The sequence below is a fragment of the Phasianus colchicus genome, chromosome 1, assembly GCF_987193195.1.
Source record: "Phasianus colchicus chromosome 1, bPhaCol1.hap1.1, whole genome shotgun sequence".
NCBI lineage: Eukaryota > Metazoa > Chordata > Aves > Galliformes > Phasianidae > Phasianus > Phasianus colchicus.
In genome coordinates this window covers 48,682,878-48,953,095 of record NC_143436.1, presented here as the reverse complement: position 1 = coordinate 48,953,095, position 270,218 = coordinate 48,682,878, and the positions used below count along the sequence as shown (strand labels likewise).

General features: G+C 45.7%; 51 protein-coding genes and 6 long non-coding RNA genes across 69 annotated transcripts in view; 26 read left to right on the top strand and 31 right to left on the bottom strand.

Moving 5' to 3' along the window:
- The window catches only part of GSG1 (germ cell associated 1), a 13,445-nt gene extending 7,008 nt beyond the window's left edge, over positions 1 to 6,437 (top strand). For all 4 annotated transcript variants that reach the window (XM_090141056.1, XM_090141048.1, XM_090141042.1 and 1 more), the window contains 4 exons: positions 2,031 to 2,078; positions 4,141 to 4,293; positions 4,624 to 4,735; positions 5,421 to 6,437. In XM_090141056.1, coding sequence (XP_089997182.1) covers positions 2,031 to 2,078; positions 4,141 to 4,293; positions 4,624 to 4,735; positions 5,421 to 5,736 — 629 coding nt within the window. In that variant the 3' untranslated portion in view covers positions 5,737 to 6,437. The remainder of the gene's footprint in view (positions 1 to 2,030; positions 2,079 to 4,140; positions 4,294 to 4,623; positions 4,736 to 5,420) is intronic.
- A 314-nt stretch (positions 6,438 to 6,751) lies between these two features.
- Positions 6,752 to 28,118, bottom strand: FAM234B (family with sequence similarity 234 member B). 2 transcript variants are annotated; one of them, XM_031600344.2, is made up of 13 exons: positions 28,012 to 28,118; positions 21,311 to 21,703; positions 20,300 to 20,398; positions 18,296 to 18,484; positions 17,049 to 17,179; positions 16,238 to 16,385; positions 15,738 to 15,879; positions 15,169 to 15,312; positions 11,475 to 11,556; positions 11,086 to 11,241; positions 10,364 to 10,481; positions 9,031 to 9,257; positions 6,752 to 8,605 (listed from the first exon to the last, which is right to left on the bottom strand). In XM_031600344.2, exons 1-13 carry the CDS (start codon positions 28,046 to 28,048, stop codon positions 8,600 to 8,602), a joined length of 1,872 nt encoding a protein of 623 aa, XP_031456204.1. In that variant the 5' UTR covers positions 28,049 to 28,118; the 3' UTR covers positions 6,752 to 8,599. The 2 variants fall into 2 exon arrangements, with proteins under 2 accessions (XP_031456204.1, XP_089997159.1); XM_090141033.1 differs by lacking the exons at positions 21,311 to 21,703; positions 28,012 to 28,118 and adding an exon at positions 21,178 to 21,304.
- A 5,177-nt stretch (positions 28,119 to 33,295) lies between these two features.
- LOC149919585 (uncharacterized) lies at positions 33,296 to 41,592 on the top strand. Of its 5 annotated transcripts, none has more exons than XM_090141005.1 (6): positions 33,296 to 33,451; positions 33,779 to 33,928; positions 36,102 to 36,268; positions 38,339 to 38,476; positions 38,879 to 39,008; positions 39,517 to 41,590. In XM_090141005.1, exons 4-6 carry the CDS (start codon positions 38,374 to 38,376, stop codon positions 39,737 to 39,739), a joined length of 456 nt encoding a protein of 151 aa, XP_089997131.1. In that variant the 5' UTR covers positions 33,296 to 33,451; positions 33,779 to 33,928; positions 36,102 to 36,268; positions 38,339 to 38,373; the 3' UTR covers positions 39,740 to 41,590. The 5 variants fall into 5 exon arrangements, with proteins under 5 accessions (XP_089997131.1, XP_089997108.1, XP_089997128.1 ...); XM_090141002.1 differs by lacking the exon at positions 33,296 to 33,451 and adding an exon at positions 33,608 to 33,669; XM_090140989.1 differs by lacking the exons at positions 33,296 to 33,451; positions 33,779 to 33,928 and adding an exon at positions 33,629 to 33,741.
- LOC149919584 (uncharacterized) lies at positions 40,090 to 42,953 on the bottom strand. Its single transcript, XR_016466880.1, has 3 exons — positions 42,878 to 42,953; positions 42,208 to 42,366; positions 40,090 to 40,168 (listed from the first exon to the last, which is right to left on the bottom strand). It is a non-coding gene; the product is annotated as an uncharacterized LOC149919584 (long non-coding RNA).
- A 235-nt stretch (positions 42,954 to 43,188) lies between these two features.
- On the top strand, positions 43,189 to 49,805 carry HEBP1 (heme binding protein 1). The gene is made up of 4 exons (XM_031600348.2): positions 43,189 to 43,345; positions 43,907 to 44,045; positions 45,891 to 46,071; positions 47,331 to 49,805. The coding sequence occupies exons 1-4, from the start codon at positions 43,268 to 43,270 to the stop codon at positions 47,500 to 47,502; spliced, it is 570 nt and encodes a 189-aa protein (XP_031456208.2). The 5' UTR covers positions 43,189 to 43,267; the 3' UTR covers positions 47,503 to 49,805.
- Positions 49,806 to 62,070: 12,265 nt separating this feature from the next.
- On the bottom strand, positions 62,071 to 68,981 carry LOC116233236 (retinoic acid-induced protein 3-like). 2 transcript variants are annotated; one of them, XM_031600002.2, is made up of 4 exons: positions 68,173 to 68,981; positions 64,790 to 65,760; positions 63,761 to 63,813; positions 62,071 to 63,078 (listed from the first exon to the last, which is right to left on the bottom strand). In XM_031600002.2, the coding sequence occupies exons 2-4, from the start codon at positions 65,712 to 65,714 to the stop codon at positions 62,986 to 62,988; spliced, it is 1,071 nt and encodes a 356-aa protein (XP_031455862.2). In that variant the 5' UTR covers positions 65,715 to 65,760; positions 68,173 to 68,981; the 3' UTR covers positions 62,071 to 62,985. The 2 variants fall into 2 exon arrangements, with proteins under 2 accessions (XP_031455862.2, XP_089997106.1); XM_090140980.1 differs by lacking the exon at positions 62,071 to 63,078 and adding an exon at positions 63,085 to 63,413.
- Positions 68,982 to 81,184: 12,203 nt separating this feature from the next.
- Positions 81,185 to 92,377, bottom strand: DDX47 (DEAD-box helicase 47). The gene is made up of 12 exons (XM_031600349.2): positions 92,213 to 92,377; positions 91,823 to 91,916; positions 89,734 to 89,922; positions 88,986 to 89,057; positions 88,394 to 88,512; positions 87,803 to 87,874; positions 87,556 to 87,672; positions 87,251 to 87,397; positions 86,827 to 86,964; positions 85,450 to 85,520; positions 84,814 to 84,943; positions 81,185 to 84,718 (listed from the first exon to the last, which is right to left on the bottom strand). Exons 1-12 carry the CDS (start codon positions 92,300 to 92,302, stop codon positions 84,596 to 84,598), a joined length of 1,362 nt encoding a protein of 453 aa, XP_031456209.2. The 5' UTR covers positions 92,303 to 92,377; the 3' UTR covers positions 81,185 to 84,595.
- Positions 92,378 to 97,797: 5,420 nt separating this feature from the next.
- Positions 97,798 to 102,924, bottom strand: APOLD1 (apolipoprotein L domain containing 1). Its single transcript, XM_031600350.2, has 2 exons — positions 102,720 to 102,924; positions 97,798 to 100,443 (listed from the first exon to the last, which is right to left on the bottom strand). The coding sequence occupies exon 2, from the start codon at positions 100,432 to 100,434 to the stop codon at positions 99,694 to 99,696; it is 741 nt and encodes a 246-aa protein (XP_031456210.1). The 5' UTR covers positions 100,435 to 100,443; positions 102,720 to 102,924; the 3' UTR covers positions 97,798 to 99,693.
- A 3,616-nt stretch (positions 102,925 to 106,540) lies between these two features.
- On the bottom strand, positions 106,541 to 106,879 carry LOC116233238 (uncharacterized). The gene is made up of 2 exons (XR_004167938.2): positions 106,795 to 106,879; positions 106,541 to 106,704 (listed from the first exon to the last, which is right to left on the bottom strand). It is a non-coding gene; the product is annotated as an uncharacterized LOC116233238 (long non-coding RNA).
- Positions 106,880 to 106,888: 9 nt separating this feature from the next.
- Positions 106,889 to 115,688, top strand: LOC149919583 (uncharacterized). Of its 2 annotated transcripts, none has more exons than XR_016463650.1 (4): positions 106,889 to 107,086; positions 108,426 to 108,706; positions 112,452 to 112,691; positions 114,444 to 115,688. It is a non-coding gene; the product is annotated as an uncharacterized LOC149919583 (long non-coding RNA). The 2 variants fall into 2 exon arrangements; XR_016463651.1 differs by lacking the exon at positions 114,444 to 115,688 and adding an exon at positions 113,805 to 114,341.
- Positions 115,689 to 117,651: 1,963 nt separating this feature from the next.
- LOC116233239 (histone H1.10) lies at positions 117,652 to 118,410 on the top strand. Its single transcript, XM_031600003.2, has one exon. The coding sequence runs from the start codon at positions 117,678 to 117,680 to the stop codon at positions 118,344 to 118,346; it is 669 nt and encodes a 222-aa protein (XP_031455863.1). The 5' UTR covers positions 117,652 to 117,677; the 3' UTR covers positions 118,347 to 118,410.
- Positions 118,411 to 118,789: 379 nt separating this feature from the next.
- LOC149919582 (histone H2A-IV) lies at positions 118,790 to 119,336 on the bottom strand. The gene has a single exon (XM_090140930.1). The coding sequence runs from the start codon at positions 119,271 to 119,273 to the stop codon at positions 118,884 to 118,886; it is 390 nt and encodes a 129-aa protein (XP_089997056.1). The 5' UTR covers positions 119,274 to 119,336; the 3' UTR covers positions 118,790 to 118,883.
- A 113-nt stretch (positions 119,337 to 119,449) lies between these two features.
- On the top strand, positions 119,450 to 120,291 carry LOC149919581 (histone H2B 1/2/3/4/6). The gene has a single exon (XM_090140954.1). The coding sequence runs from the start codon at positions 119,603 to 119,605 to the stop codon at positions 119,981 to 119,983; it is 381 nt and encodes a 126-aa protein (XP_089997080.1). The 5' UTR covers positions 119,450 to 119,602; the 3' UTR covers positions 119,984 to 120,291.
- An 866-nt stretch (positions 120,292 to 121,157) lies between these two features.
- On the top strand, positions 121,158 to 121,876 carry LOC149919580 (histone H3). The gene has a single exon (XM_090140919.1). It carries the CDS (start codon positions 121,354 to 121,356, stop codon positions 121,762 to 121,764), a length of 411 nt encoding a protein of 136 aa, XP_089997045.1. The 5' UTR covers positions 121,158 to 121,353; the 3' UTR covers positions 121,765 to 121,876.
- An 803-nt stretch (positions 121,877 to 122,679) lies between these two features.
- Positions 122,680 to 123,422, bottom strand: LOC149919579 (histone H3). The gene has a single exon (XM_090140913.1). It carries the CDS (start codon positions 123,221 to 123,223, stop codon positions 122,813 to 122,815), a length of 411 nt encoding a protein of 136 aa, XP_089997039.1. The 5' UTR covers positions 123,224 to 123,422; the 3' UTR covers positions 122,680 to 122,812.
- A 378-nt stretch (positions 123,423 to 123,800) lies between these two features.
- On the top strand, positions 123,801 to 130,882 carry LOC149919576 (uncharacterized). Its single transcript, XR_016466854.1, has 3 exons — positions 123,801 to 124,016; positions 128,635 to 128,792; positions 130,803 to 130,882. It is a non-coding gene; the product is annotated as an uncharacterized LOC149919576 (long non-coding RNA).
- On the bottom strand, positions 124,463 to 125,074 carry LOC116241655 (histone H2B 5). The gene has a single exon (XM_031612207.2). The coding sequence runs from the start codon at positions 124,933 to 124,935 to the stop codon at positions 124,555 to 124,557; it is 381 nt and encodes a 126-aa protein (XP_031468067.1). The 5' UTR covers positions 124,936 to 125,074; the 3' UTR covers positions 124,463 to 124,554.
- LOC149919578 (histone H2A-IV) lies at positions 125,138 to 125,868 on the top strand. Its single transcript, XM_090140940.1, has one exon. It carries the CDS (start codon positions 125,295 to 125,297, stop codon positions 125,682 to 125,684), a length of 390 nt encoding a protein of 129 aa, XP_089997066.1. The 5' UTR covers positions 125,138 to 125,294; the 3' UTR covers positions 125,685 to 125,868.
- LOC149919577 (histone H1.11L) lies at positions 126,269 to 127,008 on the bottom strand. The gene has a single exon (XM_090140903.1). The coding sequence runs from the start codon at positions 127,006 to 127,008 to the stop codon at positions 126,331 to 126,333; it is 678 nt and encodes a 225-aa protein (XP_089997029.1). The 3' UTR covers positions 126,269 to 126,330.
- Positions 130,883 to 134,651: 3,769 nt separating the features above from the next.
- Positions 134,652 to 135,238, bottom strand: LOC149919575 (histone H2B 1/2/3/4/6). Its single transcript, XM_090140882.1, has one exon. The coding sequence runs from the start codon at positions 135,124 to 135,126 to the stop codon at positions 134,746 to 134,748; it is 381 nt and encodes a 126-aa protein (XP_089997008.1). The 5' UTR covers positions 135,127 to 135,238; the 3' UTR covers positions 134,652 to 134,745.
- A 103-nt stretch (positions 135,239 to 135,341) lies between these two features.
- On the top strand, positions 135,342 to 136,435 carry LOC149919574 (histone H2A-IV). The gene has a single exon (XM_090140861.1). It carries the CDS (start codon positions 135,486 to 135,488, stop codon positions 135,873 to 135,875), a length of 390 nt encoding a protein of 129 aa, XP_089996987.1. The 5' UTR covers positions 135,342 to 135,485; the 3' UTR covers positions 135,876 to 136,435.
- Positions 136,436 to 140,946: 4,511 nt separating this feature from the next.
- LOC149919573 (histone H2B 1/2/3/4/6) lies at positions 140,947 to 141,327 on the bottom strand. Its single transcript, XM_090140871.1, has one exon. It carries the CDS (start codon positions 141,325 to 141,327, stop codon positions 140,947 to 140,949), a length of 381 nt encoding a protein of 126 aa, XP_089996997.1.
- Positions 141,328 to 141,426: 99 nt separating this feature from the next.
- On the top strand, positions 141,427 to 142,179 carry LOC149919572 (histone H2A-IV-like). Its single transcript, XM_090140839.1, has one exon. It carries the CDS (start codon positions 141,427 to 141,429, stop codon positions 142,060 to 142,062), a length of 636 nt encoding a protein of 211 aa, XP_089996965.1. The 3' UTR covers positions 142,063 to 142,179.
- A 15-nt stretch (positions 142,180 to 142,194) lies between these two features.
- Positions 142,195 to 143,756, bottom strand: LOC116233240 (histone H1.01). The gene has a single exon (XM_031600004.2). The coding sequence runs from the start codon at positions 143,709 to 143,711 to the stop codon at positions 143,052 to 143,054; it is 660 nt and encodes a 219-aa protein (XP_031455864.1). The 5' UTR covers positions 143,712 to 143,756; the 3' UTR covers positions 142,195 to 143,051.
- A 9,558-nt stretch (positions 143,757 to 153,314) lies between these two features.
- LOC149919571 (histone H4) lies at positions 153,315 to 153,765 on the top strand. Its single transcript, XM_090140891.1, has one exon. It carries the CDS (start codon positions 153,355 to 153,357, stop codon positions 153,664 to 153,666), a length of 312 nt encoding a protein of 103 aa, XP_089997017.1. The 5' UTR covers positions 153,315 to 153,354; the 3' UTR covers positions 153,667 to 153,765.
- Positions 153,766 to 154,594: 829 nt separating this feature from the next.
- LOC149919570 (histone H2A-IV) lies at positions 154,595 to 155,142 on the bottom strand. The gene has a single exon (XM_090140855.1). It carries the CDS (start codon positions 155,078 to 155,080, stop codon positions 154,691 to 154,693), a length of 390 nt encoding a protein of 129 aa, XP_089996981.1. The 5' UTR covers positions 155,081 to 155,142; the 3' UTR covers positions 154,595 to 154,690.
- A 474-nt stretch (positions 155,143 to 155,616) lies between these two features.
- Positions 155,617 to 156,356, bottom strand: LOC149919569 (histone H3). The gene has a single exon (XM_090140848.1). The coding sequence runs from the start codon at positions 156,305 to 156,307 to the stop codon at positions 155,897 to 155,899; it is 411 nt and encodes a 136-aa protein (XP_089996974.1). The 5' UTR covers positions 156,308 to 156,356; the 3' UTR covers positions 155,617 to 155,896.
- A 1,007-nt stretch (positions 156,357 to 157,363) lies between these two features.
- On the top strand, positions 157,364 to 157,909 carry LOC116243448 (histone H2A-IV). Its single transcript, XM_031614671.2, has one exon. The coding sequence runs from the start codon at positions 157,424 to 157,426 to the stop codon at positions 157,811 to 157,813; it is 390 nt and encodes a 129-aa protein (XP_031470531.2). The 5' UTR covers positions 157,364 to 157,423; the 3' UTR covers positions 157,814 to 157,909.
- An 885-nt stretch (positions 157,910 to 158,794) lies between these two features.
- On the bottom strand, positions 158,795 to 159,251 carry LOC149919568 (histone H4). Its single transcript, XM_090140821.1, has one exon. The coding sequence runs from the start codon at positions 159,203 to 159,205 to the stop codon at positions 158,894 to 158,896; it is 312 nt and encodes a 103-aa protein (XP_089996947.1). The 5' UTR covers positions 159,206 to 159,251; the 3' UTR covers positions 158,795 to 158,893.
- A 5,720-nt stretch (positions 159,252 to 164,971) lies between these two features.
- LOC116233439 (histone H1.03) lies at positions 164,972 to 167,570 on the top strand. The gene has a single exon (XM_031600351.2). The coding sequence runs from the start codon at positions 164,984 to 164,986 to the stop codon at positions 165,656 to 165,658; it is 675 nt and encodes a 224-aa protein (XP_031456211.2). The 5' UTR covers positions 164,972 to 164,983; the 3' UTR covers positions 165,659 to 167,570.
- A 6,078-nt stretch (positions 167,571 to 173,648) lies between these two features.
- On the top strand, positions 173,649 to 173,996 carry LOC149919567 (histone H4). Its single transcript, XM_090134431.1, has one exon. The coding sequence runs from the start codon at positions 173,681 to 173,683 to the stop codon at positions 173,990 to 173,992; it is 312 nt and encodes a 103-aa protein (XP_089990557.1). The 5' UTR covers positions 173,649 to 173,680; the 3' UTR covers positions 173,993 to 173,996.
- A 1,636-nt stretch (positions 173,997 to 175,632) lies between these two features.
- LOC149919566 (histone H3) lies at positions 175,633 to 176,145 on the top strand. Its single transcript, XM_090134430.1, has one exon. It carries the CDS (start codon positions 175,654 to 175,656, stop codon positions 176,062 to 176,064), a length of 411 nt encoding a protein of 136 aa, XP_089990556.1. The 5' UTR covers positions 175,633 to 175,653; the 3' UTR covers positions 176,065 to 176,145.
- A 3,423-nt stretch (positions 176,146 to 179,568) lies between these two features.
- LOC149919565 (histone H3) lies at positions 179,569 to 180,139 on the bottom strand. Its single transcript, XM_090140793.1, has one exon. The coding sequence runs from the start codon at positions 180,075 to 180,077 to the stop codon at positions 179,667 to 179,669; it is 411 nt and encodes a 136-aa protein (XP_089996919.1). The 5' UTR covers positions 180,078 to 180,139; the 3' UTR covers positions 179,569 to 179,666.
- Positions 180,140 to 181,302: 1,163 nt separating this feature from the next.
- On the bottom strand, positions 181,303 to 181,701 carry LOC116233449 (histone H4). The gene has a single exon (XM_090140805.1). The coding sequence runs from the start codon at positions 181,667 to 181,669 to the stop codon at positions 181,358 to 181,360; it is 312 nt and encodes a 103-aa protein (XP_089996931.1). The 5' UTR covers positions 181,670 to 181,701; the 3' UTR covers positions 181,303 to 181,357.
- An 11,180-nt stretch (positions 181,702 to 192,881) lies between these two features.
- On the top strand, positions 192,882 to 193,837 carry LOC116233440 (histone H1.10). The gene has a single exon (XM_090140747.1). It carries the CDS (start codon positions 192,897 to 192,899, stop codon positions 193,557 to 193,559), a length of 663 nt encoding a protein of 220 aa, XP_089996873.1. The 5' UTR covers positions 192,882 to 192,896; the 3' UTR covers positions 193,560 to 193,837.
- A 937-nt stretch (positions 193,838 to 194,774) lies between these two features.
- LOC116233446 (histone H2B 1/2/3/4/6) lies at positions 194,775 to 195,373 on the bottom strand. The gene has a single exon (XM_031600360.2). It carries the CDS (start codon positions 195,291 to 195,293, stop codon positions 194,913 to 194,915), a length of 381 nt encoding a protein of 126 aa, XP_031456220.1. The 5' UTR covers positions 195,294 to 195,373; the 3' UTR covers positions 194,775 to 194,912.
- Positions 195,374 to 195,510: 137 nt separating this feature from the next.
- On the top strand, positions 195,511 to 196,087 carry LOC116233443 (histone H2A.J). The gene has a single exon (XM_031600356.2). The coding sequence runs from the start codon at positions 195,627 to 195,629 to the stop codon at positions 196,014 to 196,016; it is 390 nt and encodes a 129-aa protein (XP_031456216.1). The 5' UTR covers positions 195,511 to 195,626; the 3' UTR covers positions 196,017 to 196,087.
- Positions 196,088 to 200,340: 4,253 nt separating this feature from the next.
- LOC149919564 (histone H4) lies at positions 200,341 to 200,740 on the top strand. The gene has a single exon (XM_090140776.1). It carries the CDS (start codon positions 200,372 to 200,374, stop codon positions 200,681 to 200,683), a length of 312 nt encoding a protein of 103 aa, XP_089996902.1. The 5' UTR covers positions 200,341 to 200,371; the 3' UTR covers positions 200,684 to 200,740.
- Positions 200,741 to 201,170: 430 nt separating this feature from the next.
- LOC116233448 (histone H2B 7) lies at positions 201,171 to 201,707 on the top strand. The gene has a single exon (XM_031600362.2). It carries the CDS (start codon positions 201,235 to 201,237, stop codon positions 201,613 to 201,615), a length of 381 nt encoding a protein of 126 aa, XP_031456222.1. The 5' UTR covers positions 201,171 to 201,234; the 3' UTR covers positions 201,616 to 201,707.
- Positions 201,708 to 201,794: 87 nt separating this feature from the next.
- Positions 201,795 to 202,183, bottom strand: LOC116233526 (histone H4). The gene has a single exon (XM_031600499.2). The coding sequence runs from the start codon at positions 202,161 to 202,163 to the stop codon at positions 201,852 to 201,854; it is 312 nt and encodes a 103-aa protein (XP_031456359.2). The 5' UTR covers positions 202,164 to 202,183; the 3' UTR covers positions 201,795 to 201,851.
- A 5,994-nt stretch (positions 202,184 to 208,177) lies between these two features.
- On the bottom strand, positions 208,178 to 209,619 carry LOC149919563 (histone H3). Its single transcript, XM_090140716.1, has one exon. It carries the CDS (start codon positions 208,649 to 208,651, stop codon positions 208,241 to 208,243), a length of 411 nt encoding a protein of 136 aa, XP_089996842.1. The 5' UTR covers positions 208,652 to 209,619; the 3' UTR covers positions 208,178 to 208,240.
- A 112-nt stretch (positions 209,620 to 209,731) lies between these two features.
- LOC116233442 (histone H2B 8) lies at positions 209,732 to 210,268 on the bottom strand. Its single transcript, XM_031600355.1, has one exon. The coding sequence runs from the start codon at positions 210,192 to 210,194 to the stop codon at positions 209,814 to 209,816; it is 381 nt and encodes a 126-aa protein (XP_031456215.1). The 5' UTR covers positions 210,195 to 210,268; the 3' UTR covers positions 209,732 to 209,813.
- A 223-nt stretch (positions 210,269 to 210,491) lies between these two features.
- LOC116233444 (histone H2A-IV) lies at positions 210,492 to 211,164 on the top strand. The gene has a single exon (XM_031600357.2). The coding sequence runs from the start codon at positions 210,539 to 210,541 to the stop codon at positions 210,926 to 210,928; it is 390 nt and encodes a 129-aa protein (XP_031456217.1). The 5' UTR covers positions 210,492 to 210,538; the 3' UTR covers positions 210,929 to 211,164.
- Positions 211,165 to 211,426: 262 nt separating this feature from the next.
- Positions 211,427 to 214,482, top strand: LOC149919562 (uncharacterized). 2 transcript variants are annotated; one of them, XR_016466805.1, is made up of 4 exons: positions 211,427 to 211,486; positions 212,637 to 212,706; positions 213,759 to 214,117; positions 214,225 to 214,482. It is a non-coding gene; the product is annotated as an uncharacterized LOC149919562 (long non-coding RNA). The 2 variants fall into 2 exon arrangements; XR_016466802.1 differs by having other exon boundaries at positions 213,759 to 214,482.
- Positions 214,483 to 218,247: 3,765 nt separating this feature from the next.
- On the top strand, positions 218,248 to 218,661 carry LOC149919561 (histone H4). The gene has a single exon (XM_090140730.1). It carries the CDS (start codon positions 218,293 to 218,295, stop codon positions 218,602 to 218,604), a length of 312 nt encoding a protein of 103 aa, XP_089996856.1. The 5' UTR covers positions 218,248 to 218,292; the 3' UTR covers positions 218,605 to 218,661.
- A 699-nt stretch (positions 218,662 to 219,360) lies between these two features.
- On the bottom strand, positions 219,361 to 219,929 carry LOC149919560 (histone H3). The gene has a single exon (XM_090140722.1). The coding sequence runs from the start codon at positions 219,874 to 219,876 to the stop codon at positions 219,466 to 219,468; it is 411 nt and encodes a 136-aa protein (XP_089996848.1). The 5' UTR covers positions 219,877 to 219,929; the 3' UTR covers positions 219,361 to 219,465.
- Positions 219,930 to 220,663: 734 nt separating this feature from the next.
- LOC116244318 (histone H3) lies at positions 220,664 to 221,159 on the top strand. Its single transcript, XM_031615921.2, has one exon. It carries the CDS (start codon positions 220,707 to 220,709, stop codon positions 221,115 to 221,117), a length of 411 nt encoding a protein of 136 aa, XP_031471781.2. The 5' UTR covers positions 220,664 to 220,706; the 3' UTR covers positions 221,118 to 221,159.
- Positions 221,160 to 221,850: 691 nt separating this feature from the next.
- LOC149919559 (histone H4) lies at positions 221,851 to 222,267 on the bottom strand. The gene has a single exon (XM_090140736.1). It carries the CDS (start codon positions 222,218 to 222,220, stop codon positions 221,909 to 221,911), a length of 312 nt encoding a protein of 103 aa, XP_089996862.1. The 5' UTR covers positions 222,221 to 222,267; the 3' UTR covers positions 221,851 to 221,908.
- A 3,478-nt stretch (positions 222,268 to 225,745) lies between these two features.
- Positions 225,746 to 226,223, top strand: LOC116233447 (histone H2B 1/2/3/4/6). Its single transcript, XM_031600361.2, has one exon. The coding sequence runs from the start codon at positions 225,779 to 225,781 to the stop codon at positions 226,157 to 226,159; it is 381 nt and encodes a 126-aa protein (XP_031456221.1). The 5' UTR covers positions 225,746 to 225,778; the 3' UTR covers positions 226,160 to 226,223.
- Positions 226,224 to 227,192: 969 nt separating this feature from the next.
- Positions 227,193 to 227,959, bottom strand: LOC116233441 (histone H1). The gene has a single exon (XM_090140683.1). The coding sequence runs from the start codon at positions 227,912 to 227,914 to the stop codon at positions 227,258 to 227,260; it is 657 nt and encodes a 218-aa protein (XP_089996809.1). The 5' UTR covers positions 227,915 to 227,959; the 3' UTR covers positions 227,193 to 227,257.
- A 1,788-nt stretch (positions 227,960 to 229,747) lies between these two features.
- LOC116233445 (histone H2A-IV) lies at positions 229,748 to 230,232 on the bottom strand. Its single transcript, XM_031600358.2, has one exon. The coding sequence runs from the start codon at positions 230,185 to 230,187 to the stop codon at positions 229,798 to 229,800; it is 390 nt and encodes a 129-aa protein (XP_031456218.1). The 5' UTR covers positions 230,188 to 230,232; the 3' UTR covers positions 229,748 to 229,797.
- A 1,389-nt stretch (positions 230,233 to 231,621) lies between these two features.
- On the bottom strand, positions 231,622 to 241,441 carry WBP11 (WW domain binding protein 11). Its single transcript, XM_031600363.2, has 12 exons — positions 241,290 to 241,441; positions 240,236 to 240,345; positions 239,378 to 239,409; positions 238,778 to 238,871; positions 238,370 to 238,566; positions 237,565 to 237,698; positions 236,847 to 237,046; positions 235,891 to 236,085; positions 235,180 to 235,281; positions 234,234 to 234,545; positions 233,445 to 233,627; positions 231,622 to 232,725 (listed from the first exon to the last, which is right to left on the bottom strand). The coding sequence occupies exons 2-12, from the start codon at positions 240,297 to 240,299 to the stop codon at positions 232,292 to 232,294; spliced, it is 1,947 nt and encodes a 648-aa protein (XP_031456223.1). The 5' UTR covers positions 240,300 to 240,345; positions 241,290 to 241,441; the 3' UTR covers positions 231,622 to 232,291.
- A 760-nt stretch (positions 241,442 to 242,201) lies between these two features.
- LOC116233452 (uncharacterized) lies at positions 242,202 to 248,671 on the top strand. Its single transcript, XR_016466776.1, has 3 exons — positions 242,202 to 242,381; positions 247,383 to 247,473; positions 247,657 to 248,671. It is a non-coding gene; the product is annotated as an uncharacterized LOC116233452 (long non-coding RNA).
- SMCO3 (single-pass membrane protein with coiled-coil domains 3) lies at positions 243,354 to 247,376 on the bottom strand. Of its 2 annotated transcripts, none has more exons than XM_090140675.1 (2): positions 246,804 to 247,376; positions 243,354 to 246,501 (listed from the first exon to the last, which is right to left on the bottom strand). In XM_090140675.1, the coding sequence occupies exon 2, from the start codon at positions 244,847 to 244,849 to the stop codon at positions 244,172 to 244,174; it is 678 nt and encodes a 225-aa protein (XP_089996801.1). In that variant the 5' UTR covers positions 244,850 to 246,501; positions 246,804 to 247,376; the 3' UTR covers positions 243,354 to 244,171. The 2 variants fall into 2 exon arrangements, with proteins under 2 accessions (XP_089996801.1, XP_089996803.1); XM_090140677.1 differs by having other exon boundaries at positions 243,354 to 244,866.
- A 60-nt stretch (positions 248,672 to 248,731) lies between the features above and the next one.
- ART4 (ADP-ribosyltransferase 4 (inactive) (Dombrock blood group)) lies at positions 248,732 to 252,347 on the bottom strand. The gene is made up of 3 exons (XM_031600364.2): positions 251,568 to 252,347; positions 249,873 to 250,599; positions 248,732 to 249,238 (listed from the first exon to the last, which is right to left on the bottom strand). Exons 1-3 carry the CDS (start codon positions 251,679 to 251,681, stop codon positions 249,147 to 249,149), a joined length of 933 nt encoding a protein of 310 aa, XP_031456224.2. The 5' UTR covers positions 251,682 to 252,347; the 3' UTR covers positions 248,732 to 249,146.
- A 1,542-nt stretch (positions 252,348 to 253,889) lies between these two features.
- LOC116233241 (osteocalcin-like) lies at positions 253,890 to 259,770 on the bottom strand. Its single transcript, XM_031600006.2, has 4 exons — positions 259,625 to 259,770; positions 257,586 to 257,621; positions 256,451 to 256,520; positions 253,890 to 254,709 (listed from the first exon to the last, which is right to left on the bottom strand). Exons 1-4 carry the CDS (start codon positions 259,689 to 259,691, stop codon positions 254,580 to 254,582), a joined length of 303 nt encoding a protein of 100 aa, XP_031455866.1. The 5' UTR covers positions 259,692 to 259,770; the 3' UTR covers positions 253,890 to 254,579.
- Positions 259,771 to 263,442: 3,672 nt separating this feature from the next.
- On the bottom strand, positions 263,443 to 268,769 carry MGP (matrix Gla protein). Its single transcript, XM_031600368.2, has 5 exons — positions 268,637 to 268,769; positions 266,148 to 266,278; positions 265,939 to 265,974; positions 264,751 to 264,826; positions 263,443 to 263,820 (listed from the first exon to the last, which is right to left on the bottom strand). The coding sequence occupies exons 2-5, from the start codon at positions 266,206 to 266,208 to the stop codon at positions 263,682 to 263,684; spliced, it is 312 nt and encodes a 103-aa protein (XP_031456228.1). The 5' UTR covers positions 266,209 to 266,278; positions 268,637 to 268,769; the 3' UTR covers positions 263,443 to 263,681.
- Positions 268,770 to 270,218: the final 1,449 nt, after the last annotated feature.

Genomic DNA, 270,218 nt, shown 5'->3' with positions numbered 1-270,218 from the left:
AAAGCTTGAGATTATGACCAGAGAGAAATCAAAGGTAGGAGGCAAATTGACCTGAGGATTAGAGACACAGTGTTTTAACTTTTAGTTATTTCTGTGATATTGTGACAGGTCTGACTTGTAATTTTTTACTGTAAACTGGCACTGCAATCTCTGGAGAGCCAGAGGCTGGTCATCCAGCTTGTAATAGATCCCATGCCTTTTTTCGCCCTGAATTTGCTCTTGCCCAGTCCTGCTGCAGTCCTTCTGCAGGAACTGGTGCCACATCAGTACAGGTGGATGCTCCACAGTGCACAAATGCACTTTACAGCCTGGCACATACATCAGGGATCAGAACTGATCCAGAAGGTGGCCATCAGAGAGATGCATAACTAAAGATGCAATGATGAAAGTTACTTTCATCAGGCCCTTTCCACTGAGCCACTGCCCTGCTCTTCAGGTCTACCCAACACAAGTAGAATCATAGAGCTGTTTGAGTTGGAAGGAACCCTTAAAGGTCATCTTGTCTATCTCCCCTTCTCTAACTGACTGACTGTTCTAGTACAGCATTGCTCATTTTCTTATCTGTTGCTGTAAGACTCTGAAAATTAATTTAATGAATAAATACATGCATAGATACATTCATACATAAGGGTGAACAAAAGATAGAAGAGAGGTGGAAGCAGGAACGTACTTGAAAACCTCCTGTCCTAATGAGGGGATTGCTTCATTATGAGCTTTTCCAGATATGCTGTGGAAAGAGATGTGTTTATTTGGGGCTGATTTGGGCTGGAGTGTGTTTCCATGGTGCCTGTGGGAGTGGGAATACGTAATTTGACAGCTTTCTCTGAAAGAACTGTCTGGCCACCAGGCAGTCCTGGAATAACCCCAATGCCTGAAGGAATGCTGAGAGCATATTACATCTGGATTGCACCAGAGCATGGGGTAGTCATAGTCAGCCTCAGTCCCCTGCTTCCTATAAAGTGAGTACTATCTACCCACAGCTGAGGGTCTCTGAAGCAAGCGCAGAGAGAACAACAACTTAAAAAAAAAAACCAACAAGACTTTGATCAGCAACAGGAGCTTGAATTGAATTGAGCTGGAGAAAGGATTTCATTATTCAGGCTAATCTCAGGATCAGCTTTAGATGAGCCATTACTGAATAACCTCATTAAAGTTCTAGGTGAAGTAGCAAGCGGCAAGTTAATGAAGACTGCAGATGGCACTAAACTGGGTAGCATCCTGAGAGCCACGGATGATAGAAGTAATACAGGGATTGGGAGAGATTAGAACTGGGGATAGAAATTAAGAAAATGAGATTCTTACATGAAAAACTGCAGGCTTGTATTCCTGGGAGAAAATACCATGCCAAGTAGAGGACAGGACCCTCACATACAGTGGTGCAGTACACAGCTAAGAAAGACTAAAAGATAATACTGGTGGACCCTTCGTTAATAGTTTGTATCAGGCCTCTATAAAGAGCCAAAGCAAAAACAAACAACATTTGTTCAAATAGTATGCCTAAACTGGGAGGACAGAAGGCTTACTTTCTGTGTGATTCTTTGTCTCAGAAGGGGATCTCGTATCTCTAACGTGAAATATATGGGAAGAGAATTTTTTTGCTTTCTTCTTGGGAAATCAATACTGCAAACTGATTTGTTTGAGGTGAGTGGGAAATGTGTGTCCTCAGAAGAGGTGGGTCTGTAGTCTGTTGTAAGCTACATTTCAATTGCCCTGACCAGCAGACCTCAGAGGCTGGTAATAAGGTGGTGAAGAAGTAGCAGCAGATTTATATATGCAAAGTGTGACAACATTTACAAATTGCTGATTTTTTTCTAGAAGGGCCACCCCTAGTTCTCCCCAGAGATTGCCTTCTCCTACAATGCCCCAGTGAGGGTATGGATGGATGGTCAGAAAGAGATCGAAAGTGAGAAGATCTGGCAAGTAGATTCAAATGACTGTGGCTGTTCAATGAAGAGAGAGGGAGGGAGAGGTGTTCTTTTACCTTCTCCTATACTGTTTTACAAGCTAATATCCTTGTTTTTGTGTTTCAGAGGAGAAATGCCGTAGCTTTATTGAGCTTTCTCCACCAGCAGAGAGAGGTAAGAGCAAATCCCCCTATCTCACCGTAGCTACCCAGTGCACCTCCTTGGGACAAGGGACCTGCAACATTTCTCCTGCGTGAGAACAGTGAGGTGGGTCCCCAAATACTCAGGCCTCGTGGATGCTAACAATAGAAAGATTTCCTCCCAGATGTTTGCCCAAACCACTATCATCTGTGAGGTCAGCAACAGAAACCCCAGGCCTCCTCCCACATGAAGTGGGGTTCGTCTCTTTTAGTAAGTCGTCAAGTTCAGTCTTGTCATCTCATGTAGTCAACAGGGAGGGGACGGACATCACCCAAGGGCATTCCTTCCCTTGTGCTGGATGTTCGCTCAGTGCTGCGGTCTTGAGTTCTGATGGATGCCTCTGGGAGCCCAGTCACTTCCTTGCACTAAGCAATCAGGACATCCATAAGGCACAGTTTGAGTGAAATCCTGCCTCGTCAAATATCAAATTTGGGCTGGAGAGCTGACTGTTCCTGTCACTGTCACATGGTTCAAATTATCCTGGGGATAATGTCAGTACACCTGGATGGGCTGGAACACACACTAGGCAACTACAGCAGACAGAAGGGAAATGAGTGTTTTAGTGGAGATCACCTTCTTTCTCTGTCTTGCTTCCTCTGTCATGTGGCTAAGAATGATGACCTGTTTTTATAAAGCCCTGTGCATTCATAGATGCAGGGTCCGGTACCAGTGTTGCACTGTGCACAGTAACCTCTCATGTTTGTTCTTTTTGAAAAGAGCATTTACACAAATCAAATGATGCTGATGTTACAAGATCATTCTGAAATCACATGGATCTCCATTTTGTCATAAGTGAATAACTTCCCTGCAAAAGGAATTGCTCTTGCATTTACCACAATATGCTCTTTTCACAGGAAGCAATAATTCCTTTTTTTTTTTTTTTTTTTTGCTTCCTCACCTTCTTGTGCTTCTGGCTCTATTGGTTCCAGTGTCTTCCCCAAGCCTGAGAAAATAGACTCATGCAACCAGAATACATCTTTGTAAATATGTTTCTCTCTCCTTACACTCCTCCTACAGCTTCTTGGTTAATTTCAATCCAAATCTCAAAGAAAGCCTTTGTTCTGTAAGACACTGAGGTCTTCAAGATTAATTGGAGTATCAGTATGAGCATGACACTCACAGTATCACAGCTACATCACCTGCTTTCACCCCTTCCTGCACTGTGAGATGATCTAGGCCTCCATAGCAGCCACCAGCATGGGCAGTGAGACCAGCCTGCTTTCACAGGAAAAGCAGTGCGGAGGCTTCTGAGCACTGCTGGTGCCTGTGGCCTCCAGGACACTCTTGGCAGTCTGACCTCTGAAGAAACAGTCTGTGATCTTGCTGCAGCAAGCAAACCAGCTCCTCTGTGCAGGGAATGCAACTCATTAATTCCTGCTTAAAGAGCTGGGTGACTCAGTAGAAATAATGATGTTTGAGGAGAGGAGCTGAGTTAAGTGCCACAGTAATGAGGGTTTCCTTCGCATTGCTTTTCCCCAGTGGAATGACTCCTCTAGGGCCATTAGCAATTGCTAACAGTAGTGCTCCCAGTGCTGCTTCATTTGTCAGATTAATATTTCTTCTTTAGTGAATCGTGTGCTCTTCCAGAGCCCAGCATTACCAAATGTCTTTTCTCATTCTCTTCTATCCCTGCCACACAATGAGCTGGGCTGAGAGCTGTGGTATGACTCAAGTCCCACTGATAAGCCCTGCATGAATGTGCCCACTCTCCATGCAAGCAGCAGAGTGAGTGGTGAATGTAACTGCTCTGGTAAGATATCCCCCATGGCTTTACCTTGCTGTTTATGAATATCACTGGCTTATACAAGGCAGCTGTTTTAGGTCCTCTCAGCTTTTTCAGTGTTGGATCAGCCAAGCCATTTTCCACGACACTTTGTCCCCCTCAGCATCCTTGCTGATGGACTGGGGGATAGTTGTTTTCCCCACCTCCCTTCTCTCCAACAGAATTCCTTTCAGGATTAGGTTGGGAAGGAGGAGTATTCTCCCTTGAAGAAGCCATTTGGTATTGATGTGAGGGGTTTCTGATTCCTGGCAGGAATCCTGTGGCTGTCACTGGGGTCAGAGATGCTGTACATCAGCCTCTTGCTCATCAGCTTCATCCTCCTGATGGTGGAAATGCTGCACACTGGCAATCCTGTCTGTGGACTGAAGCTCAATGCCTTTGCTGCTGTCTCCTCAGTGCTGTCAGGTAAGTGTGTTACTGTGGAACCTGGCAGCAAGACAGGCACATGTGGGCAGAAATAAAAATACACTGACAGCCTTTCTCATTCACTCGCCTCTGTTGATGAGAATCAGAGTGAAAGAAGCAGTAAAAAGCCCCTAAAAATTGTCTAAAAAGAAACAGAATTAATGGGAATTGCAAGGAGATGATGATGTAGGAGCAACCCTGGGGAGGTGGTATAGCAGCTGCTGGCCCTGCACAGCAACAGGAAAGCCGCCTCTCCCACACAAGGCTGAAGCATGCAGCTCTGGCTCCTGCCATATCTTCCTTGTTTTGTTTTTTTGTCTTCTTTACCAGGTCTCCTTGGGATGGTGGCACACATGATGTACAGCCAAGTCTTCCAAGCCACAGTTAATCTGGGACCAGAGGACTGGAGGCCACACACGTGGGACTACGGCTGGGCTTTCTAGTACGTGAGCTTTGCAACCACCCTCACTTCCCTGGGCTGTGGGTCTTCAGACATGCTACACCTTGTCCAAACCCTCCTCCTTTCTTGACCCTTTGTGTTTCCAAAGACATGGTTCTCCTACTGTTCAATCTCCTCATCCCCTGCTTTAACAAATAGTTGCTGAGTTACTTAAGTGAGTAGGTACCAAGAACTGGTAAAACAATGGAGACACACCTAAACAGGTGCCTTCTGACTTGTTGACTAATCAATCAGACTTGCCTCTATGCTTGTTTGCCCTATTTAGTCTCAGTTCTTCCCTGTGTGCAGAGGCCACTGCCACACCTGTGATGTTGCTCTCAAAAACACCTTGCTTTTCTGCAGTTTAAATAAATTTGCATGTTGGTTTGACATCTTCACTGAGCAAAGTCCAAAAGGTCTGTACCTGTAGCATCAAGACTAGACATGTGGCTCAGGATTTCTTTCTCCAAAGGCTGAAGAAGCTAACCCCAGCTGATACACAATAGCTGCCTTGAAAAACATTTTGGTGAAGTTATTTGAGTTTACTAGTCTGACATCTTTTGTCTTTCTATAGTTCATGTTCATGATCAGCAGCTTCTACCTGACAAACCAGCGCACCATGGTGCATGCAGTTCAATTCTTTGTCTGGCTTTTCATGGCATGTGTTGTTCTTGTTTCTCTCCTGCAGCATGGCCTGGACTTCTTTCACCTGTTGCATGGCTTCTGCTGTCACCACTCTCAACACCTACACGAAGACAGTGCTGGAGTTCAAACGCAACCACATCAAGGGCTATGATCTGAGCTTCAAGGATCAGCCTCAGCACCACCAGTACTTCATACAGCAGCAAATAAGCAGCTATTATGGGTCTCGAGACAAACCCCTCCATTCAGTGTCCGAGGGAGTTGATTTCTACTCTGAGCTGCAGAAGAAAGTGCTGCAGCGGGAACCAGAGCTGGACCTGGATGAGGTCTTGGGACAGACAATTGGAGAAGATCAGTGTTAGGGATGAACGCACAGGGGCTGAACAGTGGGGTTTGGGAAGCAAAAAGCTCTGAACCAAACACTAACACCACTGTTAGCAAGTTCCTGGGGAGCTCTTCCTTCCTCTAATGTTCAGGGGGTGAGAAGAAGAAAAGTCAGGCACTGGAACAGGGCAACAGCAGTGCCAAGAGGAGGCAAGGTAGGTCCTCTCTGATCACAGCTGAAGGGTTTCTTCAGCTGGGAAGGATGAAACTGGGGGTAAATGTCATTGGTGCCATCTGTATCCAAGCGTCAGACAAAACTGAGGCAGGTGCCCTAATCCCAACAGCACTGCATTAAGGAAAAGATAGACTCAGCCCAACCCAGCTGGCAAATTGCACTGCTGGGCCTCTTTGGGTGGAGCCACATTGCCATTCCAGCAACCTCTTTGGTTCAGTGCTAAGATGTAGGGCATAGGTGCTCATACTGAGTTGCTGTAGTCCTCCCTGAAGATCCCATTCACTCTTCATTTGCAGGCCCAGTCTCCTGTCCCACCCCCAGATTAAAAGTGCTGCTGGAGTAGAAATGGGAGGTTGCTTTCAAACATCTCCTTCTTTCTCATCTGAAAAGGCTCCTATATGCACTCTCCTTGCTTTGCCCCCTCCAGCTCCCACTCTGAGATACTTTCCTGTCTGACTTTCTATTGTGCTTCTCCACATCCTTTAAGAATCCTAGGATGAACTTCTGCTTTTTTGTTTCTCTTCACTTGTCCCTTTTCCCCTTAGTGTAAAAATACAACCAACAGTCCCCAAATCAAGCAAACTCATCATCCCTCAAAGGCGAAATGGTGGTTCACATGACACACACTGATGCTGTACACAGTATTTATTTGTTCCACTGCAGTTCACAGTTCAAATACATTTTCTCAACAATATACAGACAGACTCTTTATTCACAGTGGGGGCGTGTGTGTGCGGGTGGGGTGAATTCACATTATGGAGGAGCTAATGTCACTGCACTCAAATATTAGTTCTCTCAGGAAGAACCTCAGGAGAATAACTAATTCAGGTAATGAATGCCTCACCTTTCCCAGCAAGGTGGTGGCTACAGGAGGAAAGGTGCACTCCTGTTTAATCTTCATATATTACTGGTCCTCACACTTTCAATTCCTATTTTACAGCTGTATTAACTAACATAATATTATAAATATTAACCCGTCTGGAGGAAAATCCCAGGCCTAGAGCTGTTGCTACAGTTGTGCTAATATATACAAAGCTATTTACACAAAAATACCATTAAACATATACAAACTGTTCTCAGGGCTGATATTAGGAGAGAAGGGTCCAAAGGCCAGCTTTGGGGATTGCGGCTAATCCTGAAGAGCTACACTGAAAGCTGTCCTGGAAGCTTTATATGGAGATGCAGGGAGGAAGAAGAAAGGGTGATGTAGCAAGATGAGGTGTCAAGAGCAAACCCACGTGTCCATCCTTGATGTAAGCATCAAAATGCTGCCATCACCTTGCTACTTGGAGGGAAATGCAGCAAAACAGGAAGAGTACATGATAGCAGGAGGACAGAAGAGACATCTGCAATTCTCACCTCATCCTGGCTTTGCATAATGTCAAAGGTCAGATCTGGGAAAACAGGTAACATGTTGCTGCCCTGCATTGTGAGGAGTTGCCAAGGCAGCAAAGTCGTTGGTTTATATAGTTACTTTATTGCAGACAACTTCATGTAGAGGCTCTGCAACTACAACACAGGAGTCTGACAGCATGCTCCCAGGCACGATTCGATGAACTAAATGTACTGAGAGCAAATAAATGTGCCTTGGGGCAGTCTATTCCTCCTGAAACTGCTGGGCTGGCAGGGCAATGGTCAAGTTAAGCCCAGAACAGAGTCACATGCACAGAAGAGCTTTCCATCTCTACCTCTTGTCTGAGCCTCTACACCCTGAAGCAGTTGTGTGAGAATAAGCTTCTCTGTAACTGTATCTATAGTCTAGTGATCTTACAGCGCCAGTAGGGACCTGCTGAGAGCCTCTCCCAAAGGGGCTGCAATGCTTTTCAAAGGGGAACTCAGCCCAATGAACTGCAACATGATGCTACAATGACACTTCAGGTTTATACAGAGCTTAAGGATGGATGAATAAGAGGTAGAAATGAGATGTGAACCTTTTGCTTCTACGTCGGTCAACCACAAGAACCTATCTTGAACTTGGATCTGGGAAAAGAAACACATAAGTGCAAATGCTGAAAAATGTTCTTGCAGCCATCTTTCTATTAGGTAATTCAGCCAGAGAGCCAGTTTGTTTGTAAGTTTGGCAACAAGATGGAGAAAAGGGCTGAGAGAATAAGAAAGGCTGTAGACAAGACTTGTCCTGCAGAAGCCAGACAAAGGCTACTTTCCAAAAATATGAAGATTAAAGCAGATGGCGTTCTTTACCCACATAATTTGCCCATAGTTATCATAGACCACCACAGGCTTTGAGCTTGTTTATCTACTTGGGAATACTGTTTGGACATAAAAAGGAGTGTCCTAAATCTGTTCATAAATTAAACATATAAAAAATATACATATATTCTATAAATTTATATATATATATAACTCGTGTGTGTGTGTGTGTGTGTGCACGCGCAAGCTCTAAATTCACATTTCCATGTTACCTGAAAGGAAGCATGCAAGAACAGCATATGGATGGGGAGACACTGCACAAGGTTCATCTGATATAGGACAGATCTGCCAAGGACAAACCAGCTTCCAGCAATATTCCCCAGATAGCTGAAGAAAGGGGAAGTGCTTTTAGTTCCCACTCCCTCTACAAAGCAGTTTTCCTGAAGGTCCCCTGAGCAGCTTCCTCTATTCCCCATGCAGGTCATAGGTCCTTCAAAATCTCAGGAACCACTAGGCTAGAGCTGGAAAAGAAAAGGGAAACAAAAAATAAAGCCAGAATCCATTATCATTCAGTCCAGTACAGAAAAGTGTTAATTTACTGATCAGCAACACTAGGCACCACTACGCAGAGGGTGCATGGGGGACCCCTGTTTGGCCATGTCAGAACAAGTGACCTCTGCCCTACCTCTCCGTTCTGTCTGTAAGTCTCTCAGTCCTTTATGATTGTCACCCCTGGTTCTTTCTAAGATCTCCTTCTTGTGAAACCGCTGAAGTATAGCTGGGCCTCACACCACACTCTGTCCAGCCTACACCCAAAGGGGAAGCCTGTCATCTTGCAGTCAATTTGAATCCCACCTCTTAGAGAGCACCTAACACTGTACAGTACAGAAGCAATCATATATCCTGAACAATCTGCATCTGATCACAGATTCCTGCACAATCTCACCTTGTGAGGAAAGTCAACAAATTTCAGCCGAGCAAGAAATCGCCTCACTTCTCCACGGCTGATTTTGGGAGTGGTGGTATCCTTTAGCCACACCATTCGACCCTGTGTCATCATGGCCCATTTCAAGCCCAACTTGCTGACTGAGAGAAATCCTGGCTGTTTTTCAGAGGTTGCAGTTGTTGTCACAGTGATGTGAAATGCATCCTTCTGGAGATCATTAATTCCAACTGATTCATCAGAAAAGAGAAAGAAAATATTGGTGAGGAATAATAACTATGTTTCACCCAAAAGAAATCTTACAGTCTTCACTCATTCCAAACAGTCACTAGACTGAGGATATATTCAATTTGATTTTTCAATAGCATGAGCCTTAGTTCATCAGGGAAAACAATTTTAAATAAAAATCTTTCCATAGAAATACACTGAAAAGTAGATCAACGATGTCAATTTTTGGTTCCAAGGTGCCTTTTTTTGTGTTTGACATATGAGACGTACATATTTAATTAATGCAGTTCACTTGAATAGAACATTCCTTTCCACTCCTGCTAGCATAAATTGTTACCTCTATGGAAGGGTAAATTGTTAAAGTAGGAGCAAATCAGTTTACTCCAGTTACCATGGAATGATCTATACAGACCTCAGAAATCCCAGCTTCTAATAAATCCCTCTAAGAACAATAATCTATTTGTTCTTGACTGAGCTGTTTTTTGATACAAATCTGATTAGACATATCACTAGACAGCAGCTTCTCCCTGCTTCCTGGCCTACTGGATTCAGTGCTATGTGCACTGACCTTTCATCCTGCATCCTGCCATGCTCAACAAGTTGGATGTTGGTTGAACTGCTTTAGAAAAAGAAAGGAAATCCAACAGGGACTGTGAGATCTTGTAAATGTTAAATCTAGATCCACTTTCCCTTGGAACATACAGTAACATTTCGATTCTCCCTTTCAAAAAGAAAAAGGAAGGAGCACTACATCTGCTATCTCAAAGGGCGGGAGAGGAGACAGCAAAGGCAGAAATGTATCTGAGGTGATGTGCTCCACGGAAAGCAAAGGAATGTGTCTGGTATTAAACATGCATGAATTCAAACTCAGACTTTTCCATGTTTAAATGTTCAAGAATCTTGGTGGGCCTTTCATTTGTAAAGTAGGGGTTGGATAGGACCTTCCTTCAGGTGGAAGAGCAATCTGATTTCCCACTGCTGGTCTGTGTGAGTGGTGGATCTCAAATACTACCTGTAACACGAGTATACCACTTTGTTTCTTACAGCTGTATCTTCATTCCTCCACATTTCTTTTAGGCTAGGTAGTCTCTCCACCATTTGAACTCACCTGCTGAGGCAATGACTTTGTCTGTTGCATTGGTGAGGTCCAAAAGGACTGTAGGGAAAACAGGATGGAGAAGATAAAGGTGGTGCAGCCCCGGGCGCTCAGATCTGGGACCAGGATGCTGATGGAATGAAAAGTAAACAAAAATGTTACAGATTACTACCAAAAGGCAGTCTAGCTTTGCCAAAATAAATAAAAAAAAGTTTACTGACATTGTGCTACCTTTGCTAGGTACTGAGAATCAAAAACTTAATGGTTCCACACAGCTGAAAGAGTGCAAAACTTTTTTTCTTAAACAAAATTTGCTCTCCAGCCTCTGTTTGGTAAAGTTGAGATTTTGCTCTACGAAAGCTGGCTTGATTGGCCAAGCTACAGTCTGGAAATTTGGGACTCCATGCTGACTTGTCTGTTGGTATGCTGAAAATAATCTTCAAGGTCTGGGAACAAAGTTGCAGGCAGAAAATCTCAGTGTTGCTGAAAAAACAAATTATTTTCATAACACAGAACATTTTGGCTTCATGGAAGGGAGCTCTCAGTCTATGAAGTTTTTTGGTGGAAAAATCAAGTGTACAGGCTTGAAGAAGTCCATCCAAGTCGAAGCAAAAGGGAAGATGTCCCTAGCAGTCTCAAAGAGCAGGTTTAGAGTTTAATTACATTAGGAATAAAAGACAGAGATTACATGTACCTCACAGAAAACTCAAAGTGAAGAAAGGGTGGCTGCTCACCAAACTCTGTAGCACAGGCTGTGCTTCATCAGCCCAGAAGAGAAAAACAGATTTCTTGTCCAAAGTCATGACTGATAGTGCATCAAGCTGCTGTTTCTGCCATGGGAGTTCCTGCTTCCAAACAGGGAGGCCAGATTTGCCATCTACCACCACCACCTCAAGACAGAGAAAGAGATGTAGCATTAATGGGTGTTCAGTGCAGGTGTAAAGAGAGTCCCCTTATTCTGCTGGCACAGCCTGCGCTATTTTCTGTCAGGCCTGTGGCCACATAGAGACCAGTATCAGCTGCAGAAATAGGAATTGCTGAAAGTAGAGAATCACTGCCCCTTTCAACCCAGGCTCCTTCACTTTTAAGTTGCCACTGCCCTCTCTGCTGCCTCTTGTTTTACCTTTTTCTTCCCATTTCCGGTCTGTGCTTGCAGCATGAAGTCCAGGGTTTGATCAGCACTGAAGTACCCCAGCACTGGCTGGCTGCAAATTTGAACAAAAAAACACTCAGCTCTATGACACAAAAAGAGGAATTGCTTTCATCCTCCATTCTGCCTCCTACCAAGACAGTAATTGCCAAAATATTTCATCCCCTGAGAGTTATTCTTATTGGCAGAAACCATTTTTTGGTGGATAAGAAAAGTGAAAAATGATCAAACAGCCCATAGAACTTACTGGCCATTCTTCAGAGTTGACTGGGGGGAAGGGGAGAGCAATCCCTGCTGGGCTGTGTAGGCATCTGTTTATCACCCAATGGCACGGCTGTATTACTCTTTCCCTAGCATGAGAATCTGTACAGTTTTGCTACAGTCATAAAAAATTACCCAAACCTTTCAAAATTCATCAAGAGATTTGACCTCCTGCTCACAGCAGTTTTAAAAAAAGTTCCTTTTTATCCTCTCCCGAGCAACTTAACACTATTACTTGAATATCTGTTATTATAACTGCTTTCTAACCATCTTACTTGCTTTTGGCTTTCTGAGTCTAATCTCTGTCTTCCCTAAATTCAGCACAGCTGGACCTAAGAAGCATACATGATTCCTTTGAATTCACAGTTTCACAGGGCAAGGCTAGATGACCAGAACATGCCATTCCTCCTTTTGTTTATGATACACTGTCGTATTTTATCCAGTTAACCAAGTACCAGAGTTTGGCAAGATGTGCACAGCCATGAGACTTGCTATGGAAATACAAAGGCAAGATAAACTCATCACTTCTTGTAACAGTCAGTTCTAATGACTAATCTCATCCTCAGAAACATGGCTGCATTTTCATTTTCTGGAACATGAGCAGCTTCTGCTCCAAAGCACTTTTCTTGCTACAGCAAGATTAAAATCCCTGTTAGCTCCTGTTACTTACTTGCACACATGAATTCATCTCTCAGGCTCCATCATCTAAGAACACTAACTTAAATCTTCCATGCCGAAGCATTCTTCCAGCCCTTTTCTCCAGATTTTCCAGCCTCTGCTTTAAAATGTGCAGACCAGAATGGCTTTTTAAGAGTAATGCCACAGCACAGCAGTGGCTTCACTATCTATACTTGTATCAAGGAGGGCTACGAAGATGATAAAAAGCCTACAGGGCAAGATATATGAAGAGCAGCTGAGCTCCCCTGGTTGGCTCAGCGCAGAGCAGAGGAGCTGAGGGGAGGCCTGATGGCAGCTGCAGCTCCTCACAGGGAGCGAAGGGCAGCGCTGAGCTCTGCTCTGTGTGACAGCGACAGGGCCCGAGGGAACACATGGAGCTGTGTCAGGGGAGGGCAGCTGGGGGTGAGGGACAGGGTCTGCTCCAGAGGGCAGTGGGCATGGAACAGAATGCCCAGGGCAGTGATCATGGCCCCGTGTTACTGGAGTTCAAGAAGCATCTGGATAATAATTTCAGACATACGGTCTGATTTCTGGGTGGTGCTCTGTGGAGCCAGGAGTTGGATTTGATGATCCTTGGGTATCCTTTTCAACTCAGAATGTTCTACAGTTCTATTATTCTATTATTAACATAATACACTTTATAAATACCTTTGGCAATCACAGCTAATAGTTTAGAGGCAGTCTCATGACACATTCCTATAACTTAAAAAATCTCCCGTACCAAAAAGAAGCAGTAGGCCATTCTGTTCTATGGGCATTCTCTTAAACTCTCTCCTGATGTAGCACTTCTCATACATCTGGTGGGCTACAGTCAGTGGCACATTCCACACAGTGAATGCAGACAGGCATATGTACTTTAGATGCTACCAATCAACTGAAAAATCCCCTGGGCACTTTCTTGTATGAACCAGAAGGCTAGTAATTATTCCTGCCTAACACTAATCCCCACAGCAACCAGCAATTAATCCTCTCTTATCTGAAACATCCATTTACAATGCAATTTTCAAATGCTTACACAATTTCATGGTCTCTGAACTTCACTCTTGTTTTATAACTACTGGTTGTCCTTCATGGTCTTTCAGGGATCTTGTCAAAATCTATCCAGAAATGCAGCACACTTGCAGAAGCCAGGCTGTTATCTGAGAATGCACCCAAAGGCACGGACTTAGTCTGCTTGGCTAGAGCAAGACAGAGCTTGGAGGAGGGTTACTGAGTGAAAGGGAAGCTCTCAGCTGGCTCAGTATACTCTGTCTGATGGTGACCTGAGTTTAAGCTTGTTTGTCTGGTGACACCTCAGAACTTGGACTGGAGGACTTCCAAAGATGCCTTCCAATCCCAACTATTCTGTGATTCAGTTAATGGAACAACAAAAGCATCTTTCAGTGCTTCTAGATTTGAATCCCTACGAATTTTCCAATTAGTTGGTTCACTTAAATGTTTTTGCATATTATTGATTTTATAGCATCTGTGAACTGACTCTGTTTAGTCACCCTTTAAACCTGACCCATACCCAGAAGTCTGAAGACTCTGGAACAAAAACTTTTAGCTCACTACCTTTTCCCACACTGAGATCAACTTGCCATAACCCATCCCTAAAGCCACTGCTTATGTCACCCACCAGCCTTCAAGACTGGGCATAGCGTAAGAGTATCAAATCTAAGATGATCTTTTTTTCTTAATGAAGATTCTGCTTTCCTCCTATAGAAGCAGTTGGCAGGTAACACTGAAGTGGGAGCTGCTTTCTTTCCTCTAGATAACAGAGCTAGCAATCTGTTTCCCACATAATTTCCTTCAACTGTGCCCAGCTGCCCTTTGCAAACATTTAGCACTCAGAAAGCTGAAACTGCCAGTTATTATCAACCCATTAGGTCTAGCAAATTGCTTAACTTTTATGTGTGAAGTCAGAAGATGAGAAATATTATTTTAAGGTTTACATTTAGTATAGATGGCAGACTGCCATCAGAGTGCTGATTTTCAGCTTTCAAGAAAGATTAAGATCCACGTGGCATATTCAGACACCTCTAACACTTAGCACCACTAATGCACCTGCTCCTCTCCACTGAGCTGGCAACTGGCAGCTGTGGACAGCAGACGGGTTGAATCACACACCAGAAGTCCCCTAAGCTCCAGTGCCACAGTAGTCAAGACATTTGTGTTGGATATCTGTATCAAGCCCTTTGCTTGTTAGAGCAAAGAAGGGGACAGACTTTTAGCAGGGCCTGTTGCAATGGGACAAGGGAAAATGGTTTCAAACTGAAAGAGGGGAGTTTAGACTGGATATAAGGAAAAAAAGGGTTTTTTTTTACAATAAGGATAGTGAAGCACTGGCACAGGTTGCCCAGAGAGGTGGTGGATGCTCCATCCATGGAGACAACCAAGGTCAGGCTAGAGGGGCTCTGAGTATCCTGATCTATCTGTAGGTGTCCCTGTTCATTGCAGGGAAGTTGGATTAATGACTTTTAAAGGTCTCTTCCCACTCAAACAATTCCATGATTCTACAATTTGTCATCACTCACACATTTTAAAGGTTTAAAGGTTTTGAGCCTTCTGCTCTTTGTTCCACTTGCCCTCCTTGTTTGTGCATCAGTGTACACATATACCTCCAGCTAATAGGTTTCCTTGCAGACATAGAGATTGATTGCTTTCTAAGGAACACATGCACTTAAAGGTGAAAAGTAGGAAATAGTATAGAAATAAAAAAGAAAGGAAAATGTTCCCAGTAGATAACCTGCTGATGTTCTGAATTTCCAAGGTCCAGCGTGGCTCCAGGTCCTGTCCCTGCAGTAGAATCAAGCCCTCTTTGGTGGTGATGAGCAGGTTGCTGCAGTTTGTGTCAGGTGCCTTTATCGTCTGCAGGAAGTCAACACCCCCACTGGGACAAATGGAAAGCAGAGAAAAGATTCCTGGGCTTGTATTTAAGCATCTCAGCATTACCTGCCTGTCCACCCAACAACCTACCTAAGATTTGAACTATTCTTGGACAGGTTCATCTTTTCTTCAGTGACTGAGGTTAATTTCACATTGTTATTTCTTAGTTAACTGGCCTAAGATCAGATCTATGCTCTTCTGAACATCTTGAATTACTATAAAAAGTATGGGCTGCAGGATTTCATATTTGTTCCCTTTTATTCCTATCAAGATTCATCCTGACCAGAATTTGGCAGTACTGGTTACAATACTCCACAGTATTGTTAACAACCAGAAATGGAAAGGACAGAACTGTGTCTAGGAGTGCAAGAAGGTATACATCTTTCCTTCCCCTGCCAGCAGAACCAAGATTATAAGTTTGTCTCCTACCTGTAAATGTCAATGAGCTCTGACAGGTTTACAGATCTGCGCTTTTCCCACTCTGGCTCCTCCTGATGCAGCATCATAGGAAAGCTGTCCCGGTTTCTGGCTTGGGTAAAGATATCCCTCAGGGCAACTGCTTGAACATTACCTGCCAGAAAGAGTAAAGATGAAGAGTCCTGACTGCAAAGGTTAACTTCATAGTAACACAGAGGGTCCTTTGGACTTCTGTTATGGCAGAACATAAAGGAAAGCCCAGAGTTGCATCTTCCTTGGCATGATGCACGACTGGCAGACTTGGCTTTGAGAAACTTAAAGGTACTTCAGGCTAGCAGACATTGATATTCTTCCACTGCATAGCAGTAAGACTCCTTTCCATGCCCTCTGCTCCCAGATTTTACAGTGCAAGACATAGAAGAGACATCCCATGAATACTCTAAGCCAATTTAGGTAAAAATAATGTTCTTTTTCAGAAAGGTGAAGTACTTGTGAGTCAAGGTGCATCTTACCAAAACCAAACAGGATGTAGATGGCTCCCCGGCTGGTGATATGGACTTGAGGGCCAATTACTTTCCCTTCTCCGATGACATTGTACTTCACAGGCCCACCCAAAGCAACTCCAGTCTTTCCTGACACCAAGACGAAAAACACATCAGGCTGCAAAGACAGAGATGTAGAGATTTCTGGCAGTGCTTTCGCATATTTGTGCTCTCAGAATCTTGCCTGGTACCCACAGCCTGAAGCTCTGTTGCTCTTTCTCCCCACAGCAAGGGCTAACTAGTGGTCTCTCTGCTCAGCTTGGCTTCCTGGGATTCTTACATTCATGCTTTTCTCTTGTCTGCAAAAGCATCAAAGATGGAAGGGACTTCAAAACCTGAACTCCTCTAAGAATAGTAATGCTAGAATTCTGGGGAGGGATGAGCATTGAGGAAATCTACACTTGATCACATAACTATTACCTAAGGTCAGCTGAGTGCTCTTTTCTCCAGTGATCTATCTCAACGTAGTTTTCTATACAGCTGCTAAACAGTCACTTCAAATCAGGCACTCACCGAGCAGAAACAATTCTCAAGTCTCAGCCAGGGATAAATAATAACCCTTTTGTTCATTCCCAGCTGATAAGAAATGCAGGTAGTGCCATTATTGCCTGATCTCACTATTATGACCCACTGAAAGAAAGAAGGTGCTTTTCAAGCAAATCTAAGGGAACAAAAACTAGGGGCTCCTGCATCCCCTGTTATAACCTTTCTACATCGAGGTCCTCAATCTTCCTCTAGATAGTCAAGGTCCTTTCTAATCTTGAGCACAGACATGCTGTACCTGTGTTTCTTTGAGGGCCAGAACAACAATATCCCTAATCCCATCTCCATCTACATCTGGAAGAGTTGCAGCTGGTGCAGCCAAGATCCCATCTGAAAGGTGAATGGAGTTCAGTGTCCAGATGGTCTTGCCTATGGAAAGAACAGGATGAAAAAGACCTTGGGGAACCAGAGGATGTTCCCAGACAGTTCTACAAAACCTTTTTGAAGAAGGGAGCAAAAGAGTTTGTTTTCCTTATTCCCTGAGAAAACAAAAAACAAGCATACAGGGTCAAGCTTCAATGGGAAGCAAAGCACATTTCTTTAGACTGGCTTTGAGCTGTGTCTTTGTTCTGCTGTGCTTCCTTTTCTGTATTTTTCTAAACAGACCTGAGCCCAAAAATCTTCCTGAAATAGCCGGGCATATTTGAGGTTCACTCTTGGAAGGAGAACCTAAATAAGAATGCTGCTCTGCAGGACAGCAGTTGCTTTCCACAGCCAGCAGTACAGACTGTAGGTGGATGCCAGGAAAGAGAACAGATGGCCAGTTCTAATATTCAAAGTGCAAATCTGTGTCTCCATTAAATTCCCAGCAGCAAATAGCCACTCCAGTATAGCATGCTCACTCCTCCTCAGGGTGAAAGCATGTTAGCAGACGTGATGTCAAAATGTTCAGCAGTCCAGTGTGGACCCAGCTGGAAACTCAGTAAAACCTGTTTTGCAGATTAGCTGATAAACATTCAAAAAAAAACCCAACAAAATGAAATGTGATGCTTTTACTTCTCCATAATTCTTTTGCCAGCAGTGATTAAAAATGCAGCATTCATTCATATCTAATCGATTCCTCTATGGGCCTAATTTTTTTGAAAGCTTATCTAGCTGTAGCATACATCTTTACATAACTTCTCTGAGACTGGTGTTCAGCTTCTCAGTGCCATTAGTTTTAGGTGCAGAGCTGTACTAACAACTACATGTTGATGAAAACAGATCTTGTATATCTTTTGTGCCAGAGGTGTTTTGTGTGGGACAAGACAAACATTTTGAATAGTTCTGAAATGGTAGGATAGAGATACTGCCAGAGAGCATCAAAGGTTTGAATGCTCTTTTACCTTTTATAACTTGAAAAACGTCAGTGTTCTGACCCTTCTCTGTGTGTCAGAAATAAGAGCCACAACAAAGAGACAGCACTGAATCATTCATACTTATTAGCCCTTCAAAGAAAATGAAAATACAGCAGCATCTTTCTAACAAGCTAGTACTTGACTCTACCTGTGGAGGCACTAAGAAGGCTGAGGAATTTAGCTGTTCCTGTCACAAGGCAGACAGGCTCTGCTGGTGACCCCAGTGACAGCCCTTTGCACTGCACACTCCGAGTCTCTTCTGGAAGCTGGATGGACCATAAGGTGCTGCCATTCATACCAGAAAGGGCCACCACAGTCACAGAGGGCGTAGAGACACCTGGAAGAGACAGGAGGAAGACAGTAAAATTCCTTGCCATCAAAGGCTGTGTCCACACTGTCTTTGGTACTTGTGCTTGAATTCCAGCTCTAGCTCCTTGAGCTGAGTGGTTCAAGCCAGCTCTATCCACACTGCCTTAAAGCAAAAGTCAAATCCCACTCTATGGCTTAGTCTTTCTGCCAGCAGAACCTACTGGTGAGCTTCAGATAAGTTAGGCTATGAGCCAACAGCACAATCAAAGTTGGTGGCTGGACATGAGCTAACTTCAATAAATGTGGTCAGGTGGGCACAGAGGAACCAAGCTCCTTCTGGGGACAACCTGCTTACCTGTGTTGAACCATTCTGCTGGTTAAACCAGACTGATCTTTCTCATGCCCTCTTCCTCAGGCCAATGGACACCACTGAGGAGATGCCTTAGGTAATTCCCAAGCCAACTGCTGCCTCACGTGGAAGACCTGGGCAGTCTGGGCAGCAGCAGGTGATTGGCAATCTGAGAGTTTTTTCTGTTGTATTGTAAATGAGTTTTTGTCACTGTTGTTGTGAGAAATAGATTGAATGCAACAAATTGGTGTAACTCAGGGTCTTTTTCTAATTCACCAGTTAGCACAAAATAATAGTGAGAAAAGGTGCCCCATGCTGTTTCAATAGACTGTTGGCTCTGATTTCAAATACCAGCAACTTTTAGCTCAGCCTGCCCTTATATAGAATTGTAATCTCTACCTTTCATACCATAAGTTAGGATATGAACTTCCACACATTTCAAGATAACAACAGTTCCTGTTGGCTTCTGTTTTAATGGCAACACTTTGCACATGACTTGACTACATGGAGGTTCTGAGCCCACTCTCCAAATCAAACTTAATCACCTGTCAAACTGAAAATCATATGGCTTGTGCTAAAGAGTTGTCTCAACATAAATTCTTTTTATTGGGTTGGCAGGGATCAAGAACTCCTAATTCTTCAGTGCAGTTCACAGCTGTAGTGTGTACAATCTGGATAAACAGCTAACAGTATCACAGCTTAGTCCATCAGGTTCCTACCCCAAGAGTATCTCTATCAGACACCGTGTGAAGACTTTGAGCACAAGTTTTAGGAGGGCTGATGTCCAGCTACCTGGGTATAGGATTGAGATGTGCTTACACCTATTGTCCTGTCTGTTTTATGTCTCCTAGCTTCAGCCCAGGATGCAGCTAGGTATAGCTAGTTCCATTTGGAGTATGCTAAAAACTGCACATCTTTGATGAAAGAGAAATAAGTACAATTGCAAAACACAGAACACAAAGACAATCTCTACAAACTGAATACAGCTTTCACATCAACAGTATCTCTCTCATGTGCTTCTTATAAAACTTAGTCTGCACAATTTTCTCTCTGTTGGTAGGTTTATTTCTATAGGACTTCTACCTCCTTGCTTTTACAATGGTAGAATAACTGAATCTTTTAGTGAAGGGCTTTGAGAAGTAGCTTTTGAGAAGTGAAAAAAATAACCAACACCTTATATCTACCTGCTATTTGTAGTGAAGTGCTTTCTGATCACTTTATCTCTGCCAGCAGATCAGGGACAGAGATGAACAAATACAGGACAGAGAGATGGACTCACCCCAAGGTGTGGTACAGGGAAAGAAGTGACTGCAAACTAGTATCAAAGCACAATAAATAGCATAATAAAGCACAGACACAGAACAACAGCCACTTCAGTGAAAAAAAAACAAGCAAAGCAGTGGATTTACAGTGGCAGCAACTTTTCCCAACCATCATATGAATATCCAAAGGTCTGTTTTGACAAGTACAGGAAAGAGAGTGGAAGACACTTACCCATGACACTGGCGTTCATCAGGGCTGTGAAGACGATGAGGATGTCAGGGAGCCCATCACCATTCACATCACAAAGCTCCAGTGGGGATAACACACCACCTACAACAGTCACAGAGAACCACGCTGTTAACAGAGCAGCCACGCAGCCAGCTCTCTGCACTGCAAGTAGAAGGCTGGCACAAAACAAAACTTGTGGGGTCTGCTAAGGAATGATCAATGTCAGGCAGCTCCCATCATGGCTAGATCTTTTATTGCAAGGAAAGGCAGAAATGTAGCATCTGGGTCAGAGAAAAGAAAGGGAAAAATAGAGGAGCTAAAAGGAAAAAAAAGATGTCTGCTTCCCACTTCACTTTTGGAGGTGATGTGGGAGTCACATATCTTATGAAAGGCTTAGATTTGGAAGCTGGGCCAGAAAGCAAGGAGGGAGAGACATATCTAGACCTGGCAGAAATTATTTCACAATACTGCAGAGGTCAGAATGGGAGATACTTTAGAAATGTTACCAGTGGCCTGTACAGGATGACAAAAGATTCCAAATGTTGATTTACAGATTCAAGCAGGGCAAGACAACAGAAATGAGGTTAGTTGAGCCAGTCAGGAGACATAAAGACCTCTATCCCTCTCTTCCCAAACTCCCACACACTTCAGTGTGGAGGTGCTGGTGAAACCCAGGGTCTAGAGAGGGAGGCACTGTGTTTTAAAGTTTAAAGGGCATTTACATCTGAAACAGAGCATGCCTTCTGGACAAAAAGGCAGGACGGGAGAAGAATCAAAATGCTTTTTGGTGTTGACAGAAACAAGATTTTGTGATCTACTGCTGTCAGATTTCACAGGCCTCAGCTTGAAGAGTGAGCAGGACAGAGCCTCCTGTCTTTTACCTCGGAGCATCTGCAGTGGTGAGGAAGGGTCTCTGTTCTGAGCTGGCTCTCCCAGATAGGTCTCTCCCGCCGATGCCCAGCCTGGGAGCTGCCACCTCCCCCACGCCAGATGCTGTTCCTGGGGCTTTCTCACCTGCTCCCTGACCTAGGTTGTGGTTCCAGGTGTTATGCAAGTCCCTAGGGGGACAGGGAATTAGAAACGCGCACACCAACACAAGAATCATCGAGATCACCACGGTGAGCAAGAAGACTGCTGTGCGCAGGTATGGCATGAGGGACGGAGCAGCCTTCTGTTCCAAGCCCCCAGCTGCCTCTGCAGGATAACCCTCGGGTGCGCATTCTGACATGTGCTGCTTCGTCATCCCAACTTCCACATCGGAGTCGGGATCCTGCACCTCCTCGGGGGGGCTCTTCCCATTCTTGACACCCCCATTTTTCTGTATGTTGAGTACGAGGTCATCTTCACTTTCATCACTATCGGCCTGAGTGAGTGGATCGTACTCTCCAAGATCTGGGCTCTTCTTTCCTGTGGAAAGAGATGGAAAGAGACAACGAAGGATTCACTCCTTGCTTTTTCAGGATCTAAGTGGAGAAAAGGCTGCAGTGAGCCACGAGTTCCAAGTGACAACTGTGAAAAAAGACTCTGTCCAGTTTATTTTATTATTATTATTATTGTATGCATATATTATATTGTATATATTATATGTATACGTATGTATATTTTCCTGATTTGTAGTGAGCCACACTGACACAAGGCATGCTTAGCCCTCTTGAGTGCCTAAGGTGCAGCACTCTCCTGACTTGAGGCTGGACTCCTTTAGCACTTGCCAAACTCTAATCCCAACACAGCCTCTCTTCTCTTGTAGGCTGGGTCCTTCAAGGGGGCCTACTGAAACTCACTTTTCCCCTGCTCCCCCTGCCTGGACCTCTTGGGTGCTGTATTTGCTGCCTGCTTCATGAGGGATGGAAGGAAGGGTCACAGCAGGGATAGAGCAGCAGGCAAGTTATCAATGGATGTCAACTCCTTGATGAGGGCAAAGTGAGTGATTTCAATCTTCTGGACCAGTATATATTCTGGTGTCTGAAGAGATGAGAGATACTCTCACAACTTTCTCTGTGTGGTTCAGCACTGTAAGAAGGAGCACTCCAGCTCCACCAGTATGAAACCAGTGCTCCCCTCTGTTCCTGTTCCCACCCACCACAGCTGACAGCTTGTAGCTGGCCTTGCTGAGAGATAACACAGCACTGATGTCTGATACAGGTGGTGGTATGAGAAAGTACCTTAGCTCTAGGTGTCTTCCCAGCTCCCACCCCTGTGACATGGATGCATGACAGATGATTCTCCCCCTAGCCCAAGTCAGCCACATGGAGCATGATGAGGGATGGTGCACAGCCTGGTCTTATATCATGGCATAAGGCCATGGCCATCTGTTTGCAGGGGTAGGAGAGATCAGGCAGTCTCATTGCCCTGAGCTACGAGGGGAGGAGCACGTCTCAGAAAGCTGCCTTGAGCCACCAGCCTGGGCATGGAGCCATGGCCACTGCTCTGATGTTTATAAGGTTTCACTCTATTTCTCTCTCTCCTATTCCAAATTGGGATTTTGTTGTCCCAGATATCTGTCTCATTTCCCTTTGCCTAAAGCTGACCTGAGAGAGGAGCTAACTTGTGTCTGAAGACGCTTGAAGTTATACATGCAAGGCATAAATAACTAGCAAAGATACACAAGTAATAACCATTCTTAGACACTAAGATGCTGGGAAAGTTTTACTGAACAGAAATTAGAGGGCTCTCTTGGTTATTCTTACTGCCTAAGAAAATATGTCTTACTTGGAGTGAGATTATACCTCAAGGACTGTGTTTGTTTTAGGACTCTCAGTGCATGAAAGACATGGAGGCCTTGGAACGTGTCCAGAGAAGGGCAACAAAGCTGTGAAGGATCTGGAGCACAAATCTTAAGGGGAGTGGATGACAGAACTGGGATTGTTCAGTCTGGAGAAGAGGGGGCACAGGGGAGTTTACCATTCTCTACACAACCTGAAAGGAGGTTGTGAAGTGAGGCTCAGCCTCTTCTCCCAAGTAACAGCAGTAGGACAAGAGGTGATGGCCTTAAGTTGCACCAGAGGATGTACAGGTTAGATATTAGGAAAAAAATGCTTCTCCAAAAGAGTGCTGCTGCCCTGGCACAGGCTGCCCAGGGAGTGGTGCAGTCACCATCCCTGGAGGTGTTCAGGAACCATGTGGATGTGGCACTGAAGGACATGGTCAGTAGGCATGGTGGGGATGGGCTGACGGATGGACTAGATGATCTCTGGAGTCTTTTCCAACCTTAATGATTCTGTTTTTTTCTGTAAAAGGCAAACTCACAGTTCCACATGTACTGTAACACTACTTAGTGCAACGCACCAGTATCTATTTTGTAGCATGTGGATCTCATTTCTTTCTAGTTTGTTGCCCCACAAAAGAACCTTTACTTCTCCTTCCTGTACTACTTACAAATGATGGTCAGTGTCTACTTTAGCATCAAAGAAAAACTGTCAGTGTCAGCAAAGGTCAAATGGAGCAGCCAAAGCAACTGGGCCACAGTGAACAGAAAGAAATAAAGGTACCCAACCAGATCCCAAAGAGTCTAAATTGGACTCTTTCTTTCTGAACTATATGCTTCCACACAGGACTCATATCGAAACAATCTGGTGCACATACTCCAGAAAGTTGCTCCTTGTGGAGGTAGAGCACCCAGATAAAGATACTGCATTCCTATGGCACAGTATATTCCTGTGAGACATTGTATCACATGGTCCTGCCCTAAAACAACATGCATTCAAAGGGTGTGCATTTCAGAAGTCTTGACCTTGGTTCTTGGACCTCTGCTCCATCCAGGAAGCAGCACAGACCCCTGATCTCAGCAGCACACAGCTGTCTGCTCAGAGATTGCAGTGAGAGCGCAGTGTAAATTTCCCAGATATAGCTAAAAGAGAATTAAGCAAAACCAAGACATTTCCAGAGGTCTCGCTGGCAGGGTATTTACAGCATCTCACTACTGATCCAGGTGTGCCAGTTCAAGACTGCCCAGAGTGGTATGAAAAGTAACTGCTGCTGACCCAAGAGTAAATGATATTTCAAAAAACTGGCCTGAGAAATCAAAGGTGGATAGTTCTGACATTAACCGTACTGCTCCCAGTTTTGGAAACAGGTGTGCACCGAGTACAATAGCCCAACAGCATGCTTACACTTTAGACAGACTGTGATTTGTTTTGTTATTTTAATTCCAAACAATCAACCCACACGACTGAACTCTGCTGTTCATCTCTAGGGCAACTAGAAGTATTGACTTTCAGGAATGAGCTTGATTTGGTACAGTTTTGCTCTGGATCTCCAGAGAACAGAAAGAACCTTGAAACTACAGCTTACCCACTCCTTGAGCTGGCTGTAATTGAGATGCTGCGAATGTCAACAATCATGTCAACCACCACTGACATTCTGTAGTAGGAACATCTTCTCCGCTAAGAACCAGGTAAGAATTCCAATCCATTTGTTAGAGACTAGAAAGCAGCTGTGACACAAGTAAAGGTTAACTGGTACTCACACAAGGCACAGTAAGGTAAGGCATAAAATTCCCAGCTGATTTTTATGAACTATCTTAAGAGAAGACACTGCCCTTAAAGCCAGATCCTGGCACGCTCACTCAGCCCATAGGAAAGTCAATTGCATACTGAACTTTAGAGGAATCAAATGCTTACTTCCCACTGCCAAAAAATACCCTAACAAATGATCTGCAGGTGCTTTGGAAACACATCTGGAGACCTGGTGTAGGCAGGCTCAACTCAGCCCCCTGAGGCTGCTCTGAGGTGCAGTGGGGGAGTCACACATGAGTCACCTGGCTGGAGGGAGAGCAGAAGGAATGTGACTCTTCACTGAGTTTTAGGTCACACTTGCTGTGAGCTGTGAACAGCAGTAAAGGCTGTGTGAAAACAACATCAGACCATTCAGAGAACTAAGATTTACTGAGAAATGCTTCTGAAGTCAAATTCTTTCCTTTGTGGTCAAGTCCAAGGCTCAGGCAGAGGGAAGGCAGTTTGTCCAACAAGAGATAGCTAAAGCTGCCTCTGTGCTAAATGATCAGCCATCAGAAAATCCAACATTCCCACGCAGTCTTCAGATCTCCAGCGTGGAAGTTAAAATGCTAAGACCTGAGTGGGGCTCTTAATCAAAATCTCAACCAATCTCCAAAAATAACAATCACTGCATAACCTTCACGATCCCATGCTAAAGAAAATAGACCCTGGGCCATTCTGTGGCCTTCGGCATGTAACAGACTTACATAACTCACATCCTGTTATCTGCCTTTTGCATAAGGTCTCTAAGTGCATACAAACCTTGCACTCTACTGGCACAGCATCACAGCATTCACAGAAATGGTCAGTTCTGTTCTGTGTTTTTTTCTGCAGCTGTTGCAAATAAACAGCTTCTCCTCTGACCTGACACAACTTGTTCTATTCCCCTTTTTCCACAACACTAAGGATAAAACAGAAATTCCTAGTCAGTGGCCTGTGGAGGAACTGTTGCTTGTAGTCAGTGGATAAATTACCAGTCGTGACACTGGGTTATTATTATTATTATTTTTGCAATCATTGAGAATAAGTAAATAAATAAATAAAATAAAAAGGAAGATTTGCAAAGATCAGTGAGAGAGAAAATGTCCCAGTGTTAACTTTCAAGGGAAGTAGGCCTCCGAAATGCACTCTGACTTTGAATATACTCTGTGTGTTTGCTGGATAGTACTTTTTGCACTGGAAGTTCTTAGGACTCCTGCAGCAGTAGACTGGGATCTCCCAGAGAAGAAAAGGTCAATTGTGCTACAACTTGGAAAGGAGGCACCTGTGAGGTGAAATGTGTTGGAATCAAGTCCTGCTTATAATGAAATATTCATTACTAGTGCCTTGAAAGATATTAAATTGCCATCTTTCTTTCTTTTTGACTTTCTTGAAATGAGTCTATTTGCACTCACTTTGGAGTGAAAAGAGCAAATCTTGGACTTTACATAACTGCAATTTCAGTGCATTATTTCAGTGATGACATACTGATTCCAGACTCCTTTGTACTCGCTCCAGGCTTCTGTTTATTCTTCTGTGTTTCAGTGGTTGGCAGGCACCCATCGTTGGGTACTGCAGTCATATCTCTAAGTCTGTGAGGAAACAAGTTGCCACATATTGATGTAATTAATTTAATGAGATGCTGCAGGAAAAACAGCCATAGCAATAGGCTTTCTGCTTTCTCACTGCTGTTGAAAGCTGCATTTTTCAGGAGTTCACCATGCAAACAAGGTATGATACATGCAATTTCACCTAAAGACTTACACAAGAACTGCTTTCTCAACTGCAGCCGCAAGGTCTGTTCTCTTTCTCAAATCAGTGCCTCCCAATGGTGCATCTCAAACAGCTCACGCTACTGATGAAGATCTCAAGAGAGATTTTGTTCATGTTGTTTTATGGTTCCCCTGTGGTCACACACCAACACGCACACACATCCACTCGTTTGCATCTTCCTACAGAAACTTCATGCACAATGTGGTCCTTCCCACTGAGATCATGGAAGCATAGAATCATTGAAGTTGGAAAACACCCCCAAGATCACCAAGATCAACCATCAGCCCATCCCCACCATGACCACTATGTCCCTCGGTGCCACATCCACACAGTTCTTGAACAACTCCAGGGATGATAGTTTCACCACTTCTGTGGGCATTCTACGCTGCTGTTGCACCACTCCTTCAGAGAATAAATTTTTTCCTAATATCCAACCCGAACCTCCCCAGGTGGAACTTAAGGCCATCACCTCTTATCCTATCGCTGTTACCCAGGAGAGTGAGCGAGCCCCATCTCACTACAACCTCCTTTCAGGTTGTGTATGGAGTGATGAGTTTCCCCTGTGCCCTCTCTTTTCCAGCCTGAACAACCCCAGTTCCCTCAGCTGCTCCCCATCAGACTTGTGCTCCAGACCCATCACAGCTTTGTTGCTCTTCTCTGGACACACTCCATGTCTTCCCTGTAGCGAGGGGCCCAGAACTGAACACAGCACTCAAGGTGTGACCTCACGATCAGCTCCCTGCTCCTGCTGGCTGCACTATCCCTGATCTCATCCAGGATGCTGATGGTCTTCTTGACCAGCTGGGCACACAGCTGGTTCACATTCAGCCAGCTGTCAGCTAACACCCCGAGATGTTAGAGACGAGCAGTGCCTCAGTGCCCGGCTGTCCCAGAGGCAGGAGGTGCTCAGAGGCACCGGCTGAATGCCGCCAGGTGTGCTGGCACTGTCCCGGCCCCATGCCACTCCATCCAACGGCAACTAGCAAACTCAAGTTCTGGTTTCGCAACGTTTTTTTTTTTTTTTTTTTCAGAGCCTTTTAATACCCCAGCTAAAAGAATGGTTGGACTGCTGCTCGCTGCCTTATCTTGGAAAGATCTGGTTCCTGACACAGCAGTGCCTTATTGTTGGATATCCTTTCATCTCGCATAAGATCTCTGGCTGGAAACCACGAAGACGTGCTAAGCGGCCTTGAGACACGTACCCAGATGACTACACTGACACGTACGTTCCAGACTGCTTTTTGGGGGTGAAAAACAGCCATAAAGTCCAGCACCCACCCCAACCCTCCCCTTCCCATGCGCTGCACGTCCCCGCGGCCGCATCCCCATAGCAATGCATCCACTGCTCGGCAACGGAACCCCCGCGAGCCGCGACGCCGTCAGAGCCAGGCCCCGTCGCGGAGCGGCCGCCTCAACCCGCCGCGGCCCGGCGCTGCGCTCCCTCCCCGCCGCGGGAGCAAAACCCCTTACCCGGCAGCTTCAGCGCCCGGGACAGCACCGTAGCCATGCTGGAGAGGAGCGGTGCGCATGCGCGCCAGCCCTCCCTCTCCGCGCTTCGCCCGCGGCATGCTGGGAAATGGAGTTCGGCAGGCGCCACCGGGCGGCCCGCGCTCCTCGCACAACCGAGCACCGGCCTCGTCTGCAGCGCTCAGCCCGCCCGCTGCCACCGAAGCCGGAGCTTTTCACGGGCTCAGCCGCCACTCCTTCCCCACGTGTTCTTTGACAAGGGCAGGAGTGATGGGAGGCCCGGTTCAGCCTCTGAGCTGTGATCAAGCACTGCCCAGATTTGCACATCTTGCACAGCATGCCCAGCACGGACAGATACAGCAGTGCGCTTGTTGGCCTGTGATTCACACAGACAGAGACACTCCTTTACTTATTTTTGGTATAAATATGTGCCTTCATTTATGGGAAGTTCTTGGTTGCAAGAAATCTTGCTTTGGTTTTATTCTGCAGTTTATAATTACAGTACAAAAGCCTACAAGGGTGTTTTCCAATGCCCTCTTTCATCTTCACCACAATCTCCCTTTCCCACAATGGGGAAGTTGAGCAAGGAAAGTTTTGTGGTTTCCCCAAAGCCATAGAGCCCCAGCTTCCCGATTGCAGCCCGTGCACATCCGACACCAAAGGAGAATCTGACTAGCTAGGACCGCATCTGCTGCTGCTGTTCTCTTCCCATTCCCTCAAATGACACGCTTGCCCTTTCCCTCTGTAACTCTTCATACGTTCATAGCAAGCAGGGAGTGGAAGAGAGACACCAAGTGGTCTAACTGTTGAAGGGAATTGGTTGATTTTTTTTTCAGATAGGAACTGGAAAGAGAGAAACAGCTCCCAATCCAAAATCTTTTATTACCACCGGGAGTGTTTCCATTGATGTCATCAAACCTCAGATCAGGATTTTCCTCAGAAGCTGCACATGGAGGAGCCATCAGAGTTGTTCTTTTTCCTTCCTTTCTAGGTCTTTCTGAGTACAAAGTCCTGCTCCGTATTATAATTTCTCCTCCTCCACTTTTTGATTTAGGAGCAGCGGTGATCCCGTAACTATGTCAATATTTACAAGAGAGATCCTGGATGCTTTTCAAGTCTCACTTAGCAAATCTTGTGATACAGAGGGACCAGAGCTATCCTGCGGAGTTCTTTCTAAGAAAAAGCTTCTGGCATTAATTAGACCTGGGAGCAAGGACGCAGTGGAAAACAGCCAGAACTGTGAACGGGAAAATCAGATGTCCTCATTTGTGGTCTTCTAACACCAGGCACACACACATATACTACAAGAGACTGTTGTTTATAGTGCTCACGTGTTTATGGGACAGCATAACCCACTTTTAAATGCATGCATCCCCACAAAAATGGCTCTTCTCCAATTCCTGAGATCTCTGTGAGGCTAAAGGATAGCAAGGGCAAGTGATCTATGGTGAAAACTGATGCTTTTGAGGTAATGTGTGGCTGAGCAAAGTGTTTAGAGAGTTTAATAATATGCAAAGCATGAAAAATGAAGTTTTGCTTATTTACATTGCAAATGGAAGCTGATTTGCATTTAAATTGGACCTGTCAAGTGTATTAATATCAATCAAATAGCTGTGAAAATAAAACTGAAGTTACAAATAAATCATTCATTTATGTGAATGTTGCTTTTGCATGAATTGTTATTTACTTTTTTTTTTTTTAAATCAATTTGAAGATGTGAGATGCTGAAAAAATGAAATACTGGGATTTAAGCTTGTAAGTCTGAGAGCCCTGGGTTGCAATGTGATTGTTTAGAAAAGTGTTACAAGCCAAAAAGCATGGAAACACATAGTCTCAAGCTGCTCATCTGTGTTACTCTTGTGCAAGTCTTAACTTCAGCTTCAGTCACTGAACCAGCCTACAGTGAGCATCCCACAAGTGAGGAATACTGACCTTTTTGTACAGTGATTTCCTTTGTACAGCTGCAGCTCACTTAGTCAAAGGTGGGACAAATAAATGGTGAAAGAGGTTTGAGTTGGGTTGCAGCACTGCCTTGTTTCTTGCCAACCTTTTGCCAGAAATTTCAGCCTTCTCCAGCCTGCCTGCACATAAACATAGAATCATAGAATCATTAAGGTTGAAAAAAACCTCCAAGATCACCAAGACCAACCGATCCCCACCATGCCTGTGTCCCTCAGTGCCACATCCACACACCTCCAGAGACGGTGACTCCACCACCTTCCTGGGCAGCCTGTTCCAATGAAGCACCACCACTCTTTCTGAGAAGAAATTGTTCCTAACATCCAACCTGAACCTCCCTTCATTCAACTCGATGCCACTACCTCTTATCCTAAAATGCTAGAAATGCTGAATTCTACATATAGGATGGGACAGCCCTGGATCTATTTACAGACATTTAGGTTCTCCTCTCAAACATAGTGTTTGGGGATGAGTGGCTGTATAGAGCTCCCTGATTCTGAAAGGGCCTCACTAACACTGCTGTTGAAAATGCTCCAACTAAAGCAGGTCACTCTGGGAGAGCTGCATGATTAAATGATTGTGCATGCAGTTTTGCTGTAAGACGTGAGGGGTATACACCTCCCAGTGAGCCGTTGAGGCTCTGCTGTCATGTCTGCACCTGGCTGCAGGAAGACAGTGTTTGAAGCCACAGCGTCACAAACTGCCAGGCCAGGTTGTTCTGGTTCACAATATGGAAACTGGCACAGTTGCACGATCAGACTAGGTTCACAGTGGTTCTGTGTTTGCACAGTTCTGGTTCATTAGCTGGCCTTGGCGATAATTACTGTTTCTCTCTGTCAAGCTGCCTTAAGTGCAGGCTGCCAGATGCTGGCCTGATACATCCCTGCTGATCCTGCTTTCTGCTTCCAAGATGAGCTGCCTTTAGCATGGGTCCTCAAAGGTAACCATTTTTTTCCCTCTTTGCAGCTGGTGGCTGACCTTTTGATCGTGCACACTGAAAAGTGGTAAAGTCACTGGAAGCTTGCAGCAAAGTCAACATTCCTGCTGCTCTGCTGGGCCTCTCTCTTTCCCACAGAATGAGTATGGAGGCTTCTGGGGCTCACAGCAGAAGAACCGTAAGTGGTTGGTGAACTTCAGAGTAGGGAAAGTGATGTTCAAGGAGTCTATGCTGATCTCATCTCTGGTCTGGTGACCCCACAGAACAAGCATGCAGGTTCCCATGTGAGGAAAAATGGGGTTGTTGGCAGCCCCATGTGCCAACCTGTATCTTTGCACTTCTGTGTGTGCTAACTTAATACTCTTGCCTGCTGTTCTTGTCCTGCCCTTCTCCTTTGTATTGCTGACTATGGCTATATGGGCAGACCCAGGAACACTGTCCTTGTTACTCCAGTGCCTGGCTGAATCTCTCCAAGACAGAGAACTCACGTGTGAGCAGATACTGCAACAAATAGGAAATGTCTGTTCAGACAACAAAATAAAATGCAATCAAGCAGTAAGAGCTAACAGGAAGAAACAATAAGAGTAATTCAAAACAGCAAAAGTGATACCATTCCTAGCAGGTACAAAGCACTCTATGCTTTCTGCTACCTATAGCAAGTGCATTTTAGGGAAGTTTTAGCAGTGTGCAGTTTTTCACGAGCTCAGGCAGTCAAACCAGGGAAGGGAAGGGAAGGGAAGGGAAGGGAAGGGAAGGGAAGGGAAGGGAAGGGAAGGGAAGGGAAGGGAAGGGAAGGGAAGGGAAGGGAAGGGAAGGGAAGGGAAGGGAAGGGAAGGGAAGGGAAGGGAAGGGAAGGGAAGGGAAACAGCAAGTTTCTCGTTGTTTGATTGTACTAATGAAATTCCTGATCTCTGCCTAGCTCAGTACAGTGGTGGTAAACGGGTGCTGGTGTCCCTGTCTGAGCTGGCAAGTGCTCCTCATTCACACTACTGGAAATGTGAACAGTAGCAAGCAGGAGGCAGAGAAGGAAAGCATTGCAGCCCCCTCATGTTCTTTACCTCCAGTAATCCCAAGAACTGCACAGAGACATTCTGCTGCCAGCACAAGTCTGCGATGCTGAGCACAACCCTTCACCAGCACAGTCTGGACTTGGGGTGCCTCAGTGTGCCCTGCTGTATTCATCTGGATATCCCAGCAGGTTCATTCAGGGCTCATCTGTGTCCTAGTGTCCCCTCATGATCAGACTGCATTTGCCCAGTGTTAAACAGGGAACAGCTGGAGACAGATGATTGGGTTATTTGCTTGTTGCCTGGACATTTTGTTTGCTTGCATGAAGCCTGACAAAACAACCTTTCAGTTCTTCCGGAGGCTGGTTTGTGTTAAGCCTGTTTATTTTATTGCTGCTTTTGAAAACTGGTGTTTTATAACTCTGCAACTGAGTGTCGTACTGCATCAGTAGCATGGCTATGAAATAGGGCCGTCTTCTCGGAAATTTCCTTGAGATGGAGCCAGTGGGACTGGGGCAGGCAAGAGCAGCCTGAATTGTTAGTGCCCAGTGTCAGAGAAACGGGTAGCCCTGGTGGTGGATCTCTTCCATGAGTTGGGCTGGCAAAGCACTGGCTGATGTTTATAGATATGCTCAGGAAGAGCCCACTCTTTGGGGTGCCCACCACCTCCTCACCTTGCGTGAACCAGCACTGCCCTGCTGCAACCTCAATGCTGAGTCCATTCCAGCTGGGGATCTGGCTCTTACTGTAACTTGCATGCAGCCTCTTACTCTGTTATTTCTGGACTTGGGACTTTATTCTGAGTGGCTGGACAATCCTTTGCCCTCTGGAAAAGGACTTTTTTTTTTTTCTTTTCACTACTTAGCACAGACATTTTGGCCACGGACAGCAGAGTTTTAAATCAGATTAGCCTGGTCAGGAAGCAGAGAGGGTGTTGTTGCCAGCTGATACTGGATAAGTAATATAAGGAAGAATGCAGATTTGGCTACTGCACTTGCAAGCAGTGCCGTAGGTCTAGTCATGAGCCTAGATGTGCAGGAACTGTGTTGCTCAGGGCCACAGCGGCTGCACATCCTCAAATCACTGAAAAATGTCAGTGTGACACAGATGAGATCAGATCCGAGGCCTCATCTCCCGATTCACAAAAATCATCCTTTTAATACCTTGCATTTCTTTGGGAATCACTTTGTCTAGTGCTGATCAGACCTGAGCATGTTAGCCTTGGCAGGCACAGACCTGGAAGAGGAGGAGCAGGGAAAAAAATAATAACCCTGCTGTCGATTCATCCCTCCTTGTTTATTCCACCAGAAATAGATTTGGCAGAGCACATTGGGAGTGAACTAATCAGCAGGGAATTAATTGGCATGCTTGCTAAGAGGCAGGAACAACATGGTGAACTAATTCGTGGCTGGATGGCTGGAGGGTTCAAGCAGCCAGAGAAGAAAAGCGCATAGTGGAAAGTGTGACTAGGAGAAGGCGGATAGCTGTGCTGGAGGGGCTGAGCACTGCCTATAAGAACCAGCAGCAAAGAGAGATAAGGGTATCCTCATGGGCAGGGCTGCTTTCAAGGGGGGTCCATGCTCCCTCCCTTCCCACGAGGCTACCATGCGTGGGAGGATGGCCAGCCTGCAGGAGTGGGAGGGAAGGGCAGGAGAGGTGCAGCTGGAGCAGGCTCCACAAAAAGGCTGTGGGAATGCAAAGAGCAGGGAAATGACGAGGGACACGTCATTCAGTGCAAGCTGAAATGCAGAGGGGGTGGTAAGGAGAAGAGGAGCAGGCAGGCAGAGATTTGGAAGTCTCATCCCAGAAGGACTGTCCTCAAGACTGCAGGTAATGCCTGTATGCCCTTCTCTGCCTTCTTTTCCAGGAGTGCTTGCTTTCTTCCTGAGGAGGAGATGACTCCATGTGCCTAGGAAAGAGCTTGTTGGATTGAAGGCTCAGGAGATTAGAGAATGTGTGCAGAGTGGTATAGACTTGGAGGCTGGAGGATTGCTATCTACATTTCCAGAGAACAGAGGTGAGAGAAAAAGTGAGCAGATCCTTTGAGGCAGACAGACAGACAGACAGGCGTGGAGAGTGCCAGAACTGTATTTGCCTATCCAGGGAGAGAGAGGAAATTTCTTAGGAGGGAGCTGTAAGTGGAAGATGGAGATGAGACACATCCTGACAAGGCAGGTACACTTGGAGAAGAGGCAGAAAACTTGTATTATCTCCTCAAAATGTACTTGACTGATGTCATGATTTGCAGTGGATGTGTGTTTGCACCTGGATTTGGGTGCTCTGATCTCATGGAACATCCAGGTAGAAAATGAGCAGTGTAACTCTTAATTATATGCAAAAGCATTACTGTTATTCTGGTGTTAAGTCAAATTTGTTGTCAAACTTGAAAATGTAAAGGTATTGTTATGGCTGAGTAACCCAAAGAGGCATCTGAATGTGTACCAACATACAGCATTTAACTCACATGCATCTAAACCGAGGGATTCTTCATAAGGGCTTTTGTAACAGGTGATATTCCAGATGTATCAGAGCAGCTGGGTTAACATTGTTGGCTCCAATTTTTAAATTGCTTTTGGCATTTTTCTTGATGTTTCCACCATTACATAACACTGCAGCCATATGCTAATGTTGATATTACCCCCTTCTTTTGCTTGGAGAGCTAACAAATGCCATCCGCTTCATAGGGAGGGCTTGCGCCTTCTTTATTCTGAACTTACAGACTTGGCAGCTCTCTCCTCTACAAAGCTCAGTCTTTTCAGAATCCTAGCTTGGGAGCTCTAGCAGAACTGGCATTAACTGAGATACTGCGTGCAGCTACCAAATGTTTTTTTTTTATGTGTAACTGTTTATTTTATAGCGCCTAAAACTTCCTTGATTTTATACATAAAACAGAAAATTTCAGTGCTGCGTGTAAGTAACATAACCTTAAAATATCCTTAAAGTATTTTATATGGAAATAAAGACAGAAAAGTTCTAGTAGCCTCCAAAACATCCTTATTATATCTTGAGATTCTTTACAAAATTGAGAGTCTTACACTTACTTTGTTGTTTAAATGTCCATTACTTTACTGGGGATAGAAGTTATATTTTATGCATTTATGACTTACCTGAGAACAAACTCCCTGATTCATTTAGAAATATATTTTATTTCTCTGCTAATACCCCCAAATCCAGTATCACTCTTCAGCTTTAGTTTGAAAGCAGCTTGAAAGGGACTTGGGAAAATTATGAGAGTAGAACAGGTCTCAAATGCAAACCACAAAGCTAATTCACTGGCAGCCCAATATTACAGCAAAAAATCCTTCATTTGATGTATCACACAGTGACTGCTAACTCTAACCAACAAAGCCCTCACCTCAAAGCAAGCATGTGCTTATCTAACACAATGGATGCTCACATATGGCATCAGGAGAGCGTATGGTCAGAGCATCTAGAAGTGCAGGCAAAGGTTTCAATCCTCCTTGCTGCACAAGGGCAGGCAAGCTCTGAACCACTCAGCAACATCTCACTTGTCTGAGGCAGGGATAGCATGTACTCCAAAAGGAAGCTGCGTTTGGCACTGGGAGAGCATAACCTGGATGATTCCCCAACATCCTAGCAGCCAGCACAGCCCATGGGTAGTAAGGAACTCAAGCCATTGCCTGCTTTCCTCTCTCTGTGTCGAAATCTGGGGTGGCTACCAATGAAATCTCAGTGCTCTGTCATTGTTCCCTGCTGTGTGCTTACTGGAAATGGAGTATAGCAGATAGAGACTGAAGGGGTGAGTGACAGTGGGGCACAGGGATGGTTGCTCAGATTCTGGCAGTGCTCCTTTGCTCTGGGGCAGGGATTCAGGCTTGGATAGCACAACAGCTATCCTGGCTGTGCTGCGCTCAGGGTATTTGGCTTGTGGAGCTTTTCTATCATGTTGGTGTGAGGAACTGAGAGATGAAAAGAAGAAAAAAATATTGTGTGATAATGAGATGAGTGTGTCTGTCTTCACTGCTTTCACATGAAGACAGTGAATCACCACGCTTACCCCGCTCCAAGGACAGGACATGATGTAATTTTCTGTCAGAGAACATGCCATATTATTGTAATTAGTAGTAGCAGTAACAAGGCTACTACCTCATTGTTATTCTCTAGACTTAGAAAAGAGCTTTCATCCAAAAATGTGTGAGTGTTTGTGAATCTGCTTTCTACCCTGACAGTATTATCCAGTGCAACGCTGTGACAGTTTTGAAGACATACTTGGGCTTGGCATCTGGTTCCTATTACAGATGACCCTGCAGACTTTTTCTGCTAGAAACCTTCCTAGCAAATATCCTATTGCCCTCTACAGTTCCACCTAAGAGAGAGAAGACAGCTTGATTTCTGTGTAAGTATCTCAGATATGGAAACCTATTTCAAAATGATTACAACCTGATGTTTATCCTGATACCAAATTACAGCAAGCACTCAAAAATGTGGTAACAAAGCTACAAATAAACTGGTCCCTGAGGGACTCTGCAAACAGAACATGTTGGTCTTGTGATCCATTTGGATGCTTGATGCTTTGAAAAGTTCGAGGTCAAGTCAGCTGGACTTTCAGTACTAGATGCAGGTGGAACTCATCACAGTCCTGCTTTTATTAAATACAGAATGATCAAAGTATTCCAGCCCTAGGGTATTGAAACAGGTGGTATGTGGAAAGGGTAAGGAATGGCCAGTCTTTTCAGGATGTCTTAAAATGAGCTGGAAGGCCACACTGTCCCCTTGTTGTTGGCAGCATTTTAAAATCGTTTCCAATTAGAGACATTGTTGTCTAGTAAGTCCTTTCCCATCAGGGAAGATTAAAAAGGAATGTGCAGCATAGTCATCAAAAGAAAAAGAAAAAAAAAAAGTCTAAAGGCTTGAGTATTTATCTGGAAGACTGGAGAGGCAGAGGGGTTGAGGTGTCAGTGCAGATAGTTTCAAGAACGTCCATAGAGACTGTTTCTTTATGTGCCTCAGAGACATCATCAAACTTTCTTAGAGTTCTGCATTCTGGCAGCTCACTCTGGGTGAGCTGGGGGAGGAAGAGGTGTGTGTATGTGTGAGATAGGAAGAAGGCAATTTATTTTTTTTCCTTTAAATGAACACTGCAATTAAAAGAAGAATACTGAATGCAAAGTACATCCTGACAGGTGGAAAGTAATATTTTTAGAATAGCAAGACATTTTCCATCAGTATGGCTATATTCATACTACTGTATTTGAATATATGGAAAAATAAATGCAGTTTCAATTAAGATACACAAGTGATTAAATGTAAGAACAGTGCAAAGTAAAAGGATTTATTTATGTTCTGCTTTATTTGGTACAGCTCCCAGTAGGTTTTGAGGTGGCTGAATTCTTCCCAGATGGTTAGAAATGAGGGTTATATGATAGTAAAAAAGCAATTTGATGTCCCCATATTTTGCAGCAAGGTCTTAGACTTTTGATGCATGTATACAAACGAGGGAATAATTTGAGTTTTCTGAATGTGCCTGCTTCTTGCACAAGCTTTCCATCACTGTGACTACAGATGACTGAAATCATCACTAAAACTCATGAACTTGGCAATTCATATTTTCTGTTTGCTCTGTGCAATATGTGCATAATTGATATTTCCAGCCAGTTTCTACCAGAACAGCTGTCTGTGACATAAAAAAAAAAAAAAGATATCGAATTCAACACTGAAGGCCTACATACTCAAGACAGAATAACAAACTAGCATGACAAGAAGCTGCGGAAAGACTAACCTATTCCCTTGCATTCAGAAATGGTACACATCCAGGAGGGCCTATAGGCTAGAGTTGAATTCCATGTGCTTTGAAATGATGGTGAACTTGAAAGATAAGGAACAGACCCCCCCAGGTACTGGGGCAAAGTAGAGACAGCATGTGGCTTTGGTTTTTTAGGTGTTTGTTTGCTTGTATTTTGTCTGAGACCCCATCACAAGGCAACGTCTCAGTTATGCTACTGGGTTGTGAATAAGGTCAATGAGAACAATTTCCTATTCTTGCCCATATTGAATCCTTGATGAATTGCTTTGCTAGTTTGTGCCTTGCTTTCTCTGACTGTAAAACAGGGGTGTAATAATTTCTGTGTCTCTTAGTGCCTCCCCTCGACATTCACATAACATTTATAGCAAATAAGTGCTAGGTGCTATCCTAGCATAGCTACATACAAAGTGAAGCTACTTTCCCGGCTGCTGCCCACTGAGGAAGCATCTCCATACCACTCTATAGCTTGAAAAAAAGTAAGGTGCTTTGTGCCCTTTAAAAAAAGTCCCTCTGTTTCTGTAGAAGCCATGCTGAGCAGCTTGAAAAATATTTCAAAGAAATACATTACCAGAGAGAAATTTGGTGTTCAGGTCACAGATGGGAGACAGAGACAGAGAGGAAAGAGAGAAATAAAGCAGCTAGCAAGATTTTCTGTCTCCACAGAGCAGGGGAAAGTCAAGGTCCTACGAACCACCATCATGGTGACTCTTCCTCTCTTCCTCTTCTTCATCCTCTTGCCCTGCAGTAAATCCCAGGAGGACTTTCTGGACTACAATCTGAAATGGGACTACAGAGAAGGCGGTAAGAGGTGGTGGTGGGTCAACATGGGAGGGATTTGCTAACTCAGGGCTGAAGATTTGCCTATATTGTCCTTGAAGTGGGACACATACTGCTCATTCATGAGTGCTCTTTCTTGATTCCTGGGTAGCTGCTGAGACTTTTGGAGAAAAATGATTTTAGAAATAGTCAGCTGGGGCATCCAGTGACAGCAGAAAACTCTGGCAACAGAAGGCAGAGAAATATGCGGTGAGGGAGAGTTATCTACTTTTTAATTTAGATCCTTCATATGTTTAATATTTGGCATTTCACTGCAACTCACTGGTGAGGTGAAGGGGAGGGGAATTAAACTTAGATTATTGGCTCATATTTTCTTGTTCTGTCAAACTTCTTTTCCTCCCTTCCATGGCCATGCTGCTAACTTAGCTGACAAAGTCAACATAGGAGGCATTAACAGCATTACTCAAACACTTGAGAAATGGGGAAACAGCATCTTCTGGCAAATGAAACACATCCTGCTGAACAACCCAGAGTCTTTGCTGCCGGAGATCTCCAGGTAATTCCCTTCATCTGGAGGCAAGATTTAGACTTCCCCTAGCAGTCCTACCTTCACCAGGATTAATCTTCCTTAACTTTCAAGTTGTTCAAGTGTAGAGAGATGAATCCCACTGTTGGTATTTGTTTTGCTGGCAGCTCTGGGCACCCTACCTGATCACACTTTATTGGGAAATGTTCCCAATTGCCCTGGCTGTAAGAATTACTCTGAATAAAATTTACTCTGTCCTCAGCACCTCAATCCTGTGAGAACAGGCTGGAAAAATGAATTGTGTTACAGATCTACTAATGGACTTGGCCATTGTGCAGGGAGAAGAAGTTGGTCTGTTAATGGACCAGCACTATGGTTTTGGAAGTACTGAAGTTTTGGAAGCATCCTTTAACTAATTGCTTGCAGCCCTTTCAGCATGAAGGGCCATCCCTTCTTCAAGAAACACAAGGGCTAGCAATTTATGTTGCACGTTCAAGAATAGTCCTCAGAGTTACTCTCTGTCTTACTTTCTCTGCAGTCTCCGTCCTGTTTCTGCGGCTGTGGAGAATCTTGTGAGGGAAGTCCAGGCAATACGGAAAAGGCTAGAAGAACTGAATGAAAGGCTCAATGTCATCAACAAAGCTGTCCTTCCCATCCGAGTTAACGCTCTGCAGAGCCAGAGGCGTGGAAATACTCAGCTGCGGAGACTCCCAATGCATAGGAGAAGGTTGCCTGCGCGCAGGAGACTTCAGAGGAATTAACTCTCTACCAGCAAAAAAAGAAAAACCTTTATTTTTTTGCACCTGCTTAAGCCTTTCTCAATGGGACACTGCTAGACAGAATAAACTAAAGCACATACGAAATGACTTTACCAAGGAGACCAGCACTTCTGCATGTTGTTGTTTTATTTCAAGGTCAGTAGGTCAAATCTGACCCTGGTCTTCAGTGATGTTTGTTTTGTGTCCTATGCAAAATAAGTTGAGAAACTTGGTCTACTTGAGTGCGAATACCTTTAGGTTATGCTGTCATTCCTTCTGCTTACCAGGGTAAGCTCTTTTTTAAAAAGTTCAGCTGAATTTCTCTGTCCTATTTTCACAGCACTCTGTCAGAAACAGCTGGGGAATTCAATCTTCAGAAGTGCTGAATGCCGGATGAATGCAGGAAGATAGATTAGGGCTTTGCACTTCCAGCTGGGTAAGGAGGGGGAGAGAAAGTTATGTTTTAAAATATAGCCTTAACCTATTCTCCACCAATGCAAAGAATGCCCCATTCACATGTTCAGAGAGTGGGTAGAGTTGGATAACCTTGGACTCTGCGTATTGTTTCAAGAGTGATGATATGTCAGATTCTTGAGACCAAAGCTGAACACCTATCTTCTTCAATGAGCTTTCTTTTGGCTACCTGCAGGAGGTCACCAAAAGCATTATGCAATAGATATGCCCATAACTTCCAACACTGTGAATGGCATCACAGTGACTTCTGCCAAGATCCTCTGAAAACAGGTGATGTTTCTCCAAAACAATTTTGGTACCTAGTAGATGTCAACAAAGATTTTCCAAAATAGCTTAGGAAACAGCTTAGTCCCAGAAATCATCAGTAATTCAATTGGTGTCTGGCTGGTAAATCAGCTGATGTCTTATTCACAGAGTATCTTTTCCACATGCAAATATCAACCTCCATATCCTTCAGCACAATTAAGATCTGTAGAAAAAGAAGAACTACATACTCCCAAAGCTCAGGTGTACAGAGCATGCTTTGCTTTCAGCTCGTCTTTGCTTTCCTGGTAATAAAACCGGTAACAAAAAACATGGTGCAGAAATCAAGTTATGCACTGAACAGAGGACAGGGTGGGTTTACTCTTCAGACCTCTAAAGGCAAATTTAATACAGAGATTTCTATCCAGCACTGTAGCTAATGGCATGCCTGCAATCTGTTGAAACATAGGTATAAAGGCCAGAGAGAAAAATAAACTATTTTTAAAGCACTTTATGAGAATAAAAATAAGGAATGGATTATCTCTAAATGGTTGTGGGGTAATCTGGTCAGACAGTTGTTTTGCAGACACATTCTAGTTATAAACAGTGAGTATGCACACTAGGTTTTTAAGTTTTCCCAATGCCTGAGTATACGGAAAGTAGTTCAGTGACACTACAATACCTTCAAGAGGGAAAGTGGAGCATTTAGTTTTGTATGTCATCCTTCAAGATGGACTAGAATTAACACAGGAAGATTGTGGCTGGGATCTAGGATTTGAGCAGGGAGTAGGGGAGAGGTACGAATGCATGAAACAGTCTGGTAAGTATTTCCCATGTATAAATTCTCCAGTTGTTGTAAACTTAATTGGACTGCCACAGCTTCCCAAATGTGATGGATAGCGGCTTAGCAGCTTCATCTTCCAGTTCCCTCAGGAGCCATGGATGTATCCCATCAGTTGTTCATTGCAGCTTCCTCAGATGATCTTAAATCTGATCTCGCATAGTGGTGGTTCTTCATTCTTCCAGTCCATGCCTTTGCATTCTGAGACTTGGACAGCATGGCTAGAGCATTTGTTGGTGAAGACTGAGGAAAAAAGTTACTGAGTAACTCAGCCTTCTCCATGTCCGAAGTAACAAAGTCTCCTGTTTCCTTCCAGAGGGGGTCACATTTTCCCTAATCTTCCTTTTGTCACCAGCATACTTACAGAAGATTTTCTTTTTGTCTTAGATGTCCCTGCCCAGATCTAATTCTATGAGGGTTTTAGCTTTCCTAATCTGATCCCTCATTGCTTGGATAATTTCTCTGCATTCCTCCCAGGCTACCTGTTGTTGCTTCCACTCCCTGCAGGTCTCTTTTTTTGTGTTTGAGTTTGGCCAGGAGCATTTTGTTCATCTATGTAGGCCTCCTGGTGTTTTTGCCTGACTTCCTCTTTGTTGAGGCACATTGCTTCTGAGCTTGGAAGAGGTGATTCTTGAATATCAACCAGTTTCCTTGGGCCCCTCTTCACTTCAGGGCTTTGTCCCACAGTCCTCTAGCACGCAGATAGATCCCCAAAGAGGCTAAAGTCTGTTCTCCTAAAGTCCTGTACACTGAGCTTGCTATACATCACCCTAGCAATGATCCTCCTATGGATCCTGAACTCTGCCATTTCATGATAACTGCAGTCAAAGCTTTCATCATAATTTCTGCAGGCAAAGCTTTCAAGTTAATTTCTAAAGAAATGCAGACTACTTTGATTTCAGAATATATTTACCCAAATAACAGGGAATAAGAGGAGAGAAAGACCCCATCAACCTCTTCCTCACTGTTCTGCATTCGGAGCCACGAGGCAGCACTGCAGCATCAGCTGTACATTTCCCTCCAGGGGCTGCTTTGTGTACTTTCCTCAAGGCTGAATACTACCCACCTTGGCCTATGTGGAGGAAGAACACAACATAAATGTCAGCTTTCATTATCTATTTGTATTTCAGACATGAGCATCTCATCAGGCAATCAGAAATTTTATGAAGTTATATAAAATCCATCCAGGACTATTTGAAACAGCAAGACAGGACTTCATGGATGGCTGGAGCTGCGAGGCCAGGCCTGATCACTGCATGCTTTCACTTTCTACCAAGATGTTCACCTACAGATTTTGCCACAGGCAAAGGACTGGGCAAGGTACACATCTGGTCTGACCCAGCCCACCTATTCCTACACAGATAGGTGCACGCTGGTATTTTTGTCAAAACTCCCCATCTAAAGAGAGAAATTCACTTTTTTTCCCCCCAAAAACAAACTACCAGAAGTGAGTTACAGCGTGCATCATGGATTACAGATTTCAAACTTCTTGCATAATGGTGAATGAACCCAATTATACAAATGGTAAATAAATGACCAGATCTGTGGCCTTGTCGCTATGGATAGCAGCTCCTGTCACTCACTGTGTGACAGCCCACGTCAAGCTGGATCAGATGGTCACATCCAGCGCTCAAACTGCTTTGCCTGCTCACAAGTCTCTAGAGGGAAATGCTTTAATGTCACATTTACCGTTTATTTTCCGCTCTTTAAGGATACATGCTAAGCATTACACACTTCTGTCAGTGCGTCCCTTTTCTTACATTTCCCTTCCCCAGCTTCCTCCCCTCCCCCAGACGAACACCCGTACCCGCACGGCGATCCGCTCCGCTCGGCCTCCCCCACCTCCCCACCTCTGGGTCACCGCCGTGGCCCGCGGGCGCCCCCTGGCGGTCGTGCTGCGCGCTGCGGGCGGCGGAGCGCCCGCGGACCCTCCCCCTTCGCCCGGGGTGTGACGGGCCGGGCCAGACGGCAACATGTTGGGCATGATCAAGAACTCCCTGCTGAGCACGGTGGAGACGTGGCCCTACCGGGTGCTGAGCAAGGGGGAGAAGGTAGGCGGCGGGGCGGGCAGGCGGTGGGGCGCAGCTCGGGGCTGCCGGGGCCGCCCGTTGCGCAGCTGGGTGGTGTTCGGCGGCGGCTGAGCGGCCCGGGACGGGGTGCGGGGCAGTGCCTGCCTGCGGGCTCGGAAGGGTGGGAACAGCTGCTTCTTTTTCCCCTTCTCGTCCTTCGCCGTCACAGAAGCACAGAATCACTAAGGTTGGAAAAGACCACTAGGATCGCGGAGTCCAACCACCGGCCCACCCCCACCGTGCCCACTGACCATGTCCTCAGTGCCACATCCACACGGTTCTGGAGCACCTCCAGGGACGGTGACTGCACCACCTCCCTGGGCAGCCAGTGCCGCTGCAGCACCGCTCTTTCTGAGCTTTTTCCTAATATCCAACCTGAAATTCCCCTGGTGCGACTTGAGGCCATCACCTCTCATCCTATCACTGTTACCTGGAAGAAGAGGCTGACCCCCCACCTCACCACAACCTCCTTTCAGGTCGTTATAGGGAGCAATAATGTCTCACCTGCACCTCCTCCAGACTAAAAAATCCCAATTCCCTCAGGAGCAGCTCAGCTACGAGGAGAGGGAGTGTGAAGGTGGGCAGTTTGCTGTGGTGGAGGTGATGGGGAAGCCCTTTGATGAAGCCTCAAAGGAAGCAGCACTGAAGCTCCTCAAGTATGTTGGAGGAAGCAATGACAAAGGTGAGATGCTCGCTGGGCAGCTGTAGTGGCTGTTTAATGGGAGCCCCATTGATAGAGCTGGTGTCACTGCAGCCCATGTGGCCCCCTCACTAGAGGTCTAAGCTGAGCATGGTCCCTCATTGAGAGCAGTCAACTTACCTACAGGATAAGGTGTCCAGCCAGGTCATGCTATGACTCCACTCCTCTCTTTCCTCTCTCAGGATAACATCACAAAGATTGCTTTTTTAAGTATGTTTGCATTACTTTGCTGCTGGGGTAATCATAGAATCACAAGGTTGGAAAGGACTTACAAGATCATCTAGTCCAACCTTCCCATTACCATTACTACCACAAGCTACTAAGCCATTTCTTGTAGCTCCTCATCCAGATGCCTCTTGAACACTGCCAGGGATGGTGATTCCACCACTTCCCTGGGCAGCCATTCCAGTGCCTGACCACTCTCTGAGAGAAAAAGTTCTTCCTTATGTCCAATCTAAACCTCCTCCGGCACAGCTTGTGGCCATTTCCTCCAGTCCTGTTCGTTGCCTGGGAGAAGAGGCCAAACCCCTCATCACCACAACCTCCCTTCAGGAAGATGTAGAGTGCAATGAGGTCTGCAAGGACAGGCACACACGTGCTCGTCACAGCCTGCTGGCTGTATGGTGGTAGCTAATGAAATCCAGGGTAACTGGAGTGCTTCGGTTCTGTGATCACACCTAGAAAGCCTGCCCTTGTAGGCAACTAGATAACTTTTATGACCTTGAGTTTTTATTGTATACTCTGGTGATTTTTATTCATGAAAGAGTAATGAACAGTGAGCTTGCTTTTTAATAGTGCTTTGCAGTGTTTTATAATGGCACTTCCAGGTGATTGCCTCTAATTCTCAGCTTACTAAAGTATGTGCATCGGTAATCATCTGGAACAGGATGATAAGACCACAGAGAAGATCTGAAGCATATACTCTGACTTTCATACCTTTCTCAAGCATGTGGTAGAAGGACTTATACAGTCTGTATGGGAATAGGAGCTGAGTGGGAAAGGAACGGTGTTTACAGTTTCAGAAAGGTGATGATCACCTGTTGCTGTAGAGGAAAAGGTACCTTCCACAACATGGTTAGGAGAAAGGTATGGTATCAGAGCATACAAATAAATGAGAAGGATGTCTTGGTCTTGGCCATTTCAATGCCTAATCCTAAAGGTTGTAGGTTCACAACTGCTGAAAGAAAAAGAGGGAAGAAAAACGTTCTTGAGTGCCATGTACATCTTAGAAACAGACAAGAGGTGTGCTGTTGCTACAGACTAGAGGAGAACATGGACAGTGCTCCTGAAAGCTAGACTGTCTCTGAGTTTTGGGGCATTGGAACTTGTTGGATCTCTGGAAGCATTTGGAAGGGTTTAGGAGAAAGTTTCTGTTGCCCAGTGTTGACTGTAGCCTTACCATTAAGTACAGATGATAATGTTGTAAATACTCATATATTTAAATATTTCAGTTACAAATATGCCACTGCACCAGAACTGTAGGCCTTGTTGTATTAGAGGGGATTTGTCAGAAAAGAGCATCTTGGTGACGTGAGCTGTATAGTGAGAGCCACAAAACCAGGACCATTAATGAAGAGCCATCCAGAGGTCACTGGGGATCCTTAGCTCCCAGGATCCCTGTATAGAAAGCAAAAGAGAGATTTGGTGTAAGGAAGAGCTTAAAAGCTCTTCTGCCTACCCCAAAGGACCCCAGTCTCTCAGCTGGATTGTGCAAAGAGATCACGATGAGGAGCCTTCTAAACCAAAATTAGCTTTTCTGAGCCCTGTTAATGCTTTGAGTTCCCAAGAATCTAGGCTTCTGTAGTAATTTCTCTGCCTCTCTTTCAGGCGCTGGAATGGGCATGACTGCTCCAGTTTCCATCACTGCTTTTCCTGCTGAGGATGGCTCCTTACAGCAGAAAGTGAAGGTCTATCTGCGAATCCCGAACCAATTTCAAGCCAGTCCTCCCTGTCCAAGTGATGAAAGTATTAAGATTGAAGAGAGACAAGGGATGACCATTTATTCCACGTAAGGAACAGATCCTGGGATTTCCAGGATTTCCGAAATGCTGAGGTTTTTAGGGTGCTATGAGGGCTAGTATTGACTTTACTGGTGATTTCTGGGACAAGGGATGCATGTGTTAGGATGTAGAGGGATCCTTCTAGACTGTGAAGGCACATGGTTTATGTCATTTCTTGTCATGATTAATGCTGCACAGATTTGGAATATGGATTTTTTTTTATCATTGAGAAAATAAGTTAGGGTTAGCCCTGAAAGGCTTTTTTGTTTCACTAGAGGAGGTGAAGAACTGGGGAGGGTGAGTATGAAGGGACTGAGTCATTTATAATCTCTGAAAACCTTCGTTTTTCCCATTTTCTGGGATCACGATGATTCTTAGTCATCAAGCATGTCCCTTAATGTGATTCCCACCGGATTATAGGAATCAGCTGAGGCCTAAATTCCAGAGTCTCCATCATGGGTACAGGCAGCCATTGCATTGCTTCAGATCACTTTAAGAACGTCTTTAGCTATTGGCCAGCTTAAGCTGAACTTGAGTTAGCATCACAGTAGCAAGAAGCTCTTTACCATGGGATGTACCCCTGACTCTTTTCTTCAACTTTTTTGGCTGACTGAACTGTCAGACTGCTGGCTCCTCCTGTGCCTGTGACTGCAGCTGGCCTTTGCTGCAGGTGTGGGCTGCTAATGCTGTAACTGGCTATTTTATCTCAAACCTTAACCCTAAGGCAGGGCCACAAGGTGTAGGCTGATGTGGGAACAGTTTCTGTTGGTGGGAGATTAGCATAAAACAGTTGGGTTCCAGGCCATCACTTTTAAATAACATGCTAATATCTCTATGCCCTGACTCCCTTTTTCCTTCGTCCCTCAATCTTGCTTCCAGGAGGTGGTTATTCACACCCCAGTGAACGTTTTTGTTGACAGCATTGGTGAAAGATTGTGGACTGAGCTGGCTTAGAGATAACTTTGTGCTCTGAGAAACTGTTCCTCTGATATGGCACTCATTCAAAGGACAGGCCTGTTCTAGTGACTGATAGATATGGGTCTGTATGGGATTTGTCAACTCTACCCTGGCTGTGTAACCTTTGAGACTATTGATCTGTGGCAGATAAAGTGTGCTGGTTCCCAAAGAATTCTGCCTGCACCAGTGCATCCTGACAGGACCTGGATCGAAATGAGTTCCTAAATACATTATATCTATACATTGTTCTCTTTATTTCCATGCTCTTCCAGGACTGCTTAGCTCTTCTCCACTTTTCATTTCATCACAGGCAGTTTGGTGGCTATGCCAAAGAGGTGGACTATGTGAACTACGCTGCCAAACTGAAGACTGCTCTGGGAAGCGAAGCTGCGTACCGCAAGGATTTCTACTTCTGCAATGGTTACGACCCCCCTATGAAGCCTTACGGGAGACGCAATGAGGTCTGGTTTGTAAAAGAATGAGCATCTGGATCCCAGTGATGCTGCCTTGCACCGACAGGCTCCCCATACTCTGTCTATCTTCTCTTCAAAATGAACTAACAGTTTGGCAGAGGCAGAAAGCCATTATCCTCTTTCACACCCATGCCTTGGTCTTTTATGGACTAACAATTTTAGAAGAAAGAATACTGCACACTCACCTGATGATCCTGCTCCTTCATTGCAGACCAAGTTCTCAATCACAGACTCTCATGATCTCACAGTGTCTTGCTTTTATCTTCCTCATGCTCCCAAAGTTCAATGCTGAGGCAGCTGAAGTAATCAGTTACCAGGACTGGTTCCTGACAGGAGTCATGTCCAAGTGCTGGCAGTCTATTAGTCTTACCTGAGGCAGGCAGGGAAATATGATGAGAGTGCATACAGGTTTTTTTAATCATCTTGAGCTTGCTGCAGCAGTAAGATGCTGCAAGCGTCTGTGCAATTGAAAAAGCAATATAAAGGGACGTGAGGGACATCAGCATTGCTACCAAAACAATGCAGTGAAAATAAGCATTCTTTACGTTTTCTTATAGTGTACAGGGAAGCAACATTTTTGTCATCTGACTGGAAAAAGTTATTTGGAGGAAGATTTCTGTTTGCCACTGTCCCTTCTGTTTGAAATAGGACATTCTAGATTGTGTTGTTGTGTTCTGATCTCAGCTAGCAGCTGGACAGTGTGATGAGTAAGACCCCAACACCATTTCATCACCTTCCTATTACTTGTGTGTAATACTGCTCTGAAACTAGCCTACAAAAGGACCAAAGTTGAAATGCACATGGTATTCTAATTGAATTAGAAAAATGCAGACTGTGAAAAAGCAGGTACCTATTACTTGTCATCTGAGGGTGCATTTGATGAATGATGAGCATCTAGTGGGATGTCTGTAAGTGCAGATCTCTCTTCTTAAATGAAGTAAGTTTCAAAAGGGTTACTCTGAGCAGCTGTCTGTAAAGGAGGAAAGCCTGGTAGTTCTTGAAAACATGGGTTTACATCAGATACTGAGCAGCCTTTCTGAAACTTCAGATGGAATATTAAGGATGGGTCTTGTACTAGGACGCTGTCAATCTTTCCTTGGAAAGCATCAAATCAGCATTTTAGCTGTCAGCTCTGCCGGGGAGGCAGCAGGATGCCTGTAATGGTGGCATGCACTGTGCCACTATGGATACTTGTACAATTCCTTGCTCTGCACCCCTCTGATGCTAAAGTGCCTCAGGGTTCAGGTGCTCTCCAAAAGACATTTTCCTGCTGAAGCTGAACAAAAAATTGTTCAGATGGTGTCCTGGGTTCTGGCCAGTTGAGCTGTGTGACCTGTGCCTTCTTTTTGAGAACAAATCTTATCAGTAATAGGAGAAAACCTGAAGTTCTGATGTTTGCTTTTTTTATTTTCTCTTTTGCTGAGTCATGTAAGAACTTCACTGTGGACCTCATAGGAGAGTTTCAATTCCCTGTATGCAACAGCAGCTGGTCAGGACTTGTAAAAGTAGATGAGTACTTAGTTTTCAAAAAACAAAAGCAAGGGAAAAGCTGTTTGCCATGGTTAATTATTACGGCACAGGAGAAAAGAAATCAAAAGGAAATCAAGGGAAACAAAGGGAGTTCAGGAAGCATGGTAGGTTGTGGAGGACTTTTTTAAGACGCAAAGGCCTTTCTGACTTGTTCTTACCACAAACTGTTTTTATCTGCATGAGTGTGGAATAGAGGGATGTAGTTCTGCCCTGTTTATGCGTTCCTGAATTGATTTTGAAAGTCACGTATAGATTATCTATGGATATAGTCATTTCTGGATACTGAGGATACAAATATATTGCAATGATCATAATCCGGAAATTTCTCAAATTCATCTCAGCAGTGTGGTACAGAGGAAGCTGTTTTGGTTTTGGTTTTTTTTTTTTTTCATAACATGCACACACTTTCTGAACAAAAAGCAAGGACATCTGACTCAATAGCTACCAGTTCTGGAAGCTCTGCCTCTGCAGCTCTGCTGCTGGCCTTTAGCATTGAGCACACAGGGTAGAGTTTCATAAACAGTGTTATTGGTATCAAAAGCTTATGCAAACTAAACTGCCTTTTCTGTACAAGGTAAGATGCCTGTGTTCTGTGTGCGTTCTCTAGGATTTTAACTAAATAAATACAATAATGTGAATTACAGTTTTTGCTGATCGTTGACTTTATGAGCTTAGTGGGAGCTGTTGATTTGAAAGACTTCAAATTGCCAGTTTCGGGTATTAATCACCTTACATCTATAAGAAGTCATAGTGCTTTCTCCAATAAATTGCTATTTTTGGTATCCTGGTGTGGCCTTGCATTATCTGACTGTGTGAGATGGAGCTGATTTTTTGTGGCTTTCAGCCACTGGAAAACTCTTACTGATTTTTTTGTGCTAATTTGGAAACCTGGGGGTCTCACATGAGGAATGCTCTGTGTTCACTTGTGTGTTCCTAGGGCTGGGATTCAGACAGATATTCATGATTGTGATTTTCAACACGCCCTTCTGTCCAGAATCTTAGAATCACAGAATCATAGAATGGCCTGGGTTGACAAAGACCACAATGATCATTTAGCTTCAATCCCCCTGCCATGGGCAGGGTTGCCAACCACCAGACCAGGCTGCTCAGAGCCAAGTCCAGCTGCATCTAGAATCATTTTATGTGCTGTTACACAAAGGTCCATGTATCTTCCAGTGATGGGCAGTAGAGAAAACCTGAGACAGAATACAGGATCAATGCAACTCTGTGCTGATACTTCTAAATACTCCCCCAGTCTCAAGTACGATGTAACTCAGTGATTTTTGCTACTGTGGATGTTTTAGATCTAGATAAACTTTATCCCATGCATGCGTCCATTTAATTTTGTGTAAGCTTACTATACTCATCCTTTGGCAGGGAGTTCCTTGCGTGCAGAAGGGCAAATACTCTTTGGCCAAGGGTTTCCAGCAGGCTGACACTCTGCTCAGTGGGCAGCAGGGTCACCAGCTCTTGCATATGGCTCTGTCACTAGATGAGTGTTTGTTTGGGCAGCCAGATGTTCCACTGCCATCAGAGGCACTCTGACAAACTCATTTTGCTGGGGCCAGCAGCTTAACCAAGTCAGAGGTGCTCTCTGGATTTTTGACCCAAGACCGACATGGATGCAAAAAGACAGAGCAGGGGAAACTGAAAGGCAGCACTGATGCTTGCATGCCTTGGGGAGCTGCCTGGTGGGATCTGAGTGCAGGGGGTGAGCACAGCAAGGGTCATACATCTGCCTGTGCCCCTCTCCTGCAACTCTTGGCTCTCTGCAGCAGCTGGCACTGCCTCCAGGGCAGCTGAGGTTAGGCTGGAGGTTATCTCTGCCTACCAGGTAAGGAGGGGCAGTGCTGCTAATGAGCTGATAGCTGCAATGCTTTTCATCTTCATTGGTGCCTGCACTCATACAGTGATAAATGGGGCTAGCAGTGTGGTGAGCCAGTGCAGTGTGCAGCAGTGTTGTGATGGCAGTGAGGACAGCCACGGGGATGGCCATGTTTCAACAGAACCAAGTTTAAAAGCATCAGCTTCATGCATTTGGGGCAGAAGAGCTCTAAGACAGAGCAGTCTCCATCTGTCCTGAACCTCCAAATCATACGTACTTACATATACACATACATGTATGTGCATGTGTGTTTATGTGTGCTTGTATGTATCTAAGTCATGTGCAGACCCAATGCTTTGATCTATTCGTCAGCTTCTGCTGTCACAGAAGAACTTGTTAGTATAAACACAGCCACAGGGCGACCATTTGCAGACCAAGGTTTTAAGTCTGCTATGATCATAGCTTTGTTAGCTTTGGAAATAAATACTTCTGCAGATATATACCTAGATATATCTAACACTGCATTAAGAAGATGACAGCCCTGATAAAAGAGCTAATTGGTTAAGTTTGTCCCTATAAATCTGGGCAGGTTTACAGTGCTCTAGTCACTTTGAAGGGATGGTTGATTTATGGTGAATGTAGAAGTAACATCATTATTTCACCATTTTCATCAATCACCATGGCAAATGGTGCAGGAGCAGCTATTGTGCTTCTGGTAGCAAATTTTCAGCTTTGCAAGGCTGCCCAAAGGCGATGGGACAAGGGAAAGAGATGGTGGCTCCTCGCTCACTTTGTCCCTCTTTGCTGTAATTACAATGATACCTCTTTTACAGTAAATCTCTGACAGTGACTCTCTTCTGTCACAGCACTTCAGCTAAAAAAGAAATGCATCTCTGTTAACGGGACCTTAAGTGGCTTTGGATGTATAACGCCTCCATAAAACTGCTTGGCAACTTGATTTATTGGCGCAGGATCAGTGACAAAAGTGACTTCTCTGACAGCAGTGGATGAAACACTTCCAGTCTGCTCAGTGCCAATGCCAGCAGCAGGCTGATTTTGTCATCTCATTCATAATCTTTCTGCTTTGCTCTCAGCTGAATCTGTAGCGCAGGACAGATTTTGGGCACGGCAGATGTCGTTCCCCTAGTCTCCTGTGTGAGCTGCTGAAAAAGATGGGTCAGGGCAAATGCCACTTGGTTTCTGAAATGGTGTCTAATTCTACATCCCGACTCCATGCCCAGGTGAGAGTTGGGTGCATGCAGCTCTCCTGGCACTTGTTCCTGCCCACATCCCAGTTCCCATGGGGAGAAACGTGGGTGAATGAGGTAGAAGGAGCCACACACTTCTTAATGAGTACAGCTCTGGGTCTGGCTGATTGGTGGCACTAGATTGTGGGGCAGCCTCAGATGTATCTTTTATGCAACCCAGATGAGAAGATTGGCATCAGGAACCTGAATTTTAGGTGGCGATTTCTCAAAGCTAAAAATGGAAATGAAACATCGCGAAAGACACAGCTGGGATTTAGGTCTTCAGGATCTTTGAGCACTTAGATCCTCCCGTGTGTGGATCAACTCAGAGCCACGCACTGAGCACGGGATTCAAGTCAGTGCCTGTTTATATCCCCTGCTGTGGCCCTTCTACCTTCCAGGACCTGCAGGCTAAGAACCAAGGAAGAAGCCCTTGGTGGGCAGCTGCACTAACCTGCATGTGCCTGGACCTGGAAGCTCGGTGGGTTTGTGCCTGGTCTGTGCCTGAGCACTGGGATCTGTGTGAGGTGTACAGTGGGTGGAGAGCTGTCTGCAACATGTATTTCTGTCATCCCAAGGGAAATTGGAGAAACATTGCCATGGCAACTGTTCTCCTTCGAGTATTTTTCCAGAGCTTTCCAAGCTAGTCCAGATTTTTTTTTTTTTTTTTTTCTTCCAATATCCCAAATGTTGAATTCAAGGTCTTTCCTAACTGGAGACTGAAGAAGCAATTGAAGCATCTTTTTCCATGAGACAAAGAGTTCAGCCACCTTCCCACACTGCTGATGAAGAACAAGAGTAACAGAATTAAATGTTGCGTCTAGTAAGAGAGGAGAGGATTTGAAATCTGACGTGCATCATATTCAGACAAATGAGACAAATGAAACTCTTACCCAAAGCAAAGTACAGAAATAAAAAGCAACGTACAGCTTGACAATTTTGGACATGTTCCTTTTTTTTTCCTGCTGAAAGATCTTGCTAGCTGTTTAATCACTGAGTTTCTCAGTGTTCTTTATGAGTCAGCTCTGCAAGGGAGCATCTTTCCAAATCGTCATGTGCTGTTTCATTGAAATGTCTCCCATGAGCTGTAGTATTATTTAGCCAACGGTGCTCAGGAAGGGATGGGAGCTGGGACTAGTTACTGAAATGGGCAAATACATGGGAAAACACCAGAATGGCCGTGCTCCTGCTGTGTTGCCATTTGCATTGCACAGGACTTCGGTGTACACCTTTGTGGACTTTCCTCTGAGGATACCCTCAGTGCTGCTTCCCAGGAGGGCTGATCCTGAGCTCTGAGATTGCTCTGAGCACTGCTCCTTGCTGTGGGGAGGGGAAAACATAAACCCTGATTTTATGAGATACTGCATCTTGGGAACCCGGCCCAAAACACCCTCCAATAGGGAACCTGCCCCACTCCTTTCAAAATGATGAAGGCCATCCTGTGGATTTAGTGTTTGACATGAATGGGGAAAGAGGGCTTGGAGCCCATATAACTGGAAAAAGCAGTTATGGTTTCAGGCACGTGGAGTGCCACAGGGGCAGTTTTGTTCCTTTCAGATGTATCTATTGGTTTGACCATCCATGCTCCTCTACCTTCAAACCTCACCTTCAGAGCAAGAGATGCCTTGTCCCACCCTCACTCCTCAGATGCCCACTCCAGGTGTTACCACAAGAGGGTTTCCTTGAGGTCTCAGCCCTTGGCCCGGGTGATGCAACAAGCAGGAGGGATGGGGGCTCTCCAGACAGTTCCGATGTGAAGGCAAACACAATTGTTTTCCAAAATCTCACAGTCAACAAGCTGATTTATCATAAATAGCCATTGCTCAGCCTGCTGTTATGACAAACTCTTCTGGAACAAATCCAGCCCCAGAATTATGACATGCTAAAAATGATGTCTATTCCCATGGCTATAGACAGAGAACTGCTACTCAGCAACAAATGTAACACCGAGTGCCATAAAAATAGCCTCTCTGGGATTATTCAGTGTTTGGGAGTTGTCATTTCATAAGGGTAAAAATGGATCCATTTTGTCACAAAATATGCATAATATGTATTCGGTCTTATAAATAGCATTTATAAAATTACATGCATAATTTTATCTTAAATTGGTGCTGAGCAAATAGACAAAACAGTCAACAAGAACTTAGCCCACAAGTTTTGTTCTAGGGAGATATCTTGGTTGCTTGTAGCATCTTAGATAACCGCATCTTAGATAACTTAGATAACACCATTGTCTGAGAAATGCAGATGTCAGAGCAGGCCTTCCTTCTCCCTATTCCTCCTTTCTTTTTGTTAAGACAGTTCTAGGGGAAAAATAATAAGAGTTTGCAAGTGACATGAATGTGATGAAAATCTAGTGGCTGAAACATAGCTCTGGGCCAGAGTTAAGGGCAATGTTTGGTCATGACTTGAACTCCCTCTCACTGGATCAAGTGGTGATGGTGCTCTTCGGCTTTCCCTCTTCTGACTCTGCTTCCTGACCCCAGTTATCCATCACATTTGCCTGTGCAGCAATGATGTGGAGACAAAGCTTCTGTACCAGTGGGTGGAAAGGTGAGGAGAGGAGCAAGCCTGTGTGCTTGGAAGCTCCTGGGCATCTCTTCTTTTCCTTGCATTTGTTGGTTTTGCTGAAAGGGAGCAGATACAAACAGAAAGGATTTCCTGCTGCCCTAATACCTTCTCTTGTCTCTAAAGGTGCCAGATCACATTACATAGCAGACAAACACTGGGGAATGGTAGGAGTTGGGGGTGGGGGAGGAGGCATCCAGGAAAAAAATATTGCAACACCGGGGCCATAGTACAGCAGATATCAGTGCAAGAGCTTATAGGACAGAGCCATCGTTTTATTTGAAAACTGGCTTCATTTATTCACACTCTCATAACAGCACGCAAAAGCGGTAGGATGCCAGTATCCACATGGCAGATTATTATGGGTCAGGTGGCCGCAGCTGCCACCAATTGGACAAACTGCTGTGGGAGGTGGATCTGGCTTTGCTGGAGAGAAGAGAAAGCCTTTCTGAGTCTGAAAGAAGGTGGGGACACATATCTGCACGATGCACGTGGTCTCCCTCCTCTGTCTATGTGCCCTCCAGAAGAGAGCCCATTGTGTAACTGTGGGTGGAGAATGGGTCGCAGGTGCTGGGAGCTGATGGGGCAGTTTAACAGCAAGATACAGTGACAGAAAGGAGAGTTAAATGTGTTTCCAGGAACGGTGCAACAGCACAAGGCAGCAGCTTTACTGAACTCGGAGATCATTTAAATTGCAATCAGTGCTTTTCTTTAAAATCAGCACTAAAAAGCACTTCTAATGAAATGTGATGTTCTTCTTTGAAAAATAAATCTTAGAATGGTACATTAAAAAAAAATTCTTTTTTTTTTCTTTTTGTTTTTTTTTTTTTCCACATGAGTCCATAAAATCCAATAAATATTTTCTGGGGAAAATGGCATCCCTCTTATCATCTTAGTGAAATTATCAAATGGTTTCCAGGACAACTTTCCAACAGCATCAGAGTTCGCATTTCTGCTTCTCAAAGGGTCGCAAAGGTCTTGGCCATAGAAACCATACAGACAAAAATGTCAGAACAGCGCTGTGATGTTTTCCCACCTCTTGCTAAATCAAGAAATATTGCCTGATAACGTGATAAAAAGGCGTGAGGCTAGCAGGGGATTGATACCCTCCTGGAGACACAGTGTACTTGCTCTCCTCCAAGTTCTCTCATGCTATTTCCATGGCAACTCCATATAATGATGACTCCCACTGATTTTCTTCTTTTATCTGTTATTTTGGTCTCAGATAGTGATGGAGCTGAGAAGTGTGTTTCTTTCACACTATTTGATGCCCATCGACAGCTAAAGGTAAATAATGTCCTCATTCTTCAGACCTTTAGGAAGTGCAGTTAGTTCACAGTGCTTTTGGGAATTCACCTGCAGAGCTGGAAGGAGCTGAGATAGGAAAAGCAGTGCTGCAGATGCTGAAAGGAAACTGGAGATGATGAATGTTCGCTGTCAGCCCAGGTGACAGGAGTACCTCCCAGCCATGCCTTCCCCACACCTTGGTAGAGGCAAACTAGGAGGCCACAGTGCAATGGGGAATTGATGGTTTGGGTGCAGGGAGCATCCCAGCTCACAGACAGGTCACCCTGCAGGGCTGGAGGTGCTCCCACTCTCTGCTCACTGCTTATGTTCACGGACCTGATCTGGCTCATGAGATGGGAACAGGAGCTTCTCTCACACAGAGACACCCTCGACCCAGTGCCTCCAGCTCGTGACTTCCTCTCTCTTATGAAATCTCTGCAGCGTGCTACTGCTGGGAGATTTTACACAGCAGAAATATCAGGCATGCAGCTTGTTCTGGGAAATTCGTGCTTGTTTCATCTAGCTACTACAGCAGGACACAGGCTGCCCCTGCTCAGTTCCCCACTGGGTCCCCCTTCCTGCCACCTTACAAAGAAATCAGGACAGTTTCAGATCTGAGACCTTTTGCTGCTTGACTTCACATGTCAGCTCCCAGCGACAGGAGTTAATCCCAAGGGAAAACTGAAAAGGAGTCAGAAAATCTGTGCTATGTGCAGCTCACAATTAAGACCACTTGCTGATTAGTGCCTCCAATGTGGGGAAAAGAATGAGGGCTCCATATCATGAGTCCTGCTTGGAAGCAACCCAAGTGTGAATCTAGCCTGCAAGTGGCACGCAGCATTGCACCTGGGCATGAGGTGACAGGCATCCAGGCATGGGGATGATCTGCCCTCAGCCTCGTGCCCTGAGAGGATCAAACAGCCTTTCCCTGTCACACCAGCATGGCAAGACAAACACGTGAAATGACCCTTGTAGGAGCCACAGACACACCAAGCACACAAGAGGAGCACTGATAAATGCCAGACCTGAGGTCACCAACATAAACCTGAGCCCAGTGCCTTGTCTACTTGTGTGACTACCATCCCAACAATCACAACCAATTCCACAACCCCCAGAGCAGAAGAGGTGGTGAAGCCATGGGGTTAAATAGCAGCACACCCCTCAAGGTCAGGCTGGAGGGGCTCTGAGCACCCTGACTGAGCTGTAGGTGTCCCTGTTCATTGCAGGGGAGTAGGACCAGATGATGTTTAAAGGTTCTTTTCAACTCAACTGATTCTGTGACACACTTCCAAACTCCCTTATAAAACATAATCAGTTTTTATGTTTCTTGTTTCCTAAGAGGTTGCTAAGACACATATACCCATAAAAGTGATTTTTTCCAGCTCTAGACACACAGATAACTCTAATGTGAGAACTAAAGCCAAAGGAACTTTCATAAGTGATTTTAAAAGCAAGAACTTAACTTTTTGTCCCAGATTCTCACTTCAAATTCATCATCATGCTTTTATTAATTTTGGTGTGAGCACTGTATGCACAGTTGGAGGTAGAGCATGCCCCAAAAGCTGATTACTTGCAGAGTGCTCCATGAAAGAGTAATCAGAGGAAACACTATCAAGAGATGCATCTCTTTGGGATCTTGTAAAAGAGCATAAAGATTCCTCCAACATTTTCACATTCATTCAGCATAGAGAAAGCAACTTCCACTTTTAGAAACTACTGTCAGACAATGAAGACAAATGCTATTCAAAAGAGAGGCAATATGCATAATGAAACCTGCAGAGCAGCCCTTCCCTTCCTCCCACCTCTCCTGTCTCCAAGATTTAGAAAAAATGATTTGGAACCAGAACCAGGGCAGTCACACTGATAAATTTGGCACTGGGACTCCTGCTGGATTAAAAACTTGACGGCCACAAGACTTGAAGCACCGGTCTGGTGTGAACTCCCAGTAATGCCTTGGTTACAGAATACTTGGTGCTCCATCCTCACCCAACACAGTTGCACCACAGCCAAGCTGTGTGGTGCAACTGTATAGGGCTGAGCAATTGGAATGTCCACCATCTCTGGCTGTGGTTCTTTGCTGGTAGATTCCATCTCTTCTGGCTGACATCTTGTCTTTCAGATCCATTTTCTGGGCACAGCACTGCGTGGCCCAGATTGAAAGCACACAGTTTAACAGCCACGGAGGCATCTATATACATCAAAGTAATGTGTCTCCTGTGCACATGTTACAAACAAGTTCTGGGGCCAAAGCAGGTCTGGATTTGGAGCTGGCCTTTCCCTGCACTGTACTGCATGGCAGAGGATGCACATGGAGTGATGAAGCCATCTTATTGAAGAAGCCTTTCAGATCGTGTTTAGAGCTGCACTTCAGCACAGATTTGCAATCTCTCTCTGAACAGTGATGACAATAAAGCTACCTTTGCTGCAAGTTGAGACTTTACTGTGGAACAGACGTAATCACATGTAGGTGAGCACACCTCGGCCTGCCAGACTCACAGCCCAACAGAGCCATAGAAGACCACAAAGATCATCTGGTCCAACCATCAGCCCACCACCACCATGCCCACTAACCACGTCCCTCAGTGCCACATCTACCATACCATGCTGCCAGAAACTCCCAGATAGATCTGTCATTCAGGAAAAATCGTGCCCCTCCCGCCCCCCCCCCCTCCCCCCCCTCCCAAAAAAAAAAAGAAAAAACCTGTGCCCAAAATAAAACAAGTTCAGAGGAGCTTTTTGTATCTTTATGTAAAGCAAGCCGAATGTCACAGCGGAAAATCTTCCTTTTTAGGCCGGAAGGTTTGAGGTTTGGTGTGTGATTTTAATTTATTTATTTTAACTTATCGGAAGATGCCGAGTCAAAAACATTAAATAATTCTGAAGCAAAAAATGCAAATTTTACTAAAGTTCAAAGAAAGGCCACGACATCATTTTTTATTTATTTTTTAACACTTTTATTAATGAGTTACATTGCCAACCTCACGAGAACTACCTCGTCCCTTATCTTATTTAATTAATCACAAGCAGCACTCCGGCGTGTTGGCGTTCCTCCAGTCTCACGGAGGCGGAGACGCCCCCACTCCCGGGGCAGCGCCCCCAGACCCGGCTCCCCAGCCCTCGCCTCCGCTCCGGGGACGGCTCCGCGGTGCAATGGCGCCACCGTGCGGCCGTATGTCGTCACTGCGCCCCTTGGCTGGCCGCCGCGCCCTCGGCGCTGGAGACTTAACAGCAACCTCTGCACCTTGCCTTATTTCTTTTTTCCTTCCTCCTTTTTCCTTTCTCTATTTCCATTTTTCCTTTTTCTTTTCTTGTTTTTTTTTTTTAATTTTCTCTCTTTTTGTCTTTTTCCTTTTTTTTTTCTTTTTCCGTTTTCCTTTTTTTCCTTTATTTTTTCCCTCTCCTCTCCTCTCCTCTCCTCTCCTCTCCTCTCCTCTCCTCTCCTCTCCTCTCCTCTCCTCTCCTCTCCTCTCCTCTCCTCTCCTCTCCTCTCCTCTCCTCTCCTCTCCTCTCCTCTCCTCTCCTCTCCTCTCCTCTCCTCTCCTCTCCTCTCCTCTCCTCTCCTCTCCTCTCCTCTCCTCTCCTCTCCTTCTGTATCAACTCCTGAATAATTTATTAGACATCAACATGCCTGTTTTGTAAGCCACAACCTTTGCTTTTCCCTCGTATCTGCCTGCTAGTGGTTTGATTTGAGAAGCTCCTCACCAGGTGGAGCCCTGGCTGACTCTGAAGAGGCACTTGGTACCTCCAGACAAGGTCAGTCAGGATTGGCAGCTCCTGCCTGGTGCCTGGCACTTCAGAAGTCCTTTCACAGAAAAGAGCACTCCTTGTAGGTATCGCAGTACTCCACTTGTCACCATAGTGAAGGCAAAGCAAACACCAGATTCCCCAGAAAGGTGGAGCAGGTCACCTGGCATGTTGACTTTTGGGGAGGGAGAGGATCCCACATAGGTCTGTGCTGCATGCACAAGGCTGAGTGTGCTGCAGGCAGAGAGAGGGAACAGCAGCAATCTCAGGCCCACGTGGGGCATCAGGGTGGAGTTGGGTAAGGACCCCTCCTCTCCAAGAGACAATTCCCATGGTTGGTGGCCCATGAAGGGCGTAGACCCATCAAACACAGCAGGCCTTCAGCATCTCACCAACCCCAGCCTGGGTAGAGTGATGCTGACAATATGGTTCCCAAGTGCTGGGCTTGCTGATGACAAGGAACATGTCTTCTCTGACTTCTGCCATAAGAAAGATGTCACATGCCAGCAGGGACCCTTGGACTTCCTGGTGTCCCCACCAGGAGGGGCAGCTGCAGCTCTCAGCTCACAGTCGGCCTTGGTTGCTGCTGTTCACCTGCCTTAGAGATGAAACCTCAGGACTGAAAAGCTCCTACTATTTATAGCCACGCAAGTTCCTCCAGAGCAATGTAATTAACTGGTGCTGAGGAAAATGAACCTGAAGAAGGCATTGCCCAGTGATGTGTGCTCATGACAATTTAGGCCAAGAACATGCCAGGCTGCATGAGTAAGGGTGACATCAACAAGATGAGGGAGGTAATTCTCCTTTAGTTAGCTCTTGGGAGGCCATATATGCAGTACTGTACTTGGTTTTGTCTTCTCACTGCAGCAGAGATTGAGATGCATAAGTCTGACAGAGGCCCCCTGAGATATCTGGTGAAGGTGGAGCACACTGCCAGAATGAGAGACCCAGGGAGCTGCTCAGCCTCAGAGAAGAAAGGCAAAAGGGGATCCAGTTGCTGTTGGCTATTAAGTAAATGAGGTCTGTAGCAAAGATGGGGTCAGACTTTTCTTAGAAGTGCACAGTGAAAGGACAAGGGGTGACAGGCACAAGCTGCAGTTAGGAAAATTCTGATTAGACGCAAAGAAAATGCCCAAATGAGAATGATCAGATCTCCATCTTTGGAGACATTCAAAGCTTAACTTGGTCAAGGCCCTCACAACCTGGTCTGGTTCTCAAGTGAGACCTGCTCAGGGCTGGATCACTCCTGAGGTCCCACCTGACCAAAATTCTGTGTACCTGTGATTCTGATAAAATGCAGAGAAGGGCTGGAAACAAGAAGGGGCTGCAGAAACACCCCCTCTATGCACAATCTGAGTCACCCTGTACACTGCTGTGTCTTGAATATCAAAACAGGGAGGGGAGTGGACAGCAGCATAAGTGATATATGAGGGAGGGAGGAAAGGGAGTGCTGTATGTCATCCACTGCTGGGAGAAGGAGCCTTTTGGTACAGGTTGTGCCAGGGTTGTGAACAGTGAGGTCCTTCCCCAGCATCACCTGCCCCGCGCTCTGCCCCAAGTTCTTATGGCACCCCTTGTGCCTGTATTTGCCCAGGTGCATGGAGCCCTGGAGAGGTCTTGGTGATGCTGCTGTTCCTTACCCTTCTCCTGTGACACTCTGACCTACAGATGCTAAAAAAAAGCCCAGCACAGTGCCTCCTCCACACACTTGTTTCTTTCAGGACTGGCCCATCCTGCCCCACCAGTTTGATAATACATATTACGGGGCACCGTGTGTGACTAAGCGTCCGTCTGGGTTGGATAGCAACAATAAGAAAAGAGGAAACTGCTGCTTTCCCAAAAAGCTTTCCCTGGAGCTCTGTGGGGCGGCACCATCCCTTCCCAGCCTGTGTCCAGTGCCACTGAGATCTTTTGGCGGTTAAATCAGCCCTCACCTGAAGCCACCTCAGTACTGAACAAGTGCAGGTCAGTACTTGGGCCATCATATAGTGGTTTAAAAAATGACTCTGAAATGCACCGTAAATCCACAGAGTGGGGAAGAACAATTCTGCAAAGCAGCATTCATAGTAACAACCAATTAATCACAAAAATCATTGTCCCCTGCACTGAGTGCCCAGAGTATCTCTCATTCCTCCTTATTATGCTGCTTCAAGGCCAAGGTGCATTTCAGCTTCCAAATAAAATGTTATCTGTGTGCAACACATCACAAAAATGTGTTTTCACAGGCTGACTGAAATATCTACAAGCTTCTTTCCTACTCCCGATAATGCAAATACCCAAAGGTGCTGCTGCCAGCACACCAGCTACGAGAGGAACCATACCCCCAAGGAACCACACCGGTCTCTCAAAGTCAGGTTGTTTTTATTAATTAAATATCCCATATACAAAGAACTAAATAAATATATAGCTGTGTCAGACGCCAGCATACCACACACACCCACTTGGAGAGCTCTGTGTGTCTATGTACGAAATACCACAGAAAGCTATTTGCTGAATGCAAAGCATGATGCGGAGTGATTCAGCTCTGCAGGGCGCAGTCCTTGCAGCACATGGGCGGGCACATGTGTGCACACGCTCGTGTGCACTCATCCCTGGGACAAAGCAAATCCTCCACAACCTGGCTGCTTGAGAAATGTTGGTGATAATGCCGCAGAAACACTCGGGAGGAGGCAGAGCTCGGGATGGGGGTATTGCAGGCAGCTGCAGAAGATTGCAGGCTCCCACAGGTTGGGGTGGTCGGGAGGGTCTGTGGGGTACGGCAGCCCCTGGGGGTGCTTTGCTGGAGCGTGTGGTGGGGGGTCGTAGCTGGGGAGGTGGGTACTCGACAGCAAATCAGAAAATGTGTCAGGGCAAACAGGTGGGGTGTTTCAATGCTGGCACCCACAGTGCACTTGCAGGTGGGCAGCAGCTGGGACACGGAGCGCTGGTGCTGCTGTTCCTTTCTCTTCTCGTGACAGATGCGGGGCCCAGGCAGACACGTGGGCCAGTCTGGGACAGAGCAGGCCGTGGGCCCAGCTGGTGAACTTCCTGCTGCTCTAGCCCTGCAGCATTCCTGCTGGAAATAGGCCAGGGCATGCTCTCCCCAGAATGAGCTCCATCCCACGTAGAAACGATTGGCAGAGCCGTGTCCGAGAGGTGTCTTCCAGGAATGAGAGGGGTGCTGGTGGGAAAGCTGAGGGAAAACAGGGCCTCTCGTTGTCAGCATTGCCAGTGTGGGTCTGAGTCTGTCTCTTCTGCGGGATCAGCACTGTCACTGAGTGGCCCTTAGTCTCTTTGCTCCCTGCACAGCTGCTACATGGGGCCTTTCCCACCAGTGTAGTCATGGTATGGGCTCGGGTGGGCCTTGGCCCGAGGGATGGAGAAATCATTCTTTGCATCAAGGGTCTGAAAAGGAAGTGAGGCAGTTTTTACTTTTTAAAGATGGAAAAAGTAATAGAACAGAGCTAAAAATAAAAAACACAGGGAAGGGAGAAATGGAACGGGAGGTTTCTCAAGAGTGTGACTGATGACACTGTGGAAGAGGATCCTGGTACGGCAAACCAGTTATTGAGATGTGTCACCAGAGGACATGGGAGGACATGGCGTGAGCTCCTGGATCTGGCCAGGCTGTGTGCTGGAGGAGGACTGGTGAGTGCACACAGGGTGACGCAGACTGCCGCTCTGGATCTGCATGACAACTTGCAGTGTGACAGCTGATGGGAATACATTCAGGCCAGGGGCTGGGGAGAGAAGTACAGACTACTGAGAAAGGGGCACAGTCTACCGCAGGAACCCTGCTCAAAGAGAGAACTTCTTACACAATGTCAAATCAATATGTATTGAAAGCTACCACTTGAGATTTTGCCTCAGGGCTCCTCTCACATCCCATGTTCAGAGACAAGCAGCAGCTCTCTCCTCCCAGCCACAGACGCCTCCATGAGTACAGTGTCATGGCATCACCTGACCCAATGGGAAGCATCCACCTGCCTCTGCAGAGACTGCTCTGGACCTATCTGGTTTTCCCCCTTCTCCTTCCCTTCTAGTCAGCCCCTGAACAGTAGCCTACATCAGAGGGGTGTGAGCTTACCTTCATCTGGAGATGAGCAGAGTATGGGGAGTAGCTGGTGCCTTCCCTGTCTCCTAAGTCACAAGACAAAATGGGGGAAAAATTGATGAGTTATTGTTACATGATAGCTTGGAAATAGCACATCAAGGGAGACAGCCTGTGGCTCTACTAGCAGCTGCTTTTAGACTGACCAAGCTCTATGTAACATGCAGACAGGGAATGCATTAAAATCCACTGGTGAGTTTCTTGTTGAATATTTCCATGTGAAAGCAGAACTGACTGGTATTGTAAATAATAGGACGGAGGTGGCCTTGGAGTTTAGACCACCTCGTGTTGCCTCGTGATTACTAACGTCATCTCCAGCCAAATCCCTCCCACTGACATGCACCAGACCCCTTCTGCAGTATTCCCTGGGAGATCGCATCGTTTCTCCACTACTCTCTAACAGACCTGGATGTCTGACTGCAGGGGGCAAATGTGATCTCAAGAGCAGATTCACTGGGAGGTCAGTCACACCTTCTACACATAACTTTGGGATGCCTCAACTGACAAAAACTTTTGCTTTTTCCAAAAACAGATGAGATCTGTACAGTAAAAAAGACCTCCTTGCTTCCTTTGTGGGTGACAGATTTTTTTTTTTTTTTTTTTTAATAGAACAAGGTCAGAACTGGAAGAAAAAATCTAGGTATAACCTGGAGAAGTCACAAGTGCCGAAGCATTGCAAAGTGACAACAAAAAACTCCTGAATTTTTATCTGAGCTTTCCAGACCTAACAGAGTCATAGGGAATTACATCTCAGCCCTGACACCTAGGAAGTCCCTTATTCAGTCAGTCCTCCTACACATATGTGGCTTCTGCTCCTATCTGTACTCTTTTCCTTTGTCTGTCTGAAAATTCATTTTCACTTGCATTTCTTCATCAGTCTGAAACTTTTGCTTTTCCTCATCAACTTCAAGCTCTTTTGTTTTTAGCTCTTCTACATTTTTTAACGTGTGAGTAGTGCATCTGTGCTTAGGGCTGAGGGCAGTGCAGTCGATCAATTCATCATACCTTGCGCAGTTTCATCTTGGGTATAGGCATGGTTGTCCACTCCAGTCGCCTGCTTTATGAACGTGGGTTGGCAGAAGTCATTTTCTGGAGGGTAGTCCCCCAGCTTGAGAGGGGCAGTGAGGAAACAAATTTCAGGGATGATATACATTATCAAGAAGATCCATCCATTGGACACCAGAGCAATGGCCACAACAGGATCATCCCAATTAGTTTTCCCTAAAGACTGGTTGCCTCTTGTGAGCATAGTGATCCACACAACCCAAACGGCAATGGAGAACAGGACAGTGACAAAGATGTGTGCTCCGTGTCTCTTCCAGCTCTTATATGGCCCACAGAATGTGAACATGGAAACCAGGAAGGTCAAAGCCATCAAGAAGAGCACATAGATCAGAAGCATGACAAAGTCCTTGTTGGCCTCCTCTGAACCCATATTCAAAAATGTACTTCTACCTTTTACCAGCATGGTGACTAGGTATTCAATGTTGATCACAACTTGCACCAGAGCAAAAGAAACAATTATTAGCAGCAACACTGGCCAGGAGAAGGGCTTTTTTCCTCTCACTAGTCTGACGAGATTGGAGGCATGGGTGAGGAGGCAGGAGAAGCAGAGTGCAAAGAGGACTCCAAACAGGAAGAAGCGAGTGGGGCGAATCCTGTCATTGCTTTTAATAATGAAGGCAAAAGTGATGCCAAAAATGCCGAGTGTGCCTAAGAGGAAGAAGAAATAGATGGAGACCATGTGCCTCTTGCTGTTATCTTGGATTTTACAGATGAGGAAGAAGAGGGAGCAGATGAGGAAAACGGTGACAAGGACTCCAGCTGCAGCCAGCGACTCCAGGACAATCCCCCAGGCCTGATCCATGTCACAAAGTAGGAAGTAGTCAGCATGGATGCTGCCGCAGCCTCGAGGAGGCGGTGTCGTCATCTTGATGTCTTCTTGAATAACTTCACAAGGAAATGTTTCCTCAAAGCTGCGGAAATATAAAAGGCATAGGCTGTTGGATCAACCACCTGGGTGCTGCAGCAGTGGGGAAGGAGAGGCAGGATGGATATCCATGCCCACCTCACTGGGCAAGGGCACCACAGTGCTAAAGACATGTGGCTGTGGCAGCTTAGCCATCTCCTTGCTTGGCATTGGCTCTCTATCAGGAGCAAGCCAAACCCTTCAGCGGGTGATGATTCACCTTGGAAGTCCACTGCACCATGCCTGGGGTTGTGCAATGTCGTGGCAGCATAGGCAGCAGGGGAAAGTGAGGGCAAATACATTGCCTTTCATGGGGCAAAGAGGCTGAACTGATTTGTCACTTTTGTCCCAGGTGATACAAGAGCAAGTTAGTCATAGTCACATTTACGCCTTTTTGTCAGGTTTAAACAACATCAGTACCTGGTACCAGTGAGCTCCAGAGATGAGCACTACAGAACAGGAAATTATTCATCGTTTTCCTTTTGTTACTTTATCTGAAACACCTGTGGCTTTGGTTTACAGTATAAGTGAAAGGCCCTGCAGATAGCTCACCTGGATACCTCCAGCACAGTTCCTCTCGCTCCAAATTAAACAGCAAATACAGGAAACCAACCATCAGCCACAAACTCACAGTCCTTCTTCAGGGTAGCACAGCAAGAACAACTATCCCAGACATCTCAGTCCCCCCTCTGCAGACTATTGCCTTGTGTGGCTAGAGAACCAACATGTCAGAGCCAATGCTGGCACCGCATGAAGAGTACCCAACAAGTTACTGCTTGAGGAGCCCATGAGCAAAGGATGCACAAGGACTTCCAACACACCTCACACGCACCTGCTGTCTAATCATGAAGAGTTAAGTGCTGGCTGAATAAGCCTGAGGTAAGGCTGTCTCGACAGGGGATCATAGGGCTGTTTGGCTGAGCCCTGCCCATTTCCGCAGGGGATTAAGTTGCTGAATGATTTCTAAGCCTAAAGCACACCCAAACACCACTGCATGAGGATGCTGGACACTGCATGGCCCATTATGCAGGCATTGAATGAATTTAGATCTCAGGGCAGGTAGTGCTTTCGAGGTGCGAAATTGTGCAGTCAGACTTAGACTCTAAAATCTCTCAAAATGGAGGTTTAAATACAATGTCAGCATTAAACAGGAGGGAATCTCTCCTTACTGGTGACCTGCACTAGAAAACCAAGGCTTTCTTTTCTGACATACAAAGAAAAAACAAGTTGATCTTGCAAAATTTAGTGTTTAGTTCTCACTGTGCCATTTACTTTGATTTCCCCCCATCCAGAACAACATACTGCAATTACCAGGCTAGTTCAAAAGACAGATTCCAGGGAGGGGAGGTTGAATCTTCAGTAAATGGCTCCTGACCCAACCAAGGGATAAACAAAGGGTTTACATCAATGAATCACTCTCAGCCTCACATAAGCCTTAAAGTTACCCGATTAGAAATAGTGCAATGTATTTTCAGCTTTTAACATCACCATGTGAAAGGAGATGTGCAGCTCTTCAAAAAGCTGCCTGCAGTGAAATGCAAAATATGCAGGCATGCTGGAATCTCGTGGAAAGAAAGGAGCTGGTGAACAATGCATGTGGCAGTTTTTGAAGATCATTGTTCACAAATGATTTTTGAACACTCGCACAAATAGCTGAGAGCTATTTGGACATTTGTGAAAAATCAAAAATGAACATTTTGGAAAAACTAGAGGGCCGCAATTTTACCCACAGAAAGTTACTGTTGATCAGATTAGCTTATCTCTTCACTGCTCCAACACATACAGGTCAGTGGCAGCTGGAGGGACCCCATGGCAGCACAGAGCACAGCCCCGCCGCAGGTCCTGACTGGGGCCATTACGATTGTAGCAGATAAGAAGGAAAGAACCTCATTGTCTTGAACTATTGGACCACTTGCACTGATCTCTACACCCTTTTCTTTTTTTCCAGCATGGATGTCCTCCGGGGCATGAAGAGGCTCTGACCTGTCCTGCTTTTCTCAGAAGCAGAGTTTGCCCATCTAGCACCTGCGTGAATTCCTGGAATTTCCTCGGGTTTCTGCAGTCTGTGCAAGGAAGCATGTGCTGTGGTAAGTTCATGCTGCTGCATCTATATCACAGCTCACCCCGAACCGTGGTCCTCATTGTAGTGCTGACTCTTCTCCCTCCAGGCTGTGCCTCCTCTCTCATTCGTACTTTTGCATAAAACATGCCCATCCAACAGCAAATTTCAATCATATCCCAGGAATGTTTGCCCCGGCTCCAGCTGCCTGTCTCGAGTTGGAGCCAGGACTGGCTCTGTTCACTGTGACACCCCGTGCCCCCTCCTCTCCCACCCTCAGAGATGAGGTCTTGCTGCCATCCCACCCCAGCTCAGAGCAAGAGTCTGCCCTGGATACTGCAGGTCATTGTCTGGAATTACCTTGGTGGATCCTGCCCCGAGAAGGCAGCAGGGAGACTCCAGCTGGAAGAGGCTACCTCTTAGCACACCAGTAACACAGCCACTTCCACTCCTGTGAACCCAGCGGAGCAGCAGCCCCGCACTCACGCTCCTTTGGAGCTTTAAAAGCTGGAGGGTTGTGGAGGTGTGGCCAAGCACGCCTATTCCAGTTCCACTACCTCTCCGACGCTGCTACGAAAATATGGTCCCTGTGCCAGGAAATGAAGTCAGGGTTCCTGACGTCAGCAGGGCAGTCACCTCTGTGACAAGGGTGGGGATAGAGCCTCTGTCTGTCCCAGCCCAGGTCTGGCTGAGTGCTGCTCAGCCAAGCGTCTGATAAGGCTCCTTTGGCTGCTGGTGCCTGTGGACCACGGCTGGGAAAAGCAGCGTGCCCCTTACATACTCCAAGCCCTATGTCTACGGCTGTGCCTTCTGGCCAAATAACTGCTGACAAGGTAGAAATGGAGGTCTTGGGATGAAGATAGCCCCACAGCACCTGGAACGAGGGCAGCTGCAAGCCCAGCTCCAGAGACAACTTCCTCCAGGATTCTGCTGCAACTCGGTCTGTGCATCGTCTCACTGCTCCCATAGGCAGGAAGATCCACATGCTGCTGTCCCTGGGCTGCTTGCCTTTCCTGGCAGCACAGCTCTTCCAAGCATTAAGCCACAGTGTCCACAGTGCTCCCCAAACAGCGAAGAGGCGGCAATGACAAATTCTCCCCTGCCCTACATTGTACCTCTGGTCTGACACACTAATTGGGACAGTCTCTTATGAAACTGGTGTGTCTTCATTAGGGTCATGACTTTGTCTATAACTTCAAATGTTACTTACCAGGAATATTTTATTATTCTGATTAAGGAATTGACAGCTGGGCCTATCCACAGCAAGCCCTGAACTCAGAACTCCCTCCCACCCTATGAAGGATGTGATCCTCCCCAGCACTGCAGGAGTGGCTGTAAATCATAAAATCATTGAATCATAGAATATCTCAAGTTGGAAGGGACCCATAAGGATCATCGAGTCCAACTCCTGGCTCCACCCAAAAAATCAGACCCTATGTCTGAGAGTGTTACACAAACACTCCCTGAACTCCGACAGCTTGGGGCCACGACCACTGCCCTGGGGAGCCTGTTCCATGCCCATGCCAGAGTCTGGCTATCAGTGGTTATCTCACCTGTACATTTGTCCTTATTCTTTTGGTTTTGGATGCTAGTTTATCTCTGGTTTCTGAATGCCACACAGAGATAGTCACAAAACACATAAAAATGTGCTTTTCCTCTCTTGTACATGCACTAGAAGCACGTGCAGGAATGCTTGCCTCATTTAGTGAATGGCAGCGCTTGGGCTGGGCTGATCCTCATGTCCTTCATACTTTCATCTAACCGTAAAATCATGACACTTTTTGCAGAGAGGCATACCAGGTTTTTAAAAACAATAATAATCTTATCATTTAAGTAGGTCCCTGGCTCCATGAGCCAGTCAAAGAAGGAGGCAGCTGCAAAAAATGAGAGGAGGAAAGGAAGGGGCGATGGAGACAAGTTTAGCACAGGCTCAATGGGACCCAGCTGGCCAAGGAAGAAATCCTCAGAAGCTTTCAAAGGTCACCGGTTACTCGCCAATCTATTTGCATCTTGTCAGAGCATATTATGGACTAGCTATTTTCCTTGTGTTTACACAGATACACAAAACCCCATGGAAATCAGTGTGTCAAATTACATCAGGTTTGTGGGGAAAAATGAAGAAAAGATAAGAAGATTAACACTGACATTTTCCAGAACGCCTGAGAAATCCTTGTGAGTCAGTCATTAAACACAGCCTGTGCTTTCAAGATACTAATACATGGGGCTGCACTTGTAAAAAGCCATCCTCAGTGACAGAGTCCAAGTGCTGCTGGCTTCTGGTAGCATGAGAAGTGGCACTCATGGCCGTCATGAAGTGTGAGGGCAGTAGAAAAGCAGCTCTGGTCTACATCCACTAATTGTGAGCTGGGTATCTAAGTTCTCATTTGAGATGCCATAAGATACCCTGCCTGGCTCCTAGCAGCTGCTCATGGGTTTTCCATACCTTCTGTATCATACCTTGAAGGTCTTTTCCAATCTAGATGATTTTGTGATTCTGAAATACCTGGCAACCCTGTGCAGATGTTTTGGATATACTCATGCATCTCAAATCACCTTACTAAGAATAAGTAGTTCAGTGGTGTTCTGAGGTTCCACTGGCTATTTAAGAGCTAAGATATCCAGTTTATATGTAGGTACCTGAATGAGGATGCTTACCAGATGGACTTCATTCTGATGTATCAGCACTGACAAATATGAAATTGTAGAGTCACAATTACCAGCATGGTGTTGGCACATAGGATCACAGTATCACAGAATCATAAAGGTTGAAAAAGATTGCTAGGATCATCTAGTCCAGTTGTCAGCCCATCCCCACCAGGCCCACTAACCATATCCCTCAGTGCCACATCTACACTGTTCTGGAACACCTCCAGGGACGGTGACTGCACCACCTCCCTGGCACTGTGGGACATGGTGCTCATGGGCAGACGATTGGACTAGATGATCCTAGCAGTCATTTCCAACCTTAATGATTCTATGATTCTGCGATACAGTTGCAAATTAGCTTGCTTTGGCCATACCATATCCCTGGACAGATAAGCTGGCTGCAGGTGAATGAGAGGAAGCAGCAGCCGGGCTCTCCCTCTGTGTTGGCTCCACTCCTTTCCCCTTTCTCACTATTGGCATTGCCTGATCCTGGGGTGCCAATGCGTGGTGCTGCCCACAGCACCCTGCAGCCTGGGGCAGCCGGGTTCCACCAGTTGCAGCATGGAGCCACCTGCACAGGGCAGAGCACTATGGCCTTTCTCACCTCAGCTGGGTCCAAGGGACAGAGAACGTCTGGGAGTTTCGGAGAATGAGTTTGTAACTTTCATTAAACCAAGTAATAAAGCAATTAGACGCCTAGGGAGAGACAGTGCATGGCGTTCAGTGATGTGACTAAATAATGTGTTTATTTTTGGTCAGTGATATTGGCTACACTGTGAATACCGTCATTCCTTCTGCTTAGCTACCTGTGCAGTACACTGACAACACAACAGACTCTCTCCTTGAAAAATCCCACCTCCAGCACGTAATCTCCTTCACGCTGTGCTAACAGCGCAACAGCCTCCACCCTGTCCTGCCCCTTCCATTTCCTTCGTCTTTAAATCAGACGAGATATAAACAGTACAACACCCTTGGAAATAGTCATGGGGCAGAGAAATGGCCCAGAGGTGATAGACCAAGCAGCCAGTTCAGAGCACCCCCTCTTTAGCCAATGTAAGGATAAGGGCAGCATCTGCCATTTCTGGGTGCCACCTCCTGACAAACTGGGCTTTGTGCTGGGGGTCCCAATTCCCCGTGCTCTGGTTCTGAAAGCAGGTATTCAAAGCTTACCAAAACCCCATCTAAATACTGAATGATTTTCCTTTGGAACTGAAATACGTGACACTAAGAAGGGAATGATTTCCAAGAAAAAGAAAAAGGAAAAGGACAAAGGAAAAAGGAAAAAGAAAAGGAAAAAGAAATTCATGGCAGCATTCTTCAGAGCTGTTACTTGCTTGCAGCCATCATCTCATCCAAACTGCATGTGTTTCTCCCCCATTTTGAGTTCCAGTAAGAAAATAAATGTTTCAAATACGTAACAGTGATGTGCTGCTTTGGCAGAGATCGGCGGTTGCTGCCTCCTTCTCAGAAATTTCCTTCTGTAAATGAGCTGGGTTTGGTCAATCTCTTTCTATTCCTGGCTTCTAAATGCCTGGATTCCTGGTACAGAGGGGTTCATTTTCTGGGAAGAGATTTGTACAAGAAAAGGGCAAGGGGATTTGTTAAAATATTCAGGCCAGTGCTCACTGGGAGATGGTTAGATCTCCCATTGCATGGGTGCTGTTGGCGACGTTTTCCAAGACAGCTCTTCTGCCTCATAATCAGAAGCAGTGGCTTGGTTAAGAGGCTCCACAGAGGGTTGTTTCTGTGCAAGAAGCATTCCTGGGAATCAGGTTGCACGCTAAATCTCTTTGCTCAGTGATACAGAAAATTCTGCTTTGAAGCTGCAGCTACCTTATCAAACACCACCGCAATGACACAAAGCTAAGAATCAACACCAATTTTTCCTCCCACTTCAGACTTCATAAAACAAACAAACAAAACAAAACCTGCTAATAGGTTTTATTTCTCTATCAGTGTGCTGGTACTGATCTGTACCTCCACAAAAGCCAGCAGAAAAAAACCCAAAACCTGGCATAAACTCATTGCCTTTCCCGGCTAAATGATCAGAAATACCACTACATTTACATGCTTACTCTTAATCGGGCACATCCTGTTGGGTGATATGGCTGTGCACAAATCTGCTATTGGCTGCAGAACCATGGGATCAGTCAGCAGTTTCTGTCTGTGTGCTATCCAGCCAAAGCTAGTCATTAATTGATGACATGATTCTTCGTGAAGGCAATGAGTTACAGCGAGGAAAAAAATATAAGGAACAAATGAAAGGTAAAATTGAGGGCAAGTGGTTCATAGCCTGTCGCTCCTGCAGATTTTCTTGCAGTATGGAAGAGGTTCCCATGGCAGGCAGACTGTGATGGCTGGATGCCACCAGTCCCAGTGTCACCACTTGCAAAGCTACTGAAAAGCCACCCATGCAGGTCAATGGGAAAATCAAGCAGGCTTGAAGAAGGTGTAACTAATGTATTTGATAACACACACAGCTTTGGTGTCAGCCCTGAAGATGGAGTTTCCCTTCTGGGTAGTTCAGTCTTTATGTTGTACTGTAAGGCCAGTGGGCAGCTCTTCTGATCTCCAGGACAGTACAAGCCTCTAAGTGCCCCAGATACTGCCTTGCTGGAGGTTTATGATTACACCTCATTTTTTTACTCCTCACTCCAAAGCACATTCTTGAATGAGTGTCCCAGCACAATGTTTGCCAGGAGAAATCAGTTGTATTGATGTGAAGATTTTTCTTCATGTTTCCTCCTGTCCTACCTGCTGATGACAACTGATGCTTTATGATACCTCCAATCCTCCGGTACGACCATTGACTGACATTAAGCTCCCCAGAGGCCATAGCGATGTTTACTTTATGCATGCCTCTCCATTTGCCGGTTAAGCAGCGTTAAAATCGATGACATCATGATACATATTCAAATAGTTGTACTTGGGGAAAAAAAGCAGGGGGAAACAGTGCCCCATTGTATCTGTTTAACTGAGGCAGAAGTTTAAATGGGTGTGCCTGTGGCAGCATTCCAGCCCCAGCTGCTTGCTCCTGTGAAATGCTGCCTCTCGATGCAGCCTCTGGCTGATCTCGCTGGGCACACCGCGGTGCACAGACACACATTCCTGCACGCAGGCATGCACAGGTAGCAGCGGCCCCACCCAGCCCTGCACACCTATGGCTCTCCTGCCTCTACCACTGCAATAGGTATTAAAAATAGATATCAATATGGGATTTGTAAGGCGAACAGGTTGGTGAAAGCAGGAGGCAGGCAGGCTAGGAGAGAGAGGACGGTTGCAAGCAGCAACATCACAGAAAGTGCTTACCCCTAAAAACTCATTGCAGGATGTTCAGCGTATGCTGCTCTGGGGCAGGAGCCCTTCTTGATCTGCACTCTGTAAATGCTGCTTTACGCAGTAGCTGCCCTTTGTAAAGATGGATCACTTAGGCCATATATTTGAATCCTCGCCAGAGAGATTAAGTACTTGAGAAGCGGAGCTGAGGTCCTAATCTAATCCGTTTCATTATTCTCTCTTTAATTCTATGATAATAAAGAGTGGAGATCTCAAGGGGAGAGCTGACTGGAGGGTGCTGCAGTCTGTGCGTAGAATTCCCACTCAATGTTCTACGTTTTCCAATAAATGCAAAGGAAAACCAACTCCTAGTGTATGCAGCCTAATGCAAGGAGCAGCTCATACAGCAAGGAGTAACGCACTCTTCATCACTCCTTTACCAAAAATCCAACCTTCTTCTGAAACTTCAAAAGGAAATTTTGCACTGGTGATTCAGACCAGATGGTGGGACCTCCTGCTGCTGCGATGGTTTCTGCTTCACCTAAAGCTTGTATTCCAAATAAAACTGGGTCTGTCTGCTAGCATGCCGGTGTGTTCCTCTTCCTGTCCTTGGTGGTCATGAAAGACATTGCAGACATGCCACATTTCCACAGACACAGATACCCAAACAACAAGCAGTGATGAATTAGAAAACAACATGATGCTGTTGAACGTCAGATAGAAACCTCCGCACTCCAGGAACATCCAGTCTGGTAATGAGCCCAGGGCTGGAAGAGGGAAAGGATATCCAAACCAGGGAGATACGGTAGGCTGCCAGTTCTCTGGCCTTAACTACTTTTCCTCCAAATTCTTGACAGCCCAAGAGCACCCTGAAGCTAGGGGGAAGAACATTAATATCCTGTCGTTATTAGTAGCCAAATAGAGAGGACTTAGCAGGGAGGAGGCAGGTTTACAAGGCTTCTGGCATGCAGTATGGAGAAAGATAGTACATGCCCATGGATTTTGTTTGGTCCAATTTGGACCAATAACCTCAACTAAGGAATAACTAAACTCGCTCTCTGGAGCCCGTACATAAGCTGCTTTCCAGACTCAGCAGCCCTGGACTGCTCTGTTTGGTAAACAGTGACATCCCCCCTAGTGACAGTCATACTCCAGGGAAGGGTTTAATGGAAGTGTAGTTGCCAATTAACCTTCTTAGAAATGCAAACACAGCTTCAGCTAAGGATATGAGCAATCCAACAAAGCATCAGAGAGATGAGGGACTGCTCTTGCTGTGTGTGTGATAGGGCAAAGGGAGCTACGACCTTCCCACAGCAGGTTCTGCTCCTCTTTCACAGTCACTGCATTGCCTGATAATCCCTTCCTTGCTCATTTTTAACAATCCACTCTAACAGACATTTGTTTGTAGTAATGAAAAATCTACTGGCAAAGGAACAGCTGTCCTGGAAAGGCTTTGAAGTACTTTTCCAGGAAGGCATGGCCGCATGCAGGATCTCAGCCCAAGGTAACACCCAGCTGCTGTTGAGCATCAGGAATCACCACCATGTTTTCAGAGTAAGCAGTATCACGCCTATGGGATCTGCTGGGTGGTTTATTTAACCATACAGAAAAATCATTGCCTTCGTGTTTACATTTTTAGAAGGCAAAAGAAATCACCACATATTTTTGGCTCTGACCTGTTTGGCATGTGGCACATCACATCATGAAATGGGATAAGGTTACAAGGCTACAATGCACGTAAAGGCAGTAGTTACCATGAGATCTTATACTACATGGAATTAGAGTCTCAATGGTATTCTGCAGTGAGGCAGTTGATGAATCACCACGAGCCCTATGACCTGGCACACTAGCCTTTCACAGCCTACGCAGTCTATTCTGCTCTAAGGAGCTAGCCACAGCCTGACAAGCCAGCTCATGGTCACTTTCCTTCAGCCAGAACTGAAATTGCTCAGTGGATCTGAAGCTGTGCTGAACCGGAGCTGCATTATGTCAGGCTTTGTTCTTATCTGACAACCCAAGTAAGAAATACATCCAACTCATAATGATTCACCTGTCTGATTAGCAGCATGTTTTTTCCCTAGAGGCAAAGGCAAAGGAAAGTGACAATCCACATGTGATTCTGCCAAGCAAAACACACATTCTGGATGTGTTACATGACAGTCGGGTTTCTTTAGCAAACAGCATCTGTTGCTATCCCATTTCCAATTAAAAAATGTTTGCAGTTACATAACAGTTGATCCTGAATCTCGGTAGTGGTTAATCTCGCTGTATACATGGTTAAAACTTCTGCTGGCCAGTTGAAATCTGACTTTCCTAACTAGTCATCTGTATTTATAAAGTAGAGAGAAATGAATCTGTTGAGTGCTACTGGTTAGGATGTATCTTGCTCTTTCAATGCAGCAGAAAATTTTGATAGGTTTGCCCTCTATTTAACCATCCCTTTCCTTACTCACCAAACAGATTAAGACAAGTTGCTGAAAATAATTGAATAATCCCTTTCTAACAAGCAGTTTCACACTATCAAGCAAGAGGAGATTGGTCCAGTGGGCTCAGGCAATATAGTCTCCACTGCCTTGTTTCATTGATCTTATTGTTTTATGTCTTCTATACTCTATCAACACAGATCCCAGTCCATCATGACTAGATGAGATAGATATGCTTGCAGTTGTGCAAATGAGGGGGCCTCCACCTGCGTGGGGCTGTAAGTAGATTCCTCTGGCAAGAGGCTTCAAAGCACAGAGGCGTCTCCTAGGTTGCCATCAAGAGAGGGAGAACAATGCAGGAACTGCTGAGACAGTTAGCATCTCCCCACGCCCTGGAAAACCCAAGACAGGCTGTGCTGGAGGAAAATGGCCCAGGCAGGCATCTACCTATTATACCTATTAGCAAGGAGAAGTGCCTGCAGGACCACATCATGATGTGATGTGAGCAGCAAAACAAAGAACTGGCTGAATATCTGAGTATCTTAGGGATCTGCCTACAAGCTGCTTAGAGGGGCAAGGCAAGCAGGGGAAGGTGCAGCAGGTGCTTAAAAAAGGGCACGAACAAATGATGAATGCATGAGGCTATCATGGTGAAGGGAGTCAGACATATAAGGATAGCTAAAGAGTGAGGAGATGGCATGTCCCAAAAATGCACAAACTATTGGAAGCTCAAAAGGGCATCATGTTTCTGGGGCACACCAAGCATGATGAAATCCTGCTCAGAGAAGATCTCAGTAGAGTTCAGCAGGCCTGTGCCAGCTCTAGGAGCAAAGCACTTGGGTGCCACTTAATTACATGAAGGCCTTGGAACAAATAAGCCAGTGTGCACAGAGGCTGGAAGGCAGGGAAGGAGCTGCACTCTGGGAGCTGTGGGCGGAGGACCTCCCTGCCCCAGGCCATGCAAGGAAATTCCCTTCCTTACATTATGGCAGAGGTGGCTCCAGGCTGTTCCTACATGGCAGCACCACCCAGGATCTCTGTCACTGAATGCTTCCAAAGGTTAGTGGAGTCCCTTGGTCAGCTTTATCTGATCGGAAAGTGGGAGAGGACTGGGTGGTGATGAAATCCTGCAGACAGCGCAAAAAAAGCAGAGCTTGCAACTTTCTGCTCACCTGGGCAATAAGAATTCACTGAGGTGCTAAGCAGGCAGGCTAATCTGCTTGGAGGTTCCAGTACAGCCTCCTACATCAGGCTGCCCTGGCTTGTACCTCAAACACTTCCAGCTAAAGCTGCATCTGGGGCAGCGCACACATTCACCAGCAATTTCCTTCAATCCAAGATTCATTTTAAGGCTCAGCATGGCTTCTAGTACAGTTATCTTACTGCAGCAAAGCAGGCAGAAAATTACACATTCATCCAGTCAGTGTAAGGCCAATTAGATGAATGTCCAGATCCTGAAAGTCAGACAACTTCAAACAAGACAAAGCCGCCTCACCATGGTTGGCTTCACATTTCTGCTTCTGAAAGGTCTTTCCCCATCTAGAAGTAACAGCTCTATGCAACTTAGCATCCAGCTTGTGAAGAACTTCTCTCCAGTCATCTTTATTCCTCCATTTTCACACGTCAATAACCACTGCACAATCCTTTCTGCAGACTTCAGCATATTTTTGGATGTTAACCTCAGAAGAAAGAAGGAAAGCATCTCCCTCAGCATCACCTACATGAATTAGTAGCACACAGTTCATGGCCAAAACAGCTAAGCCCTCCCACCAGGAGGCTGCCCTGGCTCAGGCAGGTGAGGCTAAAGAACATGGCAAGGGAGGGTCCTGTTTAAGGACCTAATCTGTGCCCTGCTTCACACAGGACAAACAAATACTGCTTCTTCAGGGTTTCTGTCTTCCTTGCCAAGAAAGAACAAGCAAACAGCTTCCCAAAGGGTTTATTTAAAAAAAAAAAAAAAAAAAAAGGAAAAGAAAACACACACACAAAGCAACAAAACAAACCAAAACCCTCAGAACCTCTGCTGTGTGTATGAGATAAAGAGGATTTTACTAAGATTATGCCTGCCAGCAAGGTGCCCTTTCTTCGTACAACAGATTTATCAACAGCTGGAGGCTACAGAGTCCTGCACCGACCACATCTTTCTCAAAGTAAGCAGCTTCAGTTGAATTCAAAAGAGCCACAAGTGCCTGCAGTTGCATTTTCAAAGGAACACGGCAGTCACATACTCACAAAAAGAGCAGAGATCGTAATTACAGCAATTGTCCTTGCATCAGCTTAACCAAGCAGTGATGGGGAGGGAGAGCCCCCATTAACTACAAAGAGCCATTCACAGGGCAGACCAAATGGTAGCATCTGACTTGCAAAAGAAGCACTGGCATTTTCAAAGTGAGGTAGCCCAGAAATCAGGGAGGGGGTCTTCAAAAATTCATCTTTTGAACTACTTAAAAGCAATTTAACCAGAGTAAAAGGAGTCATATCTGACTGGGAGTCTTGGAAGAGCCAAAGGGTCAGCGTGCTAACAACACTTTGCAGGGACCCACTACAAACCTGACTGAGAAGAGTGGCTGCACCAGAACACCAAACAAGCAGAAGGAATGTTCTCTCTAAATTTGATCTTAGTATGAGTAGACTAGCAAGTTATTTCTGATATTCATTACATAGATAACAAAGTAACAAATGATTATAGAAGACCTATTCTGAACAGTAGAGCCAATACTCTGTTTGCATTTTTTTAAAGTTTGCATTTTCACCTAAACTTCTATTGATATTTGGAAGAGTGACTACAAGATTCCTAGTTAATATTGAAGCAGTCCTTATCAAAGGGTGCAGAAAGCCTTAAACAAAGAAACACCTACATGACTTGAGTGTATCTAGTGGAAAATTGCCCATAGATCTGCAGAATCTTTAAGAGGTATTTGAGATCTGCAATTGAGGGAAGGAAAACTGACTGTTTAGGTTCTGTCAGTGGAGTCTATTAGGGCATCTGCTTCATGCTGTTGATTGTATTTGGGAATGACCTGTCATTAACAACCATACAGAGCCTCTGGAATACACAAAGATAGGCAGCTGTATGCGTGCACATGAACAGCAGCAATAGGAAACCAGCCACCAGTGGCAAATTTATCATTCCTTATTTTTTGTTGCTTTAAATAAAACTAAACAAGCTTCTCTCCCAGGCTTGCTCCAGGGATCCTGCACCCCAATTACACTGCTACTCCAAGAAAGAAGTTATTATTGTGACTCCAACTTCGTTGTGCATAGACCTTTTCCTAGGTCAGAACCAAGAGATTTAATTTTTAACTCCGTTAACAGTAGGACAAGAAAAACACACAAAGGAATCCTTTCCTTCTGGAAAGCCAGCATAACCAAATCAATTCAATCTTATCATGAAATCCTCCCCTCTACCTCACACGAATGACTTGCAGAGCAGGATTTGCTCTTTGCCTTTCTTTGCACAAAGATATATTTGTGTGTGAAAAATCTTAACAAGGATAAAGAGAATTTAAATCAGTCCATATGGGAAACATGCCAACTAGAGGCCTGTCAACAGGGTTCTATCTCTGCCTTTACGAGGATTTGAATGGAAGATAAAAGTATTTACCCTTTTGGCAAAGAAAGCCCACAATGCGTCTCCCATTCCTCAGGAACACTTGGAAATACCAAGCTCAGTAAATAATGGAAGGCAGAAACTTCTGGCAGTCTTATCTCTAGTTTATTTCAAAAAGGCAGAGAAGCAGCAAGTATATCTCTGCAATTATGATGATCCTCCAGCACAGAAGGCAAAGAAAACCTTGCTGTACGCTCCCTTCCTTGTGGGCATGCTGAATTACTCTGTGTCAGCCTCTAGTTAGCCCAGCTTCAGGCTTCCAGATAAATCCCTGAGAAGCGCTGAACAAGCTCCAAGGGCACAACAGGAGGGTCCTCAGGAGAAGATGCAGCACCGCTGGCATAGCTGTATCTGCCCCTGGACCAGAGAGGGAGAAACCATTCTTTTCAGGTAACAAAGGGAAAACAACCTCAGTTTTTCCTTTTAAGTAGTTACTCAGGAGCTTTCATAGTTTGACTAGGAAAAAAAAATCATCTATAGACTAAGAAAACTTCTTTCAACTTTGTTTTTTTCCTCTCTCCTCAAAGTCCAGGGGTTAATCCAAAGCTTGGGCTTCTATATCAGAAACTCATATTCTGATTCTCCATGTTTACACAGTGAGAGTTTTTCCACAAAATGAATTGCTAAGTATTTAGACAAGAGTCAGTAAGAATTCAGAGTGACTACATAACTACTTCTGGCACCAAAACTAGATTTTTACAGTATTTGTTTGCTCTGCAACATTTACAAGAATTACTTGCTCAAATGTTCACAGAAGCTCCTCACATGCTACCTAAGGCTAACCACAACTTCATATTTATCCAAGAGTTCATATTTATAAAAGATAATGCTTGGTACGTACCTCTGTCTTCCACAGGTCATGCAATCAATTTCATTCCTCTTCAAGTACTTCCAATAGCTTTTAAGTATGTTGGATATTTTCCTTTTTCCTGCGCTTGGCACAGCTGTGAATGTTTTCTAATTTCAGCTTCACTTCATAGACAGTCCCTCCAGATCCCCAATCACTTCTTACTCAGAGTTCCTACCTAAACTGAGCCTCTTCAAAGCACAGATAAATGGTTCATGCTAGAATGTCATCACATATAGCTCACTCTCTTTGTCATCTCAATTTTTGGGGGGTTGCAATCATAGAATGCACTTCATTTTCTGGACCATGGTGGGATTGCAAAGAGATGCTACCTTTTGGTAGCTATCCTCTCAATATTTATGCAGAATAACAAAAAAAAAAAACAACAAACTTTAGTTTTGGTTTCCTACAGATGGGTCAGCACACAACACTACATTCATCCCTGACACCAGTGTTTAATTTCACTCTTCCTCCCGAAAGGCTTGTCCCACCTCTGCTGTCTCTGTAACATTAAATTGAAAGACACAATATTCCTGTTCTTTACTGCTTGATGTAGACATCTGTGCAGCATTAGAAATCAAAACTATAAAGCATTTTTATATCATTACAAGCACATAAACAATCATGTCATCGACTTTGGGAAGTACAGAACTGTTTCAAACTGCAAACATGTCTGCTGAAGGTATCTTGAGAATACGGTTTTTATTTAACTGTTTGAGTTTCAACCATAAAAACTGGCAGGTTGTTCTAGCCTGATCCTGCTTTATGGCACCAAGATTAATCCTTCACCTCAGCTCTCTGATGTGCAGAGGCTTGAGAGGCTCTCACAGAAGTGTGCTTCAGAATTACCCCATAAGCGTCCGCCTGACAAACAAACACTGGCAGTGGTTCTTACACAGAAGCATGAAGCCAAACACATATCAGTACTGGTGTTTTCTTTTATCCAGAGGGACAGGTCTTGCTCCTTTTTCTCCCCTCATATCTTATTAAACCATCTTCAGATTTTCCTTTAGGTTGGATGTGAGATGTTTTGACTAAATTTAATCTTCAGACACTCCCTATCCTACTTCAGTTATATAAACACCCTCCAGCCCAACCCTCATAACATCGTCACGGTATGAAACTATTTCCTGTCACTTCAACCTGTTGAGATATTTTTGGTTGAAATTGAATGTGCATACCTGTAGCAGGTAGGTGAGGCACCAGTGAGAATGTGGGTGGGGGCAGACCTTTGCTTTTCTTGTGCCAAGGACTTCTACAGTTTGTCATGCCACCCAAAGGGAGGTGGCCAACTGTCTAGGAGTGACTCAAGGAGTGACTCTACATTCCTTTTATAGGGAGTAAACTACTACTACTGTCCTGCACTACTCTTGCCAGTTGAGGACCTTTGATCCCAAGAAGGGGCACGACAGATCATCCTTGCTGATGCAGTCTTCCACCCAACAAATGAGCAGAGGCTAAAGGCTCCACCAGTCAATCAAGCATCAGCAATTTCCAGACAGAATGGCCCTGTTCCACCTCTTCCAGCAGTAAAATTGCCTTTCACATCACTTTACAAAGTTGACTCTGTATGCCACTTAAGTTACATTTGCTAGGATAGCATTGACAGGCTTATAATCAAGAGACCCAGAGACTTAGAGAGGTATAATCTTCATTTGTTGATAGCAGGTCCAATCCTGTCTAGTTTGTGAATCACTGCATTCAACAATCTGCAAACCAGAAGAGCAGTTGAGAGCTCCCTTGCTCCACAGCATTTGCATCTCATCTCTTATGCTCACTCAAATTCCTCTATTTTCTCATCTCTGGTATATCACAGAACGGCCAGGGTTGGAAGGGACCTCAAGGATCAGGAATCCCCCCCGCCACATGCAGGGCCACCAACCTCCCCATTTAATACTAGACCAGGCTGCCCAGGGCCCCATCCAACCTGGCTTTGAACACCTCCAGGGACGGGGCATCCACAACCTCTCTGGGCAGCCTGTTCCAGTACCTCACCACTCTCTCTGTAAAGAACTTCCCCCTGACATCCAATCTAAATCTTCTCTCCCTCAACTTAAAACCATTTCCCCTTGTCCTGCTGTTATCTACCCTTTCAAAGAGTTGATTCCCCTCCTGTTTGTAGGATCCCTTTGGGTACTGAAAGGCTGCAATGAGGTCACCCCGCAGCCTTCTTTTCTCCAGGCTGAACAAGCACAGCTCCTTCAGCCTGTCCTCACAGGGGAGGTGCTCCAGTCCCCTGATCATCTTTGTGGCTCTCCTCTGGACCCTCTCCAACAGCTGTCTTTTTTGTACTTTCTTATCCTATAGCTATTTCCTCTTTCCTATGGGAATGACTACTAAAGGAACATGCAGAATTAACATACTTTGTCATTTCGCCTCTCTGCACCTAGATCAATAGAAGATTTGCACACTCTTCCTCCACTGCAAGAATGTTTTCAGCTGTCAACAGACCTGAGTTCTGTAGTGTTATGTATCTGCCATTGAGCCTACGCTGCTTTAGAATTATCATACTTGAAAGTGAATATTTGGAAAATTTGAGTAAACTACTAGAAAAAGGACAAAAGACACAGACACTTCTCATAACAGTGAGTACATCTCTTCCTCATGAAAAGACAACATAAAACATGTTGTCTCTATTTCAAAATAGCTTAGTCAAACCCCACCTCTTCTAGAATGTCTTGCCTCAAAAGTATAAGAACATTCTGACCAGCATAAATGTATATACAAGATACATGTTGATACTATGAAATACTAATTTTGCCATTTTTTAGTATTCAGTAGTTTTTGATTTCCATTTACACCTTGGACAACGAACTTTTGAACACTGTCTTTCATGAGCAGAAAGTCCAAGTTTTTTGTTTAATCTGATGGGCACTAAATTTCTGTGTTGAATGATCATGAAGCAGCTTCTCACCTATCTCTGGCCCAAGAAAAGTGGCAAGTGCAAAAAAACTTATTGCCAATGGGAACTAGCATTAACCTTCTAGCCTGTAGTGAAGAGAAGTACACTTCTTCCATTTTTGCAAGTTGTAAGATTCTGAACTTGGTACAAGACAGAAAAAACTGCCAGAGGAATAAACAGGGCGATGCAAAAGAACCTCTTCAAAACCTGTTTCTCTGTCAACCAGATCAAGGGCTGCTTTTCTATGTAAATACTACCCTCTTGTGTTAGTTTGTAAGTACTACAAGAATCAATCACAAAACCAAAGAAGAAAACCAACCAAAAAAAAAAAAAAAAACCCAACCACCAAAGGCAGAACTTCCCTTGATCTTACCAGTTGTTACATACTCTCAACTGAATTCCAGGCAGTGAACAGTCCAACCAGCCGGAACAGGCTCTCTCTGTTGGACCACTCTTTACCTGACCCACTTAAGGTATTTATGTCACATCTGAATCACTAGTAAGAATGATGTAAGGAGAAAACCTTCTGGTAGAGCTGATATTCCAAATAAGCAAAACAGGTCAGTGACAATACAAATAAAACCAATCTGCTTTAAAATTAAGCTATATTTGGAGTTCTCTGAGTCACATGTCCTTTCAGTAAGGCAAAATCATCATGGATGTGAAGTGGAAACTTGGTTACTTCTTTAAACTTTTTCATCTTTTCCTTCTGGCAGTCCAATTTGACCCCAGAAGTATTCAATGAGTTTGGATACTGAGACAGAGGCTGCAGCAGTGGGAAAGCTGTGCCCATTTCTTTGGGGATGAGTTGGGCCAGACCACACAAACTTCCATTTCCTAAGGGGACAACTTGGCTTCACTGAAAGACTGACACCATTATACCACAATGACCAAGCTCAGTCTGTAAATGGTGAAGCAGAAGAGAGGAAGACCTTTCAGGCCTTTTCCAGACAGACTGCCCAATACAACATTAAGCAGTTCTGAAAAAAAAAAAATCCACTGGAGATGGTTGTGAAGACTATTTTTGCCAAGCTTGTGTAGCCATAAACGGGAAAGTAAAAGTTCGTCCAAACACTGAGCTAGAAGGCTTTTCGTTTCTTCTTTTTCCCACCTGCCACCTTCTTCCTGACACCAAGAGCTTCTTCTGTATCATCATCATCACCATTCCGAGATCGCTTCTTCTCTCCCTGTTCCCTCAGCTCCTGCAACACAATCAAGAGATTGATAGAGAGTTAGGACAGACAAGGAAATTCAGACTACCACGGAGAGTACACGAGGATGAAACGTCACCACTCACCATTCGAGCAAACCTCTGGGCCTCAGCCACACGCTCTGTTAGCATCATAACTTCCTCCTCTTGCATGGGGAACGCTGGCAGCTTCTTGCCAATCAGATGTTCAATGCGCTGAAACAGCTCTACGTCATATCTGAAAAAAGATGCTAGCCTGAATCAGCCCAACTGGGATGCCTTCAGCTACCTCTATCCACAGACACTGCCCCTAATTGCACCCGATAGATATATTGTTGGCTTGTGCTAATGCAGAGCAACTCTTACATACATCCCAATAATGTCATCCTTCAGGGTGGCTTTGCTGATTTACCTCAAAAGTATCTGGGCAAAGACTTCATTCAGCAGTTATAAAAATACATAAACCTATTTAACCTGTATCATTTATTACAAAAAAATGTATATATATTGTGCAGTGAAGTTATAAACAAGTAGTTCCAATAATTACATAGCTGCTTCTAGAATTTACCTTAGATCTTTCTCTTTCCCCTCCCTGAACTTTGAATGCTCTCCCCTTTCACTAAAGAAATCCAACTGGTCCCTCAAAATGAAATACAGTATTTTCCCCTCATCGAGGATGAGGCCAATGCATTCTGCTTTGAAAGACAACTGGGAAGAATAAGTTTGTGACATTTTAACACTTACTGTGTGACAAATGTGATTGATTTGCCAGATCTTCCGGCTCGAGCTGTTCTTCCAACACGATGAATGTAATCCTGAAAGCAATTTTCTTGATAAGTGATAGGACATACACACCACACACAGAAAAGAGTTGGGGAAGATGTACTATTACGATTGTTTCTTTCTTTATGGGGAGAAATGAGTCAGGATTTGATACGCTAACTGTATGCAATATTAAAGGTTTGAAAAGACACTGGCTTGTGGAAGCATGTATTTGGTTTTAACCTTTGATTGCTTTCTAAAAGAAAAGACCACTACTCAAGACCGTAGACAAAAGCTGCGAGACATGGATGCTAATGGAACCATCACTTCCTCAGAAAGCTAATACTTAAAATAAAATCAAGCCAATGCTTTTGCCCTCATTCTCAGGATTTAGTTTTCTACCTAGCCTGTCTTGGACATAGGCAAGCACAATGAAAGGGAAGATGAATGAGAACAGTTTGGAAACTTCTCCTGAGAGCCTTCCATTTATATGATTCTGGGCTGTTTTCCAGGTTTTATACTGCATTATGGAAGTCAAAACACTCCATGCTACAGGCAGTATCTGTGGGTGTCTTAATCATGAGAACACTCAAGACATGTTCTGTGACACAGCGAGCTGAGAGGGAGTTGCACAAAAACTGTAATGATGTCATTCATGTGGCTGCTCTCCAACTTTAACTTTTTCCTTTCCATAATGACAAAATCAATTTCTTCAAGGATGAACCACCTTTTTTTTTGTTTGCAGTGCCTAGTACCTTCAATCTATACAGGAAATAGCATATCTTGAGCCGTTTGTCAGTAGTGTGCTTTCTGAAACCAAGCTCATGAACAAAGCCACATCCACAAGATAATACTATGCTTTCTACAAGGAAGAAAGTTAGTAACTCACATTTTTCAGCTTGCTATACATCTGTGATATGGAAGTGAAACATATCAAAGATATCATTCTTGATCAATTGAGCATGTGGGAAAATTTTATATTTTAAACACAGTTTAAGCCTGGATTGCAGGAACACACATGCCTACTTGAAGCCTGTAACATGTTAAAGTTTTATTTCCGAAAAGTCTGTAAACTGTTCAATACGGTATTACAAAACACTCTTGAGCAGAAATACCAAGACAAAGAATATCCCTCATTTCTCCTCTTCTCTTATGGATTCAGTTTTGCAACCCAGATCAGGCCACTGAAACTGAGATATCAACTCAGTCTTTGAGGCTGAACAACTTCTCATCTACACAAATGTGAGCTACACACCCCATCAGCAGAACAGAGGAAAGTTGCCTTTCTTCCTTTGCCTAGCTTCAACACTATACTCCCTGGTGATAGAAGACCCTCAGCTGGCACAGATACTAACTTACCTTAGAGTGTGTAGGAATATCAAAGTTTATCACCACATCCACATGTGGGATATCCAGACCTCTGCTTGCAACATCAGTAGCCAGCAGAATAGACCGTGCCTTTGCCTTGAACTTGTTTAAAGAGCCCAAACGTTTGTTCTGGAAGAGGGGTGGACAGAAAGGAAATGAGAGAATGTTGATTCTGGTTAATATTCTCCTGTTGAAATACTGACAGAGATGAACTGTAGCAGAAACCATTCAAAAAGAAAAATCTCACTTCTCTAATTTCTAATTACACAAATCCACATTAGATTAACATCTATGTATCAGTCCAGTCCACTAGCTGTGAAATGCTTCTGCAAGTTAGCTGTGATGCAGTATGGTTTAGTCCATTTCCCAAGTGACATGTTTCCTGTCTAGTTCATCCTGTGGGATATGCCCATACCTGACTCATCTGCCCATGGAGAGGAATAGCAGTGAACCCAAGATTACGGAGCAGTAGAGCAGTCCTCTGAGTATTGTTACATGTACTACAGAATACCATGAAAGAATTTCCAGCTAGTTCATTCAAAATATAAACCAGGTAGCTGTCCTGTAAAGAGAGGAGGACAAAAGAGAAATTAATAAAGAAAATAATCAAATATGCTACCTTGAAGAGTAATAACTATAAAGCCAGAGAAAATATTCTGCAGATGTGGGAATAGTAAGACTAGACATAGAATAGGAAAGAAACAGAAGAAGCAGTGATACCTTGAATTTGGATGGGATGAAAATGTAGTACTGCTGTAGCTTTTCAACTGTCTGATATTTGGAAGAAACAGCACATTTAACAGGATTCTTCAGAGCAGCACGCTGCAGTTTTTGAACCTAGGAAGATCAAAGTAAATCAATACTACAAGCTTCTGACAAAATCTTTGTCCTTGTATCTTCATCAGACAGTCTAGTTGACAGCACAGCCTGATGAAAGAATAATTAAAGGAAAGTACTCGCCTCTCACCTGCTTGGTCATGGTGGCAGAAAACAGGAACGTCTTTCTGTCTCGAGGAATCACTTTCAGTATCTTATCCACCTGCAGAAGGAAAACGGAAAGAGAAATGCTGGGTACAACAGCAGTCAAGACATTAGTCTTCCAAATATAACAGCTGTCCAAGAGAAGAGTGCTGCATGCATGCAACTTCGGCTCACAGAAGGCACAAATTTCCCCTTTCTCACGGGAAGTTTTGGGCTGATACTTTGTTGATAGTTAAGTAGCACAGACTCCAGAAGTCAAACAGCAGTACAAAAAACAGGCAATATTCCTGCAGCAGGGTGTACGTGATTGACAGTTATTTCAGAACACAATGTCAGGCAATCCAGAGAAACCAGCTGACTTTACAGACAAAATGCCTCCTACTTGCTAGCTAGTACTCTGCAGAACTCTGCTAGGTTTAGCTCTCACCACAGGCTTCCATATAATTATGAGATCTTAGTTACAAATTGCTGCTAACTTCCTCAGAACTGTTTAATACAGCGTTTTCTACACGACTGTATGTAAGGATTTAAAGGGACTTGTATGGCATTCCAAAAACCTCCTTCAGCACATTCCTACCTCTGTCTCAAAATCCATGTTGAGGATCCGGTCAGCTTCATCCATCACTAGGAACTTCAGAGCTCGTAAGTTGAAGCCCTTGGTGTTCTCGAGGTGATCCACTAGACGGCCAGGAGTTGCTACAAGGCAGTCAGTGAGAACCAGTTAAGAATCGAAAACAAATATCCAAAGAAGTAAGAGTCCTCAGTTACAGAAATGAATTATTCACCAAACGCGAGTATAAGTAGGTTGCTTTGTGATGAGCACTATTTCATCCTTGAAGTGTTTTGAAATAAGACTAGGCTCCATGAAGAATGCCCATCTTCCCCACTCCCATGAAAAAAAGCAAAAGAGACAGCAGATGAGATCCACTAAGAATGAGACCAGGGTTTTGAATACTTCAGGAGAGTTAAAGGCAGTCCAGCAGGAATGCTTTGGAATGAGCTCGTAGCAGCAAGGCTACTGGGGCCTATTTTAGAAACATTAACATCTCAAGATGAAACAAATGAAGGATGTATTCCTGCTACCTCAAAGACAGAAAAGCTTCTGTCACTCTTTGGATGACTGTAATCTAATTATATTCATACCCCATACCTCGTGTATATTGACTTACCAATTATAATATGTGGTTTCTTGGCTAAGGCCAGAGACTGAGACATTGAGTCAATTCCACCGACAATAACCGCTGCAGAACAAACAGAGCAAGTGAATACCTCTGTTTATTACCGGCCAACCTCTAGAGTATAATGTGTTTCTTCTTACTCCCTGCCACCCACAACTCTATAGAAATGAAAAGCTTGCTTTCTTTATGAGAATTTACTCTGTTTTAGTATATGCCTGACCTTTCCAGGCCTCTTAAGCCACACACTGAAGCCCTTACCAGCCTCAATTATTTTGTCACAGTTGAAGAGCTAGAGGCAGGGTCTACTCAGCCTAACTCAGCTGCAGAATCTGAGAATTCTTAAAATATCCCAAAAGCTTCTATGTCAGTAGCAAGTATTAAAAAAAATATAAAAAATTTAAAAAAATAGACTGTTTGTGGGAAAGATTAAACTACACCATATATAGCAGAGCTCTATGCAACGTAACACCAATACAATCTTACTGCTGGGGAGATTCTCCGCCACTTCCATCTTTAGCAGTTTGGACATTAAATGCTGAAGATCTGCAGAGTGTTCCATAAGGAAAGACCATACAGTCAACAGCAGTTTCTCTCCTACAGCTGATAATCAGCATCACAAAGCTCTTACACCTTGTATTCAACCCTCCATACAAACACTGCCTACTTTTTCCTTTGCACTCTGGGAGCTGATCTTCAAGCCTTCAAAACAAAAGCATTCCAGCATCACAAGGCTACTTACCACTATGGACACCAATTGAGGACCCAAGAGCTTCAAACTGCTCTGAGATTTGGAAGGCCAGCTCTCTTGTTGGTGTAAGGACAAGAGCAAATAAACGCTGAGGTGCATCCAGCAGTGCTTGAAGAATTGGCAAAGCAAATGCTCCTGTTTTCCCAGAGCCGGTTTCTGCCAGTCCAATAATATCTCTGCCTACAGGGAGTAGCAAGGAGAGCAAAAAGTGTTACAAATCTGTATTAAATACAGTGGATTTCAAAGAATTGTGCAAAAAATCATAGACATTCACTAAGAATGAAAAGAACAGCCTTGGCAATAAATCCCTTCCCTCATTCCCCCAAAAAGGGCAAGAAACAAAAAAGGTGAAGGAAAATAGAAAGAGATAACAGTGAATTTCAAAACATCTCTAGAGGATTCTAAAGTGTAACTTCATTTGTACATTATAAGTTACAGTCCTAATTCCTTTCAATTATGTTTCCAGGTAACATAACAGTGTTCTTATATCTCAAAAGCCAATGTATTTCATGCTGTAGATTAAAACAGTAATTTAAATCTGCTTTCATCCAGCAAAGATTAGGATGGTAAGTGCCCTACCCCAGAAAAGCAACACTGTAGAATTCACCTGTAGGATTCATTCTCACTTGCTAAATTCCAACAGCTGAGAACATGCTGCCAATAGGCTGTAACCCAAAGAAAACTCAGGAATGTTATCTTAACTTTTCTTTTGCTTTTGAAGAGAATTTTCTGTACAGATTAAAAGAGTCTGACAACAGTTAAGTGCCAGGACAGAGTAGGCAATGAAAAGTCATTTCCATTTTAAAACCAGTGCCACTACATCGTGCTTCTGTTCCAACTTCATGATGGATTCTTTCTGAATAAGAGATTTCTAGAGGTAGAAATATTTACTGAATTTAGTAAGGTATTTTCCAGTCTTCCAGGTCGTATACAGAAAGACACTGTGGCTCTATTATTTCTCTCTCCAAGAATCTGATTTCATGGCATCTCCAATTTCAGAGGCAAATTGTAGATCTCTAACAGAAGAGGCACAGCCTCAGGCGTGCCAGAAGTGTCCAGCATACCCCTGCATAGTTCAGAAAGGCCATGGGCAATGCTGACTAGTAGCTCAAAAGACTGGGAACAGTTATATTTACCATGGAGTGCCAAAACTATCCAACAGTAGTGAACAGACAAGAACCTATGCACTAATGTGAAAGCTTGAAATTGAAGGCAATGTTACAAGAGAAATTAACATTCCAGCTCCATCAGAGAAGGACACAAGAATGAACATCAAAATTACTTCTATATACAGAACTTCCATGCGGAAGATGAGAAAATGCTCTCAGCCCTGCCACTTCATAGAACCATTAAGGCTGAAAAGACCACTAAGATCACCTAGTCCAACCATCATCCCATCCCCACCATGCCCACTAATAGTCCATGTACTTCAGTACCACATCCATGCATTTCTTGAACACCTCCAGAGACAGTGACTCCATCACTTACCTGGGCAGCCTGCTCCCCACTCTTTCTGAGAAAGAATTTTTCCTAATATCCAACCTGAACCTCCACTGGCACAACATAAGGCCATAAGGTCTTGGCCTATCTTTGTTATCTGGGAGAAAAGACCAACTCCCAGCTCACCACAACCTCCTTTCAGGTCACTGCTGAGAGTACTAAGGTCTCAGTCTTCTCCAAGCCTCCTCCAGACGAACAATCCTAGTTCCTCAGCCACTCCTCACAAGACTTGCACTCCATACCCTTCCATAGCTTCGTTGCTCTTCTCTGAACATGCTCCAGGGCCTCCATGTCTTTCTTGTAGTGAGGAGCCCAAAACAGAACACAGCACTTGAGGTGTGGGCTCACCAGTGCTGAGTACAGAGGGACGGTCACCTCCCTACTCCTGCTGGCTGCACTACTGCTGATACAAGCCAGGATGCCATTGGCCTTCTTGCCCACCTGAGCACACCGCTGGTTCAGCAGCAGCCAGCTGTCAGCTAACACTTCCAGGCCGTTTTTATTTGCTCAGAAAAATGAATTCACACAGAGCTCCTGGGGAAGTCATCCCCACACTGTGGATGGGAAACACACCGCTTACCCTGCAGAGCCACAGGAATAGCTTCCACTTGAATCTTTGTGGGTACCTTCCATCCCAGCTGGTCACAAGCTTCACACAGGACATCCGTCACTCCCTGAGTATCATCGAAAAGAGTGGGAAACAAAGCATCAGTCAGCAATCAACGAAGTCACCAATCAAATACATACTGCAACACAGTCGAGCTTGTCTCCGTCACAGCCAAACCCGGGGCCGCGCAGCCCCGCAGCGACATCCGCGCACGTGGCCGCCCCACCACCGGGGCTGGCGGCTTCGCCGAGCACAGGGCAGCTCCCCAAGGCTCCCCGCCGCAGGCCTCATCTGCCGAGGTGAGGGCAGGCGGACGCTTCTCGAGAGCGGCGCGGACCGCAGCGAGCCCCAACTCCTTCTCACCAGGTCCTTGAAGCTCCGCGCCTCTTCCACCACCGACACCTCTTCAGCTTCCAGCCCGGCCGCCTTCCCCGGCTCCCCTCCCGCCGCCATGTTGGACCGTCCCTCCGGCGCGGCGCAGGGCACGCCGGGAGCTGTAGTCTCCCAGGGGCCGCAGCGGAGAGGCGGGGCGGGGCGCGGAGTCCCAGCCGGCGGCCATTGTGTGGCGGTCCGTCGCAGCGCTGCGATGCCGCCGCGTGGCGGTACTTGCGGCCGGAGCTCTGAAGTAATAAACTGAAGTTTATGCCTGAAGTAACAAACTGATTAGGTTTTTTCTTTGGCTGTAGCCCAGGTTACGGGTGGCTTTCTGGGCTGTGAGGTCACGCTGCTGGCTCATATCCAGCTGCCATCCACCAGTTCCCCCGAGTTCTTTTATGCAGGGCTGTGCTCAGTCCTTACGTCCCCCAGCCTGCACTGGTAGTGGGGGTTGCCACGACCCAGGTGCAGACCTTTGGACGTCATGAGGTCCACCTGTGTCCACCGCTCAGCCTGAGAGTCCACGTCTCTCTGGATGGCATCCTGTCCCTCAGACGTGCTGGCCACACCACGCATCTTGGTGTCATCCACCAGCTACCGAGGTGCTGTTGACATCAGTCCCAGCACTGGCCCCTGGGGGACACCACTCATTGCTGATCTCCATCCAGACAGATATTGAGCCATTGACTGCCACTCTCTGGGTACGATCTCGTAACCAGTTCCTCATCCATCAGAGAGTCCACCTGTCAAACCCATATCTTTCCAATTTGGGGAGAAGGATGTTGTGAGGCACCATGTCAAAGATCTTACTGAAGTTCAGACAGACTACGTCAGTGGTTCTTGGTGGAGTTACGCCATGGGTGTCCAGTCTTTCAGAGAGGAATTGTCTTGTGGGCCACATATATGTAGGCTACGCCAAAAGAAATGCCTCCTATTTATTTCCATGGAATTTACAACCAATACTAAGAGCACAATAACACTATTTGATAGAGCAAATTCTCAACTGCAAAACGCTATTTTTCAGGGTAGCCACCACCATTAGATACACATTTTTGCCAGCGATGAGCAAGAGTCTGTATGCCACTCATTAAAACCTGCCCTGCTGGAGGTGACCCACTGTCGCTGACGCCACTGCTGAAATGCACCACCCACCAACTCACTGTACTCACATCCACAGTCTGGTCCCCAGAAACAGACAGCAAACATCAATGAATGGCACCCATTGGACTGCCATTTTTTCAGCGTGGAGGAATTCAGTGAAACATCTTTTTTTCATATGCACTTCCATGTCAGACACCAAGATGTCAAACTGCCTCTCCACTGCCATCTGTTACACAGCAACAAAACATAATGGGATATTGGTGAGAAGGTTCAATCGCTACTGCTATACCACCAACATTTGCCTCTGATATCATGGGCCAATACAACAAAATAGGAAGCATTACTTTCAGAGCAGATCTCATAAAATATGTTATATAGTTAATGTATATAAGTAACAAAATGATTTTATTCTTTAATATTTTTATTTTAAAAAAAGAAAAGGGCATAAAACCCATGAAACTAGGAGGCTATTTTACCTTTTTTTTTTTTTTTTGGTCAAACTAGCATATCTATCTAGTTCAATGGAAGTAGATGCAATTCTTAGTGAATTCTCAAGGTGCTCATCAGAGATTTTTGATTAAATTTTACTCTTCTTATACTTCATCCTTGAAAAGAGTTGTTCACAAACATATTTGGCACATACTGCCAAATAGTGATGACATGAATAAGGGATGGATGTGAAGTGAGAGATGTTTTTCTCTGGTAAGAGAGGTCTTACAGTAAGTCTAGTAAAGGGATGCAATCAGATCTTACTTTGAGTGGGCTGATTGCAACTCTAAACATTCCATTTGAAAATTCACAGCTGGTGTATTTATGTCATATGAAAACAGAACTGCAAATATACCACATTTTTATTTCTTATTTACAGTCTATTCTCAGATTCCTTTAGCAAAACAGAAAGCAGGGCTGTATGTTCACAAGACTGTGTTTAGCCAGTGTATCAAAATGCATAAAGTTTGGGCAGCCTGGTCTAGTGGTTGGTGATCCTGCTCGTGTCAGGGGGTTGAAAGTAGATGATTTTTGAGGTCCTTTTCAATCCAGGCCATTCTACGATTCTATGATTCTAAGATTCTGTGATTCTATGATGATTCTATGCTTTGCTACGAATTGAGTTAGCACTGTGCTGTGCCCTCCCTGTGTCCCAGTTTCAGCTCAAACAGTGCTGATCACATACTGATGTTTGGTCATTGCTGGCCACAGGTTGGACATGCCTGAGTTATGTCATCAAAGAAGGCCACTAAGTTGATCAAGTTGACGCTCTTGATGAAGCCATGCTGGTTATCCTGTATCAGCTCTTTTTTCCATATGCTTAGCTTAGCTTCCAGGAGGATCTTCTCCATGACCTTCCCCAGCACTGAGATGAGGCTAACAGGTGAGTAGTTCCCTAAATTGTACTTTCTATCCTTCTTAAAAGTGGGTGTGACATTGCCTTCACAACTTCAAAGTGCTGGAAACAACAAAAACGCACTTAACTGAGCAAAAAATGAGGGAATGAGAGTTGAGAATGGAAGCCAGCATTCTTCACCTCTCATGATAGGTGCCATCGCTGACCAAACAGGGAACCTGTGAAAGGTGGAAATGGTGATGAATTTAGTGGCCTTTGACAGAAATATGTCATAACTGTCATTCCTGACCTGCCTACTTTCCATCTGGTCTGAGTGTGGCCTCTCTGGTCTGTAGTCCCAACACTGAGTGTAGCAGGGCACTCTCACAGCTAGGTGAATGTCCTTTGCTCTATGGAAAATGGATATTAACATGTCAGAGAGCTTGGGCCTGGAAGAGACAAAACAGAACTTGTGACAGCATTTCTGAGCAGACCTCCATCTCTCTTGCCACTCGGGAAGCCCAACTGGGTGTGCCCGCAATGGAAATGCTGACGTTCATGAGCATCTGTCACTGGATTCCTAGTGTGCCATTTCCTTTGCTCCCAGAACAATGAGGAAAGTTAGAGGAAATCCGAACAAACTCTCTGCATGACAGGGAAAGGAAAGGAAACCTGGAACAATTCACTGGGCAGCAGTGGAAATGAACTAGTTGCATCCCACTGTGCTCAGGAGCAGTGATTTAAAAGCAAACAAACAAACAAACAAACAAAAAACCACTCAGTGTAGATGCTACCTGTGACCACACATTTAAAAAAACTATAAGAGTTTGAACCATGAGCTTGCTGTTCACCATTAGTGCTAAGGGTTAGGCCTGGCCAGTACATAAGACATGAGCCCTTACTGTGGGATGCCTCAGGAAATGGAGTCAGGGTCAGGGATGTGACAGGAAGTCGCTCACTCTTTGTTGAGCTTACTTCCAGATACTACAGTAAGTGCTGTTCTGGTGGGGGCAGGGAGACCAGTTCACCATCTATTCTGATACATTTCAGTTGGGTAATTCTATTTTGTTAGTAAATGTGCTTTGAACAAAAGTTTCTGACTGTCCTAAACTCTGAAGAAAATTCCTGTGTGTGATAAAAAATGTATCGCTTCTGAATGATGATTCTCCTTTTGTGCTTCTCAAAACAGGGCACCGTAAGTTACACTGGACTTCAGAATTTTCACTGCAGGGATTTTAGTCTTGGCCTTTGAACAAGCACATTCCTAACCCTACTGCATGTTAAAAGCTCATTCTTCTTTAGGAAGTGCAATGTGGGCGCACACATGCATGGGCAAAATTTAGTACAGATGTAATGGCAATTATTCCCTCTGTACTCAGCACTGGTGAGGTCGCATCTCAGGTATTGTGCTCCGTTTTGGGCCCATCACTACAAAAATGACATTGAGGCCCTTGGGCACGTCCAGAGAAGGATAACAGAGCTGTAAGGGGTCTGGAGCACAAATCTTATAAGGAGAGACTGAGGGGACTGGGATTGTTCAGTCTGGAGGTGTTCAGGGGAGGCTTTATTGCTCCCTACAATGACCTGAAAGGAGGTTGTGGAGAGGTGGGGGTCAGCTTCTTCTTCCAGGTAACAAAAAGAGAATGGCCTCAAGTTGTACCAGGAGAGGTTCAGGTTGTATATTAGGAAAAATTTCTTCTCTGAAGGAGTAGTGGTGCATTGGAACAGACTGCCCAGGTAGCTTTGGCGTAACCATCTCTGGAGGTGTTCAAGAAACGTGTAGATGTGGCATTAAGGACATGGTTATTTGGTGTGGCAAGGCTGCTCTGATGGTTGGACAGGATGATCTTAGTGGTCTTTTTCAACCTTAATGATTCTATGATTCTGTGATTCTATTTCATAAGTGATGCATACTAACACAAGATGGACTATGTATATAATAGATCACAGTTGATGATATATAATTCAATCTATTCATCAGGATGCCTAGTGAGAGGCTATTGGCATATCTTCATACCCTGACTCTGTTCAGACTCCTTTACTATAAATAACTTCTATATACTATAGGAGTTTGCATTAAAATGGCTATTGTATTACTGCTTCATCATTGGATCATTCTTCCCTGCAGCATTTTCAATAAAAGGAGAATGAGAGTGACAACAAGATAACTGTCAGCCCAGGCTGATGATCAACACACACATTTCTCCAAGCCCAGCTACTGAAGGAAGGGTTCAATCAACACATCTGCAAATTTGAAGAGTAAATAACTGCTATGAAAAAGCTGCTCATGTAAGGCACTTCCCCTAGATGCTGCTATTAATTCTATATTGAAATCAAGCCGTTAAGCAGAAAGGGGATTGAGAACCGTCCAACAAAGCATGGTACCTTAGGTTCAGTCACACTCTCACACGTGCACTGCACAACAACACATATCCTGACCTCAAGTGAAGGATTAACCTAGGAAAAAACAGAACAGAAGCAGGATTTTTTGCTCATGTAGCTGGAATGGAAGTAAAAGTGTCTCTCATTTGTCCTTAGCTGCTGAAACAGTGGTGTGATTGCAGTGCGGGGCTGTGCTAAGCAAAGCAAACCAGCCCTCATGAAGCAATGAGCTATCCACTTCATATTCTTCATTCAGATCAGCTCATTCAGAGCTGTGTTGTTGTTTCTATGTTGTTCCCTGTGTAGAGGTACACAGACAAAAGTGACATTGCCAGAAAATTGAGGAGAAGGTAGGAGAAATAGTCTGTGGTGATGAAAACAGCTTTCTCAGAAGAATGGTGGAATTATAACCATCCTGGTGGAGCTGGCTCACGAGATGTTGGAGCACTAAGAAAAATGTTGCACTAGGTCTGCCTTTGCATGGCATGCAGTACACACCCCAAAAACACACATATGTACTTGCATATATACACCTTGAGGTGTTTGTGTGTCAGAGGCCAGCATGCACAGCAGGATGTGCACTCACACAGACACAAATATATACACTCATACACAAATGATGACATCATTTTTTATTCTCCCTTTCTGAGCACACTCCTAGCTGCTCATGCAGATTTCTTGGCTCCAGTGTCTGAAGCATGAAATCGAGTGGTTGAGGCAAGGACAGGAATTTGATCGCATGCAGGTATGCAGAGAGACACTGACACAAAAGTACTTCATATTCATTTAATTGAACTAGCAGTGTACTTTCCCCTTACAGCAAACAGGCGTGGGCATTACAGACAACTCAGTCACATTTTGAGGGACAAAAGTTTTTGTTTTACACATCAAAACACATGTTGAAGTTGTGAGAGGAAGAGGCAGCTTGAGAAGGAATTGAGCATTGTGAGTCGGAGTATAGCTCTTCCCAAGAGTTTATTCAGTGCAATAGAATTACAAATCGTTTTTTTCATCATTTTGATTCACAAATCCCAAGCGAAGTTCCCCTCATTATTTGGGTTCTACTCATGGGGGTGGAATTGTCCCTGCATCAAGTTCTCTGGTTGTCTCAAGCTAGATTTTGGGGTTTCTTCCTTGTATCTCTTCCAGGTACTGACTTGATCTCCATCACCACAGCACCTGAGCACTTTGGAATATTTGTCCCAGAAACATTTTCGTGAGGTAGGGAAGTGCTACTGTTCCCATTTTCACATGGAGAACTGAGGCACTGAGGTGCTGAAAATCACAAAGGACATCCTTAGCAGGACAGTCACTCGAAACTGAGTCCAAGTCATTCCTCCTGCTTCCTCAGTGCTCTGACCCCTGAATCATCCTACTTTTCTTCACCCTTGTTGACAATCGGTACCAGTGTATATATATTGCTGATGTGAAGCCTTCCCTGGGAAGCATTGCTAAGCATATGTGTAGCTCTTTGTGCGTGCTGCCTCCTCCCTCCCCAGACAACCGCTGTGGGTCTCACAGGCTGTTTGACTGCACAAAGAGCAGCACTACCACCTCTCAGGTGTGCTATTCTCTCAGCTGGTCTCCAGCTCAGAGCATAACACCAGCATACTCTTCCCTCCCTGCTCCAAAAGGTACACTGACTCTTCTCCCCAGAGAGTCCCCCGAGGCAGGCTCTGGTCCCAGGGTCACTGACCCATCTTTCTCCCTGTTTTGGTTTCTAAGATCTGTCACTGATTAACCACAGTTCACCTGTCTTATAATTACCAGCATTCATCTTTCCCTTTCCTACAGAGACTTACCCTCACAGCCAAAGAACTTGTAACTTGCTCTCGCTTGCCACAGACTTGCTTTGCCTCTAAGAACAGCTGCACTCCCTTGGAGCAGAGACCTCTTTTTAAAAGGAAAACAAAATATTTAAATAAAATATCAAAACTTTAAAATACAATATCAAAACTTTAAAAACATTTCATGTAAATAAATAGAACACAAACGTCACAGTTCTCATCCTGGAGAGGTTCCTTTATAAAGGATAACAGTTTCTGGCTCTTCTGTTTCACCCTGAGATGACTGAGCCATCCACACAGTCTGTCATATCTGGGGCTGCTCCTTTCAGCAGCCTTCCCAGATGTACCTTGGAAATGGGGCTGTACTCTACTGGAATTTGGTGGCTGCTGGCTCTTTGAGGGTATCAAAGCCCCTTCAGCATTCATAGATTCATGAGTTATCCACAAGTCAGCACCAAGACTGCAGGGATTTCATCACTCTGCTGACCTACTTCTTTCTGCTACATGAGGAAGCAGAGTCATGGAGGTGGATGGGGAAACATGGAACTGAGGAATGGCCATCTACACCTGTGTTCTGGCTCCGGGATCTGCTGCCATGTACCCAGTAGTCCACATGTCCATCATGACCTCTATCCTGAGCCAGGGAGCTGCTGTGAGGCAGTGGGGTGTGTGTGTGTGTGTTTGTGTGTGTGTGTGTGTAAACTCTGTCTTGATATCAGGGAGAGGTTTGTGTTCAAATATAAATAAAGCACTAGAGATGTGTGTATCTATGTGGATGAGCACCACCAATATTACAACAGCAACAGGTAGCAGTGCTAATGGTGACAATTACGTAGTGTTTTCAAGCCTGGTTTCATTACAGGGCAATTGCTGTTTCAACTGGATGGTCTTGGGGTCTCAGTGGTGGTTCTAGCACCCAAGCCGAGTTTCCTCATCCGTGGGGAAAGCTCTGTCCTGGTCTCAAGGAGTTCACAGACTTCATCCATTGCTCTGGTGCAGATCTCGAGGTTGGCAGCCAGCTTCTGGATTTTGGCCTTCAGCATGGCCTGGCTCACTTTTGTGACCTCTTTTGTGTATTCTGGCACAAGGAAGCTGTGGGAGCCACAGAAGACCATGAAGCAGACAGAATTATACAGGGAGATGGATGCTCTCTTCTCTGACTGGAGAAGCTTGGGGTCCCCTGGGCCCTGCACACGGCGGAGGAATTCCAGGCAGCCGAGGATTTCCCTCATCTGTTTCCGACAAGTCATTGCAATTTCCTGCACCTTCTTCACCTCCCGGGAATTGCAGAGCACGGCAGAGAGATCGGAGGTGATGCTGACAGCTCCCCCAGCAGTGGCTAAGCCCAAACCCACTGCCGATGCCAGGAGGGAGGCTCCCAGTGTAGCTGGGCTTAGGGACAGTCCCACGATGGCCGTGACTGCTCCCACGGCTGTCAGTGAGCTCCCACTGATGTTGGCAATCAGGGATCTTTTGCGAAGCTTGTTGATTTTGCGAGCTGCCTTGTGAAGGTGAGCAATCTGACCTCGCAGCCTACGTCGCTGATCCAGCAGCGCTATGTGGAAGTGGTGCGTGGGGTCTGGCGTCTGGGGGCGGGCAGCACCATTCCTCTCCATGGCCTCTGTCTAGAAAAAGAAGAAGATGGGTTGGGATTTATATAAAAAGCACAAGACTTGCTCAGCCTTGACCTCCGTCCCAAGGATGGCATCCAGCCAATTTTCTCGCTTCGCCCGACTGCTTGGAAGGTTTGCTGTCTGCACGCATGCACATGCTCACGTACACGTGCACACACACGCACGTACACACACATATGCTTAGTTACTCTGTTCTGACTTTCAGACGGGAATTTTTTGGAGTTTTTTCTCATCCTTGAGAACATTAAAATATCTGTGTAGGAGTTGAACTCGATGATCCTTATGGATCCCTTCCAGCTCGGGTCATTCTATGATTCTATGATCTTAAGGGCTGGAGTCGGGGGGACTGTTGTTCTTCTGTGATAACATGAAATGTCTCTTCCAATCCAGGGGACATAAATTCCATTAAGGTTAAGTGACTCAGTGCCCAGTGCAGTAATGCTGCCAGAACTATATGGTGGTGTCTTCCCTCTGGGATTCAGAGGTTTTGTAATATTCAAGGGCATATTTCACAGGAAAGTCCAGACTGTGAGGAGATAAAAACCACCCATCCTAGGTTGCTATTTAGGGGTCCTTTCCCAATAAAGGAGAACAGAGGGAAGCTGCTGAGGGGAGTCAAGGTCTAGTTTTTCCATCTACGAGCTGAAAATGCCTCAGACGGCAATTGTGAACATCCTTCCTCTCTTTATGCTTAAATAACTCAAGGACCTGCACCGCTTCTTTCTTATTGTAACCTGGCATCAGGATCCAGACAAAGATGGGAATCATTGTTTTGCAGTACTCAGTCCAGCCTATGGCTGTGAGTCCTCAGTGGTGGGAGGTCCATGAACCATGCGTTAAGAGGTCCATGGACTATGTTTAAGAAGTCCATGAAGGGCACATCAGAATAGCAGGCCCATTTTCAGTGTACACACTCCTGGGGGACTACTGGGGAGAACAGTGCTGGCTATGGTAACGTCTCCCTTCTAGATGGCGAATCCTCAGGGATTCAGAGCTGTGTGATTTCTCTTTTCTCTCTGAACTTTTTCACCAAGGTAGAAGGAAATGTTCCAGTGAGCATTTTCAAATTGCTCTAAGGTTACAACGTGCTTTATAAAGGAAGCCAGCATTCTTATTCTTGTTTTACCTGAATGGCAACTGAGGCATAAGAAGCCAGAGGAGGGATGCAGCATCACCAGCTGTCTGATGATAGCAGTGCTTATACTCTCCATACCACTGCAGCATATACAAGGCTGCATTGCCTCCATTTTTAACAAGATCTAGCCATGGATCTAAGAAGCTGGTTGCATTCCACATTGCCTTTATAACCACAATAAGACTCTGTAGTGGAAAGATTTTGTCCCAGAGCTAGCTATGTGTAAATATTAATTACTGCAGACATGTTTTCTAAGTCCTCATTACTGTATGAACCAGACGGGCCCGATACCTCATGCTGGGCACACTGTATGGTTTGGTTCCTCAGGACTTTCATTCTGCAGACTCCTTGTCTTCCATAAGAAAGAAGCCATCTACCACTGAGAGTCTTTTCTCCCTAAATAGTGTAAATAAATAATTCTTGCTGTCATTTTTCTTTTCTGCTTTTCCTAATCCATTTCAGACAGAATCCTTTAGGACCTTCTCTATCTCTAATCAGAAAAATCATTCCAGTTTCTCTCGGGCCTTTGTCATCACTGGGCTATTTGAGCCACTGAGTACATTGTGTTTTTCTTAGCTGGAGGCAGTGTCCTCTTATTTTTTACGCTGTACTCAGAAATTAAGCTGAAGGCACAAGGACTAAAACTAAGCCTAATAGGTACTGGTGTCAAAATGAGCAATGAGCACATTATCAATGAGTTAGGAACAGATCATTAAATATATGGATTCCTTCTTAACATCTTGTTCTGCAGATTTTCTTGTGGACAACTGTCTCTGGTAATGCCAGCAGCCATCTCACTGCACAGTTAGTAGATCAGTCATTTAATATATAACATCAACCTTACAGTGATGCGTGTCTTTTGAGTGCACAGATTTATGCCAGCAAGAAGGAAGACAAAGCCATCTTCCACTCTTAGAAAAAAATCCCCCAACAATAGCTTTTTAATTAAATTACTATTAATAGTAAATAACAAATTCTATTTGTTAATAAATTATTAATAAATTATTATTAAATAATAAGAAATAGTTTTTTTAAACATTATGAAATAATCTCTACTTTAGTCCCAGTCTGTAACTAAACCCTAAATGCTTTCCTAATGCAGAACTCCAGCAGATTCAAAAGAAAAACTTACCTTTAGCTTCTGGCTGACCTTCCCACAGACAAATTTTGGTCTGTTTCTGGAGGAGACCAATTTATAGCTCCCGTGGACCAATTGCTGCAGTGGGAATGCTTTGCCTCATACTGGGAGTTTGCCATTTCCTGCTCTCCCTTGTGCAGAAGGATGTGACACACTGGAAAGTGACCTGCGGGACAACGAGCACACATCATGCTCAGGAAACGATCCCTGCGAATGAACATTGTGTGTTCGCTTTTCCTGAAGTCCGGGGGGGAAAAAAAAAAATTAATCTCAGCCTATTCCTGGCTCTGAGCTAGTGCAGTCATTCCCTCCAGGGAGCAGTTGCCTTTCCTTTCCCTGAAATAGCAACTGACTTTACTCTGCGCTCGAGCCACCAATTACTTGATGACTGAAGCTTCTCCCCTCCCATATCTAGAGCATTAACCAGCCAGCTTCTTCATTCAAGGCCAGTGTACTTTCAAAATCCTGGCTCTTTGGGACAACCGTGCTTGCTATTGGCTGCAAAGCAGCTAGCTGCTTACTAGCTGAAGCAGAGCTCCAGCCCATAAAAGGAAAGCAGCTCCACGGCAAATTTAAGAATCATAGAATTGTAGAATTTCTTGAGTTTGAAGGATCATTGAGTCCAACTCCTGGCTCCATACAGGATCACACAAAAATGAGATCCTATGCCTGAGAGCATTGTCCAGATGGTTCTTGAGCTCTGGCAGCTTGGGGCCATGCCCACTGCCCTCGGCAGCCTGTTCCATGCCCACCACCCTCTGGTGAAGAACTTCTTCCTGATATCCAACCTGACCCTCCCCTGACACAGCTCTATGCTTTTCCCTTGGACTCTGTGGCAAGATGGTTGCTCTGGATTTCCATTCTTACCCCTTCTGAGTAGATAAAACCATGCACAGACCTTCAAAGGGGGTGATCTTCTGGTGGTTTTGCCATTTCTTAACGATGGGCTCTGTTCTTTCCCTACAGTGCCTGCCCAGCAGTTGATGACCAAAAGGAAAGGTCACTTGGATCCCCTCCTCTGCTGCCTGCTGTTGCCTGACAGCTGTGCCTACAAAAGGATGTGGCCTGGATGAAGTGGTCGAAGTGATGGGGATAATGTGACACTCCTGCTCACTGAAGAGGAACTGCGAGCTGCACAGACGCTTGGTTGCTGAAGCTGACCTAAGGAATTGATAAGGACTGTGGAGCTGCAGGCAGAGAGAGGAGAATGCTGAGGCTGTTCATTTTTGTGTCACCTTAGTTTTGGAACATCTTAAAATGACTGTGAAACAGTATGCCAAGTGTTTTATCAGGGTGGACTTGCGTGACACTGAGCATTAACTTAAAAAACTGATAGCACTGAAGAGCTACTTCAACCTGCCACAGACTTGGAAAGAGAAAACATTGTTTTGAACATTCTTAAATAAGCAATCTTTGTCAGTTACACTTTGTACGGATTACATGTTAACAGGAAGGTGAATTTTGACACCAAGGGAAATTGTGCTTCAACCTTTCCCTTTGTTTCAGCAAACATATGCTTGAATTGCAGCCCATCAGCTTTGGCGAGGGTTTGCAGCTGACAGATGTGGTATTTCTTTTGTACAAGGAGAACATTTCTCCATAACCCATCCAAATAACAAGATGCATATCCAGAAATTAAAGACTTTCCATGAAGAGCTACAGATAATAATCATAGAATCATGGAACAGTGTGAGTTGGAAGAGACCTTTAAAGGCCACCTGGTCCAACTCCCTTGCAATGAGCAGGGACACCGACAGCTTGATCAGGGTGCTCAAAGCCCTCTGACCTTGGATGTCTCCAGGAACAAGGCATCCACCACCTCTCTGGGCAAACCTGTTCCAGTGCCTCATCACCCTCATCTTCATTATATCCAGCCTAAATCTCCCCTCTTTTAGTTTGAAATCATTTCTCTTCGTCCTGTCACAGCAGTCCATGCTGTGAGGTTTATCCCCTTCTTTCTTACAGTCCCCTTTTAGATACCAAAAGACTGCTAAAATGTCAACTTGATTTTTAAAAATAAATGTTCATTAGAAAAAGAAGCATTATTTCCTAGGGAGCATAATGCAGCATGCTGTGGTCTGGCTTTGTCCCTGCTCACACTCTCACAAGCACCCCTTTGGTGTAAGTAATGCTCTTCTCTCCCACTGATAGTATGGAGACCTTCCCAGCCAGGAGGGGAGACAGACTGGGAGAAGGATCAGAGAGAAGCATCTTCCCTGAGTACCTCCCAGGTAGTTAAAGTCTTTCAGCACTGTTATCCCAGCTGCTCAGATGTGAGGACATCTGCTGAGTCATCAGAAAGGTCCCTGGGGCTGTGAGTGAATCTCAGCTATCAGGGACCTCAAGACTGGTGGGGTACGCCTGACCTCACTGTGCAGTGCTGTCTGTTGTATGTTTTCATCCAAATCCCTCTGCTGTTTTAGTCCCTTCATTCTTGACCCATGAGGAGCTGGGGTTGGAGGGTGGAAGAGGTACAGCTGGTGCATCACAAACAAATGTCCTAGCCAAAAATGGTCCCTCTGCTCCACCCTTTCCCCATCTAGCCACATCCTCTTGAAATGGGCAGAAGCCAGACCCATGCAAAATCTGCCCTGAAGGCATTTTGTGGGAGCAGATGACAATCAAGGGGAAGGAAGGATGTTTTATTGCTTGGGCTTTCTTCCTTCCAGTGAGTTTTGGCAGAAGAGACTGGTCTTTCTGCTCTCATTCTCTCCAGCAGGAGGGATGTAGGGCAGAAGTGTTTATTTTGAAGCTGTTTGGAGCTACTGCGGTGTGACATTTGAAGATAGAGTTTCAAAGATACACTTCCTCTATTAATATTTTTTGATCAAAAGTACATTTACATTCAAACACCACCTTTATGACAGGGGATGTTTTGTCATATTTAGGGTTTTCAGCTTTAGCTGCTGGATCATGGAGTTAAAAACTGTCTTTTATTTTTTGGTGATAAACTAAGCTGATTACAAATTTTAACTCTTTATGGCAAGCCATTCATACACATTCAGTGAAAACCCAAAATAATCCAAAACTAAAAAATAATGTAAACCAGATCAAAAAGGCTGCACTGGCTTTTAGTAGTCTTACTGGTAGATGGAAATTTGGAACACAGATCTTAGGAGGAGCAGCTGAGGGAAGTGTGGTTGTTCAGTCTGGAGAAGAGGAGCTCAGGGGAGACCTTATTGTGCTCTACCATGACCTCAAGGGAGATTGTGATGAACTGGGGATTGGCCTCTTCTTACTACGAACAGTGATGGAATGAGAGATGATGGCCTCAAGTTGTGCCAGAGAGAGTTCAGACTGGATATTGGGAATAATTTATTCTCAGAAAGTGGTGCTGTAGTGGCACAGGCTGCCCAGGGAGGTGGTTCAGTCACCATCCCTATGTGGATGTGGCACTGAGAACATGGTCAGTGGGCATGGTGGGGATGGGCTGACAGTTGGACTAGGCGATCTTACTGGTTTCATACAACCTTAATGATTCTATGATTTTAAGATTCTACAAAATTAATTTTTTTTCAAAGCATTCATGAGACAGACTGCTCATGACTCTGGTCACCTGTGTGGGGGTAATTTCAGCTGAAAGAAAATGTTGGTTTAGGAGAAAGATAGGTCTGGCCAGGGAGGAGGAATGGGACAATACTGTATCACGCCTGTGCATTGACACCTATTTCTGCTCTGTGAACAAGCATTCACTGGTGAGAACACCATCTTAACTTGCCTTGTCAAAACGCTGCCAGAGGTGTCTGCAGAGATCAAATATTGATTAGAACATGGAGAGCAAACTACTGTGATCGACATAAGCAGACCAGCTGACATTGTCAACCACCACCTTTAATTCTATGCTTCACACATGGCACAAGGCGCTCTCTGATGCACAGAAAACAGCTCCCCGCTGAGTCTCAAGCCTTGCCCGTGGCACAGCTGATGGGTCTGAGTCAGGCTTACTCAGTGTTTCAGCATCAGCCTGAACCCTCAAGCACTGCAGAGAACAGAGAATGATTTCATTCATACTGAATCATTCCAGAGCTGCAAAGAAACCTTGTAGAAATTAGGTAACTTGGCTTCTCACGGCTTTTTTCTTTGTGGACTTCTTGATGGCTCAGCTTGTGCTGCAACACTGACTCCAAGGAAACAAGAGTGTGAATTCCTCTTACCACAGTGATGTCCCTTTGTGAGCTCACAGTGGTGGAGGAGAGCTGCTGGTGCAGGAGCCTTCGGTGACGTCTCTGTTCTGCACACTCCTGTGTTTGAGGGCACTGCTCCCAGGACAGCAGTGTGAAAGGGAAACAAAGGCAGCTCAGTTGTGAGGTGTGGCACCAACATCTCTTTAGCAAGAAAGCAAAAGAGCTGAAAAAACTTAGGTATAAATCTCCAAAACTCATCTTAGGAGACTTGGGATAACAGATTCCTGGGTAGATGTAACATTTAGAACTAATAGGACCAAAAAAAAAAATGATGTGAGTGCATTGATATGTTGTAAGAAAAACAGATTTTACAATCTTTATGAACTCTAGCATTTATTCTTAGATATGCAAAAGGAAAAGATGATGGTTTTAGAATTTTTGCTTTTGTTTAAACTCAATTCATCTCTTGCTTCTTTCACATAAACTAGCTGTTGTGTTGCACATCATCTGCAGCTAGTTGAAGGAGATACCCGATATTCATAACAATAGCCAATTTTTTTTTTTTTTTTTAATAAGACCACTAGTCATCAAATGCAGTTATTGGAGATGGAATGATCTGGATAGATGCAGGCAGCATTGCAAGTCTTCCTGTCAGTTCCATGCCAGTTTTATCAATAATACCAACTTTTGACAATGAATGGTGCTGTCATTTAGCTCTAAAAGAAATATGAATTATAAATTTATAAAATTTTATAAAGGGGAATTGACATGCCCTGAGCTGATCACAATCATGTGTTGCAGTTGTATTTGTTCATCATTAAGTAAGAGATTTGATGCACAGTCCTTAAAGAATCCAGTACTACGTTTGAAGAAGTTGAATTAAGGTTGAGCAGTTCTCACTGTGATGAAAGACCCAATTCTGAATTCCTCTGAATTTTTCAGGTCTCTTAATGTTTTACAATTTTTTTAACAAACACTGGCAATACCTGGTTGCTGATGTTGTTTTGATTAACTTCATATTGTTAAAGTCTTACTACCAGCATTAAGATTAAGCAAGAACTGTTCCATCTAAAAAATGCATTGCGATGAAAACAAAATAATGAAATTTATGACACTGATTAAATCCAGAATTAATTTGTTCCAGTCTTGCTCCTTTATCAGGAGCTCCCTTGCTTTCTACTGGAGAAAATAGAAGTATTATTTTTATCTGTGACAAGGCAACCTGACTGATCTAGCATTTGTACTGCCTGCCCTGAGTGGACAAGATGCTTTTCCAGCCCTTGCTCATAAAGGCAGGATATTGTTTACGTAACTTCAGCTATCAGAAATGTATCTCTAAGCTCTCTCCACGGGCACTGGAAAAAAGCAGGAACCTGCAGAATTTAAACCACTTATTATAGAGCAGGTCCCTGAAAGGGACGGGCTGAACCTGTGGGGATGGCTATTTTTCCTTGCTCTAGTGAGAGTTTCAGCAAGTGAATAAGTGGGGTGGGTGCAAATCCCTGAAGATTGCTGAAACTGGATGAGATGCATTTTCAACTGAATACTGAGGAAATGTTTTTTAACTCCCTTTGAGCTTCTTTAGGCCGTTGTGTGCCTACCACATTTCTGTGGCATCAGCTGGAAGATCAGTGTATGGGAATTGGTGAATCATGGCCTGAACCTCTGACTGACCACCTGAAGCAAGCAATGAGTCAGCCACAGGAGCATAGGTGAAGGCAATTCACCTGTGCTACTGGAAGGGGTGGAGCCTGGCTCCACCTCTTCTAGATTCCACTTAAGAGCTGACTGCCACTGAGAAGGGATTTCTTCCTGGAGATTGCTCCTTGTGGAGTTCATTGTGAGCCTACAACATTGGTATGTATTATTTGTTTATTATCTTTTCAGCATGATAATCCTGCTTAGCCTAACCTCTGTACACTTATTGATTGTATAATCAGATAGTGGTACAGGCATCTCTGGATCTCTCTCCCACCCTATTCACTGTCCCCTAGGCTTGTGAGGTTTATGTTCCAATTTCAAATATTCCATCCCACAGAGATGAGTCTGGGCAAGAGATGGCCTATGGTAACTGTCAGGACTGGGAACAATAATCAGAGATGTTCTCTCCTATTGTCAGTATGCTTAGAGTGAGGGACAAAGCAAAATACTTAATTGGAGAAGGCCAGATGTTTTTTTATACCTTTCTTAGCACTATCATTAAGGCATAAACTGATGCAAAGACTTCAGAAATCATTACATATATTCCCCAGAATGTCCTGGTACTCTCTTCAAGGAACTGACAGTATATTTCAAGCCAAGGATCAAGTCTACTAATGGGTCACCTATCAAGAGCATCTCACCACTCCCATAGGGCTGCCCAGGTTTCCATGAAAGGGGAAGATGACTTGCTATGGAGCCAGGATGTAATGCGACTGGCACTTGGCACTTCTCTCAGGCTCCTGATTCGGATGTGTGCTGTGCACTCTGCTACCCAATCTCCCTGAAACAGTTTAAAGAGAGAATGAAGATGGTCAGCAGCTCTTGACTCGAGTGGGTTTGTCCTGTTTCCTAACATCCTCCTGATCAGATCATGGAAGGGAGGAAAGGAAACCTGAGGGGGAATGTATTTCCGTGCATCCGCAGATACACCCAAAAACATGAGCAGAAGCCATAAAGACAGAGCATGATTGAATGACCTCATAGTGTGCAAACATGCAGTTTTAAAAAAATGCTTACTAAATACAGTATCATCCAGAGAAGCACAAAAGCTTAGAGGGTGAGGAGAAATTTCTTCTTAGAAAGAGCAGTGCTGCAGTGGCACAGGCTGCCCAGGGAGGAGGTAGAGTCACCATCCCTGGAGGTGTTCCAGAACTGTGTGGATGTGGCACTGAGGATGTGGTCAGTGGGCATGGTGGGGATGGGCTGGAGGTTGGACTAGGTGATTGTAACAGTTCTGTGATTCCATGAGTCTCTCTACTAGTATTTGATCACAGCATTTTGAACAACCAAATAGTTCCCCTTGCTACTTGCTTGGATAAGCCAGTTGAGTCATCCAGACTCATAAGACAACCTTGTGACCCTCACTCAAGTCAATTCAGAGGAACAAATGGAAGTTATCTCCTTCCTTACTTTAAAGGAAGATGCTGATATGGTAGGCTTTTTGGAAACCTTAAGCTGGCAGAAAGAAACTCAAAGGAACAGCTGAGAGTATTAAATTTTCACAGGTGGGTGGAGATGGCTGAAGTGACTGATCATGCTGGGGAGGCAATGGCAGAGCTGCCACTAACACAGAAAGGCTTGAAAAGGGGAAAGAAGATACCGGCACTGATAACAGCAGGGTGGGCTGAGGATAAGGGAATATCATTCAAAAAGCTGCATGTGTGTCTGCACTAAAAAATACAATATAAACTCTAGTGGATAAAATATAACTGAGCCATCTCAGAAAGGATCAGATGAGTCACTAGTTAAAAAATCAAAGCTATTACTAAATCCTCCATCTGTCATAGCAACAGCAAAAGCCCTGCCTGAGAACCTGTCAGGTCACAGGGCTACAGCTGTGGCTGTGCCAGCTCCAGCCACACCAGTGGAGCTGTAACAAGGCTCAGCACACCCTCCTGGATAAATACAGCTTTTTCAATCAATCAGGCATAGTTTCTGCATTCGAAGGCAGGTCCTGCCTTGTAAACATCATGGAGGTGGCTTTTTTTTTTTTTTACTGGGGTCATCCAGTATGTGGAGAAGTGTGACCTGGTCAATGTGATCTGCTTGAGTTTCCAAGGCCTTTTTACAAAGCCTCTCTGAAAGCAGGAAGATAAAAGGGAAAATCAAGCATGGATAAATATGAGATCAAAGACTGGAGAGGGGAAAAAAAAAAAAAAGCATAGGACTAAATAGGAAAAGGTCAATGTTGACGCCTGCAGGAGTCTGCACTAGGATCTGGGCTACAGAACACGGCTGCTAAATGACCTGGAAAAAGAGGTGAACAGTGAGATGATGGGCTCTGCAGGCAACACAGCTAACTAAAATGCTGGTATAGTTGTATATTTAGAGAAGGTTTTTATCAGTGAATACTAGCAGACATGCAATGTGAACCTAAGGCCTCATTCAAGCTCAGAATTTGGGAATAAGTTAACACAAGAGGCATGAGAGCTGCATTTAGGAGGGCAGAGTCACTGTTCCACCCTTTGCTACTGCTTGGAGCAAGGATGCTTTTGCTCAGAGCATCTCCACCTCCAAAAGCCCCAGAAATTTCCAGCCTGGGGCTGCACACTCTGACAATGCAATAGTGGAGGAGGTTTTAGGAAAGGTTCCCTTCTGTAACTCCTAAACATCACTCATGAAGTTACTGCTGCAACATCTTTGCTGAGCTCAGTGTTAGGAGGGGAGGTGTATCCAGCTGTTGGGATGTCTTTTACATTCATTTTCTGGCTCTACTGTGCCTTGCCAGCTGCTGAGATGGAGCACTTGCAACCCTCTATCCCTGCTTTGAGGAGGGCTGATGAGAATTAAGAACATTTGCAAATGGCCTCATTTGCATAGCAGCCAGATATTGGTAAACCCTGAGGTGACTAAAGCAACAGTATCCTACTGGATGATGGAAACAAGGGCTGTGCGGGCTGCATTGGTTTCTGTGCAGGTTTCTTCAGGTTAGAGATGAGATGCAGGAACAAGTCTGGCAGCAGAATCACAAAGCCATGCAGGAAAGTGCACACTGGAATGTTTTTAGTTAATAATCCAGTGCTGCAGCCCAGACCTGTTTTGTCTCTCGTGATGTCCTTCCCACTGCAATAAGACAGCCCAGCCCTGCTCCCAGCCACAGAACCATGCTGGGAAGCAGCAATATGAGGGTGGCACCTTCCTACTTAGCAGGTTCCTCCCTTCCTAAACGGACTTGTAACCACTCACTTTAATGATCAATCAAAGTTTATATTTGGTCTTATTAATTGCTCCATCTTTTTCCTCTTTAGAGACCAGATGCTGCTGGCTACACTGGAAAATCTTGTTTGTTTCTTTAAGGGGTGCAGATTGCTGTACAGAAGTAATAACTGGGATAGTTGGATAGATGGATGTGTATTTATGATAACAAGGTACAAGAAAGGAAAAATCCAGCTTGCTTCCTACATCCCATGTAGGCTGGTATGGTAGGAAGTTTGGGAAATGGGACAGATTGTGGATAAAATGAATGCAGCTTGTCTGTGATCTGTGCTTCACCTTAGGTGGAGAAAACTCCAGCTGAAGGTGGCTGTTAGCTGTGCTTTAGGCCAGATGTGCAAGAAGGGTGTGCTACAGGCCACGGCAATGCACACTGAGCATCCTGCCACCAAATGTATGTACCTCTGGGAGCAGATACTGAATTTGACAAAGCTGCCTTGGAGACTGATTGTGGGCTCTGCCTTTAAGAACAAAACAAATTCTTCATATTTAGGTCAGATTTTAATCCAAATCCATGAGGCTAAGCTTATACACACTGACATCTCTTGGAGTGCTCTTGGGCTCACTTCTAAGCTGGTTTTATTTCATGCTTGTGGCACATTTGAGACTGAGTGACTGTGCAGATCAGGTGGCAGCATTTTGTACTGAATATTAGAACTCTAGTAAAACTTTTTCACATCTGATGCAGACCTGCAGGCTGGAAGAAAGGGAACTGGCAGGGAAGATGGACATGGCCTCTTGTCATAGACCCTTGCTTGAATGGGGAACTGGATCAAGGCTCAGAAAGCAAATATTTTGCTCCTCTTTGTGCCTCTTTGGAGAACTGTCAGAAGATGAGCATCCTTCTTCCTTCAGCCTCATTACAGAATAAGTATTGCATCTGAAGCACTATTTTTCTTTAGCAGTTCCATAGGAAGTTCTTCACATGGTAAGTTGTTATGAGGTAGCCCAACAACAAAAAAAAAAAACAACAAACAACAGTCTCTTTCTCCAAAATCTCCTCCATGGTAAGGGACTTTTTCTCCCTAGCACAGTAGGCTGTAAGGAGGTGTTAGCAATCAGGCTACCTACTTCTCACTGCCTTTCATATTTCAGGAAGCATACAGAGGCTGATGCATTTCCTGATGTACATTCAAAAATAACATCAGTTTGAATCCAGGACCTCTGGTACCAACCCGAAGCTGCAGGCAGCTGATACTTTCTGGCTGTTCTGCAGCAATCTTTAATGAAAGCTCAATGAGTCTTAGAGGCGCCTTAGCACAAACGCTTCTGACTCGCAGGGAAACAAATTGCTAAGAGGGAAGGTGATGAATGTAGGTGGCCTCTATTTCCAGTGAGTGCTTCCTGAAGCCATCCTATGACCCAGCACAGCTTTAGTAGCACTGATCGGGCTGTGATTTTAAATTTCTTTGCTCTGGGCTAACTCACAACAGGAGGCTGAGGCTTCGCCATTTCTAAGTGGGTTTCATTCTGATTTTTGGTGGCTCGATGTGAGGAGCATTGATTTGAGTCCACAGCATTTTTTTCTTTACATGTATTGGTGAAGAAGAGGTACCAGTAGACCAATGGGAATCTCTGGAACAAAATTTCTTTTTTTTTTCTGCATAGAGCAGCTGTCACAGGAATTTCTTATTTCAATACATACCAGGAAGATGGAGGGAAAGAACTGGGGGTTGGAACTAGATAATATTTAAGGTCCCCTCCAACCTAAGCCATTCTATAAATGTTGCTCACTGGCAATTTTTAAAAACTCTTGGAAATCTTCCATCAGTGGAAAACTACAGAGGTGTCCAGTGGAAAAGGAACAAGAAAGACAAACGGATTCAGGGTCCCCGATCTGAGCTCTGTACATGGCATACCTTGCATATGCTCAAGAGAAAGGTGATAAAGAACCTGCTAGAAGTATCCACCCTCCTTCGACCATTCTCCAAAGACATCTGCTTGCCCAGCCCCTGTGATGTCAGCAGTTATTTTTACACTGAGCTCAGGGCAGCACTTCAGCTGCTGGACATGGGTGCCAATCCACTCCTTTCCTTTGCAGGTTCTGCATCCCAGTGGCCTCCTGGAAAAGTGCAGGGAACATCAGCAGCACAGGGAGGGGAAGGGGATGTTTGTCTCAGCGGCCAGGCATACACTGCTGTGGCCTTTCTGCTCTGGACAGGCTGGGAAGGAAGGCTCAGGATGAAGTAGCCACAAGTGTGAGACTGGCTGCCTTAGTGAGCAAATGGCTGTTCCTAGTGCCCCCTTAGGGCTTTGTGACTTGCTTGTGGGTATGGGAAGACTTAGGTCATTGGCACCAGCTGCCCAGAGAAGGTTGGAGTATTTCTTTCCCTGGAGATACTCAAAAACCCCATCTGGATGTGATCCTGTGCACCCTGCCCTGAAGTGTCCCTGCTTGAGTGGGGCTTGGGGCAGAGGGACCCTGAGGTGCTGCCAACCTCAACCATCCCGAGTGTCTGTGAGGTGTTACCCCATGGCCTGATCCACCCCCCGCCTGTGGGCTGACATCCCCAATTGGCCTGCGTGTCTACAGGAGGGAGCTGAACTTTCTAACAAATTGGAAATGAAAATAAGCAAACTGATTCACTGGATTTTGATTTTTTTTTAATGTTGTATTTTGTTTTATTTATTTTGCTGTCAAATTAAATGAATCATTTCTGAATTGTTTTCCTCCTCACAGGAAACTGTGAGAGTTCACATGTTGAGTCATCAGGAGGAGGGTGGAAAATCTGAGCCAAACAAAAGTTGGAGGATCAAAATAATTTAATTTCTAAGAAGTGTAGACAAGTGACTCTCAGTTCTCCCACCCCTAAAGCGGATGTGGCCTCTACTTTATTGGAAGATGTAGAAACATGAAGTGTGCTTAAACATGAATGGCAAGTGAAAAACTTATAAGAAAGGGGAGGAAGATAAACAAATAAATTCAAGAAGAATTACCATGGGTATGTGTAGAAATGCATAAACAGTAAATCTGTATAAAGTGATCTCCCTTGGACCAGTGATGTCAGTGGTGGTGGTTGCTATGCTTCATCAGCTAGCGCACGGTTAAGTAACATAAAAGAGACAAGAAAAAATTGGAAAATTGCCCTTATCTTGCAGTTATTATCTATCTTGCAGGCTTGAAGTTTGGTTTGAATTGTGATATGCCTACTATCTTTAAAGAAAACATATGTTATTGGTTATAACAATCTATATGTATCACACTGCCTGGAAGTGCTCCGAATGGGCTTTTGGATCTTGCTTTGTAGCCTGAGCTGCCTCGCACTGATTGTACAAACAATGCTTGAAAGTGCTCAGAAACAAACAACATAGAACAGCTCTGACATTTATATTATTTCTTGATGGTCACCTCATCTAACCTGAAGCAGCAGAGCTTGCTGTAACTGTGATGGTAAATGGTTAAGAGGAGGGAGGGAAAATCTCTCCAGTGAGTATCTTCCCTATCTGCTCTTTTTTTTTGTGCCTGCATTGCAGGGAAATGTGTACTGCTTCTGCATATCCTAATGAGGACTGAATATGACTACAGTGATAACCTGTGGTGCATAACTTCCAGCTTCTCATGCTGCTAATCACACACAGGGAATAGCTGTACATGGGCAAGGAGAGCAAATCACTGTCCTTGTGCTTTCACTATCACTAGTACAGTGGTGCTGCATTCACCTCATCTTGAATGCTTTGGTCTTCTTTGGTACTTACATGCTTTCCCTCCTAACATCATGGCTTTGCTGCTTGCTTGTGCAAAGAGAATATATTGCCTTCCAAACAGTAAAAGGGGAATCATGGAGTAAACACATAAACAGAGAAGAGTCAAACAAGTAGAAGCCCTTAAAACGATTACAAAAATTGTTTTGAGTTGAGAAATAGCCTTTTTTGATGGATATAAATTGATGGAGCTCAGTGGCTTCAAAAGTGGAGTGAGGCTGCAGCAGTGCTGCTCTGGCACATGCTGAGAGGCTGTTCCCCTGGAGATGGTGAGTATTGTAGTTATCACTACTATATAGGTTTTAGGTGCACACTGTATTCTATCAGACTGTGTGTGTGGAAGATTTATAACACCCAGAGGAAAACAATCTCAAAAAGATCAAATTACAGATCGGAGAAAAAATTTCTATTGTGCTGCATTATTGCTCTTGCAAAACAGGACTTGCAAAGAATGAAGGAAACTGTTTTATTATGGGGTAGAAAGGCTTCTGTCTCAACCCGAGCACTAGAACCACAATATGGGAAGAGTCAGTGAACATATAGAGGTTCAATCTTACGGAACCTGGAACAAGCTTAGTTTTTAGAGGGCAGAGGATTTCATGTGATGGAGCAGAATTCATCCACCTGGACTTAGGGAGCTTTATGAGACACTACCGAGTTCTCTATGTCTTCTATTGCCACATGAAGTACATCTGGCTTATGGTTATGTTGCCATTGTAAAATGCCTGGGGAATATTGCTCTATGAGCCACCCTGCTTCCAGTGCTCCTTGGGAGGCCAACATCCAGATCTGATGGATTTTCCATCCCAGCCACCCTCCCTGCCTGAGGCATAATTCTCAGCTGGGAAACTTCAGTGATGAGGAAGGGTCAGAAAGAAAGCAGAAGTCGGAGAGACAAAGATTTCTATTCAATTTCCCTGTGGTGGAATGGCAGAAGGGAGTGTGTTATTACTATTTTTTTCTCAGTCACATATCTTTCATTTTGCTGAAACAATGGAGCTGAGCATCTGTCAGCAGCCTGCAAGAACGATTTGTACACATTAGGCAGAAATGCAGCAATATGACGGGTGAGGGCTGTGAAAGGACAAACTTCAAGATAAATGAATGAGGAAATCCTGTCGAGTACCAAAATATGTACAATGCGTTAGTTGACAGGGAAGTGTGCATGCTTTGATCCAAACAGCTTTGGGTCACTGCGTGCTGCAGCCAAAGGTTCTGTGTACAGAAACTGCTCTGACTTTGACTGCAACTGCTGAGTGAGCAGTGGGCAAGGATGGGGAGTTTTCTTCCTATTTTGGCTTCATAATATGCATGAAGTGGCATTTTCACATCTGCAGATGCACTCTGTCCATTATTTCCATGTTACTGAATCACACCAACATATTGTACATAAATAGTACTGCATGTTTTAGTTATGTGGCTTGTTTCGGTGTGCCAGAGGTTTCCATGCATCTCAGTCATTCAACACAAACGTTTTCCTACTTGATCTTCGTGTCCCTGTTCAGCCATTATCATTAAAGAGCCCCGTGCCACGTTAACAGCAGCAAAGGGTTGCAGAGAAAGCCTCCCATTTGGAGGCGCATAAACTGTACATCGTCTCCTATGTCACACAGTCGCTTGGAATTGTAGCTTGGGAAGTTTGGGGAGAAATATCCCCAACGGAACGTTTGGCAGTGGCGGAGGACTGGAGCGGGGCGAGCAGCGTGCACCACCGCAGCCGGCAGCTGTGCTACCTCGGCAGATTTGGAGCCGTGTGGTTCAGAACAGCGGGGCCCTGGCCGCCCGCTTCCCACTCAGGGGGAAAGAAGACCCTCTGGAAATTGACGCCGACTTTGTTGTTTCGCGTTAGCATTAAAGGACAACTTATAATTTACAAAGAAAAACAAAACTTTCGCCCTCGGAAGGACCGCTCCGTTGCAGGACACGGGATTTATCGTCCTCTCTCCGCCCGAACGCAACTCTTTCTAGAACAAGACAACCACAGGTGAAAATAGACCCCTCCACGCTCCCTCAGATGTAGAGAAAGAGCAATTTCGTGACAGATAAAGTAGAAAAAACACACTTTATTCTCCCTGAAGAAACACAAGCTGAGCGGCCGAGCGCCGAGCAGCAGCGGAGCGGGGCGGGGCGGCGTGCACCAATCAGCGCCCGCTGCGCTGCTATAAATGGGAGCGCTGCGGCCTCCGCCTTTAGAGCTACTCGCATCGCCGCCATGGCCGAGACCGCTCCTGCTGCAGCGCCCGCCGCCTCCCCGGCTCCCGCCGCCAAGGCCGCCGCCAAGAAGCCGAAGAAGGCGGCGGGCGGCGCCAAAGCCCGCAAGCCCGCGGGCCCCAGCGTCACCGAGCTGATCACCAAGGCCGTGTCCGCCTCTAAGGAGCGCAAGGGGCTCTCCCTCGCCGCGCTCAAGAAGGCGCTGGCCGCCGGCGGCTACGACGTGGAGAAGAACAACAGCCGCATCAAGCTGGGGCTCAAGAGCCTCGTCAGCAAGGGCACCCTGGTGCAGACCAAGGGCACCGGCGCCTCCGGCTCGTTCCGCCTCAGCAAGAAGCCGGGAGAAGCCATGGAGAAAGCTCCCAAGAAGAGGACGACTGCAGCTAAGGGCAAGAAGGCAGCGGCTAAGAAACCTGCCAGTGCTGCCAAGAAGCCTAAGAAAGCAGTGGCAGTGAAGAAGAGTCCTAAGAAAGCTAAGAAGCCTGCAGCTGCCACCACGAAGAAGGCAGCAAAGAGCCCCAAGAAGGCAACCAAGGCTGCCAAGCCCAAAAAGGCAGTGGCTGCCAAGAGCCCGGCCAAGGCAAAGGCGGTGAAGCCCAAAGCTGCCAAGCCCAAGGCGACCAAACCCAAAGCAGCCAAGGCAAAGAAGGCGGCCCCCAAGAAGAAGTAAACCCTTGTGGAAGAAAACTCTTGACCCGCTTTTAAACCCAACGGCTCTTTTAAGAGCCACCCAAGATTTCCCAAAAGGAGCTGAAATACTGGTTAAACAATTCTCATGGGTGCTTCCGAGAAAGATGTCAGAAACCCTTTCCGTTGTTTAAGGTGGAAGTGGGCGGAGCGGGCTATGAACAGTGGCGGACACTACATCTCTGCGCCGCTTGGAAGCAGCGCTGCGATACCTTTGAACTGCCCGCACTGCGTGCGGATTGGCTGCGCCGCGGCTGTCATCGCTTTCCGGGAGCGCAGTGCGGACTCGGGAGGGAAGTGCGGGCGGGAGGGAAATAACACGGGCGTTCCTGTACTGATGGCAGGAGATCGCTTCTAAACTTCGGCTGAGCCTTTTTTTTTTTCCCCCTCTCCCAACTTTTTTTTGTCACTCTTTAATTAAGTGTAATGAGATCGAAGCTCTTTTCTTGAACTTGTTGGTGGCTCTGAAAAGAGCCTTTGGGTTTCACTTCGCTGCTCTGCCCGTTCCCTCGGGGCCGGCTCACTTGGCCTTAGCCTTGTGGCTGTCGGTCTTCTTGGGCAGCAGCACGGCCTGGATGTTGGGCAGCACCCCGCCCTGCGCGATGGTGACCTTGCCCAGCAGCTTGTTGAGCTCCTCGTCGTTGCGGATGGCCAGCTGCAGGTGGCGCGGGATGATGCGCGTCTTCTTGTTGTCGCGGGCCGCGTTGCCCGCCAGCTCCAGGATCTCGGCCGTCAGGTACTCCAGCACGGCCGCCAGGTACACCGGGGCGCCGGCGCCCACCCGCTCCGCGTAGTTGCCCTTGCGCAGCAGCCGGTGCACGCGGCCCACGGGGAACTGCAGCCCGGCCCGCGACGAGCGCGACTTGGCCTTGGCGCGCGCCTTCCCGCCCTGCTTCCCGCGGCCCGACATCGCAGAAACCTAAAAAGCCAAAAGGGAAGGAAGAGTAGAAGTAACAGCACTGCAACAGCTCTCTCTTATATCCTTTCTCAGTAAAATGAGCGTGATTCGATAGGCTCAGAAAGAGATTTTGCGAAATCAACCAATGGGAGCGCAGATCGTATTCTAACCAATGGCGATTAAGGACGGAGACCTTAGTGCAGTAGGGCCTGTCTCAGCCAATAGAAACTGAGAGTAGAGGAACCTAATCTGCATAAAGGGACTATAAAAGGGGGCGGACGGAGCTGCAAGTACTGTTCCCGTAGCCGATTGCTGTGGTACTTCAGTTATCTGATATTCCGATGCCTGAGCCGGCTAAGTCCGCGCCCGCCCCCAAGAAGGGCTCCAAGAAGGCGGTCACCAAGACCCAGAAGAAGGGCGACAAGAAGCGCAAGAAGAGCCGCAAGGAGAGCTACTCAATCTACGTGTACAAGGTGCTGAAGCAGGTGCACCCCGACACGGGCATCTCGTCCAAGGCCATGGGCATCATGAACTCGTTCGTCAACGACATCTTCGAGCGCATCGCCGGCGAGGCGTCGCGCCTGGCGCACTACAACAAGCGCTCGACCATCACGTCGCGGGAGATCCAGACGGCCGTGCGGCTGCTGCTGCCCGGCGAGCTGGCCAAGCACGCGGTCTCCGAGGGCACCAAGGCGGTCACCAAGTACACCAGCTCCAAGTAGAGCGGTCCTGATCCTCACTTTGAACCCAAAGGCTCTTTTCAGAGCCACCCACTCTTTCAGTAGAAGAGCTGGAATGTTGATAGTAGCTTCTTGGTTTTATTTATTTATTTATTTTTTTCTGAATAAAAACAATGTTTGTTTAAATGATACCGTTTATTCAGCAGCTGGGCATTTTCTCTGTTTAAGTAAGCAGTGCTCCCTACCTGCCTGAGATTAAGATCTGCCCTTGACTATGTATTTTTTAATGCCTCAAGTAAGTGAGCCTGTTTTTTATACCAATCCCTGAAGTGCAGTATGAGTTCTAGGGTGATGGTTTTTTGTATCCCCAACCACTCCTTTCCCTCCCGCCCTGAGACGCTCTACGGAAAAGACGCATTAATAGAGGAACAGTGAAGCGAAGACGCTACAACATTATGGTGTGTTTATAACAATCGAAAGGCTCAAATGAGGACGGTATCACCATGAGCATTGATTCAAACGAAATGGAAAGCAAGTGGGGCCGAGCAACTGCTGCGTACAGTTCATCAGTGCCATAGCCCCGAGTACAGTGTTCCCCACGGCCCCAATCCTCAGCTCTCACCCCTTCTCCGCAGCCCCCATCGCTCCGCGTTGCAGGTCCAGGGAGGGATGGGACGGCACGGGCAGGAGAGCGGTGCTCGCGGGACGCGCAGCGGCCGAGGCGAGGCGGACCTGAGTGAGGACTGCACGGCGCTCCCCGGCCCAGGAAAGGGGCGGGGCCAGGGCGCGGCAGCGCTAGGCGGTTCTTGGCCGCGTCTCCCCTTCTCGGAGGACAGCGGAGCCTTACCGAGGAAGTGTCGCAAGGCGGGGTCGGGAAGCAGCCCGGCAACGCTCGCACTGAGCGAAGCGGCGGCTCAAGTGATTCCTCAATAACAACGAACACGGAGGTGAAAAGTGGGCTCTGACTCCAGCCCTGCTTCTGCTGGGGGGGTAGCGGGGTGTAGGGAGAGTCTGAGGCAGGGACAGCGGGACTGCGCTATTCCCCCGTCACGCTCTACGCCGCTATTCGTGGAAGCGGCTCTCGGATTTCTCCTGAAACAACCGTGGAGCCGGCAGCGAAAAAGCCGTCCGTGGTGGGCTGGCTCAGCGCGGAGAGAAGAGCGGGCGGATTGGACGAGGCGGGAGGCGGAGGGGCTCGGAGGCTCCAGCTGCCGAAGGGGCGGGGCTGGGCGGGGACATGGTTCCCGCCTGCGAAGCGCGGGCTTTTCGAATTGCCAGCCTCGGCCAATGACAGACCGCCTCCCGGGAACGTCCAATCGGCAGCGAGCGTGCGGCTATAAATACCGCCGCCGCGGAAGGCTTGCCGCTGTACCTTCGCTGCGAGCAGGGAGTGTACTGTCGGGTGCTGTGCGATGGCGCGCACGAAGCAGACGGCGCGTAAGTCGACGGGCGGGAAGGCGCCCCGCAAGCAGCTGGCCACCAAGGCGGCCCGCAAGAGCGCGCCGGCCACGGGCGGCGTGAAGAAGCCGCACCGCTACCGGCCCGGCACGGTGGCTCTGCGCGAGATCCGCCGCTACCAGAAGTCCACGGAGCTGCTGATCCGCAAGCTGCCCTTCCAGCGCCTGGTGCGCGAGATCGCGCAGGACTTCAAGACCGACCTGCGCTTCCAGAGCTCGGCCGTCATGGCGCTGCAGGAGGCGAGCGAGGCCTACCTGGTGGGGCTCTTCGAGGACACCAACCTGTGCGCCATCCACGCCAAGCGCGTCACCATCATGCCCAAGGACATCCAGCTCGCCCGGCGCATCCGCGGGGAGCGCGCCTGAGACTGCTGTCCCTTTGCTGCCAAACCCAAAGGCTCTTTTAAGAGCCACTCCATCTACAATAAAAGGAGCTGTTGACACTATGCAACTCGTAATGGTATGTAAAGTGCTATGCTGCAATTACCTGTTCTTTTTTTTTAAACAAAATGGCTTTACATATTGCAAAATATAATTTAAAGAGTCACACGGGGTGCTGTGCTGACATCAGTTAAAACTCAAGATCAGTTAAGTAAAAAACTATTTAGAATCATAGAATCACTCAGATTAGAAAAGACCTTAAAGATCATAGAATCCAACCACGACCTAAACATACTACCCTAACTAACAACCCTCCACTAAATCCTGTCTCTGAGCACCACATCCAAACGGTTTTTAAGCACATCCAGGGATGGTGACTCAACCACCTCCCTGGAGAGACTATTCCAGTACTTAACAATCCTTTCCGTTAAGAAGTGTTTTCTCATATCCAACCTAAACTTCCCCTGGTACAACTTAAGGCCATTTCCCCTCATCCTGTCACCAGTGAAAAGAGAACAACCCCACTCTCGCTGTAAGCACCTTTTATGTATTGGAAGAGAGCAATAAGGTCTGCCCTCAGCCTCCTTTTCCCCAGACTGAACTGCCTCTGTTCCTTCAGTCTCTCTCCTCGTAGCGCATATTCTCGAAGCTCTTGACAAGCCTTTTACACATGCAACATATCTGAGTCTGATTACACGCCAAAAGATAACCTTGATTGCACACTAAAAGGTAACTTCTATCCCTCAAGCTGAGGCAATGAAGGAGATAGTATTGCACGTGGGTATCATAAAGTAACTGATTATTTCCTTTAATCACTCTTCCCATACTACTGTGTAAAATAGGATACTTTTTTACAATGAAACAGTAACAAGAAGAAAGCATATAGACACAGAAGAAACATAGAAACAATCAACACAACTAAACATTTCATACTTAGGGACTGGTTGAAACGATAGTGTTAACAGCTCCTTTTATTGTAGATGGAGTGGCTCTTAAAAGAGCCTTTGGGTTTGGCAGCAAAGGGACAGCAGTCTCAGGCGCGCTCCCCGCGGATGCGCCGGGCGAGCTGGATGTCCTTGGGCATGATGGTGACGCGCTTGGCGTGGATGGCGCACAGGTTGGTGTCCTCGAAGAGCCCCACCAGGTAGGCCTCGCTCGCCTCCTGCAGCGCCATGACGGCCGAGCTCTGGAAGCGCAGGTCGGTCTTGAAGTCCTGCGCGATCTCGCGCACCAGGCGCTGGAAGGGCAGCTTGCGGATCAGCAGCTCCGTGGACTTCTGGTAGCGGCGGATCTCGCGCAGAGCCACCGTGCCGGGCCGGTAGCGGTGCGGCTTCTTCACGCCGCCCGTGGCCGGCGCGCTCTTGCGGGCCGCCTTGGTGGCCAGCTGCTTGCGGGGCGCCTTCCCGCCCGTCGACTTACGCGCCGTCTGCTTCGTGCGCGCCATCGCACAGCACCCGACAGTACACTCCCTGCTCGCAGCGAAGGTACAGCGGCAAGCCTTCCGCGGCGGCGGTATTTATAGCCGCACGCTCGCTGCCGATTGGACGTTCCCGGGAGGCGGTCTGTCATTGGCCGAGGCTGGCAATTCGAAAAGCCCGCGCTTCGCAGGCGGGAACCATGTCCCCGCCCAGCCCCGCCCCTTCGGCAGCTGGAGCCTCCGAGCCCCTCCGCCTCCCGCCTCGTCCAATCCGCCCGCTCTTCTCTCCGCGCTGAGCCAGCCCACCACGGACGGCTTTTTCGCTGCCGGCTCCACGGTTGTTTCAGGAGAAATCCGAGAGCCGCTTCCACGAATAGCGGCGTAGAGCGTGACGGGGGAATAGCGCAGTCCCGCTGTCCCTGCCTCAGACTCTCCCTACACCCCGCTACCCCCCCAGCAGAAGCAGGGCTGGAGTCAGAGCCCACTTTTCACCTCCGTGTTCGTTGTTATTGAGGAATCACTTGAGCCGCCGCTTCGCTTAGTGCGAGCGTTGCCGGGCTGCTTCCCGACCCCGCCTTGCGACACTTCCTCGGTAAGGCTCCGCTGTCCTCCGAGAAGGGGAGACGCGGCCAAGAACCGCCTAGCGCTGCCGCGCCCTGGCCCCGCCCCTTTCCTGGGCCGGGGAGCGCCGTGCAGTCCTCACTCAGGTCCGCCTCGCCTCGGCCGCTGCGCGTCCCGCGAGCACCGCTCTCCTGCCCGTGCCGTCCCATCCCTCCCTGGACCTGCAACGCGGAGCGATGGGGGCTGCGGAGAAGAAGCGGTGAGAGCTGAGGATTGGGGCCGGGGGGGACACTGTTCGGTGCCATGGGCAGCGCGGCGCGGCATTAAGGCAACAGTACAATGAAGTGACCCTATTTGCTTTCTCACTCTCTTGAAAGAAAGCTGATAGTGGTGCTTCCGTCACTTAACCTCTTTGTTAATATCATACAGTGATCTTATCTTCTCTATACCTTCGTGGTGCCCAGGTCACACGATTTTTACTCATGCGCAAGTGGAGAAAATGTAGGAACCATTTACACAGTCAGTCCTACCATTGCTGAGAACGTCAGTATTGGTTGTTAGCGTCCCACAAACGAGACAGTTAACTAGACTCACGACATATTTAGTGACTCATGATAAACAAGCTGTCCTAAATATACTGTAAAATGTTATATAAATCAAGCAGGTACTCTCAATCAGTTAACATTCGACAGTAAAACATCCTACTTCTGCAACTACCAAGTGCTTTAGCTCTTTTACTGAAAGAGTGGGTGGCTCTGAAAAGAGCCTTTGGGTTAAAAATGAAGATCAGTACCACTCTACTTGGAGCTGGTGTACTTGGTGACCGCCTTGGTGCCCTCGGAGACCGCGTGCTTGGCCAGCTCGCCGGGCAGCAGCAGCCGCACGGCCGTCTGGATCTCCCGCGACGTGATGGTCGAGCGCTTGTTGTAGTGCGCCAGGCGCGACGCCTCGCCGGCGATGCGCTCGAAGATGTCGTTGACGAACGAGTTCATGATGCCCATAGCCTTGGACGAGATGCCCGTGTCAGGGTGCACCTGCTTCAGCACCTTGTACACGTAGATCGAGTAGCTCTCCTTGCGGCTCTTTCGTCTTTTTTTGTCGCCCTTCTTCTGGGTCTTGGTGACCGCCTTCTTAGAGCCCTTCTTGGGGGCGGGCGCGGACTTGGCCGGCTCAGGCATACCGAACAACACACAAGCACTCACAAAGAGCACCACACCACAACACCCACGGGGAGCGAAGTGAAGCAGCCGGCCGCGGCTGCCGCTTTTATAGCGGCGCTATGCAAAGCAGCGGCTCCGCAGCGCCGCGTTGCTATTGGGTGGAAGTTCGGCCCTGTGACGGCTCCAGCACGCGCGCTCCACCATTGGACGCCCTTCAATTCGCTCGCCCATTGGCTGCACGCACTGCGCCTCCCGCTCAGCCTATCACACGGCGCGCCTCTGCTCCGCCCGAACTGAATATAAGCGGGCGGGCGCGGCCGGAGAGCACTGCGCTGCGAGCTGCTGGGTGTTTGGTCGGAGCGGGCGTGTGATCGACGATGTCGGGCCGCGGGAAGCAGGGCGGGAAGGCGCGCGCCAAGGCCAAGTCGCGCTCGTCGCGGGCCGGGCTGCAGTTCCCCGTGGGCCGCGTGCACCGGCTGCTGCGCAAGGGCAACTACGCGGAGCGGGTGGGCGCCGGCGCCCCGGTGTACCTGGCGGCCGTGCTGGAGTACCTGACGGCCGAGATCCTGGAGCTGGCGGGCAACGCGGCCCGCGACAACAAGAAGACGCGCATCATCCCGCGCCACCTGCAGCTGGCCATCCGCAACGACGAGGAGCTCAACAAGCTGCTGGGCAAGGTCACCATCGCGCAGGGCGGGGTGCTGCCCAACATCCAGGCTGTGCTGCTGCCCAAGAAGACCGACAGCCACAAGGCTAAGGCCAAGTGAAAAACCCATGACACTGTGTGGAGAAACCCAAAGGCTCTTTTCAGAGCCACCAACAAACTCAGGAAAAAGAGCTAAATTGCTTCTTCTTAAGTTTCTACTTAATTTACGAATCACAGTTGGTGCCTTCAATTATTTTTTGGATGAGTGGAACTAAATTCCTTAATGAAACTGTTTTTAAGTTCAATTGTTTGTGACCACATTCGTGCATTTCTTGTTTTCCTGCATCTTCCTAGTGTTTGCTATTATCTCCTTAGTTTAGTCTGGCTGTACATGAGTTACTCTCTCCGTACCTACGACTTCTTTCCCCTCTGCTGTAGTCAGGCATGATTACAAAAGCATTAAGTACCTACTACAATATTCACGCTTCCCTTAAAAGAAAACGGACTTCAACCCCCCAAGTACCTAACTCATCTGGAAGTGGTTCTTTAGGAGTGAACTGCCACCTGCGTTACAGCAAATATTTGAGACAATTTTTGATGCTATTACCACACTTTGAAGTTCTTCAGGACATAGCCAATGTGCTTGCATGAGATAGTTGTGTGGTGTTACTAGTGATTTTCAAACTAAGTAAAAAAGTGCTCAGCTCTTTTTGGGAAAGCTTGGGTGGCTCTTAAAAGAGCCGTTGGGTTTCAAGTGGGTCAGGGATTTACTTCTTCTTGGGGGCCGCCTTCTTTGCCTTGGCTGCTTTGGGTTTGGTCGCCTTGGGCTTGGCAGCTTTGGGCTTCACCGCCTTTGCCTTGGCCGGGCTCTTGGCAGCCACTGCCTTTTTGGGCTTGGCAGCCTTGGTTGCCTTCTTGGGGCTCTTTGCTGCCTTCTTCGTGGTGGCAGCCGCCGGCTTCTTGGCTTTCTTGGGACTCTTCTTCACTGCCACTGCTTTCTTAGGCTTCTTGGCTGCAGCCGCGGGCTTCTTAGCTGCCGCCTTTTTGGGCTTGGCCACAGACGTTTTCTTTTTAGGAGCCTTCTCCTTCACCTCTCCCGGCTTCTTGCTGAGGCGGAACGAGCCGGAGGCGCCGGTGCCCTTGGTCTGCACCAGGGTGCCCTTGCTGACGAGGCTCTTGAGCCCCAGCTTGATGCGGCTGTTGTTCTTCTCCACGTCGTAGCCGCCGGCGGCCAGCGCCTTCTTGAGCGCGGCGAGGGAGAGCCCCTTGCGCTCCTTGGAGGCGGACACGGCCTTGGTGATCAGCTCGGTGACGCTGGGGCCCGCGGGCTTGCGGGCTTTGGCGCCGCCCGCCGCCTTCTTCGGCTTCTTGGCGGCGGCCTTGGCCGGAGCCGGGGCGGCTGCGGGCGCTGCCTCAGCAGCGGGTGCCGGAGCGGTCTCAGACATGTCGGAGCTGCGCGATGTGGACCGGCGGTTGCGGCCGAGGCGCTCTTATTTATAGCAGCGCAGCGGGCGCTGATTGGTGCGTTGCGGAGTCCTCCCCGCCCCGCCGCCCGGCGTGCTGCATCTCGGCTTGTGTTTCTTCCTCCTCAAAAAATTGCGATTTTGATAAAAATGGGTGATCGCGGCACCCCGTTTCTTAACCACGGTGCTGCGGAGAGAGTGTAGTCTTGTCCTTTTGAGTTTCTTTTATCTCAGATGTAAAATGACGTTTATACAGGACTGTAATCTCTGAGTTTGGGGATTGCGTGAAGAGCTGGACAGTAAGATTTTTATTTTTACTTCTATATTGCAAATATGTTTCTGACAGCATCGCGACAGTGGCATCGGATTCATGTTCCTGAGACGGTTTTTTATCAATGTGGTACAAAACAGAGATAATCTCGAGTCATTTTCTTTGTTTAAATTAGCTTTGAAAAGAAGCAAGTAACACAAAGTTTCCTCCAAGCTCTGCAGCTGGGTTAGGAGCTGCTTCCCATTATCACGGTTTCATCTCTTAAAAATAACAAAACCTTTGGATATTGTGCCCTATATGGCTTTGCACAGAGCTTATAAAAAGTGAAGAAATGATGTGTCTTTCACCAGAAACAGTTAAGTGAATACCAGATCTGTTTAATTAGCCAGCAGCATCGTCTTACAAGGACATACAGATGTTCTTCCTCTGCTTTCTTCAGCTTTCTTCATCTTTGTATTAACATTTCAATTAATCGTATTTACATTTCTTTCTCCCAAAAGAAGTCTTTTGATTAACCCAAGCAGGCAAATACATTCATCCCTGTGTTCACATTTTAAGATAAAGTGTTTACTTTCGTGATTATTTTTATAGTTGAGTATAAAAACTGAGTATATTGTCAGTCAAATACGGCAGCTGAGCAAAAAATAGTCAAGGTAAGATATGTTTGTTTTTCTGCATGGAAAGAACTGCAGGTTAGGCTGCAGGGACTTCTTTAATAACGCAGTATAGATCCAGTGGGTGATCAAACAATTCTCTCCTCAGCACTGCCAAGGTAAACTAGAGCAGGAAATTGAGGGCAATACTAAGGAGGAAATGCTATGATACAGCTGTTCAATACTTCTTGTCATAACTGCTTGGGTTTTTGTGTTCTTTTTTTTTCTTCTTTTTTTTTTTTTTTTTTTTTCCAGGTCAAGAAATGCTCTTACATAACCTGGGAAACTTTATTTTGCATTTGATTGTATCTTTCTAAGTTAAACTTCAATATGGCACAGTATTTGCTAACTTTATAAATGTGATGAATACTTTTCCTTTCATTTACTTTCATCTGCTGTTTCCTCTCCTTCTCAGCACTCCTATACTCTACTAGCTGATATCTGGAGCTCTAAAGCCAAAATTAGTATTGTGAGCCTTAATAATGTCCAGCTCATAATGAGAGATCTGTTTCTGTTGCTTTGATCCCTATACTTCATTTTATACACATTTTATATAGAGACTATTATTAAAATCCCGTATTTCAGGAAAACATGAAACAAGACATTGAATATGTAAAGCAGAGCAGAGCTACAGTCTCCCATCTTACAGCACTTTTTTTTTTTTTCCTCTGGTGAGACATGTAGAAACAAGATCCAGATGGGATCCATCCACATAGGATCTGATGAGAGGCTGTGAGATCCTGATGAAAACAGAAAATAGAGCCAACTTTGCCTTCCAGTTCTTAAATGCTGTTGCAGAAGAGACCATGAGCACAAGGACAGTGAGAGGACAGGATGCAGCGGTAGGTTATTTTGTGCTCTGGGGCCTCACATGAGAGGACATAACTTACAACTTCAGCATAGTGTCTCCTGCTCTCAGCATTCGTCCTCCTGGCAGCAGGTTTTGTTTTTTAACCTTTTGTATGTCACTGAAGAAACTGCCTAAACAAAGAAATGAGGCCATGGCAGACAATTCTTTTCTTGGCTCGTTCAGATTTCTGAGACAGGGCTTTGCTCATTCCTGCTGTCTTGCATTTCTTTTCCCCTGGTAGAAGGTCAGAGAGTGGCACAACGCACACACACACAGTCACAGATGAGCTCATGTTTGAGCTGTTGGTGGCAGATCAGAACTACCATGGGGAAGGCAGTGGGGGGGGGGGGAAAGGGTTTCCTTTTACCAAGGCAGGATTTTGTGATGTGGGATAAATTGCATATGTATAAAATGATTTTCTTGGGGTGGGTTGGATAGTGGAGTTAATTTTCAGAAATATGCAGTGCAGTGTGGGAAAGGACAGGAGACCCGAGGGATTATTTCCTGTTATGAAAATGCAATCATTTGTTTTTTTACTGCATTTCCTGCAGTAATACAGCACACAAATTCTTGTGAAGTTATGGCAGTAAAGACAGTTTAAGGATTTTGCCAGCAGCACTGATTTACCATGACTTGGGTACAATTAAAGTGTGAGAAACCACCAAGAGATGTGGTCGTGTCCTGGAGTGGCTTTTGTCTGTATAAGACAAACAACAGAATAGCATCACATGTGAGAGTGTAACAAGAGAAGGAGATGAGGTTATTCAGAGCTACCATCTGTATCGATGCTCTATTTCATTCACACTTCTATTTACATATTCTACATACTCTATTAGGTCAATTCTGACTTCTCTCCAGATACTCCAGATTGTGCTCCAGATACAAAAAAATAAATGGAGTCACTCATGGCAATGCAAATCTGCTCGACTTCAGATGATCTCTGGGACATCTTCTGGTCACGGGTAGAGGCAGTTTTTTAAAAAATGGATTTTTGATGGTGTTCTAAATAATAACACATTGCTACATGAAAGAGAAAAAATCTATTTCTCAGTTGAAAGGAGTTACTACTGCTTACAGCTCAGTCTCCAGTATAGGACTCTTCCTCATAATAAGAGGTTTTTAGTATTCATAGATCTTTTAAATTCCCATATAGCTCACTAATATCTTTTTGTAAGAAATCTACAGTCAGATGCATAGTAGACATCAGGCAGAAAACTTACATTATTTAGTCAGAAATATCCATATAGACTTCTTTAATGTTCCTAAAATTACTTCCTTGCAAAAAAATTCCAAATTCAAATATTCAGTTTTAGTTTGATGCAAAACAGAACAGAAATAGCTCCTTTCTCATTCCAGTCCATTTAATTTTTAAAAGCTCCCAAACTCAGCTAAGGTGCAATTCCAAGAATCAGTTCAGATCAGTCAGTCAGTGTAAAGTTTCATGTTCAGTATTTAATGCTTCAATATCACATAAATACAACACGTATGAAAATGTTACTGTACTGATTAATTTATATATGTAAATTTATGCTTTACTAAAAAGAGATTTTGCCTGTAGGGAATGTGGATTCAGGTAGAGAGGAAATAGCCATTCATCACTCTTTCTCTCCACTTGCCTCACTCATTTAATAAGCTGGGAGGGTCACAGAAGACACAGCACATGACACGTCTGAAAAATGTGTACAGCACTTTGGAGACCAGGAGAAAATGTAGAATGGAAACTCTGTGTATCTCTGAGATGCAGTAGACTGAATATTTCCAGGCATTCAGACAAATGTTCAGGATTATTTTTGGTAAACATGAACAGAACTTCAAACACAGATTTCCATTTTCTGCCCTTGAGTCACATGCTTTAACAGGGATATGGTTTACCTGGCACAGTAGGGAAGGATTGATGGTCAGACTTGATCTTAGAGGTCTTTTCCAAACTTAATGATTCTGTGATTCTATGTGAAATGCCATTTTCCAATGGCACATTAACAAGATAGTTTATTTGCTGCAGCACACCTTGCACATGTAATTGGAGATCTCATGACACCTCATGCCTGGACTGCTGCTCCTCACCCTGCAGACAGCAGCTCCTTCTCCTGTGGGTCTGCTCAGAGAAGACACTCTCCTGGGCTGTCCACTCCACAAACAGCCTCAGTAAACGTGCCATGATGCGTGGTCAAGCTTTCATTTGCTCCTCAAGACTTTGAGAACAAAATGCTATCTTCGACTTCTGTTTAGTAAATGTGGCAAAGTGGGTATGGATTGTATTAGGGTGAAATATAAAGTGACAGTTGTGCAACGACACACCTTGTGGAGAACTGAGTTGTCCTGTATGGTCTCCTACATCTGTTGGCAGTGCAGACAGGTGAGGTGGTTGAGCTGCTACTTACATGCTCAGTAGGAAATAATCATTCTTGGAAAGAAGTGCTGCACAGATGGGAAGAGTGCCACCAGCTGCTGTGCTCCAGGATGGGGAAGACATCGGAGCTGCCCTTCCTCCTTATAGGCTGTGCTGGATGAACAGCACAACACTACAAAGTCAGCACTGGAGATGAGACATTGAAAAGCTGGTATGCATGTGTCCTTCCCAGACATTTTTGGGTTTTGGAAACCTATGCATTTCAGAAGGAGGTTGTGGTAGTGATACCAGTAAGATCAGTGGGGCATTTGTAGTTTATGTGATGCCTTCTCTTAACATGGCCCAGGATTTCTCACTGGCTGCCTTACCTGTTAGTAGGACTACTGCAGCAGAATATGTGGGGCCACCAGAAGTCCACTTTCTGACAGGATGTTGCCAACCATCTTGTTCATGTTTGAGTTCTTGAGGCAGGTACTCAGTGCTGCTCAGTTTTGATTCCCAAATCCCCTGCTATTTTGGTCTATCCTTAAGATATCATCAATCTACACCACCATGACACTTCTGCCACTCTCTCTCTCTTATGTCCATCCTTTTACTGCTGTAGATCTACACCTGTGTGACTGCACACAGACAATTGGAGCAGGATGTGGAGAGTGGTATCTGCTCTTTGTTCAGCTGGACAAAGAAATGATGAAATGTTTTCTCTGGTTTTATCTGCTACAAGCTTCTCCTGTCTTTCTAGGCCTACTACAATGAAGTTCAGCACAATTCTTGACTGAGTTTCTATAACTCAGAACTACAGCAGAGACAGAAAGCAGGTTTGATGAAGCAGGAAGGAAGTGGATGTTACATGTCCAATAACTTCAGGCATTGCCTGTCCTGCCATAAGGAACAAATGATCCTTTCCCAGAAGGAGGAGTGGCAGAGGGAGAGTGCTGGGTGTAGATTACTATAAACATGAGCAGGAGGAGGCACAGTCAGATTGATGGGGTGGGTGGGAGGGAGGATTGGTGAAAGAAAGAGGAAGCAAAGACAAAAGAGGCTGAAAGGCACTTCTGTTTACACCTGTGATACTTTGCAGCCAATATTCATCCAAGCAGCAATCCCGAAGTGGGTCACTCCAAGTAAGCAACGGGTCATCTTCACTCAGCTCCAGGGGAACCTGCCCTGATATTACCCCAGCAGTGAGCATATCATGGAAGGGAAGAAGAAGGGCCCAGCCTTGTGGAATGTTTTCCATGTGGGAAAGCATATTTTCCTCGTGGGAACAGAGACCGTTCTGACACAGACCTACAGACTGGGAGTGGAATCTTTGCTCTGTATTGCAGGGCCAAGGCTGAATTTTCCATTCCGTGGAACCAGAACCCCAGAATCATCTTCCAAAGATCAGTTGGTGTTCAAGGAACCGATCCTTTGATAGGATCTGAAGGCGCACACAGTCTCTGTGAACTGCTCCTGCAGGAAGGCTGTGCTTTGGGAGAACAAAAGGGTGCTAAAACCACTGCTTTCAGCGGTGTGATTTTTTTTTTCTTTGTCTTTATAAGTTTCCTTTTCCTCTGACATCAGGTTAACAGGCCCCCGCTGAGGAGCGAGTTCAGCTTCCTTCTCAAATTTCCATCTAGTTAAACATACTTTTTTTCCATACAGTTAAACATAAACAACATATGGACAAAGGCACATCTCGGTGGCTGGTACGTTCCTTTTTTCTTGGGCTTGTGACTGCCAGATGAAGTTTTATAAGGAACACCCAAAGCAAAATTGGTTTATATTGCCTGGTGTTTAATCACTGAACCTTCTGGTGTGAATTCCACCTGTCTCTCACCATCTCTTTCCTTTAGCTTTCTTTCACAGTCAGTAAGTAATACACACTAATGTCTACTAGGAACATTTGGTAAACAATAAATCGCAGAAAGGGCACAACAGCATACCTGCAAAACCCAACGAGAAGAGGATTTATATTTCTTCTTATACTTAATAATAATGATAATAATGGTTATGATAATAGCAATAATCCTAAGGGTATGGATCATATGCAAGCAATAGGGTTAAGCTGATTGGCAAAATATTTGTTCATAACAGTGAAAAACTGTCATCAAAAACTGGGGATGAAACTCGCTAACCCAAATGACAGGTTAGAAAGTTGACATTACTTTATAGCAGCAGTAGGTTCATAGAGAATCACTGCTCCTCACATAACAAGTGCAGGAGCAGAAGCACACATTAAATACATTCAAACGTGAATATCCATACAACTTCCCCAAATTTCCCACCTATTCTGAGAATTGATATACATATTAAAATATAATATATCATATTAAAATCTAGTGCCATGCACGTGCTACGTAAATAAGGGGTCCTTGCAAGGCGTTTTTAGCGTCATGAGGTTCCACTGTGAGTTGCTATCCAGGCAAGAGTTTGCATATTACAAAGTCCAGGTCCTATATACAGTCAAGAACTTATTTACAAAAAAGTATGGCTGTTGACTAAGTTTCTCATTAGCACTTTGACCTCGTTATCAACCCCAGCAGGGTACAGCGTACCCCCTCAAAGCTTGTGGAATGTTGAGACACTGCTTGCAGGATCCAGATGCCTGCTTATCTAGGAGTAACAATCTTCCCTAGACAGAACGCAGATGTGTAGAGGATTTCGCAGTAACTCCTGAGGGCCCCGAATTTACTGCCAGTTATCAGGTGACAGTGGTCAAAGTACTGGGGAAAGGAGGGGCTTTCATCCTTTATCTCCATCTCACGCCAAGTCATTCACACCGCTATTTTTGAACATCATGACGAACTTCTATGAACCTGCTCAGGTACCATTAAGGATCACACAGGAAAATCAACGAGTGCTAACTACTGTGTATCCATCTTAATTAGGCGACAAGCATCTTTTCTGAGCAATCTGAGCACGTGTAAAGCGACGGATGTGGGAGGAGACCTTCTGCTGGGTAACACGCACCGCGTGCGGGCAGGGAAAAGGGCTTTCGGCTCTGAAAGGCGCTGCCCGAGCAGGCAGCTCCGCACCGCGCGGGGACACCCACGCCTCAACACCGCCTCCTCCGGCCGCTTCCCTACAGAACCTCCCCCCGCCCCCGGCACTCGGTGACGTCAGGCTCAGGGAGCGGACCTTCGTCTCTTCTAGCCAATGGTCAGCGGCATTCGGATCAGCTCGCTACACGCAGGTGTGACTCAACCCCAGGGCTGGGGGGTAACGCGCCGATACAGGGACCGCCGCGGCTACAGTGCCTCTATTGAGAGGCAACGGCTTGCATTTGAAAAGCTTCGTCAATGGCCTGGGCTGAGGCTTATTTAACACCTCTAAACGCTAAATCTAGCCTGCAGGAGATCAGCTGATTTCACTCCGGCGGTTTTATCTCCCCTTTAAGACAGATTTATAAACTGATGTAAAAAGTAAAAGCTCGGGAAACTCAGACTCATTAATTACGTGGGCAATAAAATCTAACGTAACTGTACCAAAAATAACGATAAAAGAACATGCGGTAGATTAACAGAAAAACATTGTAATTAAAGCTCTTTCATTGAATGAGTGGGTGGCTCTGAAAAGAGCCTTTGGGTTCAAAGTGAGGATCAGGACCGCTCTACTTGGAGCTGGTGTACTTGGTGACCGCCTTGGTGCCCTCGGAGACCGCGTGCTTGGCCAGCTCGCCGGGCAGCAGCAGCCGCACGGCCGTCTGGATCTCCCGCGACGTGATGGTCGAGCGCTTGTTGTAGTGCGCCAGGCGCGACGCCTCGCCGGCGATGCGCTCGAAGATGTCGTTGACGAACGAGTTCATGATGCCCATGGCCTTGGACGAGATGCCCGTGTCGGGGTGCACCTGCTTCAGCACCTTGTACACGTAGATCGAGTAGCTCTCCTTGCGGCTCTTCTTGCGCTTCTTGTCGCCCTTCTTCTGGGTCTTGGTGACCGCCTTCTTGGAGCCCTTCTTGGGGGCGGGCGCGGACTTGGCCGGCTCAGGCATACCGAACAACACACAAGCACTCACAAAGAGCACCACACCACAACACCCACGGGGAGCGAAGTGAAGCAGCCGGCCGCGGCTGCCGCTTTTATAGCGGCGCTATGCAAAGCAGCGGCTCCGCAGCGCCGCGTTGCTATTGGGTGGAAGTTCGGCCCTGTGACGGCTCCAGCACGCGCGCTCCACCATTGGACGCCCTTCGATTCGCTCGCCCATTGGCTGCACGCACTGCGCCTCCCGCTCAGCCTATCACACGGCGCGCCTCTGCTCCGCCCGAACTGAATATAAGCGGGCGGGCGCGGCCGGAGAGCACTGCGCTGCGAGCTGCTGGGTGTTTGGTCGGAGCGGGCGTGTGATCGACGATGTCGGGCCGCGGGAAGCAGGGCGGGAAGGCGCGCGCCAAGGCCAAGTCGCGCTCGTCGCGGGCCGGGCTGCAGTTCCCCGTGGGCCGCGTGCACCGGCTGCTGCGCAAGGGCAACTACGCGGAGCGGGTGGGCGCCGGCGCCCCGGTGTACCTGGCGGCCGTGCTGGAGTACCTGACGGCCGAGATCCTGGAGCTGGCGGGCAACGCGGCCCGCGACAACAAGAAGACGCGCATCATCCCGCGCCACCTGCAGCTGGCCATCCGCAACGACGAGGAGCTCAACAAGCTGCTGGGCAAGGTCACCATCGCGCAGGGCGGGGTGCTGCCCAACATCCAGGCCGTGCTGCTGCCCAAGAAGACCGACAGCCACAAGGCTAAGGCCAAGTGAGCACGACTTAAGACAAATCCAGAAACAAGCACAAAAGGCTCTTTTCAGAGCCACCCACTATTTCTTTAAAAGAGTTGATGCACTTTTTCCAGTTCTAATTTTTCCGGTGAGCGTTGGTGGGACGTGTGTCGTATTTGTCTTCCGTTTACCACACAGCCTGTTCCAAACGTCTCCCGGCTCTGACGCAAAGCAGCACGCAGGTTTCCTTGCAGGGCAGTGCCGTCGGCGGCGGCGCAGTAATGCCACGCTGTGCGCTCAATTCTTTCGTCGGCAGTGGCTGCTCAGGCGGTGCTGTACCGCCGTCTTCGGGGCGCTGCGCTGCACTGTAACACGCAGAAGGGGCGGTGCTTCCTGGCAGTGTGGGCCGCGGGTTTTTCATTCCTAACTGCGGTACCGAAGAGCGACTATAGGTCCTGCTTCCGTGAGGCTGTCTTTCTAGTGAATCTCTCTGGTTGATTCTGTTAGTCCTTTAGAATACTTCAACAATTAACTTTTACTATTATTTTTTCTTAGTTCATAATTTGTAGTCAAAGTTTCCTATTCTAAACCTGAAGCAGAACTTAGATCATTTCTTCTACAAGGCTTTGCATGACTTGAGGTAATCCTGTAGGATTTGAGCTGCATCAGCCTTGTGCTCTTCCCTGCAGGAACTGAACTTGTGTGGCACTCATGTGATGATTTCACTTCTGGGGGATTTGTATCAGTGATTTCAAAAAGCAGAATCTGAAAGTTTGAGTATGAAACTGGTGTGGACAAATAGACTTTTCTGAGCCAGCTCAGCCCAGGTTGCTTGTGTTTGCTATGATGCTGAGTTGGGTGTTTGGAAGCAAATAAGGAAGTAGCCTATTTAAAAAAAAAAAAAAAAAAAAAAAAAGTATAGAAAGACTTGAGATGTGTCATTTCTTTAGTAATGTCCTCTTGTGTGTGTGTGCAGAATGACTTAAAAAAGCCAGTCTTGCTGTGTCCCAAGGGTAGCAGCTGCAGCTTGCTACCAAATGAGTGGTGGGTGCAGTGCATGCAGGAGAGGTGTTTCTTCACATCTCTGATGTGGATGGTTCTCCTGCTCTGTCTGAAGTCCAGTGTTCATCCATAACTCCATGGCCTTTGCTTCTTCCCTTTTCAGGACTTTCAAGAGTCTTTCGAGACTAAAATCTACAGCTGACACAAACAGTGGTACAAACAGTTGTGGATTCTGCTGGTAATGAGAATTCTGAGCTGTCCTGTTACTTCTTTTGTATATAAAATCCTTGTTCTCTCCAGTTTTAAAATGAGTATACGTGCAGAATTGCTACCGGAGCATTTGTGTTAAAAGGGAAATTGAATTAACTTCTTGGTTAAACGTCAGCATCATGAATGAATGTTTTTGAAACTACTCTGTGAGTGGCATCAGGAAGGGCTACAAAGTACGGCAAGTTACTTGCAGCCACCAAAAAAATATATATTAAAAATGAATAAAATAAGAAGTACTGCACCTGATGAGTTCCAGAGGCTGCTTTGCAGCTGTGTAGGCCTCTGGTTCTGTGACCCAGTCCTGAGGGAACTGGGTGCTGCTGCTCTTTGTCATGTTTCTTCTCCTACCCCATGTGCGTGAGCTGGGCAGGGAGAAGGGCTTTCCCAGTAGGATTCCCTCCTCCTACTATTTATCTTTCATAATGCAGATTATTTTCAAATATACTCTTTTGTAATCAAACCGGAAAATAAAGATGGGAGTTGCTTAACTAATATAGCAATAATTTGAATAACGTGCACTGCATTTAATAATAAATAATCTCTGGCAACTTGGAAAATAGTGTGAGCTAAGAAGTGAGTGAGCAAATATTGACTCAAACCAACCAACCTGGAAGCAGCATAAAGTAATTACAGAAGTGTGTTTGTTTTGTTCAGTTTCTCAATCAGATCTTTGGCACTGATCATTCTATTTATAATATCTGAATCTTCTTCCTGTGCTGTCAGTTAAGCAGAGCAGCAGTTACTACTTGTTCAACCAGATGCTGTATTTCATTTTTGCAAAGAACAGACAGGGTGGTTTCGTTTCATTTTAACTTGTGACTGACAAATATGAAATGTACTGCATGTATGGCTAAATAAGTAACATCTTTCCAAAACTGCTTGACTCTAACAGGCTATGGAAATGAAAAATAAGATAATGGCAGATTTTAACTGCATGGGTCATTCTTTGCTATACCTTATGGTTGATAACACATTACAGGCACAAAACACAGTGTAAGTGATCAGTTGATTAGAATGACAAATGTGTTCATATAAACAAAAATAAACCTACTGTGTCATTCTGTTCATGTGAATGAAGAGAGATTTTCAAGGTAGGGACTGACAGTACACAAAATACAGTATTAATGGCCTTTTTGAAGGCTCTGCTTTATAGCATTTCCCAGGATGATTTATGTGAACTTTGTTCCACTCTCTGGTTCCTAGGAAGTGTAGTCTGAGTAGAACGTGTTACAGAAAACAATGGAAACTGCTTTGGATTTAATAGTGAAGATCTTTAAAGAATATAACAGATGGTATAATGCACTATTGTGTGATTTTTATGTTCATGGTGGTGTTTTCATTAATTCTGAACGTTTGTCGTCCTGTGAGATAAAACTGTTTGCTACTCTTGCTGAGCCTAGTTCTTATTACTGTTATTAAAAAAAAAAAAAAAAAGGCAAGCACACAACGTTTTTGATGGTACTTGGTTTTTGTCACTGCAGTGACTGGGGTCTCAGCACTGAGAAATGTTGCTGTGATGGTGCTGCAGTCAGATCTGATGCTGTGTGTGTCCACAGAGGAATGCTATGTTCACAGCACAGCAGTATCTGAGTTGTACCCACACTGAAATGTTGTACTGAGATTGAAAGGAGAAATCATAATCCATAGCTTCTGTGCTGATGACTTTTAGGATTTGAGTAAGAAATGTGCATACTGAAACAGCCTGCAAAAGAAGACTATTTGGAATTTCATAGAATCATAAAATGGTTTGGGTTAGAAGGGACCTTTAAGATCATCCAACCCAATATATGTGAAAGCTCCACAGATGAAGCACCCAGCATGCAAGCAGGAGAAGGGCTGAGATAATACTTGTGCATTCCTGAGCTGGGGGGATAGAATGCACCTTTATTTTTTTTTTTTATGCCAACACAGCTGAATCTGAATTTTACATAACACATTGCTAAGTGTAATAGCTTCTGACAAATGGTTCCAGTGAGTATCACCACTTTGAGAGTATGAGTATTTTAAGATATTTTCTGGATTCCCTCTTTACACCTCCACATGTTACATTATCTAAGAACTTAGAGGTTGGAGTGCACTGTATTTACTCATCTTCTTAAGTACTGTGCATAGTGTATGGGGGGTGCAGAAAGTGAAAGCTTTTGAGTTTGTTCTGAGATACTTTGAGAGCAGATCTCAAAGTTCAATTTGAAACTGCAAGAGTATGGGGAGAAGGAAGAATGGATCCCAGCATCAGTGACAAGAAATCAAAACAGAGACCTCCCACAACAGCCTCAAGCTGAAATTAATGTTGATAAGTCAGTGACTAAAGTAATAAAGACTTAATGACTGTCTCTGTACCAGTACTCAAACACCACCACATGCAGTCGGTGCTGGAAAGCTCAAGTCCAGCTGTTCTGCAGTTCCTGATGGAACCAAGAGTTGCTGAAACCACAGCATAATGCTTGGAGATAAGGATTATTCAGATGCATGTTGGGGAGATGGTGTTAACAGCTCAGTACTACGTTTGCAGCAGTGTCTAAATACCAAAGAATGTGGTAGATATTTGGAAAACCAAGGGCTTGGATGAAAGATTTCAGGGCTGATAATTCAGTACCTAAAGGGAGACTACAAACAGGAGGGGAGTCAACTCTTTGAAAGGGGAGATAACAGCAGGACAAGGGGAAATGGTTTTAAGTTGAGGGAGAGAAGATTTAGGTTGGATGTCAGAGGGAAGTTCTTTACAGTGAGAGTGGTGAGGAACAGGCTGCCCAGAGAGGTTGTGGATGCCCCATCCATCCCTGGAGGTGTTCAAGGCCAGGTTGGATGGGGCCCTGGGCAGCCTGGTCTCGTATTAAATGGTTGGTGGCCCTGCATGTGGCAGGGGGGTTGAAGATTCCTGATCCTTGAGGCTCCTTCCAAGCCAGGCCATTCTGTGTGATTCTGTGTGCTTTAACAGGTCAGCCCAGAGTGGCTACTTCTGCAGTTCTCAGTATTTAAATTAATGAGCTACAAATACTGGAAAGGTGTAGTAGCTACTAAATAATATTCATCTTCACTGTGCATTTACAAGGGGAAATAGTCTCTCCTATAACAGGAGAAGCTGTGCAAGGTACTGGAAAAAAATCACATATACAGAAGAAAATTGTTGAAGTAACTGTTAGAAAGGATTTCCATTTCATTAACTACCACATATTGTTTAAATACGGAGGCTTGGGCTACAGTGACAGTTTATTGGAAAGCGTAAACTAACTAATCAAATTCTTTTACACTCTCATGCACCGCGGACACGCCTCGCTTCAAGTATAACAGTTGGGACTGAGGCACCCTCAAGCGGCTGATGTCGATATTGCAGCTAAAACGCCGTTGATGGAGTTTAAATTATCAATAAAACAGATACGAGTCTCCGTCGGCAACTTAAAATCTACAAAAGCGCTTTTGTCCCTTCAATTTGCATGAATACATCTCTTAAAACCCGAACGGAGAGGTATTGATTGGGATGTGATGGACGGTAAGTGTGCAAACGAGACAGAAAGGTTTGGGAGGAGGGGAGGGGAGAAGGAAACGGAAAGTCTCACGTGGAAGAAAAAAAACAACAAAACACAACGAAATTGCAATTAAAAAAATAGGACAAATATTGCAGATAGCAGAAATGCTTATATTTTCTGGAGCAAAATTGGCAGGCAATGCTACTTTTAAGAAATGATCTTTAGAAGGGAATTTACAGATGCGAGGAAGCCGTATTGACAACTACGCTATTTACTTGTCTTCCGACAGGATTACAGCTCTTTCTCTGGCAAAGTGGGTGGCTCTGAAAAGAGCCTTTGGGTCGAGTAGCTCAGGTACGGGAGACGGAGACAGCTTACTTGGAGCTGGTGTACTTGGTGACCGCCTTGGTGCCCTCGGAGACCGCGTGCTTGGCCAGCTCGCCGGGCAGCAGCAGCCGCACGGCCGTCTGGATCTCCCGCGACGTGATGGTCGAGCGCTTGTTGTAGTGCGCCAGGCGCGACGCCTCGCCGGCGATGCGCTCGAAGATGTCGTTGACGAACGAGTTCATGATGCCCATGGCCTTGGACGAGATGCCCGTGTCGGGGTGCACCTGCTTCAGCACCTTGTACACGTAGATCGAGTAGCTCTCCTTGCGGCTCTTCTTGCGCTTCTTGTCGCCCTTCTTCTGGGTCTTGGTGACCGCCTTCTTAGAGCCCTTCTTGGGGGCGGGCGCGGACTTGGCCGGCTCAGGCATAGCAGCAAAAAACCAGTCACACAGCGACTAACACCGGCACGAAAACGAAAAGCCGAGTGAAAAGGAAGTGGTCGTAGCCCATTTATTTATAGCTCCTCTATGCAAATGACCAGTATCCCTTTCGCACTCTTTCATTGGTCAGAACTCGAGAACACGCCATTCCTCCCCTGTAACTGTTTTTCATTGGTTCCAATTCGATTCGCCCTCTCATTGGCTGCCCAGAACGGACCCAGACGTCAGCCTATCAGCGCAGAGGCGAGGAGCCTAAGCGAGAGCGTAGCCAAGCGCCGTCGGTCTCGCGCTGCGTTTCTCGCTTGGTTGCGGTCCGAGCCTTCAGTCGCTGCGATGTCGGGCCGCGGGAAGCAGGGCGGGAAGGCGCGCGCCAAGGCCAAGTCGCGCTCGTCGCGGGCCGGGCTGCAGTTCCCCGTGGGCCGCGTGCACCGGCTGCTGCGCAAGGGCAACTACGCGGAGCGGGTGGGCGCCGGCGCCCCGGTGTACCTGGCGGCCGTGCTGGAGTACCTGACGGCCGAGATCCTGGAGCTGGCGGGCAACGCGGCCCGCGACAACAAGAAGACGCGCATCATCCCGCGCCACCTGCAGCTGGCCATCCGCAACGACGAGGAGCTCAACAAGCTGCTGGGCAAGGTCACCATCGCGCAGGGTGGGGTGCTGCCCAACATCCAGGCCGTGCTGCTGCCCAAGAAGACCGACAGCCACAAGGCTAAGGCCAAGTGAGCACCGCAGAGGCAGCACGGTATGGAGAGAATAATCCAAAGGCTCTTTTCAGAGCCACCCACAGCATCGCAGGAGAGCTCGGAAATCCACAATACAGTTGTGCAGGTGTATGAATTACTCGAGCCGTACTGGTTATTATTTTTTTAATGTTTATTATCAGTATTATTTGTTGGGTAATAATAGCAACGCTTTCCATGCTTCCGTTAACAAAGTCGTGCCGAAGTGTTCTCCCAGAGGAATTTCTCCCGAGACGCGCCGTTACGCTTTCAGTTTGTATATCGCACTAAAGGAAACCAATGCGTTCCGGGGGCCCCGTCACCGCCCGCCCCCTCCCCTCCTTTCTCCCCCACGCCTGTTCCTTTCTTCGACGGGGCCAAAAGCGTCGGGCCCAAGGCGGGGTCTGCGGTGGGTGGGGGAAGGGGCAGCGGGCCGGGCTCCTCGTGGCCAATCCTCGGCCAGGGCGGGCTTTTCCAACAGCAGAAGCTGCTGTTATGTCTCAGCGGGAACAAAAGAGATGGGAGAGCTCGGGGCTGTTATCGCGTCAGTAAGAAAAATCTCCCGTCTTCCCCTAATACACAAAAGCATTTAAGGAGACACCTTAAAGAGGACCAACACAATACATTAGACGTGGCTCAGTAGTAGCTTGCGCCTGGGAAATCCATTACTTTTGTTACAAAATATATTCTTAAAAAAGTGTCACCCGATTTTTATCAAATCATTATAAAACATTTCTTCACGGTAGTCAAACCAATTACTCGGCAAAAGATACAAAGTCTACGCTTCCCTAAAGCCGCCGCGTTAAACCGTGCTCGTTAGGTTTCGGTAATCGGAGGGGAAAAGGCAATTGACCTCTGACGACTTACGAATTGCTGGATCCGTGCAGGTTTCTGACGACCTCGGTGGCTCAGCTCCTTTAGGGAAAGTGTGGGTGGCTCTTAAAAGAGCCGTTGGATATCAAAATATGTAGAGCAGGACTCTTCTGGGATAACTTACTTCTTCTTGGCTGCCGTCTTCTTCGCCTTGGCTGCTTTGGGTTTGGTCGCCTTGGGCTTGGCAGCTTTGGGCTTCACCGCCTTTGCCTTGGCCGGGCTCTTGGCAGCCTTCTTGGGGCGACCGGCCTTCGCGGCCTTCTTAGGACTCTTGGCCGCCTTCTTGGTGGCTGCGGCCGCCGGCTTCTTGGCTTTCTTGGGACTCTTCTTCACTGCCGCCGCCTTCTTGGGCTTCTTGGCAGCAGCCGCGGGCTTCTTGGCCGCCGGCTTCTTGGGCTTGGCAGCAGCCGCTCGCTTCCTAGGAGCCTTCTCCTTCACCTCTCCCGGCTTCTTGTTGAGCCGAAAGGAGCCGGAGGCTCCGGTGCCCTTGGTCTGCACCAGGGTGCCCTTGCTGACGAGGCTCTTGAGCCCCAGCTTGATGCGGCTGTTGTTCTTCTCCACGTCGTAGCCGCCGGCGGCCAGCGCCTTCTTGAGCGCGGCGAGGGAGAGCCCCTTGCGCTCCTTGGAGGCGGACACGGCCTTGGTGATCAGCTCGGTGACGCTGGGGCCCGCGGGCTTGCGGGCTTTGGCGCCGCCCGCCGCCTTCTTCGGCTTCTTGGCGGCGGCCTTGGCGCCGGGCGCGGGCGCATCGGGGGCGGCGGCGGGAGCGGTCTCGGACATCGCGGCGGAGTCCTCCGCGGAGCAGGCGAACACAATTGGGCTGGCGCGGGTCAGATGCTCGTATTTTTAGAGAGGAGCCGCGCGGTGATTGGTGCGTTGCTAAGCCCGCCCCGCTGCACGGCCGGGGAGCCCTTCGGTGTGCTCGATTTGTGTTTCTTTGGACTAACAAAAGTGTATTTTCCTCGGAATTTCTGCCACCGAATCGCCCCGTTTCCTCGGTGAGGGAAGAGAAGAGCAGGTACTTGCGTTCGGGAGAGTTTCCAGCCGCAGACGCGCGTCCTGAGTTAAAGGAGAGGCGATAAATCCCGTGTGCTGCTGCTGGAGAGACCTCTGAAGAGAGAAACTTTTGTTTTTCATTGCAAATTAAAAATTTTCTTTCGGCAGAAATCTTACAGCAACCACTGTATCTTATTCTTTAGAGGGTTTTCTTGCGATTAAAATCGAAATCTGACGATTTAAAGCTATTTTGACAGTTTAAATTGATTTTGAAGAGGAGGAAGTAACACAAACTCCCCTCTCAGCTCTGAATATGGATTAAGAACCGGTTCCTTTGGCCATGTGTTTTACCTCCTAAAACGCTAAACTCTGTTGAAATAGTGTCTCATACCACCTCCTATTGCTCTTATTATAGAGCTGGAAACAATTTGTTACTGCCTGTGAATTCATAAAGATGTAGCTGTTTTGTTTTGTCTTCCTGAAATTTCACTAGAAGGTAGGCAAACTTCCCCTGCTGCCTTGTGCTTTTTTCCTTTGTTTGTTTCTCATGTGAATTTCTGTACCAGTTATTAAGCAGATCAATATGTCTTTTTTCCATGTTGTGTTTCTACTTCCAGTAAACAATCTCCCAGTACCCTGTATTACCAAACTGCAGCTTTCTAAACTAAAGCAGCCTTCTAAACTTCTGGTTATATTTAACGATATTACTTTTGTCTCTCTGGTCATTTAAGATGAGGACGGCCAAATGTAGCACTTATGTACTTCTGCTCTTACTGCCTAGAAAGTATAATATTGTCATATTTTCTGTCATAGTTACAAAATTTTAAACAAAATTACTCTTTAATAAAAAAAACAAACCTCTTACACAGACAAAAAATTCAATAGAGCCAGTGCAGTATCTCCTTGTCTCTCTGTAAGGAAAAACAAAAGATAAAATGAATAACAGGAAAACCCATTTGATGAAAAAAAGAAAAGCCCATTTAATTATTTCTCCAGCATTTTACAGTCACAGTAAGGAGGAACTGTTTTCTTGACAAGAACCAGAGCTCTTTGTGATAACCTGGGTTTCAGTTAGGGGAGTGGTAGGCCATAGTTCATCCCGAAGAACCAGGAAGAATTCAATCAATACTGATGTCTGGTTGAAGGTAATGAAATCTGTTGACAAGAATGGAGATCTAGAATAATTTTTTCAGCATCTGTACCTGATTATAAAGTATATTATCTGTTGACTTCAATGGTTACTTAAGAATAACACAAATATTACAAATCAACCTTGCCCTCCCATTTTCTTTGACATAACCAGATCCAACATGTAATGTAAGTACTGAATTCATGCAGATATTAAAACCATGATTTCAGATTATATGAACATACAGTTTTAATTTAATGCAATCCTCTTTCCTTCTCATTTTTTTTATTTACAGCCTCTATGATGTCAACACTAAACACGTATGTAACATGAATACATGTTTGTTTTCCTCAAAATTGGGTTTCATTGATTACAAAAGTCACAACTAAATGATATGCAGATTAAAAAAGAAAAAAACCTCAACAATTTGCATTCTAGAAGAGGAAAATATAAACCTAATATTAGGTCACAAGAAAAATGCATCTGAGCTCTGTGGTGCTACAGCAGGAAGATGATGGAGAGAAGGGTAAATCCAACTGGAGCTTTCAGAATCTTGTTTGTAAAATTATGCAACTTAGATATGGACACAAGAATGAAATATATCAGTGTGAATGCGGATACTGAAGATATATCTTCATGAGCTGTCAAAAGTGAAGTAAAAAAATAAATGTTTTTCTAAATTTATGTCCATAAATCAGTGATTAAGATGTTGCAGCGACTTGATTGCATAGGGCAGGACCTTGAGGAGATAACACTTAGCACCTACCAGGATAATTCGCAGCACATCAAGGCGGAGGAGAAGTGTAGATCACAAGAGACATGCCTGTGACAGGAAAGCTGTTCCTGCTCACTCTTATTATTTTGAATTCCTATACGTTCACTTCAGCCACCTTTATTTGAGAAGATTTAAATACTCCATCCTTCAGCTGTGGCTCCACAGAGGCTTGATTCATGTTTACTGGTAGCTGAAATGGAGATGTTTACAATGGTCACCATCCCAGTTGGGGGATCCCTTGGCTTTTCTCCCAGCATTTGTTACCCTTTTACGTTCTCAACAGAAGCAGCCAATAATATGTACAGCAGCTTCTGATCTGCAACAGTTACGATTTATCACTCTGAAACTGAATTGACTTCAGAAATTTCAAGATACAGGGATAAGCTCTGCCCTTTCTTTTCTAATAGCTCTTCAGTGAAGGTAGAAAACAACTTTAGAGTGCAGAATTGTCTTCTCCACATGAAAGAAAAACTTGCAGGACCAACATTTTGGAAAGTTAAGGTACATTTGACAGTTTGAAAAAGAGTTTTGTCCACAGTCAGAACAGATAGGGAAGAAGGAACAGAGATACACAGTCAGGCAAGGCAGAAAGGTGGTGGAAGATTATAAAGAAGGCAAGAATGACAGTTTCACCTCTAGGTGAGCAAGTCTGAAAAGTAAATAATCTTATTTTTGGCATCTTAGGTGTTTTAGTCATCATTCATCACAGAAAGACTTCAACAAGAAAGCACCCTATTGACTCTGGCATGCATTTTGGTTTTCCCAATGAGGAGACCGGAGGGAGGTGGACTTCCTCACTCATTAAAAGAGGAGGAGAATGACATCAGAATCTCCAGAGATACTCTTGGAGAGAGTAATATCTGCTACATCTGAATGACTTCAGTTTTTCCCACCTTCTGGGCAGTGCAGCAGATCTCAGTACATCGCAAACCTGCACAAGATTGCTATCTGAACACTGCAAGTCTCTTCCCTCCAGGTGCCCATCTCTGTCCAACTTTTGCATTTTCACGTTCAGGCCTCCTGGCATCAGGAAGGAGGAGTGAACCGCAGCCATGGGATGGCGCAGCACCTGAGAGCTATCAGACATTCCCATCTGTGTCTCAGGACCTGCCAGTACTTGCTCCTCAGAAAATGAGCTCTGGGTTATATTTAGATATACATGCAACAAGGCAAGGTAACACGGCAGTTGTTCTTCTCAAGCAATTTTGTTAGGAAGCGTTAGCACGAGAGCTAACACAGAAACATGGATAATGCTCTGATCAGTTCTTTGCAGGCAACCAGAGGAACAGCAGTGGGTGCACCTGAGCAGTTTGGCCCCTGTCTTTCCTCCAACAACAATTTCCAGAGAGATTTAGGTAAAGGTCCTAATGTGATGCTTTCCCATGTACATGTTCCCCGGGTATGAGGTACAAATACTTCCTGCAATGATGATTACACTCTTATTACAATGTTACACCCATGTCTAACTTGCCCTCAGTGACTTCACCCTTATGCAAGTTACAAATGTAATAACTCTTGTGAACAAACCAGCCAGCACAGTTTAACAGCTTTTAACCCTTAGCTAAGCAATTTTAAAGTGGTACCTACAGAACTACAAACTCGTTGAAGATCTTTGCCTACATAATATCAATGTTGCTGCTGATGTTGTTAAGATTCCTAAATGTAATGAGGCCATCAAGAGCTTTTTAAGTCAGTGTACAGCTAAGCATCTGCAATGGGCAGGACAAGGAGGGTAGGGCAGTGGGTGACTGTCCCTGCAGATTCAGCTTCCTGGAATGTTGCACACTCCTCCCTGTACTCTTGGTTTAAGGATGGGGCACTTACTGAGGCCTCCCTTCATCATCATCATATTGTGTCCTTTTGGAACTGAAAACTTACAGTCCAAATAGATACAGATATGGCAATAGAGGGGAAGGGAAAATAAGCAGCAAGAAATGTGGAATCAAAGGTTTTCTCTGATGCAATAGGGAGAAAAGATGCACTATGCTCCATAGCATAGAGGAGTTCCCCCACACACTTTTGACTATGTTAACACATTTTTACTTTTTTCACAGACAGTCATGGAAACATCGTATCAGTCAGCTACCAAAGGACAGAATTCTCACTGTCCTAAAGTACTTCGGTCTTCTAAAACTAAACTAAGATATTTGGCAAAATGTCTTCTGGACCACTCTGGCATGCTTTGAATGTAGCCACCAGCCAAAGACTGAGAACATCAGGCCTTGAGGCAAGCTGTCTGTGACAGGTAAACAAGATTTACAGAAGCTTAAACAATTGTGGCTTCTCCCAAAAATCCTTTCCACGTGGATTGACAGTGCCTCTCTTCCACCCACATTTAATATCAGTGAATGCCACCAAGAAAATATGCCACCCACTGTCCCTTCAGAACAGTCTCCCCAGCAGCACTGAAGCCAGACTGCTCTGAGCAGCAAGCAGCCCACACAGAGCAATGCTGAGCAACCCGCTCTTCCACCCCACAACCCCCTGGCATTTCTGCACACTTTCTGCTCTCCACCCTTTTCTACCTGTGTGCCTGTGCTCCCTGTGGGTAAGAGCTGTAAGAACTGCATTGGTGCTAGTAGAGTACAACATGACTTAGATGCTCCCCCACCTCCATCCAGAGTCATGTTTGACAAGTCAAGGCGTGGCATTGAGATCGTACACACATACAGAGCAGGTCCACAGTCCATAAGACATGGCTTAGTAGGCACGGTGGTGATGGGCTGATGGTTAGACTAGGTGATCTTAGTGGCTTTTTCCAACCATCATGATTCTCTGATTTTGTGATCTCTCTGGCTGGAGCCACCCCAGGTGCTGATGTGACAAGACACAGGGTGTGTTTTTTTGTCACTTTGTTTTTCTTTTTTTCTTTTTTTTTTGTCATGCAGCCCAGTGACAGTGGCACCCAAACATGATGCAGCCTGGGCACTTGCCATCACTAAGGGCCAAAGCGCTATCACATGCAGTGGTTTACTGAGAAGTGTGGGGTCAAACAGGTCCTGGCTCCACATGAGGCTTCGTGTCACCATTCTAGAGGAGTATCATCAGGTAGCACTTGGATGCTAGCAACATAGGCTGACTTTCTTCCATTAGAAATCAGCTAAATGGTTTTGAAGAGGTATTCAGTACTGTGCTGTAGCTTATGTTTTACAGCATGTGCATCCCAGCTGTGCAAGCTATGTGCTGCTGCCAGAGAGGCACTATCCCTGGTTAGGAGGTCACCCAGACTAACAGGGACACCAGTAGGAAGGGCTGGAGCTCCTGTATCCCCACAGCTAGCAAATGAGAGCAGACACTCAGCACTTATGCTGTCAAGGAACTCAGGAACAGGGCATCATAGGCAGGTAGGGATATGTGCACAGTGTGGGCATGTTCAAGGCCCAGTATGTTGTGGTTTCATATATTTTGTCTGCAACATACTGTAGGCACACTAGTCTGAAAAAGTCAAATGCATTAGGCCTAAACCTTCGTCTTCCTGACACAGGGCTTTTTTAGTGGGATGTTTTGTTTTTCTTTCTGTTTTTAACACTGAAAAAGCAATGCAATTTTGGTTGATTTATGCATGAAATGAGGAGCAGAATAACAAGCCTCACTTGCATACTGTCTGAATTTAGAAGTCAGTAACACTTAACATTGGCCTAAAGAGCAGCAAACAGGTCCAGCACTGAGCAGGTAGGAGCAGGAATCAGCCATCTCCAGCTGTACAGAGGCAGTAAGCAAAGAAAAGCCAGCTGGGTTTTGGATTTACCCAAATTGCAATAAGAGGCACCTGAAAGGAAGGAAGCATGGTCACAACATCACACAGCTCTTGAGAAGAGGATCTGCTGATCATCTGAGTAATTCCTATGGTGAGTGTTCAGATTTAATGCATGTTCATTTAGATAAGCATCTTCTAGTGGGAAGAGGGGTGGGGGGGAAGAGAGAGAAAGAAAAAAAAGACAGAGACAATTTAAGCTAAATAGTGATACCAAAACCTAAGTGAAGGTAGATGTTTAGTTGCTGCTTATTCTATTAACTATTTGGAAGAAAGAGGCCTTGGCATGCTTGAGTGCATGGAGAGGATTGCAAGTGTTCCTGCTGTAAGCCACATCACTGCATGAGGCCAGAAACATTTATTTGCATTTGACACTACGGTAAGGGGGGGGAAGGAAAAAAAAAAGAAAAAAAAAAAAAAAAGGAGAAGAGGGTTCTTGTATTTAAAACCAATTAGTTTTGAGTTTATTATCTTTTTTGTTTACAAGATGTGCTTGTTCTTTTAGCGTGGTGATTCTTGAAAATTATTTTCACTCTGTGCTTTTGTCTTTTCCTTCCTTCTGGGTTGACAATTATTGCCTGATGCTGAGGGAGACACTTGCTCGTGTTCCTTCACCTCAGTATTGTGAACTCGCAAGGAATAGAGGAAGAACACAGGGCTTAAATGATTCTGCAGTTGGTGGCCTCAGCCTGAATCCTGAGTGGGAGAAATGAATGGGCAAGGTGATGAAGGCAGCCTTGAGATTCTGCTGCCCTTTGTCATGGATTGTAGACAGAGACTGATGCTCACAACACTGTAAGAACTGAGTCATTCACATGAAACTTTCCTCTGAGCCAATATCCCATTGTTGACAGAGGCCATGAAAAAAAGTACAGTAACTGATATCACATCAGAATGATCCCTTAGCTCCTGGTGGTTTGTTGGATAGGTACTCCCCAAGCCAGAGGGGTTGTCTTTGAATTGGAGAACCTCAAGTGGATTTTTCTCCCACCATCATTGACCACTTTCACTAGGTATAGCATCTTTCATTTCTCATGCTTCAGGATGTGATTTAGCATAACAAATAACAAAAGGCTGAAGAACAGCAACAGTGAGGGTGGGAGATGAGCAAATGGGAGATTGGTATGTATATACTGTATGGAGTACATCCCTTCAGTCAAGGAGGATCCCAATTATATGTATTTTAGTGTCCTGTCTGTGTGCTGTAAAATCTGGAAAACACTACTTCTATGATGAAGATAAAGTGGGATGAAGTAGCAACGAGCACAGTGAGTGAGCTGTAACCCTTTCCTTATGGTTGAAGAAAAGTGAGGAGAATATGCCTGAAGGGGAGGGAATGACGAGGACAGAGAAAAATCAGGAGCCTTTAGGGCCCAACAGAGAGATTCTTTATACAAAATATGCGAGCTACAAGATGCTGGAGAAAATGACCTCACCATTATATCTTTAGATCTCATCACTCACACAGGCCTTTCCTCTTGGAGTCACTACAACTGAGCCAGAACCAAATGCCAACGTGAGTGAAAGAAGGGCTTGCTGGGGTTCCTGAATACCTCCCTGAGCCTTTCATTTTGGTGGACGTTCTTCTGTCTCTGGATACTGATATGTGCATCAGGGTTGCAGTCACGCTCTCCATATTGGAACAGTGCTGATCTCACAACCCCACAGGGCCTTGAGCTACAAAAAGGAGCCTGGTGAGTGCAACCAGCAGACACTGAGGTAGGCTTTACCTGTTGTGATTGTTGATTTTCAGAGTCACGAAGTTGCGTCAGCGCAACAGAGAAATGTTGTCACTGGCATTGTACACTGGTGAAAGGAAATCATAGAGGAAAAAAAAGTGCTTATCCAGTCAGAATGATGTCAAATCTTTGCAGCCATGGAGGCACCTCACACGTGTACACAGCTGAAGTAGCCAACTTTGTTGCCCATTTGATGTGCATGACTAACTTTCATCCAATTCGTAACAGTGATCTAGATGGACATAAAATCTTTTCAAGCATGACCAGAATGCCTGTGACTTAGTCTTAAACAACACTTCAGACACAGGAAAGAAAATAGAGGGCCTTCTCCAGCTCTATGCTGGTGATGCTCATCATGACAGTGATGCTACAGTCTGAGAATCGGTTGAGTGAAGAGGAATGTTGTCTTGAACAATGTATAAAATATATAATGTATTCAATGTATGTAACAAAGCTTTTCTAATTTGTATATATTGGTTATTTAAACATAAAAAATAAGGGCAACAGAAATATAAAACTACTGTGTTGGACACATGTCTTAGAAGAAGATTCACACTTCTCTCTGGTCTGAGATAAAGGCATGAAACAGGGTTTGTTGATGCTTCAAAGTACAAGCAATATGTGAGCACAAGTCCATAGAGGTTACCCCAAGTTAATTTTCTCAGGCTTATGTGTATCAAAGTATTGTCACTTATGCAGGCAAATGGGCCATCCTCGATGCAGAAAAGCATCATGGCATGAATGACAAAAAGCTACAGCAACAGACTGGAGGAAAATGGCTGTCCCACATTTGCCTAGTACAGCATGCATGATGTTTTGTACGCAGTATTTTAGAAAAACTGTCACCTGGAAACACAGTGGCCCAGTGGGAAGTGACCTTCCAGAGACTGCTCTAAGGATGCGCACTGTGTACATTAAAACAGCCACAAAGCTTTTTTTGTTTTGTTTTGTTTTGTTTTTAAACTTGCTGCTTCTTGCTGCCTTCATTTATGAAGCAAGCAGAGCTCAGGATTCAGTGATTTAGAGGTGCGTGCATGAACACTCACTAAAGTGAGTAGCAGTCATGATGAGTATGTACCCAAATTAATGGGCAGGTTATTATTTCTATGTAGTTTGTTACTATTTTTACAAACAAATGCAAGATTGATGTAGACAGTGTTTCAGGCCTTTAGATCCAGGTGCACAAAGCCAGATTGCTTTCACCTCCAGTCACACTCCTTGTCTTGATGAGTACCCATGTGAACAGTGCATGTAATAAATAAGAACAAGTATCACCTACACCACAGTCCACAGGAAGCAGCAAATTTATTTCCTAAAACAGAGGGTCATATTACTATGAAATCATTTAAAGCAAATGCCTACAAATCAAGTAATTTGGGCAATATATGACACGGAAAAGAAACCCCCTGAAGATTTTGTCAGTGAAATATGAAATCAGACCATAGCAGTAATTCCATACAAAGCAAACGTCATTTTTTCAAGATTAGCTAGATTAAAAAGCACATAGGGTGGGCCTCTCTGTCACTTCATTAGTGAGAATTTGAAAATAAAGTACAAAAAATTTCACAAAATTCTCTGAAATTAAAAAAACTGGATAAGAGTAATAAAGCCATACAATATAAATATTAAGTAGAAAAATAAGATAGAAAGGTAACTAATTAGAGCAATAAAGTATTTCAACATATGATTTTACTAACGTAAAAAAAACCACAACAATAACCCCATCGAGACACCGAGAGTTGGAGAGGAATGAGGGCGGAGCGCCGCATCCCCATCAGAGCGGGAGATGCTGGGAAAGGGAAGTTAAGGGAAGAGGTGGGACGGGGCGGGCGAACCAGGCTGAGGCCCTGGGGTGGTGTCAGAGAGCGGCGAAAGCAGAAGGCCCCGCCCGCCGGGGAGGAGGACGCAGTGTCGCTCCCGCCCCCGCCTGGGGCCGCGCCCCTGTTCTCAATCAGGTCCGACTCCACACCATAACACCCAGGCGCGCCGCGCTCGCCTCCCACTGGTGTCGGAAGACTCAGGCGCTCAGCATGTCTGGCAGAGGCAAGGGCGGGAAGGGGCTCGGCAAGGGGGGCGCCAAGCGCCACCGCAAGGTGCTGCGGGACAACATCCAGGGCATCACCAAGCCGGCCATCCGCCGCCTGGCGCGGCGCGGCGGCGTCAAGCGCATCTCGGGGCTCATCTACGAGGAGACGCGCGGCGTGCTCAAGGTCTTCCTGGAGAACGTCATCCGCGACGCCGTCACCTACACCGAGCACGCCAAGAGGAAGACGGTCACGGCCATGGACGTGGTCTACGCGCTCAAGCGCCAGGGACGCACCCTCTACGGCTTCGGCGGTTAAACTCGTCTCCGATTTCGGCAACGCGAACACGCTTTCAGCAACCCAAAGGCTCTTTTCAGAGCCGCCCACCTGGTTCTAACAAAGAGCTGTGTCACCTTGCCTGACGCACCGGGGTTTATTTATTTATTTACTGTTATTTAATAGTTCCGCTCCTTTCCCTTCGTGTTTCTCGGCTCTTCGCTTTCTGCGTCTGGACCGCAGAGCTGCGTAGCTCTGCTCTCTAGCGCAGGGTTAGGCTTAGTCGTGGCGTCCTTCCGTTCCCCTGCAAGCTGCTCCACTCACTGCCTTGGCTTCCCCGCAGGCAGGCGCTCACCGGGCAGCGTTCGGACGGCTACTCGCTACAGGGCGCGCTGCTGACTTCTGAGCTCGTTGCAAGCGACCGAGGCAGACGCGTGCCGGGGTGCCCAGGGCGAACCCAACGCCTCCCTTCGGCGTCCGGAAAGGCGGGGAGAAAGGGCCCCGTGACCCCAAGTCAGAGAGGAGGGAAAACCAGAAGCGGGTTCCGCCCTGACAGGAACCCTGCCGGGGGGTGAGGGGCGTGGTAAATAACGAAAAGGCGGCTATTCGGCTTTCCTGCCGCCCGCCCGTAGGGGCCGCGTACGCGGGGCTCGCGGCACGGGGCGGACACCGACAGCCCCGTGGTAGCCGCTCCTTTCCCCGGCTAAACCGTTCTCTCGCCCTTACGAAAAGCGCGCGCGGGACCGCCCACTTGTGGCTGCCGCTCGGGAGGGGGACGGGGAGCGGCTTCAGTGCAGCGCTCGGGGTTGCGGTGGGAGCAGGGCAGCTACGCCGTGGGAAATACTCGGGGCTCCCCGACCGCAGCGCATCTCCGCCGGAACTGCGAGGCCCGCACAGACAGAAAACCGCCAGGCCAGTGCCGGCAGTATGGAGCCGCCCGCACCAACACACCACACAAGCACTCATCCAGTCGTGGCATTCCAAGCTCTTTCTCGAGACTGTGGGTGGCTCTGAAAAGAGCCTTTGGGTTTCACTTCGCTGCTCTGCGCGTTTCCTCGGGGCCGGCTCACTTGGCCTTAGCCTTGTGGCTGTCGGTCTTCTTGGGCAGCAGCACGGCCTGGATGTTGGGCAGCACCCCGCCCTGCGCGATGGTGACCTTGCCCAGCAGCTTGTTGAGCTCCTCGTCGTTGCGGATGGCCAGCTGCAGGTGGCGCGGGATGATGCGCGTCTTCTTGTTGTCGCGGGCCGCGTTGCCCGCCAGCTCCAGGATCTCGGCCGTCAGGTACTCCAGCACGGCCGCCAGGTACACCGGGGCGCCGGCGCCCACCCGCTCCGCGTAGTTGCCCTTGCGCAGCAGCCGGTGCACGCGGCCCACGGGGAACTGCAGCCCGGCCCGCGACGAGCGCGACTTGGCCTTGGCGCGCGCCTTCCCGCCCTGCTTCCCGCGGCCCGACATCGTCGATCGCTCGCTCAGACGCTCAACTACAAACTTCACAGGAAATCAAAACACGCAACGACTGCCCGCGCTCCCCCGCGCGCCTTTATATCCCTTCCCTTTGCGCGGCCGCCGGCTCCTGATAGGCGGAGCTGTCCTCACGGGCACCGGGCGGCCAATGGCGTGACGAATCTCGGCCCGACCAATAGCGACGGGCGCTTCTCCCCGCCCCGCCCCCGCGCTCTTCAGGCAGCCAATGACAGGGCGTTAGGGGCGGGAGCAGGGGGTGTTCTGCCCACTGGAGGCGCTTATGGGGCCGCCTCTCAGACCGGTTGTGGCTGCGCCGGACCTTTTTCCTGCTCCCTTCTGGCTGTTTTTTGACTTGTGAAACAGCACTGCAGCTGCCGAGGGCCTGAGGACGGCAGAGTCGGAGGGAGAGAGAGAAATAAGAGGGTGTTGAGCATTCGCGTCAGAGCGTGCTGAGGAGTGGGACAACTGATACGGGCCCTCCAAGCATTAACTGTTCTCGGTAACCTTCCTGGAAGAAAACGTCACAGCACAACTTCTATGCCTGAAGGAATTACTCGAAATGAAAAACTAAACTAAAGCAGATGCCACTCTGCTAACAACTCTATATACATAATAACTACGTTGACTAGCCTTATTCTTTGCTTGTATATAAACATCTCATATTGGATTACATGGTATAAAATTGTGTCTATTTCAGTTACTGTGTAGTGTTACAGCTCCTTTTCTTGTAGATGGAGTGGCTCTTAAAAGAGCCTTTGGGTTCATTAAAGTACAGGTTTAAAAGCAACTTTCGAGGCTTAATTCTGTTTATGCCCTCTCCCCACGGATGCGCCGGGCGAGCTGGATGTCCTTGGGCATGATGGTGACGCGCTTGGCGTGGATGGCGCACAGGTTGGTGTCCTCGAAGAGCCCCACCAGGTAGGCCTCGCTCGCCTCCTGCAGCGCCATGACGGCCGAGCTCTGGAAGCGCAGGTCGGTCTTGAAGTCCTGCGCGATCTCGCGCACCAGGCGCTGGAAGGGCAGCTTGCGGATCAGCAGCTCCGTGGACTTCTGGTAGCGGCGGATCTCGCGCAGCGCCACCGTGCCGGGCCGGTAGCGGTGCGGCTTCTTCACGCCGCCCGTGGCCGGCGCGCTCTTGCGGGCCGCCTTGGTGGCCAGCTGCTTGCGGGGCGCCTTCCCGCCCGTCGACTTACGCGCCGTCTGCTTCGTGCGCGCCATCGCGAAACAGCAGCACTAGATCAGAAACAGCACCACGAAATAAGCGCGGCTCTGTGCCGTGGGGCTATTTATAGCAGCATCGCTCATTCTGATTGGCCGAAACAAGCATGCTGAATCCCATTGGTCGATTCGAAGTTTAAAAAAACCGCCTTTGGGACCTACTGGCAATTACTGTCTGCCTTTGTTCTCTCGTTGCAGTGACTCATCAGGCACCCAGGAGCTTTTTTTTAATATATTTTTTTTTAAGGTGAAAATTCATTTTGGTATATCTTAAAAGTACTTATATACGGTGAGTTAGCAGAGAGACAATAAGCAGTAAATCACATAGCATTATATAGCAACGGCAGTAATGAAAAAAAAATGATATAACTATCTTAAGGAAAATTACTTAAAATAGATTCCGATTTTGCTTTTACATTGGATTGCGAGAAATACATTATTTAAGGAAATGCAGATCATTAGGCTTTTTGTAACTACTGTTGTTTTCCTTCAGATGTGCTGTTCAGAAAGAAAAGGTTGGGGGCTTCTTCTTGATACGTTTAAGATGGGGTGACTTCTGGAGTGACTGTGCGGCAACCATATAAAGTTCCCCTGTAGGGAAAACACCGGGACGCTTAAAGGGGGCCATGAGAGGGGAGCTGATTACTACACAAATTCCTTGCTCTTGGAGACACAAGTGTGCATGTATCCCGCTCTCCCCACAAGCCGCTCAAACTTCCATAAATGCCTTTCCCTCAACTACTGTTTCCCTCAGCCTGCAATACAGGAGCAGAGGGGAGGGAAAAAAAAAAAAAAAAAAGGATAAAAAAATAAAATAATAAAAAAAAAAGTACCGGTTCAGACCACCCGGATAGGACCCGCCGGAGCTCCCGCTCTGTCATTGGCTGCCTGAAGAGCGCGGGGGCGGGGCGGGGAGAAGCGCCCGTCGCTATTGGTCGGGCCGAGATTCGTCACGCCATTGGCCGCCCGGTGCCCGTGAGGACAGCTCCGCCTATCAGGAGCCGGCGGCCGCGCAAAGGGAAGGGATATAAAGGCGCGCGGGGGAGCGCGGGCAGTCGTTGCGTGTTTTGATTTCCTGTGAAGTTTGTAGTTGAGCGTCTGAGCGAGCGATCGACGATGTCGGGCCGCGGGAAGCAGGGCGGGAAGGCGCGCGCCAAGGCCAAGTCGCGCTCGTCGCGGGCCGGGCTGCAGTTCCCCGTGGGCCGCGTGCACCGGCTGCTGCGCAAGGGCAACTACGCGGAGCGGGTGGGCGCCGGCGCCCCGGTGTACCTGGCGGCCGTGCTGGAGTACCTGACGGCCGAGATCCTGGAGCTGGCGGGCAACGCGGCCCGCGACAACAAGAAGACGCGCATCATCCCGCGCCACCTGCAGCTGGCCATCCGCAACGACGAGGAGCTCAACAAGCTGCTGGGCAAGGTCACCATCGCGCAGGGCGGGGTGCTGCCCAACATCCAGGCCGTGCTGCTGCCCAAGAAGACCGACAGCCACAAGGCTAAGGCCAAGTGAGCCGGCCCCGAGGAAACGCGCAGAGCAGCGAAGTGAAACCCAAAGGCTCTTTTCAGAGCCACCCACAGTCTCGAGAAAGAGCTTGGAATGCCACGACTGGATGAGTGCTTGTGTGGTGTGTTGGTGCGGGCGGCTCCGTACTGCCGGCACTGGCCTGGCGGTTTTCTGTCTGTGCGGGCCTCGCAGTTCCGGCGGAGAGATGCGCTGCGGTCGGGGAGCCCCGAGTATTTCCCACGGCGTAGCTGCCCTGCTCCCACCGCAACCCCGAGCGCTGCACTGAAGCCGCTCCCCGTCCCCCTCCCGAGCGGCAGCCACAGTGGGCGGTCCCGCGCGCGCTTTTCGTAAGGGCGAGAGAACAGTTTTGCCGGGGAAAGGAGCGGCTACCACGGGGCTGTCGGTGTCCGCCCCGTGCCGTGAGCCCCGCGTACGCGGCCCCTGCGGGCGTGCGGCAGGAAAGCGGAATAGCCGCCTTTTCGTTACTTACCACGCCCCCACCCCCCGGCAGGGTTCCTGTCAGGGCGGAACCCGCTTCTGGTTTTCCCTCCTCTCTGTCCTGGGGTCACGGGGCCCTTTCTCCCCGCCTTTCTGGACGCCGAAGGGAGGCGTTGTGTTCGCCCTGGGCACCCCGGCACGCGTCGTTCGCCCTGGGCACCCCGGCACGCGTCGTTCGCCCTGGGCACCCCGGCACGCGTCTGCCTCGGTCGCTTGCAACGAGCTCAGAAGTCAGCAGCGCGCCCTGTAGCGAGTAGCCGTCCGAACGCTGCCCGGTGAGCGCCTGCCTGCGGGGAAGCCAAGGCAGTGAGTGGAGCAGCTTGCAGGGGAACGGAAGGACGCCACGACTAAGCCTAACCCTGCGCTAGAGAGCAGAGCTACGCAGCTCTGCGGTCCAGACGCAGAAAGCGAAGAGCCGAGAAACACGAAGGGAAAGGAGCGGAACTATTAAATAACAGTAAATAAATAAATAAACCCCGGTGCGTCAGGCAAGGTGACACAGCTCTTTGTTAGAACCAGGTGGGCGGCTCTGAAAAGAGCCTTTGGGTTGCTGAAAGCGTGTTCGCGTTGCCGAAATCGGAGACGAGTTTAACCGCCGAAGCCGTAGAGGGTGCGTCCCTGGCGCTTGAGCGCGTAGACCACGTCCATGGCCGTGACCGTCTTCCTCTTGGCGTGCTCGGTGTAGGTGACGGCGTCGCGGATGACGTTCTCCAGGAAGACCTTGAGCACGCCGCGCGTCTCCTCGTAGATGAGCCCCGAGATGCGCTTGACGCCGCCGCGCCGCGCCAGGCGGCGGATGGCCGGCTTGGTGATGCCCTGGATGTTGTCCCGCAGCACCTTGCGGTGGCGCTTGGCGCCCCCCTTGCCGAGCCCCTTCCCGCCCTTGCCTCTGCCAGACATGCTGAGCGCCTGAGTCTTCCGACACCAGTGGGAGGCGAGCGCGGCGCGCCTGGGTGTTATGGTGTGGAGTCGGACCTGATTGAGAACAGGGGCGCGGCCCCAGGCGGGGGCGGGAGCGACACTGCGTCCTCCTCCCCGGCGGGCGGGGCCTTCGGCTTTCTTTTCTAGTCCGAAGTGTGTTCCATGTTCTTCATTACATTGTTTTACTCATCACTTTTTTTTTTTTATTTTTTTTTTCGGTGTGAAGTACACTACCTGAAGAATCTATTTCATTTTCTTTTTCTATTGCTTTTCGTTATTTTCTTGACGACTTTCCGTGAATCCCAATATTTTCAGTGTTCATGTGTCAATACCTGTGTGTAAACTACCATGTGGTTCCAAGGTGAGGATTTTTTTCCCGAACTGGTGCCAAACCATAATTCTTTAATAATTTTTCCTTTTAGAAGAGCCCCAAGTCTTTAAACTGTTCATGTCTTGCTCTTTTGTTGATGGGCACCGTACATACAAACTGAAGATGTCGATAGAGTATATAAAGAGCCTGATATATGTTTAATTTACTGATCCCTAGGAACAGTATGACTTTCTTCCCTTTAATTTTTTTTTTTTCTTTTTTATATGCAGTTAGGCCTATGTGTGCCTCCAAGCCCTTGCAAACAACCTAATGTCTAAGAATAAATGATAAATTGCATAATCCATAACCAGTATTTTTTAACAATAAATTTTTTAAAGGCTCACATATAGTAAGCATGATTTTAAACGTCCATGAATTCTGGATGCACTTCTTGTAGATTTTCTTAGTATTTACTCTCTGTTTCTTAGGCTATCTCCAATTCACTTGTATATACAGTATTTTTCTTAGCTTCTTTCTTTTTTAAATAATAAACATAGAACAGTATTTACTGTATAGACTTGTGGTTTATTTTTCTCTGCAGTAAATTTGTGCACAAATAGTTTTAGATGGAGGTGAAGTTATGATTTATGGCTTGCATACACAAATTTGATCTCTGTGCACTTCTGCAGCGTGGTCTGGTGTCCAAGATGTGAAATGTGGTTGTCAGCTGTAAACTGAATGTCAGAATGTATCCCTCAGTGGCAACAAAGGCAGAAAAGATGTCAAAAAGACTTGCTTTTCCTTCACACCTTTCTATGGCCCAGAACTCTTTCAAATAAATGGAGCTTTAGAAAACAAGGTACATACTTGAAATTGCTGGTATACACTCTCCCTTAAACCTTGGGAGTTAACTCATGTTTTCCAAGCTCTAAAGTCAGGATGGAAGTTCTCCTGATTGCTATGTCTTATTCAGGTACTATAGTTGTCAACACTAGGTTTTAAGTAAACAGTTTTCTTTTATATAAATGATCATTTAATGGTCATCAATTATAGTGTTGTCATGGTTTTGGTTTTTGCTTATTTGATTTTCATGAGAAGCTTCAAGAACTGAAGGAGGAATTCATGCCTTTACATTTTAGAAAAAGAACTAATTGACATTTTATGTTAATGTAATTGAGAAGTCATCACTTTATATATTACAGTTAATTATTGAGTTAATTTATTAAATGTTAAAACAAAAGCAATGATCTTTGAGCCAGAAGGACATGCTTTTAGTGCATAGTACATAAGCGTATTAACAGTGTGGGCTGAAGTAGGCAGTTTGGCCAATTATACCGTAATAGGTATTGGGTTTACTGGTATCAGCTGTGCTGGGGAACTCCATATACTATTTTTGCCATTTCTAGGAAAAGAAGAGGCATTTCAAAGCACATTAGGAGTTTCCTAAGTGTCCTTGGCTTCCTTCAATATTATAACTTGTCTGCTTGCATCATAACTAGTGTTTCCAAAGGGAAATGCCCTAACCTCACACTTCTGGATAGAGTTCTAATCTGACATTTAGAAAAGTGCTCTTTCTCACTCCAAAACTGAGAACTGGAAAACAATTATTTCTAGCTTACACCTATTCTTAAATATATACTGTGGGTTAAGCATATATTGTTCCTTCTTTTCATTTCCACTCTTGTGTGACAGAGCAAGCTTCAGCTGCAGCCATTAGACCTTTATCAAAAACTGCTCTTGCTCCTGGAAGGAAAGTAACAATATCTTCATGAATTATTTCAGAATTTCTGTTGACACTTTATTCTACACGGAAAGGGAAGGAAAAATGGAAGGATCATAGTCAAATACAGCATTTGCCAGTTGAAATAGTGGAAGATCAAAGCCTGGGGAAACCTTTCTATTGTAGCTATCCTAAGTTCTTATGTTAACACACCAGTTCTTTGCTTTGTAATATATTCTGCAATGCCTGAAATTTTAAATTGCAACCTACAGTGGCTGAGAAATTAAAATACACTTGGAATACTTGGATAGGTGTAGCATACTATACCTGAATGTTCCAGTGCAAAATCTAATTGGGAAAAGAGGCAAAGGAAAAAAAAATAATCCAAGAGTTTCTATAACACTCAGCACCTACCTTTTTTTCTTCATCTCTCCCCCCCCTTCCCCCCCTTTGATTTAACCTAATTTGTAGAAGAGCTCATAATGTTTTCTCCAGTGAGAACTGGAGCCTTATATACCCAGCCATCTTTTCTTATCATAAGCTCCTAACGCAGTGGATGGGGGTAATTTCGTATGTAACAAAAAATATTATGAAGCACTGATGGTTTTGAGAGCTCCTACTCAAAACTGTAAATATGTTCCAGTTTCTAAGTAAGTGCAGAAAATGTTGTGATAATAACAGTAAAAAATGAATTTCCCATTTCCAATCCTAGGAATCTGTGCCCAACTATACCTTTCCTCTGCTTGTGTCATGTAAAAGGCAGAATATGAATCTAATTTTCCTTGCTGTACAAGTCCAGAGAATTGACAGAAAAATGCCATTTAGTTTAAGAAGTTTGAAAGAAATAGAGAAAGAAAGAGGGAAGAAGCAGATATATAAAAATGCTAATGCACTGTGAAGCTACAAAACCTTGGTTCCATTGTCCCTGGGAGGACAGGAGGTCTGTGAGGGCTGCTTTCAAAATAATGCCTCCTGTTTCATGATGCTGGCCCATGATGTCAGAGGCAGAGATGGTGATATGGCAGTAGAGGATGAACCTCCCCACCATTATTGCATTACATTTGGTTGCCATGTGACAGATGACAGCAGAAGGGCAGTCTGACAAGATGGCAGCAACGGTGGGTCACCTCCACTGTTACAGATTTTTGTGGGCATGGCATACAGGCTCTTGTTTAACACTGGTGGAAATGTATGGTGATGGTGGCTGATGGTGGTGATTATGTTGAAAAATAGGGGAAATTATTACATACAATATGCTAGCTGCTGTGGTTTAACCTGGAAGACAGCTCAAAACCTCATAGCCTTTCATTCACTCCCCTCACTCCCCCTCAAGTGGGATGAGAGAGAGAATTAGTGACAAAGTAAAATAGGACTCAAAGGCTGAGGTCAAAGTTATTTACAAAGAAGAAAAATCTGGAAACAAAAATGGATTTATAAGTGCAGTCACTCACCACCTGCTGCCTGATGCACAACAACAGCAGTACTGCCTGCTGACCAGTCCCCCACCAGCAATACAACCTCTCAACTCCTGATGGATAGACAGACTACACAGGATTGGACACCCAGGCTGCTGCTCCCCCCTCCAACTCCTCACTGCTTTACACTGTTCTGCATGGTGTCCCTAATTCAGGCCAGCTGTCCTGGTGCCACCTCACTCCCTGCTGCCCCATAATAAAGGCAGCAGCTCTTCTCAAGCATGTGGCCTCGTCATGGTGTTCCATCACTCAGCAATGTCTAAAACACTGGTGTGCTATTAGCACTTTTTCAGTTGAAACCACAGCAGTACAAAATAGTGTTATTGTGCTCTTTGTGTCTGTTGTAGTTTCTATGGAAATAAATAGAAGGCAGTACTTTCTGAGCAACCTACATACATCTATTACTACAACAGGGTCTCCAATATTAGTTTACATCTAACCTTCTCCTCACTGTCAGCACTTCTGAGTCAGCCTTCAGTCTCATCACTAAAGGCATCAACTCTTTGCATTTTAAGAAATAAGCATCAGATAAAATCAGAATAAAAATTGCTTTCCTATTTTTGTTTTTATAAAATAGGCAATCCTGCAACCTTACATTAACATTTCTGTCATTCTTGTTATCACAGCCAAAACACACAGTTACCTTCATCTTGAAGGCCAAAGTGCACTCTCTGGGATACCTCACACAGCCCTGCATTTCTTTCCTCATTTAACCTCCAGAGAATAAAAATTAAGAACGCAAAATCACTGGAATAGTTCAGATCCACTGTTTGATGTTGAGCTTTTGCTTCTTGTCTTGTGAGTGACCGTAAGAAAAACTCATATAAAATTATTCACAGAGGTCATTTGATATTCCCATCTCTGTAGTTCCTGTTATTTCTCAGAGATGTACATTTTCAACTAAAAGGACATGAAATTTCTTGAAGACAGCCTTGCGTCTGTTTACCCAGGCTGCTGTGACCCTGAGCTGTGACCTCATTCGTTTTACTCCGCTTCAGTTTCTTCAAGCCCAGAATGTATCTGTTCCACCAGTATGAGCAGCTAGTGATGACCTAGTATCCAGTGTGTGCAACAATGTTATCACAGACAGGCCGGTCAATAGTTCACACTGAAAAAGAAAGCAGCATGCTATTGAAAAGGGAGGGGAGAATTTGAAGGTGGAAACTGAGAATTAGTCAGTTTTTACTTAATATGGATCTACCTGGGGAAGGAAACCTCTTGAAATGGTGTGAGTTCTGCCCTTTATTCTAAAAAGATTGACATAGCAAAGCATTGGATGCTGTTATCAAAGCACTACACTTAAATGTCAACATTTGTACATTAGGACAGAGTAATCTGTTTGGATAATAAATTATTCTGACCAGGGAACAAGGGCAGGACTTAGAGCTGTGAGTCTCCACTCAGTTCAAATTTTCATTACGCCTCAGATTCTGTTTCACAACGAATTTTAATAAATCGCGATACAAAAACTGTCTAGGTCTTAAGATCAAAAGACGATGCACTACAATGGTAGCTGACCTGTCTCCTGACAAAGCAACCCTTTCAGGATGCATTGGCAGTGCACTAACAGGCTCATCAGCCCTCAGGGAGAGGCTGGTTGGTGCTTTGCTCCCATACAACACTAAAACAGAGGTAAAGAGACGTCGGCCTTCACCCCTCTGCCGGGGTGCCCACCTCTGCTTGCCGTCTCCGGGAGAGGAGCGGCGAGCCGAGCGGGCGCTGAGTGGGACGCTGTGTTCGCAGAGGGGAACGGGAGCCGAGCCCGTGCTGCGGGGCTGGGTTGTGTTACTTGCTCGGCTTTCAAACTCGTTTAAGCTGAGATCAGACACTGAAGCCACTGCGGTATTTGCCCTAATCTGGAGAGGAGCTTCTGAAGTACACGGTTTCGTGCCGGCTGTGTGGATTTAGCCAAAGGGATACTTTTAATTTAGAAGATAAATAGAATGTTTCCCTCTGCCGGGGTCACCACGGCTCCACTCAGCGGAGTTTCTCGTATCTCTTTTCCCTTATTTCTCTTCATTCAAACGGGTAACTCTTCCAGCTTGCAGCACCCACGTCCCCTCACCTCCCAGTAAGGAACTGGGTGCGCGGACGGTCAATTTCTGAAGGAAAAAGAGCTTTTTGGACCGACAAGAAACACAACCGGAGCGGCGGCGGTCGGCGGGACCAACCAATCAGCGCGCGCGGCGCTGCTATAAAGGGGGCGGCGGCGGCGACCGCGCCATTGTTCGTGGATCTCCGCAGGAGGCGCCATGGCCGAGACCGCTCCTGTTGCTGCGCCCGATGTCGCCGCCGCCCCGACCCCGACCAAGGCGGCCCCCGCCAAGAAGCCGAAGAAGGCGGCGGGCGGCGCCAAAGCCCGCAAGCCTGCGGGCCCCAGCGTCACCGAGCTGATCACCAAGGCCGTGTCCGCCTCCAAGGAGCGCAAGGGGCTCTCCCTCGCCGCGCTCAAGAAGGCGCTGGCCGCCGGCGGCTACGACGTGGAAAAAAGTAACAGCCGCATCAAGCTGGGGCTCAAGAGCCTCGTCAGCAAGGGCACCCTGGTGCAGACCAAAGGCACTGGCGCCTCCGGCTCGTTCCGCCTCAGCAAGAAGCCAGGAGAAGCGAAGGAGAAGGCTCCTAGGAAGAGAACGCCCGCAGCCAAGCCCAAGAAACCGGTGGCCAAGAAACCTGCCAGCGCCGCCAAGAAGCCCAAGAAGGCGGTGGCGGTGAAAAAGAGCCCCAAGAAAGCCAAGAAACCAGTGGCCGCAGCCACCAAGAAGGCGGCCAAGAGCCCCAAGAAAGCGACCAAGGCTGCCAAGCCCAAAAAGGCTGTGGCTGTCAAGAGCCCGGCCAAGGCAAAGGCAGTGAAGCCCAAAGCTGCCAAGCCCAAAACGGCCAAACCCAAAGCAACCAAGGCAAAGAAGGCGGCCCCCAAGAAGAAGTAAATATCCTAAAACAAGTCCCTCCCCTCTGCTTGGCAGATAAAACCCAACGGCTCTTTTAAGAGCCACCCAAATTTTCTCAAAAAGAGCTGAAATGCTGTTTCTTACAGTTCTCTGTGTGTGGGATGGAGGTTCGCTTTTTCAGACCGCGGTGCAGATCTCCCTCCCTCCGTTTTCCCCATCTCCCAGGCAGCTGTCCCCGCGGCAGCACAATGCACCACGTCCGAGCCGGTGAGCTGAGGAGCCTCACGACGGCCGTACGGAACCGGAGCGAATCCGGAGGGTTTGTGAGAATCCGAGCAGCGCTCGCCGGTCCGGCGCTGCGCCGCGGTTGGCGCGCTCTCTGCTCTTTGCTCTCCCCATCGCGGCGGATTTCGAAAAGCCCGCGCTGCGTGAACATTGGCTGCGGCTGGCGAGCTTCTGGGGTGCGCGGGGTTTCCGAGTTGCACAGGCGCTCCGTCTCTACTCTGTCGGGCGGGAATTCAAGTTTTTCGCTCGGTGGAAGAGTTGTATGAACTCAACGGGTACGTGCTTGCCTCCTCTGTGTGGGCTTATTTTACTCCCTGTGCAATTATGACCCCAAGAGTCTCGTCTCTCCCCTGGAAATCGTAGGGCGAGGCTCCGAGCGCAGGACTTGCTCCTGGAGCTCTCCGCATCGCTTCGGTGCCTAAGCTTTTGCCCTCAGAGCCGCAGGGCTCGATTCTTGTACGGCCGCCGGCAGCGGCTCCGGGCTCACGAGGAGCTCGTGGGGCTCGGAGCATCCCTGCCTGCACCCAGCTTCACTCCTATGCGGGCGACTCGACCGCGTCCTCCGCCTTTAGACTGTTCCCTGCTCTCAGCTGTGCCTGGGGGCTTGAGCGGGGAGAAGGAAAGGAACGGAACGGCTGCTTTGTTTCTATACGTAGCGCCGGAACCGCTGTTTCCACAGCGGCGAGGAAGCAGTTTCGCAGATCTGCTCAGCTCTCAATAAAAAGGGTTGATTTTAGCTCGTTAGCCCGCATATCTGAAGTGACTGACCAACAGTGGGGGGCCTGCAGTTTGGAGGAGAAATCGTTAGAATGCATTTTGCAGATATTCGTGGGGTTTTTTGTACAGTCTAAATGTCTGAAATCGCTGTACTAAAAGGGAATGAATTCGAAACAGAACCTGTGCTTCTGAGGTATCTTCCTCAATCGTTTCTGTTATGCTTCTTCAGCATGTCCTCCTAGCACGCAGTTTTGGCCCCTGTTGGAAACTATGACCTCTTCCTCTATGTAACGTACAAACCCAAGTGTGCATCTCTCCTTGTTTTATTTTATTTTTCCCCGGAACTTCTTGGGCTGGTTCACCGTTCACTGACAGCTCCAAGTTCTGAGCTGAGATCCAGAGGTTGGGGTGGAGCTGCACCTGACAGACTCACACCTACCATAACTTTAAGTTGCTCGCTGTCACACCCATTAATTTTTAAAGGGTTTTGCCCCAACTATTTGCACTGACCCAGTGAGACTGGTCAGCTGTGGATTTCCATCCCTCTACACGTGGTCAAAAAGAAGTGGATTTTGGCTGAGTACATTCAAACAACAGGTACAGTGCTGCGGCAAGTGGAATGTTAATGGTCAGTTTATTACTTTTGATCAGAGCCTAGAAAAGCAAACAAAACAAGCAGTTACAGCAGGATGGACAAAACAGCGTTACACACCCTGCTAATTGAATTGGAATAAATATTTTGGCTTGGGTGATGAGTTGGGATAAATGGCAGTGGTTCTGTGTTGGTGTGATGTCACTTATCTCTATTTGTCTAGAGGAGGGATTAGGGAGTTCCCTCAGAGAGGAAAAAAAAAAAAAAAAGAGAGAAGCAAGAGGGAAAGTGTCAAAAGATAGTTACTGATTTTTTAAGAAAATCCAGTTCAAACATTTATCTAATTCAGATATCTTCGCATTAGATAAGTTTTAGATTAGGGAGTGACTGAACACCACTGGTGATGGAGCACTGAGTCTAAGATACCTTTAGAGGAAAAAGTCTGCAGCTGTGGATTCAGCTAAATGGACTTTACAGTTCTTGGATGGAAGTAGCTGCCAAATGAATCTAAGAGTTCCACACCACAATAAAGCAATTGTGTGGCTATGCAGGAATACTGAGTGGATCAGCTATATAGGAACCAGAGGATGGAGTACGAGGGCAATAACGTTGGATAAATCTACAGGAAGCTGTTAAATTGTGTAGAAAAGGGAGAAATTACAGCAGAATAGGTTGCATTTGCTTTGCTGATTTATTCAAGACAACTCAGAGTTGGGTCAGCACCACAGTGGATGGCAACCAACTCATGCATCATGATCACTTGCACAGTGATACAAAGGACTTAATGTCTACAAAAGTTTCCATGGGTTTCTTCTAGTTCTTAGAATCCATCATTCATAAAGTCCCAAACAAATTATTTCATCAACACATTCTTCTTTCTTAATCTCCATTTCTCAGTTTGGTTTCAGAAGCTTGTCTTCAGGTGGTCGTGCCCTGCACTCTGCTTCTTGATGGTTCTCTTCTCTAGAAAACACAGAATGTTCCATTTAAAGACTTTACAACTAGTAATTTCTTAACTAAAGATCAGCTGTCTCTGTTTATTCATGCAAGCACACCTGAGAAAGTTAACTCTTCACCCTTTGTCTAGCTGTTCTTCATCCTTTTTTCTAGCTGTCTTTCTACTGAGTAGCTTGAGTGGGTTTTAAACCAGCTGTGGAAGGGGTTATGCAGGGGATGGAGCTGAGAACTTTTGCTTCTTATTCTGCATCAGTATATTCTTTATTTTACTATATTTTGTGGCAATATAAATTGCAAAATCATATTATTTAATTCAAAGAAGAAAATACTTATTTTGTTATGTTGTGTAAAGCTGAGCTGGACAGAACAGTGTAAGTACTGCCTGAAAATTGTTGTGTTGGGGCGTTGGTTTTTTTTTTGTTGTTTACTTGTTTGTTTGTTTCTTACCCAATGGGAAACAGAGTATGGTAGCAAAGAGCAAGAGCTACCTGAGAAAAATGAGCATGCATGCACCTGTGTAATGCATTTGTGGCAATCACAGCACTGCAGTTTCAGCCAGTATCGTGAAACAATTTTTTTTCACTCTTCTTCCCTTAGCCTGTGCACTGCTGCTGTGGGGCTGTCAGCCTACCTTACCTATGGGAACAGGTGTTGCACAACTCCCTCTTCCTCAAAAATAGATCGTCTTAAACCAGTAAGTCACTGCCACAGGACTGGATTGCCATGTGAATCTCAGGGCCCCGTGTCAATTTCAGCAGTCCACACTGGCTACCTAGCAGTTTCTTATTCTGGACACAAAGCAAGCAAATATCCTAATAAATAAATTAGGGGATAGTCCTGTCATTTCAACTATCCAACTGTAAATTGTCAAGCAAAGGTTTGATTCTCTTGTTTATGGTTACAGTGGAGATGGGACATATCTCACTGTGTTGTATGACATCTTTATTGGACATCTGGGTATTCATTTCTTTTCTTTATCCTGTTAAGTTGCTTTGTGACGCTGGGGAAATCAGGAAGAGACGAGTTCAGCTCTGTATGTGACAAGATGAGCCATGTGCTAGGATCATAGAATTCTTAAAGTTGGAAAGGATTTCTTAAGGCCATCTTGTTCAAATCCCCTGTGATGAACAGGGACACCCACAGCTCGATCAGGGTGCTCAGATCCTGGTCCAGCCTGGCCTTGAGGAGCAAGCTGTTCAGGGCAGACTGAAAAGGGCTTACCCACTGGCTAAATAAATAATAAAAAGTCAAAACAACAGAGGGAAATACTGATTTTTGCTGTTTTCTTTTCTTAGAATGCTGGTGACCTGCTTAGTTTCTAGTCCTTGGGAAACTTAGCTTCACAGAATGTTTCCTTGCCCATGACATCCTTGTCTATGTCTTTTAGTTGCGTCCTTTTCTGAGAACCAATGAGCAGAAAGTTCCCCAGATGATTACTATTACATACAACGGTGCTGGAATAAGATTGCAACACCCCTGGATGCTGGAATAGGATTGCTGGAATAGGATTCCAACAAGACTTGATTCTAGGTCAGGACATCTCTGTTGCCATGGAATGTCTATTATGTTTTTTGTGGATTTTATATGGACTGTATTTTGAGCCACAGCCTTTTCCATATTTGTAAAGTACTCAGATTAACAATGTCTGTTCTGGGATGAATGGAAGATAGCACAGTTTCTTAGATTTCTACAATGCCCTCACAGCATGGACACTTCCTTGTACTACAGACTCCAAGCAACATGAATATCTCTGCCTGAGATATTCAAGTACGATGTCACACAGAGTTTTAGGATCAAAAGCAAAAAGCACATTTTGCCATTTGTGAATAATTCTGACCTGGAGCTGGATTGGAATCAGGTTGATTCTGTACAATTATTTCATACTGTGAGCTGAGTCGCTGGTAGCTGAAGAGGAGCTGGTTTATCAGTCAGCAAACAAAGGCCCCTGCTTAGTGAGTAGCTAGGCTGAGACTGAAAACATGGGTATCCCCCTTCTGGTTTTAAATACTAAATACTTAAATACTGCTCAAAAGTTAGGAAGAAGATCAAAAATGGGTTCAAAATGAAGATCTGCTTTCATTTATTGTCTTTTCCATGGGGTCAACTTTTTATTTCAAATATTTACTTCCTATCAAAAGTCTGTGATGTTCAAGTGCTGGAAGTAGAAAATGAAGAAAGAAAATAACAGCAGAGGAATATTGAGAGCACAGACTCAGTAGCCTGGTGAAAACTTTGTTGAAGTAGAATTGCTTAACAGAGTGATTTTATTGTAGTAATAAATCAATTACTACTGACAGTCACTTTTCTACCATATGGTTACAGAATTTTCAATTGGCATCAGTCACTGTAAAGTTGGGTGATCTGCTCATATAAGCAGGTAATGTCTGTGCTTTAATTCCTGTACCATTTTGTTCTGTTAGTGGGTTCTGTTACTCCTGTGCTTTTATGTATCTCTCTGTTTTTTTGCTGTAATTGTTGTGCATGAGTATGAGTTTATTCTGCATGGCCTCAGTTTGTCTCTGAAAAGCAGTAAAAAGATCTCTTGGATGTTCGCATCTGAAAAACATTGGAGCTAGATTTTTATGTAAAGACTGCTACAATACTGACACAAATCTTTTGTGTTGGTTTGGGAAAATTGGAGTTGAGTTTCGATAAATGCTAAAATGATGGTAGATTACAGAAAAATGTGTAAAATATGTATACGCTGTTTTCACACATCTTCTGAGGTTGCATGCAACCTGAGATGAATAAAGACGGGGAAAAAAAAAGAAGTCTGTGGTATCCCACCCTGAACAAATGGAGAAAAATAGATGCATACAATCCAAGATTAATTTTCCAGGCTCTCAGAAGGAAGAAGCTGAGTTGTGCAGATGTTATCCATGGCCAGGAAGGTGGGGGTAGACCCTGTAGAGAACCCCAAAAGCAGGATGAGATCAATACCAGTTTTGTGCTCAGCTTGATTTCAGGTGCAAAACTACTTGTCACCCAGACACCTCTGAATTAACAGAATTACACAACAGCACTTCTTCACAAAATGTCTGCCACAAGTTTCTTTTTCACTGCCCAGATCACAATGCACCCAGTCCAGCACTGAGAACTGAGGGTGCCAGGTCTGTCTATGGGGGGCTTTGTCGATGGGAGATGTGTTCTTTACTTTGCTGGTGTTCTGTTGGGATGTCAGTGAAACCCCAATTCCAGATCTTCCCAAGCACGGCAGGATTTGCATGCTTTACAGTGACTCTGGAGAAGGCTGTCAGTATCTGTGGAAAGAAAGAAGTGTAGGAAAACAGCAACAGTTTTCTCACTCTCCTCAGACACCAAATATAATAAAAACAAACAAATGTCAGGGCCTGCACTAGCCATAAAAATAGTTCCTGTTGTCATTCAGCAGCCAGTGTATGCTGTCACTAGCCAGCCAAAACTGCATATTATATTATACTTGCATGCTGAATATTCATGTATGTAACTGCCCTAGTAAAAGCATACATTGCCATTGCCACTTTCATGTTTCTCTGTTTTCTCCACTGTTCACTAGAGGACTCTGTGCCCCTTCTACAGCTGACTGCCTTTGGTCACTTCGTTCTTGACTTCTGGAAGATGATTTATGCTTCTCTTCCCGACATAGAAATTGCCTTACTCTCATGAGAACCAGCCTAGTGAGGGGAGACTGTGCACTCCTGAGGCAGAGAGCCTCATTAAAAGCAGCTGTGTTTCAAATGTATTTTCACCAACATGAAAGAAAAACTGGGACAGCAATAATTAGGATTTTGCATAGAACCAAAACTTCCAAAAACTCAAGGTCTTTTCAATGTGATATTTATTGTGCTACAGTTGCCAGGATCAGAGAGAAATATGAAAGGCCAGATAAGAAAATGCACGCACACCTTGAGAGCAGATGACAGGAAAGAGCATTCCCCTGCTGTCACAAGATAACAAATCATGTTCTCTTCATAAATCTGTTTTGTTCTATTAAAACCTCTTAGCTTTTATTTTTCTTTGAATTCTCAACAAGTAGGACCTCCATTTGCCCCAGTTTCATTTGTGTCCCCCAGAAATTTACTGGCAGTAGCTGAGGGTCAGGGTGCAGCAGCCCAGGAATAGATCCCTGGCTTGACACAGTCAGACAAGCAACGTGTGCTAGGCTGCAAACACAACAGGACCACAAGTAACAATAAATACTCGTCTTGAAAGCTAATCCTGCAATGTCTATTAAACCTTTAACTGGAGTGCTCACGGTATTCTGCCTGGTGTGGCAGAAAGTTTGTTTTATGCCTTAAACATTGTGTGGCAAACCCAGCAAGCTGACACAAAAGCTGTGGAGTGAGAGAAGCCAGGGACACTGGAGGAGGGAGGGAAGCCTGAAGCTGAAGGACAAAAAATTTATATTGATCATAGATAAATGTTACATTGTATCTCTATGGAAAAGAGAAGGGGAGGGGAGGAAAAAGCATGAAGCCGCTCAGGTTGAGAGGGAGAGGAGTAAAGCAAAGTCCACGAGAGGGCAGCAAACACTCAATCATGGTAACATTTTTCAGCTTTTCTGAATCGTTGTCAGCTCCTAAGCAAAATACTCACTGTTGCCACGATCACTGTTAAGCAGTTTCTTGTTTGTACGTTTTCCATCCCATAAGAAATCAAAAGAAGAGGTCTATACCTTCCCTTAAAGGATAAAAACACCCTTCTTCTTAGGAATTTAATTTTTCCATCTCTAAAAATAGCCACGTGGATATTTACAGTACCACAGAAATGAAAAGTGCTGTATATTTGTTTAAAGAACTTTTTACTTATTAAAAAAAAAAAAAAAAAAAAAAGACAGCAGGTAAGAATTAAACTCTCTCGATTACTGTACCTTTTGTGTCACACTCTCCTTGAGCAAAAGTTCAGAAAATGGAGGAGATTGAGATTGTAAAGAAATTCAAGGAAGTGGAAATCAATTGTCAGAAATGCTATTGGATGGATTTTGCTGAAAGAAGCTCTTTTAAAAAACAAAACCAAAAACTACTTCTGAGGAGCAGCTATTTAAAACATTACAACCGTATGTAAGAATCAATGCTACAGGATAGTTAAATGAACACGTGAAACTGCAAGATGAAATACAGACCCGTATTTCAAAATAATATATATAGATATGTAAAGAGATGAAAGAGAAATTTCAGAGATACAGTAATCAGGAGACCATTACAAGATCAAGGTTTTCTAATTCTAATTTTGTTCTAATTGAATAAAAAATTAAAAACAAAATTAAATAATAATAAATAAAAATAATAATAAAGCTAGATAGTCAACATAAATGAAACAGAAAAGGTTATGCCACAAGAAGGAAAATGCACAAGAAAACACAGTTTTTGTGCAAGCAGGGTGCAAATCAGCCAACAGAAGGCGGATTAGGCGGGAAGTACGGCGAGCCCCGCCCCTTCCTCTGCAGTCCCCAATCAGGTCGGCTCTCGCACTACAAATATCCCCGCTCCCCACCGGCCCTCACGCATTTGTTCCCGGTTACCGCTGCGAGAATGTCTGGCAGAGGCAAGGGCGGGAAGGGGCTCGGCAAGGGGGGCGCCAAGCGCCACCGCAAGGTGCTGCGCGACAACATCCAGGGCATCACCAAGCCGGCCATCCGCCGCCTGGCGCGGCGCGGCGGCGTCAAGCGCATCTCGGGGCTCATCTACGAGGAGACGCGCGGCGTGCTCAAGGTCTTCCTGGAGAACGTCATCCGCGACGCCGTCACCTACACCGAGCACGCCAAGAGGAAGACGGTCACGGCCATGGACGTGGTCTACGCGCTCAAGCGCCAGGGACGCACCCTCTACGGTTTCGGCGGCTAAAGTTACCTGACGTTAGACTTTGCTTTTAAAACGACCCAAAGGCTCTTTTCAGAGCCACCCACTTAAACTGGAAAAGAGCTGTAACGCTGTCTTTTCGTTGAAAGGCCACCTACTGAAGCTGCTGTTAATTAGTAGTTTCTTTGAATCGTGTTACTGTTTCACAAGTGTTTATAGTAATTACCATGTAATGCTTTGTACTTTACTATTAGTTGTGAAGTTAAATTGCCTAGAAGGGATTTAGTTTATTCCTTAACTTCCCCAGTAAATATTAAGCGCCCTGCTAATAAACTATATTATGAAGACAATTTCCTTTCTGTTTTTAGGTCTCACAGAGTTTAGTGCAACCTGAAGTATTAATGACATCGTACTTGATCTAAGAATTTCTCCTTTAACTGACTGCAAATCACTGTTTAGGGAGGATCAGCATTTGGAAGTTTAAAGGGGGGGGGGGGAAAGGAAGCTGATGCAATGCAAGTATTTTATTTCTAATGACAAACCTATATGAATTGTTTCTTCATTGTAACCTGGAATGAGTGAGTTGGTTTTTATTGTTTAGTTTTTTTTTTTTTAACTATTTAAAGATTAGATACTTAACAGAACATTCTTTAGGGGAGGAAAACACAGATGAAAACCACATTCTTAGCAAGGTGTTGTAACCATTACTCTAGTCAACAAAAGGAGACCTACCAAAAGGGTTTTGTCACAGAACTCTTCCTCACTATGCTGTCCAGGAAGTGTTTATTAATTTCTGTAGCTTTACACCTTTCATCATAAAGATCAAGAAGAAATAACAAAAAAAAATGTGCTTTCGCCCCCTTGTTTTATATTAAAACATAACTGTAACCATTTTCTGCTCATGAAAAACTGTCAATAAATGCTCACAGCCATTTCTGGCTTTCCCCCAGCTTCAATGCTCACCAGTACAGATGGAGCAGCACCAGCTGCATGACTGTCACACACTCCTCATGGCTGCAGGATGTTGCTTCTCTTAGCATTCTCAAACTGATTATTTTACTTGATGGCTGTGAACACTCATTCTGACTTTTTTAGTAAAAATTAATGTGAGAAGAATAGCAGTAAAGATCCATTACTGTTTGTATCACACTCAGCTACAAACTTAAGTTACACAGTCGGTCTCTGCTTGTTGAAAGGAACTAGGAGATCTTTTCTTTGAGGCAGTGGGGATAATGTGCCTGTTTCTGTGAGGAGGCAAGGAGATCTGTACATTCTTTTTCTTCCCATTATTCTGTAATAAACATATTTAAAAAAAAAAAAAAAAAAAAAAAAAAGGCAGGAGAGCGCGAGAAAATGTAAACTATTAAAATTAGATGAAGTTTCGAGAACTTCTTGTGAATTCCAGCCTCCACACGGCTTTTAAGCTATCACAAATTCGGGTAGAGGGGAAACAGGAGAAGATGGGATGTGACCTCTGTCACAAACGGGGCCCGTGCCTCGGCCGTGCACCGAGAACTGAGATTTAGTGGGGATACCGGCAGTCGCAATTCTGTCCTGCTAGGGCGCAGACAGGGATTTTCAAGGGATCCAATCAGGAGGAGGTTTTCAGTCGTCCAATCAGAGGTGGGGAAGCTCTATAAAAGCCCGCGCTACGCGGCTACTTTCAGTGACTCCGTCATCAGAGATCTGGGTGGTTGTTCTTTGCGATGGCGCGCACGAAGCAGACGGCGCGTAAGTCGACGGGCGGGAAGGCGCCCCGCAAGCAGCTGGCCACCAAGGCGGCCCGCAAGAGCGCGCCGGCCACGGGCGGCGTGAAGAAGCCGCACCGCTACCGGCCCGGCACGGTGGCGCTGCGCGAGATCCGCCGCTACCAGAAGTCCACGGAGCTGCTGATCCGCAAGCTGCCCTTCCAGCGCCTGGTGCGCGAGATCGCGCAGGACTTCAAGACCGACCTGCGCTTCCAGAGCTCGGCCGTCATGGCGCTGCAGGAGGCGAGCGAGGCCTACCTGGTGGGGCTCTTCGAGGACACCAACCTGTGCGCCATCCACGCCAAGCGCGTCACCATCATGCCCAAGGACATCCAGCTCGCCCGGCGCATCCGCGGGGAGCGCGCCTGAAGCCACAGCCCATCCCCCTTCTCTTCCGGCAGAGGCCGAGGCAGCCCACACAGACCCAAAGGCTCTTTTAAGAGCCACTCCATGCACAGTAAGAAGAGCTGAAGCGCTGTTCTCTGTGTTTAAGATGTTTAATCCTTGAATCGTTCGTTTTACAGACCAGTACTTTATTTGCAGCTCCAACTCCTGATATGGTTTTTATTGCACTGCAATGTCTACATATGATCAAAAACTCTTGGGTTGTAAATTGTATATTTTGCCAGTAGTCAGTATATATATTACTACTTGATCCTTTGCTAGCACAGACAGTAATCAGAAGATACATACAGAGGCTGAGACAGTACTGAGCAATCAGATTCCTGCAGTTAGAATTCTAAGATTATATATATTAAGGTAAATGCAGCTTTCTCAAATTAAGGACATTTTCAGGACAAGGACCTCTGCTCGAATCTCCATTATCATGCACAGAAGTGGGACCAATCTAACAAGGTTTTGTGTAAGTTAAAAATTAGGCTTCAGACTTAAAACATGAAGCAAAAGGAATTTTCCCATGAATGTGGGAAATAATTTCCCATCTTTTCCCATAGCTTGAAAGCGCATGCTCTGTGCCTGGGTTGTGGGTACAGAACAGAGATAAGGAATGCCGTAAGATGCTAGAGCAGTCACCTCTTGCCAGCAGAAGTTTCTCTGGTATTTGCAGTTTCCCTTAGACCTGCTTGCTGTATCTGTCAGAGGCAGCATTCCAACAGATGAGAAAAGAAGACAGCAAGTTGCACAGCATGCAGTGTAGGCAGCAGCCCCAGGTGAGCACTGATTTGTTCCTTCTTACTCCACCTTGTCCCATGAAGCTCCTTAAAACAGTTAATAATTAGAGATATCTATATCTTATTTTGAAATTAAATTGCAGTGGAAGTACAGAGCTACAGTGTCACAAAGTGTTGAGTGCTATGGCTGTGATCTCTGTAACAGACAGAGGAGCTGTTTTGATTTTCTATTTCAAACCATGTGTATACACACACACTTATATACATACACACACATGTATACATGCACACACTGAATAATTTCCACATCCACTTTTGGGAGTGGATTCCATTGACTGCTGTCTGATAGCTCCACACAGTGCCTGGGCCTGCACCATGCCAGGCAGCAGTGTCTGTCTAGCAGTGTGCTCTTTATTCATATTGTGACCCCCCTCATCACCTTCAGCTCTGTTTAAACATTTTAATCTTCGCTAATCTCAAAATGGTACCTAGCTACAAAGCAATTCCAGCTGAGAAAAGAGTCTGTTCCTGACATGTAACAAAAAAACACAAAAATTATGTAGCCTATTGTCCGTATTCTTATAGTCAGATATATATCTAATCCTTTAAAATTACACGTATGTGTATGTTAGTCCAACAGGAGCATTTTCCATTTATCAGATTTTCATCCCTTGCTTCTCAGGTGTTAACGTGTAAAGAGATAAAGTCATTTTTTTCAAATTGATCATCCCTTATAGCAACATTGGAGTCACAGAGGGCAGAGCTAGACAGAATAATTAATCTGTGTGGTGCTGGAACAGAGGGAATTGAGGAAGAGTTAAAGGGGTACTAAATGAAGGAAATACATACATACATACATGCATTGCCATTTTCCATTTTCCTTCCCCTTCGTATCTGAGCCTGGAGAAAAGAAGGCTGCGGAGTGACCTCATTGCAACCTTTCAATACCTAAAAGGAGCCTACAAACAGGAGAGGAATCAACTCTTTGAAAGGGTAGATAACTGCATGACAAGGGGAAACGGTTTTAAGTTGAGGGAGGGAAGATTTAGGTTGGATGTCAGGGGGAAGTTCTTCACAGAGAGAATGGTGAGGTGCTGGAACAGGCTGCCCAGAGAGGCTGTGGATGCCCCGTCCCTGGAGGTGTTTCAAGGCCGGATTGGATGGGGCCTTGGGCAGCCTGGTCTAGCATTAAATGGGGAGGTTGGTGGCCCTGCATGTGGCAGGGGGGTTGGAGATTCCTGATCCTTGAGGTCCCTTCCAACCCTGGCCATTCTGGGATTCTGAATCTATGGTTATGCTATGAATATGTCCTGTCCCTGGCCTCTTTTATATCCCATGTATTATTTCTGAAACAACACATTTCATGAATCTTATTGCGGGGTTCCCTAGATGCCATCCTCACATAACTACATTCTCACTGGAGACCAACATGGATGATAACATTACAGCAGCATGTGGGATAGGCCACACTACGTTATCAAAGGCAGAGGAAAAGATGCCCTAAGAACCAAAGCCATGGGAATCCAAATGTTTTATTTGTGAATGAACAGAAAAGATGAGTTCACCGAGATATTGAATGGCTGACTCTGCAAAACTGAGCACAATACAACGAGAAAAAAAAAGTGAGTCAATGCTAACTGCAATTTTCTGTCTAAGAAGTCTAATGAATAAACTAAAATCTAGTAAATATTGATCCTGTCTTCCTACTTGTATTCCTCTTGTCTCAATCTTTTTAGCATCAAATACAGAACTCACCCTGAATTCCCAATACCACATTCCCTACAGACCTCCCCTCCATTACAAATCCACCACAGCCCAGCAGCCACTTCCCCTGCCCCTTCTCCCCACTTCAATCTCAAACTAAAGTTACAGAGCCCTGTGACAACCATCCCTGTTTGCAAAAGAAGGGAGGGAGAGGTGGTGGGGAGAAAATGCGGCACATCCCAGGAACATCCATGGAGTTCTCTCATTGTTTTTTGTTTTTTGTTTTTGTTTTTTCCCCATGTAGCTTTTTGTTTGTTTGTTTCTCTCTCCTTTTTTCTTTTTTCCAGGTGCCCCTGTTGAAAGATACTCAGGCCAGACTATTCAGGTCTCCAAGTAATAAATAAGGCAAAGAACAAAGATAAATAGCAATTTAGATTACTTGAATATCCTAATTGTCCCTAACGCCAGCCTTATTTTATTAATGATTTTGCTTTATTCACTAGAAAAACACTTAAGATATCTTTTGAAGCATTAAAAGATTTAGACTACATCCCCGCACAAGCAACAACTGAGCACATTTATAAGGAAAACACTGAAACAAATTACTGTAAATTTGTTCTTTTACACGCAAACTCAAATAATACCTACCATGTTCCTTAAAAGTATAAACTCCTGCAGTGGATGTTAAAACTACTCAGTTCGTGGTGAATAAAAGAATTGTGGAAGGTTACTTTAACCTACCATATGACATAGCTTTCACATCAATATTTTAGCAACATATGTTTCAAAGCCCGAATTAATGCAGCGTTTAATACTGTTTACACGCATTAAAAAATATATATATACCTCCCCCACAGATCTGTATTGTATAAATAATTCTTACAGAGAAAGCAGCATACTCCTTAGATGCGCTTATAAACACTTTTTCTGCACAATTTCTAGCACCCATCTGTAGGAAAAGTGTAAGGAACACAAAAATGACTACTAGTTTTTATAAAGCAGTCCCAAAATTTTACAGTACCTTAAACGAAGTCCAAGACCGTAAAGATAGTGTCACAGCTCCCTTAAGTAACAATGTGGTGGCTCTTAAAAGAGCCTTTAGGGTGCGGGGATGAAAGAGATGGAAGGACAGCGGCCTCAGGCGCGCTCCCCGCGGATGCGCCGGGCGAGCTGGATGTCCTTGGGCATGATGGTGACGCGCTTGGCGTGGATGGCGCACAGGTTGGTGTCCTCGAAGAGCCCCACCAGGTAGGCCTCGCTCGCCTCCTGCAGCGCCATGACGGCCGAGCTCTGGAAGCGCAGGTCGGTCTTGAAGTCCTGCGCGATCTCGCGCACCAGGCGCTGGAAGGGCAGCTTGCGGATCAGCAGCTCCGTGGACTTCTGGTAGCGGCGGATCTCGCGCAGCGCCACCGTGCCGGGCCGGTAGCGGTGCGGCTTCTTCACGCCGCCCGTGGCCGGCGCGCTCTTGCGGGCCGCCTTGGTGGCCAGCTGCTTGCGGGGCGCCTTCCCGCCCGTCGACTTACGCGCCGTCTGCTTCGTGCGCGCCATCGCTCTGACACAACCGAGTAACCACTCAAGAGCACTGCTAAGGAATGGTAGAGTGCTGTGCCCGTGGCCGACTTTATAGTATATGCCCCTCTCTGATTGGCTGGCTTGGAGAGTCCGTTTTTATTGGATGTTTTCAAATTCAAAAAAGTGCGCCTAGAAAGCGCGCCACTTCATTACCGGCTAATGGTGCTCACCTTCCCCCCACTCCGTATGCGCCGCTTTTGTGTTCAGCTGCGCCCGGTTCGAGCGGCGACTGACGTACTGGATCACAATCTGCACAAAGTCCCCGCCAAATAGGAAAGAGGAACACCTATCTGCGTTTTCTCGAATGCACGAGACACGGACATCCTTTTTATTTCGGCTCCTATGAACTCGAGTTCTGTCTACAAAAGCGATACAGCAGATCCGGTTATATAAAGAGACTTTGGTGTCGCGGTGCCAAAGCAGCACAGGGGGGATACCAAGGTGCCTTCCGGTTGCTGAGATTCAAAGAACGATGATTCCAGCGTCTGGGAATTGCTAAGAGGAAAACGAGCGCCGCGCACATTTCTTGGCCGGAAAGCACCTGAGCAGAGGCTGTTTCGGGTGAAAGGTAACGGCGTAGGGAAAGCACGGATGTAGGGATGCACGGAGCTGCTATGGCTTCAGCAGTTCTGCACTGAAATACTTCGTAAGTTTTAAAACACACGCTGAGAATTCCAGGCGTTTTTGTACGATTGGGAGATCTGGGATCATTTCGGTATTTAGAAGCGGGACGAGCAGCCGTGCCTAACCCCCTTCTCAATTCGCTTCCCCCCATCGCAATTCCGCATTCCGCAAGGCCCAGTGAATAACACCGCGATTTGAATACGAATCCGGCCCTACATCCCTTGTTCACACACTCAGCACTTCGAATGGACCCTGAGGGGTCCGCGGGCGCCCGCCCCCGGATGGAGAGCTCATTGAGCCTCTCCCGCAATTTAACCAATTTCTCGGTGAAGCAAGCGCTAAAGCTGTCAGCTGTCTATCCGGCTGTTGATACGGCTCGCTCTGTATGTATTCTCTTCACTTCTGAGTGATGATCCTTAATCTAATAGCAAAGCGCAGCTCCACGTAACTACTCAGTACCTTAATCTCAATAGGGCCGCGTAGGAAATGATTTACACGTCAACGTTGGGAAAGAGTGGCTTTAGTATTAAATCATAACTAGATTGAAGCGACACAGCTCTTTTCCAGTTTAAGTGGGCGGCTCTGAAAAGAGCCTTTGGGTTGCTGAAAGCGAGCTGTTATCGAAGACGAGTTTAACCGCCGAAGCCGTAGAGGGTGCGTCCCTGGCGCTTGAGCGCGTAGACCACGTCCATGGCCGTGACCGTCTTCCTCTTGGCGTGCTCGGTATAGGTGACGGCGTCGCGGATGACGTTCTCCAGGAAGACCTTGAGCACGCCGCGCGTCTCCTCGTAGATGAGCCCCGAGATGCGCTTGACGCCGCCGCGCCGCGCCAGGCGGCGGATGGCCGGCTTGGTGATGCCCTGGATGTTGTCGCGCAGCACCTTGCGGTGGCGCTTGGCGCCCCCCTTGCCGAGCCCCTTCCCGCCCTTGCCTCTGCCAGACATTCCTGCAGCGGTAACCGAGAACAAATGCGTGGGGGCCGGTGGGGAGCGGGGATATTTGTAGTGCGAGAGCCGACCTGATTGGAGACTGCGGTGAGAGAGAGCGCGCGCGCGCGAGAAAGAGGGGGAAGGGTTCCCGCCGTTTTTGCTGCCTCCCGCATGGCGGGCGATGGCGCAGCGCCCCCAGTTAAACGCTGAGTAGGGCTGTAAGGATTACACTCTCAAGTGAATGCTCCCGACTTAGTAAATGATCGTAAGAATTGGAAAATGTTTTTCCTCCCTTTATCAGTATTTGTATAAATCTCACAAGTATATACTTGTATTTTATTATTTTGTACCACCTCGTGTTTGTTTGTTTGAAATACTTTAAATTCCCAATGTTTTCTCTCTTGTTTATTTATTGATTTCTCCTCTTTTTTTCATGTTTTTAGAATTTAATGAACTTTTCTTCAGAAGTTTTAATGTTTTGAAATGTTGTTATGCTGCCTTTACACTTGGGCTGTCTTTGCACATTTGTGCTGTCAGATTTTCTAAAATACAGTTTTCATTGCTTGTTTTCTATTTCTAAAATAGGGAAATAGATACTCTTTCCTTTTTTATTCAAGCAAGTCTGAATCTATTAACTTATATTCTTCAGAAGATAAAATAGAAGATTTTTTAGGCAGGTACATTGATATTAAATTGTTAACACTTTTCAGTTTGGCTCATTTGTTTGGTTTTGTAAGAATGGGGTTATCATCTCTCAAGTTTGATTTTATTCTGTCCTCTCAAGTATCATTTCAACATCTTATTTTCAAATTCTACCATAATTAGAACATAAATCATTTTCTGAGCTGCTAGTTACTGAACTGGCACTTCACTCTGTTGAACAATAAAGGAATTTAATTCTGCCATATAGCTGAAGGAGGTTTTTCTTTAAATTTTGGTTAAACATTAGGCTTAAAATAGGAGACAATTATCCTGATTCAAAAGTTGTTTCTTATGCTACCCTTAAATATGTTCATGGTCAATATCACCTCTATGTTCTTTTCAGCTGCTGTAGTTCACTTAGGAATCCACTTTTTTTTTTTTTTTTTTTTTTTTTTTTTTTTTTCTGTTTACTTTAACAACTATGTCTCTGGTTGCACAGATGAGAAGTAATGCCTAGCTTCTAAGTAATCATATAACTTGTCACAATCTAAATCTCCTTAGATTTGTTGTAGTCCTCCTCATACATCCTTTCTCTACCTCAGAGGAGTTACCACTCATCCTCTGGTGTTTGTATCCTAAAGAACTGCTTTGCTTGTTTCTAAGTTAGTTATGATGGTTTTCCCCTTACTTACAAGTGCCTCATTAGCAGCAGAATTCTGTATTCCAGAAGTCTTCCCTTTCTGATCCTCAACCCCCGCTAATACCTGGTAGTGGCAGCGCTCTAGCAATAGCAATTGCCACTTAAAAATATATATTTAGTACATACATATACCAAAGAAATATTCACAAGATGGATTTGAGACATCTAATTCTTCAAGACAGAGGCAAATGACTCTGGTGCATTGAGAACAACCCCTATCTGTGCATATGATCTTTGCACTAGTCTTTAGGATTACATATACAAGGTTTTGGCTGCCATGCTCATACATCAGTTTTCTTCATCCTGTAGTTAACTAACGTGATGTTTTCTCTTTTGTGTTTAAAGTCTTGCACTAGAAAGGACTTCTGGAGGGTTTTGTATCTGCACTGGAAACCTTAGAATTACAAATTAGAATAGACAGTTATCAATTAATCCTGACTTTAAAAATAAAATCATAAATGAAATGGAAATGGAATTTCAGATATCAGATCTCAAATCAATATTAGACAAAAATAAAAACAAAATACTGCCAGATATTATATTGTAGAAACATGCATGAGTAATCTTCTGGAAAGCTGCAGGTTGCAGTATTTTACCAGTATTGGTGAATTGGCACTTCTTGCACTGTCCACTCGCGAACAGATGCTACTTCATTCTCTACTTGAAATATTATCTGTCAATTATGAAGGAGAATAAAATGGAATTGTGATCTTCTCTTTGTGAATGAGAAAGGTCATACAGACCCTAACTTTGCATTGCTCCGTGCTCCTGTTATCCGCCATGCTGAAAACATACCAGATCTCGCCTGGGCTATCTAGGGAAATGAAACAGATTTTTCCCTTGGAGCGAGAATCTGGGCACTTATGGCAGACCACTCCACTCTGTAACAGAGAGGAGAAGGGGAAAAGAAAATTAATGAGCCTTGGTAAAGAAAGATAAACTTCTGTCAACACCAGGGAGACTGGAGAGTAACTGGTTTAAAATAAGACAGAACTGTCAGTGAATCACCAGGTTCCCTCATGACAAAAAAAAAGTTTTCTTCCTTCTACAGCATCATGGAGGGTGTGAAGTGACAATATATATGTGGTTCCACCCAACATAAGTTATAGAAGCTGGACAACATACAGAACAAATCTTGAAGAGAGCAATGGGCTAGAGGTGACGAACAACTTACTCCTTTTGGGTGACTGAGGAAGGTTGCAGTTGTAACAATGAGTATATAGAGACCTGTAATGAGAATCATGTTTGCAATGATATTCAGCTGTATGTAACAATTGATATATTGTGTTTCTGATGTGATCTCAGTAAATAACTGCATAACTCTCTTAAGTCAAAATCTCATGTAATTAAGTAAATATTAAATTCTTCCCATGTGGGATATCTAAAAGAAAATGCTGACAGAGCACTGCACGTTGACTGCAGGGAAATGTGGTGGCTGGCAACCTGTCACATGTAGATACGATTGCAAACAACACACCAGATACAATCCAGGTGTCTAAATCTACCCCAGTAGTCCTCATTCTCTGTATCCCCATGCCCACATACTCCACTTTCTGTGCCACACTGCAAAGCTGAGATTCTGGTGTTTACTGTCGCCCTCTTTCTGATCCACGAAATGAGGTTGTTTTGGTTTGTTGATAACCTTTCTCTTGCTGCCATATCTAGAAACCACACAGGGTCCAACGAGGCAAGGAAAGTGCTCCAGCATGGCCCAGCAGCTTTTGCTGACCTTTGAGGGCAGCCATTTGCTATGCATAGAGTGTGGCTTCTTACACATCAGAAAATGATCCACATGGGCAAAATTTTCCAGAAGACCTCTCACTTCCTTTGTGCCATGCCAGCTGCCCGCAAAAGAGTAAGTGCAAGCTGTCTGAGTTACTGCTCTGTTCTTCTGCAAACCAGCAGGATCTGTCTGCCATTTCCTCATGGAAAATGATGATATCACAGCTTCGGTCTCCAGCAGTGATGGCAGGAAGGGCCACTGCACACACATTTCCTAAGGAATGTTGTCCTTGGCACTCACACCCGAACACTGTGAGACTGATATCTGCTTTGACAGAAGGAGGCTTCCAAAGGCATTGTCCAACCCACACCACACACAAACTACGAGCTAAAATACATTGGTCTCTCTTTCCCCTGTCACAAGCCACTTGGCAGCCTAGCAGTTCTCCCGGTGCTAGTGAGGTAAGGGCAGGTGCTGATGGCTCCCTAGATATCTGGTATAGCTGAGTAGCAATATGGGGAAAGGCTGAAGGAACTCCTAGACCAGTGTTGGGATGTTGGGAAGATAATAAATACCTAGTTCCCTGAGTTAAGCTGTTTTAGGACAGGAGAGACAAGACAGGGCAGTAAGTTGAGGATGGGCTCCAGTGCACTGCTTTGCCCATGTTGTCTTTCCTGGACTCCAGGCTTCCCACAGGGAGAAACAAAGGGCTGAGTCCAGAACCAGGCTTCTCTGATGTCTTTGCAGGTGATTTTCCAAGAGCAGGGTGGCACATGAGGTCAGAGCTTTGTACCACACTGTGCATATCTATCTGGTCCTGCACTCAGGTGAGAGGAAGCAACTCAGCCATTCAACAACTCAGCTGATACTTGGCTGCTTAAATTATTACTTTGCTTTCCAAAGGGGTATTTGAAGCACACAGGTCTCCTGATACATTGATACATTGAGTGTAACATATTACAGAAGTCTGTCAAGAATAACGTTTCCTACACAGCAGGGGCTTTTAAGTCCCTCTCCTTGCCTGGGATCCTGCAGAGATGCACTGGGCAAGAAGCATTTCTTTTGAACTCTGCCAGATCCTATAGAGTCGTGAGTACTTAACAGCAGCTGAAATACTGTCTCCTCCAAGCAGCCTTTCTGGGACATAGTTTTCAAAGAAATGAACCTACCGTTCACATTCCTGTTAAAAGATATTTGATTTTGTCTTGAGCTGTGTGTTTCTGGAGGAAGCCAAGTCCGTAAAATGGTGACGTGTGTTGTGTCGGTGTCTCCAGACACTACTGCTGTGCTTTTGTCTTTGTTTCAGTAATATTTTTGTTGGAAGACCAGATGTTTCATTTGAAACCTCAGCTGCTAACAGGGTTTTATTTATTCTTAGGCTCTGGACAGAGCAACAGTCATTCCTTTGAAGGCCCAGCAGTTGGTAAAGATGACCCTAACTTTAGGGAGCTTAGGCCTGTCATTCCCTAGCCCATGCTGATGAAAACTGTTGTCCTGTTTTGTGCAGAAATTTGCATTTCTCCATAACAAACTGCATGACATTTCTTTTGGCTGAATCTTCCAGTTTACTGATGTCTCTTTGAACTGAATGTCTTAATTTTTGCTTTTCTTACCTTCCCTAACTTAGTGTCTTATACATATGCTGCGAGTACAGCCTGTCTTATCATTGAGGGCATTACAGAATACAGTCAAATAGTATGAAGCCCTGGGAAATTCTAATCATCTATGAGTTGTTCTTCTCTAGGCTGTTAACTGCTGTGCTTTCACATCACTTTGTGGCCAATTTTCAAGTACCTGACAGCCTGCCTCTACTCCCCTGGATCCCAGATGAGATCTCAAATGAAAGTGCAGTGGGAGATTATTCCAAAAAAGGTGTTATTGAATGCAAAGTGCAGTGCATTAGGCACCCTCCCTCACCCACACAGATTCTCTCTGGTTTGTAGTTTTGAGACAATTACAAGTATCAAAGCATCAGCATTTTTACTGTCCTCCATTCACTATCAACAATTTATACCCTTTTTATACCTGATAACAGTTCAGAATCACTGATCATTGGACACCCCACAATCTTCTCAAGCTATATTTCCCAGTGTTTCACTCCACTCATTTTTAGAAATTACCCCTTACTTTTAATTTACTGCAGCAAATATTTTCTTCTGTTTTCTTCTATTTTCAGCAATGCTCATGGAGCAAATATAATTCACTTCCTTTAAATGGTGTAAGTGTTTTTGAAGGAATATTAATTTTTCAGCCTTCTCTCTGAGTCAGGCAATTTCAGCTGTATGTGCTCTTTTGTCAGGGAGTAGCTCCCAGTCTTGAGATAATTGCTGTTGCTTTCTCCTGCATGTTTCCTTTTTTTTTTTCTCCACTTCTTATTAGCTGTCATTCAGTACATAAAACACACAGTGAGACCACACTCATCCTGACTACAGTGGAAGATCTTCTTAATTTGTGTTGCAGATACAATCATTATGTTCCTCCTTTAATTCTTATTTTCCTCCCTTGATTTGTTATCAAGATGTATCTAATATAATGTATATATTACAGGTTATAGTTATAGCCTGAAGATGCAGATCATTTCAAGAGCTAGTCAGCTGCTACCCTAAAGCTGATACATTTCTTTCCAAGTGAATTTCGGAGTTTTGAAGATAATGTCTTCAGTTTACAAAGAATTTTTCACTTTCAGACCTCAGTTATTCTAGATTTCTTGTTGGCACCTGTAACACTGCTAGATATGCACTGTAAATTATTATTCAAATCAATATAAAATTATATCAGGCCAAAGACAGACTCTTGCAGAATAATGTTTGATAATTTAATAAATGGCAATCATAAACTTTCAAATTCAAATTTGTTATTGTGCATGTGTTTGTTTTGTGGTAGGCAAAGTTTCCCTGGTTAGTAATTTTAGTTACAGTATTTTTCTACACTTAGGAAAACTTGCAACATTAAGTAAATTTGAAATGGAGATAAAATCTGCAATGTATCAGTTAGCTATAGGGAAATACTCCATTCTCTACTGAGAGTCTTTCTAAAGTTGATTTTAGAGCAAGTAGTTTTACACCTTCCTTGAGTTTGGCTGATATGGTTACAAGGTGCTCCTTTCCTGGAGTATGCTGAGCCTGTGGCCCTGTAGCTTGGTTCTTGCCCACGTTATTTAGACACCTTAAGAGTAACAGAGTGATTTTCAGGTAGGGTGTAGATCTGGATCTACTGAGTATTACCACAGGTTAGCTTTCAGCATTCCTTTATTTAGCATGATATTTTATGAAATGGCACCTGAGAACATACACATCCTCACTGCTACTGAAGGGATAGCATGTGGATGTTGTGTGTTGGTGATCTAGTGTCAATTTACAGCACTGAATGAATTAGTACTTGTAATCTGACTCTCTGGAATCTGTGTTGTGCATTACCAATTTTTTCCCTTTTTCCAGGCACTTAGAGAGAGTTATAGTAAGGGTTACATTTCTTTTCCACATATAGGCATGTGTATCCTTTATGTGCTTCTTCCTGCTGCTGCAAACAAGAATATCCCCAGTAGAACAAAATTCTGTTCATAAATCAGATTCCTATGTATAATAATGGTAATAATATTCAGTGATGGTTATAGAGAAACAAAACACTGTTATTCAGGGATTTCTGTTTCATATTTTCCAGGTGGATAAAGAGATTTTCATCTTCAGTCATGAAAAGGAACAGCTATGATTTTTGCTGCCTAGAAAACATGGCAGAGAGGAGAATGGCATTGCTGTGTTTCTTTTAAGCTACTCACATGCAAGAATCCGCTAGATCCCGATTAGGCACTTCAATCACCCCATTTTTTTGTTTTGCTTTTTTTTCATTTTTCTGTTACTGCCTTTCTTGTACAAGAAAGGTACACCAACCTATTGATGTGCTCTGGTTTTAGAAGCTTAGGGTTGGATTCTTATTTCAAATAGAAGATTTGCCAAGACTCAACTAGCCATTACAAGTCCTACACTCATAGACACCATGACCACAAAGCCAAGACAGGGCAATTCAAACTGGTCTTCAAAAGTCTTGAAAATAAAACTGTGTGAGAGGTAACAATGTTTTTTCTGAAGCTAATTTTAATTAATGACCAAAAGTTAATAAATAAATAAATAAATAAATACATACATACATACATACATACATACATACATAAGGCAGGAATACAATTCATCATTAAACTGTATATAGGTTTCAAAAATTAACATGGATAAGTACTAATTCCAAACCAGTACTGTTGGAGGTGATTTTTTCCTCCACTCAGCACTGATAAGAACTGCCCAGTGACAGGACAGGAAGAAATTGGCACAAACAAAACACAGGAAATTCTACTAAAACTTAAGTAATATGTCTAAGTTTTTTATTGTAGAGGTGGTCAAACATTAGAACAGTTTGCCCACTGAGGTTGTAATGTCTCCCTGCTCTAGCTGGCCATGCCTTGATCCTGGACGCTGCACCCAATGATCTGCAGAGATGCTTTCCAACTTCCACTATTCTGTGACGGTGGAAAAAAAAAAAATCACTGCAGTCTGACAAATCACTGTCAGATCACTTTCAAGTGTTCACATCACTGGCAGCAATCCTCCTTTGCTGAACCTAAGTAAATAGGAAAACTACCATGGACACTACTAGACCCTTCTATGATGGGAAGAGTGTTGCGGGAACATCCCTTTTGTATCTGAACCCTGAAGAACTCAGTAACATGATGTACTTCAAAGGTACTTTGCTTCTAGATATATTTATCACTCCATTGTGTTAGACTGACAAGAATGAGAAACTTTTTTTCTTCATTTGTTTTGTTTTATCCTGCTTTGAATGTAGCAGAGGCCAAAATCGTTCCCAAATGCAAGGATGAAAAAATGTTGTGGCAATGTACATGTGTTGAAGAAAGAAAGCAGCAGCAGAGACCCTCCTACAATGCAGCTGCAAGAGAACTTTCTTACATTCAGTTTCCTGGAGATAGAAAACAAAGTACCTCCATCTATCTCAATAACATCAGCAGGCTGTTCCAGGATGGGTTAAATTATTTGGCATGTTTTTAGAACTAGGTTTCTTGGCTTATACCAAATAGAAAAATGCTTTTCTCAGCCTTCTAAACTGTTGTGTTGCTGCAGGTAATAGAGTAGAAGGCAAAACAGATACATTTGTTAGGACATGGGATGCCTTCACACTGGAACAACTGGTGACATATTTTTCTCAGCTTTATTGAGGTGTACATATCAAGCAATATGCGTGTCTTTACCAGTGGCATTTTGATATCTTAATTCTTCCTTACTATATAAACTTTGCAATTGCTGAATCAGTGTTGGCAACAAATTTGCCACACAGCAAACACTTGACTGATGTTTCTTGATCTTGTTTTATGTATATATTTTTAACGATTAGTATGAAGAGTAGTGACCTGAATGCATGCAAAAAGATCATTCGTCAAGAGAATAGGATACTTATATTAAAAATTAATAATTTCTCTGGATCTTCAACATGCTAAGAAGAATAAATACAATTAAATGTGTGTAGTCTTCAGCTTATTCATATTGTTTTCCTGTACTCTGTGTGTTTAATCTGTCCCTATTCGTCTGATGTCTCATCTGTTTTTCCTCCATGTGGACCCTATGTTTCAATAAGAAAAATAATCAAGTTTTTCTCCTGACAGCTATTTCCAGAAAAGCAAACTTGAAAATTGTTCAGAGTTTTTGACAGGTTTGTTTTATCTGATTAACTAGAGAAATTCAATTCCACACCTAAGGGGGAGGGGGAGGAATCAACAGGAAAAGGAAAAATGAAAATGGAAAGGGGAAAGAGAAAAGGGGAAAGGGGAAAGAAGAAGAAAGGAGAAATGAAAAGAAGAAAAAGGAAAAAGAAGAAAGAAGGGAAAAGAAGAAGAAAGGAGAAAGGAGGAAGAAAAGGAAAAAGAAAAAGAAAAGGGAAAAAGAAAAGAGTAAAAAGAAGAAGAAGAAGAAAGGATAAGGAAAATCTCTATTCACACCACCTCGTAACTCTAAAGGCCCACTCTTCACTCTTTAAAAACATCCATCAAATCAGATGATCTCACCACCACTGCCTGCACTTCTAGCCCAGAAGAGTGCCTTACATCAAACAGACCCACATACCTGACAACCCTTCCTAGCTCTGTTCTCTCTATCACTTGCAGACTGATTCTGTTTTAGAGAAATCTCCATCTTACTGTTCTGGGAAATAAGCATCATCTCCTTTTCTAGCAGCTAACTTTTTGTCTCTTGAAATTTTATTCCCATCTCTCAGGTGCCCAGAGCTTTGTGGTTACTGTGGATCTGCCTTGGCTGCTTGACTGGGAATGACACCACCCAAAATGTGTGGCAGATCTCGAGCCCAACTCAGGGTGCCTTCCAGCCTGGCTTCAGCAGTGGGGTACTGAACAGCCAGAATCTCCCCTTTCTTTGCCTTTACTTTCCTCTCCTTCAGTGTATCGGCTGGCATATATACAGACATGGCAAAATAAAAATAGAATTACATGAGAAGGTAAAACAGTGACAGTTTATTGTTTACACTCTGGCTATTCTATTGTATCTCAATACTCCTTGCTATTTTGTATACTTCTTTTAAACTAAAACCACTTAATGTTAAGAATAACTCAGCGGTATCTTCAGCACTGGTCCAAAGAAGCTACGTGACAAGGCCTTCTGCAGAGTATTATTTATCTTCACAAATCTCAGATTCATCAGTGCTAAAAGAGATGTTCTCTTATATAACAGTCCACTGACGTTTTATATGGTAGCTATTTCTAAAGTGCAATGGGACAAAACAATAATTTGGGGATTAATTTGTTATTTTTCAGTGAAGGAATAAATTTCAGTCTGTTTTCTAATTAGAAACCAGCTGAGGCTTCTGAATTCTGATCAGTTCCAAAATTATTGCAATCAATCCTTATCAATATTTAAACTAATGAGCAAACAGAATTATTTTCATTTGTCACCTGGTGAGACAATAATTAAGTGAAAATCAAAGCTGATTTTAACTTGTGAGGATTATCTGAAAGTTATGTCATTATATGATCATTTATATTATGAGGATTTGTCTGACTGTTTTCTTTTTTCTCTTGAGAATCACAGATTTTATAAAGCCTATGGTGGGAAAAAAAGCCTATATCCAAATATATGTAAATAAATGTTGTATGAGTCGTTCTGTTCTCAGAGGACGATTTCCATATGATTGTATTTATTTGGGGAGAAGACAGGCTTCAGTTTGTTCCACTAATGTTTGAGGATAATGTGACACATCTTTGTGCATATAAATGTGTTGGACGTTTTTGTCCTTACTTCTTGCTTCTGACTTTTGCAAGTTTTAAGAACTGCCATATAATGTACTGTAAAGGACAAAACATCGAGTTTGCAGCTTATTTCTACTTTATTAACGAGGCAAAAATAGCTTCGTTTTTTATAGACAGAAGCTATTTCCAAAAACAAAACAAAACAAAACAAAAAAATCAAAATGCCACCATTCCCTCTCAGAACATAACAAAACACGAGGGACAGTGACAAGTTCCAGCACATACATTCCTCTGGATGTATCTTACTTTCTCAAAACACAGAATTTTGTGAGAATACCGTATTCTTAATAGTTAAAGATACGGTTCAGGGAGGCGATTCTCTATCCATATTCAAAGCTCAGCCACGAAATTGTGTTACTTCCTTCTCTTTGAACTCAATTTGCGACAAAAGTATTGAAGCTGCCCCCTCGGTATCCATCCTGTTCCGCAGAAAAGCCCCTAAAGAACAAATCTGCGCAACGGGGGAGATTTTTTGACGAAAGCTTTTATTTTAATTTAGACGGAAAAACAAAAGTTCGCCTTCCCCAGGGTCTTCCCGGACGCAGGACGGCACGTTAAACGCATCTTTTTGCTCTCGTCCTGGATGCCCGCGGCGACAAACTCCCCAGAATGAAGCTTCAAGGTCTTCCCTTCACCCCCTGAAGAAAGCGGGGTGATTTCGCGGCCGGCATTTTCCAAAAAATACGAATTTATAACTCCGAAGAAACACAGACTCGGAGGACGGAAAGCTCTTCCTGGCTAACAGTTAGGCGGGCTCTGCAAAGCACCAATCACAGATCACCGCTTCGCTATAAATTCAGGCATCGGGGTTACTGTAGCCCAATTACTTTCTTTTGATTAGGAAGAAGTCTCTGCCGCGATGTCGGAGACCGCTCCTGCCGCCGCTCCCGCTGTCGCGGCCCCTGCCGCCAAGGCCGCCGCCAAGAAGCCGAAGAAGGCGGCGGGCGGCGCCAAAGCCCGCAAGCCCGCGGGCCCCAGCGTCACCGAGCTGATCACCAAGGCCGTGTCCGCCTCCAAGGAGCGCAAGGGGCTCTCCCTCGCCGCGCTCAAGAAGGCGCTGGCCGCCGGCGGCTACGACGTGGAGAAGAACAACAGCCGCATCAAGCTGGGGCTCAAGAGCCTCGTCAGCAAGGGCACCCTGGTGCAGACCAAGGGCACCGGAGCCTCCGGCTCGTTCCGCCTCAGCAAGAAGCCGGGAGAGGTGAAGGAGAAGGCTCCTAGGAAGAGAACGCCCGCAGCCAAGCCCAAGAAACCGGCGGCCAAGAAACCTGCCAGCGCCGCCAAAAAGCCCAAGAAGGCAGCGGCGGTGAAAAAGAGCCCCAAGAAAGCCAAGAAGCCGGCGGCCGCAGCCACCAAGAAGGCGGCCAAGAGCCCCAAGAAGGTGACCAAGGCTGCCAAGCCCAAAAAGGCGGCGACTGCCAAAAGCCCGGCCAAGGCAAAGGCGGTGAAGCCCAAAGCTGCCAAATCCAAGGCAGCCAAACCCAAGGCAGCCAAGGGAAAGAAGGCGGCGGCCAAGAAGTGAAGTATTGATGTGGAAATACTTAAACCCAACGGCTCTTTTAAGAGCCACCCACCACTGTCCGAAAAAGAGCTGAGACACTTGGACAGCGAGCTCCACGCCTGCAGCGAAGCTCACGATTCGCCATTATTTACTCGCGATCAGATGGGATGCTCGCCCGCAGAAATAGCAGGACTCTGAGCTGCGGGACGTGGTTAAGATAGGGCTGGAAAAAAAAAAAATAAAGTTTACGCTCTCTGGGGGGGAAAAAAAAAAAAAAAGAAAAAAGAAAAAAAAACCACTCTCTTCAGGCTGCCTTTGTCTGAGCACCGCAGGACAGAGGTGCGTGTATTAAAGGGACTGCTGGGGCGGGTATCGCTCTGGGGCATGCAGGTCTCTCTCGGTGATTTAACTTAGACAATGCGGTTCCTAACAATCTGCGTGCTACCGCCACGCCTCTTAGGGACCGGAGCTGCCAACTCTCCGGCATGGCTCCCCCGCGTCCTTGGCAATGACCTTTCCGCTCGGTGGGGGACTTCTTAATTCCTGCACGGCTTCACAAAACTGCTGTTAGAGCCGCAGAGCGACGGGGCGGAGCAGGCAGTGCGGCCGCCACCTCCCTCCCTCTCCCACCACCGGGCGCGGCGCTCACCGGAGCCGCTGCCGGACGGACGCAGAGCGGCGCGGGGCTGCTTGGGACGCCCGGCTCTCCCCGAAGCCCGTTCTGATTGGATGATGGGAGAAACTGCGGCCGCTTATTGGACGACTGGAAAGATTCGAAAAGCCCGCGCTGCGACCTCGGCTCGGAGCGCTGCCGCTTGACAGCTCCGCTCCCTTAGCGTCTGTCTCACCGCACCCTCGCTCGTTTCGTTGTTCGCAGGGCTGCAGGGATAATCGTCCTCCTCTCAAAGACAAAATTTCAGCTCAGAGAAACGGTAAGACCGCTTAGGCAAAAAACATTAGGTGCTTATTTTCTGCTGTAATGAATGCGCTAGTGGAGCTATTGAAAGATAGGTGATACTCTTTAAGAGTGGTGTATTAGTGCACTGCAACTATAAAATCGAAGTTCAAACACACTACTTGTGCTGATTGAATAATGCGATTAGACACACACAACGCTTACAAAACGAACTGATCACACCTGAAATTGTTTAACACCATAAAGCATCGACCAATGAATCTGGACATAGAACTTCATCTAGGGCAAACAATAAACAACCCAGAATAAAGCAGGAAATGTCAAGATGAAATAATCACATCTTATTTAAGCTTTGAAAGCAGTGAGGCACAGAAACAAACTGTGTTAAAGCTCTTTCAAGGAAGATGTGGGTGGCTCTGAAAAGAGCCTTTGGGTTCAAAGTGAGGATCAGGACCGCTCTACTTGGAGCTGGTGTACTTGGTGACCGCCTTGGTGCCCTCGGAGACCGCGTGCTTGGCCAGCTCGCCGGGCAGCAGCAGCCGCACGGCCGTCTGGATCTCCCGCGACGTGATGGTCGAGCGCTTGTTGTAGTGCGCCAGGCGCGACGCCTCGCCGGCGATGCGCTCGAAGATGTCGTTGACGAACGAGTTCATGATGCCCATGGCCTTGGACGAGATGCCCGTGTCGGGGTGCACCTGCTTCAGCACCTTGTACACGTAGATCGAGTAGCTCTCCTTGCGGCTCTTCTTGCGCTTCTTGTCGCCCTTCTTCTGGGTCTTGGTGACCGCCTTCTTAGAGCCCTTCTTAGGGGCGGGCGCGGATTTGGCCGGCTCAGGCATTTCGAGCACACTCTCCCCTAGCCACTGAAAACTGAATTGCGGCTAAGATGGCTGCGGCGCCCCTATTTATAGGGCTGTTATGCAAATACAGAGGCTCCAATTCGTGCAATGCGATTGGTCCTTTCCGTAGGGGTGTTTCTTTGTTTCTGATTGGTTGCAATAAGATCCGCTCTTTCATTGGTTGTTTTCACAATTGTTGATTCCAGCCAATCACCGGCCGCTACTCTCGCCCTGGGAAGGGATAAAAGGGGACGAGCGTCTGCGTCAGTATGATTTTTCTCTGTGTCGTGCCTAGTTTGGTTTGCTCGGTAAGCTCTTATTGGCAGCCATACCATGTCGGGCCGTGGGAAGCAGGGCGGGAAGGTCAGAGCAAAGGCCAAGTCACGTTCGTCACGAGCCGGGCTGCAGTTCCCCGTGGGCCGCGTGCATCGGCTGCTGCGGAAAGGTAACTACGCGGAACGGGTGGGGGCCGGAGCACCCGTCTATATGGCGGCCGTGCTGGAGTACCTGACGGCCGAGATCCTGGAGCTGGCGGGCAACGCGGCCCGCGACAACAAGAAGACGCGCATCATCCCGCGCCACCTGCAGCTGGCCATCCGCAACGACGAGGAGCTCAACAAGCTGCTGGGCAAGGTCACCATCGCGCAGGGTGGGGTGCTGCCCAACATCCAGGCCGTGCTGCTGCCCAAGAAGACCGAGAGTCATAAGGCTAAAAGCAAATAATTTCAGCTGGCAAAGCCGGTTAGGTTTTTCAAATCATAATATAACCCAAAGGCTCTTTTCAGAGCCACCCACTTTCTCAGAAAAGAGTTGAGTTGCTTTTTTAAGGTAATGTGTTCATGCTAAGTGTTTCTTCTATCCTGCTTTTGCTTTTAATGCATTGACTAAAACTTCTGACTTATATATATCTTCAGGGTTTTTTTATAACTCATTCTTTTTTGCTGAAGTAAAACTAAATACACTGACTTCTGGTGTTTGACTTGTAATGAAACAGATTATTTGTTTATTAGTGCTTCATCTCATTGTTAATGGTTTCTGTTAAACTGTGTAGCGTGCCTTTTATGGTATGAGATAATGGGTGTTAGCTATGAGATGAGAAAAGTAACTGAAGTAAGAAAATAAATTGAATGCTCCAGAGTTGCTGTGTAGGCCTTGGTCTTATTACTGTAAAGTTGTCCTGTAGCTGAACTTATTTAGAAAGAGATTGGGAAACGCTGTAGGGGAATAACTTAATTTGGCCTGAATCCTGAACTACTCTGACTTGTCCAGTAGATGCACCAACTGTAGCATTTTTCCTTTCAGAAAAACGAGCTGTCAGGTTTCTATTTAAAACAGGATTTTCAAACCTGCTGGTTTTTCAAATGGTCTCACTGCATAGCTACTCTCCTGCTAGGTCTGTTAATTGTAGGCAGTATGATAGGAATTTGCAAATACAAGTATCATCCAAAAGCACTCTGCTAAAGCACCTCTGATTTGCTGATGTGTGTTATTTGAAAGGCTGTCTGACTCCTCCTGCTGGGATGTTCCCTGGAGCTGCTCATGACTGCAACAAGGCCACAGCTCCCACGTGCACAGCACTTCCTCCAAGGAAGAGAGCTGCTTTGAAAGAAGAAAATAGCACCTATAGCACACCCCTGTTGTAACAGAGGAATTCTTTAGGTGCGGTTCTTCTGTAACTGAAGCAAGTGGTTCTGGACATAACAGAAGAGCTGGATGGTGCAGCAGGCTGGCCCCTTCTGGTGACCTCACCTGTGCCTCGTGGTTCTGTTTGTAAGTGGATAAATGTAAAGTTAATACATTTTTATGAGGCTGTGTTATTCATCCTAATTAGTGCTGCTAAGATCTCCAGGCGCTTATTTTTTTTTCTTGAAGTACTGCAAAGGTGGTTGTTTTCCCAGGCACATCTTTTTTATACTGAGTCTCCAGAACAAATATCTGCATCTCCAATGGATTGCAATACCTGCAACAAAGCACTGGAATGGCAGAGAAAGCCCAGGGCACTTCATCCAACTGTGGGAGTGCAGCACATCCTGCCTGTGGCAACCAGCTGGCCCCACCAGGGAGGGCTCTGCTACACTGAATGTGGGGGTAAGCCCAGCACACCTTGCAGAACCCTCAGTCTCATCTCCACAGCCTCATTCCAAGCACAATAGATTTCACTCAGTGCATTGCTCACTTCTGCGATTGGAGCTTCACCTTCTGGGATACTTTTTTTCCTGCTTCCTAGCATTCCTTGTTTTCATTCCTAGCTACCGGGGGCTGTAATGCTGTGAGTCTCACACTGCTACCACAGTGGGGGTCAGACCTTCACATCCTGTATATCAGGCAGTTCTGGAGTAAGTTGGCTGAGAGACCTGAGTGCTGCCAAACTTCCAATGATTAAAGAGCAGTGGCTTTCAGAGAAATTGTATCAGATGTAGCAAATTTTTCTTTTCTCATCTGCATAAATATAAACAGTAGTAAAGAGGAAATCCTTACCCTGTGGTGCCCCTGTTAGCTGCAGCTCTGAGTCCCGGTGCACCTTCAAGTTCTCAAGAACTTGGGATGTACAAAGACAGCAAAGTTCTCCTCAGCGTTTTAAGTTAGAGTTATGTTTCAGGTTGACTTGGTACTATCTCTATATGTATCAAGTCTTAGAATGGCAATGTTTAAAAACTAAATAAAAAATGCTTTAAAAATCATATTTTGCCTTGATCTTCAGCACATGGAGTAAAGCACTCTAAAAAATCTTGCATGTCTTCAGTTCACAGGTTCCTATTGTAATAGATACAATAATACATGTAAATTGTCATTTAAGCTCAAGAAAATAGTAATGAATGTTTGTGTATAATACACTGATGCACTGATTTTATTTCTCAACTGCTGATGCAATTTCTTGTGCAGACATGCTGAGGTGTTGCCTAATGCAGCAGCTGGTTTTGTGGGGAAATATTGGTGGTAGGTGGATGGTTCAACTGATGATACTGGGGATCTTTTCCAACCTTTATGATTCTACAATGTAATAAATGATTCCGGCTTTCATTTTATATTTTAACAAGGAATTAACAAGGAAATAGGTCCTCTGTTTTCAGTAAAGCACAATTGAGACATTGGAGTCTTTTGGGTTTTTTTTAGCCACAGCAGCTCTGCAAATATTTCCTTCCTCCAAAAGCTGGGTCCAAGCTCATGAGCAAACTGCTGTTAATGTAATCTAAGGTTGAGATCCTGAACACTGATCCATGTAACAACACCCTCAGGCTGCAGTGAAAACACCCATCTGTGACCACTGCCAGGGGCTCCTGACATGAAAGTATTTCAAATGTGCTTTGGAAGATGATTTTTTCAATCATCTTTTCTTTTCCAAGTTGTTCCACTACTGCTGGAGGAAAGAGGTACAGGGGGACACTCAGCCTGCACTGTGTAAGAACTATGAAGAACTGGTTTTGAAATAAAATGTTTCGTGATGTTCCTTTAGGATTCCTTGTGCATTTAGACAGTGGCTTTAACCGCTGACTCCACTGCTTTTAGAAACAAGTCCAGACGTGGAGCTTCAGGTACAAAGAACTGGGCAGACTCTGCAGCCACCCAGGCACCGTGGGTGTTATGTGAGCAACTGGAGCCTATTCTGCACGGTCACGAAGATTCACCTGATTTATTTATAAGCATTTTGAGTTAAAATGGAATTCAAGTTGTTGTAAGAGCAATAAAACATAAGACTTGCACAACTTTGGCTACCCTCAACTTGCAATGTGGAAACCTCTATCACATTACATGCTGAATGCAAAGAACAGATTCTGCCAACAGATGTACTGGAGATGTGGCCCAAGTGCTGTAAATCCAGCTCAGAAATTAAATTACATTGACATCTATACAAACTTAGAGAGAATTTGATCATTTTAAAAGATTGAGATGTTTGACATGTGCCATGTGATAAGAGTACAAATGTTAAGTGTCATAGCCATGGGTGTTGGCTGTGTAAAATAATATTTGTAGGCACGTTTCAAATCATAGGCTCCCAATTGTTCCTCAACTAATTCACTTCCTTTTGAATATTGTCCAACACACAGTAAGATGAACGTGTATGCCAAGCTCACTAGAAGAAATGCTGAAGAGCAAACCTGATCAGCTGAAGGATCCGTTCCTTTTATGCTGTGTCATAAGGACATTTTTCTGGAAATGTGTGCCACTTTTGCTCGTCTCTGGTCACATGCGAGCAGCAGAGACCTTCAGTGACACCCCCCTCCCCCCTCGGTGTGACCCGACACAACGTGTGCGGCGGCTGCCGGTAGCCCCGGGACGTGCAGCCCGCCCAGGCCACGGGTGGTCAATTGCGAGGGTCCCTGCTGCATGCCGACGTTGGCCCTGCGAGCCGCAGGCTCGCTGCATTTCGCAACGAAAACCTCAGGGCCGGCTCCGGATCCCTCAGGGCCTCATTCCGTGTTCCCTCCCGCAGTTCTGTGTGAATATGAGACGCACAGTGCTCGGGGCGCAGCCTCCAGGCCTCCAAGGAGTGCGAAGCACGCGAGGAGAAGACAAAAGAAACGCGAAACCGCCACGGACAGAGCAAACAAAGAGCGTGGCCGGGGAGCCGTCGCTGGGATCGCTCCCGACGAGCAGAAGACGGAACGGTCGGTGGGGCGGGGCGGCAGCGCAGAGCGCGACCTCGGATTGGCCGAATTTTGCCGCAGACCCCGGGGCAGCAAAGGGGGGGACGGGATGGGGACGGCGGTGCCGAACCGTGAAACGTGGGACAGCGGCCGACGCGACAGCGGGCGGAGGTGCCCGGCAGACATCAGCCTCACAGCGAGCGGGGAGGAAACAGGGAAGGAGAGAAGAAGAAGGCAGCGCGACTCCAGCAAGGAAAGCGTGGGGCCCCGGCTAACGTCAGCGGGAGACAAAGCCACGGGGCAGCGCCGGGCAGAGGCCGCCCGCCCGCGGGAAGCTCTCGCTGAGGTGCGCGGGTGGAAAGGGCGGAGACTGCGGCCGAGCCCCGCCTCCCTTCGCCCGCCGCAGTTCTCAACCAGGTCGGCTCCCGCGCCATATAGCGCCACTCGGCGGAGTCCGCGGCGCGCAGTGTGGTCTGCGGGGGGAGCGGGAGTATGTCTGGCAGAGGCAAGGGCGGGAAGGGGCTCGGCAAGGGGGGCGCCAAGCGCCACCGCAAGGTGCTGCGCGACAACATCCAGGGCATCACCAAGCCGGCCATCCGCCGCCTGGCGCGGCGCGGCGGCGTCAAGCGCATCTCGGGGCTCATCTACGAGGAGACGCGCGGCGTGCTCAAGGTCTTCCTGGAGAACGTCATCCGCGACGCCGTCACCTACACCGAGCACGCCAAGAGGAAGACGGTCACGGCCATGGACGTGGTCTACGCGCTCAAGCGCCAGGGACGCACCCTCTACGGCTTCGGCGGTTAGACGCCCGTTCCAAACCTTACGCTTTTAAAACACCAAGGCTCTTTTCAGAGCCACCCACGCATTCACAACGAGAGCTGTTTATTGCTGATCTTAGTTATAGTGAGTATAATAGAGTAGTGCTATTAAAATGCCCCAAAAAATCACAATTGTATCTTAAGCGTATTATAAAGTGGTACAAAAAAAAAGTAGATAGGAGGAATGTTAAAAGCTGCAAACGTTTTTTATAAACACAATTAAAGATTGTAACCTAATGCGAGTATTTCAAATAATTTCGGAATTAAGCAAATATTCCGTGAACCTGAATAAATATTTTTGCTCGTTAAACCAGCATCATTTAGTCCTGTCTATAGAGCATAGTTGCGTGAATATGTTGTGAAAACCGTGACGACAACAAGCGGAAGTGTCTGTAATTACGTTTCTAATTTTTACTCCAATAGGAATGGAACGATTACGATCCTCTCATTTGCATAGCACCCTTATAAATAGAGGGGCAGGCGCCATATTCAGTGTTGTTGAGTTGCAGTGAAGAGCTTGAAAAGAAACTTTTAAGGATGCCTGAGCCAGCAAAATCCGCTCCAGCACCTAAGAAAGGCTCGAAGAAGGCGGTCACTAAGACCCAGAAAAAGGGTGACAAGAAAAGAAAGAGAGCGAGGAAAGAGAGCTACTCGATCTATGTGTACAAGGTGCTGAAGCAGGTGCACCCCGACACGGGCATCTCATCTAAAGCTATGAGCATCATGAACTCGTTCGTCAACGACATCTTCGAGCGCATCGCCGGCGAGGCGTCGCGCCTGGCGCACTACAACAAGCGCTCGACCATCACGTCGCGGGAGATCCAGACGGCCGTGCGGCTGCTGCTGCCCGGCGAGCTGGCCAAGCACGCGGTCTCCGAGGGCACCAAGGCGGTCACCAAGTACACCAGCTCCAAATAAGGTTTTAAACTACAACCCAAACGGCTCTTTTCAGAGCCCCCAACTTTTCTTATAAAGGGCTGCAATTGCTTTTTTTTCCCCGTCTTGTATACAAGAAATACTGTATTTTACTATGTAGCAAAATCTTGTTTTTTACATTAATGATGCCTAAGTAATAAACAGCTCTCGTTGTGAATGCGTGGGTGGCTCTGAAAAGAGCCTTGGTGTTTTAAAAGCGTAAGGTTTGGAACGGGCGTCTAACCGCCGAAGCCGTAGAGGGTGCGTCCCTGGCGCTTGAGCGCGTAGACCACGTCCATGGCCGTGACCGTCTTCCTCTTGGCGTGCTCGGTGTAGGTGACGGCGTCGCGGATGACGTTCTCCAGGAAGACCTTGAGCACGCCGCGCGTCTCCTCGTAGATGAGCCCCGAGATGCGCTTGACGCCGCCGCGCCGCGCCAGGCGGCGGATGGCCGGCTTGGTGATGCCCTGGATGTTGTCGCGCAGCACCTTGCGGTGGCGCTTGGCGCCCCCCTTGCCGAGCCCCTTCCCGCCCTTGCCTCTGCCAGACATACTCCCGCTCCCCCCGCAGACCACACTGCGCGCCGCAGACTCCGCCGAGTGGCGCTATATGGCGCGGGAGCCGACCTGGTTGAGAACTGCGGCGGGCGAAGGGAGGCGGGGCTCGGCCGCAGTCTCCGCCCTTTCCACCCGCGCACCTCAGCGAGAGCTTCCCGCGGGCGGGCGGCAGCGGGGCGCCGGGGTTCTATTTTTCCAAGGTGCTTCCCCCGGGTCGCGCCTTCGGCTTTGCCTGTCGCCGGCCACGGTCAGCTCGGCTTGAGCTACCACCAGCTTCCTTCCTTTCCCCAGTTTCCTCCCCACCCCCTGTGAGGGTGATAATTCTATGACGGATCCTGTGCTCCGCGGGGGGCTGTTGCGGAAGTCGCGTTTCGGGGTCCGGCGCTCCGATCCCCATTCCGTTCCCCGCCTTTGCCGCCCCGGGGTCTGCGGCAAAATTCGACCAATCGGGATCACACTCCCGCCCCGCCCCTGATCGTCCTTTCCGGCTTCCGTTGTGCTTTGGCCGCCTCTTTAAGAAAGCGTTTTAATGCTTTTCTGGGAAGAATTCGCTCTCAGATTCATTAATCTGTGCCAGCTCGTTCCTATTCGCCCTTCTGCTTCTTCCTGTCAGTAAATCCTATCTGTTTTTAAGAGGTCAAGGAACAGAAACCCTTAGCCACGCGTAAAAACATCTTTTTCTTTTTAAACTGTTCTATGAATTTCCTTTGTGTGGATTATAATGCGATAGGTATTTTTCCGGCATATAACACGCATTTATATATCTGTCATACTTTTACCCGTACATGGCCGCTGCGAGAAAAGCAGAGAGCCTCCAGGACCCCCATCCCAGAGAGAAGTGGGATCCCACACTGCAGTGTGAGAGGAGCCGTTCCTATCAGGGCTGTTCCTGCTGAGGATGCGAGAGCCCCGTGCTGCTCTGCTCCTTAACATGTGATGGGAGGCAGAGTTTTCAGAACGTTATCACACACATCCTTTATCTCCTCACTAAATATGTGCTCATTAATACAGTAATGGTTTTTTGCTGTTGTTTTTTTTTTGTTTGTTTGTTTGTTTTTTGTTTTTTTGTTTTTTTGTGCTTAGCAGTAAAATAGAGGAGTGTATTCTAATATTTTAATTTTACTGACTCTGATGGGTTAGCATGACTTATAGAAACTAATGAACTCTACTCCCCCTTTTTTTTTTTAGTCCAATTGTTCAAAAAGTATAACCCCCACAGAGTTTGTAAAAAAATATATACAGCTTTTCCCCATGACAGTGCTCCCACATTGCCAAGAGAGTGGAACAAGATATATGATGCCATTTGTAACATTGATATATTCATGCAACGGTGATGGAAATGTACCTCAGAAAAGAGAGAAGGTAAGAGATCTCCTCCTCCACAGCAGCAAAACACCTGGAGGAGCTCCTGGGAGGATCTCAGGGAACTGTGTGAGCTCTGCTGTACCCCTCTGGGAGACAGAGGTGGAATCTTTTTCACGAAGATGATCAGGGGACTGGAGCACTTCCCCTATGAGGACAGGCTGAGGGAGCTGTGCTTGTTCAGCCTGGAGAAAAGAAGGCTGCGAGGTGACCTCATTGCAGCGTTTCAATACCTAAAAGGAGCCTACAGAGGGGAAAGGAATCAACTCTTTGAAAGGGTAGATAACTGCAGGACAAGGGGAAATGGTTTGAAGTTGAGGGAGGGGAGATTTAGGTTGGACATCAGGGGGAAATTATTTACAGAGAGAGTGGTGAGGTACTGGAACAGGCTGCCCAGAGAGGCTGTGGATGCCCCATCCCTGGAGGTGTTCAAAGCCAGGTTGGATGGGGCCCTGGACAGCCTGGTCTAGCATTAAATGAGGAGGTTGGTGGCCCTGCCTGTGGCAGGAGTGTTGGAGATTCGTGATCCTTGAGGTCCCTTCCAACCCTGGCCATTCTGTGATTCTGTGATCTGAGCTGCAGCAGAGGAGGGGAGTTTTGCAGACGCATCAGGACAGTACTGGGAGTTCGGGGAAAGTTTAAACTATACTGTCAATTAAGTATCTGGTAAATAGTAACTATTAAATGTTACTTAAGATGTGGTTTAAAAGAACAAAAAGGAATGAGGAAAGGAAGGTGAGGCGTGAGCAGATGGATACGAAGTAGCGGCAACTGAAAGTGCTCTAGTCTTCCAAATACAATGTATTCTCAAATGTCTCTTCTGTGGTCTTAGTTCAACTCCCAGGGCCAAACAACTTTATGAAGTTTATTAACAGCACTACTTTCTATTTGGGCAAAGAATAAATATTCCAGAATCATAGAACCATAAGATCATTAGGTTGGAAAAGATGCCTAGGGTCATCTAGTCCAACCATCAGCCCATCCCCACCAACCATATGTCACATCCACATGATTCTGTAACACCTCCAGGGATGGTGACTCCTCCACCTCCTTGAGCAACCTGTGCCACTACAGCACTGCTCTTTCTGAGAAGAAATTGTTCCTAATATCCAATCTGGACCTCCCCTGGAGCACCTTAAAATTATTCCCTCTGGCCCTTTCACTGTCACCTGGGAAAAGAGGCTGACCCCCTCCTTGCTTCCTTTCAGGTTGTTGTACAGAGCAATAGTGTCTCCTCTGAGCCTTCTCTTCTCCAGACTGAACAACCACACTTCCAGCGTTGGATGCAGAGATGTTTTGTCTGGTTTCTGTTCCGTGCTGTCTTGCACTGAGATTATCACAGTAGTCTCAGGGAGAAAAACACTGATGTCCCACTCATTTCCTTTGGCACCTGTATAATCACCCCTCACAGACTCTTAAAACCATCTCTGCAGGGACTGGAAAGTTCATGTAAATGAGTATAGTTTATTTTCTGGAAATGTTGTTTTCCTTATGAACAAAACAAAAATTATATTCTGCAACCCTGCTCAGAACTGATGTGAAGATCAAAACTGGCACAACAAAGAAAAATGACATTCAATTTCAAAAGATATCATATATTAAATAGTGGAAAGAAGAAAAAAATATATGTCATATGCATGTTATACTAATACATGGATAGATGCTAACCTATGGGAACACAGCTTAGACCTGCAGTTTTTGTCTAAAGCTCAACACTTATTGAAAGTTATCTTTTATGTCTGCTGAAATATTTTCCTCCTTAAGTGCCTCATAGGATGATGCTACTGCAAAACATAATTTTGTACAGTTTTACTGGATGAGTGTGTGCTATGCTCGGGATAACATGCAAAAATGCAGAGAGAATAAGATGCTCATAATTGTCTTGAACATTCATGACATGGGGCAGGTATGCAAAGATGTTGGAATGCCCTCGAAGATGCGTAACACTGGGTTGGGATAAAGTGTAAAGAAAGCAGAGAGCAGGATATATGGCAAACTTAACAACTTGTTAGATATTTTGTATTTCATCTGCATGAGTGCATCAGCACATTCAGCACAGACTTAGTGCAGCACATAGCTAAACAAACCAGCCTGTATTGCACCTCTTCAATATTTGTACATCTACAATCTACAAGATGCTTCCATTCAGCTGAAGTTTCTTTTGATTCTTTGGAGAGAAAAGATACCACCCTATGCACTAATTTTCCAATTTATTTTACAATTTATTTCATTAAAAAAATAAAAATAAACACCAAAAACCACCACTCTTTTCATATGGAAAAAGCTTTTGTTTAGAGTTTTTTCAAAATTAATATACACCTGAAGCAGGGCTGATTTAAATACATATATAGAGAGATATATAGATAGATATAAATAATATATTTTGATCTAAGCTTATGTATTCCTAATAAAAGTGGAAAAAATTCACCAGCAGGACCTCGGTGGTGATCTTGTGCATTGGACTGATTTATCCCTGCAGCGATTCGATTCAGACCATATCAACAGGGCTCTGGATCACTCACGGAGGGTGGCAAAACAGCCAGGATTTATCTCAGCCAAATATTGCACTGAGCAGATGTATTTTTATCCTAACTTTATCTGATCTGTTACTGCTCTTTTACAGCTTACTAAATCAGCATCACACGCAAGCTGATAGGATTCGTCACTTATGTAAGGAGGAAAGAGCAAAGCCCACTGGAGACTTGCAGTCAGGCTGCTGTGGTTCCTGGTATCACCACTGCAGCTGTTACAGACTTCAAATTCCATGCAATAAATTTTTCCTGACTGCCAGTTGGATTTTCTGGAGCAAGCTCTGACAGATTATTATTGTCATCAGTGCCCTTCTGTGTTAAATACCAGATTTTCTTCAGGCCCAGGCATTGCAAATTCAGGGATCATGATTTTACACTTCCTGCAAAACCCTTGCATGTCTACTTCCTTCTCAACTGTGGTTTTTTTTTTGTTTGTTTGTTTGTTTTAATTATTTAGACATGTAGCTCTCAGAATCAGACTCAAAGTAATCGCAATCAGTAAAACACAGCTTCCCTTCTCCTCAAACACACAAAAGAAGGGGAAAAAAGAAAAAAGAAAAAAAGCAGAAAAAAAGCATCATTTTCATCATTTTTGTCCAAACTCCTACTAAAATGTAACTTTTTACACAGCTTGTATAACATTTTGCTACAGTTCATTTCTACAAGCATGACAGTAATCATACACAGCAAAAAAAAAACAAAAAAAACATATATCAGTCTGTTCATAAAGCACAGATCTTATGTCAATGAATATGGGGGGGGGGGGGGGAGAGTATAATAAAAGTGCCTATTACCTGATCAAGTTTTCCCAAAGTGTTATTCTGAGATCTACCCCACAATCCCCACCCCACCCCCATCCCCAGGTTACTGCGCTGAGAGTAAAACAGAAAATGGCTGAAAGGAAGGAAAAAAAACAGGAAAGAAAATGGAGCACCGAGGAATGTGATTGGTCAGATTTTGCTGCAGAGCCCGAAGTTCCTGAAGCAGAAGGAATATTTCCTGAAACAAGATGCATCAGCAATTACACAGAAGGGGAAGGAAAAAAAAAGAAGAAGAAGAAAAAAACACACACCACAAAACCCATGACTTACTGCACGAAGCTTTGAAAAAATATCTATTCCCTCCGAGCAATCCTTCTTGTCTGTGTTTGTTCACAGAAGCGAGAGCTGCATCCCACCCACTCGCATGCAGCACTGCAGAACCAATTCGATCAGGCAGAGCGGGGCACTCCCTGCATTACATGGACATAAGGAGGGCTGTGCTGTATTGAGCAAGCAGTACGGGATGCAACAGGAAATTAGAAATGGATTAGGAAATGGTGTTTCGGGTAACAGGTATACAGCCTGTGGGTAAGATGTGAAGGAGCTGCACGGCAGAGTGGCAGTCAGAGACAGAAACCCCATTAGCCATGTAGGTGCACGGGAATCATTGGGTACCATGCTCTGCCAGGAAATGTGTTGGTTTCAGATGTAAACTAAAAGCCCTTAAGTAGGGCCAGAGACTGACAAGAGGGACTTGCTTACAAGAGGAATGGTCAGCCCATGTGTGGCAAAGCACCCATGCAGGAATGGGCAGCTATGGAGACTAGACTTTGTGCTACTTCACAATTAAAGGCACTGTTTTTAACCGTGGGATTAATAAATTCTAATTAACGCTTTGAGTAGAAGGAAATAAAAGCTACAGAATAACATGGGCAATGAACTACTTACTTGCCTTGTAACACACTGCAATCGAGTAAGGAAACTCAAGTGAATACAAAATTGCATTTATACATACATGACTGCTTTCAGTAACAACTACGTTAAGGAACACCAGCTTTTAGAAATGAGGCAGTTTTGCTTTTAGCTTGTCAAAACCCTCAAAAATCTTTTCCACTAGTACCAGAAAAGCAACTCTATTAGTTAGACCTATAAAAGTGAGCTTTTCTTATCAATGAACTTTTACCCAACCACCAAAAGCAGCATTTAATCGACAGAAACATCTCTCAACCTCTTAAAAAGATGGCAATGCTTCCCCAGGCACTTACCTTAGAAACTGGCCAACAAAAGGCTACCCGCAACACGTGCAGCAGTAAACCCTCAAAAGATTTAAGAGTTTACAGCTCTTTTTAGTGGCCCTGTGGCGGCTCTTAAAAGAGCCTTTGGGTTTTCGATAGTCACAGATTCTCTCGCCAGGAGCTCAGGCGCGCTCCCCGCGGATGCGCCGGGCGAGCTGGATGTCCTTGGGCATGATGGTGACGCGCTTGGCGTGGATGGCGCACAGGTTGGTGTCCTCGAAGAGCCCCACCAGGTAGGCCTCGCTCGCCTCCTGCAGCGCCATGACGGCCGAGCTCTGGAAGCGCAGGTCGGTCTTGAAGTCCTGCGCGATCTCGCGCACCAGGCGCTGGAAGGGCAGCTTGCGGATCAGCAGCTCCGTGGACTTCTGGTAGCGGCGGATCTCGCGCAGCGCCACCGTGCCGGGCCGGTAGCGGTGCGGCTTCTTCACGCCGCCCGTGGCCGGCGCGCTCTTGCGGGCCGCCTTGGTGGCCAGCTGCTTGCGGGGCGCCTTCCCGCCCGTCGACTTACGCGCTGTCTGCTTCGTGCGCGCCATTCTCCCAAAGCAGACCCTCAGCAGTGAGAAAGGAAACTATGCAGGAGGTGCTGCGAGACCCCGTATTTATAGACAAGGGCGCGCTCTGATTGGCTGGCGTGGAGGCGGCCACCCCATTGGGCAGAGGCAGGATTTGAAAAGCCCGCGCTCCTCGGCAGGTAACGGCGCCTTCCCGCTCCGCAGTCCCCACCCCTCCGCAGGCAGCGCCGCCCTCGGTTTGTGCCCTTCCCCCCCTGCGGCGGAGCGCTCGGGATGCGCGGCGCGATCTCAGCCTTCCGTCAGCATAGCGGAACACGGCCATCTGTCCCGCAGCCAGGATGTGAGCGCCTGCGTGAAAGGCTCATTCCGAAACCCGCCTTTTCCCTATCACCCGCATTTCATAAGCCGCTCATTGCTCACTTTTTCTCTTAAATATAAATTTATTGTTATTATTTCTAAAGTATGTGCACTAGACTAATGAACCCCTCTCCAGCAGATCTTCTGTTACATTATTTAGAAGGGAAAGCAAACTACGCCACATCATTAAGAAACGCACTAGCTCGTTTAAGCAATACTTTACCCAGCACCATCTGTACAGTGCTACATAGATGATGATACATATGGAACATCGCTGTCTTGCGGAAGTCGCACACGAACACAGTGCTGTCCCCGTGGAGACCCTTTGGGTCACACAACTACTCCGTTACCCATGGCCAGGTCCCTGGGAAAGGATGGCAGTGCTTAGCGGGGACGTCAATAGGAATGATGTGAATGCGGCACAGAGCTGTAGCCATAACAAAGGCTGCTTTATTTCAAAGCAGAAGGACAACATCCACATGTATGTACCTCTGTCTGCTTAAACCTTGGAACTGAAGTGACTGTCAGAGGAATGCTTATTTGGCATAGAAATTTGATTTGAATATCATAAAATCTGTACATATTGCTCCTATGCAGAGATCCTTTATGTCACATAAAACACCACCACATTGTTTTTAACACGTGAAGCATAAGCAGTAAGCATTTTTTTTCCCATCATTAATCAGATCAACCTACTCTGAAAACCGAAGACAATATGAAATAGCAGCACCACTCACCACCACGTATCTGTGAACCACTCTTTTACTGAAAGCATGGGTGGCTCTGAAAAGAGCCTTTAGGTTAAAATCGAGTAATCCGCACCACTCTACTTGGAGCTGGTGTACTTGGTGACCGCCTTGGTGCCCTCGGAGACCGCGTGCTTGGCCAGCTCGCCGGGCAGCAGCAGCCGCACGGCCGTCTGGATCTCCCGCGACGTGATGGTCGAGCGCTTGTTGTAGTGCGCCAGGCGCGACGCCTCGCCGGCGATGCGCTCGAAGATGTCGTTGACGAACGAGTTCATGATGCCCATGGCCTTGGACGAGATGCCCGTGTCGGGGTGCACCTGCTTCAGCACCTTGTACACGTAGATCGAGTAGCTCTCTTTCCTTGTCTTTCTACGTTTCTTATCGCCTTTCTTCTGGGTCTTGGTGACCGCCTTCTTGGAGCCCTTCTTAGGGGCAGGAGCCGACTTTGCTGGTTCCGGCATTGCGCACGCCCGCCGCTGCCTGTACCGCAGGATCGACGCAGGTACAATAGCGCCGCCGCCCGTACTTATAGAGACGGTATGCAAATTAGGGGACTCGACACTGATCCTTCCCATTGGACATCTTTGGACCTTGACGTCAAAATCACTCGCGGTGTTCAATTGGTCGGTTTTCTATCGCTGCTCCCATTGGCTAACTCCACAATCGCTGTCTCCACCAATCAAAAGTGCCGCACGACCCCAGCAGGAAGGGATAAAAGGGAGGCGCTCAGCTACTCCTGGATTCTTCCGACTCTTCTAGCCTCACGTTTTCTTTGTCAAGTATTTTTTAGCTGATTTGCAGAGACATGTCGGGCCGCGGGAAGCAGGGTGGGAAGGCGCGCGCCAAGGCCAAGTCGCGCTCGTCGCGGGCCGGGCTGCAGTTCCCCGTGGGCCGCGTGCACCGGCTGCTGCGCAAGGGCAACTACGCGGAGCGGGTGGGCGCCGGCGCCCCGGTGTACCTGGCGGCCGTGCTGGAGTACCTGACGGCCGAGATCCTGGAGCTGGCGGGCAACGCGGCCCGCGACAACAAGAAGACGCGCATCATCCCGCGCCACCTGCAGCTGGCCATCCGCAACGACGAGGAGCTCAACAAGCTGCTGGGCAAGGTCACCATCGCGCAGGGCGGGGTGCTGCCCAACATCCAGGCCGTGCTGCTGCCCAAGAAGACCGATAGCCACAAGGCTAAGGCCAAGTGAAGCTCCAAAAGTAAACAACCCAAAGGCTCTTTTCAGAGCCACCTACACTTTCCCAAAAAGAGCAGGAACACGTCAGTGTAAATATCAGCTTTGCTGTTTCTTTGGAAACTGACTCTATAACTAGAATCTTATTTATAGAGATCACCAAGTGCCAAGTTCTCATTAATAACAAAGTCTGTTCTGCTTGGAAGCTACGGTTACTTTTTGCTGAAAACCAATAAAAGTAAAGACACCGATGAAGTACTGCTGGTATCTGTCCCCCCCGCCTCCCCTCCCGTTGCCCGACGTTTGGAAGCAGCCGGGAGGGCGGCGCGCCCCCACCGCGCGACTCGCGAGGGTCAAAGTCCCGCCCCTTTCTGTGGCAGCCAATCGGAGCGGAGCGCGCGTTTTTTGAACCGCGGCGGAGGTGGCGCGCAACCCGTTTGGACCCGCGCGGAAAACGCTTCCTGGCGCCCTGCGGGCGGGGTGGTGGCTTCCTGCCATCCCACCCCTTGCGCAAGTATGTTTACGAAGTACAGCATGGGCTGCTCGGGTGGTGATGGGCACAAAAACATTGAGGTAAAGGTGGATCGCGAGTTCATAACGAATGTGCTGCCGTGCGCTTTCCCTCACTGCGTCAGTTTCTATGCACTTTACGGGCTTTTCATACACCACTCTGAACTGGACGCTACTGGCTGTCTTTTCATAGGATACTGTGGGTGGCTGTTACAGGCTCCGCTGCGTTTTTCTGCAAGTCTTCTGCCCCCCCAGCCATTACATTTCTGCTCGGCCACTTCGAGCCTCGCAGGCATCCTGTGCCCATAGGAGGGGCCATCTGGAGACTGCTGCTCATCGGGGCTCGGGGTCTCTGTTCTCAGAAGGCGCCTCCCGAGGATTAGGGCGAGGAAAGCGGCCGCTGCACCTCTCCTCCAGGAGAAGCTCTGTGCTGTGATTTCTTAACATAACCTCTGCCATCTTCACTAAAAGCTATTTCTGCTTGGTCAGGGTTATTCACCAACTGATGCGTTGTTATCTGCTTGCAGACATCTTTCTGCCTTGAGATGATACACGCAAAGAGCCTGGCTTCCTTCCAGCTCTTGCTGCCTTCCATTGCACAACTACAGCATTTTCATGGCATTTAAAAAACATGATTTATTTAAGCATCCCGGTTTCAGCCAAAACAGCATTAACAGCACACCAGTGTTTTGATTGTTGCTGAATGATGGGAGTGTGCCTGGGTCCAAACATATTACTACATATCAAACATTTTTTCTATGTAATAGAGGAAATTTTTGGTTTAAGAAGAGTGCATCACAGGTGTTGGTAGTCATGGAACAACAAAAGCATGTCATGTCACAAACACACCTGGTCTTTTGATATTTCAGTCCACACAAAATATAACCTTCTGTTCAAAGGTACTCACCTAGGTGATGCTTTCTCTCAGATAGACTGGTCTCAGAGAATGTTATTCAACCTGTTGTTGCATCGATCCCTGTACTTTCTTCATAGATTTTTGTTTTCTTTCATAAAGAAAATAAGTGAAATGATGTCAAACAAACAAACAAACAAATAAAAACTACACACAGTTACATAAGCATTTCCTAGAATGCAGACAAAACAAACAAACAAAGTGAAGTAATAAAGGAATATTCACATTTTTGGTTAAGTATCACCATGTATAGAGTATATACTCTATGACTCTATGACTATGACTAGTCTTTTCTTTCAGAAAGATGCACACTTTTATCGAAAAAGTTGCTTGATTACTCTGTAATAGGATCCCTCTGGAGAGCATAAAGGTATTTTCCAAATTTCAATGCTACTAAGCCATCTTAAATGCGGGTATGATTTTTTTTTTTCTACTGCCTCTCAGGAGGAGAAGTTCCTTTGGGTTGTGGTATTTACCAAGTATATAAATGAGATCATTGGCCTAATTCCAATATGTGTATGCAGAGAGAGAGAGAGAGAATGAATTCTCTGTTGTTGAGGGCAACTCTATGAAACTGAGTAAAACTTATTTGTCTCTGTGACTGTGTGACATTTTATACAATGGATAAATGCTCATCAATCCTTTCATAGGCTACTCTCAAACCCCTTCACGTAAATATTGATTTCCTTTTCCTCTAATACCTTTCGGTAAGTAAAAATAGAATCAATTAGAAATATTTTCAAATCTGGTAGAATGCAGAGAAACTTTCTGGATATTATCATCAGTACATTCCTGTTCATGTTCCTTTGAAAGCCAACTGCTTAGGCACCAAAGGAGATGAAAACAAGTCATTGATACTGCTGTTGATTTCTCTCAGGTATGTAGCGCACGATCAAGTTAGACATAGGAAAACATGAAAGAAAATCACATGACTCCATTAACACAACTTCAGAGGCTGAGATGCCCACATTCAGGAAATATGAATGGAGAGATTGGTGTCTCAGAGTCAGTTATTTCACAGCTGTACAAGTGCAGCAGAAAGTCTGCATTGGTAGGGAAAATAAAAAAGCTCTGTGTATACAATGGTAACAAAAATGGTGATTGATGTAAAACGCAGCTGATTCATTGTGCCTCTTCATTTACTCTTTGCATCTTCAAAAATTCCCTCTGAATAATTCCAGTACTGCTGGGACTGACTGTCAGTGTTACTTAATCTGCAGTTTCTCTACATTGTGGCTACTTTATGGAATAAAAACAGCCAACGGGCAATCAGGGTTATCACTTTTCCCTGTTATCAAATATTGTTTTCATACAGTGGCCTCCACAGCTGGGAATGAATAGCAGAGCAAGCTGCCTGATAAACCACTTCTGCAAAGAGCCTGTTCTCATCAAAGCATTTCTCCCTTGTTCTTTGTGTATTAGAAAGCTTGATGCCCACTAAATCTTCAAGAATACGCATAGGATGGCAGCTGATAGCACCAGAGACCAACCTGATAGTTTGAAAGTTATGACAATTCTTTAACTTCAGCATTAGGAAGTGGTCACCATTATGCAAGCAGATGCATTCTTCAGGAATCATTTCTGAAGAGGGGAGAGATGGAGTCAAGCTCACCTTTTCGCTCATCACCTTCAGCTCTTCATTTGGAAAAAGTCAGTGGAGACAGAATTCCATCCAACAGGCACAGCACTCACGGTGCAACTATTTTACACAGTGCTGCAACAGTACAGAGATACAGTATCCACTGTTGTGCGCTCTGCTCCTCTTCTGCTGATTCTTGACAGTGAGTTTCCTTGCAGTGCTTCTGGAGCTTTGAAGAAACAGATTACTTAGCTATACATCTATGGTTTGCAGGTGTGACAGGTTGTTTTCGTTATAATCAACCCACAGGTTGCAGTGAAGGTGAAAGATAGCAGCATTATGCATCTGAAGGATCAGGGACCAGGGGTGGGAGGACAGACAGTGAAACTGAAAGCTACAGTCTAAAGCAGCTGAATATTTTTTTTGTACAGTAACCTCCAAAGCACCTCAAGTTTGAAGAGCCCAAGATGTGAATGCTGTAAAGGTCATGCAGAGAAACAAGGGAACAGACTCTTCTGGAGGGTCTGCAAGGGGAAATGGTTTCAAACTAACAGAGGAAAGCTTAAATTGTAGAGAGAAAAAAAAAAAAAAAAAAAAGGTGTTTTTGGTTTTTGGTTTTGTTTTTTTTTTTTACAGTCAGAGTGGTGAGGGACTGACAAGTTGCCCAGAGAGGTGGTGAATGTCCCATCCCTGGAGATATCCAAGGTCAGCTGGGAGGGCTCTGAGCACTTTGATCGAGCTGTAGTGACGGTGTTCATTACTGGGGAGTTGGATCAGATGGCCTTTAAGAGTCCCTTCCAACCCAGTGCTTCTATAAACTGTGTCCTTGTGTCTGTGTGGGCAGTGAAGTTCACACAACTCACTGGTTCCAGACACCTGCTGTTTTCGTTAAGGCCACCAAATGCTGAAGGACTTAGAACTACATTGGAGCACTACTTGGGCTTTTTAAAATGGGGAGAATTCCAACAGCAATTGTCATATTAGATTTGAGCACGTTTTGAATCTAAGAACCATAAAGTTTGGAAAAAAACCTTGAGATCATCATGCAGTCCCAAAAGAACTATTAAGACAGAGTGATTTTAGTGAGGCTTATAAGTACCTACCAGAGATGGATCGTATAATCTTTTGTTGTAGAAACTGCTGCGATCGACATGGCATTAGAATTTCTACTTTTCACCTGAAGGGAAATTAATTAGAATGTAGCAGTGGCAGTCTTCAGCACACAGCTTCAGGTAGAGCCCAAAGGTAAATTCTCACCTGAGAAGAAATGCTGTCGTGTACACGACAGACAAACAGAACCACAGGGAGCAGTCAGTCCAGGTGCCAGGTCCATCAGGATTCTGCACCTGAATGAGAACAGAAACAAGAGCTGAGCTGACCAAAACTCAGTCTAGCAGAAATCTAGGGAACGATTGAGCTCCCAGGTTCAACATGTAGGATTCTTTTTTATATTGAAGGGTAACCACCACCACCCTTGCCTGTAGACTTGTTCCATGGAAGATGACCTGTGCACAGGTGGAGGTTGATGGCCTGTGGGGAGACTGACATCTCTGATTCCCCATTGAGATTCAGAGTGTTAATTTTTTTGTGTGTGCCCATGCTTCTTTAATTGACATAGTTGTTTGTTTGCATGCAATAAGGTATTTTGCAGTGTTTTTCATCACAGTTACTGCTACTTCAGGCAAAAGTTCATCTCCATGTTTACTTGGCCCTCCACATTTAATGTGATTATACTTTGAGAACATTCACATTTCCCTGAGAAGGTGCTGCAGCCTTTATTTCTTTCCTTGACAGATTTATCATGAAAGCTCTACAGCACATTTATCACAAGCTTCTGCCTTAGTGCAAGGCGAATCCATCATCTCCAGACTGCAACTCTTCTATAACAATTATCTTGGCTGATTAAAACAGCAACACTATGAAGACTGTGTAAGTTGATTTTAATTCTCCAAACAAATTGAAAAGACATGAGAAAAGATCTCCTAAGAGGTCCTTACCGCCTTGAAGGCAATACCTAAACAAGTTTCCTCAGAACCTCAAAGCAGGTCCGTGGAAAGAAAACAAGTTTTGAATTTCACCTCATTTTAAGTCTCCTTCTTGAAATGTTGGTTGTCACGTGGGAAGGTTAGGAGGAAAAGAACAGCACTCACCATCCTTCCCATTCTGTCTCAGCTAATGGGAAAAGATTAATTGTAAGAAGTAATCAATAGGCTTAATAGAAATTTGTTGGTTTTATGAGTATCAAAATCCACACAAATGAGCGATCAGGAGAAAAGGATAAACACAGGCTGTGGAATAAAACAAAGACAAGGTGAAGTGATACTTCAGAATGTAATAAATGCAGATTTCTCAGCAATGTGTTCTGCTTTTCAGAACACTGAAACACCAGAGCTCCTGTAAGTAGGGAGTATGCCCCTCCCTTTGGTTTGATTTTAGCTGTGGTGAGGAGTGCCCCAACGCGTCAATAGTACACACATTTATATTCTGCAACTACAGCTGGCACGAAAGAAAGACAGTGCACATACATCACACTGAAGTAAAAACAGGAAACTTCACGTCACATCTTGTGGAAAGATACAACTGGGTAAACAAAACTTGAATTTCCCAAATAGGAAAGACAAAAAATACTTCTCTTCAAATTATTCAAGCACAACTGGATAATACAGCAACCTGTTGTACACCCCTACACAGTACTGTCATATCTGCACAGATTGTTTAAAAACTGACTGTAACAAAAATGCATGCGTTAGTAACTGAACTACTGTTGGTTTTTGTTTGTTTGTTTTTTGATTATTGTAGGTCAAGGATGAATTTTGTTGTTAGCAGTTTGGTTGTCACACTCAAAATGTGGACAAGGATAAGAAGTTGGCAATTTAAGGAAATTTGATACTGAAAAAAAAAATACAAAATTAAGAAAAGGTTAAATTTCCTGGGGAAAAAAAAAATACACAAAATAAATTGTGAGAGGACAGAGGAGAGAAAAGGATTCTAATGAACCAAACAGAAGAAAGAAACTGATGCTAAAAGAGATTTCAACCATTTGGCAAAGAAGCATTCAGCTACAATGGATATGAAAAGTGGGTAAGGCGGGTTGCAATGCAGAACATGTATTCCCACTAACTCAAAACAAGTGTAGAAAAACGTTACTTGGAAACTCTGTACGAATAACACCTAAATCCTTCAAAGTTCTTAGGTAAATGAAAGTAAAGCTATAAAAAAGATGTGCAAAGAAAAACAAAAAAGTCAGTCATGATTGAAAAGAATTATGCCACATGAGATGGGAAAAAGAAATATTTTCAGCTGTCCTGAAGAACAAAAGATGTATTTTGTGTCTGAACAAGTGTAGGGAGAAACACAATGATCGTAGGCAGGGAAAAGTATAGGATACTAAATAGTGACCAGATTGATAGGTGGGGGATGATACATAGAAACATTATGAAGCTTTCTGTTGTACTGCATTCATTCTGTAAACAACAAATGAGGGGAAAAAATATACCAATTAATACTTTTTTTTCCTCAAAACCTTCTCACACTTTGTAAATCCATTTATTAAGCAATCTATTAATAGGTAAATTATATAATACATATGTAACTTTCCAAACTTAATGGAAACCCCAAAGATTTCAAAAAACCTATGGAATGTAAGGAAAAAAAACGCAGTCTCATGCAACACAATTCAACAAAGTAGACACGAATTAATGGCTTTTCAAAACACTCTTACATATGAATATGAAAACGTGGGAAGAAGCAAGAGGCCTGGCAGTATCTGAGATGAAGTTAATCTCAAAAGAAAGGGATGAAAAATGACAAAGAATGAAGTGCAAATACAACAAATCAATGGAAAAGCATCGAGCAATTGCTACGGAAAAAATGTTAAAGATGAAGTAGTATTATACCAGTGGGGACCCAAAAGAGAAAAAAAAAAGGGGGAGGAATTGGACAAATCTGTGCGAGCGCCGCGAAATGGCGGCGGCGGAGCTCCGGGGAGGACGTGAGAGCGGCGCTCCGGCCCCACCACCGGCGCCACCATTGGTCGGCATTCCCTGCAGAGCCGCGGCCCGCTCCCACGCCGACACCGGGTGCCGCGACAACAACGAGGGAAGCTGGGCAGCGAGACAAAACGGAGAAAGGCGGGCAGCGAGGCCGGACCATAAAATCGTCGCCGCCACGCGCAGAGACGGCTGGAAGCAATAACTGGGCCGGCCGGAGACGCGGCACAGCACCCGCCCTCCTCCCACAACCGGGTGGAAAGGGCGGAGAAGGCCCCGCCCCCGCCCCGCCCCGGCGCAGTCCTCAACCAGGTCGGACCGCCGGCGATATAGAGGCGCGCTGTCGGCCGTTCCCGCCACAGCTGCGGAGGAAGATCGGTGTGCGACTATGTCTGGCAGAGGCAAGGGCGGGAAGGGGCTCGGCAAGGGGGGCGCCAAGCGCCACCGCAAGGTGCTGCGCGACAACATCCAGGGCATCACCAAGCCGGCCATCCGCCGCCTGGCGCGGCGCGGCGGCGTCAAGCGCATCTCGGGGCTCATCTACGAGGAGACGCGCGGCGTGCTCAAGGTCTTCCTGGAGAACGTCATCCGCGACGCCGTCACCTACACCGAGCACGCCAAGAGGAAGACGGTCACGGCCATGGACGTGGTCTACGCGCTCAAGCGCCAGGGACGCACCCTCTACGGCTTCGGCGGCTAAAGTTACCTGACGTTAGACTTTGCTTTTAAATCGACCCAAAGGCTCTTTTCAGAGCCACCCACGCTATCAGTGGAAGAGCCTTTATCACTGTATTCGAGTAATAATAGTTTAGTCTGGGGGCTTCATTGTCTTCATCCTGTTTTCTGCGTATAATAAAGAAGTCGTTGCTTAGGGGTGAAGTGACTATTACACCGGAAAAAGCATTAGGGAACAACTCTACAGTATCATATACTGAAGCTGAAGCGGTTCGTTGGGAGGTCGAGGAGAAAATAGGCAGCTCTGGCCCCGTCCAATATCCTCCCCAGCCAATGGTCGCTCCTAGGTCCAAGAATATAGTGCAGTCACAAGATAAAGCCAGGGCACTGGCGACAGGTGCTGTTCTGAGAATCATGTCAGCCAGCGGCAGCAGCGTGCGCTCAGGCAGGAGGCTCACGAAACGGCAGCGCTTTTATCAGCGCTGTTCTGACCGCGGGAAGAAACGGCCATAAGCACTTCGTAATGCCTCGAATACAGGGGATAGGGCCCACTCGAACTGACTACCCTCTCCCCCTACATTCCTTCAGGCTACAGCTCCGCACACTTTTCTCCGTCCCCGCCCTTACCCCCCCCACTACGCCATTTCTGGCACGACAATGTAACTGAGACCTATCTCCCACACACAAGAATTGTGAGCGGGAAAAAAAACGCAGCTTAGAACTAGAGACCTCCCCCAACTTCCGCTTCTCGATAAGCGGCTCCGCCGAGAGCACCGAAAGGAGCACAGAGCGCGCATTCGCCCCCAGCAGTGATACAGCTCTCCCCAGTGGTAACGTGGTGGCTCTTAAAAGAGCCTTTGGGTTTGGCAGTGAAAGGACAGCGGCCTCAGGCGCGCTCCCCGCGGATGCGCCGGGCGAGCTGGATGTCCTTGGGCATGATGGTGACGCGCTTGGCGTGGATGGCGCACAGGTTGGTGTCCTCGAAGAGCCCCACCAGGTAGGCCTCGCTCGCCTCCTGCAGCGCCATGACGGCCGAGCTCTGGAAGCGCAGGTCGGTCTTGAAGTCCTGCGCGATCTCGCGCACCAGGCGCTGGAAGGGCAGTTTGCGGATCAGCAGCTCCGTGGACTTCTGGTAGCGGCGGATCTCGCGCAGCGCCACCGTGCCGGGCCGGTAGCGGTGCGGCTTCTTCACGCCGCCCGTGGCCGGCGCGCTCTTGCGGGCCGCCTTGGTGGCCAGCTGCTTGCGGGGCGCCTTCCCGCCCGTCGACTTACGCGCCGTCTGCTTTGTACGTGCCATCTGCAGCAGCTGCCTTACAGCCAGAGAAACACGTCACGCCCGCACGGCTCCTATTTATAGTGGATGAAACCCCGCCCATTCGCCTCTGATTGGTTAACAAAGCAATGAGTTTAATTGGCTAACTCTAAGGCTTCTCAAGTACCGGGCTGCAAAGAAGCTTGTAAAATTATTAACCCATAATATAATACTTTCGAATTTTTTTTCTCACCGTGTACTTTTCTGGTTAGTTAAGGCGTCATAATTTAGGCAATATTTGCTTCTAGAAACACGGACTTGTATGGCAGTTTTAAGCTTGAAGTGCATACAAAATATTTGACTTTCTAGGAAACCCTTCCCTAAACTGAACATAACATCAGAGAGCAAGATACTTGCTACTCTCGATCTAGAAAACAAAGCAGAAAAAGCAATCTTTCAAATACAACAAGGCTTATGACTTTCTGCTTGATTGATGGCTAAAAGTAAAACAAGAAAAGCATTCTGTTGGTTTGTTTTCACTGCTTGCTAATATTTGTCTGCTTCTGCATGTTAAATAAGGGGTGTGAGAACGCTGTTTATTGCTGAAGGTGACAACGACAAAAGACAACTAGATAAAAACAGGAAAAGTTTTGTGAAACACTGGAAGCCGAAAAGTGAAACACTGGGGATTAACTACTGAAGAGTAGCATTAAGAACAGCAGGGGTTTAACGCGGGATTTTCAAATTGTCCAATGGTATTTGTCCTTTCTTCAGCCAATGGCAATGCAGCGGTAGGTATAAAAGCGAGTCTGGAAAAAAGCAGCAGCACAGAGGTTCTTGTGCGGCTTCTGCGTACGTTAACGGAAAGCTGTGCGATGGCGCGCACGAAGCAGACGGCGCGTAAGTCGACGGGCGGGAAGGCGCCCCGCAAGCAGCTGGCCACCAAGGCGGCCCGCAAGAGCGCGCCGGCCACGGGCGGCGTGAAGAAGCCGCACCGCTACCGGCCCGGCACGGTGGCGCTGCGCGAGATCCGCCGCTACCAGAAGTCCACGGAGCTGCTGATCCGCAAGCTGCCCTTCCAGCGCCTGGTGCGCGAGATCGCGCAGGACTTCAAGACCGACCTGCGCTTCCAGAGCTCGGCCGTCATGGCGCTGCAGGAGGCGAGCGAGGCCTACCTGGTGGGGCTCTTCGAGGACACCAACCTGTGCGCCATCCACGCCAAGCGCGTCACCATCATGCCCAAGGACATCCAGCTCGCCCGGCGCATCCGCGGGGAGCGCGCCTGAGGCCGCTGTCCTTTCACTGCCAAACCCAAAGGCTCTTTTAAGAGCCACCACGTTACCACTGGGGAGAGCTGTATCACTGCTGGGGGCGAATGCGCACTCTGTGCTCCTTTCGGTGCTCTCGGCGGAGCCGCTTATCGAGAAGCGGAAGTTGGGGGGGGTCTCTAGTTCCGAGCTGCGTCTATTCAGAGTCCCTACCTTTCTAAAGGCAGTGTTCGCGAGGTTCACGATCTTAGGGATCCGCGACAGGAAGAGTGGTGAGTTCAGGGTTGGGCAATGCCTGCAGAGGTTTCATTCTCAGCAGGGGGAGGGAGGAGTAACCTCCTAAACAGATTCTTCAGAGAGCTGCCCCTCCCTTCCGTTTCTCTGGGGTGCTACGTGCATTGACGGTCGCTTCCTCTCACTCTTTTTCCCCGAGCACGAAACGGACCTCAAGGGAGGGAGGAAAAAATGGCGCCATTTCATGAGCCTCCTGCCTGAGGCTGCCCTGGCTGAGACGCCGTTCATTCCAGCAGCGCCTTTCACCGGGGTTCTCATCTCCTCCCATAGCTGCTCCCTGCATCCTCAGGGAAGGCTGTTAAATTCCTTACGATTAGTCCTTGCTGCTCTTCCCAAATATTCTATTACTAAGGGACTTAATAGTGTTGCCCGCACATAGGGTCAGAAAGACTGTACACGAATTCAAGGGAGAACAACATTATAAACAGTGATAAAGGCTCTTCCACTGATAGCGTGGGTGGCTCTGAAAAGAGCCTTTGGGTCGATTTAAAAGCGAAGTCTAACGTCAGGTAACTTTAGCCGCCGAAGCCGTAGAGGGTGCGTCCCTGGCGCTTGAGCGCGTAGACCACGTCCATGGCCGTGACCGTCTTCCTCTTGGCGTGCTCGGTGTAGGTGACGGCGTCGCGGATGACGTTCTCCAGGAAGACCTTGAGCACGCCGCGCGTCTCCTCGTAGATGAGCCCCGAGATGCGCTTGACGCCGCCGCGCCGCGCCAGGCGGCGGATGGCCGGCTTGGTGATACCCTGGATGTTGTCGCGCAGCACCTTGCGGTGGCGCTTGGCGCCCCCCTTGCCGAGCCCCTTCCCGCCCTTGCCTCTGCCAGACATAGTCGCACACCGATCTTCCTCCGCAGCTGTGGCGGGAACGGCCGACAGCGCGCCTCTATATCGCCGGCGGTCCGACCTGGTTGAGGACTGCGCCGGGGCGGGGCGGGGGCGGGGCCTTCCTCCGCCCTTTCCACCCGGTTGTGGGAGGAGGGCGGGTGCTGTGCCGCGTCTCCGGCCGGCCCAGTTATTGCCTCCAGCCGTCTCTGCGCGTGGCGGCGACGATTTTATGGTCCGGCCTCGCTGCCCGCCTTTCTCCGTTTTGTCTCGCTGCCCAGCTTCCCTCGCTGTTGTCGCGGCACCCGGTGTCGGCGTGGGAGCGGGCCGCGGCTCTGCAGGGAATGCCGACCAATGGTGGCGCCGGTGGTGGGGCCGGAGCGCCGCTCTCACGTCCGCCCCGGAGCTCCGCCGCCGCCATTTCGCGGCGCTCGCACAAAGGCCCCAGCTGGGGGTTTGCGGCGGTGCTCAGACAAATCCGTCGTTGTTAGGGAAGGCTCAGCAGCATTATGTCCACCTCTTTTGTTTTTTTATTGTTTTTTTTTCCTTTCCTTTTTTCCTTTTTTTCATTTTGATTTGTGGTGCCCGCTCTTTTTGGGAGGAGAGATGGAGTTAAATCTGTTGTCTCTGCCTTGTCTGCGTATCACCGAATGACACCGATGCTTTGTTTACAGGACTGATGTGCTGATGAAGGCAGAGGTTTGTGGTCCATTATATGCACCCATTAAAATCAGTAGGTTGTTGCACGTCCTTTTAAGAATGTGGTGTTGGTTACTTTCATGTTTTCTCTTTTGAAGTAGCTGTGTTCTGTTGATCCATAGCCTCCCAAATTATCCCTTCTGTGATTTTTTTTATTTCTATAGTTTTTAATCTGCATTTTTTAAAAACATCATTTTAATGATTTTTGTCATCTTATTCAGTTTTTGAGATCTAAAGAAAGTAAACATCTCTTAACTCAGAAAATGTTTGAAAAATTCCCACTGCCCCTTCCTTTAATCTTTTTCTTCTGTCTTTCCATCTGTCTGCAGCAGTTTTTTCATGATGTGGAAATGTGAGCTATTTACTCCTTTTAGCAGTTATAAAGTCTTCAGATGACACTGATACATGGCATCTTATCAAGATAATTAATCTGCCCTTGTAAACAGCCATATCTACAGAGTAATGTAGCTATGCTTCATATTTCAGTCAGAAACTCTTCAAGTATAGTTGCTAACACTAACTGTAGAAGTAGGCTTTTAAAATGTGATTCTAAGGTGTGCTTGGTCTCCAATATTTGAATAACTTCTGATAGTATATACTAGTAACTAGGTATTCCTCTTCAATATCTACTTATTCTGTAACAGTTCCTGGGACATCTTGGTTATTTTCTTTGTATTTCAAGGTGAAAATACACTCAAGTAAATGAAATGAAGTTCAGAAACCAAGTCAGGATGATGAGGCTTGGCTTGTTCTGCCCAGAGAAGGCTCCAGGGTGACCTTATTGCAGCTTTCCAAAACTTAAAAAGGAGCTTATTAGCAGAAAGTAGATCAGCTTTTTTTTACATGGGTAGATGGAGACAGGACAAGGGGGGGTGGCTTTAAACTCAAAGAGGGGAGATTTAGATAAGGTGTTGGGGGAATTACTCGCTCAGTGTGGCGCTGGCACAGGCTGCCCAGAGAGCTGTGGGTGACCCATCCCTGGAGGTTCAAGGCCAGGTTGGATGGGGGCCTATGCAGCCTGAGCTGATGGGAGGCAGCCCTGCCAATGGCACGGGGTGGGACTGGGTGGGCTTTGAGTTCTCCTTCAATCTAAGCCATTCTATGATAATTCTCCAGCAATCCTCACTGCACTTCGGTCTTTTTTGTCTCTACTTGTTGTAAATTAATGGGCTCTGTTTTTGTTTGTTTTTTTCTGGAGTTCTTGGTCTTGGGAAGGTAAACTGATTCCAAGATGATGCTCAGTTTATAGGTAATAGACACTGACAGAACTGTATTTCTGACTTGAGACCACAGAATAAGAGTATTTTCTAGCAGCATTTGTGCAGCGCGCTCTCCTGCTATTCCACCCTTAGCACTCCCAATGTATACCTGTCTGTAAAGTCGCAGCCATGTTTGTACTGCAAAGGAGTTCACAGATGCTCAGAGAGCAGCCGCTGCTTGGCAGAGCTGATCTCAGTGCTTTTCGGCATGATTTTTATGGCAAAAGAAAGACATAAATGTGGGGAGTTAAGTATTCAAATGGGCCACAGTGTGAAAAGGTAACAATTTTGTTGTTTTCATCAGAATCTTTTAGAAAAATTTAGAAATCCTAAAGAATGCAGTGTGGTTGTGATTTTAGCAGTTTAATCCTTTTTGTCTCCATTTAGGTATGCCAGATGGGTTTCTTCTATAGGCCTATGCCACCTATCTCGTGTGATACCCAGAAATTCTGGCTTTGAATGCACTCAGAGGTTGCAAAAGAAAAAGGCATTATTATAACACTGATATGAACTGTGTTGTAGTCCTAGCTCCAATCAAAAATTAATTATTTTAAAAGTACATTATAACATTCTAATGTACCAAAGATCAGTTTATAATTGAAATTTATGATGTTTGTAAAAAAAAAAAAAAATTAAAGAAAAAATGTGTATTTTTTCTGAAAATACAAGGTACAGCCATAGTGCATAATACTTTCTCTGTCATCACATACATGTGTGTATATGTATGTGTATATATATATAAGCACATCAGAATTCTACACACCAAAAAATCACTTCAGTTGGTTTAAACAATTGTATTTTCCTCATGGGTAGTAAAACCACTGCAAGAAGAACAGAGCTTGATTTTCTGATTCATACTGAATTCAAAACTCAGTTGTAAGTCCAGGTTTAGTTTCATTACTAAGAATTTCTTTGTCTTTGAAAGAAATGAATCCAATATTTGTTAGTTAAAAAAAAAAAAGTCAATGTTGCTTCAATTTGCTGATTAAATCAGACCTTTCATCCTATTTAATGTTCTGGAAACCAAGCTATCTAGGTCAGAAGAGCTTATTTAAAACGCTTAACAAAGATGACCATGCCAGAGCCAGTATACTTTTTCAGGATGTAGCTGTAGCTGCTATGAGTGTAGGCTATTACATTAAGTATTCAGGTATATTTCATTTTGATGGGGAGAAAACAAAAAAGGTGGAGAAAACCCTCTCAGCTTTCTCCCTGAGAGAAAACTCTCTCAGCTTTTTGTTTTGTTTTGTTTTCCCCCGGAGACTGCTGTCTGTACCTATAACCCCGCGCAGGCAGCGGGAAGCACCGCGCGCCCTCTGCTGCGCCCACACCGCCGCGGGTGGAAGCCGAGCTTCGCCGCTGAGCTGAGATTGAAAGAGCTCACTGTGATTGGTTGATGGGATTTGAATTGTTAGCCAGTAGCAGCGTGGGATTTGCGATGGACCAATTACAGAGCCGTTCGTACGGAGCTATACGTCACGGGCTCTTTTATCCAATCAGAGTACAGATAACGAAGGCCATAGATTTGCATACGGCCCCTATAAATAGGCGAGCAGTGCCAGCAGCCGGCACTCCGCTGCGCCGAAGAGATCGTGGAGGAATCGCCATGCCTGAGCCGGCCAAATCCGCGCCCGCCCCCAAGAAGGGATCTAAGAAAGCGGTCACTAAGACCCAGAAGAAGGGCGACAAGAAGCGCAAGAAGAGCCGCAAGGAGAGCTACTCGATCTACGTGTACAAGGTGCTGAAGCAGGTGCACCCCGACACGGGCATCTCGTCCAAGGCCATGGGCATCATGAACTCGTTCGTCAACGACATCTTCGAGCGCATCGCCGGCGAGGCGTCGCGCCTGGCGCACTACAACAAGCGCTCGACCATCACGTCGCGGGAGATCCAGACGGCCGTGCGGCTGCTGCTGCCCGGCGAGCTGGCCAAGCACGCGGTCTCCGAGGGCACCAAGGCGGTCACCAAGTACACCAGCTCCAAGTAGAGCGGTCCTGATCCTCATTTTAAACGAACCCAAAGGCTCTTTTCAGAGCCACCATTTATTCTAGTAAAAGGGCTGCGTTACTTTTTTTGAGGAGCATAGCGTGGGTTTTTAATAGAGTGAAACGAATGCGAATGCTTGAGCTATAAATAACAAAAAATAATAGTTTAATTGAGCATTTTGGAGGTCTCGGTTCCGAATTAATTGAGCAGTAGCAACTCACGGAGTTAACAGGGTTGCTCTGTAACCGTGCTATTACTGCAGCACGGTACACATGGCTCCAGCAGCAGCCTCTGCTGCGACGACCCCGTCGGGAAGGTGAGTGCTTTGTTTTGCTTTTGATTCTTGTGATAAATGTTATGCCAAGGATATTTTTACGTACTCTAGTAATCTATTCCTAATAGAAAATCGGCATTGCTGTTAAAAAAAAAAAAGTTCGCGTTACATACATTGTAGCAGCCCACCCTTAAAAAATCTTATTTCTCCCTCTTTCATTCATTAATAAACGGATGGAAAGCAGTCCCCTAGGCGACGCTGTTTCGAACCAGCGCTTCCTTTTCCCTTTCCCCTGTCGCGCACTCCATCATCGGACGGGGAAGGACCGCACACCGCTTCTCCACTGGGCAAAAGCAGCCATGGGGCCGCGCAGGCGGCTGTTCCCGCACCGAACGCCGGGGACGGGATGGGGCGGAGACGAGCGAGCGGCTCCGTCGGCGCACGGGACGGGAGCGGGGGCGGTGCCGGGAGGGGGCGGTGCTGAAGCGAACCAATCACAGCCTAGCGCGGGTTATTTAAACCCCTCCCCAAGTAGGAGCGCGAGGCTGGCACCGCCCCGCCCGGCTGGGCTGCGTCCGTCAGCGGGCGGGGAAGCGCCGCTGCTTGCGCCCTGCTCCCGAACAGCACGTAGCCCTTGACGGAAGGGGCTCTCAAACTCCCGTGCGAGTTGCAGCTAAGGCGCAAGCTGAATGTTCGCAACTGAGATGATTAGCTGCGCTGCCGCGGTTCCCGCAGCATTCCAGCTCTTTTTGAGACTAAGTGGGTGGCTCTTAAAAGAGCCTTTGGGTTTATTTAAACGAGCAGACTCGAATTTCTTCTGTCATCCTACTTCTTTTTGGTTGCTGCCTTCTTTGCCTTGGCTGCCTTGGGTTTGGCTGCCTTGGGCTTGGCAGCTTTGGGTTTCACTGCCTTTGCCTTGGCCGGGCTCTTGGCAGCCTTCTTGGGGCGGCCAGCCTTAGCAGCCTTCTTGGGGCTCTTGGTTGCCTTCTTGGTGGCAGCAGCCGCCGGCTTCTTAGCTTTCTTGGGGCTTTTCTTCACTGCTGCTGCCTTCTTGGGCTTTTTGGCAGCAGCCGCGGGCTTCTTGGCCGGTGCCTTCTTGGGCTTGGCCGCAGGCTTCTTCTTAGTCGCTTTCTCTTTAGTCTCGCCCGGCTTTTTATTTAGCTTGAAAGAGCCGGAGGCGCCGGTGCCCTTGGTCTGCACCAGGGTGCCCTTGCTGACGAGGCTCTTGAGCCCCAGCTTGATGCGGCTGTTGTTCTTCTCCACGTCGTAGCCGCCGGCGGCCAGCGCCTTCTTGAGCGCGGCGAGGGAGAGCCCCTTGCGCTCCTTGGAGGCGGACACGGCCTTGGTGATCAGCTCGGTGACGCTGGGGCCCGCGGGCTTGCGGGCTTTGGCGCCGCCCGCCGCCTTCTTCGGCTTCTTGGCGGCGGCCTTGGCGCCGGGCGCAGACACCGCGGGCGCGGCAACGGGCGCGGTCTCCGACATGGTGACGGCCGTCGTCCACAGATCGGGGGGAACCACTGGGCCTGGAGCAAGTCGGCGGCCTCGTATTTATAGAGCGGAGCCGCGCGGTGATTGGTGCGCTGCAGAGCCCGCCCCGCCGCACGGCGCAGAGCTCCCTTCTCCCCGCTCATTTTGTGTTTCTTAAGAGGCGAAAAAGCGCGTTTTTTCTACAATTTCCGCCACCGATTCGCCCCAAGTCACAGCGGCGCGGAGGGCAAAGGCTGCTGTTGCCACGGGCGGAGTTTCTCTCCGGAGAGGCGAAGGGTGAGTTAAAAAAGAGCCGATAAACCCCGAGTCCTGGACCTGGGCAGACCTCGGGAGACAGAAACTTTTGTTTTTCCTTTTAAATAAAATCCGCACCGTGAGAAGCTGCACCCCAAGAGCAATGAATTATTGTTCTTTAAAGGGTCTTCTCTTAATCTGAGCCGAAACCCAGGAGCTGGGGTCGTTATTTTCATTGCAAATTGATTTCAAAGAGGAGGAAGTAACACAGGCTCATACAGAGCACTGAATATGGATTAGAAATTAGCTCCTTTGTCCCCAGTCCTTTGACCCATTAAAAATGATAAAAATCAATTAAATGAGTGCCTGATGCTGCGAGGTGAGAAGCAGCCTGACATCCCCTGAAGGACTTCTCTTGCTCCGGGAGGAGATGGCCTCCGAGCACTGCACTGCACTGCTGGTGCACCCTCATACAGGGATCCATCCCCGCTGCTGTGCCACAGAGGCACTGAGCACCTCAGCCAAGGGGCTGACACGGAGGCAGATCTCACTGATCACTGTGGTCAGTACTCGAAATTCCGTCCCTCAGATGTGTTTTTATTTTAGTCCGGTTTGGTGGACATGTGAGTCAGCGTGACTGAGGCAGACACTGCTGCAGGTGGTTTCCCGTTCCCCTGCGTTGTTATTGTGGCTCTCCCTGCAGAGTGCACCCTGCATACCCCGCAGTTACCATGCAGAGCCCAACTCCCATCCTGGAAGCAGTGTCAGAAGCATCTGCAGCTCTGCAGGCCCTGTTACTCTGCCAGCAGGAGGGGGAGAGCCTCTGGCAGACACCATCGAGGCCACGGAACAAATGCATTTAATTTCTCATATCAAGAAGTGCTCATTCCAATTCTCCGTACTGTTGTTTTTTCCTATATCAGAAAATGCTCATTCTACTTCTCTGCACTGTTTCCATTGCTGTCTGCAACCCTTGTTTTTCCCACAGCCACCTATAACCATTTGTGGCACTACAATGTAACATCGTTTTGTTTCCTGTAATTTCTTGTTTTATTAAAATACACTCTCTGAGATACGAATGGTGATGTCTGTTTCTGTCTCCACATCTCTATTACAACATTCATTGCTGTGGATAAGGTGCAGTCAAAGCTGGCAGCGGTTCTCCTTGGCTCACACAGCTCTTATCCAGGTGTAAGGCAGCAAAGAGGCACAGCTTGAACAAAGTCTTGACAAAACTCCATTAAAAATGAACTTGGAGTGCCCAGAGGAGGAACGACTGAGCCTGTAGGCAGTGCTGGGGCAGGCCTGCTCCCTAAGGAGACCAGGGAGCTCTCAGCTTGACACAGACTGGAAGAACCTTGCTGATGGTTCTTGCAGCAGTATTCAACTTCTTGTCTTTCTCACCTCTACCAAACAGATTTCTTTAACACAAAATCTAACTTTGTGGTCTTTTATCATGCATTCAGCTTTTAGGTTACTTTATCACATCTGTTTACCCTAACATGCTATCTTCATGCTAACACCTGACTTCTAGCAGCAAAACCAACACAAACATTTTTGGGATCTGCAGCTCCTTTATGAGGAAGTGGGTGGCTCTGAAAAGAGCCTTTGGGTTCCTTGGACATGGGATCACTCCTCAGCTTTCACTTGGCCTTAGCCTTGTGGCTGTCGGTCTTCTTGGGCAGCAGCACGGCCTGGATGTTGGGCAGCACCCCGCCCTGCGCGATGGTGACCTTGCCCAGCAGCTTGTTGAGCTCCTCGTCGTTGCGGATGGCCAGCTGCAGGTGGCGCGGGATGATGCGCGTCTTCTTGTTGTCGCGGGCCGCGTTGCCCGCCAGCTCCAGGATCTCGGCCGTCAGGTACTCCAGCACGGCCGCCAGGTACACCGGGGCGCCGGCGCCCACCCGCTCCGCGTAGTTGCCCTTGCGCAGCAGCCGGTGCACGCGGCCCACGGGGAACTGCAGCCCGGCCCGCGACGAGCGCGACTTGGCCTTGGCGCGCGCCTTCCCGCCCTGCTTCCCGCGGCCCGACATCGCTGCTAACAGCACGTCCAACCACCGCCCTGCTAACGCGACTCACGTGTCGCTACGCCCACTCCCCTTCCCCTTTTATAGCCTCCCGAAGCAGCCCGGCTCGCTTTCCGATTGGCTAGCGAGCTCTGTCGCGAGCTCTGACCAATGGCGCCGCGGATCCAAATCCACCCAATGGGCGGCGGGCGGCTACCCTGCTCCGCGCGCCCCTTCCAGCAGCGCTCCGCGGCGGTGGGCGGGGCGTCCCCGGGAATTGGTTTCGCGGTTGTTTCTGAGCGATTTGATACCGGGAAAGAAAAGGTTGGCAGCAGCGCTCGGCGCTGGCTTTGACCTCCGTGCCATCGCCCATCCCTTGCACGATGCTGAGGAGCCAGGCGAGGACGTGACTGAAGCACGAGCAACCCCAGATCCCGCTGTTTTGATAAAAGCAATGGAGAGAAGTCATCTCTTTGTGCTCTTTTTACTTAGCTCTGTACTAGAGGCAAAGAAGAGAAGTCCCCCACGTTGATTTAACTTAAGGCGAATCAGAGACCAGCTCTTTCTGCTGAAGTAGCTCTACGTGCACCTGGTGTCCACATAAAATGCCTGCATACAGTGCCTGTGCAGTTCATCCAAAATCAGAACAGAATGAAGAAGTCCTGTAGGAGAGCATCACACTGCAGGCAGGAGTGCCCTGCCTGGCCTTGGACCCTTTGCAGAAAAAGAGCATTGTATTCCCTAGAGGATTTGCATAGACAAATTCAGCTCTTTTGTTTGCTTCAAAAATCCAGGAAAACAAAATCAAAGGGTAAGTCTGAGTCATCAATACTCAGTCTGAGGCTTACAGCCATCTAAAGGTATTGTTTGAGTTATTCACCAGTCTGGCAGACTAAGAATAGATTTCAATAATGAGTATTTGTTACAACAGCCACCAGTCTAGATATATTTACTTAGAAATCCATTTATTGTTAGAGGAGTCACTCTTAAGCCCTTGAAGTCGCTCAGCCCTTCGATAGGGACAAAGTTCTCCCACTCTCTTCTATGCTCTTTCGTAACAGTACCCATTTTGTTGCCTTTTTAAAGAACAAGATAAAGGCAATTTCATAAATAGCTAACCCCTAATCTTGTGCTCAAATTCAGTGCTTCAGACAGAACTTAAATATTTTGAAAATGCAGCTCCCTCTCTGAGGAAGCATTTGGAAGTCTTACTGCCTACACAGCTGGTCCCACAGGTCTTAAGATGGTTTTGTTACAAGAACCCAGTAAGTTTTATTCCCATTTAATGCAGACTGCAAATATTTGTTTCTTGCAACAATTTCTGGAATATTGACTCTGTCAGTATAATTTAATGAAACTAAAGCAATATTTCAAGTAAAACATTTTTTTATACTAGAAAATAAGAACCACCTCCTTTTCCACCTATATGCTAGATTTACATATATCACAAGGAAGCCAGTATTTTGATACACTGAATATTTATTGTCTTTCACAAGACAAAATGAAAGTTCCCCTGCCGATGAAAAGCCATCAAGATGACGGTTAAAGGGACAGGGTGCAAAACTCCAGTGTACAGTAAACGCAACAAATGACCGCCCTGACTACCCCGGAAGAAAGATGATTGATCTCACTGCAACTAAAAACAAAACAAAAACAGGATTATAAAATATTTACAGAAAGGAACAGTACAGAAAATAAAAACTGGACAACCACGTGTGTATGAAATTATGCTAACGCTTTTCTGGCTCCTTAAAAATTGGCTCCACTACCCTCACCAGAGCATTCAGGATGTGAAAGGATTAAGGAAGAGCAAAGTCACCCTCAACTCCTATGCCCCCTCCACAGAGCACCACCACCTCCTCCAAGGAAGTGGGAGGACTCAAGGGAAACAGAATTGCCTTACTGACTGTAATTCCCTTGCTCCAAGTGGACATGCTAGCTGTGAAAGGAAGTACCTGGCTGCATCTCACCTGCAGCACTCTCTACTCAGAGCATACTGGCAAGTTAACCCATGGGTAGGGAACCCTTCCCTGTCATGCGAGCCCTTTCATTGCTTGCAGAAAGACCTCTCCTTCTTCCTCTGTGGTGGCCTGATCTGTGTTCAGAGGGCAGGAAAGCTGATTGGGACAGGTCAGAGAAGACCTTCCATTTCCTTCATGAAGGCTTCATACACATCATCCTTTGTCTGTACAGAGATAGGGGCAGATGATCCAGCCTTAGGGGCAGCTTTGGTTAATGGGAGAGCAGGCTCATCATCCTGTTTTCTCTGAGAGGCAGCCAAAGCCCCTTTATTCTCCCTGCGCACTCGCAAGGCAGTGGGCACAAAGCGAGTGATTTCAGCCTTGGGGTTAGTGATCTGTGGCTTGGCACTGATAGTAGCCGTGGCCTTCTTCTCAATGGTGGCTGCACTGGTGTCATCCGCCTTGGGACGCTGAATCAAGCTGGGTGGGGCACTCAGAACACCAGGGTTTGGAAGAGGAGCTGGTGGGTAAAGCCCAGGTGGGGCAGGTCCTAATGGAGGCACCAGAGGTGGCCGCAGCATGCCTGGGCGAGGAGGAGGGATACCTGTAAAGAAGAAGAGAAAAGGTGAGCTGACTCTTTCCTGGGATTCCCAAAAATCTTTGGGCAAAAATAACGCACAGGCTCAAAAAGCCAAAGATTGTCAAAGTGCAGAGGTGCTGGCTTTAGAGAAGGGGAAACAGGGAGAAGTATTGCACCAGTTGATAGCTCCCAGCAAGAAGGTGGAAGAAAGTTGAATTAGGACAAGAAAACTGCTCAGCAGACTTGGGAAGCCACAAGAATCTGTATATTGCTCCCTTTCAATCTTCAAAGTTAAAATCTGAAAAGCTTCCTTAATGATTTATCCCACTGGAATTTCAAAATCAGAAGCACGACTAGCCAGCAAAACAAAAAAAATCACAACACACTATCTCCTATTCAGAAACAATGCAGCACAAGTTTACAAGTTTACACACAGTGTTTACTGAAACTTTTTATTATAAGTGCCGGATCTGTTATTACCAAAATACACATAGCAGTATGGAATTGTTTGCTATTATACAGCAAAAGAAATGGCATCAAGAAGTACACCAGAAAGAACCTAAGAACGTACCCTTAGCTACACATACAAGAACAAAGGCAAACTGGTAGTAGGGAACTATTTAAAGTCTAAAGGAATATCTGATACTCCAATTAGATATACTGACTTGGTCACCACAAAAAGGTTATAGAGAACTGGGAAGACAAAGTAGGGAAAAGGTTGGCTCTGAAGCAGAGTACTTTACCTGGTGGGGCAGGAGGTGGCAGGCGAGGAGGGGGTCCACGTGGAGGAGGACCTGGGGGAAGACCAGGTGGGGGACCAGGGGGAGGGCCTGGGGGTCGCCCAGGTGGGGGACCCGGTGGTAGAAGTCGAGGTAAAGGCCCACGCAGTCCTGGTAAACCAGGAGGTCTCAGGAAAGGAGGAGCTCCTGAAAACATAAGAGAAGAACTGGTTCGTGGATAAAAGAACAATCCCACTTGCTAATACTAAAGATTCTAAACAGAAACTTCAGGTGTTCTCATACTAGCCAGCTGCTAGATTAAACAGATCTTTAAACAGATCTTCTAAGAAGTCTCAGGAAGAGGCAACAGTTGTAGAACCAAGAAAGCTTCTCAGTTATATTCAAATACAGATATTCGCTCCATCTTTGAGAAAGGCTTTTCCCCATGTATTGAAGCAACAGTTGAGAACAGCTAACAATGTAGGGTTATCTGAACTTAAACAGCTAGAAATGAAAGTATTTTAGTCTCTTCAGGCTGTGCTTCTGGCCTGAAAAGTAATCTCACTCTACTGAAAATAGCTGCTTTGAGGTTTGAGGTTCCCCTTCTAGAGGATGTCAGAAACAAAACTGGGGGAAGACGTTAAGAAAACCAGACTGACCATGGAAGAAACCTCACAGGTCTCAGCAAATACCACATTGGGCTTCTGTACTTAATGTCTAGAACTCCCTGCAGCTTCATAACCCCGACACCGATAAACTATCTGTAGTACTACGAGCCTGCATTCCTCAAAACAAAACAAATCAAATATTCACCCGGTGGAGGGCCAGGAGGAAGGCCAGTGGGTGGCCCTGGGGGCCTCAGTGGAGGGGCTGGAGGTGGTCCTAGTGGAGGCGGCCCAGGCATAGGAGGTGCCTGTATCTGACCCGAAGCAACGGCTTGTGAAGACTGCTGCTGCTGAGTTGAGGCTGCAGTAGATGACCCAGTCTCTGCAAGAGCTTCCTCACTGTGTTGCTGTTGTTGCTGCTGCTGTTGTGATGTGTCTTCAGACTCTGAGTCATCTTCCTCCTCCTCCTCCTCCTCTGAATATTCTTCCACTTCTCTCCCTTCTTCTGGGATTTCTTGACCTGGAAACAGATGTATTTATAAATGTCAGTCCACAAGTAATAACTTTGTCAACATAAAACACTAAATAAGAATGAAAAAAAGGAAAAATTCACCTCAAAAGGAAAGAAAACTGATGATATTAGTACACACAAAATGCAAAACAGTACTAAATAGTTCTGCTTCCCTGTGGGCACCGTAACTTCTATTAATAATCTGAACTGCAGTTATTTGAGTTTGTAGGAGATAAAACTTTTAAAATAAAAAAATATTAGAGATTTAGTCCCCAAAAGAGACATAATCACCACTTCCAAGAAACCCATCTTCTCCCAGCTTTCTTCCCCCCCCAAAAAAGATACACAAGTGTCTTTGTGTCTATTTAAAAATGAAAAATCTTGACTCCGTGGGTTAATACCTTTCCTCAAAAAGATATTTTTAGGAAGTATTAAACCTTGCAGATTACAGGCTGAGCACACTAGGCTAAAAATAATCACCTAAATTAAAACTCACCACATTTTACATTCTTAGTAGATTTTACAGTATGACAGTAATGCATTTTCTTCTATAAAACAGAGATTGTGCAAATTCAGTTCACCAGAGAAACCTTATCTGCAAATCTAATGGTATGCCTCCTCTCAGTGTATCCGTATCACCCACCTGCCATTCGTAACATCATGGCCTGGAGTGGAGTCAGTTCTTTCATGTTCTTTTTCTTCTTCCGTGATTTCCCAGGCATGTCTGCAAACCGTACGCTATGACCTGGGGAAAGCAAAGCACAGACACAAAAAAACGGCAGAGGGAACAGAATAAATCAGTAAATATAAAAATAAAATACACTTATACGATATATAAAAACATAAAAATGAATGTATATATGAAATACATTAAGTCTTTCACTTGGTATAGAAAATACATCATTATGACATAATGATGCTCCTAAGTAAGAGTTAAGAGCCATCTTCTCAATCTTCTCAAGTTTTGGTAACCTTGAATTTTCTGCCAATTGGAATCCTTTCAAACAAGGAAGAGAAATCATTCAAAAACATTAATAGTGCAGCCATCAAAGTAGTACTATTCAAGTCACCAAAGAGTGACTATATTTTACAGTAAGGCTTAATTTTTTGTGGGGTCCTTCGCTCTTTCAATGCTTCAGGTGAAAAATGTTGCATTCAGATACTGCACTTCTTGGTAGTTTCCATTCATTAATAAAATTATTCAGGTGGAATTTAAGTGACCTAGAACAGAGTTCATTTGCTAAACAGACTACTTTTTTCCCCTACCCCACAGTAAGGAAAACAGATAAAACACTGTTCAGTAGTACTTTTCTTCTGAAAACACAAAAGCCCAGTCTGTAAATTCCCATCATACCTGATTTCTTTTCTTCTCCACCTTCTCTCTCCTTGTCATTATCACGATGTGGGAAGTCCTCACCTTCACTGTCTGCATCTGACCTATCACTGTCACTATCATCGCTACTCTCATCATGCTTGTCTTGATCCATATCCTCAGGATAGCCTTCATCCTCACTTGTACTGGACATATCATCATCATGCCCTCGCTGCCCTGTGAAAAGCAAAGTATTAAGAAAAACATGAACTCCAAGCACACTGGTGTGAAAGGCAGAATATTTTAAGTTCACAGTAAGAAAAATCTTCCTACCAACAGAGCAGATGTATTGTCAACCCTCTGCTATTTAACACATTCTTAAGGAGTATTCTGGGGAGCACACTGGTAAGATTTCCTATTAACAGTTGATTAACTGGCACAGTAAGTAAGTGAAGGGAACTGAATTATACAACTTCCCCCTTAGAAATATTTCAGTCCTTTTTGGTATGCAGTAAGGCTGAGAAACCCATTTATAGAAGTTTCTACAGAAAATACAGTAACTGTTTGAAAATGCATCCCTAGATTTGGTGTTACCGTTTTTGTTTGTTTTCTTGGGTTTTACTGCAAGGTGGGGGCAGGGAGGGGAAGATTACTTCTCTGCAAATATACATACTATCTCTTTACAAATAAAACACATTTCAGCCTCACTAAAACTATATGAGAAAACACTCAGTTCACTTAACACAATGAAAAAGTATCTGCAAGCTAAAATTAAAAGATACAGCATTTAGAAATAAATTCAACAACAAAACTGCAAATGTTATGAAATATATTGGAATCACCTCAGGATTGCAAATCACTCAGAGAGTTTTTCAAGTAGTACAAACACTCATATTATCCAGACAACACCTTATTTAGACTGCACCGTGTTCACAGCAGTACTGTTCACAGCAAAACAAAGAGGTCAAGAACCCAGAAAGAGACAGGAAAGTCCTTGCCTGGTTCAGAACCGTAAGAAACGTCTTCCTCTCGCCTTCGAGGAGCCACCTCCAAAGCAAAACCCACTTTACGACCATACATCTGTAGGACCTGTGGTGGGGGTGGCCCTGGAGGAGGTCCTGGGGGCTTCCTGCCAGGAGGTAAACGTGGAACACCGAGCCCAGGAGGAGGAAGCATAGAAATAGAACGAACTGGTGGTCTGGAAATAAGACAGAAAATGAAAACCAGAAAAATCACAATGAGAAACAAATTGCTTATGCAACAAGTTGGTGAAATCAGACTACTCAAAAAAAATATATATGCATAGGAAGAACTAGTACTAGCTTGGGAGCCAAATACACAAATAAACTAGGAGTTTAAACTGAATATACTAGCAAGACAAAAAAAAAAATCTACATGACAGATTAAGGGACATTTATGTTCAAACAATGAGGCAGGGCTTTAAGTTTGACCAATAAACAGAAAGACAGAAGAAGGTACAAAATACTACCCAAATCAGTTTAAACAGAAACTGTAATAGGAAGGAAAGATTACAGTTTTTCACTTAAAACAAAAAAACCCAACCAAACACAACAACAAACCAATTCACTCCCAAAGAATTTCCAATTTCTGCTACTCAATATTACCTCTGCTTCCAACCCCAGCTCTTTCCTATTAAAAAAAAAAAAAAAAGCATTCTTATTTTCCTTTCCCCTCCAAGCATCCTTTTCCTCTTACCCATAGGCTGATGTCTTCTTGAGGATAGAAGGTGGCTGGGCCCCAGGAAGGGGAATGTCTTGTATAAGGATGTTGGAGGGAGCATGAGGCATGTCAGGTAAAGGGATACTTTCTACTTCAACATGCTGAGCATTCTGGGGGAAGAAAAAAATAAAAATTGAGTTCCACAGAAGCTACTGCACAGTCTTATTACCTTTAAGAACACCCAACACATGGGACCTGCCATCACTTGCCAAAGAATGGATGGAAAGCTTACCCTCATCCTGGGCTTACTGATAAGACTCCAAGAGGAGCGATCTCCAAAAGAGATCCTTCCCTAGTGGTAGTCAGTTCTTAAATGGGGTCTAGGAGAGGTGGAGCCAGGCTCCACCCCTTACAGTAACACAGGAGAATTGTCTTCACTTGTGCTCCCAGGGCTGACTCATTGCTCATCTCCAGTGGTCAATCAGAGGTTCAGGCCCTGATTTAGCAGTTCCCATACAAGATTTAACAGAAATGCCAATGTTCTCTCTCTCTCTCTTTGATACAGAAAATAGATTCCGATATTGATCTGCAATGTAAGTTTTCCTTTTCCCTCTAGTCTATTATTAAATTAAATCAATATAAGAGGGAAAAATACTATTGCTCCACACTGTCTTCACTGAAATGCTCTAACTGGAGTTACTAAGAATCCTAGTACATGTGCTTAATATTAACTAAATATATACTGGTCTCTTATAAAGACTCCTTTTTAAACTGTTGCACTTAAAGAGAAAATGAAGAGTACAAAGTACACAGTTACAAGCCTCAATATTAAAAGCATTACCTTGACGGCATCAAAATACTGGCTGAGCTGTGCTCTCTTTTGCTCATACTCCACTTCCAACTTACGGAGTTCTTTATAGATGTCAGGATTCTCCTTTTCATAGAGCCGTAAGATACGCTCAAAAGTCTCACGGAGCTTTTTACGTTTATCCTTTAGCACTTTCTCATTAAGCTGTGGCTGCTGCACTGGGTTAAACTCTAATCAAAGACAGCAAAAGCAAGCCAAAGATTCATAAGTTACTCTACTCCACAACCACAATTAATAAAACAACTTCAAACCACTTTCAGTTCCTATTTTCAGGAAGTATTCAACTTCCTGAAAACAATCAAGACCAATTATAAGTCACTTATATACTCAGTACACAGTATTTGACAGCTACCTTCAACACCCAGTACCTCCCCTACTCACCCATCTCATCCAATTTTTCCATGTCCCGGATGATCTGCTTTGGGTCTTTCATCTTCAGTACAGCTGCTCGTACCATCATTCGTTGCTTTTTGTTCTAAGAAGATCAGAAATCAAGGAGATCAGAAAAGTGACATAGGAGAAAGAAAATATTTTCAACAAATAATCCTCTGTCAACAATCCCAATCTATAGAAAAAAAAAAGGCATCTTAAAATGCTTTGCAAATATTAACCACGGCACAAATCAGCAGGAGAGATATTAAAAACTTCTAGGAGTTGTAATGCCACTATCTCACTATCTACAGATGCTTCTGTAATTCATACATTCCAATGAAGACACGTACAATCAGCAAAATAAATCAACTGACAAAAGCAATAAAAGGAATCATGCTAACAAATACATAAAGGGTTTTTTTTTGTTTTATCTCAAATCCAGATTTCTGCCTACGTTTTCTTAACTGTTTGGACAGTATATTCCTAACTAAGTTTTACAAGATCAACTGGAACACTGCAGTCTATTCACCATTCATGGCCCTTTATAATCACAAACGTCACGCAGAGCACAGGGAATTCCAAGTAAATGATCCAGATCTCTTTACATACCTTTTTTAGTTCCCTCTTCCGAGCTTCCTTTCCTAGAGAGAGGAAAGGAAAAAAAAAACCAACTTGAAAGACTGGCTCAAATCAGCAAACAGCCTTTCCTTCTTCAGGACAAGCACTATTTCTCAACAGTTCAATCATTTTGCAATTTTCATTAAATAAAAGGAAATTTTAAAGCTCATCTTCCCACTGATAGACAAATACAGTAAGAAATAGAAATCTATTTCATGTGTCATATAGAAAGAAAATGCAACATAGCAGTCTTCAGGCCTCTAGAAGCAGCAATGTTTTTATACTGAAAAGAATAACAGACAAAAAAAAGGCACAGCGATGCGTGCAATTGTAAAAGATTGCTGCTGAAATGTAGTGCCATCAAGAAACAATTCCTTTTAAAAATATGCAGGCTTTGAACATACATCTGAAACAAAGAATGCTCACAGTGGAAGTCTGGTTTTTCTGTTTCTACGTAGCACTAAAAATTCAGTATGTTACAAAAAGGAAGAGGTTAGACAACTCCCTCCTGTAAACTGAGCCTTTGCAGAATGTGATGTTCCACAAATTCTAGCCTCAGGTAAATTACCTACACCGTAAGGAGCAGCTCAGCCAATAGTTAAGTATAGAAACTACAGAACACTGATAATTACAGTAAAAATTAAGGGAAAAATAGTGCAGAGCAGCAATAGCATGCAAGCTAGTAGCCTACCTGGAAATTTTTAAACCAGCCAAAATGGAGAAAGTACTTTTTGGGTTTGGGAAACTCAGTTCCCAGACAAAAGTGATGATCTTATCCTCAGAGAAAGATTTTTATCTGCTTGCCTGAGACTCCCTATTTCCTTTTGCTTAGCTTTTATGGGTACTTACGAGCCTGATCTGTGGGATTCATGAATTTCCCACTCTTGGTGGATGACGTAGATCTCCGCCCCATTTTGCCTTTTTTTCTTCTGCTTCAAAATAAAACAACTGAAAAAGACCTGGAAAAGATAACCATAGTTTTAGATCCTATGCATAAGTAGGACACGTGTGCTTATTCATCCTCTTTGTATTAGCAGGTTGACAAACCAAAGAAAACCTCAAGTATTCTGAGATCCTCAAATCCTACACAAGTTCAGGCATTCACATCAAAACCATCCTATTTTAACTAAGTACCACTTAACTACTTACTTACAGCTACTTTAAGTGCATACTTTAAACAATTCAGCTTGTTCTTCATCTCAAGACTTAGACCTGGAAATTTCTTGCTTTTAGAAAAATAAAACGTGTTATTTTAACTTTTATTGTATCCTTCCATAAAATAAGTGTGTCGGAGCCTTTCTAGCTTTCCACATAATCACCTAAGATATCTCTATTTCAAATGTTTCCCATAAATATCCTTTTTCCTCTCAGACTTCTAAGTTGCCCTTGACTTCTCCCTTACCAACCATCCACACCACATCCATCAAGAAGCACTCTATACACATTCTTTTTCTCCTCACAGACCACTACCCTTATGCCATCTCAATCTGTTTCAAGCTGCATCACAATGACCAGAAAGGCAAGATCATTCTAATAAAGAGTTCTTTCCTGCCTTTGGGCACTTCTTTAACTTACAGTCAACTGTAATGGCTGAACTACAATCAGAGGCACTGCCTTTCTCAAAGAGAATAACGTTCTTAAACCTTGACCCCAAATCCTTCTGGGGTAAAAAGGAGGGTCCGCACAAGATAACGGCTGAAGGAGGAAGAAAAAATCAACCAAGCCAACGTATGCTTCGTGAGCACTGGGAAGTGAGGAAGAAAGTCTCCAATGAAGCACACGAAGGCCTCCCCTCCTCCCTCAAGAGATGTTGGGGGAAAGGAAGAAGGCGGCAGCGCCAACCGCCTCCCTCCCCTTGCTTCCTTTCCCTTCTCTCATCCCAGCTCCATCCCTTGTATCTCACCACTCGGCCCGGCGGGGCAAGGCGAGGCAGTTCAGCTCCCTCCCCGCCGCCGCGGCCTCTACCACCACCGCGCCGCCTGCCGCTGCTGCGCCGCCATCTTGAACGGGGATGGAGTGGCGCGCCGAGGTAAAGCACGATCGCCGTAAAGCGCGACTGTCGTAAAAGCACAAGTGCCGCACAGCGCCAACTCTATGATCTCGCTGCCTTTCTGGCACGCGCGGGGCTTGCCGGGACGGCGGTGGTCGGGGGGGGAGTGGAAGATAAAGCCCTGGAAAATCTGAATTGCTGCGAGACTCTTTCACTGTTTAATAGATGCTGTGAGAAATAAATGGATCTAATTTAAATTCTGTCCCTGTCTTTGCTTTGTGATAGAAGGAAGCAGGGCAGAGGTGATGTTTATTTACTGGCACCTTCAGCAGCCGAATGAGGCTGTTGGTCGTTTAGCAGTGCCTCATTTTGGCTGCCCTCCTCATGGGGGTTGTGCTTATTTAGAACACGTGCGCTGTGCAGGTTTAATTCTTAATTCTGTGTTCACACACAGAGCAGGGAGGGAATACATGAGGGATGTAGTGGGGACACCTCCACCATGCGCATCCTCGACGTGTGCCATATCACAGGAGAGAGCTCTTGCTGAGCCTTTGCAGGTTGCCCACCCCTCACAGAGGCTGGGTCTCTCACTGTGGCAATATGGAGCTCAGGCAAAGTGTTACCATGACAACCACAACTGCTTTCTCCCAGGGATGTCTGCCGACTAGTAGAAAAATATACTACACAACTGTCAGTGATATCAGCAAGTCCCATAGATTCTTTTTTTTGCTGGACTAGGGGAAAAGAAGATGTGTTTTTTTTAACCTCAGGATTGCCCTGTGGGGCTGGGAGGTGCTGTACCCCACTGTGAGGTCAGCTCCCTGGGGTTCTGGCCAGGCTTCTGTGGGCTCACGGCCTTCTGCCCCATAAGCTGTGGGAAAGGCTCCAGCCTGCTGGGCTCCGGCATCTTCAGCATCTTATGGACATGAGGACATCTCAGGCACCTGCTTTTGCAAGGAAGACATCCTTCCACTAAGCCCGGCAGGATCAAGGATCAATCAAAAGGTGAATAGAAACTATTTTTAGGTTCTTCATTGTGTGTCCTGTTTCCACTGGCACTGCTTAGAATTTGCTTTCAAGAAAATGTGGGTAAGCTCTCTGAAAAGTACAACAGATTTGCTTCTGTTTGACTCTGCTGTTCTACTACACAGTGGCTGACAATCTCACAGGAATACGTAGTGAGCTCATTCTTTTTCTCCCTAAATTAGAGTGTAGATTTGCACACAGAAAACAGCAGGAATGAGGAACTCCTGCCTTTGCAACGCTCAAAATGGCACTGCTTCTGCAGCTGGACAGTTTGTACAGCCTCTTGCCTCTAAACAGCTGCCCCTAAACTGACTGCTGTACAGGTCAGGAGTGAGGCTACATCACACATTAAACAAGATGCTTTGGGTCACCATGTCAACACAAAAGCTTATGTCTAGGTAAGGCAGTTTTTTTTGCTTCCTCTAAATTGCCTCTCCTGGCTCACACTGCCCAGCCTGTGGCTTGTGCTGGTCCCAGTTCATCAATTCAGCAATGGCCTCTCTGGCATCTGAACTTTGTCACTTGAGAGCCAGCAGCTGCATTGCCATCTAGTGGCTCCCACGTTGGTGAAAACAAGAGGGGGAAAAAAAAAGTGGGAATAGTAGGAAAGGGGGAAAAAAAAAAAGTGTATCTATCTATCTATCTATCTATATACACGTATATATATACACAACACCAAAACAGAATGGAAGATGACAGTGGACAGCTTCCTTGATGTAATCTCACCCATCTCTTCATTTTTGCAGGCACTATCTAAGCAACATTTGATGCTGAATATTAACAAGCACATATGAAAAATTTATAAGCTGCATCCATAATGAAGGATTTTAATATTTTTTCTTTATTTGGTTTGAGATTGATTTCTTATGATAATTAAAAAAAAAAAAAAAAAAGTGCAAGAAAGAGAACGCTGAGAATATTTAGATATATTTTTATTAATTCCTAAATTCTCTCTATTTTTTTTTCAAAGAAAAAAAGCAAACCACAGCAAATCAGAGCTCGACAGCAAATCATGCTCTTGCTTCTAGCTTTGTTCTGAAAGTCTGCAAAATAAGGCCATTTGGTGGCAAGTTGTGAAATATAGAATCAGAGTATTTTTGGCAGTCCCACACTGGTGACTCGTGAAGCAGTTGTAAGTAAATTTAGCACACTAATAGGGCTGTAATCTTACAAATCCTTGTGTAAGTATATAATGCCATTTGATCAACAAAGCAGCAAGTGTGCACAGAAATCTCTACCTGAGCGGGCAGGAGCAGGGCAATACTGGTAACAAGATGTTGCTCACAGCTAGATAGATCAGGAGCACTACAGCTGGGTTCTCTCAACTGTTGGGCCTGTAGGCCCGTGATTTTTCTGTCTGTTAATCCGCTGGTATTAGAATTTATATAAAGATCTCTGGGTGGCTCCTCAGGCAAGAATAGCACAGGAAATAGGAGTTACATGTGCTACAGCTAGTCCTTGTAAGCGCTTCTATGAATGGGGAATTCAGCCTGGCAGATTTAGCACAAATCCACACTAAGAGTTTAATGATGACGGCCGTCCTGATAAATTCTTCAGGTGATTATATGGTTATTTTGCTGAAATAATTTTCTCTTGTTATAATGTCATTTTGATGGAGGAACTCTGGAAGAGAAAAACTGTACTTTCTCACCACTTCTGCTCCAGCAGTGTGTATTACTGTCATCAGTACCAATAGCATTTCGTCTACAATGCGTTCTGGAGAACAGGTGAAGAAAAAGTGCCATGTGTTTAAAGTGCTGCCTTTCCATTCACTGAACTTGATGTCTGACCAAAGAAGTCACTTCACGTATGGCACACTGGTATTTTTCTGAGGCTTCTTTAAACTCAGCCAGGTGCTCCTCATAGCTCCTCACAGCTGCCAGCAGCTGATTCCTCTCCACAGCTCCCAGAATGGCATGGAGAATCATTTCCATGCCAAGCCCCAGGATAGTAATGCTGATTCCCCCAAGAACAGATGCCCCGATCTGTGCAAGGAGGCTGACGAGTTTGCAGACAGTGATAGTGATAAGGTTGGAGCTAAGCAGTTTGACAGCTACCATCCCAGCAGTTGAAGTCACTTCTCCAAGAACAATGGAAAAAACTTTATGGGCTATTGCAATTTTCTCCAGCTCAGGCTCTTTGATGTCGTACAGCTTCTGATACAGCACAGGCTCCAGCTTCTCCCTCATGTCACTATCAATCTTCTGTACTTGACACTGAATCTCACGCATTGCTTGAATGATAATATCACAGTTCTCTTTGACAGTGCTGCTCTCTCTCATCTTGATGTGGGTAATAGTACACCCCAGGTGTGCATTCAGAACTCCAGCCAGCTCATTTGTTGCATGGAAATTCATGGACATGCAGTCAAGCAATTCCCGGTGCAGATGGATCAGTTCTTGTCTTCTCCTGGGGTTTTCTGGGTAAAGGAGGTCACTCAGTGCCATTCTTCAGGGATAAACTACTTCAAGAGAGAAAAGAAGGTTCTCACTCTGTTCAATACCCACAATCCCAACCCTTAATTAGCAGTGAAATATAGACTGCTTTGTCTCTGCCTCACTAGTTCTTATACTTGGCAAATCAAATCCCAAGACGCAGTTTGTACATCCATAAATCTTAAACACTGTTGTGTATTCTTGGCCAAATTATTCAAAAAGGACCTTATGAGACATTGGACATGCTCAGAGCAACAAAGCCAGCTAACAAATATGCAACTAGTAGATCGGTAAAATGAATGTGAGTCTTCCCTCACTTAGGAAATTACAGGTAGAAGCTGAACTAGTTCACTAAAGAACAGGAAAAGCTCATCTAGTCAGCAAAATCTAAAATAAGGTGTGGAAATGAAAGGCCTGTTCTAGATATACTTTTCTGTCAACCTACTTTTTTTTAATGACATTAGTGATATCCACTTTTTAAATGACTATAATGACTATGCAGTCTGTATCAGCATGAGGGTTTTTTAAGTCACTGTAGTTTATTTCTTATCCTGTTCAATAGGAATATAGGAACTTTATATGTATACTAAATCACATTTGGGAATTCATAGAGAATAGCAGAATTGTCTATGACAAACACATCTTTACCCATATCGCTTACAAACAACTCCTACTGCGTTTTCTTTCTTTCTATGTAGCCCTTCTTCCTTCTCTGTTTCTTTCTTCAGTATTCCTAATCACATCCCTTCCTAATACCATGAAAACCCTGTTGATTTTTCACTGCCGAATGTCAAGCAGCTACAGGCAGTCCCCTGGCATTCAATGTGCCATGTCAGCTCCTGCAGGAGTGACAGACTGCCTCGGAGCAGCAGGCAGCAGCCTGCAGGGCCCGCCCTGCTCATGCAGCCACACTCCCTCTCTGTACCACTTTCTTTTAAGCCATCACCAGCTGCAAAGTAAAAATGATTTTGACTTTAGCACACGCATCTTACATTGCAACGGAGCCAAACAATGAATGAGTAGGATGACTGGTTTCTTTGGTGATGCCTTTGCTTTTCAACCCTTTTATTCCAAACCACTTTTACTGAGCCACTTTTAGGCATTTCCTAGATAAATCTCTTCTTGCTCTCAGTGCCCACATAGCACAGTTATGGCTGCAAATAATCAAGTGTAGGAGACTAGCTAGATTTTTCTTGTTGAAAGATACATTGATGCCATTTTTGTCCTTTGTAGTTCCCATTATTAGTTAACTGTGAACCCAGCTGCATTTCACTAAAACATCTTCCCCAACAAGATCACTTGAAAAAGCGGAATGATCTCAACATTCCTCTAGCCAACTTTTAGTGTTGAACTACAAGCCAGTTCTCTCATGATTTTTTCCCACAGTATTTTGCACAGTACATCGTTGTTTCAGACACTTACCTTGTAGCTCTGCTAAGAGAATAAACTCTTTAACTTATCTTTCTCAAGGCTAGAGGAAGCAAAGATTACATACAGTAAAAGGTTTTGACTCCCAGGAAACAAAAAGTCCTGCCAGCTCAAGGTATGATTCCTTATGCTTCTGGGATGCCGTTGGTTTGTACTCTGGCTCAGTGTGATATTAATACTTTCCACTTCACTGATGCTGGGTTGAAAGGTCATTTGTTAATCCCCATTTATAGAAACTGAAAAGACAAAATGTTCTAAGAGAAAGAGCGTTTCAATGAACATTTTACCTACTAGAAAGCTATGGAGAATACTGATAGCATCTATTTTTTATGCATGGTTTTTTCAGCTTCCAGTAATTTCTTTTGATTTTATGTCCCTTAAACATAAATTATCTCTTATTCTTCACATTGACACTTTATTAACATCCACATGTTAAAGTTAGACAGGCCACATACATTTCCATATTTCTGTCTATTTCTCCAACTCCAGGCATGTTTTTTCCCAGAGGCTTTTTGAGTTAAACATTCAGACTGCCTACCTGATTGTGCCCAAGTGCTCTTGCAAACAGCTGAATGTGACAGAACAGTGATCTCATCCTGTTTCCACTGTGTTTCTCTGGTGGTTTCCAGTGGCATGTGATGAGTCAGGGATCCAGAGCCTGGGCTTCAGCTGGGTCCTGCTGCCTGCCTGCTTGCCATTAATTTTATTATGTGATGTTTACCTGAGTTCTCCTTATTTTCTTCCTCATTTCCCCTTCCTTTTAATTTTAATACATTACAATTTATTTCACGCTAGTTCACCATTGTTAGGTCCTCCTAACAAAGGCCTTTTTTTCCTGAAGAGAATAGGGACAGCATGAATCCATCTGCCTATGGCAGAAGTATCTACAGCCATTGCTGAAAGGGGATGGTATAACTTACTGTTCTCAGAACAACAAAAAAAGACGAACGTGTAGGACATATGTTTCATTTTGTGTATACCCACTACTATATGCAAACTGAAGGATTATAGTTCTAAGGATGATGTAATGTAGATTGTTTGAGGGGACTTAGACAACTTTAACAATAAATATCAAAGGTGAAAATAATCCATCTGCACCTCTACTATTGCTTTTCAGATGACATGCTGAGGGCCAGATTCACAACTCCTGCATCCATAAGAATAACCATACCTGCAGCTTCTGACACCACATTTTGCTGGCCAGTTTGGTAAGACCACTGCAAAGGCTGACTAAGAGTTTTTTCTTTGTTTTTTTCTAACACTGAGGTCTTGTGGGGAGAGTAAGGTGGTTTGATAATTTGTAATATTGATTTTTAAAATGTGACATTCTAGCTGAAAATATTTGTATTTCTCCCTCTTTATCATCTGGATTTCCTCTGTTTGCTTTTCAGAGCCAAACACCTCCTTCAGAAATGTTAGCCCGCCTCGGTTTTAGCAGTGATAAAGAAAGGCTGCTGAAGGCCTGCCAGAATCTGTATGAATTAGTGTACATTTATGTCTCTTCAACTAATGCAATATTCCAGATCCTCAATCACCATCTTGGCACCAACTTCCCCATCATGACAGTAAAAGAAAACTTCAGCATTAAAGAGAACCTGCAGCTCCTGGTCAGTGCTTTAAAAGAGATGCAAGCCACAATGGAAACAAGAGACAGAGATGTACAGGAAAGCATGAAGCAAAGCTTGTATGCTAAAATTACCGGTCGCATCATCTCTCTACAGGAAAAAATGGCTGCAGTAAAAGATATCTATGATCATTATAAGGGGATCATAGGAAGTATCTTGGGCGCACTGGTTGCAGTGTTGTTAAAACATGATAATTTCCCCGGCACAGTTGAGTCTGCTATAGAGCAGTTACTGAGTTCACCTGCTTTATCCCTCCATGTATCAGAACTTCTCATGGACTATGCTGATATCATTAAGATGCTGCAGCAGAATGGGACATCAAGTACTACAGAAGACAGCTCCTCCTCAGGTGAAACGTCAGAACAGCTCAGGCTTCGTTCTGTATCCTCCAACTCTTCACTCTTTGCTTTCATACAGACCCTCCTCCGAGGACATAGGTCCGTAAAGAAAAGCCTGAAAGTAGCAGCTGACAGCTTAGAGGAGGCTTTCAGGGTGCTGAGGCCGCCGTGTGAAGCGTTCCAGATATTTGTTAAAATGATTGAAAACTGCATTCCAGCAATAACAGAAAAGTTGCAAGAGACACAAATGTGCCAACATGTTAGAAGTCCACCTTGATTCCTTTAACTTTCACATAGGAAGGAGTTCAAGCAAGCTTGAACACACACATTCAAGATGTACCTGTGACAGCTGTTTTTAATCTTCCCAGTCGTTTTTGAAATGTGTACTTAGTGTCTCTGAGCAGTTAGAAATAATAATAAAGTTCTGTCAATCAATTATTTGAAATGAATGGTAAAGCAAAAGAAACAAAAGCATGGTGTGAAATATACATACAGAACAAGCTAATCGTAAAATAGTTCAGCATTAAATCTGTTCAAACTGTGCAGGCAAACATGTTTCAGGATTTCTGTAGAAGCAGCTGATCAGTTTGATAGAGCATGCCACTACATTTAAATAGTTACATGATGGTCTCTGCCATTGCATGTGTCTATATCTGATGTCAGAAATGCTGAGTGTCCAGCAACTCATTTCAGTCTTCCCAAAAAACAAAGACACTCACCTTCTTTAAGTGCTCTCTAATCTGAGAAATGCTAGCATTTCTCAGGTGCCTAAAGTTCTGCATTTCTTGACATGGGATTTCCAATGGAATGGCAGCACCAAGCTTTCATGGAGCTGCTCAGAAAGCCAAGCAGTTCACCCAGCTGTTTTTTCTTGTCTGTTATTCAAGTGTATATATCTGGATGTAGCCAGAGAATCAGTCATTGCCTGGCCCAGTACAATAAAACGCCAACTGCACTAAAAAGAATGACGGAGGCAGAGGCAGTAGATCCATTGTTCTTGATTCTTGAAGCTGAAAGAAAGTTGAGATAGCAGTCATTTAAATCTCCTTTGACTGCCTACAACTTCCTGCCCTTTCTAAAAGCACCCTTTGCCCCAAAGAGGCATTTCCTTAATTCTACTTACTATTCTGGCTTAGTGCTGAGCAAAAATTCTCATTCCAAAGGGACAAAAGCAGGATCCCATATTAGTGGTGTACTCTTAGGACAGGACTGTGGAGGTCATCTAACTGAAGAGTTATCTTTTTAGCCAAGAAACTGATACCATGTGTTTTGCCATTCAATACCTCTCCTCTCTTCTGCCACAGGAAGGAGAACAGAAATGAAGCAGGGTAGTTTTGTTTACATTTATTTGAGCTTGCCAGAGTAGTACTGCACTAAAGTCCTGTGTAGTCCTGAGGCCTGACATGTTCGAATTCAAGTTGCCAGCAAATCTCATCTGCCCTTCCAATAAGGGAGACTGGGAACACAATGCATGTGTCCTGCAGCATCTTTGCAATAGCAGATAACATAAGCAGAGGCTGCAAAGTGCCCTAAGGCCTGCTGTGCAGCAGGAGGCCCCCTGTAGGTACATCTGGTGTAGGCTGATGGAGCTGCTGGAGACCAGGCTGCCTGCATCCCACCTACTCAAAGGGGTATATACAATACCTTCCAAGAGCTGGCAGCAGTACTTGCTGTAGTTCCCTACAGAATGCAGGTGGAGCCGGTTACCGTGCTGCGTCCGAAAGAAGTTTTTGACAAGGAATATCTCGTAAGGGGGAATGAGGACTTCCTTCTCAGATGTGTAGTAAGAAAAGCCTTGCATAGCTGCTCCCAGGCAGGTTGTCACCGTAAACAAAGTTTCATTCCCAAATTTCTGGGCTTCATTCCAGAGGCGAGAGGTGGAGGTGAAACGGCCAAATCGCACCAAGCTGCCAACTGTAGCCTCAATATATAAGTCCTTCACACCTCTGTGCACCCGGTAACAGTGACGTTTCCCCATGCCATCCTTGCTGCTCTGCCATTGCTTCATTATCTGGATAGCTGTCGTTAGGTAAAAGTGAAAATATTTGTAGCTGAAGTTGTATCTGTAATGCTCTGGAGACCTTCCTGCTGTGGATGTGGCCCAGTTCAGCTGAGAGTGCAGGGAAGAATTCATGGTGTAAGCCATGAGGACGGTGGCATGACTATCATGCATCTCCCTCAGGAGACCTACAGGGCTCTTCAGCAAAGCTTCCTGAGCCTTATTCCAGAGGCTCGAATAGTTCTTACTAGCAGCTATTTCCTTCTGGAAATAGTCTCCCCGCTCCAGTTCTTCCATCATCTGCTCTCTGCAACCCAGGTACTGGTCATCAAAGGAATGTAGAGCCATATCCATCATAAGGTGGGACACTGCCTGTATTGCAAAAGCAAATGATAGTTAACATCGTAGGTGTGATTTTTTTCTGTATCTCTGTAAATGCAAGCCAGGTTTTCCCCTACCTTCTCCCTTCAGTTTTTCATTGTTGACAGAAAAGGCACAGAAAGTAGACATCTTTGACAAACCCTTCCTGAGCAACCTTTGGTCCAAGCTCCATTTCAGCAAATAACAACCAGAATGCTAGAGTTCTTATTTTATGGAGATCAATAGCATTGAAGACTTATGGACGGTTTCCCTGCAAAGGGCAAGGGGATGGGGCCCATAGGACAGACCTATAATGCATGAAATTCAATATTCTGCTCATGATTTGCGAGTGATTTTGAAGAAAGAAAGAATAAGCAAAACATTGTGTCAGTGCAGCCTGGACACATCTCACAGGTGAATTTCTTCTTTTTGTCTTATCATACCCCATGGACATATTCTGGCTCCAGAGCAGGATGTTCAAAAAGGAGAAAACAGCAGCACTGTGCCAAAACTTTTATTTGCCCACTTTGTCTCAGTGAGGCCAGATGGACTTGTCATGTAAATAAACATTAAAAACATGAGTAAGGTTTTACATAACCCAGTGCTATAAAAAGAAAATAATCTCTAATATATTTTATTTGTGAAAGGACACACTAATTATCCAATACCCTTCTTAGCTTCTGAAGTTAGTCTGGTCCACAAACCACATGAGAATTCCAATTATTTCTCAATGATACTGTGATTTTTTTGAGGGGAAGCTAAAATTCACAAGGTGTAAGTGCCCCATCCAACACACACTGCTGTTGGCAGAATTTCAACTGAGACAAGCTGGAAAAGGAGAGGAATAATTCCATCAGAATTAATCCAAAGCTCCTAAAAAATTATATTTTAAATGTATTTAAAAAAAAAAAAAAAAGTTTTATTTCAGTAGTATAAATGATTTCATCATTTCAAATAAAACACAGGTTTACTCCTCTTACCAATCTTTGCAAGATCAGCAACAGAATGCTGGCCAGCAGAAGCACTGACATCCTGGAGTCTTCCCAAGACATTATAAAAAACACTGAGCTCAAGCAGAGAACCTTTGCATTCATTTCTTTCTCATTTTTTTCTGGAGTTCTGGAGTTTGTATTTTACTGTCCAATTTTGGTGACAGTTCTTCAACCAAAGATCACCCAGTGGATTCTTCAAGCAATTCAGATGTCGTTGATCAAGCCCAACAGTCAGCTTACTGGTAGAAGCGTGCCCACAATCCACAAACGAGGGTCTGGATGCATTGAGACTTCATGAGTTGTTTCTTCACTCCAACTTCAGTCAGGGCAGCTGTCCTTTGCCTTGATAATTCTCTTTATTCCAAGGTATTTTGCACTCTTGCTCTTGCAAAGAGAAGGGAATCTGACTTGGAGAGGTCTAGGACAGTTCTCTCCTGAGGTGTATATGTCAGGTTGGGAGTACTCCCTGGCTGAGAGTTTAAAAAGTCATTTTCAGGACGTGCAGAGCTCTGATAAAGACTACCCAGAAATGCACAGTAGGTTGGGATCCCATCTGGAGGCAGAGATAACATAAATGTCTCTCTCCTCTTTAGCTTCTCCCAGTTCCTAATAGCATGCTGCCAATCTTCCACCTACACCACTGCAGAGTGGCACCTTGTTGACCTGATTACATGGTTGCACTCAGAATGAATGCATAAATGCAGATTCTACATCGAGAACAATCTATCTCTGCTAGCTGCTTTGCAGTCACCCTTCCAATTAAAGGGCAATGAGTTACTCACGTGCAAAGTCCCATGACCTCTGGCAATATTTCTGTTAAAACAACAACAACAAAAAAAGATTAAAGATTACCAGAGTTTCATCCTGACTGTGACACAGATAATCGAAGCCTACTTCTCATTGCCTATTAATAATAAGTTGGTCAGAGAGGTTTTGAGGTGGGCATGCATTAGCCACGGCGATAAATGCAATGGCCATACGATGGCAGCAGAGGATGAATAATGGTATTGAAGAGTACCTTGAGTAGGTGAAAATCGAGCTGCTGCAGTCCAGCATTGCATTTGTGATCCGATTTGGGCACTCAGCTCTCCAAAGGCCACATAAAGGTCTGGTGGCACAGTGCAGATCGCATAATCAAGGCCTTAATGTTCACCTTCCCAGAAAAAAATATTTATCAAAAGGAGGAGACAAATATAAAACTAACAGAAATATGTAAATATTGACAGAAAATTTGATTTTCTTTTTACAAAAAAAAAAAAAAAAAAGCAACAACAACAAACCCTCACATTCATGCAGCAGATACTGAGAGCTCACTAATCTCTTCGGTATTTTCCTGGCAACATTTTCACTGCTTTCTATGAGAATGTTGTTCATTTTACTAGATGGCCTTCAAAGGTGAGTTTTTCTGTAAGCATCACTTTATGCCAACAGAGGAACCACTCTCAGATATTTGACCAAGACAAGCAGAGGTACTTATTAATGTTTTTTTCCTTGGCCAAGGTCAGTATACCCAGAGCAAGCCACAACAGCTTGCCAAAGGAGGACTGCACACACAGCAGCCATCTGTGTAGACTTATCCCATGTCCTTACTTTAGTGTAGGGTCTTCCAGAGAAATGCTGAATTCTGTAGGCAGCAAATCATTAAAAATCTAGCTATCCTCTCCACCACTCTAATGGTGTATTGGAGTCATTACCTGAATCTTGGTGTAGTCATTTAGTGAGGCACTGGCACAGGTTGCCCAGACAGATGGTGGATGCCCATCCATGAAGATACCCAAGGTCAGGCTGAAGGGGTTCTCTATACCCTGATCAAGCTGTAGGTGTCCCTGTTCATTGCAGGGAAGTTGGACCAGATGGCCTTTAAGGTTCTCTTCTAACTCAAACAATTCTGTGATTCTGTGATTCTATGATTTCTGATTTGCAATGGAGCAGAGGAGGGGGGAAGAAAATCTCATCAATCTGGATCCCACTCTACCTTCCAGACATCTCCTTAACAGCAGAAGCAGGCTGTACAGAGGAATAGAGAAAAGCAGCACACCAACTATATTACATAATAAGTATTTATTGCTATCAGCATATGGGAATGGCTGCACCAGCTTACATGAAAAAGAGATTTGGTGTTTCTTAGTTTCTTGAGGCTCAACAGTGTCTACTGTTGGAGACAGGATTTGCCATCTACCTCTCAGGGAATACATTTTGATAGACTGTGTCAAGGGAGACTGCTGAAAGTTGCTGATGCATAACATTCATACGGGGAGACAGAATGAAGTAGTGTAGAGGGAAGAAGATATGTGTGTATATATATATATAAATATATATATAAAGGCAAGTCACCCTGAATGAAAAAAATGCTGTCCCAGCTTCAATCCACCATTGAACATCTTTATTTTTATTTCATAAAGTTAATTGCTTTATTTTCTTTGCTTTGGGGGAGACAATCTGACATGTTTAATTTCAAGCACAAAAGCTAAAGCATTAGAGAGACAGATTTTTTTGTTCTACTTTGGTACATTCAGTTTCACCAGAGATCAATTGTAATAAAAACAATAAGAGATTTCTAATTCATTTTTCACAGTCACTGAATGTAGCACACAGATGGGAAGGGCTCATCTAAAAGGTCTTCAGACACTCTTCTGGGGATTTAAATGTTGATATTATACGGGCAAATTTTGTGGTAGAATAATAAGAAGAGTATGCTGGGATGTGATTTCTAGCTATGTAATAGTATTTACAAAAGAAGCGGGTAACACAGAGTCTTCTCAACCATTTCTGGTGGCACTGAAAATACCACAGAAGACACCAGAAAATAAACATTTTTGATGAAAGCAAGAAAGCTGATGCAATCCAGACAAGCGGAATAGCCTTTGTGTTTCAGCTGGTGAGGGAGACAGTGGAAGATGGTCTCAGTGTGGATGTCCTTCTTCCCTTCTTCCTATCCACAAGATTCTTTCTGTTGAGGGTTTTCAGAATGGTCAGGTGATCAAAATAATAATCCCAGCCTTAGTATCTCCCAAAGAAACGGTTGTAGGCCATGGGAAATCCTATTTGGTCAGACAGATAGTCACAGGGAGGGTAGCTTTCACAACGCTCACGCATCTGCTCCATTGGGCTTTTGTAATACTCAGAGTACCTGGAGCGAACAAAGAGAAAAATGCTGTTCTGCACATTCAGTCAGTGGAGTTGGAGAGGTTTCACACTCAAACAATGAGAGGAGTGACTCCCCAAAGTGCTCCAGCAGGGGACATCTCACAGTGCCTACATGGGGATAGATCTCCTTGTCAAATGATGGGAGAAGTTGGAACTGAACCCAGTTGAATCAACTCTCCTTGAAGTTTCACCAGCAAAGGAGACCATAGAAGAACTTATGGTTTTTATGGAGTTAGTTTTTTGCTTCATTACGTTGGGGTTTTTGTTTTGTTTTGTCTTTGTCCCCAGCCTTATTCCCACGCTATGTGGCAGTCTTTTAAAATATACATATATATTATTTATTTTATAATTATTATATTTTAGTATTTCTTGCTTATCTTAATCTGTGCTCAGTTTCTGCTCATTTTCCTGTTCTTCACTCTCCTTCAGTTTTCGTAGTTTCCTCTCATCACCCTCACTTCTGTTGTAGACAGCAATCCTTTCCCTTTCACAGCTTTGTTTTGCCATGCTGAGCACACCCAAATCTTTTAGTCTCAGCTACACACACTGGATGCCCTTCTCACCTCCTGTTGCAGACTCACTTAATCTTTCCTGCACACGCTGCTATGGGAAAAGACTTAAAAGTATCACAAGCTATTATTTTATTTCTGTATTGGAAATTCCCTGCAGTGCCCTTGAGTTCTATTTGATGCATCTGTATTTCCAGACTAACCTTACCTTATGATTGAATAATACAGCAAGCTCTCTCTACCTAAGTCCTTCCTCATTTATGCTTGTTGCAGAAACCACTTTTATGGTGACCCACCTGTACGGAGGCAGTCAGTACAGTTTCTCATCTGAATTTCATTTTGTTTTTAATCATTCCAGGTTTCAACACGAGTGACTTCCTCTGCTACTCTGCTATGATCCTCTTCTCTGTAGATGGGAACTCCCAGTTTTCTGTCATCCAAATAAAACCATCATCCTTCCAATCCAAAGACGTATTGAATAATAATTATTCTTTACACAGGTCTACATGAGACTGTGGCTTAACAATTCCTTCTAGGAAATATCTGAAGAGCATTCTTGCTCAAATTTCTCCAAATGTTTTTATCTAGGATTTCTCCAAATCTCTCTGCCTAGATCGTAGAATCATAGAATTGGAAGGGACCTTAATGATAGTTGAGCTTTAACCCCTGTACCTCAGGCAGGGCTGCCACCCATCAGGTCAGTCTGCCCAGGCTCCATCCAAGCTGGCCTTGAACACCTCCAGGAATGGAGCATCCACATCTTCTCTGGGAAATCTGTTCTAGTGCCTCACCACCCTCAAACAAATGGATATACTGCACAAATAGTGCAGTTTTTGATTTAGCCTCACCACTGCACTGCAACTGAGCCACAGGTCCTTTGTATGGAGATTGAGGCAATGGTCAGGGATCTGTGATATTCACTATCCTGGAATTTGGATCTGATGTCTCCACGGGTTTCTGCATAACTTGTTCCCTGCTGACCCCATTAGCTAGTGCTGACTTTCTCCATGGGAGGGAATAACAAAGATCAGCAATGAACTCCTGAAGGAATATTTGTGAAAAAAAGAACAATTAATCTATCAATGGCAGGTTCTTACTGCCTTTTTAATTCTATGATATGTAGATGTACAGCAAAGAATTGCTTTGCCACATCCCACCCCCTCTTCCAAAAAGTCCTCTGGAGTCCAACTCTCAACCTGACTCATATGATTTTACCATTCATACATGTCGAATCTCTTCTGCCTCTTCACAAAGGCATTGGCAACTTCCTTTTTAACTGTGATGCCTACCAAGAGAGAACACAGCAGATTAGAGATGCAGGGCCATTGTCTGTACAAATCAGAGACCAGAGTAGCCTTGAAAAGTGATTGTTCTCTCTCTTCTCAAGCAGATGACTGCTGCAGCTTATCCCAACTGCCAGTTCATTTTTCCCCACTCAACTTTCCACTCAAAGCCCTACAACTTGGTTCCCCCCTCACTCCAACCTGCACATTTATGTGAAGAAAGGACTCTCTTAAATTCTATTCCCTTATCACACAGCATATGAGTCCACACCAAATGCTCAGTAGACAAAGTCATGACAGAATAAAATATGAATAAGGAGAAAATGAATGGAACGGCACTCTGTTTCTCTGGCCCAGCTAACTTCAGAGTCTTGGCTTGCTTTCTGTCTCCTAGGTTTAGTCAGGTTCCCTTGTACAGGATATTGACTGCACAGAAATGGCCAAATAACAGCCTGTCAGAAATCACCGCCTTTCCCTGAACGCTTTGTTTTTTTTTTTCTCTTTCCCAGTTCGTGTTTGTATTGGCTCACTGGAAAAACAACTTTCATGCTCACCAGCAGGAATGTTACCCTGTAAGGTGTGAAAAAGGAGCACAAGGAAGAACAAGGGAGATTTTCCATGCAGATTTCTGTCAGGATCAGCTTGCTGTGATACCTATGGACACTCAGAGGTATGCAGTTCCCTGCAGCATGGGCAACCCAATAGAAGAGAGACTGCAACACCCAGCAGCTGCCAAGGAAGGTACTTGCTTTCAGATACACAACTTTCTTCTCTGCTGTCCTGTGCACTAGTCTGTCTGACCAACAGATCCAAAGACCACTGTTTGGAGGCCCTGAGTCAGGTTCTGCTCTTGTAAGAGGCTGGGGGCACAGCAGTCTCTTCAGAGAGGTTTCTGAGGCCAGCTCAGAGGAGCACAGAGACTGGACACATTGCTTCTCCTACATCACACTGTTTCATGAAAGGGAGATGCAGTATGATTCTTGTTCATCCCTTGTACCCATCAAAGGGAAGAAAGGAAAAAGATACAGGAGAATGGAGCTAAGTGTCAGTCACAGCAATATACTCACTGGCAGCACTGGGAGATCCTGAGGGCTCTTTGGGATCTGCAAGACAGACAGATAGACAGGAACTTGCTTGTGCTGTCTGCTCTTCTGCTTCTCTCTCTAAGTGAATCGTTCTGCTTACTGAATGAATCCAGCTCTCTCCCTTTTCCAAAAGGTCTCTCCCTCCCAAAAAAGGTTTTATCAACACCCAGAATGTAGGGAAAGAATCATCCACCACCAAATTCACCCATTATGATTGGATGCATTTAATTCCATCTTTCTTATAACAGGATAAAAATGACACAGTAACCATACAGCACAGTGGAAACTTGAGGCAGACCTTCCTTTTCCTCCCTCCTCATCAATGCTAAGAGCAGGGACAGCAGGAGGGAAGGGAGCATTTGAGCAAAACCCTAGATTTGGACAGGACCAGAAGATCATAGAATCGTATAATTATTTGAGTTGGAAGGGACCCTTAAAGGCCATTTGGTCCAACTCCTCTACAATGAATAGGGACACCACAGCTCGATCAGGATGCTCAGAGCCCTCCCAGGCTGACTTTGGATGTCTCCAGAGATGAGACTTCCACCACCTCTCTGGGCAATCTGCCAGTGCTTCATCATCTTTATTATAAAAAATTTCTTCCTTATATTCAATCTAAATCTCCCTTCTTTTAATTTGAAACAATTTCCCCTTGTTCAGTCACAACAGATCCTGCTAATGAATCTGTTCCCTTCTTTCTCACAGCCCCCCTTTAGATAGCTGAACATCTCTTCTATCTTTGGAGAGAGAGATTTCCCTGACTCTAGACAGAAATCACAAGATATTGACAGCAAAGAGAATTAGGACCAAAAATTAGGATCAACTCTACACTTTTCTACACTTTTCACACACTGTATTTCTGTTTTCAGTCCTAATTGTAATCTTAATCCTTAATACCCCCTGCAAGCATCCAAACAAATTGTCTTCTAACAGACATGGTAGGTGTCCTTTTCATCTTGGTTTTCCCACACAGGACAAGTTCACAAGTTTTTTCTCCCACTATTTCATCAGGTATTTGGCATGAGTGTGCTTACAGGCAGAGAAAGAGCTGTGGAGACCGAAAAAAAAAACCAAAACCAACCAACAAACCAAACAAAACTGTGCTTAAACAAAAGACTGTGTGTGAGAAGAGTTGTTTGTAGTTCTATTTTTAAGCAATGTATACATTCCTTGGATTTCAAAAATTAAAATAAAAATTAGAAGTTACTCCAAGGCTGTTAAGCAATCTGGAATGTAGTAACAACTAACAAAAAAAGCAGAGATACACTCAGCAGTGAGAAAGTGAGCAAGAGACTGACAGAAGGAAAACACAGATCAAACAAAATATATTTGCCAGTACTGAATCATGACATGTCTGATGCTGAAACTCAACACTGAATGAGATAATACAGGCAGACAGGGCCCCTTCCTACTTGGCTTCTCTTTTCCTGTTGCAGAAACACTTGCTGTTTCTCATCTTCCCACCCTTCCCTCTCCATGAATTCTAGTGCTAACCACTGCATTGATCTCTCTTGATCATAATGTCACCATGCCAAATCATCTTCAAATGTGATGTGCTCTTATTCAATGGGACAACTCCCATTTTTTTTCTAAATATCAATAGGTGGTTTTTTTTTCCCCTCTAGAGTTCTCCCCATTCCACGTTTTTCAGCAGGTGAAGACTTGACTCAGTGCCTATCTCTGTGATTTTACAACACTTCAGTGCTGGCAGGAATAAAGTCTCCCTCCCTGTTCTTGACACAGCTCTGCCCTGCAGCTCACCCTGATAACCCAAGGTTGAACACCCAGCATGCCTTTGCCAGTTCACCTAATTGCTAAACTGGTTTCATGCTTCAGTATGTCAAAATGTTGGAATTCTCTGCTGCAGTTCAGTGATGCAAATGCTTTTTTTTTTTGACCAACAGAAGAAAGAACCCAGGAGCAGGCTGTCTATCCCCAAATCCCTCTGATTTACTACTATGGTACAGCCTCCCAGACTAAGATACAGCAGTGTTCTCAAGGAAGATGTCCGCTTTCCTTACCTTTCTCACAGCAGCAGTGCACTGCCAAGGCCAGAGTCAAGATCATTGGTGTCAGTAGCTTCCTCATGTCTGCTTTGTCTTTGCTGCTCTCCCTACACTCAGAGCGTTCTTGGAGGCTACCAAGGCACTCTGGAGCCTGCTTTTGAGCATCGTTTTATATCCTGTAATTGACTGGAGAGATCAGGGCTCTGGCTTGTGTTCCTGAGTCTGAGCTCCAAAACAAAGCCTGTCCTTCAGGCCACAAAACATTGGGTCCTGGCAGCCATTTGGACATCCATCTCTGGACTCATGGCATTTCCAGAAGATTTTATCTCAGATTTTGAATAGGAAGAAAAACAACTGGATAAAAAATCACTTTTATTGTAAACATAGAAGTGATTCAGCTTCCTGAGGGAAAGCCAGAAGAGAGACCAGCACATCCAGAAGTGAAGCAGATGCTTTGGTGTGATGGGACTCTCCCATGTGGAAAACAAGTCTGAACCTGATGGTGACCCTTTTCCCCAGCCACACTCACACCTCCAAAGGAAAAGACACCCATAAAATGTTTTTCATAGGGCAAATATACAGTAGGTTTTCACTTTAGACAGTTTCAACAAACCATTGAAGAGATTTGAGATGTTTACAGTATTGGGATCTTTGGTAGATAGTGAGGTGGAACCTTTCTTTTTTCTTCCTGGAAACCTTCCCAGCCAAGCTAATGGCTTGGCTTCTCTTGTCTCAACATCAAATAAGCCTCGAGACTCCAGAGGTGTTTTACTCTTCAGAACTTAGGTGATTATGGTTACTTGGTACATCAAGAGGCACATGCCAGGAACAGACACTTGCCAGGCCTTGACCCAAAGCAAGGACTGTGCTCCTGACAGCTCATGTCAGCATGTTCCCCAAGCGTGATGGTGTTTGCAAAGCCCCATGTGTGTGCAAGTATCCCTGCTGTCCCTGCTCAGACCCATCAAGGAGCATCCAGAGCCTGCACTGCTTGTAGCCAACCATGTTATTTGAAATAACCTCAGACTGTGTTTTTGTCTCCCCAGTTCAGCAGAATTTTAGTGAGTATCGTAGCTCTGTATTAAATGCTGAATTGTCATCAGGTATGGCCTGCACTATGGTGACATTTCAGCTTATGGCTGAATGACATTTGTTCCAAGTCAGACAACAGACTGTGCTCCTGCGCACACACACTATAACTAAACCTCCTCTTCTTCCTCTACTGAGATGCTTTTTTTCTACCAGTAACCCATATTCCCATATTCTACTATGCCAGCCAAGTTTCCAAAGTTATGTCAACACAGCACATGGATCACATCTTTCTCCACTTTGTGTTTGATCCTCCACAGCCCCGCACACAGAGTTACAGAATTAAAAGGCTCCCAAGGGCAGTCACCCACTGGAGATTCTGCTGATCATTATAAACACAGTCTTTCATCTTACGTAGAAATCAGAGAAAATTCAGAATTAAAAAACATGTTTAGCTTTTCTACAGTCCAGGACAGACTGAACATATATACTAACAACATCCAGAAGAAGTGTCTTGGAGAGCAACAGTTTAAAAATAAATAAATATCAACAGTGATAGGTATCCTAGGAAAGGATAAGCAAAAGAAAGCTTGAAAGAGTATAAATACACAACTGTAGTCATCCAAACAGCCTAACCTTTCTTCCTAGTTTTTCCGAAGCTTTTTAATCAGTGTTTAGTCTCTCAAGCATGTTTGATTATCATTTACATTAATGAAAACCCTCTGAAAACTGATATTATTCATTATTTATTCTGGTAAACCGGAGGTTGGAAGTGCTAGACATTTTTGGACACAGACCCAGACAGCACTAGCCCCATGCATTCTGTTTTGGTGGTGTCACGGTGTCAAGACAAACCCAAACACAACAGACTTGTTGACTTTGGTGATCTTAATACTCAGCTCCTTGGGGATATGCAGAACAAATGAGAGTGCAAATATACCTAATCTGAACAGCGTTTTTTCACAACACTCATTTCTCTCTCACTTTTTCCTTTGGACAAAACCTCAGCAACTGTCAGGGTGGAGCTTCCTATCAGAAGTGTTTTCAATAAATAAATCTGTTTTCTTCCCAAAGATTCATCTGCCAAGCTGGCAAAACCACAAAGCATATTTCTGAAAAGATGTATGTTTCCACTGTGGAAGGTAGATTTGGCTCTATATTTAATTTCATAGAATATTTAACAGTTTGATACTTCATACCTTATAGACTTTGTCAGTGTGCTGTAATATTTCCAATTTCTCTAATTTGCAGGTCACTGGGGAAACCTGAAGATGTGCAAAATGAAACAAGCTGTGCTGAGCTGAGACTGAGGATTTTACACCTGCACACCCTACACTGATGGGTGTCCAAAGAGCTGTAGTTGCATCCTTGCCTCCAAGACAGAGTGAGCAGAACAGAGGGGTGGGAGCTGTTGTCTGTTGTTGTCTGTTGTTCTGGCTGTTGTCCCTGGTGCCACTGGGTGACAGAGTGGCTACCAAGAAGGAGACCTACAGCCTCCTTCAGTCACTTGCCATGCCCAGAGGCCCATTGTATGGCCTCCTCACCACACAGTACAGGACTTGCTCCTTGCTCCTCAGATCTGAATCTCTGGTTTGTCCCTTCTTTTTCTGATATTTGACTCCTGGCTATCCTCGCCCTAATGGGTTCAGAGAGACACAAGAGGAAACAAAAAGTACAAGGGGATACAACGTTCAGTTTTGGGCCCCTTTCTACAAGAAATACATCAAGACAGTGGAGCACATCCAGAGTAGGGCAATGAAGCTGCGAAGAATCTGGAGTACAAGTCTTATGAAGAGCAGCTAAGGGAACTGGGGTTGTTCAGTCTGGAGAAGAGGAGGCTCAGGAGAGGCCTTATCACTCTCTACAACAATCTGAAAGGAGGTGGTAGAGAGGTGGTGTCGGCCTCTTCTCCCAGGTAACAGCAATAGGACAAGAGGGAATGGCCTCAAGTTGCACCAGGGGAGGCTCAGATTGGATATCAGTAAAAATTTCTTCAAAAGAGCGGTGATGCACTGAAACAGGCTGCCCTGGGAGGTGTTGGAACAACTGTTCCTGGAGGTGTTCAAGAACAGGGCAGGTGTCACACTGAGAGAAATGGTCTATTGCAGTCACAGGCATGGGCTGATGATTGGACTCAATGATCCTACTGGTCTTTCCAACCCTAATGATTCTACAGTTCAAGCTGATTTTCTGTGTCAACAAGAGCAAGGTGTTGAGCCAAGGAGAATTTATGTCTGCATTCTTGGTTTTAGCTGAAGAAATACAAAATAATAATTTCCATATAATATTTCAAAGTAAAAGGCTAATGCTAAAGTTTTCTGGAACAAAAGAGATAAAACAGCACTCCTGATGAAAATATGAATAAAATCTGGGCCACGTGCTCCTTTCTGCAGAAGCACCATACACCAGGATCAAAGGATGCCTGGGAAAATAAGGTGCCAATGGCAGTTTCTTTCTGTCACTAGTTTTCATACCAACTTTGTCTTTAGGATTAAACAGACACTTGGATGTTGTTTACCCAAGTGATGAAATCTCGAAGAGATTTTGTTTTCAAAAAGTGCATCTCACCCTGCCTTCTGAACACCAGACCATGTTAAGATGTCCTGAGGCTGGGAACTGAAATTTGCCAGTGATGTCTAAAATAAGTCAGTTGTAGGCCCTGGAGCAAAATAATTGTACATTCTTTTAAACCTCATGTGATTGTGCGGTAAGAACTTGTTTCCATTATCTGCACCAGGTTCTATGATAAAGAAACTCAGCTTCTTTGTGAAAAGTCATCCCCTAAAATACTGTGAGTCATGAGATGATAGTGTCAAACCAGCAGTTTATTGTGCAGCAAACACCCACATCCTGAACTCTCTCTGATCTCTGCTACATCAGCTCAGCGCTAATTAACACAATGTAGGAATCCATGGCTACATGGGAGAGAAGCAGCAGGCAGGATAACATACAGGGACACAAGCAACTGAGTATGTTTCAGAGCTATTGCTTTTCCTAGGAGGTTACCCTGAGGTCCAAGCCCCAGGGTGGGGACAGATCATCTTTACTTATTCCTCCTCCTCCCAAAATAGTGCCTGTAAGCAGCAGGATAGCCGTGGTTAAGAGCATACTGTTCACACAGGTAGAAGTCTTCACAGATCTCCCTCTGACGTTCCTGAGGTGCCTTATTACGTTCCCTGATCCTGCAAAAAGAAATTAGGGGTGTTATCTTAAATACACATCTATGGCCTTTTTCTGCCTTACCAGGCCTAAGGGTCCATCCCAGCCTCTAACACCAAGATACTAAGACATATCAGTGCATACCAAGGCATATCAGTGTTCACCACACCCAGGGTACCAGTGTGACTACAGCAGGTTGCTTCCCTAGGTAACCTTTTACTTCATGGCTAAGTAGGGTGGTGGGGATAAGAGGGTGGCTCCTGCCTCAACCCGTTGCTGCAGGAATAGTGCCCCAGTCTGATCCCTTCAGCTCTTCTGCTCTTCCCTAACCCCACACATGAAAAAAGGAGAGCAAGAAGCTTCCTGCTAAGGGCTACCTGATACTGCTGACAGGGTATCCCTTCTGTGCCTCAGCCCTTATTTTCACAAGCCCTGCATAAGATGTAAAACTGCCTGTATCTGCATTCTATAAGATGAGGAAAAGAAGTCCACCAAAGGCTTTGCAATTTAGAAAAAAGTTATGTGAATTCTGCACAAGTCTTGAGGACTGGAACAAGATCTCAAACTGAGCTTCCCTTCTGGCTGGCCCACACTGATTCCCTCTCCTTTTGCTACTCCTTCCTTCTGACAAATTTAAAAAGAACTCCTCCAGTGCAAAACATGCCCTTGAATGCACGGACCCACTCTGCTTTCTGAGAGGTGTTCAGGAACCACGTGGATGTAGCACTGAGGGACATGGTTAGTGGGCATGATGGGGATGGGCTGATGGTTTGGCTAGATTACCCCAGTGATCTTTTCCAACCTTAATGATTCTATGGTTCTCCCAGGGTTGGCTCAAGCAGAGAGAGGGGCTTATGAGGAGTGACTGTGGCTTCTCCCCTGGTACCAGCCATGACTGGCAAAGAGATACTATTCCGCGCTCCCACCCTCAGTGTTCTGGTGCCATAACATACCTCTCCTGAAGAACAGCTCTTAGTCCTGTGTCATCTCGCATGAAGCCATTGGCCCTTTGCCTGTTAAGGAAGGGGTCTGGAGAAGGCAAGAGGTGGTTCAGAGTAGATAAACACTTTTAGCAAGACCTGATTTCCACAAAGGCCTCTCCCACATTTGTGACAGTCTCCTTGTCTGCCCTCCCACACACAGTGAGACCCAGGACCTTCTAGTATTTCCTCCTGCCTGCCCTGCTGGCTCATTGACAAGCTCTCCCTCTGCAAATGCAACCTCTATGGAAGCACACATGCTGCTTTTGTTCTCCTGTTACTCAAGCCACCCTGGGGAAAGCTGCTGCCATGTCCCCCTCTGGCTGGGTGGAGCTGGGACAAGAGATAGGTGCCAAGTGGCACAGACCAAGGGGAGGTCTGGGCACACACAGTAGAATTAGCAGGATTGTGAAGCTATGATGGAAAACAGGAAGGGCCTGAACAAGTTTATCTGCCTCCAAGGTTAGGCAATCACAGTGCAAAGGTCTCTGCGGAAATTTTGAAGTGAGGGGCCTGAAAGTGCCTTCTGTCCTTGTTGAGGAACAGCACAGTCCTACTGTAGCATGGAGGAGTCTTTGGCTTTGGCTCCCACTTGTGTTTCTGACTAGCTGCTTTGTGAAGTCACTCTCCCAGATGGTTTAATTTCTTTTTAGCTTTGAACTCTCTGCTCGTTCCTAAGTGACTCTCCACCCTCACATGCTTCTGCTGTGACACTAACTCCTTCTTCCAGAACAAGGATCCCTCCTGCCCACACATCCCACCTGCTTCTTCCAAGGTGCAGAGAGTTGTGTTCTCCCCATCTTTGCATAGGGACAACCCATATTACTGGCTTCTGCAGTACCCTCCTGAGCTTTTTGAGCAATATCCTTTTCTGGTACCATTCAACATGGTTTAGGTACATGCAGCAGGGATCTAAACTCATGTCTCTGTGTTTTCCAGTTTTTATTTGTTGCAAAGCACAGCAGTTGCAATTGTGCCCAAACATGTGAATTCCATTTTAATCTTCTTCCTATTTATCCTGACACTCTGTAACCCATTAAATTTAGTATCCCTGGACCAAGAGGTTCTGTCTATTTAATCCCCACAGTAAAGTACAAGGAAATGGCCTTGGAGATGTCTGTAGTGCACTTTGAATTCAAGAAAATAGTAAAGCAATCTTACTGAGATACTCATGGGATTCCATGCTCTCATGGGACTCTGGGGAAAGAAAGAGTACAACATGTGTAAGTCACATGGAATTCACAGTCTTTTACACACCATAGACCAGAAGAACACACCCGCAGGGTTAAAGGTAAATATAACACATACAGACCCAAAGATGTCTGCAGTGTTGGAGTCATTGCTCCACCCAGTAAAAGCAGCTCACCTACCATAGCAAGTAGCGGCCATGACCAAGACGGCCAGGAGCACAAGGACGACGAGAGCACGCATTGTGCAAGGACTCTCTCACTCTGTCTCTTGCTGCGCCTCACTCTCTTCCCACTGAAGACAGACAGAGGTCCTGCAAAATTAGCAGTGAAATGTTTATTATGAAAACAGATCCAGGAGGGATGAAAGAACCTGAGGAAGGCAGCTGCTGGTTGATACACACTCTATATGGAGCCGTTACAACACAGCTTCTATTAGCAGATTGAGTCAGGCTTCAGTAAGGAGGGGGCATACCCCTTCCTCTCTTGGTTTAGGGACAGATGCCATAATTCACGTCCCAAGCACGTCCCAGCACGTCCCAGCACTCCGCACTCAGGAACCCGGCTGCAAGTGGAAGGAATTCCAAGGGCTGCCAGGGGCCCACAGGGAGAGGCGTGTGCTGATCCCAAATGTACATGTTTGTCTTTCATATTTTGTTTTTGATCCGCTCTCTTTGCTCTCACCATCCTCTGTCTGGATAAATAGATCCCAGACTGTCCTGTTTCTGCTGGGGGAGATGTAGGGAATAAGGCACCATGCACTTCCCCCTACGCTCAGCCCCTCTTCCCCCAGCTGATCCCAATGCCCTCCCAGCCTGAAGGATGCTGGAGCAAGAAGTCAGCACTGATGCTCTTTCCCATCTCCTCCTTTACTGCTCCAGGAGTATCACTGCAAGCAGTGATACAGAAGGATTCCTTCTGCTGAAAGGACCATGAGATTTGAGACAACAGCAGCACCTAGAGTGCTATCTCAGCAGGTCTTCACTGTGGTCCTACACTGCTCTTCCAGCCCAAAGGTCAACATGTTTCTGAAAGGAGATATGTTTCAGGACTGCTGCCTCTGCTCTGACACCAGCAGCCTTTGTCCCACTGGATACCAAAGTCAGAAGTCATAGAATCATAGAATAGTTTGAGTTAGAAGGGACCTTTAAAAACCATCCGGTCCAACTCCTCTGCAATGAACAGGGACACTACAGCTAAATCAAGGTGCTCAGAGTCCCTCCAGCCTGACCTTGAATGTCTCCAGGATGGGGCATCCATCACCTCTCTGGGTGACCAGTGGAAGGCTTTTCAGACAGTACTAATCTCCCAGGCCAGCAGTCTCTGTGAGCATTACTTCACCTGCTAGCACCAAAGGAACATGTCTGGAACCAATGTTTTGGGCAGCAGTGATGGACGTAAGGTGGCAGTTTGATTTTCCAACTCTGTGGTACAATATGAAGGAATTAAATGGGGGGACAGGGAGGGGGGTGAGGGTAGTTGTTACAGAGATGGCTGTTGGATGAAAAGCAAAGGGGAATAGTTACTAGAGGCAAGGCAGTGAGGGGAGGTGAGTACCCAGTGTCTGCCAGCACTCCCATGGCAGTGGTGGGGCTGGCATTATGCAAGCTGCAAAGTGCAGCTCAGTCCCCCACCATCAATGCCCTCTGTATCATCCACATCATGCCCATTTGGTGCTCAGCCTAAAATCGGGGTGAAAACCAGGCTGTGCTATAACTAAAATAAATCTGCTCTAGGAGAACTGAGACTTGTCTGCTGTCCCTGTGCCCCACCACTCTGGTCTCTTTAAGGGAATTCTCTGCTCTAGGATTGTTTGCATTCCTTGGAGCCCAGGGTTTTTGAGTTAGTGCTGAATGTGGATTTTGTAGGTTTCCTGAATGTTCTGTACAGTCTGGCAGCTCTGGGAACTGCCAAGAAATATAGGCTTGAGGGACAGAACCTAGCAGGAGAACTGTGGGGCACAGGGAAGAAGGTACTGGGAGTACTTTGGAATGAAAGTGATGCTACAGAGTGGGAAACTCCAACAGACTTTCCAGCCAAACTGTCTTTATTTACCTATCTTCACTCAGGGCAGAGCCCTCTACTCTCTGGAATACTCCACTACAATTTCAGAAACTCACAGATCCCTGGAGTATCCCATGCAATCACTGCAGGAGAAATGCTGTGCTGCAAACATCCTTTAACTCAAATGTTTAATTTTTCTCCACAGAAGCAAAGCATTTTCCAAGGGATCGATGAACATTCTGGCTCTATACCAATAACCTGACTTCAGGGAGCATTTTACCCTGGAAAGAATGATCTCCTGTACACTCCGCCTGCACCCTGGCTTTTCCAGCACACACCTCCCCTCCCCAGCATCACTGTGCTGCCTCACATATAATACATGGTGTGTCACAGTGAGCCAAATCTCCATGCTTTCTAGTAACATCCACTGGTTAGAACTACAGAAAGAGAAGATGAGATGAACCGCCAGCAAATGCCTGAGGGATTCCCACAGTTCCCCCAAAAAGGAATATTCAGAAAAGCAGCCCTCTGTCCCGTTTCCTGCTGAAATGGAGAAGCACAGTTTTACACAAGACACAGCAACCACTCCTAGCAGTTTGCAGCTGCCCCAGACAGGCATTATAGCAAGCAGCCATCCAGGCAAAGCGAGGCAGTCCCTGCGTACTCACAGAGCCGTTCCTTCCAGCCAGCCTGTAGCTCGTCCAACAGGCAGCTCTTCCAGCGTCCTGGGCCCTGCACGAAAAAGAAGGGCCTTTTATTTATTAGCATTGATGAGTGACTCCTCCCCCTTCTGTTTCCCACTCTCGATCCACCCTCAAGCTTCCACCTTCTCAGTCAAAACACCTTCAGCCCTCAGCCAGGAAATAAAAACTTCAAGCCAAAAGGGAGAGGAGGGAACCAGAGCAGGCACTGAGGGTGAGGGAGGCACAGCCTTTCTGTACCCATAAAGAGAGGACAAGCTCAGTCTCCCCCTTTTCTATGCCCACCCTGAGCAAAACCATGCTGCTGGCCAGGGCACCTGCTCTTCCATAGGGAGCAGGAGGCCTTCTCCCATCTCCTTTCATGCTCCTTTTGCAACTGGTGCCCCCTCCTCCAGACCCACAACAGAGTTAGACAAGCCATTGGACAGCCCAGGATGTGTGCTGGCTGGGTTGGGATACTGGGGTCCAGGGCTCCTGGCTCTGTCCACACACCCAACTACCCAGGCCAGGTACCCATGTGCACCACACCAGGATGCTGAGCCTATGCACCAACCCACACCAGCAGTGCTCCAGCTCAGCCAAGCTCCATATCTCTCCTGTGCTGAGGACTCCATGTCTGGACACTGTACTCAGGTGAGGTCTCACCAGCACAGAGCAGAGGGGCAGGATCACCTCCCTCACCCTGCTGGCTATGCTACTTTTGATGCTGCCTAGCCCGTGGTTGGCTTTCTGGGCTGTGAGGGCACACTGCTGGCTCCAGTTTTGACTGTGGAAAGTTCAGACCTGTCTGTGGCACAATGGTACCACATTATGTGTGTCCTTGCACAAGCAGATCTTGGCACTCGGAGACTGAGAACAGAAACCTGACATGGAAATTCCTGGTTTGGAATCATGCTATTATTACTACAGGCAGTTTGCAGAGCATTAGGGTGATGCAGGAAGGAAAGCTCTGCCCTGATCTCTGAAATGTCAGATGAGGGCTGGAGCTCTGTCTTCTTATTTAATTCCTGCCAGTACAAGGGAGAAGGAGTAAAATGTTCCCTGGACATCCTGAGGGTCATTGGAGTCATTGTCATGAACCACCTCTAAAAAGCAGTGGGCAGAGGAGAACATCTCTTGTGCTCCTTCTACTGCCTCTCAGGTACTGCTGAATATTCAGCCCTGTGCAACGCAGAACCCTGAGGGAAACTGAGGCATAGAAGGTCTGTGTGTTCTCAATTACATTGATGTCTGAATAGCTTTGGCCACAGTACCATCTTGCACTTTATTAGTTAAATCAGATAAGATGGGTATTAAATTGTGAGATGATAAGGAAGCAGACAAATGGAAAACTCAGTAGTTTGAGCAGTGGAAAGGAGAAATGTTGTGAAATTGCCATTCGAGTTCATCTTTGAATTGTCTTAACTGAATATTTCCATTAATGACTGCTCAGAAAGGGAATACTTGCTGAGGAGGTTAGTTGATAACACAAAGTAATAAGGGAACATCAGTGGAAGGAATGACTGAGAGTTCCTATAGAAGGAGAGGAGAAAGAGGCTGTTTCGAAAAT

Bases quoted from the DNA above. Each gene is read 5' to 3' on its own strand.
- LOC116233448 (XM_031600362.2), top strand. From the start codon at position 201,235: ATGCCTGAGCCAGCAAAATCCGCTCCAGCACCTAAGAAAGGCTCGAAG.
- LOC149919579 (XM_090140913.1), bottom strand. From the start codon at position 123,223: ATGGCGCGCACGAAGCAGACGGCGCGTAAGTCGACGGGCGGGAAGGCG.
- LOC149919574 (XM_090140861.1), top strand. From the start codon at position 135,486: ATGTCGGGCCGCGGGAAGCAGGGCGGGAAGGCGCGCGCCAAGGCCAAG.
- LOC116233440 (XM_090140747.1), top strand. From the start codon at position 192,897: ATGTCGGAGACCGCTCCTGCCGCCGCTCCCGCTGTCGCGGCCCCTGCC.
- LOC149919563 (XM_090140716.1), bottom strand. From the start codon at position 208,651: ATGGCGCGCACGAAGCAGACAGCGCGTAAGTCGACGGGCGGGAAGGCG.
- LOC116233446 (XM_031600360.2), bottom strand. From the start codon at position 195,293: ATGCCTGAGCCGGCCAAATCCGCGCCCGCCCCTAAGAAGGGCTCTAAG.
- LOC149919578 (XM_090140940.1), top strand. From the start codon at position 125,295: ATGTCGGGCCGCGGGAAGCAGGGCGGGAAGGCGCGCGCCAAGGCCAAG.
- LOC149919570 (XM_090140855.1), bottom strand. From the start codon at position 155,080: ATGTCGGGCCGCGGGAAGCAGGGCGGGAAGGCGCGCGCCAAGGCCAAG.
- LOC116233526 (XM_031600499.2), bottom strand. From the start codon at position 202,163: ATGTCTGGCAGAGGCAAGGGCGGGAAGGGGCTCGGCAAGGGGGGCGCC.
- APOLD1 (XM_031600350.2), bottom strand. From the start codon at position 100,434: ATGGAGAGGAATGGTGCTGCCCGCCCCCAGACGCCAGACCCCACGCAC.
- LOC149919566 (XM_090134430.1), top strand. From the start codon at position 175,654: ATGGCGCGCACGAAGCAGACGGCGCGTAAGTCGACGGGCGGGAAGGCG.
- LOC149919560 (XM_090140722.1), bottom strand. From the start codon at position 219,876: ATGGCACGTACAAAGCAGACGGCGCGTAAGTCGACGGGCGGGAAGGCG.
- LOC116233447 (XM_031600361.2), top strand. From the start codon at position 225,779: ATGCCTGAGCCGGCCAAATCCGCGCCCGCCCCCAAGAAGGGATCTAAG.
- MGP (XM_031600368.2), bottom strand. From the start codon at position 266,208: ATGCGTGCTCTCGTCGTCCTTGTGCTCCTGGCCGTCTTGGTCATGGCC. The intron at 265,975-266,147 runs GTAGGTGAGCTG...TTCTTTCCCCAG, and splicing joins CATGGCCGCTACTTGCTATG to AGTCCCATGAGAGCATGGAA. The intron at 263,821-264,750 runs GTATGTTATGGC...TTCTTTTTGCAG, and splicing joins AGAGCTGTTCTTCAGGAGAG to GATCAGGGAACGTAATAAGG.
- LOC116233236 (XM_031600002.2), bottom strand. From the start codon at position 65,714: ATGACGACACCGCCTCCTCGAGGCTGCGGCAGCATCCATGCTGACTAC. The intron at 63,814-64,789 runs GTATGATGAATT...CTTGTGACTTAG, and splicing joins CCAAGATGAAACTGCGCAAG to GAGACAGGGAAGGCACCAGC. The intron at 63,079-63,760 runs GTAAGCTCACAC...CTTCCTTTTCAG, and splicing joins CTGCTCATCTCCAGATGAAG to ACCCTTGATGCAAAGAATGA.
- LOC149919565 (XM_090140793.1), bottom strand. From the start codon at position 180,077: ATGGCGCGCACGAAGCAGACGGCGCGTAAGTCGACGGGCGGGAAGGCG.
- LOC116233443 (XM_031600356.2), top strand. From the start codon at position 195,627: ATGTCGGGCCGTGGGAAGCAGGGCGGGAAGGTCAGAGCAAAGGCCAAG.
- LOC116233240 (XM_031600004.2), bottom strand. From the start codon at position 143,711: ATGTCCGAGACCGCTCCCGCCGCCGCCCCCGATGCGCCCGCGCCCGGC.
- LOC149919585 (XM_090140982.1), top strand. From the start codon at position 33,489: ATGCTCCCTCCCTTCCCACGAGGCTACCATGCGTGGGAGGATGGCCAG. The intron at 33,742-38,338 runs GTAATGCCTGTA...CTGTCTCCACAG, and splicing joins GACTGTCCTCAAGACTGCAG to AGCAGGGGAAAGTCAAGGTC. The intron at 38,477-38,878 runs GTAAGAGGTGGT...CTGCTAACTTAG, and splicing joins ATGGGACTACAGAGAAGGCG to CTGACAAAGTCAACATAGGA.
- LOC116244318 (XM_031615921.2), top strand. From the start codon at position 220,707: ATGGCGCGCACGAAGCAGACGGCGCGTAAGTCGACGGGCGGGAAGGCG.
- LOC149919561 (XM_090140730.1), top strand. From the start codon at position 218,293: ATGTCTGGCAGAGGCAAGGGCGGGAAGGGGCTCGGCAAGGGGGGCGCC.
- LOC149919575 (XM_090140882.1), bottom strand. From the start codon at position 135,126: ATGCCTGAGCCGGCCAAGTCCGCGCCCGCCCCCAAGAAGGGCTCCAAG.
- HEBP1 (XM_031600348.2), top strand. From the start codon at position 43,268: ATGTTGGGCATGATCAAGAACTCCCTGCTGAGCACGGTGGAGACGTGG. The intron at 43,346-43,906 runs GTAGGCGGCGGG...CAATTCCCTCAG, and splicing joins TGCTGAGCAAGGGGGAGAAG to GAGCAGCTCAGCTACGAGGA. The intron at 44,046-45,890 runs GTGAGATGCTCG...CCTCTCTTTCAG, and splicing joins TGGAGGAAGCAATGACAAAG to GCGCTGGAATGGGCATGACT.
- LOC116233441 (XM_090140683.1), bottom strand. From the start codon at position 227,914: ATGTCGGAGACCGCGCCCGTTGCCGCGCCCGCGGTGTCTGCGCCCGGC.
- LOC116233442 (XM_031600355.1), bottom strand. From the start codon at position 210,194: ATGCCGGAACCAGCAAAGTCGGCTCCTGCCCCTAAGAAGGGCTCCAAG.
- LOC149919582 (XM_090140930.1), bottom strand. From the start codon at position 119,273: ATGTCGGGCCGCGGGAAGCAGGGCGGGAAGGCGCGCGCCAAGGCCAAG.
- LOC149919580 (XM_090140919.1), top strand. From the start codon at position 121,354: ATGGCGCGCACGAAGCAGACGGCGCGTAAGTCGACGGGCGGGAAGGCG.
- LOC116233439 (XM_031600351.2), top strand. From the start codon at position 164,984: ATGGCCGAGACCGCTCCTGTTGCTGCGCCCGATGTCGCCGCCGCCCCG.
- FAM234B (XM_031600344.2), bottom strand. From the start codon at position 28,048: ATGGCTACGGTGCTGTCCCGGGCGCTGAAGCTGCCGG. The intron at 18,485-20,299 runs GTAAGTGTCTTC...TGTCTCTTCCAG, and splicing joins GATGAACGCCAGTGTCATGG to GTGTCTCTACGCCCTCTGTG. The intron at 16,386-17,048 runs GTACAGCATGTC...CTGTCTTTGCAG, and splicing joins TGGCCCTCAAAGAAACACAG to CCTGATGTGTTTTTCGTCTT.
- LOC149919571 (XM_090140891.1), top strand. From the start codon at position 153,355: ATGTCTGGCAGAGGCAAGGGCGGGAAGGGGCTCGGCAAGGGGGGCGCC.
- LOC149919568 (XM_090140821.1), bottom strand. From the start codon at position 159,205: ATGTCTGGCAGAGGCAAGGGCGGGAAGGGGCTCGGCAAGGGGGGCGCC.
- LOC116233241 (XM_031600006.2), bottom strand. From the start codon at position 259,691: ATGAGGAAGCTACTGACACCAATGATCTTGACTCTGGCCTTGGCAGTG. The intron at 257,622-259,624 runs GTAAGGAAAGCG...TCTGTCTTGCAG, and splicing joins GCACTGCTGCTGTGAGAAAG to ATCCCAAAGAGCCCTCAGGA. The intron at 256,521-257,585 runs GTGAGTATATTG...CTCTCTTGGTAG, and splicing joins AGGATCTCCCAGTGCTGCCA to GCATCACAGTTAAAAAGGAA.
- LOC149919573 (XM_090140871.1), bottom strand. From the start codon at position 141,327: ATGCCTGAGCCGGCCAAGTCCGCGCCCGCCCCCAAGAAGGGCTCTAAG.
- LOC149919572 (XM_090140839.1), top strand. From the start codon at position 141,427: ATGCAAATGACCAGTATCCCTTTCGCACTCTTTCATTGGTCAGAACTC.
- LOC116233449 (XM_090140805.1), bottom strand. From the start codon at position 181,669: ATGTCTGGCAGAGGCAAGGGCGGGAAGGGGCTCGGCAAGGGGGGCGCC.
- LOC116233239 (XM_031600003.2), top strand. From the start codon at position 117,678: ATGGCCGAGACCGCTCCTGCTGCAGCGCCCGCCGCCTCCCCGGCTCCC.
- LOC149919567 (XM_090134431.1), top strand. From the start codon at position 173,681: ATGTCTGGCAGAGGCAAGGGCGGGAAGGGGCTCGGCAAGGGGGGCGCC.
- LOC149919577 (XM_090140903.1), bottom strand. From the start codon at position 127,008: ATGTCTGAGACCGCTCCGGCACCCGCTGCTGAGGCAGCGCCCGCAGCC.
- ART4 (XM_031600364.2), bottom strand. From the start codon at position 251,681: ATGAATGCAAAGGTTCTCTGCTTGAGCTCAGTGTTTTTTATAATGTCT. The intron at 250,600-251,567 runs GTAAGAGGAGTA...TTTGCAATACAG, and splicing joins TGCTGATCTTGCAAAGATTG to GCAGTGTCCCACCTTATGAT. The intron at 249,239-249,872 runs GTATTGTATATA...ACTTTCTTTCAG, and splicing joins CTGCTGCCAGCTCTTGGAAG to CTTCAAGAATCAAGAACAAT.
- WBP11 (XM_031600363.2), bottom strand. From the start codon at position 240,299: ATGGGGCGGAGATCTACGTCATCCACCAAGAGTGGGAAATTCATGAAT. The intron at 237,699-238,369 runs GTAATGCTTTTA...TTCTTCCCCCAG, and splicing joins AGTATTTTGATGCCGTCAAG to AATGCTCAGCATGTTGAAGT. The intron at 234,546-235,179 runs GTGGGTGATACG...ATCTGTTTCCAG, and splicing joins CATGATGTTACGAATGGCAG to GTCAAGAAATCCCAGAAGAA.
- SMCO3 (XM_090140675.1), bottom strand. From the start codon at position 244,849: ATGGCACTGAGTGACCTCCTTTACCCAGAAAACCCCAGGAGAAGACAA.
- LOC116241655 (XM_031612207.2), bottom strand. From the start codon at position 124,935: ATGCCTGAGCCGGCCAAGTCCGCGCCCGCCCCCAAGAAGGGCTCTAAG.
- DDX47 (XM_031600349.2), bottom strand. From the start codon at position 92,302: ATGGCGGCGGGAGGGGAGCCGGGGAAGGCGGCCGGGCTGGAAGCTGAA. The intron at 91,917-92,212 runs GTGAGAAGGAGT...GATGATACTCAG, and splicing joins CGCGGAGCTTCAAGGACCTG to GGAGTGACGGATGTCCTGTG. The intron at 85,521-86,826 runs GTAAGTTAGTAT...AATTGCTTTCAG, and splicing joins ATATTCCTACACACTCTAAG to GATTACATTCATCGTGTTGG.
- LOC116233444 (XM_031600357.2), top strand. From the start codon at position 210,539: ATGTCGGGCCGCGGGAAGCAGGGTGGGAAGGCGCGCGCCAAGGCCAAG.
- LOC116243448 (XM_031614671.2), top strand. From the start codon at position 157,424: ATGTCGGGCCGCGGGAAGCAGGGCGGGAAGGCGCGCGCCAAGGCCAAG.
- LOC116233445 (XM_031600358.2), bottom strand. From the start codon at position 230,187: ATGTCGGGCCGCGGGAAGCAGGGCGGGAAGGCGCGCGCCAAGGCCAAG.
- LOC149919569 (XM_090140848.1), bottom strand. From the start codon at position 156,307: ATGGCGCGCACGAAGCAGACGGCGCGTAAGTCGACGGGCGGGAAGGCG.
- LOC149919581 (XM_090140954.1), top strand. From the start codon at position 119,603: ATGCCTGAGCCGGCTAAGTCCGCGCCCGCCCCCAAGAAGGGCTCCAAG.
- LOC149919559 (XM_090140736.1), bottom strand. From the start codon at position 222,220: ATGTCTGGCAGAGGCAAGGGCGGGAAGGGGCTCGGCAAGGGGGGCGCC.
- LOC149919564 (XM_090140776.1), top strand. From the start codon at position 200,372: ATGTCTGGCAGAGGCAAGGGCGGGAAGGGGCTCGGCAAGGGGGGCGCC.